Source organism: Vigna angularis, chromosome 1 (genome assembly GCF_016808095.1).
Source record: "Vigna angularis cultivar LongXiaoDou No.4 chromosome 1, ASM1680809v1, whole genome shotgun sequence".
Taxonomy (NCBI): Eukaryota; Viridiplantae; Streptophyta; class Magnoliopsida; order Fabales; family Fabaceae; genus Vigna; species Vigna angularis.
In genome coordinates, this window is record NC_068970.1 from 63,696,358 (window position 1) to 63,981,028 (window position 284,671).

At 32.9% G+C, this 284,671-nt stretch overlaps 27 protein-coding genes, 2 long non-coding RNA genes, 2 other non-coding genes and 1 pseudogene across 68 annotated transcripts; 16 read left to right on the top strand and 16 right to left on the bottom strand.

Moving 5' to 3' along the window:
- Window positions 1-3,942: 3,942 nt before the first annotated feature.
- Window positions 3,943-8,105, top strand: LOC108347191 (uncharacterized). 2 transcript variants are annotated; one of them, XR_001833845.2, is made up of 4 exons: window positions 3,943-4,404; window positions 5,563-5,653; window positions 5,719-5,811; window positions 7,950-8,105. It is a non-coding gene; the product is annotated as an uncharacterized LOC108347191 (long non-coding RNA). The 2 variants fall into 2 exon arrangements; XR_001833846.2 differs by having other exon boundaries at window positions 3,967-4,404; window positions 5,596-5,653.
- Window positions 8,106-11,425: 3,320 nt separating this feature from the next.
- Window positions 11,426-13,064, top strand: LOC108347280 (protein SODIUM POTASSIUM ROOT DEFECTIVE 2). Its single transcript, XM_017586448.2, has 3 exons — window positions 11,426-12,336; window positions 12,457-12,532; window positions 12,712-13,064. Exons 1-3 carry the CDS (start codon window positions 12,139-12,141, stop codon window positions 12,834-12,836), a joined length of 399 nt encoding a protein of 132 aa, XP_017441937.1. The 5' UTR covers window positions 11,426-12,138; the 3' UTR covers window positions 12,837-13,064.
- A 12,349-nt stretch (window positions 13,065-25,413) lies between these two features.
- LOC108347610 (VIN3-like protein 1) lies at window positions 25,414-34,223 on the top strand. Of its 8 annotated transcripts, none has more exons than XM_052879912.1 (7): window positions 25,414-25,717; window positions 25,828-25,872; window positions 26,754-26,808; window positions 30,112-30,209; window positions 31,045-31,672; window positions 32,182-32,492; window positions 32,617-34,223. In XM_052879912.1, the coding sequence occupies exons 5-7, from the start codon at window positions 31,224-31,226 to the stop codon at window positions 33,810-33,812; spliced, it is 1,956 nt and encodes a 651-aa protein (XP_052735872.1). In that variant the 5' UTR covers window positions 25,414-25,717; window positions 25,828-25,872; window positions 26,754-26,808; window positions 30,112-30,209; window positions 31,045-31,223; the 3' UTR covers window positions 33,813-34,223. The 8 variants fall into 8 exon arrangements, with proteins under 8 accessions (XP_052735872.1, XP_052735878.1, XP_017442465.1 ...); XM_052879918.1 differs by lacking the exon at window positions 25,828-25,872 and adding an exon at window positions 26,539-26,610; XM_017586976.2 differs by lacking the exon at window positions 30,112-30,209.
- A 5,382-nt stretch (window positions 34,224-39,605) lies between these two features.
- LOC108347268 (strigolactone esterase D14-like) lies at window positions 39,606-41,504 on the top strand. The gene is made up of 2 exons (XM_017586435.2): window positions 39,606-40,002; window positions 40,686-41,504. Exons 1-2 carry the CDS (start codon window positions 39,620-39,622, stop codon window positions 41,113-41,115), a joined length of 813 nt encoding a protein of 270 aa, XP_017441924.1. The 5' UTR covers window positions 39,606-39,619; the 3' UTR covers window positions 41,116-41,504.
- Window positions 41,505-42,005: 501 nt separating this feature from the next.
- Window positions 42,006-60,746, top strand: LOC108347475 (O-fucosyltransferase 36-like; annotated as a pseudogene).
- Window positions 44,492-63,913, top strand: LOC108347264 (uncharacterized). Of its 3 annotated transcripts, none has more exons than XM_052878078.1 (3): window positions 44,492-44,988; window positions 45,073-45,190; window positions 60,771-63,913. In XM_052878078.1, exon 3 carries the CDS (start codon window positions 60,777-60,779, stop codon window positions 63,255-63,257), a length of 2,481 nt encoding a protein of 826 aa, XP_052734038.1. In that variant the 5' UTR covers window positions 44,492-44,988; window positions 45,073-45,190; window positions 60,771-60,776; the 3' UTR covers window positions 63,258-63,913. The 3 variants fall into 3 exon arrangements, with proteins under 3 accessions (XP_052734038.1, XP_052734043.1, XP_017441920.2); XM_052878083.1 differs by having other exon boundaries at window positions 45,076-45,190; XM_017586431.2 differs by having other exon boundaries at window positions 44,492-45,190.
- On the bottom strand, window positions 61,311-61,417 carry LOC128195125 (small nucleolar RNA R71). The gene has a single exon (XR_008246697.1). It is a non-coding gene; the product is annotated as a small nucleolar RNA R71 (small nucleolar RNA).
- Window positions 63,914-70,207: 6,294 nt separating the features above from the next.
- Window positions 70,208-75,856, top strand: LOC108347598 (3-hydroxyisobutyryl-CoA hydrolase-like protein 3, mitochondrial). 4 transcript variants are annotated; one of them, XM_052877726.1, is made up of 11 exons: window positions 70,208-70,432; window positions 70,841-70,942; window positions 71,133-71,177; window positions 71,416-71,468; window positions 73,267-73,401; window positions 73,492-73,588; window positions 73,828-73,957; window positions 74,198-74,376; window positions 74,486-74,613; window positions 74,703-74,804; window positions 75,469-75,856. In XM_052877726.1, exons 1-11 carry the CDS (start codon window positions 70,240-70,242, stop codon window positions 75,568-75,570), a joined length of 1,266 nt encoding a protein of 421 aa, XP_052733686.1. In that variant the 5' UTR covers window positions 70,208-70,239; the 3' UTR covers window positions 75,571-75,856. The 4 variants fall into 4 exon arrangements, with proteins under 4 accessions (XP_052733686.1, XP_017442443.1, XP_017442444.1 ...); XM_017586954.1 differs by lacking the exon at window positions 71,416-71,468 and having other exon boundaries at window positions 70,209-70,432; window positions 71,133-71,197; XM_017586955.2 differs by lacking the exon at window positions 71,133-71,177 and having other exon boundaries at window positions 70,209-70,432.
- An 806-nt stretch (window positions 75,857-76,662) lies between these two features.
- On the bottom strand, window positions 76,663-80,678 carry LOC108347709 (uncharacterized). 4 transcript variants are annotated; one of them, XM_017587126.2, is made up of 9 exons: window positions 80,483-80,678; window positions 80,139-80,312; window positions 79,494-79,833; window positions 79,114-79,373; window positions 78,957-79,025; window positions 78,513-78,569; window positions 78,111-78,163; window positions 77,947-78,025; window positions 76,663-77,862 (listed from the first exon to the last, which is right to left on the bottom strand). In XM_017587126.2, exons 1-9 carry the CDS (start codon window positions 80,521-80,523, stop codon window positions 76,929-76,931), a joined length of 2,007 nt encoding a protein of 668 aa, XP_017442615.1. In that variant the 5' UTR covers window positions 80,524-80,678; the 3' UTR covers window positions 76,663-76,928. The 4 variants fall into 4 exon arrangements, with proteins under 4 accessions (XP_017442615.1, XP_052732524.1, XP_017442613.1 ...); XM_052876564.1 differs by having other exon boundaries at window positions 77,947-78,022; window positions 80,483-80,676; XM_017587124.2 differs by having other exon boundaries at window positions 79,494-79,893; window positions 80,483-80,676.
- A 777-nt stretch (window positions 80,679-81,455) lies between these two features.
- Window positions 81,456-91,325, bottom strand: LOC108346346 (carbon catabolite repressor protein 4 homolog 3). 2 transcript variants are annotated; one of them, XM_017585413.2, is made up of 12 exons: window positions 90,867-91,325; window positions 86,888-86,953; window positions 86,581-86,633; window positions 86,407-86,488; window positions 84,444-84,530; window positions 83,886-83,978; window positions 83,758-83,790; window positions 83,517-83,629; window positions 82,677-82,785; window positions 82,488-82,573; window positions 82,302-82,386; window positions 81,456-81,831 (listed from the first exon to the last, which is right to left on the bottom strand). In XM_017585413.2, the coding sequence occupies exons 1-12, from the start codon at window positions 91,230-91,232 to the stop codon at window positions 81,694-81,696; spliced, it is 1,311 nt and encodes a 436-aa protein (XP_017440902.1). In that variant the 5' UTR covers window positions 91,233-91,325; the 3' UTR covers window positions 81,456-81,693. The 2 variants fall into 2 exon arrangements, with proteins under 2 accessions (XP_017440902.1, XP_017440901.1); XM_017585412.2 differs by having other exon boundaries at window positions 81,460-81,834; window positions 90,867-91,323.
- A 1,553-nt stretch (window positions 91,326-92,878) lies between these two features.
- On the bottom strand, window positions 92,879-100,051 carry LOC108346329 (actin-related protein 4). 8 transcript variants are annotated; one of them, XM_017585386.2, is made up of 20 exons: window positions 99,867-100,047; window positions 99,681-99,772; window positions 98,810-98,986; window positions 98,644-98,717; window positions 98,154-98,234; window positions 97,933-97,993; window positions 97,750-97,799; window positions 97,318-97,372; window positions 96,325-96,402; window positions 96,185-96,238; window positions 95,749-95,802; window positions 95,618-95,678; window positions 94,857-94,908; window positions 94,617-94,683; window positions 94,414-94,476; window positions 94,277-94,339; window positions 94,118-94,180; window positions 93,528-93,592; window positions 93,239-93,307; window positions 92,879-93,110 (listed from the first exon to the last, which is right to left on the bottom strand). In XM_017585386.2, exons 1-20 carry the CDS (start codon window positions 99,877-99,879, stop codon window positions 93,065-93,067), a joined length of 1,338 nt encoding a protein of 445 aa, XP_017440875.1. In that variant the 5' UTR covers window positions 99,880-100,047; the 3' UTR covers window positions 92,879-93,064. The 8 variants fall into 8 exon arrangements, 2 of the variants coding, with proteins under 2 accessions (XP_017440875.1, XP_052727967.1); XR_008246599.1 differs by lacking the exons at window positions 92,879-93,110; window positions 93,239-93,307; window positions 93,528-93,592; ... (2 more) ...; window positions 94,414-94,476; window positions 94,617-94,683 and having other exon boundaries at window positions 96,333-96,402; window positions 99,867-100,050; XR_008246601.1 differs by lacking the exons at window positions 92,879-93,110; window positions 93,239-93,307; window positions 93,528-93,592; ... (3 more) ...; window positions 94,617-94,683; window positions 94,857-94,908 and adding an exon at window positions 95,889-96,087 and having other exon boundaries at window positions 96,185-96,233; window positions 96,333-96,402; window positions 99,867-100,051.
- A 1,791-nt stretch (window positions 100,052-101,842) lies between these two features.
- Window positions 101,843-105,388, bottom strand: LOC108346902 (peptidyl-tRNA hydrolase, chloroplastic). Its single transcript, XM_017585964.2, has 8 exons — window positions 104,976-105,388; window positions 104,766-104,850; window positions 103,939-104,006; window positions 103,570-103,620; window positions 103,420-103,493; window positions 102,554-102,612; window positions 102,395-102,471; window positions 101,843-102,307 (listed from the first exon to the last, which is right to left on the bottom strand). Exons 1-8 carry the CDS (start codon window positions 105,219-105,221, stop codon window positions 102,194-102,196), a joined length of 774 nt encoding a protein of 257 aa, XP_017441453.1. The 5' UTR covers window positions 105,222-105,388; the 3' UTR covers window positions 101,843-102,193.
- An 852-nt stretch (window positions 105,389-106,240) lies between these two features.
- Window positions 106,241-106,312, top strand: TRNAD-GUC (transfer RNA aspartic acid (anticodon GUC)). Its single transcript has one exon. It is a non-coding gene; the product is annotated as a tRNA-Asp (tRNA).
- A 3,279-nt stretch (window positions 106,313-109,591) lies between these two features.
- On the bottom strand, window positions 109,592-149,906 carry LOC108347370 (DENN domain and WD repeat-containing protein SCD1). 3 transcript variants are annotated; one of them, XM_017586560.2, is made up of 31 exons: window positions 149,436-149,903; window positions 149,212-149,305; window positions 148,178-148,379; window positions 147,737-147,878; window positions 147,539-147,639; window positions 146,981-147,044; window positions 141,944-142,057; window positions 135,976-136,196; window positions 135,310-135,364; window positions 135,132-135,215; window positions 134,327-134,522; window positions 134,102-134,231; window positions 132,901-132,943; window positions 132,766-132,810; window positions 132,322-132,397; window positions 132,120-132,193; window positions 131,982-132,032; window positions 127,514-127,671; window positions 127,382-127,429; window positions 116,302-116,359; window positions 116,110-116,193; window positions 115,311-115,572; window positions 115,025-115,230; window positions 114,853-114,917; window positions 114,637-114,760; window positions 114,333-114,514; window positions 114,158-114,229; window positions 113,907-114,067; window positions 113,794-113,835; window positions 113,249-113,457; window positions 109,592-110,011 (listed from the first exon to the last, which is right to left on the bottom strand). In XM_017586560.2, exons 1-31 carry the CDS (start codon window positions 149,607-149,609, stop codon window positions 109,916-109,918), a joined length of 3,633 nt encoding a protein of 1,210 aa, XP_017442049.1. In that variant the 5' UTR covers window positions 149,610-149,903; the 3' UTR covers window positions 109,592-109,915. The 3 variants fall into 3 exon arrangements, 2 of the variants coding, with proteins under 2 accessions (XP_017442049.1, XP_052729432.1); XR_008247193.1 differs by lacking the exons at window positions 109,592-110,011; window positions 113,249-113,457; window positions 113,794-113,835 and having other exon boundaries at window positions 114,050-114,067; window positions 114,314-114,514; window positions 149,436-149,906; XM_052873472.1 differs by lacking the exons at window positions 147,539-147,639; window positions 147,737-147,878; window positions 148,178-148,379; window positions 149,212-149,305; window positions 149,436-149,903 and having other exon boundaries at window positions 141,944-142,028.
- Window positions 149,907-152,095: 2,189 nt separating this feature from the next.
- Window positions 152,096-154,275, top strand: LOC108347433 (cytochrome P450 CYP736A12-like). Its single transcript, XM_017586667.2, has 2 exons — window positions 152,096-153,116; window positions 153,270-154,275. The coding sequence occupies exons 1-2, from the start codon at window positions 152,427-152,429 to the stop codon at window positions 154,110-154,112; spliced, it is 1,533 nt and encodes a 510-aa protein (XP_017442156.1). The 5' UTR covers window positions 152,096-152,426; the 3' UTR covers window positions 154,113-154,275.
- A 266-nt stretch (window positions 154,276-154,541) lies between these two features.
- On the bottom strand, window positions 154,542-158,432 carry LOC108347431 (aluminum-activated malate transporter 9). Of its 2 annotated transcripts, none has more exons than XM_052878626.1 (6): window positions 157,832-158,432; window positions 157,411-157,494; window positions 157,013-157,282; window positions 156,784-156,920; window positions 156,546-156,692; window positions 154,542-155,366 (listed from the first exon to the last, which is right to left on the bottom strand). In XM_052878626.1, exons 1-6 carry the CDS (start codon window positions 158,187-158,189, stop codon window positions 154,689-154,691), a joined length of 1,674 nt encoding a protein of 557 aa, XP_052734586.1. In that variant the 5' UTR covers window positions 158,190-158,432; the 3' UTR covers window positions 154,542-154,688. The 2 variants fall into 2 exon arrangements, with proteins under 2 accessions (XP_052734586.1, XP_017442153.1); XM_017586664.2 differs by having other exon boundaries at window positions 157,411-157,548; window positions 157,832-158,431.
- A 1,023-nt stretch (window positions 158,433-159,455) lies between these two features.
- Window positions 159,456-162,431, bottom strand: LOC108347432 (aluminum-activated malate transporter 9). 3 transcript variants are annotated; one of them, XM_017586666.2, is made up of 6 exons: window positions 161,767-162,428; window positions 161,425-161,562; window positions 161,022-161,291; window positions 160,698-160,834; window positions 160,468-160,614; window positions 159,456-160,399 (listed from the first exon to the last, which is right to left on the bottom strand). In XM_017586666.2, exons 1-6 carry the CDS (start codon window positions 162,119-162,121, stop codon window positions 159,740-159,742), a joined length of 1,707 nt encoding a protein of 568 aa, XP_017442155.2. In that variant the 5' UTR covers window positions 162,122-162,428; the 3' UTR covers window positions 159,456-159,739. The 3 variants fall into 3 exon arrangements, with proteins under 3 accessions (XP_017442155.2, XP_052735171.1, XP_052735167.1); XM_052879211.1 differs by having other exon boundaries at window positions 161,429-161,562; window positions 161,767-161,901; XM_052879207.1 differs by lacking the exon at window positions 160,468-160,614 and having other exon boundaries at window positions 161,767-162,431.
- A 5,617-nt stretch (window positions 162,432-168,048) lies between these two features.
- Window positions 168,049-169,058, bottom strand: LOC108347064 (uncharacterized). Its single transcript, XM_017586180.2, has one exon. The coding sequence runs from the start codon at window positions 169,001-169,003 to the stop codon at window positions 168,359-168,361; it is 645 nt and encodes a 214-aa protein (XP_017441669.1). The 5' UTR covers window positions 169,004-169,058; the 3' UTR covers window positions 168,049-168,358.
- Window positions 169,059-192,021: 22,963 nt separating this feature from the next.
- Window positions 192,022-192,969, bottom strand: LOC108346375 (uncharacterized). The gene is made up of 2 exons (XM_017585457.2): window positions 192,830-192,969; window positions 192,022-192,707 (listed from the first exon to the last, which is right to left on the bottom strand). Exon 2 carries the CDS (start codon window positions 192,556-192,558, stop codon window positions 192,232-192,234), a length of 327 nt encoding a protein of 108 aa, XP_017440946.1. The 5' UTR covers window positions 192,559-192,707; window positions 192,830-192,969; the 3' UTR covers window positions 192,022-192,231.
- Window positions 192,970-195,635: 2,666 nt separating this feature from the next.
- LOC128195478 (uncharacterized) lies at window positions 195,636-197,915 on the top strand. 2 transcript variants are annotated; one of them, XM_052873265.1, is made up of 3 exons: window positions 195,636-196,724; window positions 196,803-197,027; window positions 197,108-197,915. In XM_052873265.1, exon 1 carries the CDS (start codon window positions 195,636-195,638, stop codon window positions 196,719-196,721), a length of 1,086 nt encoding a protein of 361 aa, XP_052729225.1. In that variant the 3' UTR covers window positions 196,722-196,724; window positions 196,803-197,027; window positions 197,108-197,915. The 2 variants fall into 2 exon arrangements, with proteins under 2 accessions (XP_052729225.1, XP_052729228.1); XM_052873268.1 differs by having other exon boundaries at window positions 195,636-197,027.
- A 97-nt stretch (window positions 197,916-198,012) lies between these two features.
- On the top strand, window positions 198,013-203,852 carry LOC108346374 (lysM domain-containing GPI-anchored protein 3). Of its 3 annotated transcripts, XM_052870149.1 has the most exons (6): window positions 198,013-200,031; window positions 200,894-201,030; window positions 201,117-201,278; window positions 201,445-201,476; window positions 201,567-201,626; window positions 201,954-203,852. In XM_052870149.1, the coding sequence occupies exons 1-6, from the start codon at window positions 199,336-199,338 to the stop codon at window positions 201,998-202,000; spliced, it is 1,134 nt and encodes a 377-aa protein (XP_052726109.1). In that variant the 5' UTR covers window positions 198,013-199,335; the 3' UTR covers window positions 202,001-203,852. The 3 variants fall into 3 exon arrangements, with proteins under 3 accessions (XP_052726109.1, XP_052726100.1, XP_017440945.1); XM_052870140.1 differs by lacking the exon at window positions 201,954-203,852 and having other exon boundaries at window positions 198,020-200,031; window positions 201,567-201,943; XM_017585456.2 differs by lacking the exon at window positions 201,954-203,852 and having other exon boundaries at window positions 198,024-199,996; window positions 200,916-201,030; window positions 201,567-201,943.
- Window positions 203,853-204,005: 153 nt separating this feature from the next.
- Window positions 204,006-205,803, top strand: LOC108346885 (zinc finger protein CONSTANS-LIKE 16). Its single transcript, XM_017585946.2, has 2 exons — window positions 204,006-205,042; window positions 205,307-205,803. The coding sequence occupies exons 1-2, from the start codon at window positions 204,164-204,166 to the stop codon at window positions 205,532-205,534; spliced, it is 1,107 nt and encodes a 368-aa protein (XP_017441435.1). The 5' UTR covers window positions 204,006-204,163; the 3' UTR covers window positions 205,535-205,803.
- Window positions 205,804-208,950: 3,147 nt separating this feature from the next.
- On the top strand, window positions 208,951-215,932 carry LOC108346380 (kinesin-like protein KIN-14D). Its single transcript, XM_052874809.1, has 21 exons — window positions 208,951-209,193; window positions 209,301-209,458; window positions 209,546-209,656; window positions 209,933-210,149; window positions 210,556-210,683; window positions 210,792-210,875; window positions 211,047-211,124; window positions 211,230-211,322; window positions 211,540-211,776; window positions 212,117-212,326; window positions 212,622-212,951; window positions 213,035-213,116; window positions 213,208-213,303; window positions 213,382-213,558; window positions 213,672-213,778; window positions 213,867-214,045; window positions 214,136-214,300; window positions 214,396-214,649; window positions 214,742-214,905; window positions 214,995-215,326; window positions 215,433-215,932. The coding sequence occupies exons 1-21, from the start codon at window positions 209,100-209,102 to the stop codon at window positions 215,629-215,631; spliced, it is 3,495 nt and encodes a 1,164-aa protein (XP_052730769.1). The 5' UTR covers window positions 208,951-209,099; the 3' UTR covers window positions 215,632-215,932.
- Window positions 210,513-215,085, bottom strand: LOC128195913 (uncharacterized). The gene is made up of 3 exons (XR_008247773.1): window positions 214,956-215,085; window positions 214,417-214,855; window positions 210,513-210,642 (listed from the first exon to the last, which is right to left on the bottom strand). It is a non-coding gene; the product is annotated as an uncharacterized LOC128195913 (long non-coding RNA).
- Window positions 215,933-217,316: 1,384 nt separating the features above from the next.
- On the bottom strand, window positions 217,317-219,657 carry LOC108346254 (uncharacterized). 2 transcript variants are annotated; one of them, XM_017585280.2, is made up of 4 exons: window positions 219,479-219,657; window positions 218,861-219,048; window positions 218,694-218,757; window positions 217,317-218,073 (listed from the first exon to the last, which is right to left on the bottom strand). In XM_017585280.2, the coding sequence occupies exons 2-4, from the start codon at window positions 219,019-219,021 to the stop codon at window positions 217,777-217,779; spliced, it is 522 nt and encodes a 173-aa protein (XP_017440769.1). In that variant the 5' UTR covers window positions 219,022-219,048; window positions 219,479-219,657; the 3' UTR covers window positions 217,317-217,776. The 2 variants fall into 2 exon arrangements, with proteins under 2 accessions (XP_017440769.1, XP_017440770.1); XM_017585281.2 differs by lacking the exon at window positions 219,479-219,657 and adding an exon at window positions 219,283-219,406.
- Window positions 219,658-226,442: 6,785 nt separating this feature from the next.
- On the bottom strand, window positions 226,443-229,417 carry LOC108347122 (uncharacterized). The gene is made up of 6 exons (XM_017586262.2): window positions 229,123-229,417; window positions 228,624-229,036; window positions 228,002-228,313; window positions 227,561-227,935; window positions 227,255-227,463; window positions 226,443-227,164 (listed from the first exon to the last, which is right to left on the bottom strand). Exons 1-6 carry the CDS (start codon window positions 229,269-229,271, stop codon window positions 226,916-226,918), a joined length of 1,707 nt encoding a protein of 568 aa, XP_017441751.1. The 5' UTR covers window positions 229,272-229,417; the 3' UTR covers window positions 226,443-226,915.
- A 7,143-nt stretch (window positions 229,418-236,560) lies between these two features.
- On the top strand, window positions 236,561-239,325 carry LOC108347277 (protein CUP-SHAPED COTYLEDON 2). The gene is made up of 3 exons (XM_017586445.2): window positions 236,561-236,862; window positions 237,366-237,631; window positions 238,519-239,325. The coding sequence occupies exons 1-3, from the start codon at window positions 236,709-236,711 to the stop codon at window positions 239,032-239,034; spliced, it is 936 nt and encodes a 311-aa protein (XP_017441934.1). The 5' UTR covers window positions 236,561-236,708; the 3' UTR covers window positions 239,035-239,325.
- A 2,834-nt stretch (window positions 239,326-242,159) lies between these two features.
- Window positions 242,160-247,370, bottom strand: LOC108347723 (CRM-domain containing factor CFM3, chloroplastic/mitochondrial). 2 transcript variants are annotated; one of them, XM_017587144.2, is made up of 9 exons: window positions 246,571-247,370; window positions 245,709-246,129; window positions 245,499-245,629; window positions 244,541-244,885; window positions 243,660-243,816; window positions 243,288-243,580; window positions 243,133-243,192; window positions 242,585-242,780; window positions 242,160-242,436 (listed from the first exon to the last, which is right to left on the bottom strand). In XM_017587144.2, exons 1-8 carry the CDS (start codon window positions 247,216-247,218, stop codon window positions 242,688-242,690), a joined length of 2,148 nt encoding a protein of 715 aa, XP_017442633.1. In that variant the 5' UTR covers window positions 247,219-247,370; the 3' UTR covers window positions 242,160-242,436; window positions 242,585-242,687. The 2 variants fall into 2 exon arrangements, with proteins under 2 accessions (XP_017442633.1, XP_017442634.1); XM_017587145.2 differs by having other exon boundaries at window positions 242,160-242,457.
- Window positions 247,371-247,665: 295 nt separating this feature from the next.
- Window positions 247,666-254,136, bottom strand: LOC108347604 (synaptotagmin-4). 3 transcript variants are annotated; one of them, XM_017586967.2, is made up of 14 exons: window positions 253,695-254,136; window positions 253,101-253,175; window positions 252,914-253,021; window positions 252,538-252,570; window positions 252,369-252,458; window positions 251,743-251,859; window positions 251,526-251,588; window positions 250,870-251,289; window positions 250,603-250,737; window positions 249,814-250,032; window positions 249,395-249,673; window positions 249,096-249,221; window positions 248,423-248,728; window positions 247,666-248,135 (listed from the first exon to the last, which is right to left on the bottom strand). In XM_017586967.2, the coding sequence occupies exons 1-14, from the start codon at window positions 253,905-253,907 to the stop codon at window positions 247,908-247,910; spliced, it is 2,412 nt and encodes an 803-aa protein (XP_017442456.1). In that variant the 5' UTR covers window positions 253,908-254,136; the 3' UTR covers window positions 247,666-247,907. The 3 variants fall into 3 exon arrangements, with proteins under 3 accessions (XP_017442456.1, XP_017442455.1, XP_017442457.1); XM_017586966.2 differs by having other exon boundaries at window positions 251,451-251,588; window positions 253,695-254,134; XM_017586968.2 differs by lacking the exons at window positions 253,101-253,175; window positions 253,695-254,136 and having other exon boundaries at window positions 251,451-251,588; window positions 252,879-252,972.
- A 10,145-nt stretch (window positions 254,137-264,281) lies between these two features.
- Window positions 264,282-264,731, top strand: LOC108323150 (uncharacterized). Its single transcript, XM_017555512.1, has one exon. The coding sequence runs from the start codon at window positions 264,282-264,284 to the stop codon at window positions 264,729-264,731; it is 450 nt and encodes a 149-aa protein (XP_017411001.1).
- An 8,343-nt stretch (window positions 264,732-273,074) lies between these two features.
- LOC108323142 (transcription factor BEE 3) lies at window positions 273,075-274,914 on the bottom strand. Its single transcript, XM_017555507.2, has 6 exons — window positions 274,594-274,914; window positions 274,374-274,493; window positions 274,172-274,237; window positions 274,032-274,100; window positions 273,744-273,821; window positions 273,075-273,411 (listed from the first exon to the last, which is right to left on the bottom strand). The coding sequence occupies exons 1-6, from the start codon at window positions 274,891-274,893 to the stop codon at window positions 273,310-273,312; spliced, it is 735 nt and encodes a 244-aa protein (XP_017410996.1). The 5' UTR covers window positions 274,894-274,914; the 3' UTR covers window positions 273,075-273,309.
- Window positions 274,915-281,112: 6,198 nt separating this feature from the next.
- Window positions 281,113-284,344, top strand: LOC108323141 (transcription factor MYB62). Of its 2 annotated transcripts, XM_052871438.1 has the most exons (4): window positions 281,113-281,236; window positions 282,916-283,084; window positions 283,178-283,307; window positions 283,569-284,344. In XM_052871438.1, exons 2-4 carry the CDS (start codon window positions 282,937-282,939, stop codon window positions 284,233-284,235), a joined length of 945 nt encoding a protein of 314 aa, XP_052727398.1. In that variant the 5' UTR covers window positions 281,113-281,236; window positions 282,916-282,936; the 3' UTR covers window positions 284,236-284,344. The 2 variants fall into 2 exon arrangements, with proteins under 2 accessions (XP_052727398.1, XP_017410995.1); XM_017555506.2 differs by lacking the exon at window positions 281,113-281,236 and having other exon boundaries at window positions 282,650-283,084.
- The last annotated feature ends 327 nt before the right edge of the window (window positions 284,345-284,671 follow it).

Genomic DNA, 284,671 nt, shown 5'->3' on the forward strand with positions numbered 1-284,671 from the left:
GGAGCGCCGGCTGCCAGACTGTGAACGTGCGTCCAACGGTAGTGGGGTACACGTGTCCGTCTGGGAGTGGACGTCCGATATGGGCAGTCAGGTAGAACGTGTGTCAACGGTAGTGGAAGACGCGTGGCAACTGTAGAGTGGTCGACCGTCCGGTATGGGCTGGCAGAGGCGTGGTGGAGTGCGCTGGCGAGTGCGGACGTGCGCTGGCGGAGAAGAAAGCAAATCTGAGATTTTTGAACTTATTCTCCACTCCTCCCTTCACGCATCTCTTTGCTTCATTTATGAGAATTCCTTCTCTTCCCTTGCTCTCTGCATTCTCTCCTCCTTCTCTCTTCATTCTCTGCTCTCTCTCTCTCTCTCTCTCTAAGAAACTACTGTTTCATCTCCTCCAATTCTGGGATCTGGCACCGTCGAAGGACGCACGACATCCAGGCCTTCCCGAGAGAGAACGTTCGGCTAGTGAAGCCGGTAAGTCCTTCCCTTCGTCTCTAACGTTTGTTCTCCGTGCATGAAAACTCAGTTTTGAGTTGTACGTTCGTTATTTTCTTAGAGTAGAATGGTTCTGATTTTGGTATTGGGGTTCGTTCGTATAGTGGAATAACGAGCGTTGGCGAGTAGGAATTGAGTGGAGAAGCGTCTGAGTGTGTCTGTGAACGTTCGTTCATTTCCAGGTAAGGGAAGCTTACTTAATTTAACTGTTTTGATGTATGTGTGTGTGAACGTTCGTTGTATAATGCATGATGGATGATATGAATGATGGTATTAACGTTCGTTATTTCACTGTATGATGTTGCTATGGTTGATTTGCATGAACGTTCGTTATTTTGATTGTATGAGGTTGTTATGCTTGATTTATGTGAACGTTCGTTTTTATGGAATGAGAATGATATATGACTAAGTTACATATGATGCATGAGATGTTGGATAAAAATGAGATATATGAAATTTGAGATTTTGGGTTGATATGAACGAATGAGATGATATGATTTTGATGAGAAATGAACTTTCCATGAGACATTGTACGTTCGTTCTGGACGGTCATTGACCGTTCGGTCTTTCCTTAGTAATGTGGTTGAAATGTTGATTCTGTCATTTGACTAAATCTGTGGTTGAGGACGAACGTCCTCATCCTGGAATGCCCTGTTTGAGCGTTCGGTTTGGCACTGTTAAATCCTGTACCTTTGATAAACTTCTTTCTTTTTGTACGTGTATATATATATATATATATGAAACAGTGCATATTACCGTTCGTATTACTTCTTCAAAATTCCCTTAGTTTATTTTCAAGATCTATCAATCTGAGTTATTGAACGTTCGGTCTTACACCTGACGTTCGTCCAGAATAGCGTTCGGTCTCACACCGGACGATCATACTGGAAAGCGTTCGGTCTTACACTGAACGTACGTTCAAACTGACGTTCGGTTTCATACCGAGCGTTCGTTATAAATGGGACTCGGTCTTATACCGAGCGCTCGTTCTAAATGGCGTTCGGCCTTATGCCTAACGCTCGCTCTAATTAGTGCTCGGTCTCACACTGAGCGTTCGTCCTAATTGGTGCTCGGTCTCACACTGAGCGTTCGTCCTAAAATGGGGCTCGGTCTTATACTGAGCGCTCGTTCTCAACGGTGTTCGGTATTATACTGAGCGCTCGCTCAAAATGAGGCTCGGCTTTATGCTGAGCGTTCGTCCTAAATGACGCTCGGTATTATTTTGAGCGGTCGTTCTCTTTTCCCACAAAATAGCGTTCGTCCAATGAACAATACCTTATTCGGCCATTCCTGAACGTAACTATTTCTCTGCCGTTCGTACTTTAAAACGAACGAGTGTCCTTTTGATCTCACTTGCAGCGTTCGTCCTCGGTCTTTGGGGACAGAACGTTCGTTTTTGTTGGATTCCTTATGAATGATGAAAATGATTATGGAATGATATATGGTGAATGATGAACAGTAAAAGAGATGAATTGAAAGTATGAATGTATGATAAATAGTGAACGATGAAAAGTATTTGAGATGATATGAAAGTTATGAATATTGAACGAGCGTTCCAGGCAGGAACGACTCATGGTTGAATGTTGAAAGTTGTAAAGTATGACTGTGGATAGTTAATGCTGGCTGTTCGATCCTGATGTTCCGTGAGTGCTCGTCCTCAAGTAGAGGATGCACGTCATGCGTGGGAACGGCAGGAGGTCGACGTCCCTAGGGGTACTTCGGACGAAACAGACTAACCTCGGGTGGCAGCTGATGAGAATGCCAGTTACCACACCACCCGGGTGCGTGAACGCCTGTAACTACGCAGTATTCATACAGTCCGGACGGTCAGTCGTGTTGAGTTTTATTTTGTACGTATGTTAAAGTATGTTGATGTATGATGAATGCGTACGTTGATATGTATATGTGACATGAACTATTTGCTGGAAATTGTATGTTGATGCATGAGTTAAATTACGTAAGCTTACCCTGTGTTTTCCTTGTGTTGTCTCGTCATGTACGTCCGTCTTGTCATTGCAATGATCATCCGTGTGGATGTGAGCAGAAGGAGACGAGCGTTTGGAAGAGTTGCTGGAAGAAGAGAACCTGATAGAAGTTGAGGTGAAGACCGAGCAGTGAGACGCTCGGCTATTAGTTGTTGGCGTGAATGGTCGTTTGACCATCTCTTATTTTCGTTTAAGTTAATTCGACCGTTCGGTAATTGTTCTGTGTAAACCGTTCGGTCAAGTTTCTTGTATGTTCGGTTTTAATTTGTAACTTTCGTATGGACGTGCGGTTGTGCGCGTTCGTCCTTTAAGTTTGGTACTGTACTCAAGGACGTTCGTCCTTGAACGTTCGTTCTCATTTTGGAATTTTGTTTTATTTGGAAAAACTGTTTTGGATTATTGTTAAATGTGATATTCTGAATATATAGTTTTGGCTGTATTTTTGGGATGTCACGTAATCTTACTCGAGATATTAGTTGAATCATAAGTATCAGAGTTTCAAAATATTTGACATAACTATATATTTAAAACTAATACTTGAATTAAAATTATTTGATGTTTGAAGACGTAATTGTTTAATTTTTCTTATCTCTTATTTTTACTTACATGATAGACCAATTTCAATAATATTTTTAAGAGAAAATAACTCTTCAAAGTTAAAAGAAATAAAGCAATTTACAAAAAAAAAGAAATTTCCGCGTTCTTCCATTTGTTTCCGGGACCATGTGTAATGTTCAATGCATAATATGCTTTCATTTCAGCTTTCTTTTCTTCAGCAATGAACAACAAAACTAAAGGAATTTTAATCAATAATACCATGTCTTTCTTTGTCGCATATAAATATTCAAGACAATAATAAGCTTCTTTCCTGTCGTTTATTATAGCATCACTATCGCTGTCCGTACATAACAAGAAGGCAACCATAACATGCAAACTTTATTTAAGTTATAATTATAGAATATCTTATACTTTATTTTATTTTAAGTTTCATATTAAAAATTTAATTTCAAATGGTGTTTAGTCCAATAAAAGAATTGTCTGAAATAGAAAATTATGCATCCATTTTTCATCCTTTCACATAATTAATTGAAATTAAAAAACTCATTAATCAAATGATAATTGGTCATTAGAATACATGAACTACATTAATACATGTTCATTTAAATAAAATGATTTATCAGAACTATATAAATATGCCACATTTTACTTATAAGAGATTAATATACATGTGTATATATATATATATATATATATATTATGACATAATATGATATAAATATATAAAATATTTAATATTACTTTTAACTTGCAACTATCTTGTATGATGTGTAATTTTAGAAAAATATAATTTGACATACATAAATTTTTTATATTTATTTAATATTATTTTTTGTTTCTTTTTTTATTTTTTGAGAAAATATAAAATTATTTTATCTTTATATTATGTGTCAGGTAACATAAATTTTGCAATGTAATTTCTTGTTGATTTACTACGACACTTCTTGCTTCCCGCGTCTTACTCTACAGAGTACACAACGCCGAGACACAACGAGAACAGAAATTTTCGAATTCTTTGAATGGCAGAAGCACACTGACACTAATCGAAGAACCCATACTAATAAACCCTAATCCATATTACAGACCTTCTTCTTCTTCTTCTTTATTCTTTCTTTTCACTTTTCATTAGTTTTTACGTTCTGCTGTGTGCCACAGGGGACGGAGTTTCATCGCTGCGGTGCACCGTACGAAGGGTGGAAGCGAGCGATTACGATGAAGACGGGATTCCATCGGTGGAGTTCTGATGATCAAAGAAACGTAAGTGATGATGAATTGGACGGTCTTGATGAGCGCAAAGTAGGAGTTGTCATTGATGAGCAACGAGGTTTTCGTGGCTTGGTCTCTTTCGAAGTTGCCTTGCCGCTTATACCAAGTAATCCTTTCTCCACTGTTTCACTTGAAAATTTATTCAAACCATTTTATTAGTCCATATTTGTCCTGTTTTCTGGATTGGAATTTTAAAAATCTTTTTATGGTGTATGGGTTATTCACAAGCTTAAATCTTTTTCTTGTAAGAAAACTGAATATACTTCAATTTTATGATGTATTGATTATCCGTTACTGCAATTTTGGGTTTGTGAAGTGTTCTTTCTCAAACGCTGGGAGCTCTTCCTTAACAAAACGGAGTTATGCAAGTATTCAACTATGCTTGAACGTTTGTCTTGTATTAAATCTTCCGCTCCTTTTAGTTTCTTTGTTCATGCTTCTTTTCTCACCTGTTCTTCGTCATAGCAATCGCAGAATTTATTGTTCCAAAGTGCCCGTGATTATCTATTCCTAATCCTTTCTACATTATTTTTGTTAGCTTGTAATGTTCTTTTCTTCTTCTGCAACCTATCAAATCAACTTATTCATATCTTGACCACGACAAAAGAATTCCTCTACCGCCGCGCTATTGTGTTGTTGAATAAAGTGTAATCACATGCACAATTCCGACTACTTTACCACTATCCAGTCAACAATTGACCTTACGTCCTGATAGTGAAGGCGTGCGTTTCTTTTTATTAGTTCCCACTTTCCTGTGCCGTTAAACATGAATCCTTCACTCATAATGTGGGTATCAGCTGAGCTTAATGAAAAAACAAACACTAATATCATCAATTTTTTTCTAAATCTTTGGCAGCAAACTATGCATTTAATTTGAAATACACATCAAACTACAAACTTCATGTGCATGACTGGGTTGGAATAGGAAATGACATTTCGTGAAGCTTTTAGAGCTTCCTTTCAGCTTGGGGTCAGTCCATTTTTTTCTTGGAAATTCACCATGCCACCTCAAGTTGGTTCAACTTTAAATTTTCTTTTCATCATAGCAACTGCAACAGCTTTTGTGAGAATCGTATGGTGTCTTTACACAAATGTTCATATTTTTAATTAGTTGAACTGAAAGCCACTTATTAGACCATATTTTTGTGTTATATGAAAACCTGGTCAGATAAGTTTAAAATCATCGAACAGGTGTATCACACGCATGTCGTGACAGGTTTTCCAAAGAAAAGTTATAATTTTTCCCTGTTGATTCTTCGTTTAGTGTTACCTTATGGTGGTGTTATGATCATGCTAGCATGGCACCTGAAGGATATGCTCCTCAGTCTCAACTAGGTTCAAGAAATTGTGGGAAGGTATGTCTCCAAAACTTTTGTTTGAGTTTCTTTTGGGATCTAATTATCTGTTTTTTACCCTGTAGATGTATTTTTGACTTGTTGCACTTGGAATGTAATTTTTCCTCCGATAAATTGGAATTTGAGCAAGTATATGACAAAGTAACCAGTATCAGCAGGTAAATATTGGCCATGCCTTATTAACTAAACTAACATCTAGAACATAGAGTGCATTTGGATAAACATCTTAATCAACCATTTATCTAACAAGCTTTTATTTCATGATAGATTATTTAAAAAAATTTACCATGAAACTGAAGTGATAAGTTTAGAAGATAATGAATTATACCAAGAAAATTGTTATAATATAAGCTAAAAGCCTCATAATATGAATGTACATGACTATATATACAAGAAGGGCAATGTAAATTTATATTACAAATTTAAAAATCAAACTCAAAATTCAACATTGTTTCGGTGCAGCTAAAGCCAATATCTATGAAACATGAACACATCTTCTATTTGAAGTGTCTCGGACACCCTTTTGACATTCACTAACGCGTGCAGGGGAGTATCGTTAGCAAATAGCAACCCTCCAAAATTAAAATTTGGCAAAAATGGACTGAACATAGAGGGTAGGACCTGAACCATTTGTTACTGACAATGAAGTAAACTAGTGGGTTTCTGTTACTATTTGGTGACAGGTAATTAGTGCCAATCTCTGTAACTGAAATTATTAGAGAGAAGGAAAGGGGTAGAATAACACTATATAAAGGGGGGAGAGGACCATAGTAGGACAGATTGTCAGAAGTTAGTAGTAAGGCTAGGGTGCTCTCTAATTTTCATTCTATTTCTAGGACCTGTTATTAATCTGATTTACCCTGAGATAAAAGCGAATATCAATAGGATTTCCAACTCTTTGCCTGGTTTTGCACATTTGTGATCCAGTTCCGTAAGACTATCTTAGCCTAGCAAGACAATATTTTAGTATGAGATTTCATATATCGTAAAGATATATGTTGAAGAGAGGGAGAAAAGTTCTTGTCATCGTAGTTGCTGATACAATGATATACTATCTTGCTTCTAATTCACAGTGCACAACTGCTAAAAGGGAAAAGATTTGAGGAATTCATAGCTTATTGAAAGTTCAACTTCATGCATTCTTACCATGTTTGGACAAAGTTTTCTACCCGCACTTACAAAGGAGAATTATTGAAATTATCTCATGAGATAAAATCAACATTTGACTTCTATACAATTTTTTGTTGAGATAAACTTAAATTTTAGGGATTTATTTTAAGTAGATTTTATTTTAAGTTAGTTGATATTTTATTGTTATTTTTTATTATTTGTACTTGCCTGAGGCCCTATTTGCACCTATTTAAAGGTTGTCAAGGTTCAATGAAAAATAACCCCGGTGAATTTATTGAAATAGGATCGGACTATAGAATCTTAGAGAGCTCCCTATTAGAAAGTGAATTTTTAACCCTAACTCATCCCCACAAAACCGGCTTGTAAAGTGAGGTTTGCACCTCACTTATATATTATAATTTGGCCTTATCTTTAGTCGATGTGGGACTTCCAACACACCCCCTTCATGCCGAGGTATAGACATCTCGTGCGTGATAGTAGAAATTGGGTGGTCCGATAACGGCCCGATAGTGGGTGGAATAGAAGAATAAAATGTCCACTTAGAACTTACTAGTATAGGCTCTAACTATGGCTCTGATACCATGTTAGAAAGTGGATTTTTATAAAAGCGACTGTCATGAAAAACAATTTCCGGTAGCTTAACCATGCATGAAATGCCTTTATATTGATGTCATGTTTTATTCTTTCAAATTTAAGTTCCAGAAAATGAATTTTAGGGGAGGCAAGCTGTTTTTACAATCTATGATTGTGTGCTCTATGTGTCATTAACTACTTCCAATGCATATCTTCAAGATATTCGAAGACGGGATGAACCTTCAAAATAAGAAAGCTGAATTTCCATAGTTATGCAAATGAGTGTATTTATTGGCTTCTCTTCAGTGGGATTAGGCATTAAGAGCATTCATCTTAGCTATATAATCTCTAAACATGTGTACAAAGAAGCTTCTATCTGATAAACGAAGAATGATATATTGATTGACCATTCTATTTAAACATAGAATCAAATAATAAATTTTTATAATTCATCAGTTATTCATTGATATGATTATAATGCAATTGCCAATCAGTTCTATGGGTTATCAGATATAAATTTTCTAGACTTAATATTTGTTTCTAAAGGGACTATTGATTAATGTTTGGTGGTTGAAATGTGTTTATAATGCAGTACAATTTTTGGCCCCCCATTTCATGCAGTACTATCTGAAGGATGATTATTGCTGTACTCTCTGAAGGATGTTTATTTGTACAGAATCTGAAAGATACAAATGTTGTGTTGAAACAAACAAGCTATATTTAACGTATGTTGCTGGTACTTCAGAAACTTTTCCGCCTTTTTCGGTAAAATGATCTTCATTACTTTGTGGTTAGTTGTGGATGGATGGTAAAACTTCACCCAGTAATAATCCCGTTTCACTCTGTAAAAGTTTAGTATTTGATAAAAAGGACAGTAATGTTTTTAATAATTTTTTTAACCTGTAGTTAATTATACTTGTATATAAATATATTTAAATATAAAGAGGATTCGTTTTTTTATATATATAATTTTTTCAATTTTACATTTAAGTAATTATTATTTTAAATTAAAATAGTTATATTATCATTTTCACCTTTTTAATTATCATTTATTTAAATTTAATTATTTTATAAATTACAATAATTATTTTACCATTTTATCTTTTTAATAATTTTCTTCATTTAAATAATTTTTATAATTAAGAATTATTTAATAATAAAAAATTATACATTTTTGTGTCCATTTTTTTAATTTTACTTTTGAAATGAAATTTTTTAAAATTTAATCATTTTTAAAAATTAAGTAAATAAATCATTTATTTAAATGTGATTATCTGTTTTAATTTATCTACTATATTTAATAAAATTTCTATTATTATTATTATTAATTTTATTTTCTTAAAAAAAATACATAGCCACAAAATATCTTTATATATATATATATATATATATATATATATATGATTATAATTATAATTATTTTCGAGGAGCCTAAAAGTGCAGTGGATGGTGGGAGTGATATTTATCACCACCAATGTTTTATTCAAAATTCATTAATAAAAATTTAACTGAATTAAGGATGTTAGCACAGTATATTTCGATAAATTTTAAATAATTATTTATTATTAACCGAAATCTCATATTTGTTTTCGCCAAATATTTTGATTCATTAATTATAGGCTACTATGATATTTCATCAAAAGAGAAAATTAGAGATACAGATAAAATATCAAAAGAGATGTCATCTGAAAATCAAAATTCAATTAATTCATCTATCTCAATAATTATGCCTTTTTGTTTATGGTGCTTGTCTGGAATGGAATATTGTCTTGTGGACACAAAATATAATTGTTGCATTTCCCAAATAATAGACGCGCCCTTTTAGGAAAAAAAAAATAGTTTGATATAATATTTTACTTTATTTATAAAAAAATATCAATTTCTAATTTCTTCATATTTAACTGAGTAAGAAATATTTGAAAATTAAATATATTTATGCTCTTAAAATCAAACGAATTTATTCATGTTTCAAATCTTCGTACATATGGAAGTACTTAAAACACACAGAAACAAGTAAACACCTTTCCTTTTATAGTTCCAATAAACACATTTAATAATTTAATATTAAGACGCTGACCGTAGTAAATTATTAATTATATACAGTGATAGCTTTTTGAAAACATTTTGAAAGTGTCAAAATTGTATCTATAAATATTATATATATATATATATATATAATATTATATATATATATATATATATATATATATATATATATATATAATACGAGTGTAATTATTTTTAATAACTATTTTAAACGATGATATTTAAAATATTTGAAAATGAATTTAACATATGAATTAGTTTATTAAAGATTGTGTATACTTAATGCGGTGTATGGTATTATAGCATTGGTGGCGTGAAGAACGGATTTTGCTTGTTGGTGTCGTTACAATCTACAATGGTGCAAGTGAGAATTTAAGAGAACTGTGTGAGTAGTGACAGACAGCTTGGGTCGGTGGCTCAGAGCAGCAAAAAACAATAGGAGAGAATATTTTTACATACCTATATTCATTTAACCACTGATTTTCATAATAAAATATTATTTAACATGCAACAAAAAATACTTCATAGTAAACTAGATTTTTTGTTATATTATAGAAAACATGGATCTTTTATAATTATCTGAATTATGACATCAAAACACTTATAATAGAAAATCCATTTTATCCATCATAAAATGTTATTTCTGTTTAACAAAATTATTACAATCTTCACATTATAAATATACCTATGAATACAAAAGTGAGGGATACAATTGTTTATAATGATGAAATTTACAAACAAAATGACGATAAGAAGTGTTGCATTTAATATGGTAACAAGTTTCCAAAAGCAATTACCGACTACAACCTGCTCTGGCTGTTTGCTTTGCATAGAGCCAGCATTAGGTGAAGTCTCGCTTGGGTAAGGTTTTGATGCATACATATAAAGTTTTCAGTACAGTTAAACTATAATATATTTAGAAAAGACCATGTTTCTCGTATAATTTTATTTGTACAGTTGCTTTCACATATATCGTAAAATCTGTTTGGAATCACTGAATAAAAAAAGAGAAACTACTTAGAGAAAAAACAAACTACACTATTTTCCTTTTGAGTTTTGAATTTAATGTGATGAGAAGGAAAATACCCCTGCATCTTGACGACTCCACACGAGATTCCTTTGATACATTAATAAATAAATAATGAATTAATAATATATATATATATATATTAAAATATTGTAAAAAACTGTGTAAAAATATCTTTTTTTCATTAAGCACGACACAAATGTATAAGTCCCTCTCTGACTCTATTTTACTGTTAAAGAAGAAAAATATAAAAATAATACTTTAATACATTTAAATTTTTCTAATTCATTTGATATTATTTTTTATTCTCTTCTTTCTTAAAAAAATACAAAAAATTTATATTTCTAAGTAATGATACCATCATACACCTTTACATTTATTTGATATATAAATTATAAAAATAAAATGATCATAAAAATATAATTTTTTATATTTATTTTAAAAAATAGAAAATAGAAAGTAGAGAAGATAGTGTCAAATAAATATAAAAAAATTATACATGTTAAAGAATTATTTTTTTATACTTTTATGATTATTATTTTTTTATACTGTGTCAAATGAATATAAAAAAATATGTGATAGAGATATTTATTGCAAAAACAAGCTCAGCTTTGACTGACAGAGCCCCTTAAGAGTGTGTTTGCTCTACATAGCCACGTAAAATTCTTCAATCTGCTGCATTTTTGAAAGGATCCACTGTCACATGGACCAACCTGTAGAAACAAAGGACCCCTTATTTAACACAATAATTCACAGACCCATCTCAGCTCATAATGTCCAATAATGCAAGCTACGCTGTCCCATTTTGCACTATTATTATACATTCAACCTATAGACAAACACGTCAACATCTTCAGCTTCATTCATGTCTCAATCCATCACTCTCATTTATTCTATATCATTTTTCACCCTTTGCACTCCTCGATATAAAATCATCTACTCACATTCTTCACAATCTTAATCAAGCATGCATGCCTCCCAATCAATCATACTTATTCCAATTACATAATATATATCAGTTTACAGTATAGAATGATGTCAATCAAGCACTGTGCACAGTGTTTCTATATAATGCTCAAAACTTAAAAGAATTTCCTGTGTATATACATATGCCGTCTTGCCATGCTTTTTCTTGTCCTTAGTGTTCAACTTGCGTAACAGTTGTATTACCAAATATGCCTCCACTTTGATCCTTTATGTTTGACCTCTTTACCAAGCTTATACTTCATTAATTTGGATGTTCTATAATTGTGTATAGTATATATGCATACTCTTTTCCTAGCTTCTGCTAAGTCACATCACATTCTGATATAAAGTTTGTCACTTCCACTTCTCTTCCTTTGATCATGAATCGTGTTTCTCCTCTTTTGATATGCATTTGTTTCTTCCATGGCCTAAACAGTCAATGAGACGCTTATCAAACCATGTTTCTCCTTTTATGAAACCGAGTGGTTGGTATCTTCTGTCTTTAGTGGATTTTAGTTTGGTCAGTGTTTGGTGGTTCATCACATGACAGGTTCCAATCGCACAGTCTCTATTTTCTATTATTATTTTGGATAGAGTTCGTTGGGTTCTGTGCACTTTGGTTCATTTGTTTTTTGCCTCCTCTATAAGGGATCATAATAACAAGCTATAAGTTTTGTATTTTGTGAGCAATCGGTTGAGTCCAGATTTGAGTGTGTGATACTGATAATAGGAAAAAGTTGAAATGGGGAAACTTGGTTGGATGTTTGACAAGTTATGTCTTCCTTCTTGTTCAAATACCTGCTTCTGTGTTAATTCCATGGAATTTGAAGATGATGAGTTTGAGAGCAAGCCTTTGATTGATAGTGGCAGTGATCTCAAACTAAGACTCAAGGATGTAGTTGATGGAAAACAGACATTGGCTTTTCAATTGAAACCTAAGGTCAGCCTTCTCTTTTCTTTTACATTTTGGCAAAAAAAATTAACATTTTTTATTATTATTATGATTATTATACAGCTTGTTGGGGCTATAATTGATATCTTGCTCTTGCTCAATGCGCAGATAGTGATACTGAGAGTGTCCATGCATTGCCATGGCTGTGCAAAAAAAGTTGAGAAGCACATCTCAAAGCTGGAAGGTGAGCACGTATAAGTTGATTTTTTAATATAAATGGATGCAAATTCAATGCTACCCATCTCTGAAAAAAGTCAACTTTATGATTCTTTGATCTCGTTTTAGTAATCAGTCTGTGAGTTATGCTGTGGGCATTGAACAAAATTCTGATTCCGATTTCTAATAATGGCCTTTTTTTAACAGGAGTGAGGTCATACAAGGTAGATCTGGAAACCAAAATGGTGGTTGTAAGTGGCGACATTCTTCCTTTGGAAGTGTTGCAGAGTGTTTCCAAGGTTAAAAATGCAGAGCTTTGGAATTCTCCCTGACCAAAAATTCTGCACAAACACCATCAGCCTCGGCAGATTCTACAAAAGTCATTTTTCTCCCATATCTCACATTATGCAAATGGAAATTGGTAAAAAGTTAATGTGATTGATAATTTGATAGAAGTTTCACATGAAACACTACTAGTTACAGGAAAAGCTGAAGATCCGTTATGTACAGCTACTCTGCTAGCTTTTAAAGCAGATTAATATAGTAATTTGTTATGTGCCCTTATTATTAGCAAACAAAATAATGCCATTACCAGCACACTCAGAATTTCTATAATGCATTCATATGGATAGTAACCATTAGTCAACACAAAGTAAGAACGCGATTTATAAAGGAATATTCGATACAATAAGATAAATGTAAAATAAAATAAAGAATGTGATAAATATATTATTGAATTTTAAAATTATATGAAAATTTTCTAGCTTAATGTAGTACTATACTATATATGTAAGCACGGAGAAACAACGTGTCCTTATTACTTCGTTAGCTCGAATGGAGAGCACCTTTCTAATTAAATTCAAGTTGGGCCTCAGGTCAGGCCCAAATCTTGTGAACCCAAAAGGCTGAACAGAAAGTTGGTTTTCCCTTACATAACCGAAAAACGAAATCATTCATTTTTTTTTTCTTAGTATATACGTTAAGACAAAACTCGAAAAACACAAAATCCTAAACTTTACGTATTTAAAGTAAATATTAAAAGGGATGGGTGGGACAGAACGCGTTACTAGCCCACGGAAAAGAACAAGCAAGACATTCATATAATAGTCTCAACCACTTCATATATAACTATTAAGTTTAACATATAGTTTCAATCACTTCATTTTCATTTTGTTAAAACTATTTAATCAAATATAAAATTTGCAAAAATTATTCAACCATTACATATAATTAAAAAAATTATAAAATATAAAATTTATCATTAATTAAATAAAAAAAATCAATTAAACATATGTAATTCGATCGGGACTCACTAACCTAGTCCACATAGGTTAAGTACGAGTCTAAATTATCACTCTTAATGTTTTTTAATCAAACGAGTATAAAAATTGTTTACATATTTATATTTTGTGTATATCTTTTTTAAGAAAAATAATATTACAAGGTCAAACATTATAAATTATATTCTTTTTTAAAAAATGTTACCAACTGAAATAAGATTCATTAAAAGTTATTTATACTTTAAAAAATATATTTTTGGTTTTTATAAATAAAAGGGAAGAGTATAATATATATATATATATATATATATATATATATATATATACACAAATTAAGAATAGGTCAATATAAGGTGATACATTTTTTCTTTATATAGTAGTAGCGTTACAAATTTATTTAAGAAAAATAATAATTTATGGAAAATGATAGCATAGAAAGAAGATGCTAAAAGTGATACGAAGATTGTTTTGGTGTACGTTATAGATGATATTTGTACATCACAATCAATCATTCCTTTTTTTTTGCACATTATTACCATAGAAAACCACTTTTTTTCAAGTAATGACGTCACGATGGTTAACATATAATAAGCTGAAGATATAATAAAGTAATACTGCATATACTATATATAGTTCATATAATAATTTGCATAATGATATTTTATTAATATATGTCTGCTTATTATTTAAGATGTATCGTAATTATAACTCAAATAAAGTCCAAACAATTATAGGTTGTAATCACAGCCACTCAATTTTTAGTGATGGTATCCAATGGTCATTAATTGTTATGATTACATCTCATATTAGATAACTTGCAAAGGAAAGTGTTCAAAATTTCACCAAAACTTGAAAATAAGGTGCTATATTTTCCAAAAAATTTCTTTTTTACATTCATTGAATTCTTATTTAACAAAATACAAGTGCATCATTTTGCGATACTATTTTGACCTACCCGTTTATGCTAAAAGTTTGATTCGAATACCTTAAATATACATATAAATGGGATGTTCCTATCTAGCATATACACAGAATATTTATTTTATTTTTTCTTTAATTGTATTTTAAAATGACATCTGTTTAAAACCCTTTTTTTTTCTATAGTACATGAAAAAAATTGATGGAGAAAAATAAAAAATTTGGTTATTGAATTTAATAAAGAAATAATTTAGATTTGAAATGTTGCATTTGTGCATGAAGGGACGAGAGTTAGAGAATTGTCAAATCAGACAAGCCACTGGGACGGCTGCGTCCAAAGTAATTCAATCCAAACCACAACAAAACGAAAAGTGGCAATGAATCAATCATCAAATCAAAGTCCAAAACTACTATTACTAGTCTTTTCACATGAACTTCGTGGCTTAAGTCATGTCATTAGTCTTTATAGGAAAATTTTATACTACTATAAGTTTTTTTTTTGTTAGCAATGGGTTACCAATTTTAAAGAAATATCACATGTTTTGTGGATTTTTTTTTTAAATAAAAATTTGCAAATTGATATTGTATTACGAAATTGTATTAATATAATGTAATATTGTTAGGTTATTGTTTTAGTCTTAATTTATTTTTTATATTTTTTTATTTTTAAATTTAATATTTTTTAAAAATTAAATAAATTTGTTTTTCTTTAAATTCAAAAACCAAATTTAATTTTTATATAGATGTTATATAAATATTTTTATATTCAAATTTATAAACTAAAATTATATTTAATTTTAAATTAGTTAACTAGACTTATTTGAAAAATATAATTTTTTAAAAAGGAAAAATACATTTAAACTTTTAAAAATATATGATTTACATGTTTTATCCTAGATTTAAAAAAAATATTTATTTATCTTTTTGTTAATTATAATAAAACAACAATTAAGGGTGATTTTCTCCATAAGTAAATTATGAACTAATAATTCAGGTTATTTTAACAAGCGTTCATTAACATATTCGTTTAATCTTGAGACTAAATCAAAGCAGTTCACAAAAAAAAATATAAATATAGAATCACCTTAAGCAGAAAATTATCTTAAGAAATAGTAACCTATGTAACTGTATCTGTGACTTGAAAATGATACTTGTATGCTTTCTGAATTATTATTTTGTTTTGGAGTTTTTATCGAAGAATAGTTGCCATGCTAATGCAAATTTTGTGTAATTATTTTCATACTTTAATATTTTATTTAGTCAAAGTTTGCAACCGAAGAAACTATACATTCTCTAATTACAGTACCTAAAAATGGATATATTGTTTGTTAAATAATATTCTACAGTAAAATTAAGTTATTTTAAGAACAAATTTTAAAATATTTTCTTAAACGAATAAAAAAATGAAAAAATTTAATTAATCGGAATAACTTATTCCTTCTCTAGTTAAATATAATTACTGAATGTCACAATCAATTATGTTAAGTGTGTATTTGAAAAATTGTTCACCTTTTCTCAAAATGATTATATATATAATCAACATGACAGGATATCCTAAAATTTAAAATATACATTTAAAATAAAAAATAATTAATCACGTATAAATTGAAGAAAGTTACACATTTTGGGATGCAGAAAACATCTATATAACACAGTTAAGTTTACACTAGTATTTAATATGGTCACAAGACCTACTATATAAACATTTTTTAAGAAAAAAAATACGATTTAAGTTTGGGTTAAAAATATTGGTAATTTATAAATTTAAATGTAAAATTAAAATTTGTTTTCATTTTAAACTTTGATAATATTTTAATGATGAAATTAAAGAAAAAAATATTTTTAACTAATGATGTTAATATTTTATAATATGTTGAATGATATTTTAAATTGATATATAAACTAAAGTATTTTAAAAAATGTAAACAACTTATATGTAAATCTGAAAAGTAATAGCTTTTGTATAATGAATTTGATCTTTAAATTTCTAAAACATGTGAATTCAATTTCATGTTTTTTTATCACGTCTTCTGGAGTTAAAAGTAACTAAGTTTAGGTAGTCTTCAAAGTTTAAAAATTAATTTATTAACATAAAAATATAAATCTTTTTGTTACCAAATCAAAGGGGGAAAAACTTCAAGAAATAGACCTGTAGGAAAAAAAACACGGATTTGATATATATATATATATATATATATATATAATAATTCAAATTCTCACCTCTTGTGGATATTATTTTAATTTTTGTAAAATTTATAAAATTGTTCATTTAATTTTTTATCTAAACAACATATTTTATAACAAACTTATTTTAAATTCTTTATAAAATATTAACATTCAGTCACATTATTAAGTAGTCATAAGGGTATATGCTTACAAAGAGAAACATAAATTATAATCTTCCTGCTATTCTGTAAAAAAAAAAAGTAAAATCTTAAACCATATATCATAAATTTAACATTATATGTGTCTAATTTAGTTATTGTTATTTAACATAATATGAAGACTATTATTCATTCTTCTCCCACTTATAGCAAAAGCAATTAATCACTGAAATTTAAATTTAAAATGTACTGTTCATATACTAGGACAATAATATAGTGTTAGGCTTACCAGCATTAAATGCTAAATGTAGTTCTTCAATAAATCTTGCCAAATTTTTTTTTAAATAAAAGATATAATTTATTATTTAAATAACAAATTGAAATCAATGCATAACATTGTAGTTTAATAATAAAATAATTCTGAATTTACTGTCTTGGAATGTCTACTTTAAGGTTAAAATGTTTTACAAATTTGAAAAAGATAGTACTAATATCAACATCTCTTGTTATAACTAAAATAAATATTTTATATTATTTAAAGAACAACCTAATTATATATTCAATCTTTTACATGTCAAGATTTTAAAGAAAAAAAAGTATATTCAAAATATTTTTCAAAATTGGATGTTACTAGAGAGTATTTCATTTTATTTTAACCTATATTTAACAGCTAAAAATTAATTAAAGAGTTACTGATATATGATAAACGAGTTAATAAATTTGAGCCTGAAAATTTGTGGAACAATCACATAAATTAAAAAAAATAACAAATCAACAAAATCATTTAATTAAATAAAAATTTGTTATAAAATATAACAGTTACAAAATATTTTTATAAATTAATGATTTATTAAAAAACATGTCATAAAAATATATCAGAGTAAATTATGAATATAATTTAAAATTACACTTTTCCAATATATAATACAGTTAAAATAATAAATAATATTAACAATAAAAAATATTTTAAAAAGTTAATAAAGATTCGTCTAGACTTTGACTATTAACTGTCCCACATTTTTATTTAAACCAAAAATAAATAATAAGAATATAAATATTAACATTTTTGGATAATGTTGGTTTCACGCGCAGAAAATAGAAAGGTTAGAGCACGTACCAATAATAGGTGGAATCACTCCTTTATGCACTTTTTTCCTGTACGCAGAAAGTAAAACCTAGCTACTCCTATGCACAATCATCAGCTTCAGTTTCTTTAGGTTGTTAAATTAATTTTACAGGACAGTTTTATCCTTTGTATACTTTTATTTTTTATCACCCCATTTTGGAGAATATAGTAAAATCATTTTAATTGAATTTCTTATGTTTTATATGTTATTTTCTATAAAGAAATGCAAAACATAGGAAGAAGTTTAACAACTGACATTTTATTAAATTAAAAAATTTCCTTAATAATTACTATTTTATAACAGTCACAGTTTTATGTAAGGAAAGCTAGATTAAATATAAATAATACTATTAAATGATTTTGACAAATTAAGAACTGAGTTTGAAAATAATTATTTGTATTGATAAATTCTATGTTTGGTAGGTGTGTTAATTTAATATACCAATACTGTAATCTTAAAATTTGAAATTGTTTGAACAGAATTAGAAATAACAGATTAACTGTGTGTTAGATTGAAAAATTAGTATTAAAGGTTATTAGTTGCAATTATGTACTTAAAATTATTGTTTTGTGTTGTTTTGGACGTAAATAAGGTATTTCTTTGTAATACATTAAATTGATCAAAATTGATGTTTAAGAGTTAATAAAAAGTTATATTATATCTTATAAGTATAATGAGTGGTAAATAGCTCAATAAAATTTTAAATAAAAAATTTTCTTTTGGTGCAACACTGATCAAACAATATTTTATTGATTTAATTGCGTTGAACAAAACTTTAATATCATTAGATGGAGAAGGGTTGAAATGATGACACGAGATAAATGATGACCGATGTAAGATTTCAGTATTTATTCAATACAGTTATATTAGGAAATTAGAGTCTTGTATTTTTTATTAATGTCTTGTTTTGAAAAAGGCCGTAAGAGTTATGTGTAATTACATATAAAGACAAGTGAATTTTAATGTTAGAGTTGTGAATGTTGCAGTGTGGCATGACAATTCTATAAACTTCTACTTGTATAACTTATTATATTTATAATTTACTCTAACTTATCATGTGTTTGTTTGTGATTTGTCTACAATAATCTTATATTATACGTGAACAAAGGATAATGCATGTAAAATAGCTGTGAAGCAGTGAGATTACTAACTGTGTTTTTAAGATGTATGTAATTTTTATATTATATAAATTTTATAATTTGTTACAAATTTTATATATTCATAATAATTTATTATGAATTGTACGAAGCACAATAAGTACATTTTATGTATTTACATGTTGGTCTAATTTTTTATCAGCTATGTTTTAAATTAATAATATGAATCTATTAATTTGACGTGTTATGTTTGTTTTCTCATAATTTCATTGTTTTTTTTTATTAAAAATACCAAAATTCCCATGTAGAATAAATTAGAACATTATAGTGTTATTGGACCTCGATCAAAAGTGGAGATAAAAAATGCATTTAACCAATAGTCAAGTTTTAATGCTTCCATTTAATGATTGAATTGAGATTATATTTTTGTTTTCCATTGATTTAAATGTGTTTTGATTTATAAGCCTTTGCAACATACACATTAATAATTATAACTTAAACTCGTTATTCTAGAAAAAATTAAATAATCAAGAAAAAATGGAAGTTAAATAAATAAAATTTAGAAATAGATTTTGTTGGATAAATACTTATACATAAGTGTGACTTTTAAAATTTTTGGCAACCTTTTGATTTGTTTTATACATTTAGAAAGTTCTTAAATGTATAACAACTACAGTGATTGTTATTTTTGTTTGATTTGATGGGAATGATTATTATTTTTGTTTGATTTGATGGGAATGATTTGTAATTGACTTAGTTTTTTTTGTTGATATCTTTATCTTTATTTGTTATCTAAAATATATTATGAGAGTGATTAATGGTTGTTCTTTTTGTTTGATTTTTTTGAGAATGATTTGTAATTGTCTTAATTTATTTTTGTTGGTATCTTTATCTTTATTATGGTATCTAAAATATATTTTGAGAGTGATTAATTCACATTGTTTCTTGACACGACATTGTATTACAAACTAACATATGAATTAAAAAGATGTTTGGGGATAACTTTAATGTAGTGTAAAATCATGAATCAATAAAAGACATAATTGTGATGAAGTCACATATTGTGAATTTCATTAGCTTTAATATTATTTCCAAATAAAAGTTTGACCAGATTAAGAGAAAAGTTAGCTAATAAGAACATAGGCATGCATTGAAAATTTTACGTTCATTCTTAGACTATTGTATTTGTTGGGTTTAGTGTGAACATTGAGTCATAGTCTAAGTGTTTGTGAGAAATTTTATCAACACAGTATACATGTTCCATGACACATTTAGTTCAAACCTAAAGATGGCGAAACGTCACACACAAGTATAGATGGGTTGATTATGAAACTATAGAATAAATTAATATAATTTGTAAAGTCAACGATTTAGTTAGAATTTCAATGAAATAGTAAGTTATCATCAAGTTTATTCGTATTATAGGACATAAAGTCAATAATCAATTTATCTTTAATTTTTTTTCTCATGCTCATGGAAAGAAAATTAGCAAACATTTATGTAACTTTGTTTAGAGGTTTCATGTAAGAGAAAAACACCTTACACAGAATTTGTTTATTGAAATATAAATTCTCTTATAAGTTTTTGATGACAAGTTTTCATGCAATGATGTTAGTATATTAATTTTTTTTAATATAATTTAAAATATCAAAATTTATATTCATTACTACATTTTAAAAATTCAACAAAGACAATAAGAAAAAACTTAAAAAAAGAATTCAAATTTGTGTCCGTTTGTATGTAATTCTAATACTCACAACAATATTATCTTTTTAAGATTTGGCTCTAAAATTCCAAAACATGCATTGAGTTTGGAAAATTCATTAATAATTCCTAAAGATTAATTAGTAGAACTTTAAATTTATAACGAGGAGGTTTTGGCTCCCATTTTTTTTTCAATTATATATATATATATATATATATATATAATATGGAAATTTTGTTTCACTGATGCAAAGTTCCAAACTATGAAAAAAGATCAAGTTTTTACTATTTAAACTAATGTGTAAATTGAATCTGGCTGTAAACAAAACTTACATAATGATTATTAAACATTTAAGATAATAAAAACAATAATATTCTTTACTATTTTTTATAACCAATACCATACTAGATAGTTAAGTATTTTTTTCAAAGATGAAAAATGTAGCTGTTAGATTTTGCCAAAAGTCACTTTCTTTGATACCATGCTTAATCAAATGTACTACCCATCGAGTTTCAACCTTGACATTGTTTATAAAATGGGAAACCTAATTCTCGAGGTGAAAATAACCTAATAATTCAATCATCAAAAGATAAACGATAAATCGTGGCTATAACTATTACTTTTTATTACTTCAGTTCAGAGTATTTTTTTAATCATATTGCAGAAATCATTATTCTAAAACAAGCATGAATCATAAAAATAAAAATACCAATGCTAATGCTGAATGACAACAAAATACAAATAAATAAATATATACATACAAGTTTAGTTTGACTACCTATAACTTCAATAATAAATATTTTATATACTCAAGGAAAAATAAACACAGTAAATAGTAAAAAAAGTTAGAATCTTGATTGAGAAGCCATTAATGTAAAAAAACAGAGAAAGAAAAATCTAATGATTCACCTATTATGAAAAAATTCTCTTACCCCAAAAGTTTTAATGTATCTTAATCACCCCTTTAATGCGTAAAAGAAAAAACCTTTTATATATCTTCTTATTAAAGTCACAATAACATTCCCATCTCCAACTTTACATTTCCCCAACAGGAGTTTCAGAGTAATAATTAGGATGCTATCTCAATTATAAAAAAAAGTTTTCTTGAATATATTTTAATTTGTTTTTTTTATGTATGTTTAACTTAACAAAATTTAAAACAAAAGTTGAATATCATTTAGACAAAAGTCAACAGTTAATTTTGTTATAATATAAAGGGAAAATAATTACGTTTAAAAATAATATATATTCTTTTATCGTGGAAACGGACTTTGTTTAGATTTAAATTTTTTAGTTATCATATTAAATGTATTATATTCTAACAGACATATTAAATAATACACTTCAATAAAATTTATTATCTCTCTAATCTAAATATATATCTATTAGAATAATATTATATGTAAAGACCGGGAAAAAGTCAGTTTCTGAAATGGACAAGTGACAGAAGATCATGAGATTGAGTCATTAGTAATAAAATAATGGCAATATAAAGCTTGGACTCAAGACTATTTTCATTATGAGAAAAACTTTGTCACTCTTCAGAGCCCTAATTCATCTTCTCTACCTTCTCTACCAAATCTCTTCTTTGAACCATTCGATTTTCGATCAGGTGGTGCCCAAACATCCACAGCGTAGAAATCTTCAAAATCAACCGATCAGTTTCGAGTCTTAGTCGGGTAAGCGGCTCTATCCAGTTCTTCTTTGTTCTTGAATTGGAACATGCAACCTTTGCTGGTTGCATGCGTCTTGTGTTTTCCCTTTTCTGTTCTCTGCTAAATTTGAGCTCTAAGAGCTGTTTCCATCACCATTTCGGTGGTTGTAGGACACTGTTTAGGTTCTTCACCGAGTAGGATATTGTGGAAGCGGTGTTGTGAGATGGGTTGTTCAACTCCAAGGTAAGGGGAGCTAGAATACTTCTTTATAATTAGTTGTATGTATGTGTATATACTGAGTTTTTGTACTCTTATGTTGTTGGTATTGTGTTTTGGTTTGGGAAGATTTAGTTGCATGTGTTGACTGTATGACTGTGGAATTGGAGTGTGATGGGTGTAAATTGTTTTGGATATATCTAATTGTTGAAATTAATCATGTTGAAGTGCTTGGGGTGAGGAATCTGTTGTAACATTGATTAGGTATAAACTTAGTGTTCTAGTAGGGTTTTAGGTCATTTTGAGAGGAAGTAAGGTAGCAATTTTGGGCATTTGAGGTCTAGAGTGTTTTTGGGCTGTTAGGGCATACTTAACCAGTGTATTGTGACTTGTTTGAGTCACCAAAGTGGTCCAAATAGGTGCAAAGTATCAGAATTGGGTTGTGGTTCCTCAAGTTGTGAAAATTGTTGTTGATGCGTAAAAGTTGGGTTGGAATCACTTTAAAATTGTAGTAGGAAGGTTTAGGAACATCTAGACAAGTTTAATTAAGTATAAAACACGAATTAGGGGTGTTAGAAGTTGGGAAAATGACTAGAAATGGTAAAGAGTGTGTGAGTTGCATAATTCTACAGAATTTGCGTTATGCAGATTATGTAGACTCGCTGAGCGAATTGTTTCGTACAACGAGTCACCCTGGCGAGATGCTCTCTGTCAGGGCATTTGCACAGCGAGTTGGTGCGCTGTACGAATGGCTAGAGAGGGTTTCGCTCTGTTTGGTGATTCACATAGCGAATCTGGACGCTGTGCGACTGATGGTTGCCTAGGAAAATGCTAGTTTAATTCGAATAGCGAATTTGGGACGCTATGCGAGGGTTTAGGGTCTGATAATGTGTAGCAGAATTTTCAGTTTAGCATAGCACACAAACTTGGTGCGCTATGTGAATGGACTTTAGCTGAGCGCACAGGCTTAGTGCGCTGAGTGAATGTAAGTGAGTAAAACCCACTATTTTTGTTATTCGCACAGTGAGTTTGGTGCGCTGAGCGACTTGCCCAGAACCTATTTTTATTCTTTTTATTCATGTTTTCTAATAACCTTGAACTATGTTTTGATTATTAGAATGGTGTAGAAGTATCTATGATAGTGTATGATCAGTGAGGTTATATGTTTGGATTCAATGTGATAGAATTATGGTACTTGGTTGTTCATGTCTTGAGTTAAGTTTCAGAGTGACAGTATGGTTGATGGACGTAATCCCATGGATCTCAAAGGGAGGTTACATGGTGGTGCCCTATGTTATGGACGTAATTTCATGGATCTCAAAAGGAGGTTACATGGTGGTGCCCTATGTTATGAACGTAATTCCATGAACCTTACAGGGAGGTTACATGGTGGTGCCTTATGTTGTGATCCACAGTGAATTATCTTGTTGAGATTCAAGTATGTTTAAAATGATTTGCATGGAAGCTCAGTTTTTGGGGTTATCCTGAAACTACAATGGTCAATCATTCTCAAGTAGAGAGGATTGAACCATGTCGTGAGTAGTAGCAGGAGGTCCTAGTCTTGGGTGCTTCCAGTATGGCCTAAGGTGAGTGATAACGGACTAACCTCGTGAGTGTGGTAGGGTGAAACCCATTGGCAATGACTTTGTAAAGTAGTAGAGGCCACCACGAGTGCATAACCCGCCATAGCTCGACAATCATTATAAGTCCGGACGAGTCAAGTTTAAAGTGTAACAAGTTGTGCTAAGTGACCCAATATATATGAATTAAACTTGCATGTTGAGTGTGATTGTTATAACATGATTTTTGTATATCTAGCTCACCCTTTTGCTTTTTTTTGTGTTGTGTTTTCTGTTGTAATGATCATCCATTTGGATGTGAGCAGAGGTAGATAAGGTGCTTCTGAAGAGGCCTTGGAGGAAGATGACACCGCTGCTTAGCTTAGTTAGGATCCATTAGCTTATGCTTATTTTGAAATACTCTATTGTGTTAAAGTTTTTAAATTATAACCATTTTTGGGATGAATGTAACCTTAAGACTTTATCTACGTTGCATTATACATTTGAAATAAGTATTATTTCAATAAAAACATTAAAGCACTATATTAATTTTATAAATACAATTAATATTTTCAAAATCATTTAATAATCACTCATGTTTATTATATTTAAAAAATTCTAAATTTTCTTAAACTTTGCCGAAAAATCTTTAGCAACTGATTTCTCCTAAAAATAAATCCATACTCAAAAATCATATTTAATTTTATTTATATAAATATTCTATTGTCGAGTATATTGATAAATATGGCTAACAAACATAAAATTTTATTTATGAGATTCATCAACCAACCTTTCATCAATAAAATTGAGAAAGATACAAATAATAAATAGATATATTATAAATAGACCGATAATTATATTATATATGTATTATCAATTGGTATTGAATATTTCAGTTTGCGAGGACATTTATGGCCTTTCACGTGAATGTTATAAAAGGGAAAGGAAACTAAGAAAAGAAAAAGTATGTACTGTGTGTTAGCGTAAATTAATATATAATTTATAGATAGAGAAGAAAGAGAAGATGACATGAGACAGTGATGAGAGTGTGGGAGTAGATGTGTAGCGGTAACCGTGCAACTGCAGAAAACCCCAAACCATTGTTGCTTTCAAACTACTACTCTCCCCGTCCACGCGCTCCCCCGCGCGTGCCCTTCGCCGCTTTCTCTCCCTCTATAACGTGAACAACTGGGACAAGTTCCTCTCTCTCTCTCTCCAACAAATAACAACTAACAACGAAGATTTTTCTTCGCCTTCGATTTATTAATTCATGCTCTTCGGAGCAAAACGATTTTCACGCTCTCAACGAAAACCTCTCTTCATTCTCCCAAGGTGCGTTTTTCTGCAGATTCTGTTCTTGACTTTACCCAAATTTTCTGTTTCTCTTTTTTATTATTATATATTATATATTATTTATCATTTATCATTCTATTTTTGCCTAGTTTTTCGGCTCTATTTTCTCCGCAGATTTGTTCTTCAATATCTTCGTACGCTCTTTTTCTTTCTCCTCTATCGTTATGTTAATATCTGTAATTCTGTATTCGTTCATATTCATGTATAGGAGTTGTTTCCTTTTCTGGTAAAAAGGAAAAATTAAGAAAAACACGCTTTGATTTCACTTCTTCTCAATGCGGACTGCACAATGCGTGTGGAAGAGGCTGTTGAATCGCGATGTGTGAGGCTTTATAGAGCACTCTTCACTTCGGTGTTCGTCTTTCGTATTATTTTATAGTATACGCATGTAAAAATAAAGTAAATATTTTTGTCATATTACTCGGGTGTATGGGATGTTGTTCTAGGTTTTTATGCTATTTGCTTTATGTTCATTTTAATCCTTTTCACGAGGCATTGTGGGTTGGATAAGTTTATTTTGTTTATGCATGATTTCAATTTTTTTCCTTTAATTTTCTGTGTTTATTTTGTGTATGGAACAGATTTAATTTGATTTTCCTATCCTGCATTGTAGTTCCATTTATTGCGGGTCTATTATGTTCTATTCGTGAGCCACATTCTTGTATTTGAGCTTATGAATTGTCGTTGTTCCTATAAAATGTAATGGTGTTTTTGTTTGTTGAAGTTCAAGTTGAGACGAACAAGAAAAAACAAAACTTTCGTGTTAACATTGTTAGTTGTTTTTTCTTGATCCTGAGCAGCTGGAATTTTAGCTAAAGCAAGCTGCTTGTCGTGTTAAACATTTGTCAATTACCATTTATTAACTTTATTTGGTGGGTTTCGTATATTGAGACTTTACTTTGTAATTTATTTTTCTATATATTTAACGCTGTGGAGTGGCAAGCCTTACATGACACAGTTTTGATCTTCTCACCTGTATAACAACGTAGTAATGCTATATCTCTGTATTTTTCAGGAAAGGGCCGCTTAATCATACTTAATGGATTTAGAAGAGAAGTTCCTGGTTAAAGGTATGGTCCTGTGCTTCTTCAGTATGCTCATTTAGAGGTTAATGTCAGTTCGTTTTTTTTTTGTGTGGTGTATGTACTTGAGTGTTTGCTTGTGTAGTTTTATTATTCTATTTTGACGTGTTAATTCATTGAAGGTAAACCTTGGGTATGGTATAGTATACGACTGAAATTTGAGTTTAGGAAAGATGAACACGTGATTAAAAGTACTATTACCTACGTTGAATGTGTGTCTAGTGTTTTGGTTACGGTACCACGTACCAGTGTTCTTCCTTTGAATGTCATGCTGCCATCTATTGCGATTATGTCTAACTATGCTGTTACTTGTGTTTCCTTTCCTGACAAAGACTATGTTTTGTACAGTTTCAGTCCAATGCATGATATAAATATAAATTTTTGAAGTGGCAACTTCACATTTAGAAGGGTTTTTGACCATATATCATTGTTTTAATTTATATATTGTTTCCTCGTGATTTATTGCATATCAATATCTTGTGCTTGCTTGATGAGGAATCTTGAAACCAAAATGTTCCAACAAGATGGTGTTGAAGCTTCCTCTGCCCTTTGGGCTTATCATCTATGTGAATTTTGTTTGACCCGTGTGATAAAAATATATTGTAGTTATTGGTAAAGTAAAATATGGTTATCCAATGATCTGATGTGCCTTGTTAGTACACATATTAGAGATTAATTCTGCTATTTTCTCAGGGTCCAGTGCCATTGGTGTTATATCAGGGATGGGCTTGTAATATCTTTTTAAAAATAAAGTATGAACACATATGTTACCGATTAGTATAGTTGTATTTCCCCCTAAATCTGAAGGATATTGTTTTGGAAGACAATTGTACCAATGGTTTGCATAAGTGGAATATCCAATAGCCTCCCCCTTCTCTTTTTTATTTTAAATTTGGAATGATGCTGTACTAAGGGAAAAAACACAGACTGGCCTATTGTATTGAAATGTTTTACACTGTGAAACCTTTATCTTACCCTATTTATGAGAATTATAATAAAACATTAATCGTAATACTAATCAAAATGTGTTAAAAGTAACTCAAACTTTTGTGACTATATTATGGCAGGTTATTAAAATTGTTGAGAAAACCTTCTATGATTATTTTTTTCTAATGGGATATTTCTTGTTTTTCCATTTAATGATCTATAAGAGTATCCAATTATTTTCCCCTTAAACTTGGGGAGTTAAATTTGATCTTTTTTTAAACTGAGGATGGAAATAAATTGTCAGTAAATATTTTTACTACTTTGTACTGATTTTCCATTTTAACTAACTACTTGGGCATAACATGTTGTGGTTTTCATTTTACAAATCCATGAGTTATTTGCAGCTAAGAGTCCCAAAAACTGACCATTTTACCTAAGAAGTGTAATCTATTTGGCGAAGATGCATTAATGGTTTATATTGACATCTCTAACAATCGTTCTCATGGGAGAACCTTTTGGGCTCGAAGCATTTACAGTTACCATGAACTGGTCCACCTACCTTGTAATGAAATTCAACTTGTTATTAAGAAATTCTGGGCAGAAAATATCAAACACTAGATCAGTTTGTCTCGAGAGTTTTTGATGTCATGGTATGAACTAACTGTTCTAAAAAATATTCAAGCAAATTACGTATGATTTGTTCATCCTTTTAATGCATACAGTCAGTAAGTTAGGTAGTTGTGGTTTCGTAGAATTTCTATCTTTTTCAATGAGGCATTAGAGATGGTCTTTACTCGATGCAGAAAGACTCCTAAGGCACTGATCTCATGTGGACCCTTTGACTACACCGAACTGAACTGCAATTAGAAGCTGGGATTATATCTTACCATAGTGTAAATATTTACTTAATATATTTTTGTTCATCTTAACAAGTACAATGAATTGAATGAGGTACATCATCCTTCTGCTGAAAGCTATCATGTTTGAAAAATTACGTTTCATTATTAGTGTGAGATTGATATATAATTTGTTTATACGTTTAAGGTTAGATTACAATAGTAAGAAATATCCACTTTTAATGATTATAATCACGGAGCAGTTTTTCTAACATGAGACGATGATTACTTATTAATCTATTATAGGGATTGATCAATAATTGCATTCCATATTTGTATGACATAATGTATAAAATTTCAAATTCCAATTGATGTCATTTGAGATATAATGGGATAATGAAAACAAAGCTTTTTGGTTTGTACTTTCAGTTGCACAGACCCCCTATTACATATTAAGGGTCATCGAATTTATTTGCCACATATTAGCTTTGGACGCTTTTCCATTAGATGCCACCATAGTAGTCAATTGGATGCTATAGCAGAGTGGAGCAGCTCTAGAACCCTACAGGACTCAAATATCAGAGCCGTTTTCAATAGGGGCCAAAATAGTGCTTTCCACATGTTATGGCAGTGATACCATGATTTAGATTTCAAAAATCTATTTCTACCACTAAAACAACACTGTTCAAGGTTTTCTTGATAAAGCTGCGATTTCTCCCCCATTTTCAATTACATTCTTCACTTCATAGATATAGTATTTGAAAACCTTCTCTGTTGACCATTCCATGAAAAGGTGCCTTGATCCTTCTCACTTTATTAGAACTTTTTTTCCTGTCTTATGTTAGTCCCCATTCACACTGCTTTTTTTTTTCTAATAGTTTTCCATACAAAATCACGACGCTACTGAACCATCATCTTTCATTATTTCACTTTATTAATATGTTTTATTATGCCTTATTGATGCCAATTATGTGTATAAACTGTGACTAACTATTTATTGTGAGTTTCTTTAGTTTTCTTTTTCTTTGTTTGAGTATTCAGTTGTCTAATATATGAACTAGTTGTTTGTATTTAAAATGACGAACATCTTGCTGTAGTTGGCAATGTTGTGCCATCTGAGATCTATGACAGTGGTTGCCACGTTGTTTCTATGAAGTTGCTTTCTTAGCCATGCCCCCCCAACCCCGCAATCAATTTTCCATGTAACCTTCCATTTACTTAAGGCATTTGATTTAATTAGTGTGGATTATCGTATCATATCAAATTATATGTTAATAGGGAAACGAATATATAACTTTTAGTTGGGGATTCTCTTATATTGTACCGTTAGTTAATTTATTCCCTGATTATATAATAAAGCTGTGTGTGGAATAATACACACTTTTGGTAAACCCTATATAGAAAGCCTGTTGTTGATACTTGGTCTGCTTTACAAGTCTTCATTGTGAATATTTCTTCTGATGTGAAAATCCGATCTATTATTTGGAATTTATTAAGAAGATCACGTCATAAATTTATCCATTTTCAGGATGGCTCGAGACTTGTATCTGTCCTATTCATGATAGCTTATAATCTGGGTGTTTAGTTCAAAATCTGTGCAATCTGTCTGGAGGAACTTGATTCCAGGTCTTTCCCTTGGTAGATATTCATCTAGAAGTAGAACTGCATTAATTGTTTTGTATTTGTGTTTCTCTGGCTGGTCACACCTTTAATAATTTTGCCTAATGTTGTTTGCTATTAGCATCTCCTCTTAATTTAAACCTCAATGTTTTTGCAGATTTCAAAAGCTTATAAATTTTACAATGGATTGCTTCCATTTTGTTTCTGTTGATGCAAAGGGGAATGTTTCATATAAAGAATTTTGTCCTCTAAATAGCTAGCAGATGTATTATCTTGTCAAATGGTTTTGATTCACAATAGTGTCAAAGCCGTTTAAAGTATGCAACAGTACTTGGATAACATGTAAATGTGGTCAAATTTTCTTGTGGTTTGCCCATGATGATTTGTAAATTGATCTCCTTAATTAGCGCTTTCATATGGAATTAGCTATATAATTTGGTGTTGTTAGTTCTGGTTGCCAGATTTTTGGTTTACTCAATTCTTGAGTGTATCATCCACGTACAATGGTCTAAGGCGCTTATAAGTGCCTTAAAACATGGGCAGAAGTATGACTGATTTATTTGTGGAAAGAAATTGAATCAGTTCTATTGTATTTGATCTGAAGGTTTAATCTGTCCCTACTCCTAAGGTTTAACTGTTCAAATATCACTCTTACATGCACATTTTTTTTATGGAACCTGAAGTCAACTAATAATTTATTGCGTTCATGTTGTACTCCTACATAGTCTTAGTCTATCTCTGCTGTTTGTCTTGTCTATGCAAGTCCTAGTTTAATCATTTGAAGTTTATCTATTGCTGTTTTTCCCAAATACTACAACAATTGTTTTTCTTTTCTGTCCAGTTTCTGGTGTTCAAAGCCTTTCTTCCAGTGTGCAAAGTACTCCAGAAAAAAATGGCCATTCAGATGGTGCTTCAAAAAGTTCAGAACTCCTTCAACAGTTCCTAAAATGTGGTCTGAAGAAGGAACTTCTTCGAACGTCTTTTGATAAGGACAAAAAAAACATTTCAATTAAAAGCAGGATGACTGAAACTAAGTCAACTGGGAAGATGATTAAGAAACAAGACACAAAAAAGGTTTCTAGTTTCAGCCACCAGCCATCTAGAAAGCAGTCTCGGAAGGGTGAAAATCCCACTCGACTCATACCTCCTTCTGACCAGTCTTCTGATTTTGGCCATTCAAACACTTGGGTCTGTAAAAATGCTGCTTGTAGGGCAGTTCTGTCTATAGATGACACATTCTGTAGAAGATGCTCTTGCTGTATTTGTCACCTTTTTGATGATAACAAGGATCCTAGTCTTTGGTTGGTATGCACATCTGAGTCTACTCAAGGGGACTCCTGTGGGTTGTCTTGCCATATTGAATGCGCCCTTCTACATAAGAAGGTGGGGGTTGTTGATCATGGGCAACTGATGCAACTAGATGGTGGTTATTGTTGTGCATCCTGTGGTAAAGTTACGGGAATACTCGGGTAAGTAATTTTGTTTACATGTACGGTGGATAATATTTGTCATTCCTCCTTCCACCTTGTTATTGATATACTGAAGTATTTTGTTGTCTATAAACATGATTTTCAATAGAACACTGGCATTGTTTGATTCATCTAGCTGACACTTACCTAATGACTTGGTTGTTTTTGTTGTTGATATATGCTATACTAAGTTTTGGTGAATAACGGTTTGGGTTTATGATAGAAGAAGTTTATTTATTGGAGAAGAATAATGTTAAATCACTCACAAAATGCACATAATTTGCTGTCCTAGACTCAGACTTTTAGGAAGTAGCAGAGTTGTGTCCAAATTACTGGAAAACAATACGCATGTACCCCTTATTCTCTCCTATCATACTTGCATCAACATAACAGTTAATCTAATAATAACATAACTGCTGATGATAGTTATTATTACACCAATTTTAATATGTTTGTAAGTAAATTTCTAGATCCATTTTGGCTTGGTGATTCATGTTTATTTATTTCAGATGTTGGAAGAAGCAGCTAAATATTGCTAAGGATGCCCGACGTGTGGATGTACTCTGTTACAGGATATATTTGAGCTACAGGCTTCTGGATGGAACCACAAAATTCAAAGACTTGCATCAAACAGTACAAGAGGCGAAGGCTAAGCTGGAGACAGAAGTTGGCCCTGTGAATGGCGTTTCTGCCAAGATGGCTCGAGGCATTGTCAGCAGACTCCCTATTGCCAATGATATACAGAAACTCTGTTCACTTGCTATTGAGAAAGCTGATAGCTGGCTTGCCACTGTTCACAATGTAAATTCAGATTCTACAGGTTGGAATAATGCTCTTTAGCTTTTTTTCTTTTTTCTTTTTTATATACTTTGGGGGAGGGGCTTAAATTTCTGACTTTTGAGTCTCATTTATTCTGGACATGATGGTATATTTATAACTCGCAGGGGGTTCACTTCCTGCTGCTTGCAAGTTTGTTTTTGAAGAGGTAACAACTTCCTCCGTGAAAATCATTTTAATTGAATTATCAAATATATGTTCTGAGGAGATTAAGGGATACAAGCTTTGGTATTACACGAGTCGGGATGAATCACCCACCAAAGATCCTGTTTCCGTGTTTCCCAAAACTCAGAGGAGGATTTTGATATCCAACCTCAAGCCTTGCACAGAATATACTTTTCGGATTATATCTTACACAGATACATGTGACCTGGGTCATTCTGAGGCTAAGTGTTTTACCAAGAGCATCGAGGTAATTAAAAACAACCCCTCTCCATCTGTCGCTATGAATCATGAAAAAGAGAACCTTCTATCTAGGGGCAATTCTTCGGGATCCAAGATGGTGCCAAATGACGCAATGGGCAACTATGGATTCAAGGTTCGAGACCTTGGGAAAATTTTGCGTCTTGCTTGGGCTCAAGAACAAGGTTACTTGGAAGAGTTTTGTTGTGCCAATACGAAAAATTGCTGTGGTCAGAGTGAACGGTTAGATAAACCAAGAATTCCAGAGGCACAGTTGCCCTCAGTTTCTAGAGGCCTTGATTTGAATGTTGTTTCAGTTCCTGATTTAAATGAAGAGCTAACACCTCCTTTTGAGTATTCTAGGGATGAAGATAATGGTTGCTCTTTGTTGCAAACTGTGGAGGGGGACGATGATGCAGCTTCTCATGATCTAGAGAAAAATGGTTTAGCAAGATCACATGGGAGTGGGGATTCTCAAACCTGGACCCATGGGCCAACAGGAGAAGTATCTGCTGTTGATTCACGCTTAGATATGTGCAGAAAAAGGTTAGCAAGCACAATGGAAGAGACACATGATTGTGACAGCACTTTAATTAACGGTTCTCCATCACGCATATGTGATGGTTCATGTTCCTTGGATGAGAACTTTGAGTATTGTGTGAAAGTAATTCGTTGGCTAGAATGTGAGGGTCACATTAAACAGGAATTTAGGTTGAAGTTGCTAACATGGTTTAGTTTAAGGGCGACAGAGCAAGAACGCAGGGTGGTTAATACCTTCATTCAGACTCTTATGGATGATCCGAGTAGTTTGGCAGGGCAACTGGTAGATTCTTTTTCTGATATTATATCAAACAAGAGGCAAAAAAATGGATTCAGTATTAAAGCCGGGACATCAAATTAAGGGTGAACCCACCATACAAGTTTGTCATTTGCTTCAAGCTTTCCATTTTATCATTTTCTGTCCAAAAAAATCACCCTCTGATTGTTTTTCGTTGTACGGGCATTTTCTAAAATTAATCCATCTTCCAAGGGATTCATTTTTGTTGCAGACAGGTTTGTCTTGCTCAAAGGATTTTGCAATGATGATCGCAGAAACAGTAACTCATTTTTCCCAGGAGGGAGGATTTATGGACACGAAGTTTCAGGATGTAGGGGCATTCATTTCTAAATTGCTGCAATTGATTTTGGTAATGAATTTAATTACGGAAGATGTTAGTATTGAAACTTTTCTAAATTTCTAAATTTCTAAATTTCTTCTCATGACCTTTATTTGAAAAAGGTACATGATTCATTTGCTGATTTGATTTTTATGTCATTCTTTTGACATCTTTGTTCCCCGCACTAATGAGCACTTGCTTCAACCAATTGTGATTTTCTAGATGAGCGGTTCATCTGATTACGCTTAAAATAGGTATCGGAGATCTTAACCTACTTGGATACAATAATAAACTAGGTAAATTAGTCAAATAATTTGAGGTTACGTGTGGCATCAGACTGCATGCATGCGAGGGTTCATTTCGACTATGCTTTCATTATTCATTATATTAGTCTATCTCTTGAAAAGTTATTGTCTAGATATTTATTATTACTAAAAAGATGTAATAAAAATAATGACCTATTTAAATAAAAAAATAAATAATATCAATATATCACGTGAATTTTCAGATGTGATTTATCAATATATCAATGATAGTATTCATAATCAACTAACAATGATTTAAATGTTTGAACAACAATCTTAAAAGAATGAGTAAGAATTATATCTATCATTTGAATTTGTTATCAATGAAAATCTACACTTTCAATAACATCTTTTGTAACATTGTTTTGAGGGGTAGGTTTTTGTCATTTGACAAATTGAACAACTAAATCGTGTACAGGTGAATCAAATTATATATGCAATTTTCCTTGCAGCATGCCTTAACTTAATACAAAGAAAGCAAAACCTCACCAATGTCTTAAGTTAGATTATGTAGAGATTAGTACTAATCAATTTGGCTCCGATCAATGGCTGTCAATCAATGTATATAAATCTTTATTTTCTGAAATGATTGCATGATTAGAGTTACTAATAAGGCAATGACTATTCCTATTTTTAGGGGTGCTACGATTTTGATAAATGTTTTATCAAAGCATGCGTCTGTACTCGTGAAATTGAAAAGCCGCAGAGTAACTTCTCTGTTGGCCGTGTGGAAAGGTATCAAATTTGTGATGCAACACCTAGTGAATCACCTATAGTGTTGTGAACTTCGCTTAGAAAAATGTTAACCAATCAATATACCTAATAATAAAACAAAGTTTTCATAGTGGAAAAAGTTGTTAAAAGAACATTTTCCCTTGTAATTATTGGGGGACAAGATTTTGGTTCATTATTTGGAGTATGAAAAAGGCATATCATTTAATTCTTCTGTGCCTTTTAGCGTGAAATGCTTTTCAAAAGTCTACCATGCAAGCCTTATCCCAAACAAGAATGAACAAAAAGATGAAACACGAGCAGGGTGTTGAAGCGAAAAAGATTAATGAGAACAAACACAGCCAAAATACAGCACAAACACTCAAGTCCGGCAACAGGAGGCTCTTGCAAAAGGAATTTGTAAACTTGTTTGTAAACAGTTTTAGAAGATCAGACATTATGATGTTTGTGATTATTCAATACAAAAAAAAAAAAAACTTACAGCTGCTGTTAGTGTTTCTATATGTTAAATGTTTTGATGTCGTGTATGTTATTTGGGGATTATATTTCGTATCGTCTATGTACATAAGTATTCCCAAATCATGCAAATGATCATTTTAGATATAACTAGATTTTTCCTTTAAAACAAAATTAAGAAAAACACAAGTAATTTAAAATTTTATTAATTTAATCAAAAAACTATTTGAAACTGACATAAATATTGTTACAAATTATATTGACACTGACATTTTACGATTGATTTTTATGTTAACAAAAGAATTAGTCACCAACCTTCTTGTGGAAATTCCCCTCAAAATGATAGTAGAATGAAAATGTAATTATTTGTTAAATATAACTTGAACTCTCATAAATAAACGTGTTTCCCACAGACATGATGGATTACTTTTCTTTGCATAGAATTTTTGTTTTCATAATTTAATATTGATTTTTCATAAACTAATATATAAGAGTTTTTTTTTTAACTTACCCAAATATAATTTTTAATTCATATACAAACTAATTTAAACATATAGAAAAATTATTTCATATTTTTCTGAAAATACTTATGAATAAATTTATTGAACACAATTAGCTTTTGGGTAAGTTAGAGATTGATTGAGACAGAACAAATAGTTACAAAACTAATCATTCATTGTGAGAACACATTTGTGAGCTTGCTATTATTGCCTATGAATAATAGAAAATGGAACCCTACCATACCTGTCGTTTTAGATTTCAATAAAATTTGCGGGTTTCACCATCCTCTATGGAGGAAAATTCTTATTGATCATCATTCCTTAGTTATACTTTATTTTCTTCATCATTAAAATCATTATGTCGTACTTATATGCCTTTAATAACTTTATTACTCCTTCAATTCCTAAATGGAAGACAATGACATATTTATTAATTATGGATAACGATTCTAAATTATAATAGAATAATTTTTTTAGTTAAAAGAGTTAAAAAGAGCTTTTATTTGAAGAAAATGTTGTTAATGTTTCGATTCCAAATATATTAAAATTATATTAAGATTAATCATTGTATTAAAAAAGTATTATATTATTTGAAGTATGAAGTTTTTTTAAGTTGGAGAGCCAAAAGAGTTTTCTGTTTTTATAGAGTTAATGTTTCCATTCAAAGTCTTTTGAAATAATATTGTTAAGATTAATTACACATTCAAGAAGTAGGAGTTTATAAAATGTTTTTAGAGTTGGTAGTATGTTTAAAATGATGAGATTGATTATTTTAGTATTAAAAAGTTAAAAATTAAGTAAAAGTTTTATAAACGAGTTATGCGGTTTAAAAACACACAGTTTCTCTACAAACTTATTCTTTAGAGCTCTCATACTTCTCTCTAGGTTTTCTTACCCTATATTCATCTGTTTGAAAATTGAAGACTCTTAGAGTGATCATCGTGATGAGTTCTTCACTTTTGTTTGATTAGTTTCTCCAATAAAGTAAGTTGACTTTTTACATTTTTTCTTAGTTAGCTTACATGTGGGGTTTGAGTTTTCTATAAGAGTTCTTATTGACCAATGATTCTAATGATATGCTCTGATCATGGTTGTGTTGTTCCTGGGTATAAATAGAGCATCTAGCTAGCTTGAAAGGGATTTAGTACTCTTTGAGTTGTCTCACTGGTAAGGAAAACTAATTGCACTGTGTTTAAAGTTATAGATTCATTGAAATTGTTTGATTGTATGATTGTGTTGTGATTTGTTTGTGTGATTGAGTTGTGTAATGAAATATGATAGGTTGAACTGAGATTAGGTATGAATTTGGCTTACTTTGATGTGGTATGATGAGATTTGAAATGTTGTTTGATTTGTACTGCAAATGTGATGCATGTTGTGTAATTCAAATTGGTATGTTTTGATCTCTATAAGTGTTGTTGGACTGAATTGGTAGGGTTGGAATAACATTTTGTAAAATTATGTTTTGCATAATTATGCAAACTTGCTGGATGAGGAACTATGTCGTTAGGCGAAAGCAAAGTCAAAGAGCTACTGACTTAGTGGTAGCTGGGTAAGAATATTCTCCAAGGCGACTCCAAAGTTCGAGAGTTCATTGAATTGGTGGCAGCTAAGCGAGACAAACTCGCTAGGCGACTTTTTGAGGAATCAAACTTTGTGAGTTTCAGTGCTATTTTCATTGGACGAATTATCTAATCATTGGACAAATGAGCCTTTATATGTAACATGATAGTCTTTATTGAAATTTTTTTGGGATGGATCAAGTATGTGATGTTAATTTTACTATGTTATATCCTTTTACACATTACTTACCTTTTCTCTGTGTTGTTGTTTTGTTTTGTTTGTTAGCAATGATTACCTTAATTTGTCTGAGTAGATGGAGATGCAATTGAACCGGTTAAAAAAGAGGAAGATGCAACAATCTAGTTTATAGATTTAGTTTCTTTTGTATAAGACATTTTGAAAGACTTTGATGTATCACATGTTTCATATATGGTTTTTATTAGTCGTATAAACTCTTTTTGTCTTATGTTTACGGTGTTATGGTTATTCATTGGACAACTCTAATAGCTTTTTATCTAAATGTTGAATTATCTGTTTTTAATTATTGACTTTGTGATGCTCTATTTTAGTAGTATTGATCTATTAAAAATATAAAATGTTTTATAAGATTAAGTAAAAAACACAAAGTCAAATTATTTTTATTCTCAACTTTTAAAAATAATGTAAGACAATTAAATGTATCTAAACACGAATCTATTAAAGATTAATAAGATCCATCATATGTATCTGGTAGAAAAGGAATTCAACGAAAAAAAAAGGCTTGGTTAAAATGAAAAAGAAGAAGAAGAAATTCAATGATATTGATTTTTCATATGAAATTATTTTCAACTGTTTGAAAATACTCAAAGGAGATGGTTTAATGGACAGAAGTGGCAATAAAGTCCACCAAATAATTTCAAAAGTTTGAATAATTTTCATATGCAAACAAAATGTTACTTTCTATAAAGAAAATTTGCGTGGTTCATGTGACCTCTTTCGTTATAAGCAAATTCTCCGTGGAAGGTAAATATAATTAATTAGTGAAGTGATTAAAAAAAATGGTTGAAAATAATAAATTATAAGTATGACTTTATTAAAGACTTTGCTTTATTAATTAAACAATTTTCATTTATGTATGAACTTCTAAACCTCTAAAATAGTATACATAAATCTCTCCGTATACTTAATGAAAAACCTTAATTCATCCTTTTCTGATTTTTTTTCACAAACATTTACAAATAAGTTTACGCAACCGGACTCTAACATCAATTGGGTTTATAAATATTTTTATAAACATAATTTAAATTATGTTATTTTTAATTAAAATAAAGAAACATATTTAATGATTTATTTAGTGTTGATAAATTAAACACAATATCTCTTTATTTTATGAACTCTTTTTTTCCTACCACATATTTAGCTTCTAAATCAATTTCAAACGAACTTATTTTTTACTTTCTAATAAAATATATTATTAGAAATATTTATTTTAAAAAAATACATGTATAATTTGGAACTGTTTTTAGTGATTAGTAATAATTAATACTAGTATTTGGTAGAGGAAAAGGGTTTAGTTGGAATCGCGCTATCCGCGCCGTACGGAGTCATCTAACATAATGCTGTTGACGTCAATCGCATTTCCAATTTTTATTTATTTTTTTTAAATAAGACTTTTAGTTTATATCAAAACATAAAACGCATTAAACTTTAAATTTTTAACTTGTTTTCTTATTGTTTAATTTAGTTTAAATATTTTCCATTAAACTCAAAGACATATTTTTGTTTAATACTGTTATTTTTTATTAAATTTAAAATATATCAATACAATAATAAATAAATAATAAATCAATAAAAAGATAACGTATATATTATAACAAAATATTATAAAAAAACCAATATTAAAACATCTTTTTCCTAAATTTAAACAGTATTTTCATGTGAGCCATTCATGTCTATAAAAAGGAAGTAATAAAGTATGGTGGTGTTATCAACAAGAAACTCTTCATTATTTTAAACATGGCAACAAGTAAAAAGAGTCTTTGGGAGGCTTTGAATGGCAGAAGCGAAGGATCTGGCGCTGAAACGTTGGTGTTGGCTCATGGCTACGGAATGGAGCAGTCGATGTGGGACAAAGTGGTTCCCTTGCTTGCCGAAAGCTACCGTGTTGTTACGTTTGATTGGGTTTGTGCTGGAAGTGTGAAGAATGAGAAGCTCTACGACCCTGTGAAATATTCCTCCTACGAAGCTTTTGCCGATGACTTGATCACTCTGCTGCAGGAGATGAACCTCAAAGATGTCACTTACGTCGGTAGCTCCATGTCTGGCATCATTGGTTGCATTGCTTCTGTCAAAACTCCTCAACTCTTCAAAACCCTAATTCTGGTTGGTTCTTCCCCAAGGTATCTTCTTTCTTCTCTTCTCCTCAACTCATGCTGATTTCGTTTTGCTTCATCTCTATTTTTTATATTTCACATCTTTTTAATTTCTATTCACTTATTCTGATGGTTACTGTTTCCTGTTAGTCCACCAATCAGTTAAGGATTTGAAAAGTCTATTATATTACAAGTGAAGAAACATGCATTGTCGTTACTTTTGCCTACAGTTATAAGACAGTAGGAAAAAGAAATAATGTCTAAAACATAAGATCAAAACTTATAGAGTAAATGTTAGATGATATATGATAAGGTTAAAATGTTTATAAAAGAATAAAATTTTGTATTTTTTTATAAAAAGAAGTAAAAAATAAAAAAGAGTAATATTAAATGATGAATATAAAAAAATTATATATGTTAAAATATTATTTTTTAAATTTTGGAAGAGGTTAATTTAAACGTTATATTAAAGCAAATTGTTTTACATGTCATTAAAGTCAATAAAATATTTTCTTTTATCCTGAATTCTAATATAAGGAAATAACTTATAATGCTTATTAACTTAAAGTACAGTCGTAGTTTATAAATTTATTTGTAATTTTTAGATTGTAAACTGTTTGATTGAATAATAACTTCCTTAATGCAATAAAAATTAAAAGGATAAGTCCTTCTAATAACTTTTTGTTGGTATATATATTATATATACATAGGTTTCTGAATTCAGATGGTTATGAGGGAGGCTTTAACAGGTCAGATATAGAACAGTTACTGTGGAACATAGAAAACAACTATGAAAGCTTTGTTTCTGCATTCGCTTCATTGATAGCAGATCCAAGCAATGAAGAAAGTGTGAAGAAATATGAAGAGGGGTTGAAGAATATGGGAGGTGAAGTTGGTCTCCCCTTAGCCAAAACCATATTCTACTCTGATTGGAGAGAGATGCTTGAGAAGGTGGAGACTCCATGCACCATCATTCAGACCAAAAAGGACGCTGCTGTTCCACACAGCGTAGCACTTTACATGCAGAACAAAATCAAAGGGAAAGTTAGGTTGGAAATCATAGACACACTTGGCCATTTTCCCCAGATAACTGCACACCTTCACTTTGTCCAAGTGCTCAAGGCTGCTCTTGGTTCATAATAATTCATGTTACCAAGAGGCATTTATGCATGGTTTTTGTCCAAACCTTTTGTGTTCTTCTTTCCATTACTAAAAAAGTAATGCATCATCATTTGTATTTCATTATAAACTTTAGTTTTCTTCCACTTGGAAATGTCATTAATATGAATGGCAATCTCCCCTCCAACCAGCACACCCCTGTTTTCTGCCATCCGTATAGACACTCCATTTCCTTGAAATTTCGATATTTCGTATACATCTGTAAGAGTCAACTTCACATGTTTCCTTGTACGTGATTACATATGTAAGAGTCAAAGGAGAAATCAAATTCACATGTTTTCTTGTACGTGTTTTCATTTGTAAGAGTCAAAGGAGAAATCAAATCACATGTTTCCTTGTATGTGTTTACATCTGTAAGAGTTAAAGGAGAAATCGACGGGTTTTTTTTTTTTTTAAGAATGTAGGTAAATTTGAAAAAGAAGTTATGGATATAGGAATTCTTTTTTTGTTATAAATTATTTAATTGAAATTATTTTATAAGAAATTTAATTTAATTATAAAAATAATTAAAACCATAAAATTTATTTATTTAATAATATTACAAAACTTTAAATATTAATTATATATAATTTAAAATATTTTATATACATTTAAATACTTATTTAAAAATTATAAATAATTTTAAATAATAGAAAAATAAAAAAATAAAAAAGTGGGCACGACTTTTTTGAATTTTAATTATTTAATCTTTATTTTTTGAATTTTTATTTACACAGAATCTACTTTCTGTCTTGTGGCGTTAATTGTTTTCTTAATTTTCACTTCTATTTTACAGTGGCTTTTTATTGTGTTTTTATTTATTTATATTCAATTTATTAATATTTATTTTCTTGATCAGTTTTTGCAGGAAATAAAGATTGCATCTGAGCTTACTTCGTTCACTCTTCCCCAACTCAGTCGCCGTCGTGGCCAACAACATACTAATGCACATGGACTCCTCCTCCGACGAGGAGGACGACCGCCGCAACCTTGTCGACCAGAACCACCGCAAACCCCCGTCCCCGGCCGCCGTCTTCCATGTCGAAGATCGCTCTCCACGCTTCTTTCGCCGGAATTTCATATACCAAAAGAAGTACATTGTCGCAATCCTCGCTTTCCTCCTCGTCATCCTCTTCTTCTCCGTCGCCAATTTCCACAGAATCTTCTCAGGCTTCCTTCCAATTTGATTCCATCTCTGATCGAATGAAGGAATCTGAATTGCGCGCCATTAACCTCTTGCGGCGACAACAGTTAGGACTCTTAACCGCGTGGAACACCACGCGTCGGTCCAACGCGTCGGATCCGAACCAATGGGAGGATCTGAAATCTGTGTTGTTCAAGCAGATTTCCCTCAACCAAGAGATTCAGCAGGTTTTGTTGAACCCGCATTCCTCGGGGAACATAGTTGAGCCTGAGTTCGATTTAAACGCTACTCTGAACGGTGTTGTTTACGATAGGTGTAGAACGGTGGATCAAAATTTGTCGCAGAGGAGAACCATCCAGTGGAACCCTAGGGATGGTAAATTTTTACTTGCTATATGCGTGTCTGGGCAAATGTCTAACCATTTGATTTGTTTGGAGAAACATATATTTTTCGCTGCTTTGCTAAATAGGGCTTTAGTGATTCCTAGTTCCAAGGTGGATTACCGGTACGATAAAGTTGTGGATATTGATCGCATTAACAAGTGCTTGGGGAAGAAAGTGGTGTTTTCGTTTGAGGAGTTTTCGAATTTAAAGAAGGGTCACATGCACATTGATAAGTTTTTGTGTTACTTTTCGAAGCCTACGCCTTGTTACTTGGACGATGAATGGTTGAAGAAGTTGGGGGGGTTTAGGTGTGACTATGAATAAACAAGAAGCCGTGTGGGATGAGGATACCCGGAATCCTAAGAGCAAGACGGTTCAGGATTTGCTGGGGAAGTTTAACTATGATGATGATGTTATGGCAATTGGGGATGTGTTCTATGCTGAAGTGGAGCCAGAATGGGTGATGCAACCTGGTGGGCCAATTGCACACCAATGCAAGACTCTCATTGAACCTAATCACCTCATTTCACTCACTGCCCAACGGTTTATTCAGACATTTCTCGGAAGGAACTTCATTGCATTGCATTTTCGAAGACACGGGTTTTTGAAATTCTGGTATACCCTCTCTTTCTTTCATTTCCCCTTTGTAATCTATCGTAACCCATATAAAGTTAGAATTTAATTTCTATGTATTGTCAATGTAAAAAGTTTTGAAAACTATTCAACTAGTAAGAAATCACGATAACTAACTTTTAATGTAGCTATTGTAAATGTCAGCAAAGTTACCATATTTGAGATAGTGCAAAATTTCTTTACATTGATAATGCCATGGACCATTTTCTCATATTACTTGAGTATGATAAGCATCATGTATGTATTATGTAAGGTCTGAACTTTGCATGCGTGGCCTGGTTGTTTGTGACAAGTCAATTGCTAGCAGCATTTTCATGGCTACATTTCGAAATTCTGCAATTTGGTTTGTTCATCCTTAATTTTTCCACCATTATGTTATCTCTGATGATATGTTTTCATGTTTGCAGTAATGCTAAAAAGCCAAGTTGCTTTTACCCCATTCCTCAAGATGCAATCTGCAGCTTGAGGGTGGTTGAAAAGGCTGATGCGCCTATTATTTATCTTTCTACGGATGCAGCAGAAAGTGAAACTGAACTGCTTCAGTCTCTGGTAGTGCTGAATGGCAGGCCTGTTCCTCTTGTAATGCGTCCAGCTCGAAATTCAGCAGAAAAATGGGATGCTCTGTTGTACAGGCATGGTTTGGAAGGAGATACACAGGTGAGATGACAGTGTTTCACTTTACTTTGATGTACTTTTTTAAGTCTAAGTCCAGCTCTGTTAGTGACCTCAATATACCTTCCATGTCTGGCCTTCTGGTTTGCTTTAAATAAATAAAACTGTTTACAAGACTATATAATTGACCATGCTTTTCATTGCATAATTGCCTGTGTTCTACGTGTGGAAAAATCCTCACATTTTTTTGTCCAGTTAATGTTGGGATTATCCCAAATTCCTTGAAAACCATTGATTTGTTGTAGATGTAATGTAACTATTCTCTTTCTGTCATTCAACCTTTTGCATTCAAAAAAATATAAAAATTTAAGAACTTAGGCATTATCAACTTTGTTGGTTTCAGTTGTCCTGTAGTGACATTGGCTTCTGTTTAGGAGTAGAGGTCTAAGAATACTGGACCATAGTTTCAGTTAATTTAGTGCAATCACTGAAACAATATGTCGTGGCTAGTAAAAATTATTTACTGCAAACTTCTAATTGCATGGTGTCAGGCCTCGAAAATGACGAACGTAGTGGAGTCCACGTGGTAGCAGGAGGACGAGCCACCTCAGCCGCGCACATGGCGACCGCAGACAGCTGACGCCCACTAACGGACGCCAGGTGGCGCACATGGAGCTGAGTCGGAGACCGGTAGTGGAGAGCAGCGTGTTGGCCAGACTGAACGTGCGTTCAGCGGTAGTGGAAGACGCGTGGCAACCTCAGAGTGGACGACCGTCCGGCATGGCTGTCAGAAGCGTGGTGGAGTGCGCTGGCTGGGAACGTGGCTGCCAGTCTGTGAAAGTGCGTCTGGCAGGCAATGGGAGGCAAAATCTGAGAGTTTCAGGACTTATTCTTCACTCTCTGCGCACACCCTCATTTTTGTTTCTGAAGATCAATTCTCTCCACCTTCTCTCTTCATTCTCTGCACCTTCTCTCTGAAAGAACCACCCGTTTAATCTCCTCCGATCTGTATTCCGGCACCGTTGAAGGACGCTCGGCGTCAAGGACTTCCAGAGAAGACGTTCGGTTGGCGAAGCTGGACTGGTAAGTCCCTTCCTGCTCTCTGACGTTCGTTCTCATACCATGCAACTCAGTTCTGAGTTCGTACGTTGTTTTCCTTCGTAATAGTAGGAGATCTGATAGTGTCGAGCGTTACTGGTGGTAGTTGAGTTAACGAGCGTTGACGAATAGAATCTGTGAGTGGAGAAGTGTCTTTGTGCGTCTGTGGACGTTCGGTCATTTCCAGGTAAGGGAAGCTTATTTAATTTAACTATTTTGATGTATGTTGCATGAACGTTCGTTGTTTGACTGAATGAGAATAATGCATGATGTTGCTATGATTGAAGTGGCATGAACGTTCGTTGTTGCTAAGTGAAAATGAAATATGACTGATTTCACGTATGATGTATGAAATATATGAGATTTGGATGATATGGAATTTATGAGGATTGTGAAATGTACTATGACATGAACGAATGAAACTGTATGGTGAAAAACGAACTGGAATATAACTGGATTTGAAAATGAACTTCCATGAATATGTACGTTCGTACTGAACGGTCATTGACCGTTCGGTTTTTCTTAGTAACATGGTTGAAATATCAATTCTTCCATTTGAATGAAAATCTTGTTGAGGACGAACGTCCTTGTGTAAAAATGCTGTGCTTGAGCGATCGGCCAAGCACTGTTTGTATCTGAGTATTCTTTGATAGATTTCCATCCTGTTAATTCCCGTAATATTATACGTTCGTTACCGAAACGGTCACTGACCGTTCATTTTTCTTGACAAACATATTGGAAATAGGATTCTGTCATCTGGGTAGAATCCTGGTCGAGGACGAGCGTCCTCACATTAAAATACTTTGCTTGAGCGTTCGGCCAAGCACTGTTGTGTATGGTATTTTTGATAAACTACATTCTTCCTTATTTGCATGTATATATATATGTTCGAAATAGTATATTTCCCGTTCGTAAACATTTCTTCAAAGGTCCCTTAGTATATTTATCAAGTGCTGTTACTGTAAGTTATTAAACGTTCGGTTTCACACCTGACGTTCGTACTGGGAAGCGTTCGGTTTAAATGGTGTTCGGTCTTATACCGAGCGCTCGCTCAAAATGGTGTTCGGTCTTATACTGAGTGCTCGTACTCTTTCTCGTAAATTAGTTTCTGAAATTAGCGTACGTCCAACTTTAGATTTGCCACGTTCGGTCATTGACTGGCAGTGGGTTCAGTACGATGATTTTATAAAAACGTTCCCTGGAAGTCTTGAAATGTTCGCGTTGATGTATCCGGCCTAGGGCCTCCATACTTAAATTATTCTTGAAATACTGGTTTTAGTTCACGAGCGTCAGTTCATTCAACTGATTCTCAAGGTAATTGCGTTCGTCCAAATGAACAGGAGGTTACTCGGCTATTCCCGAATGTAACTAACTCTGTCGTTCGTACTCTGATTCGAACGAGCGTCTTTCGGTCTCGTCCACAGCGTTCGTCCTCGGTTCTTGGGACAGAACGTTCGGTTTCTGATGGTCTTCAAAGAAATGATGATAATGAGTATAAAATGATAAATGATAAAGGTTGAGAAATATATGAGATGAAAACAAATTGTGACTTTTGAACGAGCGTTCCAGTTAGGGACGACGCATTGATGAATAGTAAATTTCGGAAAGTATATGAGATGGAATGAAAGTTGTGATCTTTGAACGAGCGTTCCAGGTAGGAACGACTCTTGGAAAATGTTGGAATTTGTAAAGTATGACTGTGGGAAGTTAATGCTGGCTGTTCGATCCTGATGTTCCGTGAGTGCTCGTCCTCAAGTAGAGGACGCACGTCATGCGTGGGAACGGCAGGAGGTCGTCGTCCTTAGAGGTACTTTGGATGGACGTACTAACCTCGGGTGGCAGCTGATGAGGATGCCAGTTACCACACCACCCGGGTGCGCGAACGCCTGTAACTATGCAGAATTCATACAGTCCGGACGGTCAGTCTAGTATTGAGTTTTATCTTGAACGTACGTTAAAGGGTGTTGATATGTGATGAATGCGTGCGTTGATATGTATGTGTGCAATGAACTGTTTACTTGAATTTGTATGTTGATGCATGAGTTAAATTACATAAGCTTACACTGCGTTTTCTTGTGTTGTCTCGTTTTGTACGTCCGTCTTGTCATTGCAATGATTATCCGTGTGGATGTGAGCAGAGGGGGACGAGCGTTTGGAAGAGGCCCTGAATGAAGAGAATCTAATTGAAGTTGAAGTGAAGACCGAGTAGTGAGACACTCGGCCAGTAGTGTAGGTGTTTGTTGGAGTGGTCGTTTGACCACCTCATTTCCTTTATTTTGCTTAAGTTCGATCGTTCGGTACTTCATGTGTAAATCGTTCGGTCAGTTTCCGCTACGTTCGACTTTCATTTTGTAATTCTTGTGGGACGTGCGGCTTTGTACAGCCGTTCTGTAATATTGAAACAGTGCTCAAGGACGTTTGTCCTTGAGCGTTCGTTCGTCCATTCTGGAATTTTTTTTTAGTTGAAAAAAAAACTGTTTGAATTATTATTAAATGTGATTTCTAAATTATATGGTTATGCCAGTATTTTTGGGATGTCACATTAGTGGTATAAGAGCAGTTTTGTTCTTTTAAGGACATTGTAGGTTGTGAGTGCACCATGCATGTTTTGCTGTGTGCTCGACGTTTGTTTATTGAGTATTTTAGACTCTTTGATCTTGACTAACCATCGTTTTCCCTACCTTTCAGAGAACTAATGGCACCAAGACTTCCTCCCCCACCACCTATCGAACGGGATGTACCTGATAACACCCGGCTGTTGGAAGCAGTGATTGAAGGACTGCAACAGCAGAATACTGTTTTGATGCAACAGAACGCGGCTGCTTTGCAGAGTCTAGAAGCTGCTCGAGTAAATTCTGAAGCGACCTAGAGGCAACTGATGGAGATCCTTGCGACTACTAAGGGTACGCTTGGAGCATCCGCTTCAAACACTACTCATCAGACCGAGTGGAGTTTGGAGAACTTTCTGCAGCATCGTCCAGCGAAGTTTGATGGGAAGTGTCCTCCTGACGAGGCAGATCAGTGGCTGCGGGATATGGAGCGTATCTACGACGCCAAGGAATGTCCGAACGATCGTAGGCTGGCATTCACTGAGTATTTGTTGACTGGAGAGGCCAGTCATTGGTGGTCGAGTGCGAAGATGTTACTGACGGACTCTCACAGTCCCATTTCCTGAGAAGTCTTCAGAACTAAGTTTTATGAGGAGTATTTCCCTGACAGCGTTCGTTTCGCCAAGGAAGTAGAATTTCTCCAGTTGGTACAAGGTGGCATGTCCGTTTCTGAATACACCAAGTTTAAGCACCTGGTTCGTTTTAACACTATGGCTACAAGTGAAGAATGGCAGTGCCGGAAATTTGAGAACTGGCTGAGGAGTAATCTGAAAGTGCTGTTATCCAGCCTATGCATTAGGTCTTTTCCTGCAATGGTTGAGAGGGCCAAGGTATTGGAAAAGAATGTGGCCGAAGCGGAGCAACAGAAGAGGCAACATCAAACAACTAGAGGGTCGATCATGTCCAGGCCAAATCTGAATCGGGGTAGGATGCCGTACGTTCGTCCAGCACAACCATCGAATTCAAATGGGTCTCAAGTTATGGTTATTGCCGGACAGTCTGGGCAGTATGGGGCAGTCAGATGTTTTCAATGTGGAGGACCACACTATCGATCATCGTGTCCTCAATTGTTGGGAGTGAAGTCCTGCATTCGTTGTGGAAGGAACGATCATCTAGAACGCGAGTGTAATATGGGTGGACGAGCAGCAATGAGGTCGCCGAATGCTGGGAGAATGCAACAAGGTCGGGGTGGACGAACGCATGCTGTTGGTCGAGTCTACGCAATAACGGGCGCTGAAACTGCCAGTTCAGCTACGCTCGTTACCAGTATCTGTTTATTGCTTGGAAAGCCATGTTGTGTATTGTATGATTCGGGGGCGACACACTCCTTCATTTCGAAGGCGTGTGTTGAGAAATTGGGTATAGCCGAACGCGAGATGCGGTTCGACTTGGTAGTGTCAACCCCAGCGGCTGGTGAGGTTAGGACGTCTACTATGTGCGTCAGATGTCCTATAGAGGTTGAGGGGCGTAATTATAAGGTGAATCTCATCTGTCTACCCTTAAAAGATTTAGAAGTAATCCTAGGAATGGATTGGCTAGCTGCCAATCGCATTCTCATAGATTGTGGTGCAAAGGAATTGGTGTTTCCCGACTCAGATGGTTTGAAGCTGATCTCGATCAAGGAAGTCTTGACGGGTGTTAGGAATGGAGCCATGTGTTTTGTGGTGTTAGCTCAACGAAAATTGTAATATATAAGTATACACGAGTTAGGGTGTCTCAAATTCAATTGTAATGCTTTAGTGGTTATATTGTTCTGCGCGGTTAGTGGTATAATTGTACAGATACTTTGAAGGATATAATTTTATGTGCTCTTGTTTCATAATTGGAAAATTATAAATGTGTGTTAGCATAAGAGTATAAAAATGAGAGCTATTCTCAAAGAAATTAAATATTATTTTTGGAAATGAATAAGACAATAGCGTATGATATGACAAATATCATATATTTCATTAACTCAGGTCTATAAGGTTATGGGGACTACATATTTTCCAAATCTCATAGTTATAACTAGAGACCTTAATATTCGTGTGAAAAATGATACCACACACGTTAAACAAACATACATAAAGAGCAAAGCAGATAAAGGACACACACAGTGCATAATTAAAATAAAATGTTCGCAAGTCGGCCACAAGTGACCATTAAGAGTACAGTCCAAATATAAAAAAAAAAAAACTTTAAAATGGAAAGTGGTCGCTGGGTGGCGATCTTAAGGTAAGCTCCGTCGAGGGAGCTCTGGTACGGAATGCAGGAGGCATAGGTGGAGGGATTTGTCGTTCATCGCTTTCGTCGTCGATGATGATCGGAATGGGGAACAGATCTAGCAGCCTCGGTGCCCTCATAACTATCCAATCGTTTTCTTTCAACAAAAATTTGTATGTTAATAATAGAAGAGGAATGGAAAAATTCTATAAAAATAGGGTTATGATCGGTGTTCTTACCATACATGTATCGCGGTAGCAGAGAAAAGATAGTGCCAGTGGGGTCTATCTCCGCTTGCAGGCGCCTGATCCGATTAGCATGGTTGTTGAACCAGCATTGCACGTTATATTCGCCGGCTTCTCCGAAGGCCCTTAGTCGAGACGCGATCTCGAAGACTTGAGCTCTGCTTGGGTGTGTGACCCCATAATTGTATATGTTGGTCATCATCTTAATCTGATCATCAGTAGGACGCCACCGCTGACAGTTGGATCTCGCTATTTCTATTTCTCTTTGGATCTCACTCATCCTTCCTCTCGAAGTATTTCTAAAACATAAAAATAATAAAATTATATATATATATATTTGGTGTTTTCTTTATTTGTTTTTGTTTCCTTTTAGGTTTATTTTTATCCAGTCGGTCTTTGTTGTTTCAATGACTAGTCTCAGATCTATTTCACGGTCCTCGCAAATGTTCCTAAACGGATCTACATCCAAGTTTGTTCGTGTCCATTTTGTGCATACAAATAAAATTTTCTTTTTTTTTAGTTTAGTTTTATGGGGTACGTGGCGTTGTTCTACCCGATTGTCTCTGCCATACCTTCAAACGAAGGGAGATTAACGTCTGGTTTCCAGCCGATATACCCATTTTCTTTGTTAAGACAATGTGTTCTTAGTTTTAGTTAATAAAAGGAAAAATAGAAGAAGAAGAAAGCAAATAAAGGAGCAGAAGTAAAATAACAAGCAGAAAAGAAAGAAGAGAGCAGAATATAATTGCGAGTAGTAAAAGCTCAGAAAAGAAAAAGTGCATAAAAGGAAGCAAAGAGGAGAAAGGAAAGAAAAGAAGGAAGAAGGAAAGAAGAAGGAGAAGCAGGGTAAAGGAAAGGAAGAGATAGGAGAAAAGAAGTACTTACTCGCCACGGAGAAAAGCCTTGGAAAATGAAGGTTGAAGTTTGGCTGGAAAGGCTTCCGATCTCGCGTTCAAGATCTCCGATCTCCAACACTCAGGCGTTCAGATCTCACAAGCTCTCACACTCAGAACTCTCGGTGCTCAGATCTCACTCTCTCTCACACCCTCCAAAAATCTCAACGTTTCAACGTGTCGCCCAACGCGGCTAGCACCTCATTTTATAGCCAAAAACCTCACTGTGCCCACAGTTCCGGTCGTGCATACCGGAGTCTTCAATAATATCGGTTAAAAAAAAATTATGCGATTTTTACCACATTTTGGGAGTATGAAATGTTCAAATTAAAGAGGGTCTCTTGCTATATGAGTGAGTGTAGATATGCCATGATTTTGGTGTAAGATATGTGATGTGTATGTTGATCCAGAATTGTCTCCTTGTATGAGTGGTGGGAGTTGCCCTGATAAGCTCTTTGAGCGGTGGGAACTGCCCGGATAAGTTTATTATATGAGTTGTGGGAGGCAACTCTACACATCAGAGAGGATGTGCATCGACCTTGGCAATCTCTTTTATAGAGTGATGAGAATAACGCTGGAGATGCAACCCGTTAGAATTGAAGATAGCAACACCAAGTATTACAAGAGGAAAGCAGTCAGATTAGTGAAAGTCGTCTGGGACGAGAAGATGGGCGACTCTACTTGGGAAGTAGAAGATGCCATGAAAGATTTGTATCCCCATCTGTTCGAGTGTGAGAGCTTGTGAGATCTGAACGCCTGAGTGTTGGAGATTGGAGAGCTTGAACGCGAGATCGGAAGCCTTTCCAGCCAAACTTCAACCTTCAGTTTCCAAGGCTTTGCTCCGTGGCGAGTAAGTACTTCTTTTCTCCTATCTCTTCCTTTCCTTTACCCTGCTTCTCCTTCTTCTTTCTTTCTTCCTTCTTTTCTTTCCTTTCTCCTCTTTGCTTCCTTTTATGCACTTTTTCTTTTCTGAGCTTTTACTACTCGCAATTATATTCTGCTCTCTTCTTTCTTTTCTGCTTGTTATTTTACTTCTGCTCCTTTATTTGCTTTCTTCTTCTTCTATTTTTCCTTTTATTAACTAAAACTAAGAACACATTGTCTTAACAAAGAAAATGGGTATATCGGCTGGAAACCAGACGTTAATCTCCCTTCGTTTGAAGGTATGGCAGAGACAATCGGGTAGAACAACGCCACGTACCCCATAAAACTAAACTAAAAAAAAAGAAAATTTTATTTGTATGCACAAAATGGACACGAACAAACTTGGATGTAGATCCGTTTAGGAACATTTGCGAGGACCGTGAAATAGATCTGAGGCTAGTCATTGAAACAACAAAGACCGACTGGATAAAAATAAACCTAAAAGGAAACAAAAACAAATAAAGAAAACACCAAATATATATATATATATATATAATTTTATTATTTTTATGTTTTAGAAATACTTCGAGAGGAAGGATGAGTGAAATCCAAAGAGAAATAGAAATAGCGAGATCCAACTGTCAGCGGTGACGTCCTACTGATGATCAGATTAAGATGATGACCAACATATACAATTATGGGGTCACACACCCAAGCAGAGCTCAAGTCTTCGAGATCGCGTCTCGACTAAGGGCCTTCGGAGAAGCCGGCGAATATAACGTGTAATGCTGGTTCAACAACCATGGTAATCGGATCAGGCGCCTGCAAGCGGAGATAGACCCCACTGGCACTATCTTTTCTCTGCTGCCGCGATACATGTATGGTAAGAACACCGATCATAACCCTATTTTTATTGAATTTTTCCCTTCCTCTTCTATTATTGACATACAAATTTTTGTTGAAAGAAAACGATTGGATAGTTATGAGGGCACCGAGGCTGCTGGATCTGTTCCCTATTACGATCATCATCGACTACGAAAGCGATGAACGACAAATCCCTCCACCTATGCCTCCTGCATTCCGTACCAGAGCTCCCTCGACGGAGCTTACCTTAAGATCGCCACCCAGCGACCACTTTCCATTTTAAAGTTTTTTTTTTATATTTGGACTGTACTCTTAATGGTCACTTGTGGCCGACTTGCGAACATTTTATTTTAATTATGCACTGTGTGTGTCCTTTATCTGCTTTGCTCTTTATGTATGTTTGTTTAACGTGTGTGGTATCATTTTTCACACGAATATTAAGGTCTCTAGTTATAACTATGAGATTTGGAAAATATGTAGTCCCCATGACCTTATAGACCTGAGTTAATGAAATATATGATATTTGTCATATCATACGCCCCTCAACCTCTATAGGACATCTGACGCACATAGTAGACGTCCTAACCTCACCAGCCGCTGGGGTTGACACTACCAAGTCGAACCGCATCTCGCGTTCGGCTATACCCAATTTCTCAACACACGCCTTCGAAATGAAGGAGTGTGTCGCCCCCGAATCATACAATACACAACATGGCTTTCCAAGCAATAAACAGATACTGGTAACGAGCGTAGCTGAACTAGCAGTTTCAGCGCCTGTTATTGCGTAGACTCGACCAACAGCATGCGTTCGTCCACCCCGACCTTGTTGCATTCTCCCAGCATTCGGCGACCTCATTGCTGCTCGTCCACCCATATTACACTCGCGTTCTAGATGACCGTTCCTTCCACAACGAATGCAGGACTTCACTCCCAACAACTGAGGACACAATGATCGATAGTGTGGTCCTCCACATTGAAAACATCTGACTGCCCCATACTGCCCAGACTGTCCGGCAATAACCATAACTTGAGACCCATTTGAATTCGATGGTTGTGCTGGACGAACGTACGACATCCTACCCCGATTCAGATTTGGCCTGGACATGATCGGCCCTCTAGTTGTTTGTTGTTGCCTCTTCTGTTGCTTTGCTTCGACCACATTCTTTTCCAATACCTTGGCCCTCTCAACCATTGCAGGAAAAGACCTAATGCATAGGCTGAATAACAGCACTTTCAGATTACTCCTCAGCCCGTTCTCAAATTTTCGGCACTGCCATTCTTCACTTGTAGCCATAGTGTTAAAACGAACCAGGTGCTTAAACTTGTTGGTGTATTCAGAAACGGACATGCCACCTTGTACCAACTGGAGAAATTCTACTTCCTTGGAGAAACGAACGCTGTCACGGAAATACTCCTCATAAAACTTAGTTCTGAAGACTTCCCAGGAAATGGGACTGTGAGAGTCCGTCAGTAACATCTTCGCACTCGACCACCAATGACTGGCCTCTCCAGTTAACAAATACTCAGTGAATGCCAGCCTACGATCGTTCGGACATTCCTTGGCGTCGTAGATACGCTCCATATCCCGCAGCCACTGATCTGCCTCGTCAGGAGGACACTTCCCATCAAACTTAGCTGGACGATGCTGCAGAAAGTTCTCCAAACTCCACTCGGTCTGATGAGTAGTGTTTGAAGCGGATGCTCCAAGCGTACCCTTAGTAGTCGCAAGGATCTCCATCAGTTGCCTCTGGGTCGCTTCAGAATTTACTCGAGCAGCTTCTAGACTCTGCAAAGCAGCCGCGTTCTGTTGCATCAAAACAGTATTCTGCTGTTGCAGTCCTTCAATCACTGCTTCCAACAGCCGGGTGTTATCAGGTACATCCCGTTCGGTAGGTGGTGGGGGAGGAAGTCTTGGTGCCATTAGTTCTCTGAGAGGTAGGGAAAACGATGGTTAGTCAAGTTCAAAGAGTCTAAAATACTCAATAAAGGAACGTCGAGCACACAACAAAACATGCATGGTGCACTCACAACCTACAATGTCCTTAAAAGAACAAAACTGCTATGATACCACTAATGTGACATCCCAAAAATACTGGCATAACCATATAATTTAGAAATCACATTTAATAATAATTCAAACAGTTTTTTTTTCAACTAAAAAAAAAATTCCAGAATGAACGAACGAACGCTCAAGGACGAACGTCCTTGAGCACTGTTTCAATATTACAGAACGGCCGTACAAAGCCACACGTCCCACAAGAATTACAAAATGAAAGCCGAACGTAAGCAGGGTATTTCAAAGTGACAAAAGAACTCCAACCAATATTCTCAAGCATCCAATTTAATTCATCCGACATGCCTAAAGTGCTCAGTGTATTTTCATCACAATAACGCGTAGGCACAATCACCCGCTTGAGTAATGTGGCGTACCTCTACCGCTGTTCTGTATTTTGAAAAGTGATGCCATTGGAATTAGCGGAGGCACGAACCCTTTTCCTTGGACGTTGCTCTGCGACTGGTGGCACTGTATTAGGGCGCACAGATTCAGCAACAGCGGTGGTCTGTTGCGGCAGCGAAGCGGATTGCGGAGTTTGTTGCGGCAGTGGAGTGGAATTCGGAGTGGAAGACGAGGATTTTGGTGGTTTGGGTCATGGGAGTCCGCCGGTGGTGATGGCAACTGGAGTGGCGACGATGGTGAATGGGATGCTAGCAATGACGAACGGGATGGAGGCGATGGCGAATGTGATGGTGGCGGCACTGAACGGAGTGGTGGCGGAGACGGTGTCCGCTGATCGGTGGAGTCGACAACGACGACTGGCGGAGGTCCATCAGGGCGCCGCGGTGCTATCGTCTTCGTCCGCATTGAGCGTCGCAGTGGCACAGTGGGTCGCCGCATTGCAGGCACGGTGGGCTGCGGTGGTTGGCGGCGTTGGTGTGTCATCTTGTCGGTGGCGGATTTGCTGTCGGAATTTGGCTGGAGGAAAATCCTGCAAAATTTAGGGTTTTCAATTTTGCAGATGGGTTCGAATGAGGTACACTATCTTCAGCCCCTTTCTTCACTTCTTCAGTTTTTTTTTTTTTTTTTTTAAATGAACTAAGGACCTCCAGTTTTGGCAGCACCATGTGATGCTGTGAATGAAACAGTAGACCTATTTTTTTCATAATCCCCCCCCAAATACAACTTTAACCTTTGACCATTTACTTTAAAGCTCCTCTCGGCATGAAGGTCAGAGATTTCAATTGTTCCAAAGGGAAGAACTTTTTGAACCACAAATGGACCTGACCACCTAGATTTGAGTTTTCCAGGGAACAATTTAAGTCTGGAATTATACAATAGAACTTGTTGCCCTGGGGTAAACTCTCTCAGCACAATTTTTTTATCATTCCATTTTTTTGTCCTTTCCTTATAAATCTGGGCATTCTCATAAGCTTGCAATCTAAATTCATCTAGCTCATCCAATTGAAGCAGCCTTTTCTCACCTGCAGTCTTCAAATCAAAATTTAGCAATTTAATGGCCCAAAATGCTTTATGCTCAAGTTCCACCGGTAAATGACAAGATTTTCCATACACCAACTGATATGGTGACATTCCAATTGGAGTTTTAAAAGCTGTTCGATAAGCCCAAAGTACATCATCTAGTTTCCTTGACCAATCTTTCCTAAATGAGCTCACAATTTTTTCCAAAATTCTTTTCAACTCCCTATTAGAAATTTCCACTTGTCCACTGGTTTGGGGATGATAAGGGGTAGCTATTTTGTGTCTCACACCATATTTGCCCAAAAGTGATGCAAATTGCTTGTTATGGAAATGTAAGCCCCCATCACTAATGATTGCTCTTGGTACCCCAAATCTGGAAAAAATTTGTTTCTTGATGAAGGAAACCACCACCTTGGCATCATTTGTTGGTAACGCAGCAGCCTCTACCCACTTAGATACATAATCCACAGCAACCAAAATGTATTGGTTTGAGAAAGAGCGTGGAAAAGGCCCCATAAAATCTATTCCCCAAACATCAAAAATCTCCACTTCAAGTATGTTGTTCATGGGCATCTCATGTCTCTTGGAAATATTGCCAACTCTTTGACATCTATCACAGTGTTTCACAAAACTATGGGCATTTTTAAAAAGGGTAGGCCAATAAAAGCCACTTTGCAACACTTTAGAAGTTGTTCTCTCAACTGAAAAATGCCCCCCCATAATCTGACCCATGACAATGCCAAAGGATGTTCTCAAATTCATTTTCAGGAACACATCTTCTGATCATACCATCTCCGCATCTTTTGAACAACAAGGGGTCATCCCAAAAATAGCTCTTGGCATCATGCAGGAATTTTTTCTTTTGCTGAAAAGTAAGGTCATTTGGAATTATACCTCCTGCTTGAAAATTAGCAAAATCTGCAAACCATGGCAAGGAAGTAATGGCCATCAACTTTTCATCTGGAAACTCCTCTGCAATAGGCTTGATGTCCTTATTCCCGTCTTCAAGCTTCAATCTTGAAAGGTGATCTGCCACCAAATTTTTCTTCCCTTGTTTATCTCGGATCTCCAAGTCAAACTCTTGTAATAAGAGAATCCAACGTATTAATCGTGGCTTGGCATCCTGCTTAGCAAATAGATATCTCAAAGCAGCATGATCAGTGTAAACAATAACCTTTGACCCAACAAGATAGGATCGGAATTTATCAAATGCAAACACTACTGCAAGCAATTCTTTTTCAGTCGTGGCATAATTCTTTTGAGCTTCATTTAACACTCGACTTGCATAATAGATCACATGAAACACTTTTTCTTTTCTTTGTCCTAATACAGCACCCACAACATAATCACTTGCATCACACATCAATTCAAATGGTAAAGACCAATTAGGTGCTGTCATTATAGGAGCAGAAAAAAGTTTTTCTTTTATAGTTAAAAATGCTTGCATGCATGCATCATCAAACACAAAAGGGGTTTCTTTTTCAAGAAGATTAGACATAGGCTTTACTATCTTAGAAAAGTCTTTGATAAACCGCCTATAAAAACCTGCATGACCTAAGAAACATCTTACCCCTTTTACATTCACTGGAGGAGGTAATTGTTCTATTACTTCCACCTTTGCTTTATCAATCTCAATTCCTTTAGCAGAAATGTGATGACCAAGAACAATTCCTTCTCTTACCATAAAATGACATTTTTCCCAATTTAGCATTAGATTAGTTTCTTGGCATCTTTTTAACACTAAGGTTAAATTAGCTAAGCAAGAATCAAATGAAGAGCCAAATACAGAAAAGTCATCCATAAAGATCTCAATGCAATTTTCAATCAAATCAGAAAAGATGGAAAACATACACCTTTGAAATGTTGCAGGCGCATTGCAGAGACCGAAGGGCATCCTCCTATAGGCAAAGACGCCATAGGGACATGTAAATGCTGTCTTTTCTTGATCTTCAGGAGCTACTGCTATTTGGTTGTAGCCCGAGTACCCATCTAGAAAGCAGTAGTATGCATGCCTTGCCAATTTTTCCATCATTTGATCTATGAATGGAAGTGGAAAATGGTCCTTTCTTGTGGCTTGATTCAGTCTTCGGTAATCTATGCACATCCGCCACCCTGTGACTTTTCTTGTAGGAATGAGCTCATTGGCTTCATTGATCACCACTGTCATTCCTCCTTTCTTGGGTACAACATGAACAGGACTTACCCACTCACTATCAGAAATTGGGTAGATAATTCCTGCATCTAGCAATTTAATTACTTCTTTCCTTACCACTTCTTTCATAGTCGGGTTGAGCCTCCTTTGTGGTTGCCACACAGGTTTGAAATCCTCTTCCAAATAAATTTTATGCATGCACACAGTAGGACTAATACCTTGCAAATCATCTATTTTCCACCCAAGGGCAGATTTATACTCCCTCAACACCCTTAAAAGTTTATCTTCTTCAGTACATGAAAGTTCATTGCTCACAATTACTGGATTACGCTTTTGCTCATCAAGGAACCTTATGATTAAGCCACTTCAAAAATTAACAAAAAAAACCAATTAATCAAACACATTTAACAAAAAATAATTATAATTAAAATAACTAGCAACAACCCAACCAGAAAAATTATAGCAAAAACCCTATTTAATCAAAACAAAGAAAGGGCATAAATTGGCCTATTGGCCAATATTTTCTAATTAGTCCATCAACCAATAGAAAGGCCATGAAAGTTTTGAAACAAGGTCTTTTCATCAACTTACCTGGTGACCCGGTGTCCCCTCTTCATATCCCAACAACAATATTTGAAGCAATATTTGAAGTGACGACAACAAATCATGGGTATGCTTAGCACTGGTTTAAACTCAGATAATCCATTCCAAGTGTCAGGCCTCGAAAATGACGAACGTAGTGGAGTCCACGTGGCAGCAGGAGGACGAGCCACCTCAGTCGCGCACATGGCGACCGCAGACAGCTGACGCCCACTAACGGACGCCAGGTGGCGCACATGGAGCTGAGTCGGAGACCGGTAGTGGAGAGCAGCGTGTTGGCCAGACTGAACGTGCGTTCAGCGGTAGAGGAAGACGCGTGGCAACCTCAGAGTGGACGACCGTCCGGCATGGCTGTCAGAAGCGTGGTGGAGTGCGTTGGTTGGGAACGTGTGATGTGTGAGTAAATGTAATTGCATTCATGTCTTAGTTTAGGTCATTTGCATGCATAATTGCATTCATTGAAGGATTTAGTCATGGATTATCTTTGTTTCGGATCATACATTGGCATTTTGTGTTTTTATTGTAGATTGATGATTCTAAGTGCCAAAATCACAATTTGGAAAGAATTGATGTACAAGATACCAAGATGAAACCAGAGAGTTCAACAACCAAGCTGTGAACAGTCTCAACCTGTGGAGTTACATGTGGATGTTGCTTTTAAATGGAGTTGCAAAACAGAAAGTTCAACAACTGTGCTGTGAAAGTTCCCACAACTTGTGGAGTAATATGTGGATTCACGTAAGAAAACAGAATTAAAGCAGAGAAGAACACAGGCAGAGTGGGGAGTTTTCCATGGGCTGTGAAAGTTTCCAGGAGCAGTTATTGATCTCTTTTATGACTGATTTAAAGAGATTAAATTAAAGGAAAATTGGAGGAAGTTAGGGAAAAGGAAAACCACTCCTAAAAAGGAGGAATTTGTGGAAATGATGGGAGAGGAATGAAAACACGTGGAACGGGGAGACAAAAAGGGTATTCACGCACAACAAATGGGTGCTTCTTCTTCGTCTTCTTCTTGGAGCTTTTGGCTGCAACTTTTTGCGGAACTTTTTGCTTTTTGATTTTTCTTTTCCATTATGCAGAACTAAATTTCCTTTTGTTAGTGGATTGATGTAGTGCTTTGGATTATATTTTCTGAACCTTTTTCAATTGATGTTAAGTTCATTTTAATTATCCCAGTGTTCTATTTATGTTTTAATGTCTATTCTATGAGCAGTTTCACAGTTGGAAGATTGGGAATTGCTTGCGTTTATAAATATAACAGATTAGATGCTGTCACAATTGGGAAATTGGGCAGGACTAGTTAGTTTGAATTGAGATATGATTGTTCTTCATGATCTTGTTGAATTTGTAATTGGCCTAAGGGATTGGGGATTCAAATTCAAGGGATACGTTTGCCTACTAAGGGATTAGGGATAAACAAGCTCTAAATAAACTCAAGTGGATAATTATAATTTACACATCGATTGAAAAGGGGAGGAAATTATATGAAAATGTATGAAATCAATTCTCTAACATTGTTTATATCATTTGAATTTCCATCACTTGTTTATGTTCATCATTTCACTGCATAAATTTCATCACTCAAAATTAAGTAAGTTAGTAAACTGGTACTCAACTCATTCAATCCCAGAGGACGATATTTTGTTACTACAATTACGATTGGTACACTTGCCAAACATACATCAAGTTTCTGGCGCCGTTGCCGGGGATTGATTACTGTTGATATTAGTGATCTAATTGGCTTAAGATTTGAGTTGTAGATGTTAGGGAATTTTTGTTCTTATTTTTGAGTTTTTTTTTTTATTTTCAATTTTATTGTCACCTAATTTCTGTTGCAGTATTGTGTGTTTTTTGTTTTAGTTGTTTATGCGAGGTACTGTTGGCCCAGAAGAATTGCTTTTCGATTCAGAAATTGAACGCACTGCTAGAAGAAATAGAAGTAGTGCAAGAAGAAGAAAGAGAGAAAGAAGACAAGAACAAAGATTAATTGAACAAGAAAAGGAGGCATTAACAATGGCAGACCAAGAACCTGTTAGAAAGACTCTTCGTGACTATTCAATGCCAAATCCTAATAGTTATCAAGGGAGCATTGTGAGACCTCCTATTCAAGCTAACAATTTCGAAATCAAGCCTGCATTGTTGCAAGTCATTCAACAGAATCAATTTGGAGGTGCAAATTCAGAAGATCCTAATTCTCACCTAGAGAATTTTCTGGCAATCTGTGATACTTTGAAGTATAATGGAGTTTCAGATGATGCAATTCGTTTGAGGCTTTTTCCGTTTTCACTACGGGATAAAGCTAAAAGCTGGCTTCAATCACTACCTCAAGGAAGTATTTCTACATGGGAGGATATGGCTACAAAATTTGTAACCAAATACTTCCCTCCTTCCAAATCAGCAAAAATGAGGAATGAGATCACCTCCTTCGTGCAACAAGACAATGAATCCTTATATGAGGCGTGGGAAAGGTACAAGGAGCTAATGAGGAAGTGTCCACATCATGCTTTACCTGAATGGTTGCAAGTGCAGACTTTCTATAATGGTCTTTCACCCACTTTTAAGGCAATGTTGGATGCAGCAAGTGGAGGATCATTCAATCTCAAAACACCAGAAGAAGCTTTGGAGACTCTTGAGCTAATGGCAAACAACACAGTGAATATGCAGTTTGATCGTCAAAATAGAAAAGCTGGAGTGTTGGAGGTTAATACTTTGGATGATATCCTAGCCCAAAACAAGTTGTTAACACAACAGATCACTGATTTGACTCAGAAGTTGGGAAATATGCAAGCAAATAATGTTAATACAATATCTCCAGTGTGTGACTTTTGTGGAGGAATGCATCAGAATGGTGAATGTCAGGCCAATCAACAAGAGGCACAAGTGAATGTAGTGGGACAACAACAGAATCAGTTTTCTACCAACTTTAATGCAAATTGGAGACCCCAACAAGCGAGACCTTGGAGTAATCCAATCCAATCTAACCCGCCAAGGCCTCCATATCAATATCAAGCACAACCCAACAATCAAGGAAACAAGATGTCTACGTTGGAAAATGCATTAGAGAAGTTAACAATGCAAACTTCTACCTTTGTGGACCAGACTTCAAATTTCATGAATGAGACAAGGACTAATTTCAAGAACCAGGAAGCTTCAATCAGAAATTTGGAGAACCAGATTGGTCAGCTTTCAAGACAACTCTCTGAGAGATCTCCTGGCACATTCCCTAGTGACATTATACCAAACCCAAGAGAGCAATGCAAGGCAATTCAATTGAGGAATGGAAGAGTGATAGAGAATGAAAAAAAGAGTGAGATGGAGGGAGAGAAAAAGAAAAGAATGGAAGAAATAGTAGAAGAAAGTGCTGAAAAAGAAGTTGAGAGAAAATGTGAGGAGAAGGAAGAGGGAGAAAAAAATCAAGAGAGTGAGAAAAAGATGCGTGAGTATGTCCCTACCATTCCATTCCCTCAAAGGTTGAAGAAGCAAGAACAGGCGACGCAATTTGCAAGATTTCTTGATGTTTTTAAGAAGCTCCACATTAATATTCCATTTGCTGAAGCATTGGAACAAATGCCAAGTTATGCTAAATTTATGAAAGACTTGCTGTCAAAGAAGAGGAAGCTTCAAGATGATGAAACAATTATGCTCACAGAGGAGTGCAGTGCAATAATTCAGCAAAAGTTACCTCCCAAGTTGAAGGATCCAGGGAGCTTTGTCATTCCATGTGAGATTGGAAACATCACTGTGGGTAAAGCATTATGTGACCTTGGAGCAAGTATCAATTTGATGCCTTTGTCCATTTTTAAAAGGTTGGGTATTGGTGAAGTAAAGCCCACTATGATAACTTTACAATTGGCAGACAGATCAATGACTTATCCTTATGGAATTGTGGAAGATGTTCTAGTGAAGGTGGATAAATTCATTTTCCCAACTGATTTTGTGGTTCTTGACATGGAAGAAGATGCTAAAGTCCCAATTATATTGGGAAGACCATTCTTAGCAACAGGAAGAGCATTGATAGATGTAGAACAAGGACAATTGATGTTAAGAGTGGCAAATGAAAAAGTCACATTTTCTATGACTGAAGCAGTGAAGCACAAACTTGACAGAGAGGACTGTTTCAAAGCTAAAATAATTGAGTCCCTTGTGTTGGAGGAGATAAATTTCCATGTAAAGCAGAATCCATTAGAGAGAACTCTACTGTCAGGAATGGAAGCAAAGGAGTTGAAAAGAGAAATTAATGATGAAGAGGTGGTGAAGTGTGCTGATCAATTGGAAGTGCTGAAGCCAATATTCAATTCCACTAGAGGAATAGAAGATTTACACAAGAGTGAATGGTTGTGGGATTAAATATTGAATGTTGTTTATTTTTGATAGGGTATAGGATGATAGGATAGGAGGCAGGGGGAAGCAAGCCGAACGATAGGAGGCAGAGGGAAGCAAGCCGAATGGTAGGAGGCAGGGGAAACAAGCCGAACGGTAGGAGGCAGGGGAAAGCAAGCCGAACGGTAGGAGGCAGGGAGAAGCAAGTCAAACAGTAAGAGGCAGGGGAAAGCATGCCGAATGGTAGCAGAGAGGGGGAAGCAAGCCGAACGGTAGGAGGCAGGGTGAAGAGCTATAACCGATCGATTGAAAAGTTACTGGTAGGTGATGAGCGGGAAATAATTATAGTAAATAGAGCTATATTTTAGGAAAATATTCAGTATAAGATAATTATAGTAAGTAGAGTTGTATTCCAGGGAAATATTTAGTATAAGATAATTATAGTAAATAGAGCTATATTCTAGGAAAATATTCAGTATAAGTTGGACGGGAAATAATTAGTATAAATAAAGCTAGAGTCTATTGTTAGGGTTATGTTTTTTATTATTGAGTTTGTTGACCGGCCACAGTCCTGGGAGGGAGGTTATGCTCCCAAGTAATTGAGGGAGGTTATGCTCCTAAGTAATTGAAGGACATTATACTCCAAATTATCTTTGTTTACTTTTGTTTATTCAGAAAATTCTATCACCATTAATAAAAGAAATTCATTCATTCACTATTCTTTTGACTTACTGTGAGCGTTATAGTTAGGTGTCCTACTCGGATACTTAACAATTTTCCTAGTGACATGATTAACGTATTTTAAATAAAAATAAAAAGTAAATCAACCACACGGTAAGTTTTTTTCATTTGAATTGTATTAAATTTTCATTTCTAGTTTTTATTACTAAATGTTTATTATTATATGACAATTTATGAATTATATTATATCTTTAATTTTAGTTCCTATCATTAAATGCTTTATTCTTATATGAGAAATTTGTAGAACCAAGTACGAAGCTTCTTACTTCTATATAAAGGAAATTTTGAAAATTTTGAGTTTATTCAAGGAATTTTTTTTTCTAATTTGGAATTACTATGTGAATCCTTCTTCAAGGTCCCGACCATCTACATTCTGTTGTTGATCATCATCTACATGTTGTTATACTCATCTACATGTTGTCATACTCATGCTTCACCTATTTCTCTTGGAAATTTGTTCCAACCAATCTACATGTTGTCATACTCATCTACATGTTGTCATACTCATGCTTCACCTATTTCTCTTGGAATTTTGTTCCAACCACCTGTCCAACCTATTGAATCATCTGTCAATTCTAGTAATTTGATAAGGATGTGTTTTGAAAGGTTAAAATCTGTTTTTTCAAATTGAGTGTTTCCAAGTGCCTCCTTGAAGTTGTTACGGTAATGAAAATAATTTTTTTCTTCAACATACTAAATATGTTTTAACTTCTAACTCTCACTATATTTTAACTTCTAACTTTCACTCTTTTTTACCATTAAAATTAGAAGATAAAATATAAAATTCATGTAAATAAGTATAAAATGCATCATATTTTTCTAGCTATCATGCAAAGTCTCTAGAGATACTTTTTTTTCTTATATATTTTTTTTAATTTGAAGTCCTTATTTTGGTAAAAATGTATTACAAAGCTATGTTTGAAAGAAAGTTGGCAAAAGCTTTTTGTGCTCGTGCAAGTTCAACTTCCACTTCTCAGTGGAGAAGGTTGTTTACTGTTTTAATATGTTTTTAGTCATTAAAACTTACTATTTACTACGTATGTTACTATAACATGTAGGAATGTTTGCAAAAGTGAGTTATTAGCACCATGACTAAGAGAAATATCTAGCCGATGACTAAGAGAAATAGTTAGCCAGGAAGAGTGGATCTAACTAATGGCATCATTATGAATTTTTCAACTCTGAGGTTTCACACATGAAAATCAATCTTACTTGTTTAAGAATCTATCTTAAAAAAGTACTTGTATATTGGGTTAGAGTATTTTTTACTCTCTCATCTTAAAAAAGTACTTGTATACTGTCTTTAGACCATTTTTTACTCTCACAGTATTCGTGCAGTCTATGTTTAGTTATTTCAATAACTATGTTCTCATCTTGTCGATACAAAAGTTTAGCTACATGTTACGACATCTCTGGTTCCTCTCATAATATAAACTAGTGGAAGGAACTAAACTTTTATACTGACAAAGATGAGAACATGACTATTGAAGAAACTAAACATAGACTACACGAATACTTGAAAAATAAAAAATAGTCTAAAGCCAGTATACAAATATTTTTTTAAGATGGGAGAGTAAAAAATAGTTTAAGCCAGTATACAGGTATTTTTTTTAAGATGAGTTCTTAAACGAATAACATTGATTTTCGTGTATGAAACCTCAGAGTTGAAAAATTCAGAATGATTTCATTAGTTAAATCGACTACTCCTGACTAGCGGCTTCTCCTTCTTCCTCGTTAACTTGCTTTTCTTAGTCATGGTGCTAATAAATCGCGTTTGTAAACATTCTTATATGTTATAGTAACAAAAGTAGTAAGTAATCAGTTTTAATGACTAAAAGCATATTAAAAAAGTAAGTATTCTTCTCCACTAAAAAGTGGAAGTTGGACTTGCACGAAAAGTTTTTGATAGCTTCCTTTTAGACATGTATTTTGTAATACATCCTTATCAAAATAAAGACTTCAGATTGAATATATATATATATATATATATATATATATATATATATATATATATATATATATATATATATATATATATATTTTGGAAAAATAGTACCTCTAGAGACTTTGCATGATGATTAAAAAAATATGATGCATTTTATACCTGTTTACACCATGAATTTTATATTCTATCTTACAATCTTAACTGCGAAAAATAGTGAGAGTTAGAAGTTTAAACATATTTAAGCTATGTTAAAGGAAAAACAAGTTTTATGTTAAAGGAAAAACCAGTTTTATGTTAAAGGAAGAAATTATTTTCATTACCTTAGCAACTTCAAGTTGAATGACACTTGGGAAACTCTGTTCCAATAAAATTGTACATAATCGATTATTTTGGAACAAAATAGATGTTGCATTGATATATGTATCATCGAAACACTTAACTTGAAAAACAAATTTTAACTTTTTAAAACACATTCTTATCAAATTGTCAGAATTGACAATGGTTCAAAGGTTGGACATATAGTTAGAGCGAAATTCTAAGAGAAATAGGTGAAACGTGAGTATGATAGCATGCAGATGATGATTGGTGGTGAGATGTAGATGATCGGGATCTTGGAGGAGGATTTACATAGTGATTCTAAATTGGGAAAAAAATTATTCGGATGAACTCAAAATTTTAAAAAATTTCTTTATGTAGAATTCAGAAACTTAACGTTTGGTTCTACAAATTTTTCATATAAGAATAAACATTTAGTGATAGGAACTAAAAATAAAAATTTAATACAATTCATAATTTGTCATATAATAATAAGCCTTTAATAATAGAAATTAAAAATAAAAATTTAATACAATTTAAATGAAAAAGCTTACCATGTGGTTGATTTACTTTTTATTTTTACAAAACAAGTCCATCATGTCACTTATAAACAACATTCAATATTCACTCTCATGACCATTTAATATTTACACAAGCTAAACTAAATTAAACCTATAATTAATCCACTTCAAAAATTAACAAAAAACAATTAATCAAACACATTTAACAAAAAAAATTATAATTAAAATAGCTACCAACAATCCAACCAGAAAAATTACAGGAAAAATCCTATTTAATTAAAACAAAAAAAAGAGACATAAATTGGCCTATTGACCAATATTTTTCAATTGCTCTATGAGTCAATACAAAGGCCGTGAAGGTTTTGAAAACAAGGCCTTTTCATAAACTTACCTGGTGACTTTCTATCTCACGTATCTTTTGGGTAGACTCTGCAAGTGTTCAAACTAAATTTTAAGTTTCAGTGTCCCCTCTTTATATTCATATTGTTGCCGTCACTTCATATTTTGTCAACAAGGACTCAGATAAGAAATTATTAATATGTTGTTTTCACTTTCAAGAATGGATTTTGAAAAATTTAAAGATAAAATTTGTGTTGTTTTTAAAGGAATTCAAACATGAAAGTAAAGAAATTTGAAGGTAAAATTTGTAAAAGTAAAAATATTTGAAGGTAAAGTTCATGAAATATTTGATTATGTGATAAATAAAAAAATATTTTAATAGATTAAAATCTAAGATTAGTTTTTTTATGACTAAAATTAGTATAAAACAAAATCTAATTAGTTAAAATTAATAGAAAATAAAATTTATTTAGTTAAAATAAAATTTTAAGTTATAATTAATTTTATATAAAATATGATTGGTTAAAAATAATTTTAATTAAATATTAAATTATAAAATAATTAAGTATTCATTTTTGTTATTATTAAACAGTGAAAGAGAAACTTCACACATGTGAAAAGGAGAAGGATCATAATATCATCTCCAATTATGACCATGCAAGAGTAAATAACATTCTTATATGCTGTCTTAATTTAAAAAAAAAACAAGGACATTTCAGCAAAACAAAGGATGATAAATAGAAAATTCCCTCACATACCAGAGATCCTCTCTTCTTCCTCATCTGCAAATCCTCTCCCTTCAACAAATAATTAGAAAGAAAGAAAAAAACATTTGCTTTTGCCTGGTGAATTACTAGAAAGAACACAGAGAAATAGAGTGGAAAGTAAAAATAAATGAAAGAAAAGTTTAATGATTTTATAAATAGGATATATGAAAAAAATGTGATAAAATTATAAGATTGCAATTTTGTCTTTTAGTTGAAATATATGTATATATACATATATACACATATGTATGTACATATCAAAGCTATAAAAAATGAAAGTGTTTTGATTTTCTTTAAAATTTACAAACACAATGAAAATGTTTTAGAAAAACATGTACATATCAAAGCTATAAAAAAGAGTATGTTTTCAATACAATGAAATTTGAAGACTTGTAAAACATTTTCTTAAGCAAAGAAAGCATTAGACAATGGAAACTCAGAGAGAATAACAACATAAGAGTTAGAGACAAAATTATTATATTATTCTCTTCATCCAATCTTCCTTATATAGCCTTTTTTGAGAAAGATATGTTACTTAGAGATAATTGACTTTGAGGAAAACTGGTAGCCTTTAAGTATGAAGTTAAGTGCTAGGTAACATTAGAGCATCAATGTTTTTCGTAGAGGTGGTGTGTACGACTTCCTGAGAATAAATAGCTTTAAGAAAACATTCAAAAATGTCTTCCTATCTCTTAATGTCTTTCTAATCTTTTACAAAACTTTTGAATAAAGTTTGATATTGTCATGACACAGATAAAGAGAAACAAAGCACCATATACAAAGAAGTATAAACCGTACATGCATTTAATGTTATAAACGTTATAGAGCTTTTAGGCATGTTTTACATACTAAGCGTTTATTGCACAAGTCTATTCTTTTGAGTAACATATCATTTACAAGACACAGTTTAATAAAAGCTTTGTCTTAAACAGTTGAGATGTTAAACACATTTAGGTCACACACTATTTGTGAGTTGTATAAAATATTATTAAGGCTCAATATAGATTATTTGCTTATATTGTTTAACATTGTTTTTATCAAACACAACCTCTAGACAGCTATAAACATTATTTCGTTGAATATTTGTTTATTAAATTTTAAAGTAAAAATTATTAGACGATTTTATCTCTCTAAACGATCTTGTCTTAAGAATGTCCTTATTTTTTATGTTTAATAAATACTTCATGTTAAACTAAATGAAATACTTCTTTCTAAACAAATAGATTCGAAAACAATATTTGAAAAGAATAAACCGTGTAGATTAGAGCATTTATAAACATATAATTTAGATGTTTAAAGGATGTGAATTAAAGCGTTTATCATTTAAACAAATTTGATGAGAACGTTTAAGGATTTTAAATGTTTATAGATCATAGTATTTGTAGAACCAGTCGGTGGAAATTCCAATACCACCCTACACTGTAAACCAACCATCGGATGTTTCTTTCTTAACCCCCTTTTCTCTTTCCGCAACCCCATAAAAAGGTAATTCCCAGAAAATAGGTATATTGGAAAGTATTTCCAAATTTAAAATTGTCTTTCATTTTTGGATTTTTTTTTAACAGTCTAAGATAACCACTCCAGAAGATGATTCCGAAACCCATAATAATCATTCTAAAATATAAATATTTTGAAGGGTATTTCTGGATTAAAAATATGAGATGCAGAAAGAAAAAAAGGAGGTGCTCGAAGAAGCAACCCTGACCCTCTCATGGCAATCCTAACCCTCTTTTATTACATTGGAAATAATAGATACTAGCGGGCCTTTTCTTCCTGACTCTCCACTATTACTAAATGCACTTTTCACTAAGAGGAAAAGATTAAAAATATCCTACCCATTGCACCATGCAACGCTGTCGTTTCCCTCATCATCCACATTTCCACTGCAGAAAAAGAAGAAAAAAATATTTTGAAAAGTTCATTCTAAAACATATTATATATGTTTCAGAAATTCGAAGAAAAAAAAATCATAACATTTTAAATAGAAAAAGTCAAAATGTTTAAGAAAAGATAAAACAAATTTCATAAGAAATTGATAAATCTAAAATATAATTAAGGTATTTTTCATAACACTCAATTTCAAAATTTTACTTTCATTTTATTGATAATGTAAATGTAAAAAAAAAAAAAACATTAAGAAAGATGAATAATAAAACGCGAAAAGAAGGAAAAAGACTGAACACCCGAAATAATGTAACATGGGGCATGGTTTGCAGTTTGTTGACTAATTTAACCCTGGAGAGAAGCGAGCGAAGAGTTGGGTGAGGGAGGAAATAGAAGAAAAGTGAGGGGTAAAAGAGTGAGAAGGTAAAAAAAGAAATGTGTAACAAGCAGGTGGTAATAGAGGCGTATTGGTTTTCAGAGGTATATCAGAGAGAAGAATGGTAGTGGGTGGTGTCAGAGTTCACCGTTTTCTCAGTTCACTTTCTCTTTCTCGCTCTCGACCTTCAATTGCTGTCTCTACGCGACTATTTTCCGCTATGGCTGAAGAATTCGTGAAGGGAGCTGTTCATCCAAACGGCGTCGCTGTCATCACCCTCGATCGCTCCAAAGCACTCAACGCCATGAACCTAGGTTTTTTATCTTCTATTTTGTCCTCTTCGTTTCCCTAATTATGCATCCTTTTAAGTTGAGAATTTTGTTCGGAGATTCGCTTCTGAAATCTGGACTGTTTAGTTGAGCTCGCTTTTATAGCAATACGCAATTATAGTGGAGCTCATCGATTAGTTGAAAATTAGTTATGTGATTAGTGTCATAAGGCCTTCGAAGATTGGGAGAGTGCGAAATTTGGGTTATTTGTATTGAATTTTTTGAGCGAATGACGATTCTGGGTATTGACTGTGCGACATAGAATGAGAAAAACTAGGTCTGGATCTGTTTATCTTTTGGTTTAAATCATTGGCCATTTTCAGTTGATTAATTATGAGGGCTTATTTTTTATTCATTTTTTAAAATTTTGATTTGCAACGTTTTGTGGTGCAGATATGGATGTAAAGTATAAAAGTTATCTTGATCAATGGGAATCGGACCCAAGGGTCAAATGTGTACTGGTTGATAGCACCTCGCCTCGTGCCTTTTGTGCCGGTATGATTGAGTCATCGGAGAAAATACACAATTCATTGATTTTTAATGCGATTCTTCATTGATGAATTTTTGTAGCTTAAATAAATAGATTAAAAAACGAGCTTCTTTTGCAGATATTCTTTTTTCAATTTGAGTCTTTTTGGTTGAGTGCTAGTAAGGTTTTGAGAGTCACCATTGGTGGTCAATGCAGGTATGGATATTAAAGGGGTTGTTGCTGAAATACAAAAGGACAAAAACACTCCTTTAGTGCCGAAGGTCTCATATTATTTGTTTTAATCTCAAATATGTAAATATACATTCCTATCCAGTTTCAGCTGTGATGTACTTCCTTGGATATATTGTTTGCATCTTTGTCAACATCATCTTTTCTCAATGCTATCCGAGTGGTTTATAGTTTGTGTTTCATCAAACAAAATTTTCTCTGTTCTCAATAACTTTCTTACTCGGTAACCGAGATCTTAGTTTATCCGCAGGTGGTGATGTGAAGCAGATAACAATCAAAAACAATCTATCAGATATGATTGAGGTCTAGTTGTGTTCTTTGTAATAATTATACATGCCTTCAGATTCATACCCTTTCTCTTTATTGAAACCATGTCAGTGCAAAATATATACCTATCCTATTGGAATATTTTGCACTTATTGACTAATAATGTCTATATTTCCACTATACCCTAGAGAAAGTATTTCCTACACTGTAATTTATTATATGTCATTATTCATGGCTAACTAGCTTTAATAGCTTCAACTTATAAGATAACTGGTAATGTCCAGTTCTTGAAGGATTTTTATGACCAATTAAGGAGGCTTTTGGAAGAGTTGGTTTGAGGTCACAAATGTAGTTTATAACCTTGTATGCTTTTTGAAAGCTTATTTCGATTAGCTTCATGGAGAAGTTCATCAAATAAGCTCTTTTTCTAATAACTTTAACCTAGCTTATTTGCTAAGAGCTTATGGAGTTAGTTTTTAATTAAGTTGTTCACCCAAATACATCCTAAATCAAAAATAAAATGTGCCATCTTAGTCTGTGATTGAAGAAGCTATCTATGCGACTTATTTTTTTCTATTTTTTTTGGGTAAGGCCACAATATATCCTCACTCCTGAAGGTGTGCAACCAATCCCTGTCCAGGTGTTGGTAGTATGTGTGTGGCTGTGGCCAGAATGTGCTTCCAGTTCAGGCCTATCAGTGCCCCTTCTGTCATTACAGGATTACCCTTTTGACACTTTCTTTCCCTTGACACTGAACTTCCTTTGGGTGTTTTACTTTACGAGACTGCTAGAACTGCATTTGTTAAGTCTTACTAATTGCCGTCAACCAAGCAATGTAATCAAACTCAAGAATCTAAATAAATTCATGGAAGCTTCATAAACTTGTTTGAGACTCAACTCCTAAGAGTTTACCTACTGTTGGAGATCAGCGCATATCAATCAGAATCTGTTGGAGATCAGCATATATCAATCAGAATCGTCCCATTTTGATTTGTACAGCCCATAACAGGAAGGATTTAATTTAAATAAGACAGGTTTATTTCCTTATTTAGGTACAGCATTTATAGAGAGAATTATTTTCTTGATTTTAACAGATAGTTAGTGTCCAGGTTTATTCCCTTGTATTCTATTTATACCTGTTTTGTAATTTTCCCAAACCAGAAAATATACATCATATTTTCCACACCTAATATGAAATAATTTTAGAAAAGAATAATCATAAAATTTTTGAAAAGATAAAATTCCAATTTCACAATTAAACAAAATGAAGTTAGAAAGTATGATAGAACAACATAAATTATACAAAAATGACCAATTTAAAAGTTAATGTGATGAAATTCATCACACTCTGAAGTTGAGTGTCAAGACCACAAAATTTGCGATGATATCAAATTCGTAATTTCTCAATTCCAATTCTTAAGCCCTCAATTCCCAACTAATGCTGCAACTTTTGAGCCTAAAACAGTAAAGGAGGAGGCAAATGTGCTTGAAATGAAATGAGGTTCTGAAAAGAACCAAATAAGGGAAATAGTGGACCAAATGGTGCTTTTTTGGGGACTTTTTGGGGCCTGTTTCTGTACATAAATCAGACCTGCTAAATCAGCCTTGGAATCATTATTTTGTCCAATTTTTTAAAATCCTTGCCGAGTTCATCCAAGTTTGGCCTTGTCCAGGCTTCCTTGCAAGCTATTGCATATTCAGACCCTAATTCTAAACAATTTAACTTTGGTGTTTGATAACAATGCCATGACAATTATGCATTTTGCTGTATGTTGCATATTTGTATGATCTGTTAATCTACTACCTAATCGTAATTTTATCTTATATATTTTAGGTCTTCACTGCTGAGTATTCTCTGATATGCAAAATTTCTGATTATCCGAAGCCTTATATAAGCTTCATGGATGGTATAACAATGGGTTTTGGAATTGGTTTATCTGGTCATGGCCGCTATCGCATCATAACAGAGGTATGCTCACCTGGAAATAGTTGCCTAGTTTAATCATGAATTGTCATTATAGATCCTGCAAATGACTTTTCTTCTACTTTCTCATTACAGAGAACCATTCTTGCCATGCCAGAAAATGGAATTGGTTTGTTCCCGGATGTAGGTTTTGCTTATATAGCAGCTCAAAGTCCAGGGGAAGGATCTGTTGGTAAATATATTTTTTAAAATTAATACAACATTTTAAGTTCTTTATTGCTGTTGCAAGACTAGCTAATGTGTGGATTTGAGGTTGTTAAAGCACTGATGGTTCTCTTTCATGTTTTTTTGGTGCACGATCCTGGTGTAATCTGCATAATGACAACATGTTTGCTACACCAGTGAAGCATTCAAATGTACTCTCAAGTTTCCGCTAAAATGATTTTTATTTGAAAATTTTACTAATTTCAGGCGCTTATCTTGGATTGACTGGGAAGAGGATTTCAACTCCTTCAGATGCAATATTTGTTGGTCTTGGAACACATTACGTACCATCTGGAAAATTAGGTTCATTCAAGGATGCCCTTTTGGCGACAAACTTGTATGTTACCTCTATCCTTTGACCAGCTATTAAGGCTCTATTTAAGAATATTGCCCCCATTGACTTGAGGATACACTGCTAGTTTTTCTCGTGGTTTTCTTAAATGTTTGTTGAAATAATCTTCCATTTCTATTGGCTTTGTCACGAAGTATATTATATGTAATTGCAACAATTGCATATTAACGAGCCTTCAAATCTTAAAGATATAAGGATCTTGCACAAAACTTATTGGTTATATAGTTCCCAGGATCCACATCAGGACATCAAAGTACTTTTAGCAAGATTTGAGGCCAACCCAGAGTCTGAATCACAGTTGAAATTGCTGTTACCTCAGATAGTGTCTTCATTTGGAGGAAATAAATCAGTCACTGAAATCATTAAGGAGCTAAAGAACCACCAGTCAAGCACCGACCCTAATGGTATGCTGATTGACATGAAATGTCCCGATACTCACTGTTTTGTATATTAAAATACTGAATTACAGTTAATTGTCAGACTAGTTGTAATGTTGTATTTTGCTATTTCTAGTCGTGGAGTGGGCTAGTGAAGCTCTCGAAGGCATCAGAAAAGGTGCTCCCTTTTCCCTTTCCTTGACCAATAAGTACTTCTCTGCAGTTGCCTCTGCAGTGGGTAAGAATCACATGGAACTATCCACGGTAAGCACTCTTATTTAAGGGCGAGGGTGGTTGATTTCCTTGTCTTCAAACTAATTTATGCGTATTCCATTTGCATTGGGAACTTCCAGCTTAATGGCGTAATGAAAACCGAGTATCGTATTGCCTTGAGGTCTTCACTGCGACATGATTTTTCAGAAGGTGTCCGAGCAGTGCTGGTGGACAAGGATCAGGTTCTCTATTTTTCTTATGTTTTGTATATTTTAATCTAGGAGACAAACTCCAATTATAGGTGTATTCTAAACCAGGAAATATAGTGTTATTACTTAAGATATTATCTGTGAAACAAAATCATGCCAAAATTATGCTTGTTCTTGGTGTTTGTATTGATGCTTTCATTCTTCCAAAGCTCGTAAAACACTTAATAATCAAGTTGAAAATACGTATCTCTGTTTGATTATTTTTCAATAGTTATGTGTAAAAAAACTAAATGCATAAAATACCTACTTGGATACTTATATTTTTATTGGTTGTTTTCGTTTTCCTTACCATTCAAGGGCTCTTCCGCTCTCATATCAAAGTACTACCACCGTTGCGCACCATCATCATTTCATTGTCTCTGCCAGCATGCTCTATTTCAAAACTATATGAAAAAAATTATCGAACATTTTGATAATTTTCCTCCGTGAGATAATTGTGTGAAATAATTTTGAAAAAGAACAATAAAATCAAATAGGCCCCCATATATTTCATTTCTATGGGTATAAATCTACGGTTCTAACTTTTAAGTATTCAGAAATCATATCTGGTCCTTGTCTGTGCCCATATATTTTCTTCAATATATGGTATATGTTGTTTCCAACTCCGGTGATATATTCAATAATGTTTTTCACGCAGAACCCAAAATGGAAACCATCAAGCCTGGAGGAAGTTGATCCGAAAGAAGTGGAAGCCGTCTTTCAGCCATTAGGACCAGAGGTTGGGGAGTTGAAAGTGTAAGTTTAGAAAGAAAGTGTACTCTTCTCATTTCTCAAATGCATTAAAGAAATGTTGGCACTGCATAAAATAAACAGATGCTGTTTCATTCCAGTCCTGACCTAGCGTGACATTTATTGTTCACCATATGATAACATGAGATCCATGTTTTTGAAAGTCAAAGGACGATGTACCTATCATACCCATTTAGAAGAAACGAAGGCTCTGCTTTCCTTAATCGACATCTCTGAATGTACTCATTGAATTACACAATTTATCTTATATTGAGTATTTTATATGATCTTTTCAATTTTATTTTTCAAATTAAATTTAATCAGTCATAATTCATCTATGTATTAGTGTAAGGATATACAGTCATTTTTAATGCACTTTTATTTAAATCCCTGGAAGTATTATAATATATAGAAATATATCTAAAAGTGATGTATAGAACTTTGTTTGTCATTTAGTCTTTGAATTAGAATGTTAGATATTGTTAAAATGGTGACAAATTAAATTTAAAGAATAAAATTATTGTAAGTAGTTAAATCTAGGAACTAAAATGAAAGAACGTTGACTTGAATGACGATTCTAATAGTAGGTCTAAAAGGGTTTTACCCTTAAATTTTAACAATTTCAAGAATCTAAATTGCAGTTAATTAGTTTTATTTTAGAACTAAAGTGATTGTTTATTATTAAAATAAAAACCACATCTTCGTTAATTGATTTTCTTTTCACGGTTCAGTCATTTAATATTAATTTCAGTATTCTGTATTATATTAATTGAACTTGATGAGACAAAATAATTGAAAGTTGATTTTAACCCGCAAAAAATATTAAAAGATAAAATTCTATTACTATAAAATATCTTTCAATCGAAATTGCTTTCAAAATTTATCGATTAACGAGTTTTTTCTAAAAAAAAGTTATTTAATGTCACATTCATATATAAATAAATGTAATAGTAAAACTTAAAACTTAAGATTAAACAGTTGGTTTGATAAAATTATTTTACCATATGAAGTTTGGTTACAGATGTAATTTGAACTTGCATAATATAAAATTTACCTTTAGTTTTCTTTCAAATAATTTAATTAAAAAAATACATTTCAAAGCTATGATAATACCGATGCACATCGGATTAACTACTAACATACAACAACTATCTTTTTTTTCTCTGACGTCACTGTTCCATTCAGTCAGAGAATTGAGACTATTTACAATGTATTCTAACATTGTTTTTTAAGGTCTATTTCTTCCCCAAACATAAACAAAACACGAATGAAAAAGTGATAAGATTTAGTACACTTGCCAAACTCATCCGACAGTGTGCGAGACACAGGAAAAACTCATCACTAGGAAATAAATATGATTCACATCTTTTACCCACTTATTGAAGTGTGTCCTTTCCTTCTCGATCTTGGAGCCCTTTGATGTTTCTTTGAATTGGGCTTCACAAGCAGCAAACTTGACATAACATATGACAAAAGCTCTTCACGGTGAGAGAAGGTAAAATCCAAATGAGCATATTCAAATTCATTATATGACACATCCACACCAGCATCCTTCATCAATTTATAGTGTCTCTTTACCATTGAAGATCGTATTACCGTGTCTCTCTGACCAGCAACCAGATCAACAGGAATGTCGATGAGTCCATAATGTTCACCCAAGTCCAAAGGCTCAAGGGAACCATATATTTTCATATTATATGCACTCCCATAATCAAACATTCTAAATCTTCTAGTACGTTTCATCTGTGCAAGATGGAGAGCAACACCAAACGATACTCCTGGCATATCATTCATGTTGTAATGGGGTAATCCTAAAACCCCAACCCAATTTGAGCTGTCCCCGCCAGCAACATAAGCTACTAAAGTTTGAACCAATCCTCCAACTGCAGGTAGGTGTTGCAGGTCCCTAGCTAACTTGTTAACAAGCATACGGAAAAACCTTGTTGGTACATAGAAGGCTGGGAATATACGAGATAAAATAGGGCCCAGGAAAAACAACACATGCTCCACCGCAGAAAAGAGTACGCTTGAGTCATGATGAAAACCAGCAGGTGATAACAAAACCAATCGTGAAAGTCTATGGGGCTTTGATTTTAACCTACGCGTAACAACATACATTAACATAGCAGCTCCTCCCAAACTATGGCAAATTGCACAGAGCTTGTAAAGCTGATCGTCATTACTTTCCTCCTCAATATCAGGCTTACTAAGCCTCAATTCAGCCATTTTTACTTGATGGATTTTCTCAATCAAAGCAGGAATATCCTTCGTCCCATATTCATTGATGGAATACTTCCAGTATCTGCATTACATCAATGTCACAGGAATAAAGAATACGTGTAAGACAACACAAGACAAATGAAACTGTTTTGCTCTGAGCACTTACTCACGGGAGGAGATATTCTTGTTGACATGTTCCCTAGAAACCAGGCCACGAATATTTCCCAGAAATACATCAAAGCCTGCTAATAAACAAACATCCATGTAATAATTCGTCAAAAACAGATATTATCTTGAGACGCACATACTATTTTGAGTAATGTAACATACCTTGATCATAGGCTGCAAAGGCGGGAGAGCCAACAACACCGTTAGATATCCAACTGAACCAAAAAAGTTTAACTTATTAGACTACCACTATTGTCATAACATCATTCTGGCATCCAAGCAACTGAAACAATAGAAAAAAATTCACGATTCAGAGGGAGGGAATCTGGTACAGAACAGAGGAGGCAGGGTAAAATCTAAACAGAAAAGCTCTTCAGTCCTATATGTTATGCCAATATCATAACTAATAAAAGGATAGAAGATTCAGTCAACGATACACTAAAATATGATGCAACACAAATTTACCCAACCACTATTCAGGTCTCTACTTTATATTCACATGAGAAGAAATACTCTACAAATTAAACCCAGACTAGTAAAGATTGAGACGGCAACATTACTCACCCCATTGATGAATCAAAGATTCCATGCTGAAGATAAACAACTTTACGTGCATCTCGCCTGTGAAGTTAGATTTCAGACATTAGACTCTACACAAAGCAATGACAATAATCAAGTCTCCCTATTGTCATTTCTTCCAATGTTGTCATAATCATATATAATCTGAAGGATAAAATTGTGTTATAACTTTCAGAACCCTCTACCTTCACATAATAGAGTCCAGATGCCAACAGTGCAATATTTATTTCAGGAATGAGCCGACAACTTTAAAAAGAATTATGACTACCAAAAAAAGCCGCAAATCAGATTCAATTCACTCCATACAACAATAGAAAAGAAGCTGAGATAAAAAGATGTCAAATGATCACGGTAAGTTCAAAATCAAAGAGGGTGGATGATTGCACTTACGGACATCCATACTTTTCCCTAAAAAAATGTCTAATTTACCTAGGAATTCTTTCTAGAAGAAGAACGTATCCATCGGCAGTGATCACACGAATAGCTTCATATGGGTACCTGTGAGAATTAAAAGTACAAGTCATTAATTGGACAAGAAAGATCTTGAAACGAAAAGGATTGGTGCACACAACGGTCTTTACTTTACCCTAGCTCTGTTATAACATCTTGACATGTCCGGGCATCTGTGTTCAGAGACGAACGAAAACTGGTATTCCTTTCTGCAGGTGCTGAAGAAACAGAGGCATCCTCTACAACATCATTATCAGCTAAAATGGGCCTTTCATGAGATGAGAAGAACCTGAATAAAGTTCCAAGAGCTTCTGATGGGGAAAAAAGAACATGTATAGACTTGTGAATAACATCAAAAACAGCCTCTATAAATATCTCCATGGCCAAATGAAGATCCTGATTGAAAAAACAAGAAAAAAAAAAAACGCAAAAGTTACATACACGAGATTCGTCAGCTAAAACATATAAGGTCAGAAACACAACATAAAGTAATAAGGATAGAAACTTCTGCTCAACCTCTATGACCCCACGTCTCCTATCAGTGGCCCGATGAATAATTTGATCCTTGAGGCTTTGCACTCCATTGGGTGAATGTGGTTGTGAAGGGTGTTGACAACCAGAGATAGATCGTGGTTTTGACACCCTAGAATAAACTAATTGGAAAAGACGAAATGGAAGACCCATCAAGAACTGTAGAGGAATCAATATCCAATCCGTCTGCTGTCTACCGTAATCAGCAAAAGTAGCTCTGGGGACTCTAGAACTTCCAGACAAGGTAGTTTTAGGATATTCTTCATATTCATCGCCGTCTTCTTCTTCTTCTTCTCCTTCTTCTTCTCCAGATAAATATTCTTGGCTTGATACATCAGAATCCAAAGAAAGCTCATGAATAAATTGATTGAAAGAGGACACGCCACTAAAAGAGGCAAGGAAAACAATGTCAAGAACCGTGTACTCGATTAAAGACAGGGCACATTATAAAGTCGTGAATGCTCATCCCAAATGTAATCCAATGCAAATTATAAACACAATTAGTACAAAAGTATGTTCCACATGAAGTAAAAAAAACACTGAACACTTCTATTTCTCATACGGTAGAAATAAGATTTCACAAAGAAATATTTAACAAAACTGTTATGAAAACGAAAACAAAAAATTTACTTTTCCATCCAACGTGGAAAGCGTGGTCCACGAAAAGTTGGCCGGAGCTCCCAACCCTGAATACCTTCAAGTATATTAGCTTTCCCAGGTAGCAGTGCCAACACCAGAGCTGAGACACCGTTGATCAGTCTCACAATAATGTTCAACGACTCATAAGTAAACGTCTTCACCGACCTGCACCAAAATTTAAAGTTGGCCACTCATACAATTAAGTTGACAAAAAAAATCAGATAAAATTTGGCACAGAGAATCCCATTGTTCTAAAGCAACAATTAACATAAAAAGATTTAGATTAAGATGTGTCAAGCATTGGTCACTAAACATAATGAGAGAAAGGTGGTTACTCTTTAGTAACAGCGAGGACGTCGTCAACAAAACGTTGCATTCTGAATGGTTGGTTTGAAATAGAGAATTTGAGAATAATGGCAATGCAGCGAAGCGAAGAAGAAAGAGAAAGCGAAAGCGAAACAGAGAGAAAGAGAGAACCGATTCCATTCGTTTCTTGGGTTGCGAGGGAAACTTTGGAGGAGGTTAAGTCGGTGAGCGCATTAAACCGTCCCTGTCTCAGATTCCACGTGGCGCTTCTGATTGTGACTGAGTGATTCGTCTCCATCTGTTCTCACCGTAGATCACAGCGTCGACTTTCCTAGGCGTTACACTTCCTTCCATGCAACACATCTTGTCCTTACACATGGCTTAAGGACAGGGCATCATCATCCACAAAAGAATGACAATGCAAAGAGTAATATTATTCACTCAGCTTACCTACTAAATGTTTTAAATGTTAAATTATTTAATTTCAATCAATAGTTTGAACTTAATTTATAACTTCATTGCATTTCAACACAGTGCGGAATTAGAATTTTTTATTTTATTTTAATAACTCAAGTTTTGCATTTCACATGTATACATAAAAACAAAAGAATTCAAACAGATAATTTTTATTACATGTTTTTATGGATAATACAAAAGAATTCAAAAATATATAATTTAATTTTTTAAGTATCATTGTTACTTTATTATGTAAATAATGCAAATATTTATTTTAAAATTAAATATCATTCTTTTGATCAGAATTTCTTCCAACCCACAGGAATAGAGATGCATCTCATTTATGATATATGATTATCATTTGCTTAACAAGTTTTCGCATAGTAGGATTGAACATAGATTGTCTTTACTTGGATTATCCCTATGTGTGAAAAAGTTAAATAAGATACATGTAATTCCAATGGGATTAAATCATACATTTTTTTATACAAAGTTCTTTAAATTTGATATTTTAAAACTTTAATATTTAATTTTCATATTTTTAAGTTTAATGATTATGTTCACTTTCACCAATAATTCAATTTGTATTAAGATTTTTCGTTGCGCTTATAAACTTCAGGTTCTTATGGTACATAAGAAATTCTTCCAAGAACTTGAAATTCAAACATTATAAATTACAACCTATTTCAACAAATTTGAGCTAAGCTAGGTAAATCATTCAATGTAAACTGTAAGTAAACAAGGAAAGCAAAAACCAGTTTCCCAACAAAAACGCTGAGCTATTTTATGACTGCTGATTGTTAGGCTCTTCAATATCTACTATAGCTGGTGCTGCTGCTCCTACTGCCACTTTGTCTGTAGGTTCATTGTTTGTAACTGAGAAAGTAAATTCAGAAACCAAGGCCAAATGATCACTTCCCACCTTCTATTAATCAAGGAAAAGATTGGTCAGATGGTGAAAAATAAGTGCACTGTAGAGTGTAGAAGATGTAGTTTGACAAGATGATCCTACATAAGTACTAAGATCTACTGCACCTATTTCAATTCAAAAGCTCTACAAGATCACTAAATGTTATGAATGAAACCCTTTTTGGACAAATGGTGAGACTCTCCCAATCCGTAGAGAATGACCAACGTGAAAGCATAAAAAAATGTTGAAAAAGACCAAGCCATATCAAATTCAAGTGTGAAGACAACCACCCACAAACAAAAGTTTCAACCTTCCATTCTAATCTTCTGTTTTGTGGGATGCAAGTGGGTGGTCTAAAATACAGATAAATTTCCTGAGCCTCTAAATTATAGGTCAACCTCTGAGCACCCTTAACATCTTAAACCTTAAATTTACTAACAATGTTTTCCATTACAATCTGGATAAAAGACAAGCACGAATACCTTGCATGGGAGGCCACCTGCCCTCAGGAGATCACTTATTGAAACGGTATCAAGAACTCTTATAGGTACAATACCGTCCGAGTACCTACATCAACGGCAGTCAATCTTATACTTTAGTAATCGCCATCGATAAGGCCATAACAATCATATTTGTAACAACCAAAATATTTGGCAGGGTTTGATTACCATAAGTAATCTACAGAGCCAAGAAACTTTGAGTGATAGGAAGTTGCCAACGGTTCACCATTGAATCCCCGTGTACTTTTTGAACCCTGAAAAACTTTACAACATTACTATTCTGTTGGCACGGGCAAGGGGGATTAACTGTGGAAATCATATACAGTAAGAATAGGTTGCAAGGGAATAATTAGGTACATTAACTGTGGCATACGAACTTTTCAGCTTCAATGGATGCACAGCCAAATGATGCTGAGAATCTCCGGTGGCTATTTTTATCTCTTCATCTGTCCAACATTTTAACAAGCTGGAAACAGTAGATTGAGAGCATCATACTGAGATACAACAGAATAGCACAAAAAATTTCAAAAAACACGCATTCTTTGCAGTTAGCAGAAGAGAAAATGATAGCACAATTGTATTGTAGGTCAATAATATAAAACTCTACCAAGAGAAAAAAGGTCATAATGTCCAATTTATAGCACACTAAATCTGCCAAAGTGCATGTCTCGTGCAATAGTGTTAAATTCATATTTATGAAAGGTATTATAACACATCAGTAGATATGATCTGAAGAAAATAATAAAAGTGGTGAAAATGCAAAACTATTTCATCTGAAAATTGTATTCAAAGTCAGGCCTATTACACGCATACCCTGTCAGCTCGAGACTGAATAATTCTCTGATTTATAAGTATAAAATATACATGCACACATGCATTGTAGCTTTCCAATTGTAAAACTCTATTACTAGTACTTCTATAAGGCAAAAATACTTACGGAGAAGTTACACGAGGAAGTTGTTCGAAAAGAGAAATAGAAAGTAACAGCTATGCAATTAAAAGGTGTAAATCCTTAAACCACCGAATTTTCTTTCTTTTGAGTCTCCTTAAGCTCAGCCGTCTCCAGCTTTTGAAAAAGTTGAGATGCACAAGTTATTTTAAACTTATGCAAGAAATTTGATTCATTTTACCTTGTTAATTCAATCTATTTTTCTTCTCTATGTGCTTCATTTAAAAATCATCCAGAAGAAAAAGTACCCGTCTAGGGTGACAACTGGACCAACTGTTTCTTTATTCTCCCCTATTACTTGAGCAGGACGACACCGTTTCTGTCCAGATAATTCCTTTTTGTCATACAGCTTGACATTAAGCTGCAATTGCAAACCACACCCAGTTTCAAGTGAATGTCTTCAACAATACTACTTGCTTGTATTCACGGCATGAACAATCTTTTTATCATGCCACTAACAAAAACCAATATAAGGTGAATGTGATATACCTCAGATGATGACAAAAACTTATATATTCCACTCTGTTGAAAAACAATAAAAAAAGAGAATTCAGTTTGTAAAGAATGGAGAACTCAAACTAAATGAAAAATACTGTCTATTTTCTGGAATATGGCACCTGAGGAGTACTATTAAAATCACCAGCTAGCACAACAGGGGTATTACCCCATTTCTCAGAGAGATAATGTGCTCTTGACGAGAGAAAACGAATCTGCAATATTAAATATTTCAATTCCAATCCGCCAGTTTAAGGAAGGCAAATCTGACTTGACTACTGAAAAAATAGGTGAAATACCTAGTCGACTGTATTTCTTACAGATAACATAAGCACTTTTGAATTAGGTATTAGTAGTTATCTCAACTGATCTTCTAATAGTTCTTTACCAGATGAAAAATTGATAAGCTGAGAAGAGAATTCTCAATTGATAAAAAAAGAGGAAGGAACTGTGGAAAGAATACCAAAATTAACCCATGCAAACAGTATGTGAGCAATTAATGCTTAAAACCCTATTCAATTGTATCAAGAATTATCTCATATTAAACATACTTCTTGAATATGTTTTTGAATTTAATAAAGAAGATTCGGCATCAATGCTAATTTCCAAAAGATTGCAAGCTATAGTAGGAAAGACATTTAACTAACATTTTCTTTGGAATGGGTGAATTAAACACTTACTTGACCTAATTTAACTTCTCCCTTGTTTGGGTTGTAAAGTACATGGATGTTACCAACTAACAGTCTTCTTGAGTAAGATTCACACATCTGCCTGTACAAGATGAAGTTAAAAATACAAATGACGACATGTAATAGGACAATATTTACAATAATAGCACTAAGACGATAAAAGATATGTACTGCTACTTGTGTCAAACTTACGTAAGATAATGTGCATTACAAAAAGAAAGGGGTTCCCAGAGGATTTGTACTTCATGAAGAGTCAATGTTCAATTGACAATAACCCCTCTCTTCTAATCTTCTTCACATATTTATATCAAACTGACGAACGAACCAACTTATTAATAGTCTAATAATAGTCTAACTATCTTAACTAATTCCTCCTTCTCCGTATATCCTAACAATACTACCCCTCTCTCCCAAAAATAAACCTTGTCATCCAGGTTGAAATTGTGGAAGCAAGGTCCTCCCAAAAATAAAAACCTAGAAAGAAGTCGTCGGTCACTGTTGTACAGCTCAACAGGCTTATGTTGTCACTCGTCTTTCTTGCCGGAAAACAGATCCTGTCATCACACACCACATTGTCATTGTAGTTCTTCGAGCTTTATGGCATTTCACAAAGATCTAGGATGCTGATCTTGCCCTTTTGCCGTGGTTATCCCTTATTTCTTGATTAGTGTCTCCACTTCTTGGATTTTTTCCATCTCAATATTCTGTTCTTTTTTAAGATCTTCAATTTTTTAAAAGGTGTGGCTACCAAAACTATCTCTGAATCTTTTGATTAAAGTTGGAGAAAATGACTCCTAATCTGAATAGGAATTCTCTTAGGACCAAGAATAGAACCAAGAAATTGCCACTCCCACCATGGCCATGAGTTTCAAGTTCAAGGAATCAGAAGAAGAATTCTTGAACCTCAAAGAATTTCTGGACTCTTACAATCCATCCAATGAGAAGACTTCTATCTCTACTAACGCTGGTCCTCCTTTAACATATCCGGTAGGTCTAATTATTAGGAACGAAGAATTGAAATAAAAAAGAAATACTAATTCTTTTGAATATGGGAAAGGAGAAGAACAACCAATAAGAGAGAAAACTTCAAGGTTCCCTTGGGAAAGAAACAGTACTCAATTTATAATGACAACAATTCTCCCTCTCCCCCTGTCATTTTTCCTCTATTTATATCTAACTCATTGACGGACTAACCAATTAATATTCTAACGGTCAAAACCAACTCTTCCTTCTCCTTATATCTCTCAGTATTTACTCACTTTTGTAAAGACGAGTAAGTTTATTATAGGACAGTCTGTCTAATAATTATAATTTAAAAACTATTATTTTATATTAAATCATTATATTTAAATATTAAAATTACTTTTGTTTATGTTACTTAAATTTAAAATTCCCTTTACTTTTCATATTTTAATTTAGAATTTGTTTTTTCAAATTGAGGCAAATTAACTCTATATAGAGTTAATTTAACACAATCTTTCTTCTCGGTTTAGCGGTCCATTTTGTCAGTCCTATGTTCTCATTGTCCTTGGTAATAGTTGGATAGAAATTTTACAGCCATTCAATCGTTTAAAAATCCAAGATATTCTTTCCAAGGAAAAATAATATATATAAGGCACATTTTAGAAGAGATTGACGGTTTTCTTTAAGACATTTTACGACATTAAAGTTCTTTTTTTTATTTGTGTGTGTTTTTTTGTAAGTGAAAAATCATACAAAGAACTTTAAAAGTCATTAACATAGAAGAAAAATTGTAGTATATTGGTAACAGTTTTTTTAAAAATTCAGTAAACTCAACTAAATTAATTAATTTTATTGGTATACGTCATTGTGTTAAAGTGTCTTAAGTTAGTATAATACATGAACATAGAATAAAGTTTTAAAATAGTAAAAAGGAAGGACCAACTATGGTCATATGATTAAAAGAAAGGAGCCGACATCAAAGAAGGAATACCTCAAAAACTGATAGTTGGGCAACATTATCACGAAGGCCAATGTCCTTAAATTTGATGTTCTCTCCTTCTAGTAACCGGAACCTGACAAACATAATGAAAAAGTAATCAATTCAATGGATTAGATTCATCAATTTTTGTCTCAGAACCCAATTGGCAATCAATAGATTAATTACTTATCAGTTTTCCAGAACATGGCACATCCGTCAACTGAATCTCCCGTGCGTCTCTACAGAGCCATGCACGCAATTCATTAGGTTCTCAATAATCACACACCAATATATGGTGGTGCCACACTACTATGCATAGGATAATGACAAATTTCACAGTTGTATAGAGACTTCAGCATGTTTAATGATGAACGATGCAACTCAAATGAACTAATCTTTATTTTATTTTGAATGAACCAAATTTGATCAAGAAGATATCAGTCAGTCAAAACCAGAGTAGAAATCAGACTTCTGAAAGAAAATGAAAATCTACCTGATAAGATCCAGCATATCCTGCTTTAACCATAATGTCTGAAAGTTCCAAATACTTATCCACCTCCTGACAATACAATTTCGAATGTGGTATAGTTGCAGGAGATAAATAGTACGTGTGTGTTTTCAGTGAGGATTCTCTTAATAGTGTCCATGGACCTTCACTTTTAGAAATCAGGTGTAAATGCAAAAAGTGGTGGTTTTTTACAACTACCAGTAGTGGCGGATGGCAGCAACTTTGTTTCACGCACATTTTTTCTTCTGTTTTATTTTACTTTGGTTAAATGAACAATCTGATTTCGCTTCTACCCATGCATAATACTTTTGCTTAGGTAATTTTGGGTAAAGTCTAAGCCACACGTGAGGGAATAATATCTGTATTGCATATCGACCATCGGATTAATCCTACGAAATTTACTCCATGCGTGTCTGTAAGAATCACAATCACATCAATATATATACACATTTCTATACCTATATCAGACTCAGAAGCAGAATGAATGTCTTTGTACACCTAATACAAATAATTACATCTAAACAGTGGGAGTTATATAAACATGAAGTAATACGTGTATAATACCTGTGAAACTGTGAAAATCTGGTTTTGTTTAAAAACATGGATAGAATACTCCAATTAAACAGAATTTGTATACTCGAGAATTGAGATGCCCATTGATTTGAAGAGGAAGGAAAACCAAGCAAGATACTTTATATGAAGAGACATGGGGACCTAGCCATTAACATCATGATTTGTTGGTAGAATCTGACTCAAGCTAATCCAAATGTATGTTGGTAATACAGGGGACCCGCATCGGAATCTTTAGGATATTGCCTACATCTTCACCATGATTTTAGCTCTTTGTTTCTATTGTGGAGATTAATATATATTGTCCTCTTTTTTCTTCTTTCTTTTCTATATTGATGATGGTCCTCATTTCTGTACATTGTTTATTTAACATCTTACCTTCCAATATAAGTTAACTCAGCACCTTTCCCTGGGTAATTCTAACCATTTTATATCTCAACAGTTTATACTTCACACGTCAGTCTGCAATAGTGTATAATAGTTTTCTCACACTTTTGATAGAATCAGATCAAGCTATATCAGTGGATCATGTATTTACTAAATAAGTTAGATTAAATATTTTAAATAGGTATTTATATATCATACAAAAATCATTTCAAGAGAATCAAATTTATTTGCATTATTATTATGTTTTAGAATTATATACTTATTTATTTAAAAGGTTAAATCTGTTAGTCATAAGTACATGTAAATTCAGACCACTATTGTGAGAACCCGTAAAACCCCAAGTTAGTGGAAGTCAGGTGTCAATGAAAGGGTTCAAATTTTCAGAAAGTGGAAGACAGGTGGCTGCAGGAGAGTGGACCAATCGGTTTGTGCAGGAGGTATATAAGTTGAAATTTTGGAATTTGGTCCCACTTTTTGCATGCACCCTTCTTCTCCAAACTGCTGAACCCCATTTTCTCCTCCTTCTCTCTAGATTCCTCCACCTTCTCTCTAAGAATTCTCATCTTTTTCTTCTTCCGATTACCAATCAGGCAACGTTTGAACTCTCTCGGCATCAAGGGCTTTCATTTAAACCGATCAAGTTGTGGTTTTAAGCCGATGAGTTACTCCTCTTCTTAGAACGTTCGTTTTTGTCGCATGCAAACCCAGATTCTGGTTTCATGGGTTTATCATCTCATTCTAAGCACATTTTTGGTCTTTTGTTTGGTTTAATTTCACAAATCGTGACCCGTAAGATTCTAAGATTTCTGGTGGTGAGCTATTTTGTTCAGATTGTGAACGTTCAGCTACTTTTAGAGGTAAGGGAAGCTTATATAATTTGATTATGTTTTGAATGGCTGTATGTTCGTTTGATCCATGGATGAATATGAAGTGTTATTTTCAGTGCATGTTTTGTATATATGAGGGTATGAGTTACAAATGATGGGAACTGGATGATATAGGGTTTGCTCTTATGTATGTAGAATTCTGTATAATCTTGTGGTTGTTACCGAAAGTCATTATTGACCGTTCGGTTTTCCTTTGAGTATTCGGTCTGTACTGGATTCTTCTTCTATGGAGAATTTCAGTTAAGGACCGATCGGTTTTCTCTTAGTATACTTGTAGGTAAGTGTTCGGTCTAAGTATAGTTTCTCTTTATGTTTCCTAAACAGTTTAGATAATGTATTCTATAATACTTAAAGTCATAGATGTTATCTTTATCCTTCATTAAAAATAAGTGTTGTGTAATTGTGTGTGTGTGTATATATATATATATATATATATATATATATATATATATATATATATATATTCCTTCATTTTTATTTAAGTTCAGTAGTGCTCGGTCTTGAACCAAGCGCTCGGTTTCAGTAGTGCTCGGTCTCGAACCAAGCGCTCGATCTTTATAGTGCTTGGTTAAAGACCAAGCACTCGGTAATTTTATTATACCCCATTGTGTACTCTATTTGAACTAAGAGTGTTCGGTCCAAGTCAATAGTATTCGGTTAAATCTTGTAGGGTTCGGTTTAAGTTCCAGCAATAGTTATTATGATTTTCGGTTAAGTCTAAATTATATGTAATATTTAGTATTCGGTACATTCTTAGGAGTTCGGTCTAATAAGATACTGTTCTGTAGTAACTGTTGAGTAGCAAGTAAATGTCCAAATATTATCACTAGCGTTAGGCTTATGATGAGTTTTATCTAGAATGGACCGTTCGGTCCTGTACGGGTATAAGTGGAAGACCGTTCGGTCTTACACTAAGTATTCAGCTGTGTTAGTCTAGAAAGTGTTCAAAACGTTCGGTCTTGTCCCTGGGAAATGTTATTGTTCAGTTTGGTTTCAGAATGGATCTGTTTATATTGGTTCGGTTGGATTAAATTATGGAAATGAAAGAGTATTGAAAGAGTATTCCAGGGAGGAATATCTCATGAGTGGTTATTGAATGGTAGAGTATAAATGTGGTTATGCTTAGCTGGCGGTTATCCTGATATTCTGTGATTACTCATTCTCAAGTAGAGAGGAGTAAGTCATGTGTGAGAATGGCAGCAGGAGGTCCTAGTCTATAAGGTGAACTTGGACGGAACGGACTAACCTTGGGTGGCAGCTGTTGAGGGCATCCCAGCTATTACATCACCCAGGTGCAAAAACGTTGTAGCTACACAAAATTCATACAGTCCGGACAGTCAGAGTAAAGTGGTCGGTTATTGCATGCTTTGACGTGAAATTTTGATGGGAAGTGCATGATTGGATGTTACATAATTGTATATTGAATTATGTTAGATTTATGTGAAGTATAGGTTTGATTAAATTAATTAAATTACATAAGCTTACCCTATTTTCTGTCTTGTCTATTTTTGTGTGAACCATAGGACCGTTCGGTCATTAGAATTGTTTTATTTTGTATAACCGATCGATATGAGCGTAGTGCTGGAACCGATCGGTCTAGACTTTGGTTTTGTAAATCTTAAAGTCTGTAGTATTTTGTAAGGTCGTCCGGCCATAAACGTACCCCTTTGCTTTCATAACTGAACTGTAATATTATTAATATGTTAATATTCTATGGTATGGTTTATACTGTATTTTTGGGATGTTACAACTATCTCTTTTAGAGACTTACTAAAAAAGTAGTATTTATCATAAAAATGTCATGTTCAAGCTTACAAAATTTAACTTGATTTATTTTCATCATTGTCTCTTGGTAAAAAGATAAGGACGTATGAAGCTATAAATGTTTATATACACGTTTTCATAAATTATAGGTAAAATATGGCATGATGCATAATTTGAAGGGTTTGGACGGCTCACTGAAAACACAACACACATATGTCTGAAAGTTCCAAACACATGACCAAAACGAAACTTCTTAAACTTAAATGAATTAACTGGAAGTACAAGTCCATAGTTTTAGCCTATGAAATAAATCAAACAAAATGAAAAATATTCAAGAAAGGTGAAAAGTTGGTTACTTGTAAGCAGATAATATCAGGGTCCCATCCAAGAAGCTCATCAGAAATAACCCTCTTGCGACGATCCCATTTGATGTAACGAGAAGGAACGTTTACGTATAAATCCGAGTGTTGAGAAACATTCCTATCCCCCAGTATGTTGTAAGAGGCCACTGTGAATCTTTCCGGAGAATCTAAAGATTCATCAGATGCTTCCACCCAATGGCGTTTAATTTCGGGAGGGTGACGGAGGTTTCTTTGGGTATACGACTCTGAATGCCATTGGATTTGTGAAGCGATGGGAGCATTGAATTTGAAGCAGCTGGGTTTGTGTTTAGCGTTGGTGGATGAGAGCACAAGCCAAGACGAAGATGCACAAGAGGCCATTATTCTCTCTCTTCTCTCCCTTTGAAATTGAATGAACGACCAAACGCCGAAGTTTACAATAGCGCCACAATTCGTTATCCCATCTCAATGCATTTCCCTCCCTTTAATCTAACTGTTTATTATTTATTTTTTGTCTTTCTTTCTCTCTTTAACTAAATATATTTTAAAAAGTCTGTTTAATGCAGTGAAATGGTGTAAAAAAACTGTTTTATTCTGTTAACAATTTTCTTCACATTTAACATGAATTTTTATCCAAAATTTATTATACTTTCGATCTTTAGAAATTAAACATTTTTACATAAATTCTTCCAAAAAATGTTAAATTAATTTGAGTTCTTATGTAAATTAAAGTCTATTTGTATTGGCCTCAATTTTCTTAAAAGAAATTAAATGAGTGAAATCTTATCAAAATTAAACACAGCATTAACTACTTTTTTTTAAGAAGTTTAGGATATGATGTTCTTCACATAACACGGTATGTGGGAAAGATGCATTGGTAGGTGCAATTTTCTATTCTATTCCTTCAGAACCACGCCATAACAACTTAGTTTTTTCTCTTTTCCCCCCACAAAATAAGGTTTTTGTTTATTAAAACAACTAAATTATTATTTTATAACAATAATATTAAGAAAATATGATCAATTAAAAATAAAATCAATTTATAATATATAAATAGATATAAATATTATCTAATTTTACAAAATTCATTTAGATTTAAATTCTATTTATTAATCTGATATGATCATTGATTTTATAAGATTTATACTTATTTATAAGGATTAAATAGTCAATCTACACTCATCCGTTGCTACCCTTAGTTGCATGAGTTGTACAAAATTGAACTAAAAAATTTGCATAGAAAAACAAATTGACCTTCCAAGGTCAAAATTGTAAATGAAAAAGTGAATGAATAGTAAAACCTTGGAATGTAAATAAACAGAGAATTTGGCGCTAAAATAAAGTAGTCTCATTCGAGTTGTTGACTTCCCAGTGAAATTCTTTTGAGCTAACTTCACTATCATCTCATAAACATTCAACACAAAAATTTGCAATGTTAAAGTCTACTACTTTTTTTTTAAGAAGTTTAGGATATGATGATCTTTACATAACACTATGTGGAGATGTATTGATAGGTGAATTTTTCTATTCTATTCCTTCACAACCACACCATAGCAACTTAACTTTGTTCCTTTTCCCTACAAAACTAGGTTTTTATTTATTAAAACACCTAAATTATTATTTTACAATAATGATATTAATAAAGTATGATCAATTAAAAATAAAATCAATTTATAATATATAAATATATATAAATATTATCCAATTTTATAAAATTCAAATAGATTTAAAGTTTATTTATTGGCCTGATATCATAATTGATTTTATAAAATTTATATTTATTTATAAGGATTAAATAGTCAATCCCACATTCATCAGTTGCTAACCTTGGTTGCATGAGTTGTACAAATAACATTTCTCTTTTCAAGTACCATGGATTATCTAGCAGACTTCCCATATCAACAACCTTAGAAATCTGGTCCTAACTAATGAAGACATTAATACACGTTTTTTTACATTGTAACTTGTTACATTTACATTTTCCTCCAAAAAAGTATGGTACAACTTTTTGGCTTTGTTAAAGTGCATTGCAAGTAATGTCACGGATACTACTGCATTAGCATCATCAAGTACAATGTCAATAGCATATTCATTACACAATGTGGAAAGGGGGATCAAGGGCGACGCAGAAAAAAGGAAATGAGGTTATGCCAGTTACAGTGTAGCTATATCAGCCTAGTTTAGAATCAACATGTATCACACCCGTTAGAAACTCAAGGGCATTTTCTTTGGATATAAGAAGCACCTTGCTCTTCATACCTATCCATAGCACACTGAATTAGCTTTGTATTTAAAAGATTACAATCATGAGTACAGAATTTTTAAGTCAGTTTTCATGGTGATCTAATTTGAATAACTGAACTCTTTCGCAATCAGTTAACACTTACTCAGACTTGGAGAACCACATCTGCTGGAAGGAGCCAAGAGAAGCCAATATACTTCCCCCTATCCAAACACTGCAAAGATATTTACCATCATGATTAAAAGGATAAATGAGCTTGATGTGTAAACAAGCTACATCATCTTAAATTGCATTGTATCATTAAAGTGAAAATAACTAATGAAGAAAGGAGGGAGAACTGGAGCAGATGTTGCAACATGAACCAACTCATCATAATATCATCACAGCCGCGTGAAATTGAGAAAAATACAGACAAGCACAGATGAACATCTCACCTGAACCTTCTTTCAGTAGCATTGCCACTGACAAATACTTTAACTCTAGCAGCTTGAGGGGACCCCTACAAACAGAAATCACATCTCAAACATCTTGTTTATATATTAATATAAAAGCAATTGCCTACAACCCAAAAAACATCATTCAAGTATACGTCTGACATGTAAATAATATAGTTTCATACTGAAATATTTTCCAACCAATTTCCACAAAACAGACAGAAGGTTGTGTTCCTCTCCTAGTTTTTTAAAGCCTTATTTTGCAATTACTAGGCTTTTTACAATCCCCGATTCTCTACAAAGCTTTTCAAGGTTTCCACAATCTTCAGTGTGTGGATTGTGTTTTTATGTATGTGATAATGATGGCATATGGCAAAAGGGAAATTTATTACAACAATAGAATGAAAAGAAGGACAAAAACATTCGACATTTTAAAAGAAACCGGCCGATAAAATTTATGATAATCAGAAATTTGGCATTCAGAATGAGTACAATACATTGGATATTCTAAAGAAAACAAACCAATAAAATTTATCCTATAAAAAAATTTGGCATTCATTTAATAAAATATGTGCTTGTGTAAATTTGACCTCTAGCAAGTCTTTCTCGATGCGTTCCTTCAGTTGATGCATTGAAGCTGTACCACCAGTAAGCTGTGAGATATACAAAATCAGTTTCAAATATGTCCAAGTACCCTTAAACTCAGAAAGAGGTGGAACAGGAGAGCACCAAATCAATATGAAGGTTACCAGTATGGTACTAAACAGTTCTCTACGAATGTCCACATCACACTTATTAATGCTCTCTATGATCTGCAAAAGACACGGTAAAACAATGAGCAATGGAAGAAAGAATGTACTAAAATTTACGACAAAAGAAAAAATACTATTTTTGGAAGACTGCGAAGTGAAGGAGCAATTTCTGCAATAATCTCCATGCCAGGGATTGTCTGCGATAATATTGAAGGAAGTGAATTAATAAGAGGACGTGCGGAATGGAAATTTGACTGAACTGAACCATAGAAGCACAGAACACCGCTAAAAATCCCATTGAATAAAATTAAAACATCCAAGCCTAAAAGCCACACACCTGAACAAGAGATGGATTAAAAAGAATATCAGGAATCTTGAATCTATCAGATCCGACTTCAATAATTCTGTGACATACATGGTATCAAAGTTATATGGTTATTGCAGAAAAAGCAATTAAAATCAACAAATATACTTGTAGATACACAGAAGATAACAGAGACAAGAACCGAAGACCATTCAAATAATTTAAAAAAAAAAAAACCCTGAGTATTTTCAATACAAGTAATGTTGGACTCACTGGCCATCAGGAAGCTCGTATGGAGTCATAGGAATATTAGAATACGCACTCTCTGCATGGAAAAATAATTATAATGGATATCATGTCGTGTGGAATCTGATAATAATGAAATCCAATGTAAACAGAAAGGTAAAACCGTCATAGTTAAAATGAGTCCGATTATAATGTTAACTAAGAGAACTGGTTAAGGAGCAATTAATAATACACACAAGTAGATGTTTCCAATTAATTAAATAAATTAAACTATTTTTGTGTTTTAAATATAATAAATGTTTTCTTTTTCAATAAAAAATTTCATTACATCAACACATAAAAAAACCATGAGCAAGTGTCACAAACGATGTCAAAAGAAAAATCAAGCCAACATATGTATAGCTTGCGAGAGAACTGTGAAAGCTGTTTAAACCCTACAGTTGCAAGCAATCACATCAGTTTACTATTTATATAATAATTAACATAAAGCTAAATCATAAGAATCTAATAAACTCATACACTGCCCCATAGATTAAAAAATAATCATTCACGAATTATGAAATAATACGATAGTAGAGCTACAGTTAATATCAATCATTGAAGAATGGAATAAAATTTTATTTTCAAGCAATATATTACAAACATAGAGCTAATCAATGCACAACCTAACACAAATGCCACCAAAAGTAAAGCACTTTTCTGTATATATCCCACAAAGAATACAATGAACTAGACCAAGAAGGGTCAAAAGTCAAAACATTATGTGAAACTACAATTGGGATACAAACCATCATATGGAGAATCTGGTGTTCGGCAAACACATTCCTTGATGTCTTCAACAATAACCCTCTGTCACGATAATGAATCAGCAAGGAATGGAGATAAAGACATGAAAAGAAAATATGGGCAGAATACATACCTGGCAGTAGAGTTTGTAGCCTTCTGTTGTATGTGGAAAATCAAGGTCTACAATCTATGAATCAGAAAAAACACAAGTCATAAAGATATGAATACGCAAGAAAGAAAAATAGATGTACATTTTTCACTCCAGCAATGTACCACAAGCAAGCGTGTCATTGTTATCAAACTTGAACAATTAATTGGTAGATAAAGTTCAAGATCAAGAGTGGGCATCAGGCTTGAAAAGATGAAAATGGAGTCCTTATTCCATTTCATGATAGTTCTACCACAAAGTTGAAGCCCTCTGGGGGCAACAATGGAATACAACACCTCAAGGTTGACACCCCGACATTGCAAACTTCAAAAACTCAAGGGAAAAAGAATTAAAAATTAAGCAAAACCACAAAAACAAGACATGCTACTGAGAAATAGTTAAAAATTCAATTATAAAATACCTGAAGATTCCCAGGACTTATTTCCTTTTTCTTGAATGAATATCGAGGTCTTGGCTAACAAAAAAATGTAAATATAAATATAGCTACTTTAATTGAGATGATCATAAAAACAATTAAAATAGCTCATCTTCGTCACTCACTGTGATACCTTTGGCTTCCAAACTTCTCGTCAAGCATTCTGTCAGAAATTGTCCTCCTATAGGAGAACTTATCACAGCCTATTGTAGACATAAATAAAGAGATAAGTAGACACAAGAAACTTATATAAACATTAAACACAAAATACAAGGCTACAATTAAAATATAATAAAAATTCCTCTAAATTATATATCAAGGAAGAAAATGTAAAACATCACCCACAGACAGATGAAGAAACATTAATATTGATAGTCATCCATGAAACTAAATGGAACTTGCATGCCAACATGTCAAAGACACCATCGGGGAACTTGCATTATTGCCTGCCGCAAATTTCATAGTTAATACTTCCTGTATTTCACAATTTAATTATGCTTTGTTTCTGTAAACATTGAATTAAGTGCTCTATCACGGTGACTGCTCTGGTACACGACAATTGGGAAGCTGTCCTAAATATTACCTCAGATATGATAATTGTTATGAGGGCCTTTTAGCCACAACAGTGACAAAAGCAATGATTAAAGATAAGCTAAAAAGAAAGAAATCTTGAAAACCATGAATAATCATATTATTTTGACAATGCCACAATTATACTCCTTCATACAAGGGTGAATACCAAAAGCAACTCAACAATTTTCTTACATGCTAAAAATAATTGTTGTCGTGATTATACAATTGGAAAATTCCCAGTTTTCGTCACAAATTTTAAAACAGTACCTTTTACCATGTTCTTTCATAGTCAGCAAAAGAAGATCAGATAATTTATCACATCATATTAAATATCTTTAAGAAATATATCAATGACTTACTTAAAACCCAAATCCAGTAGTGATCTTCTTAATGAAATAAGATGTTTTCAGAGCAATAATTCACACAAAGAAAAGTGTAATTAATAAAATTAGTATTAAAATAACATTAAATACAATAATAAGCATGTAAAAAAATGGACCAGGTCATCAAATATGAGTTCTATTTTTCAAGATAGCAAATAATACCTTTTGAAGAACATAACCATCCAGTACTGGTGCAACTGTAGTTGATCCAGCACCACTAAATTTTGAAATAATGAACAAAACTACTCATCAGAAATGTAGTATTATAATGTGGCATGTCAACTACAATCAATGAATTTAAAGTAAAGTGACAACAAAAATTTAGTCACATACTGAAAAATAAAAAGGAAGACAAGTGTATTGCACTATCTACTCATCAGAAATGTAGTATTATAATGTGTGTCAACTACAATCAATGAATTAAAAGTAAAGTGACAACAAAAATTTAGTCACATACTGAAAAATAAAAAGGAAAACAAGTGTATTGCACTATCTTCCCAACAGAATTCACAAGTACCCAATCTGGCCATTCTATTGAACATTATCATCAACACAGAACCAAACTATTTGTCATCAGCTTAAAAAATCTCATACCTATCAACAACTAATGAGGTAGCACGCCCTGATGCAAAAGATGTGAGAACCTGGTGTCAAGAAAGACTCCTTCATTAACTAGTTCAAACTATATAAAATGCATTTTTTATCACTAATTTTTTTTGTTGCAACTTGCATGTAAAATTAAGATATGAACAGAGCAGTAAAAATCATACAACTTACCGCATTCTTCGCCAAAAACAATGCTGGTACTTTATATTTTTCAAACATAAGTTCTGCTGCCCTGATACAGAAAGAAAAGAATTATAAAAATGAAAATCTAAAATTCGAATAATTGAACCAAACTTTATTACCGAACATAAATAATATAATAGTGTAAAGAACTAAAAGCCTAAAAACCAAAAACTGAAATGAGAGGGGGATGGGTACTTCTATCAGAATACCTTTCTCTCTGTTCTTGAGTGTTGGAACATTGTTCGGCAAGTAGCATTGGACGCTCTTTAGGATCAACTAAGAGGCATTCCCTGAAAAAACAGTCACAGTGAATAGTAGAATAAAACATAAAAAGAGAAGAATAAATTAACAGCAATGCATTAGAGAACAATACTTGACACAGATGGAAAAACATCACGCATACAACTCGGATTGGTAAACATAAAATGAGATTAGTGTAACATGTGTCCTAGCATAAATAACGGTATATCTCAACCACACATATCCCCTTTTTACTCTCTACATACTAGAGTTGAAAAATTCTTGGGACCACCACATATGATAAAAACCATCACAAGATTCCAAAGTAAGAACCTTGGCAATCCACAACTGCATATGATATGTAAAGAAAATAATGATCCTGTATACCATCCAAAAGAAGAGAAGAAAATGATGATCTTTCATTCCAGATTATACAATTTTTCAGTATTCAGAAACAACCTCAAAGCATGATCCCATATGTTGTCAACAATATTCCAGTCAACAATAACTCCATTCTTCAATGGTGAGAGCAGCTGAACAGTATACCAGATAAATTACCAAAAAAGAACATAATTAGTACAAAACTGAGTTAATTAAAGCCTAATTTAGCAGATATTTCAAATACCTCCATATAGTCTCGACGGTATCCCAAGGACTGAGATCCTACATAAAGTTTGCATTTTTCCTTGGTTCTGTCAGATTCATGATTTTTTTTATTGTTTTGTAAATCCACAGCAGATCCAGATGACACTCCAGCATGAACAGGTCCATCAATGTCCATTTGATCAATTGCACCAACAACCTAAATAACCAATCACTATATGTAACTACTATAAATTTTACAGATATCCCTTACAAAAACTTGTTATGGATTCTCCAACAGTATTATTTAAGATCAAGCACCAATAGTTATCAATTCACTACATGAATGGATTTGGTTCAAATAAAGAAAATGTAAACCAGGTATTATCTAGAGAAAATCAATTATATGTCAACGCATGCATCATGATTTGTTATTCATATGCATGCATTGATTATTGATTATACCATCAACTACTGAAATTAGGTCATGTTAACTATTACAGGACAAAATTCCAGAGCAGAACTGAAAATGAATAACAGTGTAAAATTAATATAACTGCTCAAAACATGGACAACTCAATATACAATCTCATCCTCAATAGTAATGTGTGTCAACTCAATCCCCAAAAATTTTGCATACAAAAATTCAGTCTTACAAATTATACATTCTATGAAATGAATCCTCGCTAAGGTGTGTAAGGCTTGAGAAACCTTTTCCATATATAAAATCCATATTAATAAGACGCACTTAAGATTAAAAAAACACAAGAAGAATACAAGAATTTTCGGAAGTTTAGGTTAGTGAATGCTGCATAAGCTTAAAACAGATGAGCATTTCAATTTCTATTTGATGGAAAAAAGCAAGAATAGAAGGTTTGCTAAGAGTGTAGGTCACAGTTAAAAGAGACACTTACAGAGGGGAAAACGGCCTTGGGAGCATCTTCGCCAGCGTAACCGGCTTTGCATGTATGCGAACCCAGGTCTATTACTATGGCTGATACTTCGTCTGTGAATTACGAACAAAAAGATTAAAATGAAAACGAAAATCAGAGATTACGAAAGCTGAAAAGGAGATAGGAAAGAAAAGAATGAACACTGACCACCGCCATACATGACTGATTTGAGTAAGAGAAAGTTGAGATTGAAGGGTTTAGATGAGAAAGAGTGCAAAGAAAGAGCAGTGAGAAGGAAATGAAAAAGAATGAAGAGAGGATGGCGGGTTTTCTGGGATTCAATCCATGCCACGTCTTGGGTTGGGCCCTTCAGATCTGTACAAACAAACAAACTACGTGTTCATGGTGTTATACCAAGATTTTATTTTCTTAGTGAAGTAATTGTTATCTTTATTCTTGAGAAAGTTGGAAGTGTGCACATTTTTATGATAATAAAACTAAAAGTATAATTAAAAAGTTGTTGTTTTGATTAAATAAATTGAAAAAAATTGTTAAAGTTTGTTATAGTTATTAAACTTTATACATATAAAAAAATTATAATATTATCTATACGATAGAATATTTATAATAATTCAACTTTTTGGGATTCATCTTCAATTTTATCTTTTAAATATTTTTTAAATTAAAATAGTTATTTAATTAAATTACCTTTTATGTGATTTTTTTTATTTAACCAGTTTTTTTAATATTTTACTTCTAAAATTTAATTATTTTTTAAACGAAAATAACTATTTATAGTAAAATCTATCTCCCAAAAAAATATACAAATAAAATTGTAAAATTTATTTATTCTTTACTTATCTTATGTTTTTATATTAACTAGTATTTGGTTTAAACTCCTAACTAGGAGTTCCAACTTAATTAGATTGAAAAAAAAATTAAAATTTTGATACGGATTAATTTTGAGTCAAATTCATCCAAGTTTAATCTTTCGTGAGTTAGATTAATTCACAAAATTACTTAACTTTGTCTTTCAATATTATTAATTAATATTTTTTTATTATATTTTAGACAATGATAAATAGTACTTTAGACAAGGATAAAAAAAAAGATGTTTCAAGAAAGTAAAATATTATGGATCCATTAGAGACTTTAATTTTATAGATGCATAAATAACACAAAAATTATTCATGTTTTTGTTTTTAAACTTGATTTTGGATTGTATTTAGATTATATTGTATTTTTTTTAATTATCTCTAGAGTTTAACATAATTTTAGACTAAAATTTATTTAGGTTTAAGTTAGAAAAAAATTGTTAATTTTTTTAAATTGAAAAAAACAAAAATTTATAATTAAGTAAACCAACAAGTCATAGCCAACTGGTAGACCAAACTCGTGACCCATTTTAACAACATTAATAATAAGATTTTTCTTTTTAATTTATCATTTTTATCATTTAAGTAAATGTTTATTTAAATACATTTTTTAAATAAAATAATTATCTTACCATTCTACTTTTAAATAAATGTTTCTTTAAATTTAACTATTTTTAAATCAAAATAATTACCTACAATGAAATAAAAGTAGATATCCATGTTTTTTTACTAATAACTATAGAATAGGATTTGTAAATTTATAATAAAAACATGTATTAAAAATAGTTATAAAATATTTTTAACTTTTATATAAAAAGTAATTATTATAATTATATAAAAAAGCTTTCAATTTTTATGAGGAAACAAATGGTAAAAGAGTAAGTTTGTTTAATTTGTACTATGAGCTTGAAAAACGGAATCAAGCACTGAAAAGTCAACACTTAGCATCTATTAGTATCTGCCAATGAAAAGACAAAATTTAAACTGAACTAATTTCTAAATTTTAAGTTATAATTTTAATTCTCAAGGATAAATTTATCTTAGTTCTATAAGACCAGATTGATTTAATTTCGAGAGAAAACCAATATCAAAATTATTTAATTTAGCTTAAATAATACGTTGGAAATAATGAGAATAGGCATTGTCGTACATATGTAAGCAGAGATTATACGCAATAACTTTGATTAAGAAACACAACTCATTGACCACATCATGCATCAGCAAGTGTTGTATAAATAGTCTTGTCAACCAATAAAAATCATGGGAAAAACCTTCTAGTACATAGTGATAGAGAATAAAAGACAGATGTTGAGTGAATTTGAGCTATAACTTCCTGGCAGCTAAAAATGGGATCTTTACAAACAGAGAAAGTGATCTTATGTGATCATTATTATATAAGTTACCTGCAACTGCCTAATAATAATTTCACAACATTGTACACTATATAATTCAGGGTGCCGGCAGGGCTTAAAATTGAAAAAACACAACAGAATAGTACCCGAAGATTCCAAGCTTCAGGTTCGAATTCAATGAGCAGAAACTGCCTCTTAAAGAATGGATAAATATTTGCTTGAACGAATTTACTCTTTTTTAGTATGTATCTCCTTGCTATACGATCCTTGTTTGTACTTGTCAAAAGGATATTCAATAAGCTATTCCTCAACCTGTTTGCTCTATCTTTTTGGCACTATTAACAAATGTTGCACTTTTATCAAATCCTTCCAGCAAAAGAATCCGAAGAGCTTCTATTCCATCTTGTAATGTAAAACTCAACTGAGATAATTTTATGAACGTTTAGAACTTCCATGTGTGGCAAGTCAGTTGTCAGTTCAAACTTCAAAAAGTGAACAAAATGCATACCTCTTCTCTTTCCTGTTTAGTGAACGTGCGAAGAACAAATGCTACAGGATCCATTTTACCGGGAGGTCGTCCGATGCCTAATCAGCAATAAAATAGAATCGTATTATAAATTATTGTAATACAGATGTATTATAAATTACTGAAATGGTATGAATTTACCAATTCTTAAACGAGGAAAACCAGTATTCCCTTTGAAATGATTAATAACACTCTTCATTCTGCCAAAAAACAAGGAAAATGAAAATAGTGACACTTAATTTCTCTTTCGATTTGAAAGAAACAAGGTAAATGCTTATTGCTATATCACCCAGTATAAATTATCATAATACAAATAGTTAGCCTTCCGGCATGCCTGCCCTCAGAATATTGCAACCTTCTTTCCACCCTCTTCCACAACTTATATACAGTTCCCCCAATGCACTCCCCCCCTCCAATCCCAACACAAGAAAAGAGTTTCTTAAACTTGCACAGTAAAAAACCACATAAATCAAATGATTTGATGCAGAGACAAGGAGGCTGATTTATCCCTACATATTATTTCAGCAGAGAAAGGGAGTTGTTCACTTTTTTTCCCTATAGTAATTTTTCTAGTTCTCTGTATGTTTGTACTGGTTGTACAACAAGGCCACTCAAACACCCTTTGCCCCAAGACTGAGCGAGGATATCATCTTGATCATTAGACAGAATGCAAAAAATGTAACCTCATCAGATGAAAATAAATAGTTACTTTCCAAGACAAGGCATGCGAGTCTAGCATCCCACAACCTAATATTTTTCCTTGATCCAGATGAGCATGAAAAAAGATGATTGTGCAACAAAGTATTTTTCTAGCTAAGCATTTCCCTGACCTTGTGGGTGTGACTAAAGGAAGATAAATATCACATGTCAACTTTCAGAAATACGAACAATCCCGGCCTTGCTATTCACAACAATGGACATGTTGATTTATATTCAAAGGTGCCAAAGCAAGCACACACCCGGTTCTGTAGCAAAAAGAGTGCGCAAATAAAGAAAATTATAATTACCCATTGTGGCCTCCATGTCCACCCTTTGGTAGAAGCCGCAATTTAGCAAAAGGTAAATCCAAGTCATCAAAGATCTGAAAAAGAAAATTATCAATGCCATATTGCTTTAAAAGTAAAAAGAACAAAGTAGTCATAGCATAGATATTATACCACAAGTACTTGCTTTAGTGGAATCTTGTAGTACGAAACTATGGCCCCAACCTTCAAAATAGATCGAAACAACAACCCATAATAATCAAAATATAATATTTATTACAGTGAATTCGTAGGAAGTGAAGGTCCAACTTGGAATATAGATATATTATGACAAGGACATGGACATGTAGACATGGAATTTTTTTAAAAAACCATATAATACATGACTATATAATAAAATGTATAAATTTGACCTTAAGAAAGAGCTTTAAATTAAAAGAAATAATTGATGTCATAAGAGTAAACACGAGTCATCATAGCATAGCTACAACAAAATGTCATTGCTTTAAAACATTTGAACATTATATCCAGATACACACGTACAGATTCACCGCTAGAATTCATAAAAGTCTGTGGTTTTGCAAGTATGACTGGGACATCACCTATTAAACCTGCAACCAGAAAACAATTTCCGTCACGAATGGGAACATGCAAATACTTAAATTTTTATCCATTTGCTTTTATCACCAATATTCTGAAAGCTTGTGGAACCAGCGTCTGTCTGCAATATTTGAAAATTTAAGCAAAAACCATAACATGGCAACTACATTAGTTTGGTGATTAAATACAAATGGATTCAGGTTTGGCAAGAAACTTCTATCGCACTTAACAACAACAGAAATCCCGAACCACAACGCAATTGGGCTTATCTAAAAAGTAAAAGTTATCATCATACCGCAGAAAACTGAATACAAAAATGATGCTAAAACAGGTAAGGATGATGGGGAGTTAGGAATTCAGAGTTCAGACATATACGTTAGAAGTATGCAAGGCATATCATATCTATCAATCCGAAATAGTGGCATAAACTAACCGACACTAAAACTTATTATATATTGGTTAAATTGTATATGTATTTTAAATTGTACAATTGACATGTAAGACAGCTCCCAAAAAATTGCCACCCGCGAGATAAACCAAAATGCTCGTAACTTTGTACAGTGAGATAACACAATGGTTAGAAGCATTGCAGAAAAAGAAAACAAGCATTATTCCTACTTGTGATATCTAGGAGCAAGAAAGAAATCATATCTTTACCAATAACCTAGACTTTGAATTTTAAAGCTGACTGACATGTCTCTATGAAAAGATAAAACCAAATTAACTGAAGAGAAATATTAGAGGCAGGGTTTTGTCAAGGTCTATCTAACCTTTCCCAAATAAAGCTTTGAAGGAAACAGTGTTCATAGATATCCCTTCAGCTTCAGCTATGGCATCAACCATCTCAAAGCCCACCTGAAAATATAAAGCTCCAAAACAGGTTATAATAATATAAATGTCAAAAAAAGCAACGCAAAACTGATTTTATAACTATCCAAAATGAAAAGATGGAGAGGGTATGCATAGTGTGACTGACAGACATTGTGGCGAGTGGCAGCGTACTTTTTGCCTGGATTGCCGAGGCCAACGATTAACCAAGGTAAATTTTCCTTCTTCTTCTCTTTGGACTCGGTTGATATGGAAGCAGAAGAAGTAGAAGAAGAAGAACTTTGAATGGTCATAATGCGATTGCGAGACGAAGAAGATAGAGAGAAGAAGGGCCTTGAGAATCGACACCCGTGAAAGGGGATTTTCATGGACGACACCCAAAAACTACAAATGTTCATTTTTTCAAACGTCAATCAAACACAAACATAAAAGATAAACCCTAGAAAAGAAGAATCGAGGAAGCTAGGTTGGAAAGTAACAGGAAAAACAGAAATAAAACGCATGATGATAAACAAAAACAACGCCGTTGCCGGGGATCGAACCCGGGTCACCCGCGTGACAGGGAATACTTACCACTATACTACAACGACTTGATGATATTGAAGTTTTAATTTAAATAAATATTTTTAATTTACCGAATTTCATGGAGGTGTTTTAAGATAAAAAAGTTTGTTAACTGAATTCGTATAACAAACTGTAGGAATAGTCTTAGTACAGAGGCGTGTCATATTATTAGCAATAAAAAAAAATCTTATGGAATAGCTATTTGTAATTGTTACATGAGAAAAATATATATATTAATTGGATCTAACATAATATTAAACATAAAAATAAAGTGTAGTTTTTGATAACTCAAGCCACTATACTAAAAAAAGGAAAATATTAAAAAAAAATTATTAAAAGAGAAAAACATTACGTGATGTTTTGAAATCAACGAAAATATCCTTCAAAATAAAAACTGAATACTAAGTTTTACCATAATATTTATAGGTACTGTACAATATATATATATATATATATATATATTGCCTTTTTTACATATTTTGTTTTCGATATTTCTCTCTCGATATTACTTACTGCTTATTTATTGCCATAAACAAATATTATCATTCATAATCGTTATAATATTATTATTTTCTTATTTTTATTTCTTCCGTATGAGTGCGACACGTTTTACTTTTTATAGCATATTTAATTTGATTGTAAACTTTTAAAATTACCCAGTTTTTTATACTTCAAATTTAACTATTTACGTGGATAATATTAACCAGTTAATATTCATCACTATTTTCTTTGAGATATAAATCTTTCTTATACTCGATATATATTCCATAAATACCCTGTAAATATAGGAATGAAGAATACTTATATATTCAATTAATGATAATTATTATAAATTAAAACCTCATATCATCAAGTCGTTGTAGTATAGTGGTGAGTATTCCCGCCTGTCACGCGGGTGACCCGGGTTCGATCCCCGGCAACGGCGTTGTTTTGCTTTCCCCTTTTTATCTTTTGCTGGCTTATGGAAAAAACTACAACTTGCTAAAAGAAGGATTTGTTTTTTAAATTATGTTTTTAATCAAGTATTATTTCTTAATAGGATAACATCATTGCATCAATTTTGGACCGACATTTTTAAAAGGCTAAATTAATATATAAGAATATATATATATATATATATGTAATGTGTTTTATTATCATAGATACTATATTAATATTTACATGATTTTTATCGTCTCAAATTAATAATGTTAAATGTGTTTATTATAAAATATGTTCTTAAATTTTTGAATTAGGTCGATTTTCTAAAAATATATTTTGTTAATTCTTTAAAAAAATTGTTTTTATTATTATAACAATATTAGTTTTAATAAATTCAATTTTGAAGTTTTGAATTAATTTCACAAAAATCAAACATTCTGTTACATGACAGCTGTTGTTAATAATAATAATGTATTATTAGTAGTATTATGTTATATTATAAAAATTATCATAAACTCATCCCACTATTATTTTCATTCTCCCAGCTGACTCTGATGATGAAAATAAAATAAGAATATGATAAGATGAAGTTAGAATAAATAAAAATTGATAGTGAGTCAAAAATAATAGTCAAAGACTATAATTACATAATTAAAATAATATTCTCGTTTTTGTTTAAAATTTATTTTTTAAAAATTGAATAAAATGTCAATGTCTTCGTTTTTAATTTAAATTACATCAACATTTGTTTTTGCTTAGTGTACTTATTGTTCGGATAACAAAAAATGCATGAATTTAAAAAAAAAAAAAAACTATTCATTTTATACTAATGGCATCCACTTTAGATATTTCACATTTGCCACATACTTCAGCAACAATAAAAGGACAACAAATATCTATCATTATTTTCAAACACAGCAAACTCATTACGACCAGAGAAAGCAACTACATTTAAAAAACTGTCCGACAATAAAAATCTATTGTTTAATAAAAGATTAAAAAAATGCCCAACAATTCAACCATGACAATCACAATTCAATAATGTCAATCAGATCAAAGTCATTGTATGGTTCAACAAAAAGCAAATATAATTCCCAACAATATTTCTAGCTCTTCCACTCTATTGCTCTCTTTCTTCCTTTGCATAAAAAAGAGAAAAAAAATCGAGATCAAAAAATAATCAAAACTTCAGAAAAATCTCAAATAAATTAATTTTCTTAAATAAAAAGTCCTCAAGAGAATTTTAACACCACGGTAGTTTGTCATTCTTCATTTTCCATATCAATAACATTGGATGCAATTTTGGATGATACTTCACGTTGCAGTACATTTGATAATTAATATCCTTTCCATCATTTGTCGCATACATTGAAACAAAAATAGTATCAATAAAAATAGAATCAAGTATGAATTTACAATAAAAATAGTATCAAGTATAAATAGTATCAAGTAAACTGAAATAATTATCTTTAACAACAAATCCATGTTTCCAACTAGAAGTGAAGATAATTGCTTTCACATTCTTAAGCAAAAAGTGGATATTAGAATGCTTAATAGGTCTTTAACCATTAAAGATAGAACAAAAAATCTTTGACTATTATTTTTCACCACTCGAAGACATCCATGTGCTCTAAAAAAAAATCAAAATCTATAATTGATTCATCCTAGCATGTGTCAAGTTGAGTCTTTCGAGATTTATTGTTTAATTGATACTTGCACTCTTTTAATTCCTATTATAATATAATAAGTTTTTAAAATGCATAATGAACAATTGCAACAAAAAGAAATTGTAATAGAAAATAAATAAACAATCAACTTACATAAAAAAGCTTCAATGAGAAGCGTATAAGGATGAAGATTGTCCATGTTTGCTTTAAAACATTTGATGATGTTGAGACACCTTTACTATTATATTAAGCAAGTAGTTTATACAATTTTTTCTTGATTTTTTTCCAATTTTGGTTCCCAAGTAAGTGGATCAATTTTTTTCAAAGTAAAAGGCCAATGTTTTTAATTTCATTCTTGAGTCTAAAATTACTTTAAAAGTAAGCACAATATTCATTTCAATATTTTTCAAATTTGACCATCTTCAATTTAGCCATATTTTTTGGTGACTTCATCCCTATCCTTAACATTCTCAATGAACAAACTTTGAATCTTTCAAACTTGTAAAAAATACAAATTGAAGGTAGAGTAGCTTGTGTGACAAAAATTACGGTTGTGCATCACAAAAAAGCAATAAGAACTTTTGATTTTTTTTTCAACCCTCTCCCACTCTTCCTCTGAAGGAAAATATTTGTAAGATTCATCAACCAATGACAAACCCCTAAAAAACACGTGGATATTTCAACAACTATGTTAACTTTCATAGTGTGAGGAATAGACTACCCACATAATGTGTCAACATTAGTAAACTTTTAAAGATATTGTTTGAATTTTAGCATTCTAGTCTCCGAACTCTTAACATATTTGATATTATTTTTAATTTGATCCAAAACATTACTTTGTATCTTTAATCATTCTTGAGCAATCAAATTCAATATGTATGTGTGCATAACAACGAATATGAAAGAATTTCTCCCCATATATCAAATCACTTTGTTGACTAACAGTTTGACAATGTGTATTGGTTTGTTCGAGAGTAGAGATAAATATATTGAGGTTTTTTGCATTTCTAGAAATGTAGAACTCGTTGTACTCACATATCAAACCATTTTGTACATATCAAACCATTTCATAGACTAACAATTTGACCGTGTGTATGAATAGAGGTAAAATCGAGTTTTTCTGCATATCTAGAAATGTAGAATTCGTTGTACACAAAAAATCGTGGGTGTTGTTCTAAATAGTGAACATATTCTCAGCTAGCTTGCTACAGGCATATTTGATCGGAAAGTGATTTCATACAACTTTTTCTTTACAAATTATTTCTTAATCACTTAGAGGAAGATAAAAAAAGTGTATGGAAATTTGTAAATAAATTGAATTTAAATATTCTTATACTTTCATACAAGATAATCAATATGCGGATAAATTGATTTCTCTTATATTAGAAAGTAAGATTTAATATAAATATAAATGGTAAGACACCATACCATATAAGATAAGTCTTAATTTCTTTTATAGTAAGTTCCAACTTATTATGTGTAGAACTATTTTTTAAAAAATGTACTGAGAACACGTATTTATCATCAAAACCAATGAAAGTCATGCACATGTTACAGAAGTTTACATGAAACTCCGTAAACCGTTAGGTTTTCGAAGCTTAAGGTGTCATGATTGGTTTGTTTTGTACCAAATTTCCGATTAATCAGGCATACCTTGAATGTTGTTATGTAGAAGCAAACATAACGTAGCGAAATCAATTACAGCCTTAGTGACAGATATTGCTAAATCTAAACTCACAAAATTTGCTCTTCGTCGCAGTATGTAAATTCAGTGTACAACAACCACTAAACCACAAAATTACAAGTAGTCACAACTTGAACTATCATACATATCTTGCACATTACATTTACTATAAGGGAAATAAACAAAATGTTGGAGGGAATTTCACCTATAAAATTATTACAATTTACAAACGTGAACATGCATTAATCGAACAAGCTCAAATATTAATGGTTGCATCCCACAGCCTTAGAAGCCCATTGCGACCGCCGCTGCATATCCGTTTCCTTTCTAAGTCTGAAGCAACACATCTCACCTGGATGTCATAATAATACGAACAAAATCAACCCAGGAAAGCAACCAATAACAAATGGAGATAACAACCAATAAAAAATGGAGATAACAACAGGCATACAATAACATTCTCCAGCCACAGATGCACCTTAGCTGGCAAAAACACTTATCAAGTAACCGATGCCAATTAAAATAATCAACAATAATTTTCAGTAAGCCATAATTCAATAGTGAAAAGAGTTGTCACTGCATGGCAAAGTTTCATAAAGAAAAGAACAATATATTTTGAAATTTAGCCAAAAGAAATTTAAAGATTTTTAATTTTTCAATTTCCATGCTGTGTAGTTATTTATCTCGAAGAAAAAAACGAGATTCCTTAGGCAAGTTCTCCAAAACTAATTATTTGTCTCAGATTAATAACACCTCCAAGAAATAACAGGAACGGTAGTAATGATACCGATAGAAGTTCCATGAAGGAAATTTGTGTTTAATCCAGGGAATAAAGTTTATCTTGGAGGCATAGAATATCATAACGGAACAATTATCTTGAAATTCATCACCATATAAAACAGAACTTAATATTGAACAATAAGTATTTTGGGTTCATGGAACAGCAATATATACACATATATCCTTTGAATTATATGAACTGTTGAAATGTATTATGCATATGTTACTGTGTAGCTACTGTGTAGCCCAACTTTGATGGTTGGGATTAATTCCCACCTACTACATACTCTATTTATAGAGTATCACACATTGTAATATATCATCTAAGAAATAAAAACTACTTATGTAGTTATTTAACATGGTATCAGAGCGGGACAAAATCTGGCTTCTGTCATCTCCGTCACTACCGCCGCCGTCGCCGTCACCGCCGCCGTCGCCGCCGCCGCTGTCCACCGTCGCCTTTCCTCCGGCGAAGTCAAGGGTTAGGTTCGCCCTGAGAAGCGCGACCCAACCCTGGTGGTCACCGTCTCATTCGTCGCCGCACGCTCCCACACGCGCCACCTTTCTCCGGCGAGTCTCAGGCGCGTGCATCTCACGCGCCACCCTCCCGGTGTCAGAGCGACACCGCGTCTCCACCAGTCGTCTCGCCTGAGCTCCCTGAGCGTGTTTAGGCACTGCGTTTTGTGTTCTGGTGTTTTTGTTCAAGACCTAGGGTTTTTCTCCCTAAAGTTATTTGTCTCTGTTTCAGTTTTTTTTTCAGATCTGGAATGGCTTCTTCTGGAATTAATTCTTCCTTCTCTGCAACTCCTATCATTACATCTGCAAAGTTGAATTGGAAAAATTATTTGTCATGGTCTTCTGCGGTGGAATTATGGTTTCTTGGTCAAGGACACCATAATCACCTTGAACAAGATGCATCTATGGTCTCGGAGGAAGAAAAACCCCAATGGCAGAAACTAGACTTCCAGTTATGTGCTGTGTTGTGGCAATCGGTTGAACAAGAAGTTCTAGATATAATGAGACCTTACAAGACTTGTTTCTCTTTTTGGAAAAGAGCTCAAGATATTTTTGCTAATGATATACAAAGACTTTTTGATGCAACCGAAAAAGTATCCTCTCTCAAACAAGTCAATCACGATATGATTTCTCATATAGCAAAGGCTAGAGCTGCAGTAGAAGAATTAAAAACATTCTTCGTAGCTGATTCATTAGAAAGTATTAACAAAAGACTTGACAAGTATTACATGGTCTTAATCCTTAGAAGTTTGCACAACACGACTAAATTTACCAAACCAAGCTCGAGGTGATTGTTTCAAACCATAAAGTGAACGACGTAATTTACAAACTAAATTAGACTCCCCCTGAGCAGCACGACGAAATCCAGGAGGTTGCTCCATGTATATCTCCTCTTCATGGTGATCTGGAAGAGGAGATATACATGGAGCAACCTCCTGGATTTCGTCGTGCTGCTCAGGGGGAGTCTAATTTAGTTTGTAAATTACGTCGTTCACTTTATGGTTTGAAACAATCACCTCGAGCTTGGTTTGGTAAATTTAGTCGTGTTGTGCAACAATTTGGATTGACACGATGTGAAGCCGATCATTCAGTATTTTATGGGCATTCTACTCCTAACAAATGTGTTTATCTTATGGTCTATGTTGACGATATTGTGATTACAGGAAATGATGTTGCGAGAATTGCTCAATTAAAAGATCACTTGTTCAACCACTTCCAAACCAAAGACCTAGGTCGGTTGAAATACTTCCTTGGTATTGAAGTGGCACAATCAAAAGAAGGAGTCGTCATTTCACAAAGAAAATATGCCCTTGATATTTTGGGGGAAACAGGTCTTACAGATTGCAAGCCTATTGATAGTCCTATGGACTCAAATCAAAAGTTAATGAGACCATGGTGAACTTTTCTCAGATCCAGAAAGATACAGAAGGTTGGTGGGAAAACTAATATATCTTACTATAACAAGACCTGACCTTTCCTATCCAGTGAGAGTTGTGAGCCAATTTATGCAAAATCCACATATTGATCATTGGAATGCTGTAATACGCATCCTTAGATATGTAAAAGGGAATCCAGGACAAGGAGTGTTATATGAAAATAAGGGAAGTTCTGAGGTAGAAGGATATTGTGATGCAGATTGGGCTGGTTGTCCAAATGATCGAAGATCTACCACAGGATATTGTATACTCCTTGGAGGCAATCTTGTATCTTGGAAAAGCAAGAAACAAAGTGTTATTGCTCGATCTAGTGCAGAAGCAGAATATCGTTCTATGGCCTTGGCTACCTGTGAACTCATGTGGATCAAACAATTCCTTCAGGAATTAAAATTCTGTGAAAATAAGACTATGAAGTTGTATTGTGACAATCAAGCAGCTCTTCACATTGCCTCTAATCCAGTGTTTCACGAAAGAACAAAACACATAGAAGTTGATTGTCATTTCATCAGAGAAAAGCTATTGTCCAAGGATCTCATTACAGAATTTGTCAGTTCTAATGAACAACTTGCAGATATTTTGACTAAGTCTTTAAGAGGGCCCAGAATTCAGTTTATATGTTCCAAGCTTGGTGCATATGATCTATATGCTCCAGCTTGAGGGGGAGTGTTGAAATGTATTATGCATATGTTACTGTGTAGCTACTGTGTAGCCCAACTTTGATGGTTGGGATTAATTCCCACCTACTACATACTCTATTTATAGAGTATCACACATTGTAATATATCATCTAAGAAATAAAAACTACTTATGTAGTTATTTAACATGAACAAAGGAGGTAAATAAACTATATACCATACCATAGCAACTGTTTTCTGAGGTGTTCTGTAAAGCTGCCAACCAGCCATCTTGGGCCCAGCACCAGAAAAACCACCTAGTCTTTCTTGGGGCCGATGAAAAAGCGACAAAGAATTATCAGCTGCTCCAATCCCTAACCAGTGCTCCCCAGCATTGACCGATAATATGGCAGCATTGTGAATTGTTACATTTTTTGCACAACGTATGCCTCCTGTACAGCCAATTAGTATGTTAGTAGGAAATCTCAGATGCCGTCTGACTTTGCAGAGAAGATTAGCATGGTATGACACCAACTCTGAAACATTTTGCTTTAACTTGTGCTAATATTCAGACACCACATACGTGGAGCAGAAATACAATGGCAGAATTAAACAATGAGACATTTAGTTTAATGAATATTTGCAGAGGAAGCTACTCCAAGGAAAACTCTGACATGGTGGTGCTTCTTCGGCAATGGCAACTTTCAATAGTTTGTATTTACCCAAATCAAACAGAAGTTAAATGTCAAGAATGAAAATACATCGTAAAAATGAAGGGACTGCCATACCATCATCGTTTTCCCAAAAACGTAGCAGGCCATCAGTGGAACCTGAAATTAAATTTAACATTTTAGTAAGAACTTCTGCATAAAAGTTCAAGAAAAAATTGGGTAAGACGCACCTGTAATTATTCCTCTGTCTAAAGAGGAATATTCAACACATAATATTGGCCCTGCATGGCAAGCTAAGACAGCATCACAGGTTCCTCGGTTAACAGACCACATTCTTGCCGTCCAATCATCACTACCGGTAATCACAGTGTCACCAACCATTCTTATAGACCTGCATTTTTTTTTTGTGTATAGGGTCATGAATTTAATTTGTAAAAAATATAGTAGTAGAATAGTAGGAATGCGTGTTTCTCTTGTTTACCGTATCCATTGTGTGTGTCCTGAAAGTTTATGCATCTGCCTACTAGCACGGATGTCCCATATGTTAGCAACCCTGCAGTGGAAGCAGCAGGTCAAGCATTACATAAACAATGTATGGCAAATGACTGAATTGCACAAGGAAATCCTGGACTCCAACATTGTTTTTTTTAACATACACGTCTCTTCCACCAGCAGCCAACACTCCCACATTGTCATCATATTCCATGCATAGAACAGCACTAGAGCAGCGACCAACAGTTGCAACACATCTATCAGTTCTTACATCCCACATCTTCACAGTGCCATCATGGGATGCAGTTAACACCCGTTCACCAGAGAGCGTGCGCACACAGCTGACCTATATGATTGGTTGGTTGTCTGAATTAAGTTTCAACGCTCCATTTTGTATATCAATAAATAATTTACATAACATATACTGTCTGTAGTAGAACAAACTAAAATAATTTTAAATAAAAATACCGGTCCATCATGGCCATTAAGCTCTTCTAGTAGTTGAGTTGTTTGCTTATCCCACACCAAAACAGAGTGATCATCAGATCCTGACACCACCTTCCCCCTGTCTGAACTTATGGCCCGGACAGTTCTACATTTAAAGACAGAAGGAACGGTGAACATTGTTACTACTTCAAAAGAAGTCGACAAAGTACACATGAAATTTAACAAGTGAGAGAGAACCTAGCATGGCCTTTTAAAGTTGCCCTGAGTTCAGAACCACGAAGACTAGGATCCCATATCTTAACCTGAAATTTGCACATGCCCAGCATATCAACTCTTCCATTTGGAAGGCAATGAAACATCTTGTCAACAAGTAATTCTATATTTCCACATCATAAATATTGAAACTTACTGAGCAATCTGTGCTTCCACTAATAAAGAAACCAGCATCCTCACGGTCACCCACCAAATCCCACACTTCTCTTTTCGTAACACAATGGAGAGCAGTAATTGCACCATTATGACCCCTAAGTGTGCGAACATTGGTTTGAAGCTTTTTTTGGCCACCACTCAACAGATCTTGTTTGCGAGGTGTCCCATTATCATTTGAAGCTAGAACTATTAAGTGGTAGAGCAAAGTGATTCTAACATCTTATTCAAGAATTAAAACTTTATGATAGTGGCAGTTCGTTAAGTACCAGAGTTGCTTCCATCAGACGTCCATTTACGAACACGAGTAAATGAGCTGGACCTAATTGTTGGATTTCTGGTAAACATACTCTGCACCCAGCTTCTACCAACACCTGTTGCCTCAGTGGGTTGTTGGTTCTCATCTTTCACGTCTTTAGGATGTGGGGATGTTATTCCAAGTGATAACACAGACTGTGCCTTTGCTGAGGAGATTCCCCAGTATCCATTACGTAATTGCTGGATATGAGATAAGAACCCTCTGATTTTTATCTGAATCAATCATATAAGGAATAATTCATTACCTGAGCCAAATTTTCAAACACAAAATCTAGACAAATATATAAAATACAAACAAAGGAAAGAATTCACTCAAATTGGGGAGGGGGTAGATGCCAATTTCTTTGTGAAAGTCTACATTATCAAATATACAACAAACAAGTTTATTGGATTTTTTCATACAACACTAATCTCCCATGACTATCGTAAAAAATTCTCAACCCACTTAAAAACAATAACAAGGGTGGTTTTTCGTATGATATGAAAGCAAACAGTTTGCTTTCATCTATTCTGTATGCCTCAACATAAGTCAATGTAATTTACTCCAGTTTAGTTCATAAAGTTTTTCTATGGTCTCAACACCCTGTAGCATGAATGTCTCACTTTTAAGATAAAAAGATTTAAAATTTCCTGAAGCCTGTTATCTGTCTCTACTCCTTTCTTAAATATCACTTTAACATTTCCAAAATTATAGTGTCTTGTAATTTCATCACTTGGACTGTTCCAAACACCCAAATATCATCAACTTACAAATTGCTTGGATCCAATGCTGTTCCTTTCTGCAATTGTTTCAATCATGTACCAAGCATCGTTATCAGGAAGTCCCAGTCCAGCCTTCATCAGGCAGGGAAAAGAGGCTCAGTATTAAAAGCACCAAAAGACTTTAATGAAATTACAAAAGGTAACAAGGAAATTCAAGCACATAAATAGCCAAAACAATACCATGTGTGATGTCAACACAACAAGCTGAGCTGTCACCAAAGATGCATAGTTGGCAGACCTGGCAAAAAATGCAAATCCATAAACACCTACTTGCACAACATTAGTTTTGTTGCAATCATTGATGCTATTGTAGTATAATATCTTTGATATTATTAAGCTAAATAAACATCAATTTATATCTTAAATAAATATTTATTCACTTTCCTCTTTTAAGTTTGTTTTTGCAGCATTGTTATGGTGTTAATAAGTTGTTGTCGCTGCAAGACTGAAGACTGCACTAGTAGGAGCAACTCCTTGTCATGGGAAACTTTGGAAGATTGGGGTAATCTAAAGTTGCACATGCCTCCATGTTTTCCCCCATGGCATGTTATCATATGAATGCAGCCCTTAGACGGCTTGGAGAATCCTCTCTTTGCAAGTTGATTTTGAATTAAGTTACAGTTTATGCCCAAGTTATACAAGTTGTAAATGAAGCCTACAAAATTATCCCTTAATGTATAGTCTCTTCTTGATCCTAACAATCTTTCCAGTGTCTTCTTATATCTCTAAAATCAATACAATGTACAACACACACTGTTCATGACAAAATTAAAAAGGTCACAACTCATATAAGTGCCTTGATGTAATCCTATCCTTATAAGGAAGTCCTTTTCTCGTCTCTTTAAGAGTTATCATACTAAGAAAAGCTACCCTAGCAAAAAGATATTAGGTGGATAAAAGAAAATAGCTATTAGCACCAAAAAGATACCATAGGGTAGATGTTAGAGAGTGGAGAGTGTATGAGAGGAAGAGAAAGCATTAATTACCTAACTGCTTAACTGTTTAGAAGTTAGGTAAGGCGGAAAGGGGAACTGTGTATAAAGGGTTGAGTTCGGTTCTGTAAAGGGGTTATTGAGTATCTTTCATTTGTTAGTTGCAAGACACATTTCCCTAGGAAGGGGATTAGGCTCCCTAGTTACGAGTTGTACATGTTTTCCTGAGAATTGAATACAAATACTATTCTTTTTCCTGAGTGTACCATTGATTGTTGTGTGAGTGTTGTTTTTGAGTAGGTTTCTTTCCAAGAAACCTAACAATTGGTCCGACCTGCCGGATCCAATTGGGCGTGAAGATCAGAATGGAGGGCGAGAAAGAAGGGGAACACCTTGAAGGGCCACCCAGTTGGCGGAGAAGGGTGGAGTTACCCATTTTCGAAGGACATGACCCACTGAATTGGATAAACCGGGGGAAGAAGTTTTTTGAGATCCAGAGGGTGACAGAATCGGAGAAGGTCGAATTGGCGTATATCAGCATGGAGGGAAGTGCAAGGTATTGGTTCAAATTCTAGAAAGAAAAGGCTAGGAACCGATCTTGGGAGGGCCTGAAAGAGGCTATGGTTATCGGTTTGGAGGCAGGAATCGGGGCGGAATTTTTGAGAGATTGGCAGCGATAAAGCAAATTGGAACAGTGGAGGAATATGTGCAAGATTTCGAGGTGTTGGTGGGACAAACCAAGGCGCTTTTGGACTAACAACTGTTGGGTTATTTTCTGGCTGGGTTAAGGGAGGAGCTTCTGTGCCAAATAAGACCCCACGATCTTCAAGAACTGATAGCAGCAATGAGGATCGTGCACGATATTGAAGACGCACAACACGGGTCGAGGGCGAGTGGCTGGACGACGACCAAGAATACTCCTTCTTAGGGCGTTCGACGGGAGGAGGAGGCATGGTGACGAGAACTGAGCAGATTAGAAGCAACCCCGAGAGGATAGGTGCGACGGAGAGTGTGGGGTCGGTGAGGAGGGAAGGAAACGTGGGAAGCGGTGCGTCAAGGGGCGAAAACACGATGGACAATGATAATAGGGGGCGAAACTCGAGAAATCTGCCTTACCCAGAATTCTTGAAGCGAAGGGAGGAAGGGCGTTGTTTTAGGTGTGGGGGCCCTTTCAGACCCGGGCACCATTGCCCAGAGAGGAGCTTACGGGTAGTGATACTGGTAGAGGACGAAGAGGAGGATGTTGAAGAGGAGGTGGTCGAGGTTGAACAAAAACTGATGGAATTATCAGTCTTTTCGGCCGAAGGGCTCACCCAACCAAAGACAATGAAGCTGCAGGAGAGAGTTGGGAAGAAGACCGTGTTGATACTCATAGACAACGGTGCCAGCCACAATTTCATTAGCAGGGGATTAGTGGAGGAACTGAATTTAGGCCAGGAAGACACTCCCCCATACCAGGTGAGCCTGGGGGATGGGCAGAAGAAAAGAATGAGTGGGTGTTGTCCAAGAGTAGTGATAAATATGGGGGGATTGAGATAGAGGAGAAGTTATACTTGTTTGAGTTGGGTGGAGTGGATATGATCTTGGGGGTGGAATGGTTGGCTAAGTCAGGGGAAGTCACTTTGAACTGGGGCGAGTTGACTATGTCGTTCAAACAAGGAGGGAAGAAGGTGGTTATTAAAGGGGATCTGTTAGGTTCCTTTATGCAAAGAACCGAACAGCAGCAAATAATACTCACACACTCAACAGTATAAGAAATATGTATGTATATGTATTGATATTTCCTCTGTAATGATAAGAAAAGATGAATACCGGTATCTCACTCTCCCCCAAGGAAGCCTCCCTTCCTCCACTGGCCAAGAGGTCCAGTCTTAATTCCAAAATAAAATCCCCTACCTCTCTCAAACTATTTGTTATTTATACTCTCTCTCTCTCTTCTAACAAACTCACCCTCTCTCCTCTAACTGATTTCCACTCTACCCGCCACTAACTCTCTCTTCTTTTATTCCTCCTCATATACACTTTTAATGGTCTAACATTACCCTCCTCCCCAAGATCAACCTTGTCCTCAAGGTTGAAATCAGGGAACTGCTGTCGAATGTATTGTTCCTCTTCCCAAGTAGCTCCATCCAACCCACCGTCTTGCCATTGTATTAGAACTTGGGGAATTTCCTCTCCTTGTTGTAGCTGGTTCCTGCGCTCTAATACCTTTAGAGGTGTGTACATAGGGTTGTCAACCTGCAGTTCAGTGGGAAGATGCCCTTCCACCGAATGATTCCCTATAGCTAGCTTCAATTGGGAAACATGAAAAACAGGGTGGATTCTTGATGTTGTAGGTAACTGCAAGCGAAAAACAACTGGTCCTAATTGTTTCTCCACCAAAAATGGTCCATAATACCGTGCAGAAAGTTTTGGGTGTAAGCGTGTGGGCATAGAAGTTTGTCTATGAGGCCGGATTTTCAAGAATACCCAATCTCCCTCCTTGATCTTGGAGTCCATTCTCTTCCTGTTGGCATAGTGGGTCATCTAATCTTAAGCTCTGGCCAGATGATATTTAAGTTGGGTCAAAGCCTCATCTCTTGTTTGTAAGTCTTGTGCAATGGCTTCCACCACTGTTTCTCCAGGAATGAAACGTGTGAGAGTTGGAGGGGGTCTTCCATACACAGTTTCAAAAGGTGTGCATTTTGAAGCTCCTTGGTAACTAGTATTGTACCAATATTCCGCCCAAAGCAAAACTGTACTCCAATTTTTTGGTTGTTCAGAACTAAAACAACGCAAATACGTTCCCAGCACTCTATTCATCACCTCCGTTTGGCCATCTGACTCTGGATGATAAGCAGTACTCATGTTCAACTGAGTTCCCTGCAGGCGGAAAATCTCCTGCCAAAAAACACTCATGAATGTTGAGTCGCGATCACTTACAATGGTCATGGGTATCCCGTGAAGCCGAATCACTTCCTTCACCAACAATGCAGCAATGGATCTGGCTGTATAAGGGTGTTTGACTAGGATGAAATGGCCATATTTACTAAGTCTGTCCACCACCACCAATATAGTATCAAACCCATGAGATTTGGGTAATTTTACAATAAAATCCATACTAATCTCTTCCCAAATGGCTTTGGGTATTGGCAAAGGCTGCAACAATCCTTGGGGAGAAGCTGCCAAGTATTTATGTTGTTGGCATACTAGACATGCAGCCACAAAATCTTTAACAGTTTTCTTCATTCCTATCCAATGCAAAGATTGGACCACCCGTCTATAGGTTCTGTAAACCCCAGAATGCCCTCCCGTGACACTACTATGGAATTCAACCAATAAGCGAGGGATCCAAACAGATTTTGCTGATAAGACAAGTCTCCCCTTGTAATGTAATCTTCCATGCTCCAACGTATAAGCTGGATGAGTTAGGGTCTACCCTTAATTCCTCCAACACTTTCTGCACACTCGCATCTTTTTCCACCTCCTCCATGATCTCTTGAAATTCAAGCCAATATGGTCGTGATATCATTCGTAGCATCTTATCTGTTTCCTCCTCCTCCTCCATGCCTTTTCTGGATAACCCATCCGCCACATGATTGGAAGCACCTGTCCTATATTTGATTTCAAATTCGTACCCCAAAAGTTTAGCTAGCCAATTTTGTTGACTTTGAGTTGTAATGCGTTGTTCCAGTAAATAACGCAAACTCTTCTGGTCAGTAAAGACAACAAACTTCTGACCTAATAGATACGGCCTCCAATGTTGTATAGCAAGCACAAGTGCCATTAATTCCTTCTCATAAATGGACTTGGTTAAGGAAGAATCAAATAACGCCTTACTAAAGAAGGCTATGGGTCTGTTTTTTTGGGACAAAACAGCCCCAACGCCTGTACCCGAAGCATCACATTCTACAACAAAGGGTTGCTCAAAATCAGGGAGAATCAACACTTGAGCTGTAGTCACTGCCTCTTTCAGCTTCTGCAGTGCCATGGCCCCCTCTTTAGACCATTTAAACATTCCTTTTTTTTAACAAATCAGTAAGGGGTTTAGCCATTTTCCCATAATTTCTAATGAATCTGCGATAATACCCAGTTAACCCAAGGAACCCTCTTAACTCCTTGATGTTTCTGGGTTCTGCCCATTCCAAGACAGCTGCCACCTTCTCCCTGTCCATCTCCATCCCTGCTGCCGATATCTTGTGCCCCAAATATCTCACTTGTCTTCTCCCAAATTCACACTTTTTTTTGTTTGCAAAAAGTTCATGTTCAGCCAAGACTTTTAAGACTTGAGTGAGGTGTTGAGAATGCTCCTCCCAAGTCTTGCTATAGATAAGTATATCGTCAAAAAATACTAACACAAACCTCCTCAATAGCGGCCTTAAAATTGAATTCATCATGTCCTGGAATGTGGCTGGTGCATTTGTTAATCCAAAGGGCATCACAAGGAATTCGTAATGCCCTTGATGTGTCCGAAAAGCAGTTTTTGGAATGTCTTCCCTCTTCATTCTTATCTGATGATACCCAGCCTTTAAATCAATTTTAGAAAAATATGCCGCACCTTGAAGTTCATCCAGCAGCTCCTCAATGACTGGAATGGGATATTTATCAGCCACTGTTACTCTGTTCAATGCCCTATAATCCACACAAAACCTCCAACTTCCATCCTTCTTTTTCACCAATATTACAGGACTAGAGTAGGGACTGTTACTGGGCCTGATAATGCCCAAATTCAACATCTCTTCCACCTGACGCTCTATCTCAGCTTTCATTCCATGAGGGTACCTGTATGGCCTCACATTGACAGCCTCACTACCCTCTTTTAAAGGGATTCTGTGATCCACTCTCCTCTCGGGTGGAAGGCCTTGGGGGTCTCGGAATACCCCTTCAAAAGCACTTAGAATTTGTTCCAGCTCTACCTCTTCCTCTTGCATTAAGCCACTCTCTTCCGTCTTCTCATCCACCAATTCTGTTTGGCTTAAGCTCCATACTAAAGACAGCATTTCAATCCCTTTTTCTTTTATAAGAGCTTCAGGAGTCACTACCCTACGTGTCAATGATGGATCCCCCTTTACCTCCACTTCTCTTCCTCCATGCGCCACCTTCATGATGAGCTATCCCCAATCTACTTTGATCTCTCCTAGGGAAGATAACCAGGTCATTCCCAATATTATGTCCACACCACCTAATTCAAAGAGATATAACTTTTCTCTAACTTCTAAGTTTTCTAATAACACTGAGACTCCTGTGCAATACCCGCTGGTTTCTTTCCTTTGTCCATCCCCTAAACACACTTTATAAGGGCGTGTGTCGGTGCACTCCTGACCCAACTCTTCCACCAATCGGGTGGATATAAAACTATGGGTAGCTCCACTGTCAATAAGCACCAGAACTCTCTTCCCCTGCACCCAACCTTGCAGCTTCATCGTGTTCGATTGCGAGAGGCCACCCGCGGACAATCCCGACAACTCCATAGCCTTCTGTTCTACTTCGACACTTGCCTCCGCTTCTTCATCTTCATCCTCCTCCGCCAATATCATCACCCGCATGCTCCGCTCAGCACAACGATGACCTGGACTGTAAGGTCCGCCGCAGTGGAAACAACGTCCTTCTTCTCGCCGCTTCATGTATTCTTGATAAGGCAGGGTCCGAATGCCTCGTCCCGCGATTCCTCCTCCACTGTTACCAACCTTCGAAGCCATAGTATTCGCACTAACGTCCTTCTTCATTCCTTGCCCTCCGCCGCCATTCACCGATCCCTCTGACGGTCCGCGAAAAGTTTTTGTCCTCGCCACCATCCCTGAACTCGCGGAATATCTTCCCCACGTCGCTCCGCCTCTTCCTCCCACTCCACTACTTCCTCGCGGCATCCATCCCACTTGTTCGATGTCCCTAGCTCTCTCCATCGCCATCAACAAATCGCGTGGGTCATGCGGTCTCAGCGTTTCGTAATCCCTCCTGCAAACCCGCGAAAAAATATCCCAGCAATTGGTCTTCGGTTACTCCGGTCGCCTGCGCCACAAGTACCTCGAACTCCTGGATATACTCATCGACGCCCCCTCTCTGTCGCACCGCGGCCAACTTCTCAAAGACGGTTCCCCTAATTAATCCGCCGAACCTCCTCGTCAACGCCTCCGTGAACGCCTTCCATGTTGGATGTCGGGTTTTCTTCCGCCAGAAGCGAAACCAGTAGTTAGCGCTTCCGTCCATGCAGATATACACTAACTTCATCTTCTCTTTCTCCGTCACTCCTTGGATGTCAAAAAATTTCTCAGCCTTCGCTATCCATCCCGTTGGATCAGTACCTTCAAAAGTTGGAAGCTCAACTCGCTTCATCCAACTGCGTTGTACGTCGTTCCGGTCCTCCTCCGATTCTTCATCAGAGCTCTCTGTCGACCTTCGTTCTCGATCACCCTGGACGGAATTTCGACTCCCCTCAGAACTCCTATCGCGGGTTCCAAAACGTCTTCCGAGGGCTCGTCGAAACTCGAGAGTCATCGCTCGCATTTCTGCCTTCAACTCCTCCATCGTCGACTCCACAACCACCATTCGCCCCTCCATTCTTCTCTGATCACGCGCACTCCTCTTCCCTCCGAAATGATCCGGCAGGTCGGACCAAATCTGTTAGGTTCCTTTATGCAAGGAACCGAATAGCAGCAAATAATACTCACACACTCAACAGTATAAGAAATATGTATGTATATGTATTGATATTTCCTCTATAATGATAAGAAAAGATGAATACCGGTATCTCACTCTCCCCCAAGGAAGCCTCCCTTCCTCCACTGGCCAAGAGGTCCAGTCTTAATTCCAAAATAAAATCCCCTACCTCTCTCAATCTATTTCTTATTTATACTCTCTCTCTCTTCTAACAAACTCACCCTCTCTCCTCTAACTGATTTCCCCTCTACCCGCCACTAACTCTCTCTTCTTTTATTCCTCCTCATATACACTTTTAATGGTCTAACAGGATCCCACTTTGGCGAAGAGGCTGGTGGAACCCGAGGCACTACTGAAAATGAAGGAGGTGGAAACATAGGCCCTGGTATGGAGTCTAGAGCAGATGGAACAGGGGCAAGTGGAAGGAGGAGAACAGGGGCTAACTGGGAAGCAAAAGGGGGAACTAAAGCAAATCTTAGAGCTTCATTCAGAGGTCTTTTGTGAGCCCAAGGGATTATCACCTGACCGGGACAAGGTGCACCAGATAACGTTGAAAGAAGGAATAGATCCGGTGAATGTTAGACCATATAGGTATCCTTATTTGATGAAAGGGGAAATTGAGAGGCAGGTGGCGGAAATGCTGACGGCAGGAATCATTAGGCCGAGTACTAGTCCTTACTCTAGTCCAGGTATATTGGTAAAGAAAAAAGATGGAAGTTGGAGGTTCTGTGTGGACTATAGGGCTTTGAAACGGGCTACTATTCCAGATAAGTTTCCCATTCCAGTCATAGAGGAATTATTGGATGAGTTAAGGGGGCTAAGTATTTTTCGAAAGTAGATTTGAAGGCGGGGTACCATCAAATTAGGATGGGAGATGGAGACATACACAAAACAGCATTTCGAACTCACCAAGGCCATTATGAGTTCTTGGTCATTATGAGTTCTTGTTGATGCCCTTTGGCCTCACCAATGCCCCGACAACATTCCAGAGTGTCATGAACAGCTTACTGCAACCATTCATGAGGAGGTTTGTGTTGGTGTTTTTTTATGACATCCTCATTTACAGTCAGAATTGAGAAGATCATGTAAAGCATGTGAGTCAGATTTTGAGTGTTTTGGGAAAGAACAACTGGGTAGCCAATAAGAAGAAATGTGAGTTTGGCAGGGAAGAGATCAGATATCTGGGCCATTTAATATCAGGGAAGGGTGTGGAAATGGACCAAGAGAAAGTGGCAGTCATGGAATGGGAGGAGCCCAAGACTCTTAAGGCGCTGAGAGGATTTCTAGGCCTTATGGGTTACTACCGACGTTTTGTGAGAGACTATGGAAAAATAGCTAAACCCTTGACATATCTATTAAAAAAGGGTCAATTTGCATGGTCAGATAGAGCTAGGGAGGCGATGGACAGATTGAAGGAGTTTATTACCACTGCTCAATTTGCCAGACTTTGAGCAGCCTTTTCATATCGAATGTGATGCTTCTGGGGGAGGAGTAGGGGTAGTCCTTACTCAAGGGAAGAGGCCCATTGCTTTTTTTCAGTAGAGCTTTGTCGGAGGGATCGTTAAATAAGTCCATCTATAGAAAGGAGCTCATGGCATTAATCATGGCGATACAACATTGGAGGCCATATCTTCTAGGACAGAAATTCTATGTTCATACTGATCAAAGAAGTCTCAAGTACTTATTGGAACAAAGGATAACTACCCAAAATCAACAGAACTGGATAGCTAAGTTACGGGGTATGATTTCGAGATTCATTATAAATCTAGGGCTACCAATCGAGTTGCTGATGCTTTATCCAGAAGGAGGGAAGATAGTAGGAGGAGGAGGAGAAAGAATTAAGGGTGGTGGCACGCCCCTATTGGCAGGATTTTGAAGAAGTGTTGAGAGAAGTAGAGGAGGATGAAGCTTTGGTAAAGATCAGGGAAGATATTAGAAAAGATCCTGATACCCACCCAGCTTACACTCTAGAGCATGACCGTCTGCATCATAAAGGAAGGCTAGTATTATCTGCGAAGTCAGCATGGTTACCAAAGATCTTAACTAAGTTTCATATGACCAACACAAGGGGGCACTCAGGGGTTTACCGCACCTATCGTAGAGTTGCCCAGTCACTCTTTTGGATAGGGATGAAGAAGGCGGTTACTGACTTTGTGGCTAGATGTTTGATATGCCAACAACACAAGTATTTGGCAACCTCTCCCCAAGGGTTGTTACAACCCTTACCCATACCTCACACTGTTTGGGAAGAATAGAGTATGGATTTCACAGTAAAGTTGCCCAAATCACAGGGGTATGATGCGGTGTTGGTAGTGGTGGACCGCCTCAGTAAGTATGGGCATTTCTTACCATTGAAGCATCCTTATACACGCAATTGCAGAATTGTTTGTAAAGGAGGTAACAAGATTGCATGAGGTGCCAATATCCATTGTTAGTGACCGAGATCCACTCTTCTTGAGTGTTTTTTGGAAGGAATCTTAAGCTACAGGGAACGCAGTTGAAAATGAGCACTGCCTATCATCTTGAATCAGATGGGCAGACTGAAGTGCTGAATAGAATACTGGAAGGATACCTGAGATGCTTTTGTTTTGAGCAACCAAAAAGCTGAAGTACAGTACTTCCTTGGGCTAAGTATTGGTACAATACTAGCTATCAAAGTGCAGCGAAGTGTACTCCTTTCAAGACGGTGTATGGTAGAGCCCCCCTCCTTAAGGAGGTTCTGACATGGGGAAACATCAGTAGCATAAACGCTCGATGAAGCTTTGAAGCAGCTAAGGTTCCATTTAACCCGAGCCCAGGACATGATGGCAAAGTATGCTAATAGAAGAAGAAGATCAAGAGATATTAAGATTGATGACTGGGTCTATTTAAAAATCAGACCGCATTGGCAGACTTCTATGCCTTCGAGGCTGCATCCCAAATTGGCAACAAGGTATTTTGGACCCTTTAAAGTTCTACAGCAAGTAGGGGGAGGTTGCTTTCAAACTTCAATTACCAGAAACAACCAGGATCCATCCAGTGTTCCATGTGTCCTAGTTGAAAAAGGCAACGGGTACTAGGAATGTTGAAAAGGAACTGCCACCAGATCTTCAAGCAGAGGGACCAACCTTTTGGCCCCTTCGTATCTTGGATAGGAGACAGATGCAGCTAGGGGAGGATGTGGTGCAGCAGATACTGGTGGAATGGCAGGAAGGAGGAAGAGATGGGGCAACATTGGGAAGCTGTTTCAATGATCCAGGATCAATATCCAGATTTCAACCTTGAGGACAAGGTTGCACATCCAGCAGCAGGTAATGTTAGAGAGTGGAGTGTGTATGAGAGGAGGAGAAAGCATTAATTACCTAACTGCCTAACTGTTTAGCAGTTAGGTAAGGCGGGAAGGGGAACTGTGTATAAAGGGTTGAGTTCGGTTTTGTAAAGGGGTTGTTGAGTATCTTTCATTTGTTAGTTGCAGGACACATTGTCCTGGGAAGGGGATTAGGCTCCCTAGTTACGAGTTGTACATGTTTTCCTGAGAATTGAATACAGATACTATTCTTTTTCCTGAGTGTTCCATTGATTGTTGTGTGTGAGTGTTGTTTTTGAGTAGGTTTCTTTCCAAGAAACCTAACAGTAGAGGGTGAGAATATGTTTATAAAGAGAAAGTGCAGAAAATCAAAGGAAAACTAAATCCAAGAAAACCTAATCCTTACTTGTTTGAAGATTGCTCCATTAAATAGTCAAAATATCCTTCCCAAAATCTGCAGGGGACGTGCATGAACCAAGTTGAACATAAAAAATTCCAGATAATGAAATCATGAAGAAATAATACATGTAATACATACCGTAATTCCTCCCATATAGGTAAAGAGATAAGGTGACGTTGGCAATAGTCTGGCACATTGTTATTATCTTTCTTATACATATCAGATGAAACTTCAAGAGCATCTCTAATCGTCAACAGGTCATTTCTTGATGTTGCTCGATTGATAGCTGTTTTAAGCTGAAATAAACAAATTCAAAAAGAGATAAGAAAGTTAAACTTTTACTCTAAAAAGAGAACTTTTACTCAAATAGAAGTTAAGGGAAATATTATATATGTAAAAAATAAGATTTGATCATAGTAATCAGGGAAATTTGTACAAGTGATAATTCTGATTATCCTCCATTATTAGTCATTATTAGATTTTCCTATGAATGATTAAAAATAAAGAATTTACATGTGTTTCAACATACAATTCACAACAACAGAGAAACTCTCTCTATATACTATATATGGTGTGTGTGTGTGTGTACACACACATTAATGTAAGTAGAGAGAAAGGACCGAGTTATTCCTAGAATAACATTCAGAGTTACTCCTTAGTCTCGCCCTTCATTTTCTCTTAATTTAATGCTTCTAACGAGAGGAAATGAACAATAATCTTTCTAAGGTAAGATTACTTTCCCCATTAAAAAGTTGGCTGACATATTTATCAAGTCTTTAAAAAGATCAAGGATCAATTATCTTTACAGCAAATTGGGCACATGTGCCTAATATGCTCCAATTTGAGGGACGGTATTGTAATTATAGAAATATTGTGCAGATCCTATATAATCAAGAATATCTAGATTATATATGTAATATTATGAACGTTTTTATTTATTCTCATATCACACCTTTACTTGAAGATATCAAATGTCCTCTATTTATTGTATTGATTCTTTTTTCTCAATATAAATAAAATAAAGTATTTATGTTGTCTTAGAAGCACATGGTTTGGACTCAATACCTTTCTTTATCCTATAGTTTAACATGTCCCACAAAACTAACTTCTAAAATGAGGATTGCTCTAGATTTGCAAGCTCTATTTAAATGAGGCTAAACCACCACCCTTGAGGTTGCAGCGGTTAGAATATTTATCCTATTTATCATGATTATATTGTGTCTAGGGTTACCCTATTTATAATGATTATATTGTGTCTAGGTTACCCTATTTATCATGATTATATTGTGTCTAGGGTTACCCTATTTATCATGATTATATTGTGTCTAGGTTACCCTATTTATCATGATTATATTGTATTTAGGTTACCCTATTTATCATGTATTCTTTATCAATTTATTTTTATAAATAGAAGATTATAAGAGGGATCAAAAACGCCCTCTAGAATTATTTTACAGTTTAATTCTCAAGTTGGTATCAGAGCAGGTTGTCTAATATGTCTTTGTTGCCACCGGTGGCCAGTGCCGCCACCAGCGGCATTAAAAATTTCATGTTTTTTGAAATACTTCAATGAGCAATCCCACTGTCGTCTGACACCATCCGCTGCCTCAGTATAGTTCGACGACCAGTGGATCTGGATCGCCTCCTTGAGCGACGGCCAATCCACCGGTGTCAAGGGCTAGTTCTCATCCAGTCGCCACCACGTGTGCCACATCTGTTCGACGTGTGCCGCCACGTTTTCTTCGACAAAATTAGGGGTTTTGTCGCCTCAAGGAGCGTGACTCATCCTTGGTAGTCGCTGTCTCATTCTCCTCCACACGCACTGTCACGAAAAACTTTTCTCTAATCAGCTTCCAGCACATGTTTGTCACAAGTCACCTTCCCAATGTCAGAATCATATTGCGTCGTTGCCGTTCGTCTCGCTGGACCAAAAGAAAAAAATATTCTTTGTTTCAGCATTGTTCCTTAGCCTCTTTCATAATGTGTGTTTAGCTTTGCATATTATAGCAGTTGTGATGTTCCTGATAGCTTATGTCATTTTATGTCATTTATTTACAAGTCTCCAAGGAGAGTCAATGCTATTAGTTGGTTAACACCAAGGAATTTCAACATCAAAGTCATAGGTTGAAGGTTCCTCATGGCATGAGGGGAGTCTATTTCTATCAAGATTCAGAATCTTAGTCAAGCAATTTCATCAATCCCTTGTCTTTTGGATGCTTTGATGAATAAAGGATCCATTATGATCTTCCACCTTCACGATTTCTCATCGGTGCGTCGTCATTTCCGTCGTTTGCCGTGAGGGGAGTATGTTTCCATCCATTGCATGTCCCATCAGTCAGTGATGGCAGTCCTTGCAGTTTTGTCCTTTCAGCCACCGCAGGCCCCATCACCTCGTCAGTCAGTGATGGCAGTCCCTATAGTTTTGTCGCTTTCAACCACTACCGGCCCCATCAGTTAGTGATGACATTTTAGTCCCTCCAGGCCCCATCAGTCAGTAATGGCAATTTAGTCCCTACAGTGAGGGGAGTATGTTTCCAGTAACTAGTCAAACACTAGTTAGAAGCCCCAACTAGTCAGAGATGACAGCCCCTGCTTTCAGCCACTGCAGGCCCCAATTAGTCAGAGATGGCAGTCCCTGCAGTTTTATCGCTTTCAGCCACTACAGGCCCCAACTAGTCAGAGATAGCAGTCCCTGCATTTTTGTCGCTTTTAGCTATGCAGGCTTCATCCTTACTTGATGGCAATCGAGTCTCTACAGTTTGTCGTTGTCTACCACTCATCATTCACTTTTGATGAAAATCAACTTTGTCAAAGTCATCCTACTTGAAGGTTCATGGTGCTAGATGAAGTTTCGTGGTTGTCCAAAATTATTCTCCATAAGCTTATGAGAAGTCTCTTTGGTTACGCTGGTTTATGAGTCCAATTTGGTTTATAGATATTCTCTCTTGATGGTCTGAAGCATATGTACATCTTATTCGAAGCTAGAGTTACCATGTCTATTGCCTCGACATTTTAGACAAGTTGATTTTGTTGGACTGAATTTATTTATTCCAAGCTTGGCACATACAATTTGTATACTCCAGCTTGAGGGGGAGTGTTAGAATATTTATCCTATTTATCATGATTATATTGTGTCTAGGGTTACCCTATTTATAATAATTATATTGTGTCTAGGTTACCCTATTTATCATGATTATATTGTGTCTAAGGTTACCCTATTTATCATGATTATATTGTGTCTAGGTTACCCTATTTATTATGATTATATTGTGTTTAGGTTACCCTATTTATCATGTATTCTTTATCAATTTATTTTTATAAATAGAAGATTATAAGAGGGATCAAAAAAACTCTCTAGAATTATTTTACAGTTTAATTCTCAAGTGCAGCTAATGCAGGTTAGGAGTGACCACAATTAAGCCAACTCTCCAACAATCCCTCTCACTCCCAAGGCTATTCCCCTAGAGTGTGGCAAATGTAGGTGGCCAACACTGGATCTAGGATAGGCTTAAGTGAGTGTGGGACAAAGCACACACCATACCTTACCCACCACTACCATTTATATTTGTTAAAGTCTCACCAATGCTGGTTCTAAATTGTTTAGTAAAAGTGTTTCTCTTTGTTGACTCTCAAGTCACCACTTAAGTAAACATAGTCACTCCATTACAGAAGGGAAGATAAGAAAAATGAAAGACAAATGTCACCACCACACCCCAAAACACAAAAAAAGAGAGAGAACTCTAAGGGTGTTGTCAAGGGACAGTACAAGTCTTGGGAGTTGGCTGTTATTATTCATGCTTTTTTCTTCAATGTTCACTGCTTCTCACTCTAAAACGGTCAGTTGGTAACCTCTCCCCATGAGATCAATTTATCACTCAGGTTTTGATAAGTTCCTATTTTATATGTCCTAAGAATCTTGATCTTGTTTATGTCTGTTTGGCTGTATTTGTAATGGAAAAATCATTTTTAATGTGCTTTGGTGAAAGAGTCGATTATTTGTCCACTGTGAAGGCACAAATTTTTGTAGCTTCAATATTTCCATGGTGACCAATTGGTTTTTGCAGTGATTCAACAAAACCAATGGTACATTCTGAATGCAAGGTTTTATAGAACTGATTTAAAAGAGTTGGAAATTGGTCCTAGGGAAAACTTTAACCCCTCAAGACTAGTTTCCAAGGTGAGGACTGTCGAAACTTGATAGATCATATTTCCAATCAATGTGAAACTAACCATCACTCTTAAAGCTGCAATTAAGGTTGCTGCCAAAGGTTGCAACTAAGACAGCTTACAGGGTAATAAAGGCAGCTTTCCAAGTGGTCCAACTCAATACACTATATCTTTGTGGGAGATAACCTTATATCATGGAAGAGTAAAAAGCAAAATGTTGTTGCCACACTGAGTCGGCAGAATATCAGGCAACAGGTTGGTTATGTTAATCGAGAAGGTTGGCATGCCAGTCACCTCAAGTTTGCTTGGCAGCATATCAAGATTGCTACACCAACAAATGTCACTTGTAGATTCAATAAATTCAAAATATATCTTCTCAACAAGTGTAAACACATGGCAGATTAAAAAGTTAAATATAAAAATGAATAACATCTTTTACCAATTCTTTCACTGCAATAAACTGTTCTTCAGTGAGATGACAGTCCCAACCCTGGTAAAAAGATCCAGCATAAGATTCAATGTACCAGATTCCAGAATTATAAATAACTATCAGTGTGAGCTAAATAAAGCTTCTAACCGAATGTATATGCTCCCTTATACATTCAACAAATCCACTACCACCAATCCCTTCTGCATCAGATTCAATCAAAGCTGCAAAACCAACCACACAATCACTTTTTGGCAGGCTCTCCAGATTTCCAATAGTCATTTGTCTGTCAACAAACAACATATTCTCTCTACAAGTATTAACAAGAAATAGATGTGTCATAACATAATACCAAGTATTGTTCCATATTCAAAAGATGAGAGAGGATCATCTGTCGCTCCCAGTTTAAGAAGCCGCAGCCATAAACCCTGTGTTATGCAAAAGACCATGAAGAGAAATAGAATGCCCTTTTTTTTTATGACATGATAGAATTAAAAGAAAATATAAATGGTACAGAACAGAAATAAACATCATATATGAAGCATTACCCAACAAGGCCCCTCCCCTCCCACCCCATTGTGAGCTAGAGATAGCAGATAGGGGCACAATTCACAGTCCGTAGGATTGCGTACAAACACTTACTCACCCCCAACTATATAACTGGATTTCTAAGTAATAGCTGGTATTACAAATAATTAAGTACTTATCTATTTTCTCTTGTATAGCAGCTTCCTTTTATTTCCATTATCAGAACACATACACAAAGGAATGAATATAAAAGGATCAAAGAGGCTACCTGCAGCTTAACCTTAATATCTAGCACCATGCGGTCCCTTTCAGCCTGAAACAAATAAATCAATAATTTTAGGGACCACTTAAATCTGTATGTTGACACACAAGAAGCAGTAATGTCCTATTGGTTTTAACTTACAGCTCTCTCAAGTGGACTAAGAGTATCTGCTAAAGGATCCTTACTGGTCAACACAGAAAGGAATAGTAAGATAGAGAAAAAAGCAGAGAAAGAAGAAAAGTTAAACCATACAAGCAAGCCTGGCAATCAGTTTATTCAATATAAATAGATATATAAAATAAAGCAGAAAGTATTGCATGTCAAAACCAAATTCCATCCCACCCAATTACCAAATAACAATATGCATCACCACTCACCACATTAGTCCTTCACAAAATTCTTGGAACTAAATTAGCCTTTCAAAGATTTAAATCAACACTCATCTTATTAGCCCATCAAAAATTGTCACCCAAAACAATTGATAACCACATCAATCCCTCACACATAAAAATGACATTATATTTGTTATTAAGAGGGCCTAAAGTGGGGACACAAAATAAAAGACTTATTGGAGCTTTTCAAGGACTAATGTGGTGACTATGGCTTTGGAGGACCAAATTGGGGGCTCTAAAATATTTCTAATACATTTGTGAATTTTTCTAGGATGTAAGTTTTTTGAATATTTTAAGTGTAGGGCACTTTCTAGAACGTAAGCTATTATTTAACCTATGGACTATGACTGGAGAGGGACACCAGATTGTTCAAGCCATTACCTCTTTGGTGGGATAAAATGGTCTTAGTTACTCATATTTACACAATTATAATACATAGTAATTAGTACAGGCTAGTTACATATATTTCACTATTGGACATGAAAAGAGACAGCCAAATTTCACTTAGTTGAAGAGATTTTCTAGTTTATGAATTATGCTATGTTGGCTTCTAGAAAGATAAAGCATCCTCCTACTCCAAACTTTTTCCTCTGCAAACATTGTTCTTTTATCAAAAAATAATGATGTAAAAAGAGCCAAAAACTTTTGGCACTACAATTTATGTCAAAATTGATGTGGCTGACACCCATAAAAATTGAGGCAATCTATATAAATAAACTCCCAAGCTTCCTTGCCTTTATGAAACATAAGGTAATACATATACCTTTATGAAATTTGTCGTATGGATAAGGGATCCTTATGTGTATGCAAACATTTGGCATATTGGCAGATGTTCCATTTAGAAAAGACTTTTTGAAATGACTGAAAAGGATGTGCAGTCCTGGCACTGATATAGAAATAATGATAAACTTAAAACATCCTTTACCCGTTTCATAATTGCTTGCATTTACCTTGGAGCATGTCTTCCTGAGTACTCAAAGGCGTTACTAACTGCTGCAAGAGTCTGTTTCCTCTTTTCTTCTTGGTCATCTGTTCTGATATTTACAGGGAATTTATCATAAGTGTATTTGGCCCCAGATCCTGAAGAAACAAAAAGTTATGACCATATGAAGTTTAGCAGGTATTCACAACAAAATCATTTAGCTAGAACCTTGTTTATAAGTCATTCATTTCACCTGATATTCCAATATCAGAATCTGATACTGTTAAAACCTCGGTTTCTATTGGGGGTGAAGGAAGAATTGACATAGGATTTTGACCCCTTCCAATTGCATCTTGCAGCTTGTCAAGCAGATTATTGTTGTTTTCATCAGAACCTACTCCTCTTTCCAAATAATCCAAGAAGCCATGAGAGTCAAGGAATTGAGCTATCTGTAAAAATCAAATTTGGAATTACTATAAAGGAAGAGAAAGTCTACACTGATATGACAAATAAATTAGCATTCCAGTCATAATTCAGGAAAAGAGAATCTATCTGCTACATGGTGGAATTGTTAATATTACATCTATCGTAATGCATGGAAAAAGCATTGGATGCTTCCAAACATGGGTTGGATGCTTTTAAACATGATTATGAAAACACAAATTATATTCTATCTTAAAATCAATTGGCATTAGCATAGTTGCTAAACCCAAGGAGGTAGGTGATGTGGGACCTCTGAATAATATTTGCAAAAAAATGTAAAAAAAAAAATGGTAGCATTTGCACTATGTTGAGAATATCATACTAAGATTTAGTGTTTTACTAAGAACACACCCTTTATATTAAATTTTCCAAACATGGGTCATCTCACTTTCAACCAAAATTAATTTAACAAAATCAAGACCATCCACGCTCAAGTTGGCAAATGCTCAATGCAATACATCATGAGACTATATCAAACTATCATAATCAGTAAAGAATTCTAATCAAAATTAGGATCATTTAAGCCATTGTTACTTGCCATTACTGCTAATTGGAGAACATAATCCAAAATTTACCATGGGCTCTGGTGGTTGGTTAGTAGATCGAGAACGCTTCTTCAAAAAAGCTTGAGTGTTGAAGACTTGAGTGGCACTATTTTCCTGATATCAAACAAATTCAAAGCTCATAACAATGTTGTGCTATGGTAGATTATTGAAAAAGTAAATATCTGAAGCAGCAAAGAAAAAGTCATACTAAGAAATTGCGATATCCGCTTAAAAGTGTTGCAAAAAACTTAAGGAATATCATCCTGTACAACACACAAGGACAAAAAAAAACACATCAGACAAGAGATCAATTATGTGCAACCAACATGTCTAGTGCGCTATCAAATGTATTGCCCACAGAAAAACTTATTAGTTACGTTCATAATTGTTGAAGGCTATTTTGAGGATGGATTTCATTTAGAGGATTAGCCACATTGAATTCAATAGAAGGCACAAATCAACCATCAATTTATTAGTCCAGTTGCATCTTTTTGCTGAATTACAAAAATTCAAAGCTTAATTGTATATTTGATTCTCTACTATCACTGAAATTTGAATTTAATCCTGCCATTCTTTCTTTAAGAAAAAAGAATTTGATCACCCGCTATTTTAATTTTGAAATTTTGAGCTGTCCATTAAAATGGTGTTCAATATTTAACACAGATGCTGATATGAAAGTGCAGTAGAGTGCAAAGTCAGCATTTCCATTAAAATTTGAATGTTAAGTTTACATAAAAACATTTGAGACCAAATTTGAATTTCAACAAAAACAGAGTAACAAAAGGTTCAATTAAGCCTAAATTCAAAGATATGGCAAGGATAATAAATATGCAACTCATGGAAAACAGTAAATACTCTAGCATCAAAACATCACCTTAGCTGAAGGTCATGGTCCTCTCCCCATAGCTTACCCCTAAGTTTAGAATCATGCTCAGATAGACGGTATATTCCAGACTTCATCTCATCAATTCCAATTACATTGGGATATATTAGCTTCATTATTTCACCACGCAAAATACTGAATTCTGGCTCAGGAATAGGAGGAATTTCTTCTGAGGTAGTAATGAGATTATACTCAAGATCCACAACAACAACCTACAAAAGGTTAAAATACAACGTTATTGTTAGATATTATTAGTTACAATATTATGTGTATTTGGGCTTAGCCCATATTTCCCTGTATGGTTCTTCATTATAATTAAATTATCTTATGTGTATTTTCTACACAAGGAGAATTAATCTTATCCCTAATTTTTCACTATTTTCACAATTATTATCAAAGCTAAACATTCATTTGAAACAAATGGAATACTTCACATGCATTCTGACCTCTAAATTAACAAAACAAAGCCACAAATAAAATAAAATAAGAAGTTGCACTTCTAAGTAACACCTTACATCAATTGAGAAGCTATCAGAGTAAGCTGTTACTTGGCAGGCCAACTTAAAAAATACTTCACCAACTATATAAAGAAGCAAGAGTCGGGATCATAAGCAAGATCAAGAATATGATAGTGTTTTAATGTGTCCTTTGCATGGCAGCCCACGGCCTGATTGCCTCGGAAAAATCCAACAAACCACCAGTAGGGGGTTCACATGGTGGCCAGATTGTTACAGGTTGATAGTAGGATATTAGGTTTACTACTAGAAGCTGTTAGAAGCTCTCAATTCTTACAATATCATGAGATATGTTACAAACACACTCTAATTCACTTCCTATTACAGACTATCTTAGAATGGACTTAGACTTAACCCAACTTTATAATAAGAGCATGTAAGATAAGAACTGTCCCCACCTGTATACTTCTCTTTTCAAGCTCTACCTTTATCCAATGTTGAACTTGGGTTTTCCAAGTATCATCATCCCCAACTTTATCTAGTAAAGTTAAACTTTAGAGCATTAAATATGATGTATCATAAAGTAGCCCCAAATGAGAATTAGCAACCTAAAAAACGATAATGGTTCTTTTTTTCTGAAAACAAGAATTCATCTAACTTTTACTCTTAAAATATTTTTCAAACTCATCACTGCTGCTGTTGTCGCGTCGCCGCCGCTGCCGTCGCCACCGCCGCCTCCGTCGCCGGAGCACTAGAATCGACCGGCGACCACTCCATCGGAAGCGTCTCGGCCGGGCGACCACCGTCGCACGAAGATCGCCGCGATCGGAGCTCTCACGCGCCTCCACGCGCCGCCGCAAGAGTCGCCGCTGCCGCTGCCGCCGCGAGTGCCGGCGCGTCGCCGGAGCTTTCCGCCGCCGATCAGCACCGCCGTGATCGCCTCCTCGCCCTCTTTCTGAATCTGTGGTCGTTGCGTCAATCGGAGCACTTTGAATTTTTAGGGTTTCTCCCTCTCCATGGCGTCTTCCTCGTCTACAAACACCTCTATTGGTGGCTCATCTTCTGATCCCTCAATATATACTAATTATGTGAATGTACACTTGTCCATTGACAAGTTAGATGGCACAAATTATGCAACCTGGGCGTCCGACATCAAACTTTGGTTGAAGAGTCAGGAGTACTTAGATCATCTTACTCAAAATGTGACTACTGCTCTCATAGATGACACTTCCCGCTGGATGAAAATTGATGCTCAGTTATGCATTGTTATAAAGTCCACCATTCACTCCTCACTGAAACAAATGTTTCGATCCTATGAGACATGTTCAGAAGTATGGGCACAAGCAAAGTTGTTATACACAAATGACACTCAGCGTCTTTATGGTGTTTGTCAGGACCTATTAACTAATATTGGTCCGCGCAATCCTGGTCCCATGGCAGAATATTTGGGTAAAATTCATGCCCTTCTTCATGACTTTAATGATATATTACCTCCTGCTTCCACTCCTGCTGAAGAATTGGAACAACGATCAAAGTTCTTCATGTTGTTGGCATTATACGGACTCTCTGATGATGTTTCTCATGTCCGTGATCAGATTTTGGGTTCTCCTGTCATACCCAACTTTACTTCTACTTGTTCTGCTCTTTTGCGTATACCGAGCAAACCCGTCACTGAGACATCTTCTCGTACTGATGATTCCTCTGTTATGGCTGCTCAACGTGATGATCGAAGTCGGTCTCGCAAGCCAAGTAAAGGACGTCCAAAATGTGACCATTGTGGCAAGTTAGGCCACAAGATTGATAGATGTTATGCTCTCCATGGACGTCCTCCTCGACCTGTAGCAGTGGCAAATTCTGATCCACCTCCCCGATCACCGTCTGCAGACCATCCTACTTCATCTAATATCGTAGACAAACCTGCAATCTTTAACGAATTTCTCAGATGGTATGAGGATCATCAGCACTCTGGTTCCACTACATCTGCATCTGTTGCACGTACAGGTACACCTTTTGTTGGTCTAACTCACTCCCTTGGACCTTGGGTCCTTGACTCAGGCGCCACCGATCATATCACTGGTAACAAGTCCTTGTTTTCTTCCTTGTCATGTCCGGCTAATTTACCCTCGGTAACAATGGCTGATGGGTCTAGAGTCTCATCTCATGGTATTGGTACTGTTAATATTTTTCCATCCATATCCATTGATCATGTACTTTATGTCCCTGGGTCTCCCTTCAACTTATTGTCCATTAGTCGTTTAACTCGTACTCTTAATTGTGTTATTTCCTTTACTAAAGATTCTGTTTGGTTGCAGGACCGGAGTTCGAAACACATGATTGGCACAGGATGTGAGTCTCATGGCCTTTATCATCTCCGCCCTTCTCCACATGTTGGCGTAGTCATGGAGTCACCATCCCTTCTTCATGCTCAGTTCGGTCATCCTAGTCTTGCCAAACTACAACAACTTGTCCCGAGGTTGTCCACATTATCAAGTTTGTCGTGTGAGTCTTGTCAGTTAGGGAAGCATACTCGTAGTTCCTTTCTTCGTAGTGTCTCACAACGGGCGTCGTCCCCCTTTTCATTGGTTCATTCTGACATTTGGGGACCTAGTCGTGTTAAGTCCATTTTAGGTTTTCAGTATTTTGTTACCTTTATTGATGACTATTCCAGATGTACTTGGTTGTTTTTAATGAAGAATCGTTCTGAGTTGTTTTCTATTTTTCAATCTTTTTTCAATGAAATAAAAACACAGTTTGGGGTGTCTATTCAAAATTTACGTAGTGATAATGGCCGTGAATACCTTTCTCAACCGTTTAAACAGTTTATGGCTTCTCATGGCATTCTTCACCAAACCTCATGTGCTTATACCCCTCAACAAAATGGGGTGGCTGAGCGTAAGAATAGACACCTTATTGAAACAACTCGTACACTTCTTATTCATGGTCAAGTACCCTCACGTTTTTGGGGTGATGCAGTTCTCACAGCATGTTATCTTATCAACCGCATGCCATCTTCCGTCCTAGATAACAAAATCCCTCATTCTATCTTATTTCCTCAAGACCCTCTGCATCCATTACCTCTTCGAGTTTTTGGGTCTACATGTTTTGTTCATGATTTTAGTCCTGGTCTTGATAAGTTATCTCCTAGGTCTCACAAATGTGTCTTCTTAGGATTTCCACGGTCACAAAAGGGCTATAAGTGTTTTTCCCCTTCCCTCAATCGTCATTTTATCTCTGCTGATGTCACTTTTGATGAGTCTTCTTTTTACTTTTCACATCTATCTTCTAGTTTTGTACCTCTCCCTGTTACTGTTGATATTCCTCTTATCTGTGATCCTCCTGGTGATGCTCCACCCATTTTGTCTTCTCCTTCTTTAGACTCTCATTCACCACAGGATCATCCTTCACCTCCACCCCTTCAGGTTTATAGTCGCCGTAATTGTCTCCCTCATGACTCACTTCCGGTGCCGCCTCATGTGTCTCCTCCGGCTCCAGCAACTGAGTCTGACTTGCCTATTGCCCTCCGTAAAGGTATACGCTCTACCCGTAACCCTTCTCCCCATTATACTATTCTTAATTACCACAGATTATCTCCATCTTTTTATACTTGTCTCTCATCCATTTCTTCTGTGTCAATTCCCAAATCTGTGGGTGATGCCTTAACTCATCCTGGTTGGCGTCAAGCTATGATGGATGAATTAAGTGCTTTACAGGAAAGTGGAACTTGGGAGCTTGTCCAATTACCATCTGGAAAGTCTGTTGTTGGTTGCAGGTGGGTGTATGCTATCAAGGTTGGTCCTGATGGCACCATTGATCGTTTGAAAGCTCGATTGGTTGCCAAAGGCTACACACAGATTTTTGGTTTGGATTATGGTGATACTTTTTCTCCAGTGGCAAAAATGACCTCTGTTCGCCTTTTCATTGCCATGGCCGCTCTTCGACAATGGCCTCTTTACCAACTTGATGTCAAAAATGCTTTTCTCAATGGTGATTTGCAGGAAGAAATTTATATGGAGCAACCACCTGGCTTTGTTGCTCAGGGGGAGTCATCTGGATTGGTATGTCGTCTTCGCAAATCCTTGTATGGCCTAAAACAGTCTCCTCGGGCCTGGTTTGGTAAATTCAGTTGTGTTGTTCAACAATTTGGTATGTCTCGCAGTGAAGCGGATCATTCAGTGTTCTATCGCCACTCGAGTGCTGGATGTATCTATTTAATAGTGTATGTCGATGATATTGTTCTCACAGGAAGTGACTATCTTGGCATCTCTCAGATGAAACAACACCTTTGTCATCATTTTCAAACCAAAGATCTTGGCAAACTTCGGTACTTTTTGGGTATTGAAGTAGCACAATCCAATGATGGTATTGTCATATCTCAGAGGAAGTATGCGTTAGACATCTTGGAGGAAACAGGGTTAATGAACTGTAAATCTGTTGAGACACCTATGGACCCTAACATCAAACTCCTACCAAATCAGGGGGAGCTTTTCTCAGATCCTGAACGGTACAGAAGACTAGTTGGTAAATTAAACTATCTTACTGTTACGCGTCCTGACATTTCCTTCGCAGTTAGTGTGGTGAGTCAATTTCTAAACTCCCCATGTGAAGACCATTGGGATGCAATTGTTCGTATACTGAAGTATATTAAAAGATCACCTGGAAAAGGTTTGCTATATGGCCCTAACAACGATACAAAGATCGTTTGCTATTCAGATGCTGATTGGGCTGGTTCCCCTTCTGATAGGAGGTCTACTTCTGGATATTGTGTCTCTATTGGTAGCAACTTGATATCTTGGAAAAGTAAGAAGCAAAGTGTTGTGGCAAGGTCGAGTGCAGATGCAGAATATAGAGCTATGGCATCAGCTACTTGCGAGCTTGTGTGGCTTAAACAATTGCTTAGTGAATTGAAATTTGGAGATGTCACTCACATGATACTTATATGTGATAATCAAGCTGCTCTCCATATTAGCTCTAATCCTGTCTTCCATGAGAGAACCAAACACATTGAAGTTGATTGTCATTTCATTCGAGAAAAAATCATATCCGGAGATATCAAGACTGAGTTTGTTAACTCAAGCAACCAGTTGGCAGACATATTCACTAAGTCCTTACGAGGACCTAGAATTGATTATCTTTGTAACAAGCTTGGAACATATGATTTATATGCTCCAGCTTGAGGGGGAGTGTTAGATGTTAAGATGTGTGTTTCTGTTATTTGGGCTTAGTCTATTCTGTATTAAGGGCATTGGCCCATATCTTACAATATAAATAAACTACCCTATGTGTAGTCTAAACACATAAGGGATATTTTCTCCCAATCTTCTTTATTTCTCATAATTAGTTATGACAGTATACCTTTGATCAAATGAAGAATCAAAAGATTGCAACTAGTGGTCAAAAACTAAATGATATTCACAAGACTCAATACAAGGTGAACTTGGCTACAAACTGGAATTCTGAAAAATAAGTGATCGCAATGACTAGGAACAAGATAAGGAATGACTTACCCCATCCATTGCCAGAGCAGAAATATCAACACCCGAATGGAGCCCCATCATATATGGTGTAGGAGCATCAATATAATCTACTCCACTGAAAAACAGCAACGGAATGTATACATGCTTGAGGAAAGAAAAAAAAAAGACCCAAGAAAGAGGGATTAGAAGTGAGTCAACATCAATATTTTAAGAATTAGCAAGAGAAGTTATTAAATATGGTATGCACACAGGCAGAACAATAAATTTTCCAGCGGGGATGCTAAATATACAGAAGAAAGGGGGGGTTTATCACATGATAATCAAAATCAACAATGACTAGCAATTTTACTATTAATAATCGTATAAGATTTAGTTTTGAAAAATATTACACTTCTTAGGTAATTAAATATACTAGTAAATCATTTCATCAAGTTTATGAGTTTGTGGTGAAATTTCTCAAGTTTATGATGAGTTTTGAAAAGTATTACATGACTTAGGTAATTAAAGATACTGGTAAATCATTTCATCAAATTTGAATTTGTGGTGAAATTTCTCAAGTTTATTACACAAAAGTACGGTAAAATTGGTCAAAATCATTACCTTCCTTTTTCTTAAAGGATGAACAAAGCTGAGTTGTCATACTTCAACTATTTGTATAAGAATTAATCATCCACCAAAATCCAAATATTATAAATCCTTACTTTACAATGAAAAAAATTATCTATAAAAATATTAAAAGCAATTCAAAACAAAATTACTGCCTAAAGCGTATCTAAACAAGCAACCAAATTCTTCCTAACATATATCTATAATGTATGAGAAATAAAAAAAATAAAATTATAATGTATATCTTAACATAAACGGACTGCTTTATAAAAACAAATTAAAAGCATTCCAAATCTAAAACAGAGGCATTCTTTCTATTGATAAAATTATCTTACTATCAATTAAAAGCAAAATTAAATCCTATAATGAAAAAAAAATCCTAATATGTATTTTATTTATTTCTATTAATTGTTGTAGATATTTCAGACAGAGTTGTATATTAGTTAGGTAGCTAGTGGACAGTTGACTCATTGCTTATAATAGTTCTATTAATAGTAATGATGTACTGTGATACATGTGTATGAAATGTAAAATTTCAGATTCAGTCACCATATCCCTTGTTCTCTTTTCCTTTTCCTCTGTGTTCTTATGAGTGAGTTTAGTGTGTATTCTAACATAATAACTATTTTTACGGTTCAATTTTACTTATAAAACAAAATAAAAACAAAACTGAATCTTTATAATAGTGTTTGAAATATGACACAATGTGACAAAATGACAGATTTAATTATCTTATGGCGTTTTAAAGTTTAGCTTTAATAGATGAAACTCACAATTATTGTATAAAATTTGTAAACATAACTGTGTACCAGTAAGGATGGAGGGGGTGCGGTGGAAGAAGGGGATAAGGTGGGAATTTAAAAAAATAGACACAAATATATTATATTCGCATACAAGTCTACATGGTTAGAATATTTTGTATACAAGGGGGTAACTGCCCCAGTTTAACATGGTTTCGTCCCGAAGGGTGATGCATAACTAATTGAATATAGTGATTAAAGAAGAAAATAAATGTTGTTTGGAGGTATCACCCCTTATATCCATACTCTTTGTTCCATATGGAATATGTAACCAACTTTATTTACAATAGTTTGACAGATCTGTGGAGTTCTATTGACGTATGAGTAATTGCATAAAATGTCCTCCCTTTCCATCACTTGCTGGAATTCTTTTAATCAAAAGAAAGAATGTTATTGCATCACTATACAGGTTGTAATCTGATAGGTTCAAAATGATAGGCTTTTTTAGACCTATAATGAGATGTTTTAGAAACTCCAGATCTTTATTCCAACAACATACCAAGTTTCCTCCAATGTGGAGAAACCCAACACATACAATTTCTGGTTATTCGAGAGAACCAAACTCTCAACTCTTTCTATTCTTTTCAGAATGTACAAAAACAATGAAAAACTGCTAAAAACAACTACCTACACACTTTATAAAATTCGGAAACAATAAAACCTACCCACAGACAGTTATAACTGTCTGTCCCTTTTATTTCTCCTAATATAAATATTTCCCTTGAACCTATCAATACCCCCTCCATGAAGTTTCACCTTGTCCTCAAGGTGAAAAGTAGAAAACTCCTTATTGAAGCATCTTCCTAGCTGTTTTCAATGGGTGAGAGGTGTTTTCAACTGGACGAACTACCTTCTTTTTTCTTTATTTTGTAAACTGTATCAAACCTATCACACTCCCTCCATGAAGGTGCACCTTATCCTCAAGGTGAAATTTTGGAAATTCTTTATGAATGCAGGCAGCAGATTCCCCTAATTCCTGCATTCCCTCCTCTGAAATAAGCAGCATATGGAGCTATTTATTTTTGCAAGTATGATTAGGCCCAAACTTTTCATCACACCTAAAGCATAGGCATAGGCCCTTCTAAATGGTGTCCCTCCTTGTTGAGATTGATGGTGCTCACACAACCACTGTTCTCTCCACTTCCTTTGTTGGAGTGGGTAAAACCCACTGGATGTCTCCCTTCCTGTGAGTAACTGCAAGTAGGTGGCAATTGTCTATAGGTGTTACTTTGAAGTTGCACAGTGAGAGAGTCCCCTTGGTGGTGACTCTAACCTTTTCCTCCACCATTTGAGCCTTAATCATTAACTCAGCAAGATTATGAGGTTCATAAACTTTAACCTCTGCCTCTATGTCTTCATTCAGCCCATTCAAGAATATGTCCACCAAGTAATCTGGTTGCATTCCTTTCATGAACCCTGCATATTGTTCAAACTGCTCAATATATTCCCCTATAGGTCCAGTTTGACGCAAGCCAAGCAAAACTTCAAATGGGTTCTGCAACATTGTTGGCTGAAATCTTCTAACCACCACATCTTTGAAGGTTTCCCATGTTGGATGTGAATGGCAGGTTTCCCACCATTGAAACCAATTCAAAGCTTTCCCCTCCAATGCCACCATAACAACCTTCATTCGCTCCTCCCACTAACCCCTTTCAAACAGAAATACCGTTCTAATCTATTGGTCCACCCATAAGCCTCGTCCCCTGCAAACACAGGAATGTCCAACTTCCTCCATGTGGCAGAAATCCCAGTAGAACTTCCTCCTTCATTACCCCATTATCCTCACGGTCATCCTTGGAAATAGCATCCATGGCAATAGCATCCAAGTTCTACTGGGATTTCTACCACATGGAGGAAGTTGGACATTACTGTGTTTGCAGGGGACGAAGCTTATGGGTGGACCAATAGATTAGAATGGTATTTCCGTTTGAAAGGGGTTAGTGAATGAAGGCTGTTATGGTGGCATTGGAGGGGAAAGCTTTGGCTTCAATGGTGGGAAACCTGCCATCCGCATCCAACATGGGAAACCTTCAAAGATGCAGTGGTTAGAAGATTTCAGCCAACAATGTTGCAGAACCCATTTGAAGTTTTGCTTGGCTTTCGTCAAACTAGACCTATAGGGGAATATATTGAGGAGTTTGAACAATATGCAGTATTCATGAAAGGAATACAACCAGATTACTTGGTGGACATATTCTTGAATGGGCTGAATGAAGACATAGAGGCGGAGGTTAAAGTTTATGAACCTCATAATCTTGCTGAGTTAATGATTAAGGCTCAAATGGGGGAGGAAAAGGTTAGAGTCACCACCAAGGGGACTCTCTCACTGTGCAACTTCAAAGTAACACCTATAGAAAATTGCCACCTACTTGTAGTTACTCACAGGAAGGGAGACATCCAGTGGGTTTTACCCACTCCAACAAAGGAAGTGGAGAGAACAGTGGTTGTGTGAGCACCATCAATCTCAACAAGGAGGGACACCATTTAGAAGGGCCTATGCTTATGCTTTAGGTGTGATGAAAAGTTTGGGCCTAATCATACTTGCAAAAATAAATAGCTCCATATGCTGCTTATTTCAGAGGAGGGAATGCAGGAATTAGGGGAATCTGCTGTCTGCATTCATAAAGAATTTCCAAAATTTCACCTTGAGGATAAGGTGCACCTTCATGGAGGGAGTGTTGATAGGTTTGATACAGTTTACAAAATAAGGAAAAAAGAAGATAGTTCATCCAGTTGAAAACACCTCTCACCCATTGAAAACAACTAGGAAGATGCTACTACCATCAATAAGGAGTTTTCTACTTTTCACCTTAATGACAAGGTGAAACTTCATGGAGGGGTATTGATAGGTTCAAGAAAAATATTTATATTAGGAGAAATAAAAGGAACAAACAGTTATAATTTTCTGGGGTAGGTTTCATTGTCTCAGAATTTTATAAAGTGTGTAGGTAGTTGTTTTTAGCAGTTTTTTATTGTTTTTGTACATTCTGAAAAGAATAGGAAGAATGGAGAGTTTGGTTCTCTCGAATAACCAGAAATTGTATGTGTTGGGTTTCTCCACATTGAGGAAACTTGGTATGTTGTTGGAATAAAGATCTGCAGGTTAGCACTCCAACCTGTACCAATCATATCCAACATTCTTAATCACTAGATGATATTTACTAATATGCATGTTACTTAGTTCAATTAACACAATTTCATCTATTGTTTATAAATTATATTTATTTACTGTCTATAACTGTACTTATGTCATAATTGATGACTCTTATTATGATATCAGTACCTACAAAACAATGTTTGATCAGGCTTGCTGGTATGTTTAATACGTATAATGCTCGTGTCGGGATTTTTTATAGACTACATTCATATTCATCCAGGATTACATACCTAGACAATGCCTTATCACATGTATGTATCAATCTAAAATATCAAATGTGCTTCTACTCAATGTGTTGTTGTTATGCCATATTTATCAAAATCCACATTATTTCTTATTGTAATCTAACTATCTATCATACAATATTCACATTGTTGAATTAAAAAAGGCATAAGCAATAATTTCACTCGTGTGTAGAAATATCAGTACTGAACTAGTTTGAGTGAAAAGAATGGAGTACATAAATATAGGAAAAACTAATGCCAAGTCTGAAGTAAATCTCACCTGCCATCGGAAAGGGTAAATTAAGTGACAAATCGCCTCTGATACAAGTGTAAGAAGTGAATACCTGCCAAAGTAAAATACAGACTAAACAATCATTTTACAAACTGAGTTAATATAAAATCTAAATGACAAATTACCAGACAACTAAGATATAAACGAGGGAGAATTATGATCAACCTGCAGCACATGGTCCTTCCTTATCATATTTCCCTAAAATACTCATGCTAAAATATTGATAAAGTAAACATCAAAATGGATCTTTTTGACACCATTACATCAAATGCACCTGCCAGACTGCTCACCTTGTCAAAAATATAAAAGATTTGATATCCGGAGGGAAAAAAATGTAAATTGTATTATCAATATGAAGCATAGCAAACAAAGGTAGAAATTGTAAATATGTGGTAAAATTCCCTATAGGCTTCATAGTGAATGCTGTTATTAATATGAAATTTATGGTAGTTTAGATGGAAGTCAAAGAACAGACACATTGCCGCCATAGAGGCCAATCTTGACCAAAAAAGTAACAGACTTCAATAGTCTTAGAAAGATAAATACTTGTTAGCTCGAAACAAAATCCTTCTCTCAAGCAACACTGCTGTAAAAAGTCTCACTAAGTTGTCAACATCCAAGCACTGCACTATAGGCAGAAATGATATCTGTGCCACAAAATTTAGGACAGTTGTCAGCTAAGGAAGTTATGAAGCTGAAGCACACAGCAAACAAACCCAAGAAAAAGGACTTAGGAGATTGTACATCAGCATGGGGGAGCCAATCATTCGGTGGAGCCTCCACAGAAAGCAAACAACTCTCAATAGCAAACAGAACTCGTTCCTTCCCAGGCGTTGGCAATGGCACACTGGACACCATATGCGCTATAACATCCCATAGTGGCTTGCTGAAATTATTGTAGAGCTGGGACATTAAAACCAACAGAAACAGAACACGATGCATTTTCACATTTAATCTTGGGAAAAACCTCAGTCACATTCATGAAGCCCAACTATAGCAAAGCTAACAGTTACATGTTCATTTAAAAAGAGAGAAAATGATTAAACTGAGTTATGTGCTGATTTTCAAAAAAAGTGAAAATGGCTATACTTTGTACTGTACAGAACATAGACAAAGGTCGTTACATTGTCAACTGCTGGATCCATAACAAAGCAGGAGAAGTTATTGCAACTATGGCATACATACCTACTTCCTTTTGAGGAAAAACAGAGAGCAAATATTTCCTCCAGAGCACTTCTTAATATGCTGAAACTTGGCAAGCGTGAAACCAGACAGATGCATTTGTCAGCATATGAGTTTGCCTGTATCCGGTAGGCCTCTACAATATCCTCACAAACTAGATCCCGGAAAGAAATGCAGCTGACATAGATTTTTGATCCATCACCCTCTGTATCAAATTTTTAAGTTAAATATGGTATTGGAAAATAATACCCATGGAGAGAGTTAACAATGATCCAAACAAAAAAATATATACAAATTTATTGAAATATTAATTCATAATATACAATGTTAGAATTGTGAAAGCAACAAAAGAAGGAGTAAAGGTAAATGTAAACCGAAATGTTAAAATATTTTGCAGATTTGAGGTCAAAACTAGGGGCTAGTTTATTACTACACGTTATAAGATGGCTGCTTGCAGTTGGAACAATTGTTACAGTGTGATGGATGAATATTGGGTTTATCATATGTACCCATTACTTTGGAACAATTTCGCTCCGTTTGCTTTGTTAAACCATAATGCCTACATTTTAAGAACCTCTACTTGCCCCCGGATTAGATTTGCTCATGCCTCTGTTCACAAATTCTCTCTGGTGCCCAGAATGTGGCTTCTTTCTCAATACACAGATATTGGGGGAGCCTTACTGCATTCCATATTCTCTACTTTCCTTCTATAATCTCCAAAAAATTCTATCCGTAACAACACACTCCATCGCCAATCGCTTCTGCATACGTACATTGTGACATTTCCTTAATTAACAGAGCATCACAAGTAATACCTCAGTCTGGAGTACTAAAACAATGTAGTGTAAGCACAGTCTCTAATCTCATTTTTAAGATTCACCGTGACCACATTCCTCGTGCTCACCTGGTAGTCTTAGTGAACCACCTCGGCAAGAAGCTTCAAGAAACAGTGTCTAACTTCCTCAAACACTTCCACAGAAACTAAAACAACAACTAAGGTAAATTAAAGATTTAACAGCGCACGCACACAACCATACCGGTCAAAACAATCGGATAGCTCCGAGGAAACGAGGAAGGATCGTTGGAATCGAATCCTGACGAGTAGAATTCAACGCCGGCGGGTAAAACACACTGAAAGCAGCAACGACACACATCAGGTCAAACTGAAAACAAAACAATTCAACAACGCGATAATAACACGTAAAGAAGACTTCCAAATCGTTGTAAGCGAAGGATGCTATCTCTGTCGTTCGTTACTTACTGTGGAAAGCTGAGGCGGCGGAGGAGGATAGAGAGCGTGATTTGGAGGAGGATACTGATCGAGAAGAGAAGGAAGGTACATGCAACCAGGGCCATAATAGCCTTTGCTTCCGTCGATGGTTCGAATCTCTGGTCCGATCCCGCACACCACGAAGTACTCGAAGATTCGAGACATTTCTTCTGGCGATCTTTTGTGGTTACTTCCCCTTTCCCCTCTCAGAAACGCGAGAGAGAAGGGGCGCTTCGAGATCTGGTTACCTCGGTCTCGCCGATTCAAGAAATTGAATTTGAATGTGAATGTGAAATGCGAGTTTTAACTTGGATTTCTGAAATGAGGAAGTTTATTAATTGTATCCTTTGTAGATAAATGTAAACCAGGTGCTGCAGCGTTCAAAATGCATGTTTTTGGTTCAGTTCTGGGATTGCTTGGGTTGACAAAGAAAGCCAAAGAAGAAAGAAACGCGAAGAGAAAACTGTTAGAAATTATTGATTGCTGTAAATTGCTGTAAATAAATATCGTTGTTAAATGATAATGTTACTGAAGTAAAGAATTACAAAAAATACGTATACAATCTTTTAATAGTATTTTTTTATCATTTTTCTTTATTTTTCCTCACGCATTCATACATACAAAAATATAACTCTTTATCACATAAAAATAAAAAATTAATAATAAAAATAACTCTTTATCACATAAAAATAAAAATAACTCTTTATCAACCAAATGCTCGTTATTTATTAAATATACGTTTTATTATTCATGGTCAGACATTAATAATAAAAATGTATATTTTAATAAATAAAGTGTATTTAACTTTAGTTAATTTATTTAAAATAAAACTATTATTTAAGAAAAAAAATTGTTTAAAGATAAAATTATATACTATTACATAGTTAGCATGCTGTGTTCTTTTTTTTTTCTTATCGTATATCTTTATCAATTATAATTTTAAAAAAAAAATTAAAATGTTTCTTAATAAAAATATGTGGTTTCAATATAATCTTCAGTTCTTTGATTAAGCATTTTTTTTTCTAACAGTGTATTTTTTAAACGGTTCAACTTAGTTTATTTAATCATCATTTGTTTTGGCTAGTTTACTATATTTAATAAAACGTGATATCGTAACACACATTAATACATATCACATAGAATTTACAAATGAAAATAATGAACAAATGCATGGGCTACATGTCACATTAACATATGATCACATCATCAATAATAACATTTATAAGTACGAATAAATGTTTAAATTACGTATAAATGTAATACCAAACAAAACCTAACTAACAAGAAAAAATTGTTTTTATCATTAACACATTATATTATTTATTTTTTCATCATTATAGATGAAAGCAAAACAGAGCAAATATGTAACTACTAGAGGATCTACGACTTGTCAAAGGTAATACTAATGTGGCCTATTAGTTTAAAAATGTCACTATTAAGCTTTTTGGAAAACCTCAAAATAAAATAACAAGCTATATTTAAAAGACAAAAAAAATATTAGGTGTTTTATGTCCTCTTACTCAATCAAATATATATTTTTATTAATAATAAATTTTACTAAAAAAAGTTTATATTAACGAGTCATGTAGAAAGTTTCATATTAATTAAAAATAAGATCAATTCATGATATATAATTGGGTGCAAACTTTATGTTACAAGTTAGTTAATTTTGTGAAGTTAAGTTAAACTTAAAGTTTATTGTTTCATCTCTATCTATAAAATCAATTTATAATATATAAGTTGATGTAAACCTCACTTTACAAGATGGTTTTCTTGATATAATATAAAATTAGTAAAAATTTAACACCATGTTATATTATTTTTGTCATCCATTACAATAACTTTTGCAAATATAAATGAACTTTTGTGATAAAAACAAATTTGTCGATAAATCTAAGTTTATTGTTGGATTCTAGAATTTAAATTATCGATAAATATTTTATCAGAAATGGATTTGTCAATAAAAAACATTAATAAATAAATTATAATTTATACTATCAATGAATATTTTCATCACTGATAAAATGATTGTAAAAATTTTTTACTGAAGGAGAAACTTGTCAATAATTATCAATAACTACGAATTCGTCGATAAATATTTATTGGTAATTATCGACGAATTTTGACCATCAATAAATATCATGATTTAATTAATATATATATATATATATATATATATATATATATATATACCTCAATGAATAGTAAGTGTGGAAGTTCTCATACCGATTCATAAAAAACCAAGATGAATCGTTATGATATTCTGTTGAAAAAAAGATATTGACGCCGTACTAAAAAAATGAAAATATAAGTGATAAGTCATAGGAACTATTGTCAGATGTCACCCTTAAATCAAAATTGAGATTCTTATATAACACAACTTAAAAACAAACTCAAAGATAAAATTGAATTGTTATTTTTTATATAAAACTTATGTATATCAATATCTTACGAAGAACATCATTTTATATATAATGATTATCCTCCTAATTCCATATTAATTATCACTAACTAATATTTAATTCTTACTAATATTATAATACATTCACATAAAACACTTGAAAAATATTAATCAATAAGAATAATTTGAATTTGAAGTAAATTCTTTTAAATACAAGGTTTTGATTAAGACATTATTTTAGCACAATCCCAGTATGCTAAGGATATGCAAAAGTTAGAATGTTTCTCCCCTTTCTTTTGGGCTGCGTTTTCATCCGTTGACCGTTCTAATTCCATTTCCCCATCTGTCACGTCTCTTTCTTTCCCTTCTCCGGCATTTTCATTCACAGTTGCCCTTGTCTCATTTCGTTCGATCCGCACTTCTTGTTTCTTTTTCTCGTGAAATATTGCAGCTGGTTGTATCCGAATCCAAAAGTATTAGCTTTTGCCAAGAACGGTGAGAGCAGTTTAAAGTCAACACTGCACCGCGCTTAAGCGGAAGCAGCCTCATTTTCACCTCATCATATCATCAATCAACCAACCATGTATGCTTCAATCCCTCTTCTCCTCCTTTTGACCTTCTTAATTTCATCCATTCTCTCATTCATCTTCCTGCGTCGAAACCACACCCAAGATCACCGGAGACACCCGCCGGGCCCACCACCATTCCCAATCATCGGTAACCTCCACTTGCTGGGGAAGCTCCCGCACCGCACGCTCCAGGCCCTGGCCCAACAATACGGGCCCATCATGTCCCTTCGCCTGGGTCAGGTCCCAACCGTGGTCGTCTCCTCCTCCGAGTCCGTCCAACACTTCCTCAAATCACACGACGTCGTTTTCGCTAGCCGTCCAATACTCGAAGCGTCCAAGTACTTCGGCTACGGCTCCAAGGGACTAGTGTTCTCGGAGTACGGCCCGTACTGGCGGCACATGAGGAAAGTGTGCACGCTCCAACTTCTGAGCGCGTCGAAGGTGGAGTCCTTCGCGCCGTTGAGGAAGCGGGAGCTGGAGCTGGCAGTGAAGTCGGTGCAGGAGCGCGCCGCAAGAGGGGAGGTGTTGGACCTTAGCATGGTGGTGCACGACGTTGTGGAGGATATCGTGTACAAAATGGTGCTGGGATGTAGCAAGCACGATGAGTTTGATTTGAAGGGGTTGATTCAGAACGGGATGAACATCACTGGTGCGTTTAATCTAGCGGATTATGTGCCCTGGCTTGGTTCTTTGGATCTTCAGGTATATATACTAAATAACTCAACCGTAATCTTTTCTTTTCCTCACACAGTAACTTTATGTCACAGTAGCAAAAATAGTAAGGAAGATAAACATTTATAGGAAATGGAGTGTTACTTAAAATCTCTCGCATAGTGATTTAGCTTTTATTATCAGGGATTGAATCGAAGTTACAAGAAAATTAGTACAGCACTTGACCAAGTGTTGGAAAAGATAATAAAGGAGCATGAAGACGGTTCAAATGCACAAAATGAGCAGCAACATAAGGACTTCGTAGACATATTACTCTCGCTGATGTACCAACCCATGGATCCTTATGGTGAACAAAGCCATGTCATTGATCGAACTAACATCAAGGCTATACTTTTAGATATGATTTCTGGGGCATTTGAAACTTCTGCAACTGTGGTGGAGTGGACGCTATCCGAACTCCTAAGGCATCCGAGAGTGATGAAAAAGCTTCAAGATGAGCTAGATAATGTGGTTGGAAGGAACAAATTAGTGGAGGAAAATCATTTGGTGAAGTTAAATTACTTGGATATTGTGATCAAGGAGATATTGAGATTATATCCTCCTGGACCATTAGTTCCCCGAGAGTCAACAGAGGATGCTGTAGTTCAGGGTTATTTCTTAAAGAAAAAATCAAGAATCATAATAAACTTATGGGCCATGGGAAGAGATTCTAAGATATGGTCTAATAATGCTGAAGTATTTTATCCAGAGAGATTCATCGATAACAATTTAGACTTCAGAGGATATGACTTTAAGTATATGCCATTTGGTTTTGGTCGAAGGGGCTGCCCAGGAATAAACCTGGGCTTAGCAACAGTTAAACTTGTTGTGGCTCAATTAGTACATTGTTTTAGTTGGGAACTTCCAGGAGGTATGACCCCAGATGAGTTGGATATGAATGAGAAATTTGGCCTCTCAATACCAAGACTCAAGCACTTGTTTGCTGTACCCAGGAATCGTTTTCACAGAGAATCTTGCAAAGAATAAAAATTATTTTAGTTTGGCATAAAGGATGATATAGTTTCAGACTATAATTTAGTTGTCCTACTTTTTTCTTCTGTAACTCTTGCTATAACACTATATATGACGCCTGTAGAATATATTTTTGTTGCTTACAATATATATGGATGAAATATTCTGCTACCATAAACCACCGCTTTCATTACTCCTACTGTACGATTGAAGATTTTCCTGCCAAATCCAGGCAACTTAGGTTTTTACTTGGGTTAGTGATGTTGTATGTTTCTACTTTCGGATTCATTTTGTGCGTTTTCTACTTGTTTCTTTGGATGCTTGAATATTCATTGCTTTTGTGGGTTCATCGCTGATTTACTTGAATTGTTATTGATTACAATTCCTACACATTTTCATACTAATAGTTTTCTCTGCCGGAATTTCTTCGTCTATAACAAAATATAAAATTGATGATTTTTACCATAATTCAAACTTCATTCCCCCATTCGAATCTCATTCATTCCCTCATTTACATAGAACAAAATCAACAATGTCCTCGAAAAAGCAGATTCTGTAGAAGATGACGCTTGACACGAGGCAGTGCATGTTTCAGTTGTGGAATGTTAAGCAGTTACGCAACCTGCTCCAAAAACCAGGTGATGCTACCAGCGGTGGTGGTTGGTCGAGTGGGTCAGAAAAGTTTGCTGTTTCACCCAATTCCTCGAATGAATCTACCAGGTTTTGAAGCCTTGCCACAAATTCAATGAGAAGCGATGTAAACGTGGTTAGAGACAGTGATGTAGCACTTTGGTAGGTTTTTGATTCTTGACCCTCTTTGGGCACTGGTTTTGATTTCTGGTAAATCTGATCGGGCCAAGATAACTCTTTCCTAAACATGTTTGGAGAGGCATCAATTGCAGGGTTTCCTTCCCAAGAAGGTGGAACTTGAAGCGTTCTCAGATCAAGCACTGCTTCACTGAGAGATTTGCATTCCAGAAATTTTCTTTCTTCATCGGTGTGAAAGAGGCCCTGTTGAGGATGAGTCTCCTCGTCGTCTCTTGCGCGGTTTCCAATTTCCCAGCTCTCTGAATTCACAAGAAGATATGATTTTTTATCAATTTTCCGTTGCAATTCCTCTGCTGCTACATGAACTTCGAACAGCAAGTCTCCAGGACCTAGTTTCTCCATCTTTTTAACCTTGCTTCCAAGTTCACGCAACACTCTTGCCCCTTCAATACCCACCCTTTGAACCTCACTGCGGAAAACTAGTCTCTTCTCAGCTGGGGCCTATTTATCATAACAACAAATATTCTTCTTTGAAATAATTATAAAAAAAAGTGAACTTTTATATTTTTAAAATAAAATAAAAAGTTAAAAATAATATTAAATAAATGTAAAAAATTTATATATCAAAATATCATCTCTGTTCTTTTATTATAACTTTACATGAACTACTTCTGATAATAAACTCAATGTAGGTCTTATTTATTAATTTACTATTATATAAATATCTATATATAAAATTAACTTGCATAATAAAAAGAAAATATGGTTAAGCTATTTTTACGTAAGCTAAACTTGTTTTTGTAAGTTATCTCAAAAAACTTGTCTAAACATGCTTAAAAAAGCTTATAAATATAAAGTAAGGAGAGAAAAAGAATATTTAGATACAATTTACGTTCATTTAACATATTATTCTTTATTTTCTCATTACAAAAATCATGTCAAATATGTCATTTATCATTATCTTACAGGAAATTATACTTATAATTTCTTTAAAATATTTATACAAACATTTATATCATAAAGATATATTACATTATACATAAACTCTTCCAAATAGCCTTCACCTTATTTGTGTTTTTTTTTTCAAAAAAAAGTTAATTACAAGCTTGAGGTTGCTGTATTTACACATGAACCACTCCTTTGATTTATACTACATAAAACCCCATACTTTTGTGACCCGTGATAATTGCATCACTAGATTTATATAACATCCCAAAAATTGCAAATCATAATTAAATAAAGTTTGTGTTAATTATCTTGATTGAATATGTTTGTTATATCAATTTTGGCGGACAAAAATCAAATTAATCAATTATACGCAACAATTTGAGTTTTAACTATTTTGATGCATGGAAAATGCGTGGCAGAAAAACCAAAGTCAATAGAAAGTTAGTTTTATACCATATAAGGATTTAGTTAATTATTAACAGGATAAGTTTAGAGTGGAAAATTAGTAATTGCCGTAAAGATAAATTAATTACATATTTTCCTAAGTTGTGTCAAAGAAAATAAAATATATTCTAACTAAAATTCTAAAATGACACACGCTGAATATAAGACGCTTGCGAAAATAAAGTAAAAGTGAATTCCCACGACCGTTGAACACTCTTCATAATGAAAAACAAAAGGTTGCGAGGTTTTGTAACAATTATTATGAAAAAGTCGACAAAGAAGAAGTACCTGAATTTCAGAAAGTATGCATCCATGCATAGCCATGACCATAAATGCGCAGTGCCTAAGAGCTCCACTTAATTTTACATAATTCTTCCATGGATATCTGAACTTGTTGTAACGACCATGTGGTGGTTCCCAAACAGCAAATCCCATCTACAATCACCAGCATGTTACAGTTAGTGAAAATGATGATAAACATATATATATTCATGACCCAGAGAAAAATGAAGCAAACAAACAATACCAATGAATCTTCTTTACTTGTAGATTCAACAGCCGATCTGTAGCCATTGTAAACTGGGTCATCAGCAGCTTGGTATGTAAGAATTTTAGATGGTACCTTTTTATATTCAACACACTGAAGGTAGTGATTGACAACGCCTGAAAAACACGACAGTTATACAACCTAGTAAGAAACAAGTTTGGGAGTAACTGAGAATAAGTGAGATGATAAATAAAACATTGCAGGAAACCTTCCAAAGATGTTGCAACACCGATGAAGTTTTTCGTGACAAGATTATGCAGATCCTCACCAGCCCAGATAGGGTATATGCAGATATTTACTCCCAAAGATACAGCAGCCCCAAGTGCAATAAGTAAAAATCTGTTTATAGCTGTATCTAGAAACTCCCCTGTTCGATATCCAGAAACAGTAATGAAGCAATACGTGATCAAGAACACGCGGAACCCATATTCATAAGTCTTCAAAGTAGGGTATATTTTTGCATAGGTGGCACAGAGTCCTATCAGATCAATCACACAGCTAGTCAGAAAACCAGACATAAATATGTCAGAAATGCACATTTTTGGATACAACATATTTTCACAAACAAAACATGAAAGGAAAGTGATTGTGACAGTGAAACCATACCCACGGTGAAGATGTTTACAACAATCATAAGCCGCTGCCAGTCTCCAGCCAATTTTGATAACTCTGCTATCCCCAGAGAAAGTCCTGCAGCCGACAAAGTTCCCAATCCTCTGTTAAACCCTTTGCTCAGAGTTGCCCCTGCACTAATGCATCATCTTTTATTATAATTTCCCCCTTGATCCAATGCAAATCATGAAAAGGATTTATGATGAAACTATTGAAGCTTAAGGAATCCATTAATTCATTCTAGACAGTAACAGTTACGGATTTATGTTAACGTCTACTTCAGACTGAGAAAAGGACTAAACGAATAATTGAAATCAAGTGCCCCCACCAAGGAAAGAAAACATACAGTATTGGAAGCATATTACATATTATTATTATATTGGGAGCAGTTACAGAGTTATAGTTACAATAATACCTATGCTGAATTCAAAGACTACGACGACAGTTAGAATAGCCCAGACGGAGTAGCTAATCATATCCTTGAAGGGTTCTTTGAGGTAAATCAAAAACGACATAAGGGTCAGAGCAAGACCCATTTTTGCAGAGAAAACAACCTTCCTGGGATCAGAGCGACCCATCTCCCATGCCTTCTCAGCCACCTTCTTAGCCGTGTTCCACCGCTTCACCATCCACGATTGTTCTTCCTCTTCCATCATCGCCACGCCAATCCCCATCTGTGAAATATTACCAAAACTCTTCTCCGATAGAAGCCTCTCCTTCTTCTCCGCCAAACCGTGACGAAACGATCCCGATTTCACCAATTTCGGAGCCATTCGAATAGAGATAAGATGAGTGGTAAGGTAATGAATGTTATTCAGTTCTTCTCGTTCCACTACTGAAGAGTGTACTCGTGAAGTGTTGGAGGGTGAGTACCTATCTATTAGCGAAGCTGTGTTTTAGTTCATAAATACAAACAAAAAATGGAGTCACGTTTTGGTTTCGATTGTACTGCTTTATTTCCATCCTCACAAAAATGGTTTTTGCAAAAACAAAAAAAAAAATCAGTCTTATTTTTGTGGTGGCCTGACTTTCTTGTGTTTCTTACGGAAACCAGGAACCAAACCGCGAGGGTCTTGAACATGACATCTTTGGGTGCATGAGTTCTTGGTCGTTTAAGACTGGACACGTCACAAGATGGGCCCAAATTCCAAGAGTAACATTTGTTTCCAATCGGCCACATTTTCTTTGTTAGGTTAGGAGAAAGGTATGGATATTTATTAATTCTTATCAATAAAAACAGTTATATTGATTCCATAGTTCAACTTTCCCATAATTGAATTTTTTTTATTTAAACTTCTGTTAATTTTCTTTTATATTGCATACTTGGAATTTTTATATTTTTCAATTAAATGTATGACATGAGTATTATTTTATTTTTTATGTTGTTTATTTATCAGGACATATTAAGAAATATAAAATTTTGTAATTAATATAAAATAATATTGTAAATATATTCTTATGAAATGGGTTCAATATCAAGAGATTGATACCGTTACCTACATTAGTGACAACAAAAATTCCTTATTTATTGTAGACATGACATAAAAACTATTTGTAGTATAACAATCCTATTATCAAAAAGCAATATAAGTCAATTACTATTTTTTGCGCTAATTGTAATATTATTTTTATTAATCACAAATTTTCATATTTTTAATACAACTATTTAGATGTAAAATTATAATTTATATATATTTTAAATTTTAATATATTTTAAGCTTTAATATATTTTAAGCTTTAAATTTTAAAAATAAATATAAATATATTTTACAATTAACTGTTCATCTATTTTATATTTTTGAGATTCTTTTTAATAATTTAATTTAAAATTATATATATATATATATATATATATATATATATATATATATATATATATATATATATATATATATTTAAAGTGAAGCTTTTAGATGAAACTACACACACTTCTGTATCCTCTTCCCCATCTTGCGATATTTTGCCATCTCTAATTTTGCAAGATGTTGATGGAATGTAGGGAGATTGTGGTTGCAAAGTAGTGTGATGAAAATCATATATAAAACTAAGTATCCACCTTCTTCAAACGGATGATAGTGACGATCAAGCAGAAGTTTACTACTAGATGAGTTACATCACATTAGTAAATTCTCTAATAATTATGTTCTTCTCACACACACACCATCCTCGTTTAGCAACCTTGGAAAGTAATTTAGAATCAGAATCAGAATGAGGTTAGCAACCTTGTAAGGTAATTTAGAAACAGCTATTGACACGACCAGCTCCAAGCTTCAGTCCTTCAATTTCAAATTGTCATAAGGAATATCGTATTTCAGTCCTTAAATTACGAGCAGTTAAACAACCTGGTCCAAAAGCCATGAGATTTTAATGGCTCTCGTTGCTCAAGAGGGTCAGAAAAGTTTGCTGTTTCACCTAGTTCTTCAAATGAATCCACCAAGTTTTGAAGCCTTGCCACAAATTCAATCAGAAGCGATGAAAATGTTGTTAGAGATAGGGCACTAGCACTTTCGAAAGTTTTCAGTTGTTGACCCTCTTTGATCTCGGCATTTGATTTTTGATGATATATATGAGCAGGCAAAGATGTCTGTTTCCTGGACATGTTTTGAGAGGCATCGGTCGCAGGCACAACATGGTTATTGCCCAGAGTTAAATTTCCATCCCACGAATGTGCAACTTCAACTGTTCTCAGGTCAAGCACTGCTTCACTTCGAGACTTGTGCTCAAGAATTTCTCCTTCTTCGCCTGTGTCCTCGATTGGTCGGTTTCCAATTTCCCAGCTCTCTGAATTCACAAGAAGGTATGATTTTTTATCAATCTTCTTTTGCAGTTCCTCTGCTGCGTCGTGCACTTCATCCAGCAAGTCTTCCCGGTCTAGTTTCTCCATCTTTTGAACTTTGTTTCCAAGTTCACGTAACACTTTCGCCCCTTCACAACCTACCCTTTGAAGCTCGCCACGGAAAACCTGTCTCTTCTCAGCTGGGGCCTATGTATCACAGAACGAAGTTAACAAGAAGACAACAGACCATTATCAGAAAGTTCACAGACAAGAACCTGTATTTCAGAAAGTATGCATCCATGCATAGCCATGACCATAAATGCGCAATGCCTTAGAGACCCGCTTAATTTCACATAATTCTTCCATGGATATTTATGCATTTTGTAATGACCATGTGGTGGTTCCCACACAGCAAAACCCATCTTCAATCACCAGCACATGAGAACGAGTCAAAATGATGTCAAACATATATTCATGAACCAGAGAAAACTGAAGTGTATTGTACCAATGTATCTTCTTTACTTGTCGATTCAACAACCGATCTGTACCCATTGTAAATTGGATCCTCAGCAGCTTGGTAAGTAAGAATTTTAGACGGCACCTTCTTATATTCAACACAATGAAGGTAGCTACTGACAACACCTGGTGAACAGAGACAAACAAGCTCAACAGAGTCATACTGTTGGAGTAAATACGAGACTAAGATTCTATCTACTATAAATTATTGTTCTTTATTTCATTATAAAATTTACCAAATGTTTGAGAAGCAGCAAACCAAATGGTATTAACTGGAAGTGAAATGTGACGATGAAGATGACATTGTGCATACCTTCCAAAGATGTTGCAAGATCCATGAAATTTTTTATGACAAGATTATGCAGATCCTCTCCAGCCCAGATAGGGTATATACAGATATTTACTACCAAAGAGACAGCAGCACCGAGTGCAATGAGGACAAATCTATTTATAGCAGTATCAACAAATTCCCCTGTTTGATACCCGGATACAGTAATGAAACAGTACGTGATCAAGAACACGCGGAACCCGTATTCATAAGGCTTGAAAGAAGGGTATAGTTTTGTGTATGTGGCAGAAAACCCTAGCAGATCAATCACACAGCTAGTCAGAAGACAGATTCATCAGCAAAAAGACAAACTCATGTGGATCATAAAACAGAAAGTTTTTTTTTTTCACAAACAAGAAATGAAATGAAAGTGAATGTGAAACCAGACCTACAATGAAGATGCATATAATGATTATTAGCTGCTCCCATTTTCCAGCCAATGTTGATAACTCTGCCATTCCCAATGAAAGTGCTCCAGCCAACAAGGTCCCCAATCCACCATTTAAGCTCTTGCTCAGAGTTGCCCCTGCATTAGTGCATTATGTTTGATCAAAACTTATTAACATTCGACTGATACGAAGATTAGACAGATAGACCACCCTTGACCCAATGAAAAACATGAAAAGGAATCGAAGCTCAGAACAGGATCAACATCACCTACAGTTTCACAATTTATTGTATAAAAAAAAAAACATGATTAAAATTGCATTCTAGTTAGGTATACGTATACCTATGCTGAATTCGAAGACTACGACGACAGTAAGAATGGCCCAGACACAGTAAAGACTCATGTCCTTGAAGGGTTCTTTGAGGAAAATCAAAAATGAAAGAAGGGTCAAAGCAAGACCCGTTTTTGCAGAAAAGATGATCTTTCTTGGATCAGACCGACCCATTTCCAATGCTTTCCCAGTTACACGCTTAACCGTGCTCCACCACTTCAACATCCTCGATTGCTCTTCCTCTTGCATCACCATGCCAATCCCTATCTGAGAGATATCACTACTACTCTTCCCCGAGAGAAGCCTCTCCTTCTTCTCCGCCAAACCGTGACGGAACGACCCCGATTTCACCAATTTCGGAGCCATTTTTGTAACCAGAGAAACTGGGAACTAAGCCAATTGATGTAAATCCGATTCTGTTTCAAGAACTTTACGTTGACATGTGTTTTAGTGATAGACAAATGGTCTGCTGCATTAATCTCACCCTCACAAAAACCTTTTCCCGCAGATTATTATATTATCTTGCTTAATATTTTTGGAACTGCTCTATTTTTTTTGTGAACTTGAATTACTACACCTTTAGGGGAATATTAGTAGTGTTTGGTTTTTGCTTTGTTTTGTCGTGGTTGGGAAAAGAAGCTGGTAGAAGACATGACATCACTGTGACAAGGAAGAGAGCAGAATGTGATGCTTGGAATAATCTGAGTTTAAAATTCAAGAAGATAAGCCCCAAATCCCCTGAAGAACAAGAATTCCATTTTATACGGAATGCGTGTTTTCCTTTTCCCCAGAAGAGCATTGGATAATTTATTATGAGATAAGTTTCCTAAATTTTACAATATTACTAAAAAGATATATCAATATCATTTTATTATCATCAAACTCAATTAGTTAATCTTAATTAATTTTGAAAACATTACTATAAGGATGCGACTTTTTGGTATAATGGTTAAGCGTGCAATGAATTATGGAGGTGGCTTTCATAGCTTGCCTTTTGAGTGACAAACTCTACATGCTCTGCATCAAGACATTAGACAGAATAGCAAATAATGTGTGAATTTTTTAATCACTTCGACATATCCATCAATGTTTTTTTTTTCTCAGCAATAATGTACTAGAATTACGTGTGGCACAAGACGTGTCTAAACTTTTTAACCCCGTTCAACAAAAAAAAAAACATCAATGACTATATAGTGTAAAATTTATATTTTGGAGAAATATGTAAAATGCCCTTTGAACTGAAACATGGCAAATGAAGATTTCTTTAATTAAAGCATGGTTCACTGTAAAATAGAAGAAGAAAAATTGGTAAGTTAGTATTGACATTTGGAGTTGTTCTTTTCTTAAATTTGATCTATATTATGAAATAAGTGTTATAGTGAAATAATGTCATCGTGGAGTCTATTTGTTTACTTAATTATTTTTTTATTTTTGTATCAAGTACATATTTTCCTTTTATGTATGTATGATTTGGAATTGTTATCTTATATATCTTAAGAAACAATAGATAACTTTAGGATGATGAATCTTCTGAATTATTTGTTCTTGGGCCCATTCGCGTTAAATTGCATGGTTATCACTAGACAAAGTAGTTATGTACATTTATAATTTTTTTCTTAAATTCTTACATAAAAATTAATTGTTACCTAGCTCAACCGAACATAATAAAAACAAGTAACTTTAATTCAAAAGTTTTAATGGCTTATCATAAGTGCTCATCACCTCCACGTTCAACACGTGCGTCATTTCCCTTCTCTTCCTAAGTTTCCTGAAATGCCAATCACAATCTTCTTTATTTCCTGGTTTCTAAATTCGACAATTATATAGCTGTTCCGAAAGTAAAAGGAAAATCGTATCATTTAAACTAAAAAATAATATTTTTATATATATAAATTTTTTACATTCATTTAACATTATTTTTTAATATTTTTTTTTTAAAATACATAATTTTTTTTTCTTTATAATTATTTTACATTATATTAAATAAATATAAATACATGCCACTTTATCACTATTCTTTAAATTATAAGTGTGGCCACCCGACGTTTAAAGCCCAGCAATCCTGGCAACAACAGACATATGGGTGCTATAACTTCAAATTATGAAACTATTTTAAGGACACGTTTTATCAGAGTTTCTTTTATCATATTACAATGTCCATTTATGGACATTTAAAATTTCAAACTATCATCACCCTTCTCATTCATCTTTGTATCTCCTTTTAGGTTTAGAAATAAAGATAATTTTATTGCAAATCTCTTGTTTATAAAGTTTAGGATTAAAATCTATATTTTAATATGATATTAAAATTATTTAAAGTTTATTTTAATAAAATATATTATTTATTAGACATATTTATAAAATAATATAAATTATATTATACGTTGTAAAATTAGATCAGACTTGCATCTCTAAATAATGTATTTTGGATGTAATAAAAAGAAGCACAAGTATCTTGTTCTTCATCGTTTCTACGTCGTGAGATATAAGATAATTGTAGTTCCAGTTTGCCTAATTTCTCAGATGACTATTATTAACACCAAAAATGGTTGAAGAGACGTAAGAATTTAGAACTGTGCAGAAGCCAACAAAATGTCCATTTTATTGGAGTGGTCATTATCAAAAAGTAGATGTGATTCTGGTGAAAACACGACAAAACATTTTCAAACTGATAATCTTTCAAAAATTATGGAACTTGACTTCTTTCTCTTCGTGTTTTGTGTACGTAAATTCATAAATATATTTATATGCAGGTATTGTTGTATAGGTTTACATAACATAACGGATTTGTTTTGATATCAGTAAGGTCTCTTATGTATATATAAATTTATCTCTATTTCTTATTTTATCCTATCAGACTTTATTTGTATGCAACAAATATTATACTTTATTTTTTTACTAAGTTACTGTCACAGCAACCTAAAATCCCGAAATAGTCAACAATTTTGGTGAAAGAGAAAGAGAAAGCCAAAAGAATTTAACCAAAATTGAAAACCATCAATTCAAAAACCACAAAACCACACATATTTTATCTTTTTTCCTTTTGTTAAAGCAAAAATGTAACTTTTTGAGAACAAAAAAAAGGTTTACAGTTTGATGGTAAGGTGGCCTTTTTCAGTAATAAGATATACAACGATTCTCCACTTTATGTATAAGCCATCTACTTGGGTGAGAATAAATCTTTTTGAATGAAAAGTTTGGATGATAAAATTATTTATAATTTGTGCCCATTTCATATTTAATATACTTTTTAAATATATTTTTTGTTTTTTAACTTTCACTTAAAATTTGAATTAACTTTTTTTTTAATTTTGGACTAATTTAGTCACTCATACTTAAAATAACATAAATTTAAATCTTTTAATCAGATTTTGTTAAATTTATTTGAAGTTTCAATCACATTTTTCATTTAATATTAAAAAAATTATCAAACAAGTGTAAACAATTTAAATATTTTTATAAAATACGTTTGAATAGTTAAGTAAATTTAATAAAATTTGATTAAATTTATATATTTTTATAGTTGAGAGACTAAATTGGATTAAAATTTCAAACAAAAACTAATTTCAAATTTTACGGATTAAGAAATAAATTTTTTTTTAATAAAAACATATTTAATCTAAAAATTGTAAATGTAAAATTATAACTTATTTCAAAATTTTACAACTAGATGTCTTATTTAAAGTTATTCCAGAACCGTAAAAGGAAAATTCTAGTTTGGAAGAGATTTATGAGATTCATTTTTTTTTCTTGGTCGAAATAGATTTAACAATGAAACAGCATTGTCCATCACTGATGCAAAATCCTCTGGCCCATTAGTGCAACGCTTCAGCCCATTCTTTAACAATAATTTCGGTATGCAAAATAAAATGAATAAATAGTGTATACATTCTATCTCTCATTTAAGATGAAATAAAAGGAATATTTTTTAAGTGAAATTAAATATAAAAATTAAAAAATAAATAAATTTCACGAAATTCTTACTTTCATTCATTTTTCCTCTTTAACTTACATATATACCGTTTATTTAATACCAACCATATGTTGTAAGTTTGCTGATTTTCACATAATTATATTAATAATAGTTTTTTTGTTAATTTAAATATTTTAGCGATTTTTATATTAAGATATGACATCATCTTAAAAATCAAGTAAAACAAAGTATAGATATAATGGTAAATAATATATCAATTTTTTTTTTCAAAGATGGTCTCATAATCTCTTAACTTAATTTGATAAAAGAGATTTACGGATTGCCTAACTGAAAATGGAAGGTTACCACATGGGTTGGTTTTAATTAAGACAGAAACCTAACTTAGTACTCGTGTCATACATAGAAAAAAACGTCAAATTTATAATTTATTTTTCTTTGTAATATATATATATATATATATATATATATATATATATATATATATATATATATATATATATATATATATAAAGCTTTAAACTAAATTTAAAGAATGCAAGTTAAATATTACTCAGACCATTGATCAGAGTTTTGTAAATAATATTATAAAATTATAAACCGAAGAGGTTAAAGCTATTTATATTATGCATTAAAGTTGTAAATCAATAACAATTCAGTTTACATAAATTTTAGAAGATGACTATTGAAAATATATTTATGGTAGTTTAAATAAATCATAGACACGAATTACAATTTAGGTTTCATTTCAATTTATACTATTACTTTGATTATATCAGTCATATATTGCAAGCAATATACTTCATTTATTAACAATCATAACCATTATTTATATCATTCCCTTTTTTGTATATAAATGCATATCAACATCACAAAAAAAATGAGAAATTCTTTACATATATGAATAATATGAAATTGAAGAGACTATCGTTAATTCTCCTTAAGATAAGGTCCTAACAATTATTTTTTTTACCTTCACATAAAGTATACCCAGATTTGCAGTAAATTTCTAGTACTAAATTTCACATAAAAAGCATCTCACATCTACAAAATATGTTAAAAGAATACAAATAATAATAATAATAGTAAAAATAACATATTTACTTAAATAAAAAATTTGAGACGTAAATTTTGATTCTGTCTCAGTACCTTCTCTGTATTGTAGAATTCCAGTTATTCTCTAGATTTAGAGAAAATTTTATAACAAATCTCTAATAATTTTAAAATATAAATATTTATTACATATTTAGAGTTTTGTTTTTTATCCATTTAAAATTTTATTTTACTAAATCTCAAAGTCTTACCCATAAAATACAATCAAGATAAATAAAATAGGTATATGAAGTTGTTCCTATTACACATTAAACGACAATTATTATTACGTATGCCACAGTGGATATTAATTATTAAGCCTTGAAAAGAAAATATAAAATAAAAATGGTTAAACATGAAACATTCGAGATACAAAAAGAAAATGACAACATAAAAAATAAATAAACAGATAATGCGCTTGATACCACCACAATGATTAAACATATTCAGAAATACTCCAGAATTTTCCAGAATTGCATAGTTTCAATATTCTGACAAATATCGCATAAGATAACATTTTATATATTAATTTTTTAATAAAGTCAATAAATCTATACATTTCGTATCCCACCCACCTCAAATGATTCTATTATTTATCTCTTTTTTTGTACACACTTGAATTGTTTTCAAACGAATTAATTAAAATACACAAATAATATTAAAAATGAGTAAACTATACAATTGTTTATAATTAAACCTCACTGGAAGAAAAAATAAAATAATTTACATTTAATTCACATCATAATCGGTCATAATCGGAATCTTTAAATAATAGATGTGAAAAAAAATTACATACGAACTAAAATATGGAAACATGTTATCTTCTTCCTAAAAATAATTCATATTATGTTTTTACTTTGTTAATTTTTTTTGTTTAATCTACACATAATATGAATCAGAAATCCAACTCCAAATTTAAAAATTAAAAAACGTGTTTAACTTTTCTTTTTTATTTTAGCATGTAATTTAACGTAATTGAAATACTTATTTCCTTATTTTACCATCGCAACATAATAATAAATACATAATTTATTTTAGTCCTCATCAGATATTTCGTAAAAATAAACAATGTAAAACTAAAATAGGTAAATGCAAATAAAACCGCAAAAGAAAAAATGACGATTTCAGAAAGAAATCATACGTAACCCTTTATGACATTTTAAGCTGAAAGTGACGGATAACCCAACCCAACAGAAACTAAAAATCGTGGAGAAAACTTAAAATGGTTAAATCCGGTTAAACACCAACATCATCAATCTGAGACATTTGCTTTTTCGCCAATAACAACATCGATTATAACCTTAACCGTGTCTAACTACATAATTTCACATTTTAAAGAACATTTTACAAAAGATATTAAAAAACATGTCTGGGGTCAAGGCCTATTTGTTTGTTTCAGTCCAATAGAACAAACCAAAACAACAAATTTTCACAATCCTAACACAATAATTTCACATCTAACTAACCACCTACGTTGTTACTTTTGGCGCCTAACATCTCTTTACACCTTCCAAATTTTCCATTAGCTTAATTAACTAACTAATTAATTAATTAATTAATTAATCTCCAAAAACCATCCCCTACATCGCCTGCAGCGACTCCGACCGCCACAAAATATCGGCGCCAGGTTCCGCATGATCAAACAACCCATCTATAGTCACGTAACCGCCACCGTTATCATCCACGGCATCGTACCCAAGGAAACCAAAACCTTCGTAGCTCCCAATATCATCCTCAAACCCTAAAAATCCCGTCAGATCGACTCCCTCGGGTCCAACCCGACCCGAATCAAGGAGTTCGTGTTTTGACTCGTCCTCGAAAGGCGCAACCGTGGGCGGCAACCCTAGCTCGTCGTCGGATGCTTCCAGTAAGTAACCTAGGTTCGGTTTAAAGACCTCCGGTTCAGGTGGTACGTTGGGGTTGGAAGGCGGAGCGAGTATTTCCTCTTCGAAACTCTTGATGAAAGAGTCGAGGTGCTCAACCTCGACGGCGGGGTCACGCTCCGTCACATTCTCCGCATCGTTCAGCATGCTGAAGAGGTCCGGGTCGACTCGGGCGAGCTCGAACTCGGCGGAGTCAACTCGGTGAGACTCGGAGGAGCTGGTATCAACTCGGGGGAGTTTGGGGGGGACGGGGAGCGAGTCTGAGTCATCCCGAACTCGTTTCCTCTTGTCGGTGTTGTTGGGTTTGGGTTGGTCCATTTGAGAAGGAGGGTTTAGTGTCATGGACAAGAGAGTGTAGAGAGAGAAAATGAAAATGTTTGGGTGGAGTGAGAAATATAGGGTGAAGGGTATATATAGTGGTGAGAAAAGTGAGATAGATAGGATTACTTTACTTTAATTCATTCATTAACGGCAGATAGAGACAGGCGCGTGCGTAGCAGAAAAACCCGCATTCTGCTTTCTTTTTCCTTTTTCATTAAATTCGTTTTATATTTTTAATAAAGAAATAAATTAAAAGAAAAAAGGATTATGAAATTTGCGTGTGGGATCCGTTGGTCATTATTGCGGGGTAAGAGGAGGATATTTTTTTGTTTCATTTATGGCACTTTAACTATATTTGAATGCTGTGTGAAGTCCGTGGGTGCGGGCCCACCGACATCGGGGAATCATGTGGTTGGTTTTGTTTTTTTTTATTTTTATTTTTTTACTTTTAGGGTTTGGAATTTTGGAGTGGTCACTGGTCTTGGCCTACCCCACCGCTGGAGGAGCGCTGTTGTTGGATTCTGGGATTTTTGTTTTCTTTTTTTCGTTTTTATTATTTTCAGAAATAAATAAATAGGCTTATCAATTTTTTAATTTTGACAAATTCATGCTGATTTTTCAAGGAAAGAAGTTTCTGAGCCTTCAAACATACGCTGTTGATGTTGTTAATGTTGTTGGCGCCAATTGTCTGACGTTCGTTACGATTGAGTCTCGTCTCGTCGTGTTGGCGGTTTTCTCCTTTTGATTTTCTCTGTTTGACTATTTTTTTTTTCTTTTTTTTTTCTCCAAAACCTAAGACCATATCCACAGGCTTTTATTATTATCTACTACTTTTCCGCGACAATTATCAAAAGGTAAAGTGATATTTCACGAAAAGAATATTACTACGAATTTTATTCCTGACTGGCCAAACGAGTCAATTGCCGAAGAATAAAAATGGAATATATTTTTTTTCATTTTTTTAAGCAATAATTTTTATTCTTCTTTCAAACTTTAGCCCAAAAAGTTATCTACATGGTGCCAATGGTTTCTTCCATGCAATTACCAAGAATCAGTCGACACCAGTAATCATGAATTTAAAACATTTTTTCTTAATTTTGCAGCGTTCTATTATTTATCACACTTTTTTTTTTTCTTTTATTTACTTTTGTCGGCCTTCCCTTTCATTTCTCGTTGATCAAATATCTCTCTGCCTTTCATTAATTGATTTTCAATTGAAAATTCAATCTTCACCATGCAAAGGGACATATTGACGATGTCTTATCTGCTATGCTTATCAAAATCAACAGTGCCATAGAAAATTGTTTTTCTGATTTCGAATATGTGTGAACAAACATTATTGTAAGTGCGAATGTTAGCAATTTATGTCGGGATATACTTAAATATTAAAATAAATAATAAATGAATACATGGATGAAATCGAACCATAAATATCGTAATATAAAAGTCTACGCCCAATTAAATCATGAACAGACCTGTTTCTAATTAAAGTTCACTCAATATGGTTTTAAGGTCAATCCAAAATAAAATAAAATAAAATAAAATTGATAATAAGTTTTTCTAGATCTGACACTTTCTTTAAATTGGAGAGTAAAGGAGCATAGTTGGATGGATAAATAAACACACTATTTTTCGCTTTCTTTTTCTTTCTTTTTTATTCCAAAAAAACACTAAAAAAAAGAAATGAAATTTTGATAACATAAATATATATAATAAAAATAATTTAAATAATTATAAAAATGTCGATAATTAAAAACAAAACACTATTAGTTATGCATAAATATTTAAATATTTATCATGGTCATAATTTAAAAATATTTGTCTCTTTATTCGATAACTATTAGAATAATTCATACGAATTATTTGACGGTATCCATGGTCCCATCCCGTGAGTGCTTTTAAATAATTCATATATTTATTTTTTTATAAATTTTAAAGGATACTGTTTTAAAATTATTGTTATATATATATATATATATATATATATATATATATATATATATATATATATATATATATATATATATGTGTGTGTGTGTGTGTATATGTGTATGTATATATGTATGTATAGATAGAAAAAATTTGATTTTTAACATAATTGAAAAAAATAATATAATAAAATTATAACAAAGAAATATTACTCTGTTTAAATATATTCATTTACGTGGTTATATTTAGTTTTTCAGGATTATTGGATGAGATCTTAAGTTTTCTTATACGATATGCGGTAGCTAAAATCAAGTGGGTAATGTTGTAATTGTGCACGAATTGTAGTTGTGAAGGAAAGGCAACATAATAAATTATTATATGTGAGACGGACTTTGTAACACAATCTAGCATACTAAACAAAAATGTGATGAAATTTCTCCATAAATTAACCTTATATAGTAGAAAATAATGGAGAGTCTGACCTATTTTAAGTCTATATTTTATGTATCATATTGTGCTTTTATATGTTCATATATTTAAATAAACTTATTTTATCAGTATTTCGATTAGTTCAAATAATTCTCAAAATTAAACCTTATATATAATATGTCTTTTATAAACGATCATTTGTTAAAATAAATTGATTTAATTTTTTGACAAAAATGTTGGAATCTCCATATGAAAAATAACTACATCATAGATGGAACAACCTTCCATAAAATTGCAAGAGGCAAAACATTAAAATGTGTATTTCAAGTTCTTCAAATGGTTCTTCCCTGATAATTATTAAATATTGCTACCAAGAAAAAAAAAATAAAGACACAAAATGTGTGCACATAACATCAATCCTAAACATTTTTTATCATCTTCTATCAACTACTCACAAACACACGGGAATTGAAAAAAAAAATCACAATTTTGTCATTACTCAGGATGAGATTGAATTGGAGGATTGATTTGAGAAAATGAAAATAAGTGGATTTGAGGGGAAAAAGAGATAAAAATTATGTTGTTTGAATTAATGGTGTATTTGTTTTCAAAAACAAATGATTTCAATGAATTTGAGAGAAAAAAATAGATGAAAACAAGGTTATTTAAAATAAGGATAAGATAGTAAAAAATGAAAGAATTTGGGAGAAAAATATGTGAAAATTTGTGAATGATACAATGATTTTGATAGATTGATTAAATGTTTTAATTATTAAAATTTGAGAACCATTGTTTTATCCTTGCTTATAAAAATAAGTTAAAATAAAATATAATAAATGTATATTATGTTAAAATAAAATGTGAGTTATTATTTAAAATAAAAAAAATCAAAATGAAAATTATATTGAAACAAAATGGGATTGGTAAAAATTAAGTTTAAATAAATTGCGGTTGAGGTTTAAATGAAAATATTATTATTATTATAATAAAATGTTAGTTATTATTCAAACATAGCTGAAATGACATTCTCTTATAATATTTTCACTCATTGGAAGGACGAAGTGTAATTTTTGTTCGTTTTTTCCAATTTATAGCATCAGTTTTCGAAATATCATTTTAGCAATCTTTTTTCGAGAGTGAATATTTTTTCCATATGATATATTCTCCTCAGGTGTATGATGATATTTATTTATATTTTTGTTGTTATAGTTATAACAGTCTAAGTTGTCATATTTATGCCTTTTTATTATGACTATGATGTTTTTGTTGTGGTTGTTATGTTATAGAAAAAAAAGTTCACTGAGAGATATTATCTCTATGTTGGATATTAAATATAATTTTGATTGAATATAAATATAAAATCAACTAAAACTTTGTTTTTCTTTTTAAATGGCCAATTACTTGTTGATTTGGATGTTTAAAAAAGGTTGTGGTTTTGTCAAAATAAGGTAGAGCCTTTCTCTCATTGTTGTAATATTATGCAGTTACAAAAATAATCGTAGAATGTTTTTTAAGTTTTGGAATTTGACTCCTTGGATTTAGGAAGTGTAATAGAATGTTGTCAATTGTAGTTAAATTCATACTCTTAAGAGTGTGAATGTAGGTCAAAGAATTTGAAAGTATTTCTATGTACAAATTTTCATATATTGTTATCTTTTTATTGTCTTTAAACAACTACAATGACTTTTTATAAAAAATTATATATATATATATATATATATATATATATATATATATATATATATATATATATAAATATATTTCATGAGTTATTACATGTTTAACATATTTTTACTTTAATATCATATAAAATGTGTTTGACATATAAAGAAATAAATATGATTTAGTTAAAAATTTATATATTTTTTAAAATTTAAATATTAAAATATATCTTGAATCAAGATAAATATTAATTTTATGTCGAAATTTAAACACTAAAAATATGTAAAATAATATTATATTTAACTTTTTATTTTATATATGATTTAACCTTTTCTCGTACATATGATTGAAAACTCAAGAAATAAAAACCTTTTGATACATTATTCTTACACTTTTTTCTATTTATGCTTTGGTAGTTGTGATATAATTAAATTAAATAAACCGTGTTTCTTTCTAAAAGCAAATGTAACAGTATAAAATATTTCGTGGCTCTCACATAACTATTAGTTTGGGGATATTTATGAAATTTGCATCATTGCTCTGAGTATAAAAATATATTTAGTTAAAGAATATGCATGAATAAAAAAATAATAATATTTTATCAATATTTTTTTAATAATATATTAACATTTGCATATCGATTGATCTAATGTTAGTGTTTATAATAATTATTATTAATTATAAAATAATTTTAAATTAATCACAAAATTACAATGTTATAAAAAAAAGTGTGAAATTATCATTATTATAAAACCGTGTAGTAAAATGTTTTAATTCATTAATTGATTTGGTTTTCTTTTTCTGGATTTTGAAATGATTAAAGAGAATTGCATTGTATAGTGTGCAGTGTACTGCGTTCACCAAACAAAACAGCTTTTGGTTAAGGTGAGAGAGAAGTGAATCCAAAATAGCTGTTTACGAGGCCACTTTTTGGTTGTTCTGTAATTGTCCATTTGTCCAATTCTCCTGTCCCTCTGATACTATCGCTTTGGGCCATTCAATTTTAATAAAATCATCCTCTACTCACTGCCCCAGGATCTCTTTCGCTGCTCCACACTTTTCTACTCTTCAATATAAAATCATACTTCTTTTGCCTTCTCAAATCCAAGCCAAACATCTCCCACTTCTCTTATATAATTAAATTAAACTGTGTTTTAAGTCTTTCAAATTTCTGTAAAAATAATTTTTTTTCTTTATATTTTTTCTTAATTTCTAATGCTCATAATTCATTTTTAGTTTTATATTATTCGTTTTATCATCCGTCATTATGTTCCTATTGTTTTCATGTATAATGTGATAATTACATGATTTTTTATGTGATTCCTATTTTTTGGTGTCATCTCTTGATTATTTATTTTATTAGTTAAAAAAATGTTGATTGTGAATTGTTATTTGTGAAATAAATTGCGAGATTGTTACTGTGAATTAATGTAATAAAGACTTTGTATTGTTGTTGATGTAATAAAGAATAAGATAATGATATTTAACAACATTTTTTGATAATATTTTAACACTATTTATGTATAATGATTGGTCATGTTGGTGTTTATGATTATTATTATTGACTGTGAAGAAATTTTGGATCAATCACAAAATGACACATAGAAGATATTAAAATATTGTCAAAAAAATATTATCAAATTATGGTTATCCTAAAAAAATATCTATATAACATGGATCAAATAAAAAATAATAATTTATTCATTTAAATATCTTGGTCAACTTTTCTTACTTTCTTTCTCAAGATTGAGGGAACGTACAATTGCTCTCTATTAAGCTAAGTAGCCAACTATGGAAACAACCTTTTTTTTATGTTTTCATATTTTCCCTCCCTCTTTCCATTAAGTTGGTATGTTTTTGTTTTCTTGTGTTTTTTATTTTAAAATAAGATATTTAACTCAAAGTAAATGTTCAAAATATTAAAAAATAAAAAGAAAATTATTTAAAACATAAGGACTGTGATTGTGTTTTGAAAGTATGATTATTGTTTAATTAGTATCTTAAAATTTAGTACATCTATTTAAACCTAAAAAAACATACGAACATTCTTTACATGATTTGGTAGAGTGAAGGTATAGTAGTTTCTCCAAAATAAAATGTAGCAATAAATAAATAAAAGAGTAAACACAACACGGCTCCCAGATAACATGATAGTTTCAGCGGGTGAACAAAACTAATTTTTCTCATGTATCAATCTGCGAAGCAAATAAACTTACCTTCATTATCGTTTTGTTGGAGAATTTTCTTATTAATTCAATTTGGATATAGATAATATTAAAAAAAATTAATCAGAGATGAATACGTATATATTCATATTTTTCATTTTTTTATAATATTTTGATTTGTCATAAAATTTGTTCACACATTTAAGATATTCTTTTATAATGACGTTTGTATAATTATGTTTATTAAATATTTTTTATGTTTCAAAATTAATATTTTATTTTATTTTTTAATATTTTTATTTTATATATATATATATATATATATATATATATATATATATATATATATAAATATAAGAATAGTTAATTCTTAATTTAAGTTTTTAATAACATAAATTTTTTATTTATTAGATAATATAAAAAAAATTTACTTTTTTTATTATTCGATTATTAATTTTTGTTTCATTTGAAAACTCAATTATTTTGCTAAAATGACTTTTGTTATCTCTTAACCATTTAATTATGTTAATATTTGAAAATTTTCTTAAATACCTAAGGTATATTTTGTTGTATAAGCTGTCTTTAAGGACTTATCCGCGCGGTGTATTGCGCAAGCACCTCAGGATATAACAAAACCTTCTCTGAATTTCTGAAGATCTCAGAACTAACAAAGAATCTTTTAAAAAGAGAATAAAAATAAACCGAGAATCTTTTTAGGAAAAGAAGAAAAGAGAAAGAATGAAACTAAAAGAAAAGAGGATAAGAGAGAAATAACTTCTGATGATGTTCTTTTGGAGTGAAGGGAGTGCTCAATTTTTATAGAGTTGGCGAACCAATGATCCAAAATATCTAGCAAAATATCTTTTGAGAAAAGAATTTTTTTAATATTATGAACGTTGTCAGACCTCGGGAAAACGCACCCAAACCCCTATCAGAGTCATTTAAAACGCACCCAAAACTCTCTGCATGGACGCCAGGTGTCAAGCAGCGAGGATTCGAAAATCAGATAGTGGAATGCAGGTGTCAGCAGAAGAGCGGACGTCCGTTTTAAACAAAACTGATTTCTGAAATTTAGTGTCACACTCTCTGCATGCACCGTCTTCTCCAAAACTCTGATTTTTCATATTCTCCTCCTTCTCTCTAAAACGCTCTCCCTTCTCTCTACTGAAACTCACAATTTCTCTACTCCGATCTCCATTCAGGCACCGTAGGAATACTCCCGGCGACCCAAGCTTCAAATCGAACCAAATAGTTTCAAGTTCTGAAACTGGTAAGTCTCTTTGTCCTTAGTCGTTCGTTTTCTGGTACATGCAAACCAAGTACCGGTTGCATGCTGTTATATTGTCTGAACCACTTTTGGTTTTTGGCCGTTTGGTTAGTTTAAAGAGTCGTGGAACGTAAGAGTAGAAGGGAATCCAGTCAGGCCAAAAGTATTGTGTCTTTAGGACGTTCATTCACACTCAAAGGTAAGGGAAGCTTATTCAATTTAATTCTTATGTTTTACTATGCTGCATGCACGTTCTGTGAGTTGTATGAAGCATGACTTTGTGATGTTTGATTATTTGATATATGATGAAGATTATGAGTTGCTGTATGAGTAATATGAAATGCTCTATGATATGAAAGTATGAAATTATGAAGTTATATGCTAAGAAAAATGAATTTGAATGTAAGTGAAATCTGAATAAGAAATTCCTCTATGATATTGAACGTTCGACATTGAACGGTCCTTGACCGTTCGGTGTTTCTAGTAAAATTCTTTGAAATAGAGTTCTTTCATTTGGGAAGAATTCTATTTGAGGGCGAGCGCAGTATTGTAATAGTGCTATGTTTGTGGTTCGGCCAAACGTAGATGTACCTGAGTGTATGTAAGGAACCGAAGATCTTGTAACCATGTATTTCTATATTAGTTATTATTCAACACTGTCTCCAATTTGTCTTATTATTATTATTATTATCAATGTTTCTATTATAATTTTTAAAGTAGTGATAGGTCTTAACCCAAGCTCTCGTAATGAGTGGCGCTCGGTCTTATACCGAACGCTCATACTCGTTTTTAAATTATCAATCTCAATGAAACAGCGTTCGTCCAGTTTCAGTAGAATCTCTTTTACCGTGCTCAGTCATTGACCGACACTTAGTCTATATATATATATATATATATATATATATATATATATATATATATATATATATATATATATATATATATATATATATATATATATATATATATATATATATGAATTATTCTACGTAAGGATTTTTTAAAGTCTTGATACATCTACTTTCATTGTCTCCAACCTATAGTCCCCGTACCTGATGTATTCTTTAAGTGTTGATTGTAGTTCGCGAGAATCAGTTCATTTAACTGATTCATGTTGTAATTAACGTTCGTCACATATTGTATAATTGTACTCAATTTATTCTTAAATCTAAAAGTAAACCCTTCGGTCTTAATCTATTCTGGAATGGGAGATTTTTCGATCTTGTTCCTATCGTTCGTCCTCGTTCTGAAGGGGGCTGAACGTTCGGTTTTTGAGGTTCTTAAAACTAGTGATAAGGATGTCACTAAAGTGAAGAATTATAAAAGATGAATAGTGTATGAGATGAACGAAAGGTTGTGGATTTTGAACGAGCGTTCCGGGGAGGAACGTCTCTTGGATGATATTGAATTTGGTAAAGTATGAATGTGGTAATGCTTGGCTGGCGATTCATCCTGATGTTCCGTGAGTACTCGTCCTCACGTAGAGGAGGGTAGGTCATGTGTGGGAACGGCAGGAGGTCCTAGTCCTTAGGGGTACTTTGGACGGAACAGACTAACATCGGGTGGCAGCTGATGAGAGTATTTCAGTTACTACATCACCCGGGTGCACGAACGTCGTAGCTACACAGGTTTCATACAGTCCGGACGGTCGGTCTAGTAGTAGGCCTTGATTGAAGCGTATTGTTAACTTTATCTGTGTGTTGATGTATGATTTGTAACTGAATTGAATTACATAAGCTTACCCTGTGTTTTCCTTGTGTTGTCTCGTCTTGTACGTCCGTCTTGTCGTTGCAATGATCATCCGTGTGGATGTGAGCAGAAGGAGACGCGCTGGAAGAAGAAAATTTGGAGAAAGAAAACCTCGTAGAAGTTGAAGTTAAGGCCGAACCGTAGTATGTTCGGTTAGTAATATAGTCTAGTTAAGTGGAAGGTGTCGTTCGATCACCTTTCCTTTTGTTAAGAATGACCGTTCGGTAATTCTTTTTGTAAACCGTTCGGTCAGTTTCGTATGGTTGTATAGTCAGATTTGAACTCTTACTGTTTATGCGCGTTCGGTCAAAACCGCACGTTTTCTTTAATGTAAGACTGATCTGATATATTACTAATTGTAATTATTTCTATTATATGGTTTATCACTGTATATTTTTGGGATGTTACAAACATTGCAAACAAAAACAAAAGAACGTTAACAACAATAAAGCACAGAACTTTCGGTAATATCACAACGTTAAAATAATAACGTTCATCTACAAAAATAGAAAATGTATTTTGCAATACTTTATCATACGTGTACAACATATTTTTTGTTATCATACATTTATTTTATTTTTGGGATTTATTAATGATTTATTTAATTGTTTTTAAAACACACAGATTTGATATTTTTCTAATATTCTTTTTTCTTATTTACTTTCATCATGCAACATATTGTTTTTTTCTATTTTTTATATAATTATTTTTAGTTTCTAACTCATTATCATTATCATAGTGTAATTTTATTATTATATTTGTATAAATATTTATTTACTATAATAAAATAATATAAAATAATTATCATATTGAAGTTTAAGAAATAAAAAATATATGTTAAATTTAAATTATTATTAATTTAATATTTATTTTTTGTGTAATTTTAATTAAGTGATATGTTATCATTTTTATCAGTATATAAAAAAGAGTATTCATTATAATTTAAAAATTTTAAGTTGAAGTAAAGAGACATTTTTTAATTTTAATATTTATTTTCTTTTATACTTTTAAAAATATTTTTTATTTTATTAACTAGGTTTTATTAACGTTTACAAATTTAATAAATATTTTAATTCTTATGAAAAAATTTGTATACTTTAATTTAAATATATACAATTATAATTTCTTTATAAATATTTATATTAACGAAACAAAAATACTCTTTTATATATATATATATATATATATATATATATATATATATATATATATATATATATATAAAATAAACTATTTAACTTTTGCTTTGTTTTGTCTCTCTAGTTCCAAATTAATGATTCACTTCTCATATCTGAAACCAAACAAGTTGTAAGGTAACTAAGAAAAGGATGTAAACTTATAATAACATATCGTTCTATTTTAAGAAATAAAACTTGATTTATACGATGAATTTTTCTTTTCTTTATCTAAAACTTAATGATAATTATGAAATTAAGTTGCGTAATTGATTGATAATTGATTGGCACAGATATTTTTGTTGTTGTTTATGTAATTAACGAATTGGTTGGACGTTTGGAATCGTCCAAGTTGGTGGGACCACTTGTGCCCATAGCAGTAACTAGTTGCATGAAAAGTACGAGTACTACTACCAAAGCCAGAAAAAGAGAGGGAAAGATAACGTTACCACACCACACCACCAATTTTAAATAACCGGTTGTTGGTTCGTGTGAATATGACACGTGCGATGACGTGTCCGATCATGACCGCTCACATGCGGCTGTTATAATTGACATTGTTGGGTAAAGCAAAACCATCCATCATCACATCATCCTCTTTCTTTCCTATCATGTGAAATTACGTATCTGTCCTCTCTTACCCTTTTATATTTCTTCCAACCCCCTTCACTCACAATCTTTCCATTTTAAACTTGGAAATTACTGTTCCTTATATTTTACTCTTTATATGGGTTTATTTATAGCTTTGTGGGATCTCCACAAATTCAGAAAAATATTAAAAAATTCAGCAAACTTATTTTACAATTTTCTTGAAGCTATTTACTGCATTTTATTTTGTCAATACCAAGCTTTATATTAAAATAAATCTTATATAAATTATACACAAAACTGAATTAATTATAAATGTAAAATATAAAGTGAAAATTTAGAAGAATTACAAATGTCGTGTTTTTTCTAGGCTGAAATACTAATGGAAGGGATTGAGTGGAACATCTCCTTCTATATATAATCTAAAAACATACGTATAATGAATATATATATTAACTCTCATAGTATATTATACACATGTATAAAAAAAACTGATAATGATTCGAAAACGTTTTAAAAATGATATAAAAACATAGATTTATTTTAAATCACATGAAACAACCTGTGCATGCATTCAAAACTTTTAAAAATTGACTAAAAAGAAATTATAATAATTAACTTATTTGAGATAAAATTTAATTAATTATGATTGTTTTGCTTTATGTCAGAATATGGTAATCACAAATTTAGAAAGAAATAGAAAAAAATAATGATCTTCACGAAACTTAAATACTTAATTTTTCTATTTATAAACTTGATACTCTAATAAGAAAATATTAAAACTCCACTTATTAATATATTTTTTATCGTATAAAATTAATTAAATTAATGACAGATATTTTATTCATTTTTCTTTATTTTCATTATTCATCTTAACGGGTGGAAATATACATCTATTAACTTTCTTTTATAATAAAATTAAAAAAATAAATAATAGTTATTAAACTTTAAAATATTATTAAGTATAACAAGATCATCAAAATGAATTATAAAAATAAATATAAATCAATTTTATAATTTATTATTTATAGTTTTGTTATGATAATTATTTTTAGTATATATAGTTATTTTAGTTTTCCTAAAGAAAATATTGGTATAATCTCTTTATTAATGTTATAAATTAATTTTGTTCTTTTTATCTTTTTTTTTTCTTTCTTAGGTTTTCCTTTATTATGAGTATATTATTGGAATAATAATTATATTAAATTTAAATTGTTTTTTGGTCCGTGAATTTATAGGTTTGTTTTGTTGGGTCGTCAGTTGGTCTCCAAATATTATTTTGCACAATATATTTGATGAAAAAGTAAAGTAAAGTAAATAATGATGAAAAAAGAAAATATTTGATGAAAAAGTAAAGTAAATTTTCGTTTTCTAAATCTTATATAATGATACTATTTTAAAAATAACTCTTAACGTAAGGAAAGTATTTTTTATTTTATAGAAATAAAATATTAAATAAGTTTAATTGTTATTCATAATCAACATAAAAATAGTTAATTAAAAGTAGTTTTTTTGGATAAATAAGAAACACGGGGACGAGTAATAAAATATGAAAAATTTATTATCATTTTAATTTATTTTTGAACTAGAAGGCTTCAAATGGACCATCATGTTTTCTGCCGACAGAATCTATGTTTTATGTTGAGTTTGTTTACAAATGAATAAATATTATGTTATTTTTAATCATTATTAAAGTGAGTTTTGTAACAACTATAACTATAAATGATTTTTACATCCATAAAGAATTAAATTGAACATTTTTTGTTTAATTAATAGAATATTTCAAAAATTAAGATATTTTTAAGTTAATTAAACAGAATGGTGAGAAAATATATATATAATAGTTAAAAGTATGTAAAATAAGTAATTTTTTTAAAGTACAGAAAGAAGAACTATAAGCTGTTTGAATTTTTATTTCCATTAACATCTTTTATTGCTAATGAAATAAAATTATATATAAAGTGTGTGTAAGGGTTAGTGAGAGATATTTCCATATATACGATATCATGCATGTGAACCATATAATACGTTAAAGTACCAACATTATTCTGAAAGTCGGTAATGTCTGTACAAAAATAAAATATTTCTCTTTATAACTTTAAAAGTTGGAAAAATAGTTATTTTTGTAATTTTTTTATATCGAAAAATATAAAGAAACCTTAGAGTGAAATAAATCATGCAATAAAACTAAATTTATTTAAAATATATTAGGGTGTAAACTTTTTTTTATTATAGGTTTTGAAGTTTGATGAATTTATTAGCATTTTTTATAATTATTTTAAGTGCAAGAAAATTTTATTCTTAGCTTTAATTAAATTCATCGTAAATATTTAAGTGTATTATTGATTCGTGTTCTTATATTTTTTTTATTGATCAATTGTATTTTTAATCAGAGTTAGTCACTTTTGTCAAATCGGTGTTAATAGTTTGTAAGTTTTGCATGTTAGGATTTCAGTTATTATTTTTTTCTTCTAATCCTCCATATTTTTTTTGTTTTTTTTCTATTCTTCATTTTTCATCACCTTCCATAGTCTTTTTCCCTTTCTTTCTCTCTTTTCCAATACTTTTTTTTCCTTTCTTCTTTTTTCTTAGTTTGTGTTTGATAAATTTAAAGAAGAACAAAAATGAATGAATTTGAGAAAAAAAAAATAACTGATGATAAACGGTTTAGATTAGAAAAAATATGTTAAAAATAAAATAAAAATATAAGAATAATTTGTAAAAATTTAGGAACGATGGATTAATATAATAAATCTTAACTAATTATTAAAATATCATAAATTAATTTAACTAAATAATACGTCATAATATTATTATTATCATTTAAAAAATATATTTTTTTGTTACGTTAATTTTACTTATTATTTATATTACTTCTAACACATTTTTTACGTTATATATATATATATATATATATATATATATATATATATATATATATATATATGTATATATATATATGTATGTGTATATATATATATATATATATGTATGTGGATATATATATATATATATATATATATATATATGTATGTGTATATATATATATATATATGTATGTGTATATATATATATGTGTATATATATATATGTATATATATATATATATATATATATGTATATATGTATATATATGTATATATGTATATATGAGTTTATTAACGTACGTATGCCTGTTTTTCAGTTGGTACATTTTTTAACAATGTGTACCAAGTTTTTGTACACAAAAATATCTTTATATATAATGTATTTTAAGTTTTAAGGTTAATGGTATTTTAATAATTTTCATTCTCAAAACTAAAAAAAAACTCAAACCCTTGTTCATTTCTGTCATTTCTCTCAACCCTTTCTCTTTTATTTCTCTCATTCCAACATTTTCTCTGTCATTCCTACTGTAGTCTCAATTGAAAAAATCAGAAACATTTGCCATTAAACAATTTGTCGTTAAACAATTTGTCGTTAAACAATTTGCCTTTGAAAAGAGTTGAGTTATTGACATATTCACCTTTCAGACAAAGGTTCATTCAGGATCTCTTCAATTTCACCATCTTCACTAACCTCTCTAATTTCATCATCTGCATATGTTGAATCATCATCTCTAAAAAAACCCTTAAGGCCAATTACCAATTCCTTCGGATGTCATTATGCTTGTGAAAATTAGATAAAATTATATACGACAAAAATTATAAAATGAAAATTCATTATAAAATCATTTGTTTTAAGAAATTGTTTAACAATGAGTATTTCTGATTTTTTTTGAGGCCAATTACCAAATCCTTTGATATCATTATGCTTGTGAAAATTAGATAAAATTAGATAAGACAAAAATTATAAAATGAAAACTCATTATAAAATCATTTTTTGTAAGAAATTGTTTAACAACGAGTATTTCTGATTTTTTCCAAGTCAATTACCAATTTCTTTATGCTTGTGAAAATTGGATAAAATTATATAAGACAAAAATTATAAAATGAAAACTCATTATAAAATCATTTTTTGTAAGATTGTTTAACCGCTAGTATTTCTATTTTTTTTCAGTTGGGACTACCATAGGATGACAGAGAAAATGTTGGAGTGAGAGAGAAAAAATTGAGGGGAATGAGGGAGGTGAACAAGGGTTTGGGGGTTTCTTTTTCTTTTTTAGTTTTGAGAATGAAAATTATTAAAATACCCTTAACCTTAAAACTTAGAATTCATGATATATAAGGGTATTTTTGTCTACTAAAATTCGAAACACATTGCTAAAATATACCAACTGAAAAACAAACGTACCCGTGTTAACAAACCCATATATATATATATATATATATATATATATATATATATATATTGTAGTTTATTTTGTTTTTATTATAATATATTCATTGTATGTTTCCATCATACTTCAATTTAAGAGTTAAAAATAGTTATATTTTTATGATTTTATTGGCCTATTCAACATTATATAATTTCAGAATAAATTAATGGGACCTTAAATATTATTTATTAACTTTTCATATATACTAGAATATGATCACATCAATCATTATCTACAACAATGTTAAGATTTTTTGGTAAATAAATTTGATGTAACTACCCTAACATGTTATAAATATCTTAAATAACTTTCTTTTTTGGAAATGTGCTAGTCGAATAAGTTATCTCGAACATGTGAAAACTCTAAACCCAAGACATGAAAAACTTGAAAGTAATACATCTCGCAATTGACACAGTAATATTCCAAAGATTAAAGATGAATAAGACCTAGCAACATGCTTCCACGTTTCCAAATTCTATAAAACCAGATATCCAATCACATTTAACTTTTTATCACATGTTTACCCTGTTATGTCTTAATTATGATTCATCAGTATTCAATTGAGATAAAATACAGTAAGAGTCCAAATATTATTTTCAAGTTAATGTGTAATATTTTTATGCAACAATAATTATATTTTGAGATAGTTTATCGAATACGATTTCAGCATAAAATATATTCTGATATTATGGTGTGAAAGTCATCTTATTCTAATATTTTCAAACTGAATGATGATTATAAACATTCAGTGTTGATTGTTTGTCTAATAAAATATCACTTAATTGGGAGTATATATTTATATTGGGAAAATTGAATTAGCTAGGGATAACTTGCCAATTCATAAAATATTTTAATATAATATATTTTTAAGACTATTCTAGGGCATATTTTAATTTAAGAGCTATAAATAAGTGTATTTTTTAGAATTCCATGAATTGATTATTAAACATGATTTATAGACAGTTTTTTGGGACGAGTTCAAGTATATGAACAAGAATTTAGCTACACAATATTATTTCATTCTTATATTTTTTTTATCACTCTTTTTGAAGATTCCTTTTTCTCTACTTTTATTTTTACTTTTCTTTATGATATACATGATAATCTAAAAAGAACTATTGCAAATCGCTTTAGAAATTTGAAAGAAGTGAAATTCTGATTAGACTGTGTGTGTTTAATATCTTCTTATAAATTGAAATATTGATTAAATAAATTAACAACCAAAACTATAAAAGATGTGTTACGCTTTCTAAAGTCTAATTTATAACTAGATATTCTATATTTTTTTCAAGAAAGACCTAAACTATATGGTCACATCCTTGTAGATAGCCGAAAGGTACAATTATTAATGAAGGTGGTTTTCAAGATTGAATGTGAAAGTGGAATATTTGAATATATTAAAGTTTTGACATTTGGACATATTATAATTGGACTAAGGTGGGTGAATAGTTTTTTGATAGTACATAGAAAAGGAAATACCAAAGCATCCATACTTAATATATATATATATATATATATATATATATATATATATATATATATATATATATATATATATATATATATATATATATATATATATATATAGGATTAATTATACCCTGAAATTAAACTTATTCCATTTAAGTGGTTAGCAATTAATCCTTCATCTTTTCCCCTTTTATCTTGTCCTTAGAATATTTAAAAGTAAGTTTCATGCTTTGGTTCCACATTCGTGGTTTAGAGAGCCATGCCATCTTTTTCCTAGTCATTACTTTTGTTGTTTTTTGTTCGAGATTTAAGTTTACACGAATAGTGCTAATGGTAAGAAGTTTTATTTCTTTTTAATATAACCGTGAAAAAAAATTTAAACTCATAATTACATTTTGATTTTAATTTATTAATTACGTATTTAAGGTATTCATGAGATATACATCGATTACTTTTACACTTCGTAGAACAATGGATAGTTTTCTTTTGCTCGTTCGCATTTGATGTTTGAAAATTGTTAAATAATATGAGATATGATATAAATGGACGTGCAATAATAGGAAAAAGTTAAAGTTAAACATTTAAATGTAGAATTAAGCTTGATAAGAAATTTGGAAATTATGTCCTCTAATATTTTTTATAGAAAAAAAATACATACTTGGTTGGAACTTATTATCACCACACCAAAAATTAAAATGTAGCAACTGAACCTTGCGTCACATATCACAAAAACAACTCATGGATAGACAAATGTTCAACCAAAATTATTTAACTATAAACTAAAATTAGATAGAAAAAAAGTATAAATCGTACCACTTAATTTATATTTACATTAATTTTAGCTTAAATAAAAAGAAAGTTTTTGTTTTTAGTTTTTTCTGCTAAAAACAATCTTAAAAAGAACTATAGAAACGACTTTGTGTGTGCATCTAGAAGTGTATGGACCTGGTTTTGGCACTATTGACGTGAAAACAAAGACAAGTGAGAAAATAATGTTTGGTGACTTTACAAAGGACTATTAGTTGGGTTGGGGCATGTGACACTGCCAATGCAATAAATGACTTTTTAATGCTTTTTATAACTAAGATATTTATGCAATCAGAAGGTACCAAAATTAATATCTTCAAATTGTGAAGCAAATGCATTCAAAGGGATTTATAGCCCTAGTCAATATCGTATATTATTTCCTTTAAATTTCTACAACTTTTCTTCTTCTTTTCCCTCCAACCACCATTTTTTTTTTCACTTTTCATAATTTTTTCTCCACCATTTTCTACTTCTATATAGAACTATCTCTATTTCCATTATTTTAATTATTACTAAAAACCTTCTAATCTTTCACATATTCAAATTTCAAGTAAATAATAATTAAGACATACTCAATAAACATATCCAATTTTAATCAAAGTTCGAATGATGGTTTATAAATAATAAATATGTTAGAAGTTTCACGTTATACTATGATAGGTTATTTTAATATATATATATATATATATATATATATATATATATATATATAGATATAAATTTTATTTTATAAATTTAATTTTATAAGATTGAGTCAATCTCACAATTTATTGTATAAGAATCATGAGTTAGAATTTATATTATTGAGATTTGTTGTTTTTTTAAACTTATTATTGTGTTATCTATTATCAAATTATTTGTAAGATTTATTTTCTTATCGATTATTATTTTACTGCTATTTGATTACTTGTTTAAAATATTTGAAATATATATATATATATATATATATATATATATATATATATATATATATATATATATATATATATATATATATATGGGTTTGTTAATGTTTTTTAGTTGATATATTTTAGTAATGTGTATCGGGTTTTAGTAAACAAAGTATCCTTATGTATCATGGATTATAAGTTTTAAGGTTAAGAGTATTTTAATAATTTTCATTTTTAAAACTAAAAAAAGAAAGAAACTCTCCAAACCCTTACTCACCTCCCTCATTCCTCTCAACTCTTTTTTTTTAAATTATTAAAATACCCTTAACCTTAAAACTTAAGAAAATTATTAAAATACCGTTAACCTTAAAACTTAGAATCGATGATATATATTTTTGTTTACTAAAATCCGATATACATTACTAAAATGTATCAACTCAAAAACAGACGTTACCAAACCCATATATATATATATATATATATATATATATATATATATATATATATATATATATATATATATTAAAAATATAAGTTATAAAAAACATTATAAGATAATCAATCCAACCTCGACCTAACTTCGGTTTGTCTCGTGTATATACTATGAATAATATAAAGAATGGTAGAACAATGCACTCTCATTTATTAACACAGATCAATACAATCACGTAACCACCAGAAGTAATCTATGTGTGAGCTAGTTCGTATAGGAAACATGTAATATAATATGAAATAATGTAAAAAAGTTGAACAAATTATCTTCTTATAACATTCATTGTTTACTAAACCATACAAATCTTATAAGATTTTATGACTTTTTCGAAATAAATGTCATAAGTTTAAACATTTATTTAATACCAAAACCTACTATACAAATGTTCTGGGTGGTTCATTATGTTAGAACGCCTAAGACCTATTCATTATGTTATCAACTTTAAGCCTATTTGAGGAGAAATATTAGACAGTATCAACATCAATAAGTCGTCATCAAAAATAAATTTATATAGGAGACGATAATGTCTCTCATGCAAGACTTTAACTTGTAAGTTTTTCTTTTTATATCGTCATTATATTTTATTGCATCTTTTCGTATTTTAGCTATCAACTTACTCTTTAAGTTTACCTATTTTATAATTATGTTGATACGTTACCTAAACTAACTAATCGCACCTTAAATATAACTTTTAATCAAATTAATTAGTAAGCCACACATATTAGGTTTTGAACCGTGATTATAACTTTGTTAATAATGATTAATTTAAAATTTATAAATATAAATCAAAAGTAAAAAATAGGTAATTATATTGATTGTGAATTTAAGATTTTAGTATGATCTCTGACCGATTAGATTACAGATTTGAACATCAAAGTATCTTTTAACATGTATCTGTTCGTATGTTTTGGAATTCAAACATTGAAAAAGTAAAAGAAAATTAACTATAAATGTTCTAGATAACTTAAAATAATCCGAAAAAAGTATGAAAAAGATGTTTTATATTCGATCTTACACAACAATAAAAAAAATTAACTTGAATTTTTGAAATTGCCAAACTAATGATATAAGATCAATGAATTACGAAGGTTCCAAAACTAATGATATAAGATGAATGAATTACGAAGGTTCCAACAGCAACAATTTAGTGTTTTATATGACATTTGTAATCTATTTATAAAATAACATACTGCTTAAATTTTTATATATGTTTTTAGTGCCTCTAAGGCCTCTGTCATTATCCCTCTTACCTAACCGCAGAAGAGAGTGTATTTTTTTGACATATTTCCACCATTGTTTTGAAGAAGATGAGTTTTTAATGCATTAAATTTTTTGAAGTAATGTAGTAAATTGAAACAGAAAAAGACGACGCCGTCAACGATAATATAATTATATAACCTTCAGATTCAGGAATTAATCAATTATTGACTGTATTGGCGTGCAGAAGTGGCTCAGCGTTTCTGGCCGTTAGTTAAAGTATGTGAAACTGAAAACGATGCCTACCACTGTCACAAACTTTAATAGTTTACCCTATGACATTGGACCCAGCAAACCCCAGTTTTTTAAGCTTATGTTTCAGTTTAGAAGAAGATGAAGTGTTCAAGATTTTTTTGATATGTATTATTGTATTGAATATTATAATTGGATTTAGGTATGATAACAAGCCTTACGTGTCTGATTCAAACACTAGTGAAAAGAAGATTTTTTTATGACGATTTATTATAATAGATTAAATTATGTTTCGATAAAAAAAAGTTATTTCTTAAAGAAAAGTATTCAGAAAGATTTAGTAGTAAAAAGTATTTTATTTTATACCACCAATATATTTGTAATATATTTATATTATCATTATTTCAGTCTACAAATATATATTAATTAGATGAGTAAGACAAATATAATAAAAAATATATATAAGTTTAATAACAGACCTATTAAACAAATTTCTACCTATACTAATTAAATAAATATAATAAAAATAGTTTGATCAGTCTAATAATATAAAATAAAAGAGTCTGTTTATACAATTTTTTAAATAAATATAGCAACAAAATATTAGATAGATTATTCCATATATTCATTAAATAAGTTTAAATTTTTTTACCAAATAAGTATGTTGATAATTTCTTTTTTTTTTCTATCCTTAGATAAAAATTTCATAATATCCCGTAGAATTTATAAAGATATTAATTTTCCATTAAATATACAAAGATAAGTTTAATTGTATCTTCACCACAAACAAAAACAAAGAATTTATCCACAATAGAAATGAAAAAAAATTATAAATAAAATCTTTCAACAAAGAATTCAATTTTGAGATTTCAGAAATTTTAATTCATCATATCTGAATTTCTAATCTGTCATATCTCATCTAATGACTGAGTCAGGGCTAGCTCTACCTCATATATTTGTCAAAATTTACAATTTTCTTCTTCTTTTTCTTATTATGTTGAGTAATATACAAGTATTTTTAGAAACCTTTGCTTATTATATTTTAAAAACTACTCTTATATATTTTATTGTTTAAAACCATGGGTCAAGGAAAAAAACATATACCTCATGATTTATGCAACATCTCATTTCAGCCTGTCTAATCTGTCATACATGTGATCAGCGTGTCACTCAGCTTGAAATAAATGTAATAACAAAAACGTTTATTATATTGGTAAAAAAAGCTCATTTTAAAATATATTTTTTGAATTATAGACATAATTAAAAGTATATTTAAACAGTTATCTTGATTATAAATTTCAATTTTTGTTAATTCATGCAAAAATGATCTAACTGTTTTCTTATAGATATAAAAAATTTGATTATGACAGTAAAACAAAGGAACCCCAAGATTATAGAGAATTTTACAAGTGGAAAAAAATATGACAGAGGTGGTCCTTCAAAAATAAAAGATAACCAAAATTGATAAATTAGTGAGTTGATTTAATAATTTAAAAAACCAAACGTATATTGAGATAGATATAGATGTTATTTATTATTTAAAATCTCTAATAAAGTTAATAGATAATAAAAAATAGCCTGTGGTGGCAAATCTTCATCACAAATAACACACAATTATACTACTATTTCATTGTTTATAAGCCACACACAACGTTAATTTTGCTGATAACATTTTGTCTGCAGTGAAATTACATAAAAGGAAGATGTGTTTGCCCGTTTCTTATGGAAAATTATCATGAAAATAGTATATACAATAATGGTGGTGGAGATTTATTGCATTTTTTTAGTATCAATATCTTCCTTAAAAATTACCAAACATCAATAAAACGTATTAAAAAACACTTTTTAGTCTCTCTAATTTGAAAAAAAAAACACTTTTTTATCCTAAAAGAATTTGTAATTTTTTATATAATTTCTAAGTTTTTTTCCCCAACTTGTGTGTAAGTTAAATTTATTTTTTAAATTTTATCTCTTAGAATTTTGTATGAAGATGCTTGTCCAATTTTGTTCTTACTATAAAATACATGTTTAATTATGTTTTTAATCACTAAATTTTGAAAAAAAAAATCGCACCAATTGACTGTTTTTAGCCTTCCAAATTAAGAAAAAATTGATTTAAACCATAAATAATAAATTTGAGAGACTAAAAACGATTTTTAAAAAAATATTTTACTTTTTCAAATTTAATATTTACAAACTAATGTAAAAAAATTCTTTTATTTCAATTACGAAAAGCTATAAACCTTTTAAAATATGGGTTTGAAGTCAGTGTCATCCCAAATTTAAATAAATAAAAGCGCATTTGAGCATTGAATTGAAAAAAAAAATGTTTCTATCTGATTAGCTTCACTATGCATTTTTCTCTACTAGAGATAAAAGGCAGTAGGCACTGGGCCGGTAGAACAGTCTTAATAATTCTTGGGTAGCCCATAGAAAGTTCAGTTGTATGTTCAGCCCATATAAATTTCAGCCTATTACTTCCTGCATCTCACCAGATATCTTTCTGCACCCCAACACTTTCGGAACTTATTCTCCTGAATACAATTACGATAATGGATTTTTTTTTTTGTTGGAAAGTAATCATCCTCTTCTGTTACGGATAAAAGTTCTCTTCCTGTTTTGATAAAAAGTCACGAATAATACGGTGAGAAAGAAAGTTATGCAGAAAATAATACAAAGAGAACGATAAACCTGTTTCTAATACTCCAAAGTTCAATTATTGTAGCGTTCAGAGAGCCAATAAGCAATTAAGTACGTCAAAGAAATAGATGAAATTGAGTTTAAGAGGAAAACCTATTTCCCGGCTACAGGTAGTTAATTCAGAGAAGGAAAAAAATAATAATAATGCAGAAATTGTTTTCTTCGTCCCACACACAAAACTAGGTGTCGGCGGCCTCAGGAGCGACGGCGTTGAGATCAAAACGATCGGCGGCGTTGTTTTCGACGGGAGGGTGACGGAAGGTGAGGTGAGTTTCCTCGAGTGTCTCCCTCCAGTGGTTGGCGGCGTTTGGTTTGCGGTGGAAGTGAACGAGAGCGAGCTTCATCCGGCGGAGTATGGCGAAGAAGTGGTCGACCTCCTCCTGGGTGGGGCCCTCCTGATCAAGCTTCTGCTTCTGCGCCGTCTCTCTCTCTTCCTCCCCCCTAACCCTAACGCCCACCACCCTCTTCTTCTTACCCTTCTCCACACCGTCCATCACTGCCCTCATTCAAAGGCAACACAAATTATTACGCTCTGTATATATTATGTTCATATGTGGGTGTTCAGATATTGCGTCATCCAATATTCTCCACTATCTCTGTAAATGTCGTCAGAGGTTCATTTCCTTCCTTTTCTGTTTCATTTTTAGACCTTTTTCTGGTTGGATGAAAAATGAGGAACCAAACAAAATTTAAACAAAATTTCCATCACATTTATTCGTAGAAATGTTATCATGTTGGGCAAAAGAATAGATATTAGTGTATGATGGAACATCGCACCTTGGGTTAGTGGCTTCTGATATATAACGTGTTGTGTTGGCCGAGGTAAAGCTTCATCCCACTCAAACACCACTTTCTACATTTGCCATTGTTCACACCTAGATAATATTGTTCCAAAAGAGGAAAGATAAATGGCGGAAGATATTCTTATATTTGATTCGTGAAGACAACGGGTAAGAGAGTTTTTGATATTCAAAGTTTAGATTTGCTACTGTGTTCATGATTTTGTTTGCTACTTTATGTCAAATCCAAGGTTTTCACGTCTCTCTTTGCACCTATTAGCGTTATATTATATCTCTTGTTTATGAAAATTTGATACTTTGTTGTTGTTTTACCTTATTTGTGCATAAAAAGGTAAATTAAGCATAGATGTTTCGAAGTATTTCTTATTGTAGAGTTTTTACCCATAAGGTAATGACAAGGTATGAATTTAATAATATAGCCAAGATATATGGGATATAATAAATAAATTTCTATGTAAAAAATACAATTGCATTGACTTATCAAAGTACACTAGTAACATCTATTGAATTGATAAAAAAATAAATAAATTAAAAAAGACATAAAGATAGAAATAATTATGACTATATGGCGGGACGGTCTCCATTGACCACAAGAAAGACATGACCGAACGGTTAGTAACGGGACAATTTGACCGGTCCGGACGGCCTGCCTCATAAGCGTAAATGATTAATGATTAGGAAGATTAAGGTAAATCACGATTAAGCTTACTGGACCAGGATTGGGCCGAGATTAAAACATCACTAATCCCGGGCCCATGCCAGAAAAATATAAATGTAAGTCAAAGGTAACCGGTAAAAGAAGGCATTTTACTGTGCATTTATTACTGTCATTGTCGTATTAGATAACTGGACGGTTCAACTACTGACTTTGGCATCAAAGTATCTTTAACAAGTACACACCGACCGACCAGGGACCCAAGGAGCAAGACCGGACGGCGAGGAAGGACAAATTGTGAAGGTGTTTAGTGACTCAGCCCCATAACCGAAACAAATTAATTAACCATATTATATATTTAGTAAAGTAATTATTAAGTTATTTTCCCTACCATACACGTTTTTAAGCATTACTCAACATTCTCTTTATCATCTACGACATTAAATTTAAATTAAGGTTTAATTGATTCGGAGGTCCCTATTTGTGTAGTTTTGCGTCAAGTAGGTCCCTGTATTTTGAAGTAGCTCAATTTGGTCCTAATTTTGAAAAATTGAAACAATAAAGTCCATGCCGTTAAATTCTGTGAACGGCGTCTAAATTGTTGCCTGGTGGCTAGGTGAGGTGGCATTTGAAAACACGTGGCACATAAATAGTTTACTAGGTGGAGTTAAATTATTTCTTAGTTTTAGAAGCACGTGGTTTAAATTAAGGTAAACGTTATAAAATTGGGGAAATTGGAGAAATCAAATTAAAAGGTATTAGGTTGAGATATTGGGTGTGTGCGAAATTGGGGAAATAGGGTTCGTGGGTTGGTTGTTCTGGTCCGCAATTGGGGAACATTGGGTTTTAGTGTGAAATCAGACTTAGAAAAAGGTTCGTTTTATGAAATTATCTTCATCTATCGGTGGTTTTCGCGTGGAAAGCTTTGGCGAAGTTCGTTGCAGGTGAAACACGTGTTGAGGTTAGTATATCGTGGTTTTTCGAGAATGTTGCATGGTTAGTATATCGTTGTTACTTTTAATGTGGTCCCCCATGTTTGAAGTTCTGTCAGAGTGTGTTGTTGAAGCATGTTCTGATAAAGTTGTGTTGCAATGTGGTCCTCCATCTTTGTTTCTTGTGCTTTTAATTATGTTTAAGTTTTGTTGTCGTTGGTGTGTATAATTGAAGCATGTTCTGTTAAAGGTTTTCTGTATATAAGTCATACACTTTCTCTGTTGTGGTTTTATAGGATAGATATTGATATAATTTGAAATAATTTTAGTTGCCGTTGGCCCTGTTATTATTTTATAGGATAAATATTGTTATTGTGTTGAACATGGAGGATCATTTTGAAGTTGTTTTCCACCATGGAGGGAAGTTCTTGAATGATGGGCCACTTAAGTATGAGGGGGAAAGTACAACTTTGTCTTTTGACCCAGACATGTGGAGCTACTTCCTTGTTGTCAGTGTAGTAAAAGGACTTGGATATGATGAGTTTAAGGAGTTATGGTATTCTGTAGGGGGTGGTTCTGTGTTAGATAATATGTTAGAGCTTTTGTGTGATGATAGAGGAGCCATGCACATGATAAACTTAGCTAGGCTAAATGGTGAGGTTCATCTATTTGTTGTTCATGTAGTCTCTGAACCTGATATCATACACTTGTTAGAAAATGTTGAAGTAGAAGTTGAAAATGTGACGCCTGATATTGGTGAGGCAGTAGGTATTTATGAGGGTGAATCTGAAAATGAAGGTTATGGTCAGTTTGAACAACAAGGTAATGGTGAGTGTGAAAAGGAAGGTGGTGGTCAGTGTGAACAACAAGGCGATGGTGAGTGTGAAAAGGAAGGTGGTGGTTAGTGTGAAGAGCAAGGTAATGGTGAGTGTGAAAAGGAAGGTGGTGGTCAGTGTGAACAAAAAGATGGTGAGTGTGAAAATGATGGTGAGTGTGAACAACAGACTGAAATAGTAGGTGAAGATAATGTTCCTGTTGAAGAAGAAAGATGTGAGGGTGATGGTGTTGTTGAAGGTGAAATTGAAACCCAGTTTGATGTGGGTGAGTGTGAAGGAGATGGTGCTACTGTTCATAGTTGGAGTTCAAGTGGTGAGGATGCCAATGTTGATGGCAATCTTCATGTTAATGATGACTATATGGAAGACCTGGTTGACTGTGATATACAAGAAGATGTATTAGATGTAAATTGCTTAGGTGATATAGAAGTTGATGTGGAATATAATGGAGCATCATCAACTGACATGTCTGATAGTGATGTTGATGATGGCATAAATACTGATGATGATAGAGGTTTGTCCGATGATGAATGGGAATCCGAAGAATTAGTTAGTGGAGCAGAAAGTGATGGAGAAGATGATGAAGAAGAGAGTTATGGCAAGTTTGTCACATTTACTATGCCTAAATCAATGGTGGACTACAAGTGGGATTTAGACACTTATTTTGCTCAGAAGCAAGATTTGTTGGATGCCATAAAAACCTATGCAATAGAAAATGGTAGAAATATAAGATATCTTAAAAATGATAAGAAAAGAATTAAGGCAAAATGTGTGGGTGCTAAAGGTAAGTGCCCCTGGATGACATATTGTGCTTATATGGATGCAATACAAACATGGCAATTAAGGACTATTGTTGACAACCACACTTGTAGTAGAGAGCACAAAGTCAAATTACTTAATGCAAAATGGTTGAGTAAGAGGTTTGAGAAAACTGTTAGACAAAATCCTAAAGTTAAGGGAGTGAAAATTGTTGACAAGATAAATAGAAAGTGGAATGTAGGTGTATCTAGATCCATGGCTTATAGGGCAAAAGCCATTGCTTCAGACCATGTTGATGGGTCTTTCAAAGAGCAATATAAAAGGATCTACGATTATGCAAATGAGGTCCTAACTCGTAATCCTGGATCCACAGTAAAGGTTGAAGTTGAACCAAATGAGGGAGGACCTATATTCAGGAGGTTTTATGTTTGTCTGAAGGCCTGCAAGGATAGTTTCGTGTCCTGCAGGCCTATTATAGGGCTGGATGGTGCATTTTTGAAAGGTAAATATGGTGGTGAATTGTTAACTGCTGTTGGTAGAGACGCAAACGACCAAATGCTACCTATTGCATATGTCCTTGTGGAAGTAGAGAACAAGGCCACGTGGAAATGGTTTATGAAACTTTTGGTTGAAGACCTCGGTGGGGAGCCAGTATGTGCATCATGTACATTCATATCAGATCAATAAAAGGTAATTGAAATAAGACCTCTAACAATGCATATGACTATTTCCCCAATATGGTTATTTACATTGTTATTGAAATAACAGGACCTATAGCAAGCTATTCAAGAAGTGGTTCTAGGAGTTGATCAACGATTTTGCGTTAGGCACCTATATGCCAATTTCAGAAAAAAAATTCCCTGGCAAGCAGCTCAAACGGTTGATGTGGAAGACAGCTACAACAACCCATCCACAAACATGGGAAAACGAAATGAGAAATATAAAAGAGGTCAACAATGAAGCTTATAAATATCTGATTAAAATACCTCACAGGTTTGTTTTCCAATATATGTTGTGTTTGATGCAATGCATACTTCTAATATTTCATAAGCTGATATTAATATACCATGTAGATACTGTTCCAGATCAAGGTTTAACACCACATGTAAATGTGATACATTGGTAAACAACATGTCAGAGGCATTCAACAGTGTTATGGTGCATACAAGGTCTAAGCCAATCATAACCATGATGGAGGAGATCCGGATTTACTTGATGAAGAGATGGGCAAGTAACAGAACAAAAAGTCAATCATTGTCTGGGGTCATTTGTCCTAAAATCAAGACTAGACTCAATAAGGAGTCCTAGTTAACTAAGTTTTGGATTCCTAGGTATCATACCTTGTTGGTTTAGGAAGGCAACATATCAAGAGATATACTCTTCAATTGTGTATCCAATCAATGGTAAAGAGATGTGGCAGATTACACCAAGTAATGATGTCTTCCCTCCAACAAAGAGAGCATTGCCAGGGAGACCAAAGAAGAAAAGGAGGTTGGCAGAATGGGAGTTGATCAGGGACGATACAAGAATGAGGAAGGGTGGTCTACATAAAAGATGTGGCATTTGTAGGCAAATGGGTCACAATAGAACTTCTTGCCAAATGAACCAAACACAACAAAGTAAGCCAACAAATGAACCAATCCTGACATCAACAAATGAGGGTGAAGCATAGGAGGAGATTACTTAATGTTTATCATACTGCAGTGAACCATTGTAAAAGAGGATGAAACATATTTCAACACTTTAATATTTTGTCCTGTGAACCATTTACAATTCTAAAGACTTTTGTAACCTTTGTGACTTACTGTATTGAATGCAATGGTATTTTGAGCCTTACTCATGTGAACCATTTACAATTTCAGCACTTTAATATTTACTCGTGTGGACCCTTTGTTAGGTGTTGAGGGGGTTCGAACGGTATGGGGGGGGGGGGGGGGTCCGAACGGAAGGTTATGGGGGTCCGAACGGTATCTATAATAATACCGAACGGAGGCGGTAAGGGAGAGAGAGAAGGACCGAACTGTAGGGTGTTGTTAAATTATCTTGATTGGAAGAGACGCCATATGTTAGATTAAGTTTAATATGGATACTTCATTCACATGCTGTATATTTGGAGAAAAGACAAATTCTCATTCAACAAAGTTTTCAGATTAAAGAGAACAATTTTCATTCACTCTTATCAATACATTTGTTCTCATCTCATACACTTTCATCCCATTCTCAACAACATTGAAACTAAAATCATCTCTATGACACATAAAACACAAACCAACAATATCAACAACTTCATCCACTTTTGAACAATTAACAGTGATTTCTGTATCTTAACTAGCATTTTCCTAGTACTCTCCATTTCTTCAATGTTGACCAAAGTTTCTTTGTTCCCTTCGCTCTTCACGTAACTACCACTTTCGTCACTTCCAACATCTGTGCACCATTTGAAGAAGTTGCAACCAGCGTCTTCAACACCATTTTGCAAACACAACTGTCAATTACAATGTTGTGTTCTCAGAAACACTACCACTAATTAATTAGGTTCAATCTAACATACCTTATACTTGGAGCATCCCCAAAATTGCTTGCCTCGATTCTTCATAGTTTTGGAAGTTCTCATCACAGATCTCTGTCCACAATAGCAAATCGGTGAAGAAACTATAGGGTTTTCCTTCCGCCTGCATGTCGACGAAGAGCAAGAGTACTCCTTCGACATCCTCTTCCAAGAAGAACGACTATAACCTTGATCACCACCAGACCCACCCCCCTCGCAAATAATACTGAACCAACACCCTTCAAAGAAGAACGAGTACAAAGACCCTTTTCGCACCCTTTTCAATTAGGGATTTTGAGCTTCAGCTGAGGGATTTAATGAAATCCAAACAAACTTTATGTCTCACGTGCTTCTGAAACTAAAAAATAATTTAACTCCACCTAGTAAACTATTTATGTGCCACGTGTTTTCAAATGCCACCAATTTAGACGCCGTTCACAGAATTTAACGGCATAGACTTTATTGTTTCAATTTTTCAAAATTAGGGGCCAAATTGAGCTATTTCAAAATACAGGGACCTACTTGACGCAAAACTGCACAAATAGGGACCTCCGAATCAATTAAACCTTAAATTAAAAGTCACTTAGTGTAGCATTAGTGGTAATAATTAAATTAGTTTTTATAAATGAACAGTCCTTCACCTAACAGTTTTGGTCCAATTAATTTAGACTTGTGAGTATGGAATGGAAGGAATAGCAGTCATCTAAAATCCTTCTATTTCTACTTTCCTGGTCTGAATCTGCATACCAAAAAATGAGAAACTATCAGCAGTTTGTTTGGCCTCAGATCTTGTGTTTGATGTTACTGAGTTTTGAATATGAAGTTGAAACAAAGTCCACCATTGAAGCATGCAATTCCTCAGACTCATGCCCCTCTCTCCTCTCTTATTTCTTGCCATGGGACTCCAAAGTATCAGAAATCGCGACTCGTTTCCACGTAAACGCCTCTGATATCTTGGCGTCGAACTCTCTCTTCCCCATAACATCATCAAGTGCACACCAAATCCTGAGGGCCAAAACGTTTGTCAAAATACCCATCTTCTGCTCTTGTGTGGATGGCATCCGAAGGTCCATGTCAACCATTTACACTGTTCGTGCAGCAGACACAGCTGCGTCCATATCAGAAGGTTATGGTGGGTTGGTCAGTGGTGAACAAATCAAGATTCTGAACAGCATCAATGGCAGCAACCCCTTGAGGAATGGAGGCACCCTTGTTATTCCACTGCCATGCACATGTTTTAACAACGTTAACAATGGGGGAACCGCTGTTTACATGTCATATGTTGTGCAGATAAGAGAGAGCCTGAGCAGCATAGCAGCGAAGTTTGGTACAACTATTTCGGACTTGAAAGCTGTCAATGGCTTTTCGGAACCTACAGTAGATCCTGGAGACATTATATCTCTTCCCATTGCAGGTTCCTATCCACTTCTCACAAAACCTCTAAATTTGGTAGGTGCTTTTAACTAATGAATTATAACTTAAGTCATTATTTTTGGATTAAAAGAATTTTTGTATAAAGTTATTTTTTACTTTAAGATCAATTTGAAAGTCATTTTCATCTTTTGAATTACACATTTTAAAAGTTACTTTTTCATGAAAATAAATTATAAAAAACTTTCAAATTTGTAAATATTTCTATGTTTTCAAATTATATAATCCGGAAATCATTATTTATTGAGGAGTAATATGTGATATGTTACTTCCTTCTTGTAAGAGGTAAAAAAAGTAAAACTTGATTAAGACACAATTAGATATCAGAAAAGACAGAAAGAACCAACAACGACAGCGAAAAAGAAAATGGTAAAATAATGAGAATATTTTTGTCTTTTATGCAAAAAGAAACCAGGAAAAGAAAAAAGAAAACCTTTTCTCTCTTCAATATATTTGAGGAAAAAAAATATACACATATATTATATAAATAACAAATTTATACCAAATGAAAATAAAGCTAGCTACTTTGTGTCATTTTAAAAGGATATTAAATAAGATTAAAACTACTGGTATTCCTAAGGTCCAATAATACGACAGTTTGAGACATTTTCATAACAAGGCCAAAACATTAGCTTCACTTGGGTATAATTTACCAATGATAAGAAATATATTAAAAAGGTGTATTGTAGTAAAAATTGGTAACACTAATTTTCTTATTATGTAGTAAAATGAAATTAACCAAATTATTCCTCTTGCTAAAAGAAGACACGTACTAAACGGCACCGATTTTATCTATTCATTCACGTAGGTTTTACTAAATTCTTCATAAAACTTAGGATTCTGTGTTAGGAATGTTTTCTTAGTCATTAATATTCTGTAGACAATTGTACTGTCTTTTGCAGCATGTTCATCAGCAACCTTGAAATGGTACGATGAGAGTATGATAGTCCCAAATGGCTCATATACATTAACTGCCAGCAACTGCATCAAATGCAGTTGCCAACCAATGGATATTACGTAAGATCTATTATATACACTTAATCTTGCTAAAAATTCAAATTTTAGTTTTAGTCTGAATTTAGTATTTCAATCAATTTTGGCAGGATGCGATGCGTTCCTTCTGGGCTAGCTGTTCCCTGCTATAACTTACGTTGCAAACAATCCAATCTTATTATTGGCAGTGAATGTGTGGAGCATTCAGAAACAGCTTGCAATCTGATCCAATGTGTTTACCGTGGCCACAGGGGTGGAAAAATTCTGAGTAGGTAAGCAAATTGAATGCTTATAACAACCGAATATTAATTTCAACTACAGTATTATTCGATTTGCTTGCCTTAAAGAATGAATTGTGGCAAAACTTTAAAATGGGGTTTTAATTTCTGTTAAACCCTGTTAGCATTTTAACAAATATATGGTATGCTTTTTTTGCAGTATGAAGAACTCTTCTTACCTCCAGTGCCCTGGTAATTATCTCTATATTATACCAAAGCAAGATATGCACAAGTTTCAGATTGCTGATTTGGTTTTCAGTCTAATATCTTCGTTTTATGCAGATAATGTCTGTCATAGACGAGCATCATGTTGGTCTTTCTCATCATCTGAAGACCCATTTGGTATGTCTCCGAAGACATCCTCCTCCTTGCCATTGCCAGTTTCTAAAGCTTCTCAAAAGACCAGTGCCTTCAATGGAAGGCTTGCTCGATTTTTAATCAATCTGCTGCAAATATTCTTATTTTTAAAGTTTATCCTTTATTTTCTGATTTGAGCACACTTGTATTCAATTCTACCTTACCCTTGTATAAGAAAAGAAAGATTTCACTGGTTTTTTGGGTGTACAAAGCCATTGTTTTTACTGTGTTTTTTTTCATCCTTGATAAACTTTGTCGCTTTGTTTGGTTTGGGGACTTACTTGAGAACATTTTTCTGCTCATTTGATATAGCAAAATTCCGTTTATTGTTCTTGAAGAACTGCAAGTGGAGCAACTAGTCAGTTGTCATTATTACTGTCCCTCGTTAGAAGCTACATATATCACAGGTAACATTTCTAGAGCTAAGTTTTTGCAAATTTGAACTTATTCGAATTAATATCTGGGAGGTAATTAAGAAGCTCAAAATTATTCAGAAAATTCGTTATTAAATGCATGCATTTCTGACAGTTTATTGAAAAACCTTCACAAATAACCTGGTTTAATAGATTCTGAAACAATGCTCCATTTCCGAATTTGGTTATACATTCAGTTTTAACCTTCCTTTCCATAAAAGGTGTAGATGACAAGATTATTAGTAGTAGTAAAAGAATTTCAAGGCAAAAACGCTGACATTGATGAGCAAAACGATATCTTCTCAGTTATGTCTATTTTTACCAATTAGCAGCGACATGTTTTTGCACGAATACCTTTCCTCCAGTTTCTGCGAACAATATCTGATCGATCAGTTCCATTCATGTTGACGTTGAATGAAAACAGGTGCCATAAAATAACTTTCTATCATTGTTCCATCAATTATCAAGATTTTGAAAAACCGCAATCACACATTGAAATTAACGTTATACTGAAATTCCTCGATATTTCAGCCTTTTATCCACACATGCCACGCGTTATTATAATACTGTACAACATAAAGTTTGTTTTGTACATGCTTGTGTCCCCCCACTTTCCCCAGTTAACTTAATTACATGATAGAATAGAGTGTATGTGAATGTTAATGTCAGAGTGTGCTTAAGATTGGAATTCGAACCATGATCTGTCTTTTCGTGAAAACTAGTCCATTCTATAACACTAAACTTCCATTGGTTGTAATTTATGGCCTCGGTATGAAGAAAATTTACTGGCCCCAGAAAAATATATATAATTCTAAGGTGAACTGTTCTTTGGACTGATTCCTAAAATGTCAACACTCGGCCTTCAAATATCTGTTACATCAAAATTGGCCTTTCTTGCAGTGAAGTTAAGAAGATTACTTACTCAAATGAAACTGCTTGGTAAAATTGACAATATAATTAAACTAACCATAGTTTAAATTTGAACTTGGTAGATAAGATATCAGTTTCTCCACTGGTGGGATCAGGTTATACAGTAATCTCCCTTCCTATACATAAGATTAGTGTTTACATTTGAAACAGAGAAAAAAATGATTAGACATGACAAATTAAAATTAATGGGTTTGTTGCTGAAAAAAAGGTCTGTCACTGATGTAAGACAAGTGGGAACAAGCAAGACAGAGTTCCTTGTTACTAAATTTGACTATATGTTTACAAACCATGCTTTAATTTATGGTTTAGATTTTCTGAAGCAGAAGTAGCAGCTCTAAAACTAAAAGTTAGTACAAAAATTAGTAACCAGAATGACAGATAAATTATTCAGACACCACTCAGCTTCTCTAATGGTTGTAAATGCACTGTGACTAAGACAAGAAATGGGTAGAAGGCAACCTCTGGTGAGGAGAAAGCAACATCGAGGTGGGGACCACAAATTGAAAATTTAATGTTCTACCGGGAATTATTGAATTATAAAAGCAAGACAACAAAAAGGGTCACGATCAAATTTTAATACAAAACTCACACTAACCCCAGTAGAGTAGTAGACCCAAAACCAAATGGGTCCATGAGAAATCCCATAATCAGAAAGGGAACCAATGGGAATTCAGAGAACAAGATGAACATCAAATCTCCAGCCAATAAACACTGGGATGAGGCCAGATGGTAGGGCCAAAACCCCCCACTAGTAAATTACCAAAAGTGCATGGCCAGAGAGGGAGAGCACCCTATCGAGTAAGAGAAAGTTTGATGTAACATGGTTAACAGATAATTTGTCTTTTAATCATTTGATGAGAAGTTTAATCTTTAAGTTTGTATATATATACAGGAACATTTATAAGAAAGATAACCTTTTTTCTAAGAAAAAACCAGTCTCTTAAATAAATCCTTCTACATTAAAAGACTGTGTTTTTTTTTCTAAAATACCTCAGACAAAACGAAAATAGACAGACCCCACTGCCACACCACGCTGTCAAGTCTGAACACACACTAACAATAATTGAACCATTTTCCTATCTGATTCTGAGCAAATAAATATATGAAAAGCATCTCAATATTCCATTGTTACTTTCATTTCAAACTTCACAAACCAAAAAATAGCAACGATTGTCCACGATGAGAGACATGAAAGATGCAGGTGCCTTGGGAGCCAAGACAGCACGAGCCTGCGATAGTTGCATAAGCAGAAGAGCAAGGTGGTTCTGTGCGGCTGATAATGCTTTTCTCTGCCATGGCTGCGACACCTTGGTTCATTCCGCCAACCAGTTAGCTAGCAGGCACGAAAGGGTTCGGCTTCAAACTGCATCCTCTAAGGTAACCACCACCACCACGCACGCATGGCACAGTGGATTCACACGCAAGGCAAGAACCCCACGTCACAACAACAACAAACACTTTGCACTGCAACAACGTCTCAAAGAAGAAGTTCTCTTCAACAACAGCAGTGTTCTTCCCCTGGTTCCGGAGCTGGGAAGGGAAGAACAAGAACCTGTGGTTGTGGATAATGACGAGACGGAGGAACAGATGCTATGTCGCGTGCCCGTGTTCGACAATTATGATGTGAGAACAGATGACTTGGACAGTTTTTCCGACATGGATTTCGCGGAGTTTGCTGCTGATGTTGAAAACCTACTTGATAAAGAAGACGATGAAATAAGTGAGCGTGTGGGAGGGGGAGTTCAGGGTGCAATGGCGAAGGTTAAGGATGAAGAGGACGTTGATGGTGATGTAGCGTGTTATCTGGAGTCAGTTTTTGACATGACGAACGATGATGCCTTTCATTGGAATAGCATTGAGTCCGTGTTGTCAGATACACGGGAAAAGGAGTGTGTGGTGGCGAGTGACGGTGCTGTTGGTGAAGAAGGAGGAACAAAGAGAGACATATTTTTGAGACTGAACTACGATGAGGTTATAACCGCATGGTCTAGCCAAGGTTCTTCTCCCTGGACAACTTCAAACCCACCTAAGTTCAACTCTGGCTATGACTTCTGCTTGGTACTACCTCTACTTCTTGTTAATTTTCATCTTTTACATGAATTACGTTTGTATGTTCAGATTAAAATTTGAAAAGTTAAGTTTGAATTAATGTTATTTTGGAAGCGGGGTTTGCAAATTTTGCTTTTTGAAAGGGTGTTGTAGGACTCTCAAATGAAAACCAAACGTTCCTTTCATCTCTTTGAGTAAAATGCTAGCAATTATGCTCTTTACATCTTGCATGTGTGAGCTGTGGTTGAGATGTGATTATTTATTATTTTTCAGGGTCTGAGTGGTGTAGATGGGGACGTAAGAGCCTTAAGGGGTGACCTAGACGGAGGAAGAGAGGCAAGAGTGTCGAGGTACAGAGAGAAGAGAAGGACTCGTTTGTTTGCAAAGAAAATAAGATATGAAGTGAGAAAGTTGAACGCAGAAAAAAGGCCCAGAATGAAAGGTCGTTTTGTGAAGAGAACATGCTTTGTGGGGGCGAATGCTTTTCCTGCTTACCAATGACATCTATCAGTTAACGGATCCATCTTTGCTATTTCTGCAAATTTGGATCAATACTTGGTTTGGCTATATATGTATATATAGCCTGTATTATATTAAACTAGTAATAATATTACTGGGCAGTCTTAATTTTACTAGACTTGTTGCTTGGGATATTTCTGTTTATATATATATCTCCGGCAGGTTTAATTAGTAATTAGTACTAATTGACCATCTTCCTTCTCAGCAAACTTATTGGGTAATCCAATTTTTGAAGCCTTTTTGTCGTTTCCTATTAAAAATTCAATTATTCAATGCCGATGCTGTTATTTTAGGTATTTTAGGTTGCTGATTAAAATTACTGGTATTGGCTTTTATATTTTTCTCTGGTGTCCATGGTTCCTTGTTTTATGTACATGAAGAACAAATTAAACATGAGGATGGTACCCAGAATGCATTACCAATTTGAACAAATTCATAAATAACCAATCTTCTCAAGCTATGTACTGCATGATGGGAATAACTCTTTTCAAACTTAGCCCTACATTTGAAATCAATTAAAAGCTCTGTGGTTCAAGTTAAGAAGATGTTATTTTCTTTCATAACTTCGTCATTTACTATGTGAAGGCTCGATATTGTTATATACAAGAGAATTTACAACAATTTATACCATGCATTTTGTACTCCACCTCCTTCTTTTTCTCTTTGAAAAAACAAAGTTGTATAAAACTGATATAAATGAATTTCTCGATAAAAAAAAAAGAAGAATATGATACGTGGATAACTTTTCATAACAACGTTTTGACAATAGTTCAGGTATCACTATTTTTAATGATCTGTTTGAATTTATTTTTAAAAAAATATTTGAAACGACTAATAAAAAACACCACGTAGATATTGTAAAAAATTAAGAAAAGGTCGTTAAAAAAACATTTTTCAAAGAATAAATATTGTAACTTCTCTGTATAAGAATGCTTTGTCTCCCCAATCTATGTATTGGCTTCGATGTCTTCTCATCAGTTAACTTACTTTGGAACCAACTTTAGGTGTTGAACGTCTAATCTTCATAATAAACACTTTTGTTGAAGTGTTACGGACATAAATAAAAGTGAGAAATCACATCAAAGGCAATTTTTTTTATGGTTTGCTATCTGTTGTTCCTATGCGTGGAGGTCTGTCCCAACACAGAGAACATTGGAATTGAAATAGTTCTCCTATCAAGAACCACATGATCATGAGTCATGACTTGTTGTATATAAGAGCAAATATTATATTGATTTATGGAGGATAGACACATCAAGATGTGCTAGTTGCGTATATGAGTACATAAAATTATAAGTGATATATGTAAGTTGTAAATTGTCTTTCTGATAACTCAAGAGCTACATAAGCGCAGTAGATGACACCCAGTGACATGCAAGTTTTGTTGTATCCCATATGAACAATGAGTGGTCCATAAAATTTTGGTCACTGGGCCAGATTTAGTGAAAGTGAAACAACAGAAACTTCAAAAGGATAGTGGCGTAGGACAGAAAATATAAAGCCAATGGGTCAGCACAATCATCATCATGTCTCAATTTATAAGCTTTTCTTTATGAATCACTTTCCATTCTTTGGGTCCCTTTTCTGCAATTGGCTTGCCTAATACGAACAAGAAGCATTGCACTGTATTGCAGGGTCCTTTCCAAATTTGAGAGCAAATTTGTCAAAGATTTTCAAATCTTTGCTCATTCATATCATTTCCTAATTGCCTCAAATACTTCTTTTCTTTTTTTTCTCTCACGAGTCCTTAGTTCAATTTCGCCAGCAATTTTAAGTTCATAACTTTTCTCAGCCACCAAAATAGTTTTTCGCTTGTTTGTTATTAATTAAACTTTATTAACAAAAATATATTTTTCATTTATATATAGTTTTATTTTCTTTAATAAAATGGTACATTATTAGCAATCAACTTCACCCTAAATGTTATCTAGGTTGCTCATGCACTAGTATTACAATTAGTTATATGTCGATATTTTTCTTTAAAATATAATAACATTTTCATTAATACTAATAATAAATATAAATAAACATAATATTCTCATAAAAAAAGTTAATATTGTTTCCTGAAAAAAAAAAAAATCTCAACATAATCAATATATTGATATTTCTAAGAAGGTTGAGTTGATTCTAGAAAGATAAAATAGTTAGGGACTTTACAAAAATGTCTATATATGTGTATTGAATAGAAAAATAGTTTAAACTTAAAAGTAAAATATATATAGTGACAATGGGTAAACAAATATATATTTTATACAAATCAAATGGTAAAATTAATTTAAAAGTAAAAGTTTAAACTTGAAAAGATAATATTTGGTGACAGATAAAATACAACTAATGAAGTAATAGAATTGCTTTGAACTTATTCTTGGACTAACCTTTCCAATAAATAAATAAATAAATAAATATATATATATATATATATATATATATATATATATATATTACCATTATATTTTAATAATTTGTTTTAATAACTTTTTTAAAATGAATTATGTGTGCGGTTCTAAAAAAGTTTTCAAAAAATTATTAAAAAACATTTTTCATATATATATATATATATATATATATATATATATATATATATATATATATAAAAGTACATTGGTGTCCCAGATAATAAGCTTTTGCAGCCTAGTTGTGTTGATGCACGTGCAAATGCATGCATGATCAATGGTGACGCAGAGAGTCTTACTCTCCTTCTTTCTCGGTACACTCTTTATCATCTTTTTCATTTTTACACTTCTAAACGAACATACATTACCAGCACTAGTCATCACATCATTTTCTTTTAAATCTTTATAATTATATATCATTTATTCAAAATTAAATTTATTCAAAGGATTTTTCTCTCTCTCAGTCTCCTCATATTCAATATCAAGAACCATCTTTGATTCAACGTGAACGTCTCACTGTATTCTCTGTTACAATGCATCAATAATCTACTTTTCTAACTTTTTACATTCTTCTTCCCTTTTTTTTTTTTCTTTCTTTTATTCTGCTGTTCTCCTGAGCTACAGTTTTACAGATTTTCCCATTCTTGAAGGGTCAACAATCTCGATCATTTCAGACGGAAATGTTTGACTTCTATTAGAATTTAGAGGATTCTGATAACCATTATGCATGGATTGAATTGCCATTATTCTTGGTATTCTTTTTATTCTTGGAATGTTATTTTGAAAATATGTTCAATTTGGAATACAATCTTGAATTGTAGGATATGGAAAAGTTGTTCTTTTTGACTTCTTTCATTGGATTTTTCTTTTGTCTGTAAAGAAGAGAGTGCATATGGAGATTGTGCCTTTTTCTGTTCTGAAGGGAGTAAATGGCTTTAGCTAGTGAATGGAATTGGAATCATGATTTTTTTTTCATTGCGTTGTATTTGTGCAATTTGATCAGACCACCTTGATGCTAACTTTTACTTTTTGTGGTGGATTGGGTATTATTTTCAGGCTGAGTTTTTTCTATAATGAATTGATAAAATGGGGGTTTCGTTGAAACATGTCTCCATGGAAATGTGAAGTTGCTTTGTCTCTCGAGGAACATAGTGATGAATTTCCCCTCAGAAGCTACAGAATTGGGCTGCCCAATTGATAGTTCCTTTGAAAATGGGAGTTTTCAATCCCACAATGTTGAGTTGGAAGGTAATGGAATAGGACTTACTTAGTTCCTTACCACGCCTATTGCCAATTTGCATGTTGTATGTATTCATTCATGTGGTAATCTCCTCCCATAATTGGAATATTTTCAGCCAAAAATCGATTGCTTTTGGTTCAGTGGTTATCTAGCCTTATTCCTTCATTGAAATTTCCACCAAATGTCACGGATGGTGAATTAAGAGCATGCTTGAGTAATGGTACTGTTTTGTGCCAGATACTGAACAAGCTACGACCTGGTATTGTGAATGTGGTAACACTTTTTAACCTTTTAACTAGCTCTAACTGTAATTTGCAAGTGATTTGAGATATATCTTTTAGTCTGGATTCTCTTGTGTAGGTTAGTGAACCTGATAATGTTCTGCCATCACAATCAGAAAATGTTAAATCCTTTCTGAAAGTTTTGGATCTAACGGGATTGCTCCGGTTTGAAATCTCAGACCTAGAAAAGGTACGAAGCCTACTTTGTGTCGTGCATAAACTTAGTTTAACGGGAGTTACACAATTGTAATCAATCAGGCTTTAAGTATTACATGAATTTAACTTTGATACAAACTTATTTCTGTCAACTGATGACAGGAACATTATCAGTAAAATCTTTATCGTTGAATTATAGTAAAAACCTTATGTATCTTCATGTATAGCATTAGTTTTGTTTTGATGCGTGAGTTTTTCATGAGCTTGGTTCATGTTCCCTGTTGGGTTACCATGTTCTTTTGTTGTGTAGGGGTCTATGAAAGCTGTTGTGGAATGTCTTTTAACACTTAGAAAAAAAAGTTTGCAGCATGGTTTTGGAGATAATCTTCCTAGTTCCATCACAGTCAGCCCTCGTGTGAATTCACCATTCCATCATCATCATTGTTCTACAACATTTGGTGGAGAGCAAAAGAAGTTTTCAATTTCGTCAAAGTTGCAGCGTGTTATGAGTTCCCCATCTGTGCAGGGTTCGGTGAATTTAAACTCGGACTTCGTTTTTTGTGTTTGTTTAAGCATACCACTTTCTGAACATGGTGCCAAGGTTATGTTAACAATCAAGAAAATTTACCTGTATCTTGAATTTCCTTAACAGCAAAATTTAAGTACGACCTTGTACTATTAAAAAGCTAAGGATAAATTATTAGTTTTACTGAGATGAAATGCCGATTTTAACTAGAGAAACAGTGTCAAGAGAACTTACGACATTATACACTTGTCCTAAATTTAAATCTTAACTTTTGTGTGGAAGACAATTTCCTTGTAATTTCTTGCTAAAATACTACTAGTATATACTTTTTTATCATCACCAGTTTCCAAATAGACTGTGTTCTCCGTGTTTAAGTAGTCAGTTTTACTCATTTGTATATTCGACAGAGCAATCAGCCTCATTAATACACCATGCTGGTCATAATTTCCATGAGGTGTTTCAACTGAAACCAGGAAGTTACATAGATCTTCCACCTGAAAAAATATCAGAAATGATGAAATCAAACAATATAGATGTAAGTTCTTAAAGTTTACTTCCATATACACTTTAATGCATGTTTATAGATGAACATGGTTTTTCTGTTTGATACATGACTGATATGTTTCAGAGTCTAATTTTGCAGAATGCTCCCACTCAGTCGCTTCTGAGTGTTGTGAATGGTATTCTTGAAGAAAGTGTTGAAAGAAGAAATGGGGAAATACCTCATGTATGGCCTTGGAGACTTTGGTTTGGTGTTACATAAACTCATTCATTAAACTACATGTATATAATCCATGCAATTGGTTTACACGTATACAATCAACGCAATTGGTTTGCAGCACAAACAAATATACCGCATACAGTTTCATAAACATGGTTTATTATCTTTGTTTCTCAGCGTGTGGCTTGCTTATTGAGAAAGGTTGCGCAAGAGATTGAACGGCGCATGTCAACTCAAGCAGAACATTTACGAACTGTATGTCATGTTCATTACATTATTTTCAAAAGCTAGTTACTTAGTTTGTTACTTTTGATTTCTTAGTCATTTTCTTCAAATCACTTTATTGTCCTGTCACTTCAGCAAAACAATCTTTTCAAGGCTCGAGAAGAAAAATACCAGTCCAGAATAAGAGTACTCGAGACACTTGCATCCGAAACTAAAGATGAGAATGAGGTATCTCAGATAGTTTTGAGTTATCATTCTATGAGAATTTAGAAGTAGATCAATTTTATATCTGCAAAACTATCATATTGGTATGAATTTTCTACATAAATCAGCAGTTAATGATAATGGTTTCATGCTTTGTACAATAAACAATATATTGATACACTTTTAATTAAATTATTTTTTTTGTTGTTTGGATTTTGGGCTCTTTGTCCCTTCGATAAAGCGTGAGAGGATCAAAGACGAAGAAAATAAGGTTGATGAGACAGAAGTTGGTAGGTTGATAAAAGAACAGCAGGACAAAATATTGGAAATTTCAGCTTTGAAGATAGAACTGGAAACGGCCAAAAGAACATCTATAGTGCAATTCGCACGGTTGGAAGCAGAAGCTGAGGGTGCTAAAGCAGAACTGACACATATGGTTCAAGAATATAAACAACAAATAGAAGAAGTAAGAAATAAGGTAAGGTTTCTCTCTTTACTCGATAAGCAATGTATTATTGCTACACAACACTAGAAGAGAAATCAGGACAAGACCAAGAAGTTTTAGTTATTAGACAAAACTCAAATACTGTTTCACACATACTTATGATGTTATTCTTTGTTCAGAAATTCAAAATCAAATTTTTAGCTTGGTAACGTATACTGAAACTTTTTATTACTTGTAGTCTTGAGATGAGATAATACTCTAATTTTTGTTTGAAAACTACACAAACCATCTAAAGAACTGCATTTAAGTTTTATCCTTTGATAAATTATTTTCATATTATTAGTATTTTGAGATCTTTGGACCTTCAATACAGGCTGAAAATATGAAAGATGAATTAGTTAGGTTGATGAAAGAACAGGAGGACAAAAGAATGGAAATTTCAGCTTTGAAGAGCGAACTGGGAACAGCCAAAAGAACATATGAAGCACAATTCTCTCAACTTGAAGAAGAAGCAAAAGGTGCTAAGGCATGGACAGAAAAGGCCCAAGAATATGAATACCAATTGAAAGTATTACAAAATAAGGTATCGGTTTCTTACTTTACACGCAAAACAATATATTAGTACATTTAGAGGGACAAGACAAGACCAGGAGGTTTTAGTTTAAAGACAAATTTAGATGTAATTTCTTACTGTTATGATGTTCTCTAAACAGTATTTGAGTTTCACTTAACCTATGCTAACTTTTATCACAAGGATTTTTGAGATAGAACAATAAATTGTTTAGTAGAAAATTTAAAAACAAATCCAAGTTTTATTCTTTGATAAATTATTTTCATGTTATTTGTATTTTTATGTGCTCTTTGGCCCTTAAATGCAGGTTGAAAAGTTTCAAGAAGAGGTTAAGACAGCAAATGATGAGGAAATTGCTAGGTCGATGAAAGAACGGGAGCACAAAGATTCAGAAATTTTAGCTTTGAAGCAAGCGCTAGAAACAACTAAAACAGCATTTGAAGTACAGCGGTCCCAGTTGGAAAAGGATGTCAAATCAGAATTGGAACAAAAGTGTGAAGAATATGAGCATCAATTAAAAGAGTTAAGAAATAAGGTTAAGGAACTTGAGGTTTCTTCGGATTCAAAAGATCAGAAGTGGAACATGAAAATGAACCGATTTCTGACTGTCATAACATTTCAATTCAGTTCACTACAGGTACACTTACAAATGTGTTAATGTCAATGTTATCTTGGTGATGTCAAACATTACAATTTTGTACTGAATTTGATATCATCCAGAAAATGAAGTTATCTTTGGAATCCACTAAGCAAAATGTAATAAAAGAGCAAACGGTTTATGCAGGGGAGTTGGATCTATTGGGTAGGTCTTGTTATTAGAATGTTACTCTACTGTTCCTTCTTTCCTTCTTTGAAGATAACTCTGACCATTTGATTGTAAATTATCTGTTCAGGTGTAAAACTTAAACCACTTCTACAGGCAGCTGAAAACTACCACGTTGTTATGGCTGAAAATAAAAAACTGTTCAATGAGATTCAAGAACTGAAAGGTGGCATTATATTGTCTTTTCTACTGGGTTATTGATGTGTAAGTGTACTATGAACTCAGTTTTTTTCTTATGATACAGGAAATATCAGAGTATATTGTCGAATTCGACCATCTGCATTAGGAAAATTGGAAAAAGAGTCTATTGTTGAACACGTTGGTGAAAATGATTTGGTTGTGGCAAATCCATCCAAAGAAGGAAAAGATACTCTTCGATCATTTAAATTTAACAGGGTTTTCAACCCTGCCGCAACTCAAGGTTTAATAACATAAACGCACCATTTTTTATGATTACTTCGAAATTACAGTTTCTTCCTTTTTTTTTGTTTACATTCTAGTGTTGTACTAATGATAGTAATCTGAACAATGCAGCGGAGGTATACTCCGACATCCAAGACTTCACTAGATCAGTTCTAGATGGGTATAATGTGTGTATATTTGCTTATGGTCAAACTGGTTCAGGGAAAACTTATACAATGGTATGGACCTTCTCGATATGTTGATTTTCATCTCATACATCATTTATTGAAGGAATTCTTTATTCTATAAGATGCCAACTTTTCTCAGACTGGTCCAAATGGGGCAACAAGCGAGACTATCGGTGTTAACTATCGAGCTCTAAATGACCTCTTCAGGATTTCCACAAGTAGACAAAATATAGTGGAGTATGAGATCGGAGTTCAAATGGTTGAGATATATAACGAGCAAGTCCGTGACTTGTTAACAACATATGCTTCTCCAAAAAGATATCCTTTTTCAGTAACTTTGAACATGTCAATCTTTGCATGGATTTTCTTCTTCTACATTTTTTGTCTCTGATTTCCTTAAATGCACACACTTGGGATATTGACTCAATCTCGACCAAATGGCTTAGTAGTCCCAGATGCTAGCTTGTTCCCAGTGAAATTACCTTCAGATGTTATTAAGCTAATGGAAATTGGACTTAAAAATAGAGCCATTGCTGCAACTGCTATGAATGAACGAAGTAGTCGTTCTCACAGGTTGCACCGGTTTTTTTGTCCTTACCTTTTTTATCATTCAACATTGAAATGAAAGATTTTCATTGTGATGACATCATGCAAACTTATGTACACAGTGTTGTCTCAGTTCACGTTACCGGGAAGGACTTAAAGACTGGTTGCACTATGGCTGGTAATCTTCATTTGGTAGATTTGGCTGGAAGTGAAAGAGTAGATCGTTCTGAAGTAATTGGGGATAGGCTCAAAGAAGCACAGCATATAAACAGATCACTAGCTGCCCTTGGAGATGTTATTTTTTCCCTTTCTCAAAAGAGCTCTCATGTACCATACAGAAACAGCAAGCTTACTCAACTTCTACAAACTTCTCTTGGTAAATCTTTATTAACCAACCTTGAACCTTGAATCTTTTCAAGGTAGACTTTCTTCTGATCTTTGAATCTTGCCTTTGATCTTACCACATAGGTGGTCAAGCAAAGACGCTCATGTTCGTCCAAATCAATTCAGACGTAAGTTCATATTCTGAAACTCTGAGCACTTTAAAGTTTGCTGAGAGGGTTTCTGGAGTTGAATTAGGAGCTGCACGAAGTAACAAAGAGGGCAAAGACTTTAGAGAAATGATCGAACAGGTACCCAATTGATTATGTTGACATGACTGTTTTCATGTTTGTGAATGAACCAGATGAGTAATCATCCCCTCCTTTGGTTGACTTTCTAGGTGTCTTCTTTGAAGAGCTCTATTTTGGCAAAAGATGAGGAGATTGAGAGGCTTCAAGCCATGAAAGGTTTAGCTGGTAGCAGAGTTAAGCGAAATATAATTCCACGAAGTAGAAGTAGTATCCAGTTACAATCTGCTAGCCCCCAACCAATTGATGATCATGCACAACAAAATGATTTTGTTGCAACTGCAGAAACTTCAGGATGTACAGATTCTGATTTTGACGGAAGATCAAGTGATTTTTCTGACGGTGGTGTTGCTGCAGGCACAGAAACTGATGGTTCTGAAAATTCCAGTCTCACTGAAGTCCCAAAACCACCATCAGAGAAGATGTGAGTAGTGCTTATTAAATTTTTACATCAGAAAGGAAATTAACAGAACACCACCTGCATCATTTAGTGGTCATACTTAAAATTTATTCGTTTCTTTTTTTTGCAGGTCTAAAGGACTTCGCAGAACTGTTCAAGCAATGAGGAAATTTGGCCGAACTTCATCAAACACAATCCCTACAATCCCCACCGCCGCCCCAGTAAAGGAACCAGTGAAGAAGTCATCAAGTGTGTATACGCATACTACGTTAACACTCTTCTTAACATCTATGCTCATTCAACTTTTCAACTTTGTTTCACAAATTTGATTTCAGGTATTAAAAAAAGCATGAGTATAGGCACTCTTAAGCCTCCAAAACTGTGGAAGTAAAGTAGGAAGCAGAAGCTACAATTCATATTTCACTTTCACTCTTTGACAGACACCGTGTAAATATTTCATTGGTATGCAATAGTTTACTTTTTTTTAGTCATGTTGGTGACACTTTTGAGGGTATTTGCATCCAACTCATCACAAAAGAAAAAAACATAGAAAATGTGCCAGTTTATGTATAAGCTTAGCATAGGACCTAAACACTATCAGTTTCAAATAAAATAGAAGGATTTATAGCATTCCAAGTTTATGTATAAGCTTAGCATAGTATCATTTTTTTTTTGTTAAAAATGACTCACCACACTAACAAAATACAATATATTAAAAGAAGAATATTACAACAGTGTAAGGCTTATAACTTAACAAATTAAACACATTTAGAAATATTGTATCTCTGTGGACAAAATTATGTCCTCGTCATCTTTTCAATATTGTTCTTAAATGTTCATTTTTTTATAGCAAAACCATTAATATAGACTGTCTGTGTATCCTAACATTCTTTAAAAAAAATCTTTTCCAATAAATTTTTAAATGTAAAGATTATTTATATTTATATATAGGGAATTACAAACAACACTTAGCAAATTAAATTTATAAAGAAAAAACAGCAGGACAAAACAAAATATCTTCAAAGTTTCTATTTTTCATCCATGAGAATTGAATTTATAAAGTTTCAATTTGACTAAAGATCATACCATGTTTTGTTAAAATTTTCAATTCGTTTTTTAGAAGATTAAACATTAATTTGAATTATTAATTTTTTTATTGGGATATTTATGTAATGTAACTTAAGTATTACTGTGCAGGAGAGAAAACATACTTAACATAGTAAATCCCCATAAAAAAAACTCACTACTTAAAAGTAAGTTACTAACAATTTCATTTAAATGTTATTACTTAGTAGTATAGAAAAAAAATATAATTTCAAAATTTTATTCATACATTTAGTATGTAAGATTGAAAGTAAAGGTTATGTTTTATGTAACATTTAACAACCCCTAATTGCTTTAAAATCAAAACAGTATTAAATAAATGTTACGTTATAAGAAATATATTCACATCTATATCTAATTGATACGACACTCTTTCCCACAACATCTTTCACATTACCTTAAAATAAAAAACAGTATTGAATAAATGTTACGTTAAACAAATGAAATTTTAATCACATATCTATATCTAATTGATATCACACTCTTTTTCACAACATCCTTAAAATCAAAACAGAATTGAATAAATGTTACGGTTAAAAAAAATGAAATTTTAATCACATCACTGCAAATACTAAAAAAACGAAATTTTAATAACATATATATATCTAATTTGATACGAAATTTTAATCACATATCTATATCTAATTTGATACGGAACTCCTTTTCACAACATCCTCACATCACAACAAATACTAAACCTGCCTGTTCCAACAACCTATCAAAAGTGGTCCATAATTGAAACACAAGACAGCCCCTCAAATCTGACCATAAATAGCTCTTTGTTGCTTCCTAAGATACTCTTAATCCAAAAATCAATATTTTTTCTTCATATGTCTCTCTCTTCAAAGAACCAAATCATCGGGGCGAGGTGCGTTGAATACACAGATTCTTAGAGATTAATATAACATCATCTCAAATAGGCAACACCGAAAAGGGCACCCACAAAATATTAATAAAAAAAACTAATGTACAAAATTCCAAAAAGACTAGTTTTTCTCAATCTCCTCCAAATTACAATTACAACGGGAGGATCTGAGTGACAGACACAACAAATTGTAAGACTCTACGAACCTAACAAGAGAGATGTCCAACGCCAAGTCCTTTTTTTATTGATCACAAGGAATAACAACAGAAAAGCCACCCTTCCCCCATCTTAAATGTTGCATGACACCAAACTCTGAAAACAAACTTCCATAGATCACTTGTATATACAGATAGTACTCTAACAGCATGATTAGCCCCTCTTTCCAAACAAAAATAAGTCACCAGCTATTTGACCTTCATTGACTTTTAGTCCTCTACCATCTTTTCTCTGCTTCTGTATTAGTTTTCTCTCTTTTCTTTTATTTTTTCTTTTGTGCAAAAATGGATTATGCCACAGCAGAGATGCTGCAGCTGCTCCTATCTCTGTTAAGACAGTCAAAACCTTCTATCCTCACAGCAGCTTGAGTCTGACCAAATTTCATTGGAACACAGCCTCGAGCTGAGGAAGAGGATGTCTCGGTAAATGGACTAAAACTCCCATTACCAAATGGACTAAAATTCCCATTACCAAATTGCTCATCTTGAATTACAGGATTCGAGGCCCTGCTTGGAGGAGATCCACAGAAAAACGGTGGTGATGATGCTACCACTTGCCCTCCGGATCTTGCCAGATAGCAGCTTTCCTGACAAAAACAAATCAGAGAATAAGTTTGGTTAGGTTACATCATTTCAACAAGTCCCAGAAATTTATCACAAAGATGCCATCATACATAAGTCCTCATCATGAATCATTATCACTACAAATTGACTCAATGCTTATTTACTCGGACTCAATTCCTCACACTTGCTCACATTCCAATGGAAATGTCTGTGGTCCAAATTAATTTGTTCAAACATCCCAAATGACATTCAATAGGTTAAAATAAAATTCAGTTTTATTCAACTGCAAAAATAAATGTAACTTTGAAGTATTCCAAGAAGTCAACTTTAATAATGCAAGTTTTTTTTTCTGTTTCCGAGGCAAAAACTTAGCTCTACAGAAATCAAAACTGAGAGAAAAACTTAGCTCTACAGAAATCAAAACTGATTCGAGGGGCATCAGGAGAAAACATTTTTTATCATAGAAAACCTTTTTTTTTATCATATATAATAACAGCTGTTTCTCAGGGAAATACTTGTAAAAGGAAAAAAATGTTATAATTTTTTCCTCTAAAAAAATAGACAAATTTCCTACCATTTCCGTACTCTAAGTTATGTTTCCTAGTACATAACAAAATAACAAAAGATTAATATAGAAAAGAACCCTGGGGAGGATGATGTCCAAAAGCTCTGCCCCAACTCCTGAATCTTCCACCTCGGATTGATAGCTGCATTTTTTTAACAACAAAAAAAAAGTCAGAATTTTTATGACAAAATTGGCTTCAAACCACAAATAAAAATGGCTAAAAAGGAAAAGGAAGAGAGAATTACCTGATGGGGTGTCTAAAGGGTCTGATGTGTGTGTTGATGGAAGAGTGGTTCATGAGACCTAATCGTCTAGGTTTGGGGCAAATCACTGATTCCATCCTCATCTCCTCACAGCTTGTGAAGGTGTTCTTCTCTTGGTAGCCGTAATAGTTGTAGCTATTCATCTTTTCACAGATCTTGACAAGGAACACCTGCAACCACATCAAACAACAAATTAAAAAAATTATTTTCTAATCACAGGTTGCTTTGGTTTCAGAAGCAGGGGATAAATTGAACTAAACCAAACCAAGCAGTAAAAAGAAAAACTGAAAGAAAGAAAGTGATAAAACTGTTATCAGAAAGAAACCCATTTTCACAATTTCCTAAATCCACCAGCCCGTGAAAAATAGTGACACTTGAATGAAAGAAGACATGAAAACACCGACCGTCTTCTCAAACTTTCTTTATTTTCAGCAGATGAATAATCTCAAAAGGCTTTAAATTTTGAGACTTCACCAACACAAAAACAAAGATAACTTTGCCAGTAACTTTTTTTGTGAAAAAAAGACACAAAGAAGGGTGTGTATATATAGAGAGAGTGGAAGAGAGAGAGAGAGAGAGAGAGAGAGAGAGAGAGTGTACCTGAGCTGCCTATCACAGAGTGAGAGGGGCAGTCTGAGAGGAGAAGAGGAAGGCGGAGCAGAAGAAGAGAAATGAGTGCAAGAGGGAAGGATAAGAAGGGAATAAGGATTTTATACAGTAGGTGAAGGTGCAGTGGTAAGATGTGAGACCTCACTTGTGGAACATCGATGAATGATTGAGATCTGGGATTCTGTCTAATGTGATATGTCTGTTTTATGAGTGGTGACGCGATGCCATCCACACGTGGCCATGACTCTCTCATTACTTTTTTTTTTTTCTCATTAGCCTTGTGTTGACAACGTGTACGCATTTATTGTTGTTCGTTCGGTACTGTTAATTGTTATATTTGTTATATACATATACGTATATGTGTGAGCTTTATTTATTTACCAAAATAATGATTTTAATTTCTTATAAATTAATATTTAGCTTATAGATGTTGGCTTTCTTATGCTAATTTATTAACTGAAATATGAATAAAATTAATCCATCCATTCAACTTGATTTTAGGCACATGAAATAATTTAAATTGATTGGCTAGCATCAATATTTTTTTTCAAAGTTATGTATTTATTTAAAGAGTAAAGATTGTTTCCAAATCAAATCATAATATGTTCAGATGATAAAAATAAGAAAAAAAAGATAGGATAAAAATAAAATAAATATTAATATATTCAATCTTGTTAAATGTGAAAGACAAGATATAAATAGGTGATGAGTGTATTGATAGTAAAAGTAATAGCTATGCATTGTAACAATGATGGATAATAAAAACAATAAAATGATAACATTAATATTAATAATAATAATAGGAACAAAAATTATAATCACGATAATAAAAATAATAAGTTAATATTAACATAATTAGAGTAATGATAGGACAACAAGTAGGTGATAATAATGATTAAAATAATAAGATTTAATTATGTTTTAAATTATTTGGGTATTTTAAATTGAGTTTTATCAAAAAAAAATTTTATGGAGTATTCAATTAAGTTCTCATCTTTTGTTACTTTGTAGGAGATTGCGAAACAGAGGTTTTCTCAATCAAAATCTAAAGTTAAATAATATAATAAGAATAACAGGAGTGAAAATCAAATGATAATAACAAACGACAGTAAAAGTAAAATCCAAAGTTTTAATAAAATGGTTAAATTGATTATAATAGTATAATTAAAACAATATGATGTTGTGGTGTGAAAGTAAATATTGTGATTTTTATAATATACAATAGAATTAGTTATATTATTAGATAGAGACAATATATATGTATAAAATAATTATGAGAGTAATAAAAATGGTGATCACAATAACGATGTCAAGAATTATAATTAAAATAATTGTAGTTTTAATGAAGTTGAATGGCTTGAAATTGAAAAAATTGTCAACTAATATATTATAGCAAACTTAATTCCTAAATAAGACATATATTGCACATAACGAGATAGATAATAGAATAAAAAATACTGTAATATATTTATTGTTATTTTTAATGTATGCGAAAATAGTAATTGATAGAATAAGTCATTTTTATTTCAAAATGACTACATTTTTAACCAATTAAAAAAAATTCAAATTGAGTGATATTTCCATCTGTGAAAGAAGCATGTCTCATTTTTGCTAACATGTCATCAAATTTATAGTTTTCGTCATAGTCAAAATATTACATTTATAAACATTGAGACTGTTTTAGTAAAATTGTTTCAAAAAAGTTATGCATTAATTGTTGTTCTTAACATGAATGAAATAACCTTAAATGTTAATATATACTAAGGTAGTATCTAATTTCACTAGTTAGGATGGTTCATTAAATTCATTTAATATTGGCTTAAATTCACTTTTTGATATGTAGATATGCACTTTTGATCCTTATAAAATTTTAATTATATATTATCTCAATTTTCTAAAATTAAACAAATGAGTGGCAATTTTTTTTATAGACAATATATATATATATATATGGAAAAAAATATTTAGGTAAAAAAAACATTAATCCAAAATATTTTTTAAAATATAATATAAATAAATATTTATTATTAATTACTAAAAGTAATTTTTAATTATATATAATTATTATAACCTATATTAGTATAATAGTACACTGAAAAAAAGAACATCATAATTAAGATATTAAACACAATCGTTTAGAACTTCTAAGTTATATTTGAAACTCCAAATGTTCAAAATAAAATTTAAGGTCTATCCTTCAAAATGAAATATTTACAATGACGATAGGAGTGCATTAATACACATCTAGATATATATTTAAAATAAAAAAATTAAGCTTTAAACTATCTAGTAGAAGTCTCTTTATTTTTCATTGCTACCATATTCAGTTTAAGTATAATATATATCATAATATATAAGTAAATCACAAACCAGAAACAATGTAAGGTAGTGTAATTAATAATTTATATGAATTTCAATCCATCATGTCATAATGAATTCCATTTATATCAATTTATTTATGAATTATTAATGACAATAATTAAATGTTAACAAGACATTCCTAATAATGGTCCACAAGACTTAAACATTTGACTTTACTTTCAAAAGATACATATATTGAGTAGACTCAAAGATTTTGCATCTATCATGTCATCTTACAGTTTCAAGGAGCACACTCTCATAGAACAATAAGTTAGAAACAATGTCCTCTTCAAGTATGACCAGATAAATTCCTTATACCTACGTGGTTTAGTCTTGTTCCATATTGAAACATCCGACTGTAGAAACATTTATCGACTCTCAACACTAGATATCTTCCTCTATGTAAGTTAGATACTAGTAGAGTCAATATAATATCATCAAATTTTACAACTCAATACGCCTTAAAATCAAGATCAATATAACACTTTGCCTTATTTATAGACCATTTTCACACTTTGAAACAATTATTTCCATTTTTCTCATATCTTTTTCATCTAGTGAATATAGTGACAAGACATTTTCACTACCTTGTCAATTGTTGTGTCTGTCATAATGATGTATTTCAATCCCTACCTATCTACAATCCTTGAGATTGGGGGCTAGTGTGCTAGGTGATGTCATAGGCAACATGTTAGATAAAAAAGGAACTTTTCTTGTATCCACGGTATTATGCAGACATTATCTCGGCATGTAACCAAAATAAGACTCTTCTAAGATGCAACTACAAGTTTAAGGTGCTAATGTACAACATATAACTGAGATCATGGTACATTATATAAGATAATGTCATGCTAAGTTAGCCAACATCACCACAACTTGCATTTAAGGCTCATAATGTATCAATGTAACATTATGATATGAAATTTAATATGATATCCACATATTACATATTCCTAAAATAGAGATGGAATAGTTAAGTTAGGCTTATTCAAGTAACGATACATATGAAAAGATATATAAATAAAGTCACCTAGTAAGACAATTATTTTGAGAATATATATACATAACATCTCATACCACTTGTTGACTTGAGTATCAAAGTCTTTGCAGGTACTCAACCTCAAGTTAAATATATAAACAAGGAGAGAACATCTTAAGTAGTAAGGCAAGAGAAGTTAGGATCTTATAAGGACATCTCTATCACACACAAAAACAAGTATAAATTAAATTTAAGATTGTAATTTAAAGAACAAGTGCAATTCTAATATATACGTTTGAGAATCACATAAACTCTTTTAATCAAATTTGTTGAGACAAATGTTCTTTCCACAATCAATTTCTCTTATAAACTAATCAACTTAATCATTTTAGCAAGTGTAAAGTGTACCAAATAACACACGTAGAATAAAGTATATTATATAATAATTACTATTACTCAAATTAAATACAATACACTAAAATTTAGAGCATAAAAAATACATATAAGTAATCAATTTTCTTCATAAATTTCATAAGAAAAATCATAATAAATTTAATACATAAATTGTAAACTACATTTAAGATTATTCAATTCTATTAATCCAACTAAAGTCATATTCTAGTTGATGTGGTACTTTCAACATCTCTCTCACGCCGATGTATATACATTTGGAGCGTGAGACTAGACACAATGGGTGGTCCGGTAGTGAGTGAAACAATGTATCCAACAAACTTTATTGGAATAGACTTTGACCCATGGCTCTAATATTAAAAGTAGCTTTTAAACCTAACTCAACCTTGTAAAATTGGTTTGTAAGTGAAGTTTGCATTATTTATATTTTAAATTTTACCTTATATCTAGTCGATACACTCCATCACACTAAGGCATAAAATCTTATGGGTGTGAGACTAAACATTAATAGCTGATCTGACAGTGACCCAATGTATATGTCTCAGTTTGAGAAAGGATTGTTAGAAATTCTACATCAACTAAAAATAATGTCAATTTACAGTAAGTAAGTGTAAATCTCATCTTATAAATTGATTTTGTAAAATTAATTTAAGTTTTAAATTCATTTTTTAATATATTATTAAAATAATATATTAGAGTCTATTCTAATAAAATTTATTATTTGTTGGTCTATAAAATTAAAACAAACTTAAAGTGTATCTCATAATATTTTAAATCAATTAGAACCTAACATGCATTCCTTAAGTCTAGATATATTTCAAAATGTTGCCTCCAATAAAACCTTTTTGAATTGAAAATCTTCAAAGTAATTCACTTGTCATAATTATTACTTTTATAATAAATATATATTAATTAAAGAAAAGTTATATATCATAAATTTGCTAATTAGAAGATAATAATTATAGGATAAGAATTCTCAGAAGTGAGAAGCGGTTGGAGGATTGGAGGATTGAGAGCGATAACATTGGTAATATCACATCGCGTGGGAGACGTTATGAATATTAAATATAAATAATAAAGACGAAGCGGTGTGTCATAAATGCTACCGGTGTTTGTGGGCATAAGAAACAAGGTGCAGAATGGACCAGACACAGCTTCCGATCTCATTCCTGCTGTGTCTATCTCTCTCCATCTCACCTTAGACAAAACCAAAGATGCCACAAAAAATATTATACATTCTTCATAAATAAATAATTATATAACTTTTTTATACCTCACCCACCCGACCAAGAATATTTTTTTTTTCTAGATCTCTAAAATTTTGTCAAACTCACTAAGCAACTTTATTAGCTCAGTACATGAACTGACCATGCATGATATTTTATTTTAAAAGACATAATTATATATTAATTTTATTCTGCATGTTATTAAGTATAATTTTATTGTTAATATATTTTAATATACAATAATTCACATCCTTAGTTTGCTAGCTAATTGACATAAATCTAATTCAAAAAAAAAATTAGGTATTACTGAAAAAAAAAGACTTCCACACAAGATTTCCAAGATGTGCTAAATTTTCATACACATGGTGGAATTCCTATATACTCCAAGAATTCCTATCATTATCCTATGTCAATATCTCCCAGAGCTCCTATTATACTTGATTTAAATTATTTTTATTCATATTTAAGAAAAAAATAATTCATAGACATCCAAAACATGGATCAATACTTATTACAAACCTAGAGGAAATATAAGTTATAAATTTATAAGATATATAATGTAATAAAAAATTAATTTGTAATAAGTATATATAAAATTAAAGTGTATATATATCATTATTTTTATAAGTTACTCATATTCAACAATGTGCTGCAGTAAAGAGCATATTGTCCTCCTTGAAAGAACCATAACTTTCCTTCCTTCAACCATCCAGCTTTTTCTCTCTGAGCATTTTCCCAATGCTTTGTTCATTTGCAAATGGTTTTCATGTCCCTCTGTTTTCTCTCAAACCCCAGAAAAATATCATATTACATTCTTAACCTTTGTCATGTGTGAAAAATGATCAAGTCTTACATAATTGGCTTTTTTTTTTTTATCTCTTGTTATTTTATATGCACAAATTTGCATAAATTAAAATATTGATTATATATATATATAATATTATCAAATATTTTCTTCCATTTACAGATAAAATAAAAAAAATTATACACTTGCCTGTTTGAAAATGTTCACATTGTAACACAAATAACACTGACAACATAACTCATTGATGAGGTTAATTTGAAAAGTCAGTTCTTTCATATTATATATATTTTGTTTGAATAGTGTTAGTGAACAAGTGGTCCTAAATACTTGAACTTTCATTATAATTTGATTCAAGACAGTAAATAGTTTTATAGTTTTGATGATGTTCATTTTATTTTACATGAGATAACTAATATAAAAAAACTAAGTATATTTAGATATCTGTTCAAATTATATTTTCAATTGAAATTAAAGTCATTTTGGTGATTATCATTAAAATTTATTATACAATACAAGTTATAGAAGAATAATAACTTTGATTTTAGTTTAATATTGATTTTAAGATTGGAAAGAGAAAAATATTTTTCATGTGACAGGTTACTTTGTCTCATTAATGTTTTTTGGTTTGGGATCCTTTTCAGCACATTCATATCCAAGTGGACAACCATCATAATATAATCAATTTTGTAACAAAAAAAAACCTGAGTTCAATATTATTTTTTTTTGGGAGAATTGGAATAATGTCAATGAAGAAGTGGTGTTGTCCTTTATATGTTCCTTTAAATGCATAGTAGGGTAGTTGTGGTGTATATATTCAGCTTATAACAGCCATTAGTTTATTTCAATAATATATATTAAAAAGTAAATTTTACTAGATGTATACACGTCAACTAATCAATGCTTATAAATAGAAAAAAAAACTATTATACTTAATCCTTTAATTATAGTTTCAAGCTTGATTGCAATTTAAATAAATAGTCACAATTAGAAGAACAGTTTTATCTAAAATAAAAAAGATAGAGTACCTACCAAAAAAACAAAAATATCTCTAAATTATGTAAAAATAAATAATAAAAATATTTGTATACTAGAAAGAAAAAATAAATATTTTGTTAAGAATCTGTATTGAGGAGGATAATATCTGAGTTGTTGCTATAACTGAGAATATTTTACAAAGAGATATGATTTATTGTATTTTTGGAGTCAAACTTGAATATGTCAATATATACAATGATGAATATATCCTTTTAAAAATTCTTATTGTTAACTTCTTACAAGATAATGTATGCTGCCGTAAATTCAATAAATATCTCATAACCTGTAGACAGTTTCTGCATTATTTTCTCTATTTATTTCTCTCTAAGACTATGCATGGTTTTATTCAACTTCATCTGTGACAGCCTTGTTCATTCTTATTTGGATTCAACACTTGATTTGTCTCTGACCTTCTACCTTCAAAATGCATAATAACATAAACATTTTCTGAATTTGGACACCCCAATCCATGTTTCCACATGTTTTGTTGTTTCAATTTGTAGAAAGGTTCCATTTTCTTTAATCTAACATTATAGAGTGTCATGCATATTCCTTCTGTGCAATTATAACTATACTAACAATGGAATCACCAAACAAAACCATCTGGTGAGTCAAAGTGAGGGGAAGAAAAGTGGTGTGGAATAATCTCTCTGAAGTTTCCCTTCCATGATTCTCACTTTGCTCATCTTCTCTTCACACCAGTGCAACTGCTCTTCACTCAATTCACTCATTCTTAAAACCCTTGACACAACTTTTAGGTCTGTCAGAGCCATCAAAATATCCATATCCTTTTCCACCTTTAACTTTCTCTTCCTCAAGCATTTCCCTGCATGGTTAAGATCTTTAACCTTCACCCTCTTCTGTAGATTAGGTGGACACAAAAGCATGTGTCAGAAAACTGAATTAAAAACAAATGTTGAAGAACAATTGCTTTGAAATTTGAATCTTGCCTTTTGGTTAACCTTCTTCATTAGTCCCAGTAGTGTTGGATCAACTGTGCCTCTTTGGTTTCTCCTGAAGTAGGCTGCAAGGATCTGACAGGGTTTCTCTTTGTCATTCTTTAGAAAATTCATGAATGTTTTGATCCCATCTTCCATTATCTTCAGAAATGAAGCTGATGATATTTTGCATTGAAAACCACCATCCTTCTGATCCTCCTCTAATTTTTTTAAAGAAAATTAACAAAAGTACATAATTATTTCACCTTGTGACATGAGATGTGCTACTATTAGAGGAATGAAAACTAATATTCATACCTTGATATTCTGGCACTAGGAGCAATTTGGGTGCCAAAAGTCTCATTCTAGCATAGATTTCAGGTCTCCTACCGTGCTCATAAGGCTCATTCTCAATGTATCTCTGTAACAAAACCTGAAACTGCTGGAATTGTTGAGCAACTGTGGCAGAACAACCCGTGTCATTGTCCTGGCGTGAGGCATGTTTGGAACGAAAATTTTTGTAGTTCCAACTAAGGGCTTCCCATGTCAAGCAAATTTGTGCTACGTATGCAGCCTCTAGTTCGCGATATGGATTGTGACCAACATCAACAGATTTTTTATTTATAGTCTGAAACTTGTACACAATACGCTCTGACATTGATCTTGGAGACATTTGGATGGACCTTAATGACTCTGAAATATTGGATTAATAATTTTTCTTATAAGTAATGCACTTGGAATTAGAAAAAAGATTGTTACCTGTTTCATGAAGTTTCTGTGCACTAATTCTGTCTAGGATTGCCATTTCTTCATCATATTTTTGGAACAATGTGTATGATTCCCACTTGGGGCAACTTCTTCTGGATGAAGAAGAAAATGCATCCTCCTCAGTCTCGGAATCCCTGCAATTGATGGAGCTCTTCCATTTAGAGGACTCATCATCCTTCTCTTCAACCATCAACTTCTTACTCTGCAACTGGGTAGAAGCAAAAACAAAGAATCTCTCATCCCTAGCAGCGTTTGGCTCTTGCACCTTCTTGTTTCTGATAATTTCAACGCTAACGTGATCGTCTGCATAAAGTAACTAACATCAGAAACTTTACCTTGTAGAAATGGAGCATGTAAGAGTATCACAACAGCTATAATCTTAAATTTTGGATTTAGGCCTAACTCAACCAAAAACTAGTTCATAAGGTTTACACTTACCATTGAATATCTCAAATATAAACTTTGCATGATTAATAGCAAGTCATCTGATAAGCTTGAAAAAGTTAGAATTGGAGTTTAACTAAATCCAAAAATTATATACATAATACGGTTTTTACACTACCATAACACTAATATAAAATGGTGATACATAAGGTATAACGTAAGGAGATACCGTCATGGTGTTTTTTTCCTTTGTACGCGTTGAGGTTGAAGGGGGAGGTGTTCCTGCTTTCAACTTTGGTAACTTTGGTAGATTTTGGAACAGAATCAGAATCTCTTGCTGTAAAGTCTTCTTCGACCGTTTCTGCCCCTTCATTGTCGAAGTCAGAAACTTGCGGAGACTTATGGAGAGACAACGTTTCAGAATAATGTTTTTCTTCTGACTCTTCATTCAAGCTCTCTCTGGGGCTTACGAATTCTTCCGAATAAGAATGAGTCCTTTGATGCCTCTCATTGTACACAAACACAGGAACTCCTTTCCCACAAGTGATGTTTTCTCCCTCGGTAGAATCAACACAAGAATACCCTTCTTGAGTATCTTCTTCTTCTTCATCCTCGGTGTACACATATTCATATTCTTGATCCCTGCTACACACAAAGAAAAAAGGTACAAGTGAGAGTGTGGAGGCAGAAGAAAACGTGTAATGAAGAGATAGAGAAATGGAGAAGACCTTTGGATGAAGGGGTATCTGCCTGAGAAGGTGAAGAAGGTAAGAAGGAAAACGGCAGAGGAGAAGAGAAGGAGAAAGAGAAGGTGAAGAGGGCTTGAGACATTGTAGAATAGTTTAAGAAGTGCATCTTCTTTGGGACATAGCAGCATTTTCTTTATTAAGTGGCCTTGCGTTGCTTTCGTAATATGTATCCTTCTTGGTCAAATCTGAAATGTCAAAATCTCTAATATCCCTCAAATGCTGCATGGCCCTGGTTATAAGCCCTAAGCACCATGGACAAACCTGTCGTGAACTTCACATGGTTTAGAATGTCTTCTTTCTTACAACAAGATCTACGAGTCTTCTAGTAGGAGCATAGCATGCAAATTTTAATATTATTTTATCAGAGAAAGACACTAAGCCTTCGTTTTCTGCATTTCACAGAAATTATCTTTCACTCGTAAGAGGTATCCACACATTTTTATAGCATTTTTTTTGGCTTTTCATTTGATCATCCAAATTTAGTTCACAAAATAGGGTCCCTCATGATCATGATATAATTAAATACTACCTCCACTCCTAGTTATAATAAGACATACATATCTTAAAAGAAGTTGTTATAATCTTTTTACTAAACATTGTACAGTTTTCATATAATATTACGAGAGTTTAATTGTAATGTGCAAGCCATTATTATGGGAATTAAATAACGCAAGGGGTATAATATTTATTCTGCTTTTAATGAAAAAAGTACGCAGGTAACGTTTTGTAGTGTGTATTTGAAGTAGAAAATCCAGTGTAAGAGAGGGTTCTTTTTCCTAGAAGAACAAAAAGCAAAAGAAGAGACCAAAACCGAGACACACGCATAGGTAGACAAACATGAAGTGCACTTTATTAAAGAATTACGTCACAAGACAATCTTGGAGGAGAAGTGCTTCGAATTCATACATTGTTTAACTCAATAGATACTGTTTCTGAGTTCTGATTCTTCCTATTCCAAAACAGGAAATAGTTTTTTTTTTGTTTAATATTATTCCTTACCTATTGATTGAAGAAAGATCCATTTGGGAAAAGATAGTAGTTGGGTGTGTCACTTGCGAATTCTTGTGCCAACACTCTCTTTATTGATCCTTGTCTTTAACGTGGTTACTAAGATTGCAGGCTCAGGAGGAAAAAGTGATATTAATTATATGATTATTATTTAGAGTTTAGCCAACCTGATAATGAAGGTAAAAAGAATGAATAAGCTATATGGTATAATAATTGATAAATATGTTTGGGACATAGGGTCGGGTATAGTCATAAACATCTTCACACCTTTTTTTTCCAACTTAGCTTGGGTAATTTTGAATATTTTTAGTTTAAATTCTTCCTTGCTTGCAGTCAAAATACTTGTCAAAGCACTTCAATACTTAAGTCAGTAATTAATTCGATCAGAATCACAACAAATATTTAAATTCGTAGTAAATACAATTACCTACATTCTTACTTGTGACTTCTTTTTATAATTTTTTGGATGAGTTTGTGATTAGTAAAACCCTAATCACGATTCAATCATGACTTGTTACCTACTAAGTAGCATTTAACAGTAATCTTAATTTGAAATAGTGCTTGAAAATGTTTATTGCTCGAAACGTCCATTCGATCTCTAATTTATACTACTTATCTTGATTCTCTAGGTTTAAACATGTGACCGATCATCTGAAGTGGACTTATGGACATATAATACACATACTATGATTATTTAGACACATTTACTCATTATATAAGTTATTATGTTTTGTTAATGCATTTTTCTTTTATATGTAGAAGTTAAACTATTAGCATCTTAATGAGATTTAGAGATTTGGGTTGACGTTGTTAATATCTCACAATGTATAAAATCATCACCATCAAGATCTTTATTTATAGATATACACACATTAACCAAAAGTTTGAGCTTCGTGGTGGACGTTACGTGTAGCATATTAGATTAAAGTCTTGATTGGTCCACCGTTCATAATAATGAATTTAGCAACACACCACGGAAGAAAAGATTATTAATAAGTATGAAGAACTTAAGTTGCAACATTCAACATCCTCACGAATCAAAAGAATTTCAATTGTTATACTTTTTTGCATTTATTTTGTTGTTTAAATTTCTCAAAGATATTATGACCAATTAATTTATTGCCGGTAGTTTTCAATGTTAATCAATTTTTGTTGACAATATATAGATCATATTTTCGTTTACCTATAATCTTTCTTCATGCGTACAAGTAAAAAATTAAGTATTTGTTCATAAAATAAATAATTTTACAGTAAGCTTGGAGATAATGTATTTTAAAAATTTAAATTATTTTAAAACTCGAATATTTAATATTTGTCTTAATTAAAAAAACTATAACTGTAAGATAAAACAATAATAAGAAAACTAGTTTACATTAGTGGAGAATTTCTAATTGATACATTGTAGTAATTGTAATTTGAATTTAAGATAGTTAAAAAGTATTGGTATATCATTATATATGATTTAGTTAATATACCTTTTCTGTTTACTTATATATAAGTTAGTTAATACCTTTTCGTCTCAAAAATAATGTAGCTTTAATCTTTTAAAAAATAATTCAAAATAATTGATATTTTCAGTATTCAATGACGCATTAATTTTTTATTTTTAAGTTGTTCCTAAATTAATTACTTATCTGTTTAAACAAAAGAAAAAACAAAATTATTTTAGTAATATCATTTATAAAAAGTAATAATATGATTGCTAATTTATGTTTTAATTATAATCATAATTTGTATTAGTTATTATACATCTCTAATGAAACATTATAACTAATACAAAATTTTAATTTATTTTAAAAAGTATCTCACTTTTAAGGTTTTTTGGTTTATTTTTTATTTAACTTAATAATATATAATACTACAAGAATTTTGTTTACTACTAATGAAAAATTACCCACGATCAATAATTTGTTGATAAACTTTAATTTAGTGACAAATATTTCTAACGAAGTTCACATTTAAATTTATTGACGGATACTTTTGTTTGAAAAAATGAGTTTGTAAAGTCTGTTGGAAAAATTGTTAAATGAAAGCTTGTCATGGAGGCCACGGAGTGATGTAGAGATTGGTAGGTGACATAAAGGTTTGTCGGTAACGCACACTAGTAATGTCATTAATTGTCAGGAACGTTGATGGTGGTGGTGGTCTGAGTTAAAGAAATAGGTGAGGAAGAAGAAGTTGAGGAAGAGGAAGACAAATATAGAAGGAGAAGGTCTATGAGGATGAAAATGACCTAGACTGGTTGTGGTGGAAGATGAAAAAAAAATAAACAAAAGTGAAAGGAGGAGTGAGGAGGATACTCCTTCACGCATTTTAATAACGAATATAATTGATGTATTTGAGGTCATTTGTACTTATGGACGAATAATAAACTTTTTTGACAATCACTTTACTAATTAATTTATTGGTCGATAATCTGTTGATAAATATGATTTATCAACATATTTTTGTTATTATTGATAGATGGTAATTATTAGAAAAAAATTATTTTTTTAATGTAATATATAATATTCAACTATTTTATTTCAATTTTATTTTTAAAAACTGTTTAACTCAAAATAATGCAAACAAAAGTCATTTGACTACTAACTCCTAACTTATTTTTTTCAAGAATAGTAATGTTTCAATTAGCTTATCAATCAAATTATTTAATATAACATCCAAATATATTAACATTAAATAATATTCAATCAATTTTGTAAAATTATATTAACATTAAAATTCAGAAGTACCTAAATAAAATATATGATTAAATATGTTTTTGGTTCTTTATTTTCAATAAAAATTAAAATTAGTCAAAATTTCAAATCCAATTTAGTCTTTCAACTTTAAAAATACGGGGATTTAATTATTTTAACTAAATTTTAGTAAGTTTATTTGATGTTTTAAATGCATTTCATAATAATACTTGAATTGCTTACACTTTAAAATGTTAAGTAGAAACACATTTGAAACCATCTTAAATAAATTTAACAAAATTTTAAAAAATTAAATCCACACATTTTATAAGTTGAAAAACTAAATTAATTCAAAATTAAAAAAAAAACTAATTTTAATTTTCACTAAGAAAAAAAAATTAACCTAATTGGTTACAAATATCATATAACAATATCTATATTAGCATTTAACAGTGCAATTACTTAATTATTACGAGTAAAACTCAAATACAATTATAATTATTGTAGGAAGACCAATTAATTTTTTTATTGTACTAAAGATTAAAAATTGATTGTACGTTATATAAAAAAATGATATTTTACTAAAACAAAACAAGATATATAAATTTTTTATTTATAAATATTAAATACAAATATTAAACGTTTATATATCAAGTCAATTACGAACTAATTTAGATCGGCTTAGTAGATATTGTGATTAATCACTCTATTACTGCAGTTAGGTGTTAACACAGGGTCAGTGTAAACTGTTAATTAACTTTAAAGGAGATTTAATCATATATGAATTGGAAAAAAAAAATAACATAGAAAAACAAGGAAGGTGGTTTTGAATATTTACGGTAGGATTAGACGAGTTAAAAAAAATTAAACCTCAACTAATCAAAATAGCTTAAATATCTAAAGATGTTATTGCAGTCCAATGCCAAACATGACTTATTAGATTTATTCTAAATTAATTAATGAATTAAAAAAAATCTTTGAATTTAATTCAACAAGAAGAATTTTATTAATTATAATTAATATTCATTGATATAATCAGTTAAATGCTAAAAAAATAACACGGTTAGTTAAATGAATGGGAAAAAAGGTTACTTGTCTCATAATATTATTCAAACCTAATAGGGTTATTGGTTGGTTAACTTAGAAAAGAAAAAAGTGTAAAGATAATTTTTATAACAATGGTTGCAACTGAAAATTGTTGTGTTATTAAAGTTGATTCCGGATCTTAACATCAAATCGTGACGGCGGTCTTATCTGCCTTGCTTCAGTCTCCACTAAGTAATTACAATTAAAAACCCTAATTCTAATATATTAAATTGAATTAATCATATTTCTTTTTCATAAGCTAAACAATTCATCGATCAAGTACAACTCAATTATCGCATTACTGCCTTCTTTTATCTTTCATTTGCTTTCACCGCTGTACCATAACACATGCAAAAGGAGATGATTATATTGAACATAACAAAATTAAAAATAAAACGAATTTATGCTATGAAAGCATAAACCTCAGCTTATAAAATTAAGTTAATTTAAAGTTACTAACTTAGATTTAAAGTTTATTTTTTAAATATAATATCAATTATCTAAAAGAATATTTTTTATAATAATTTCAGAATCATCATAAATGCATTTAACATAAAAAATTTATACTTCTACGACGGTTCAAGAATTGTCATAAAAGAATCACTTCTATATCGATTGGAAATGAATAATCATATAGAAAAAAGCATTAAAAATGTCATATCCATCAAAGAAAACTTCGTATGATGATGATTAGAGTTTTAATCTTCATAAAATGTGGTCCTATGACGATGATTATAGTTTTAATCTTCATAGTAGAATATGATACTAATGATTAGTGTTACATATGTCATAAGAAATAATACATGACGTGTTTAACCTTAACCATTATAGAAAGTATATGTTTTTTTTTTCATTATTATTCCTTCTGTATTTATATAATAAATACCCAGTAAAATAATATAATTTTCAATCATAAACTTCTAAATAAAATCTCTATGATCTAATATAATACATGATCATAATAAATACCTTACATAATGATCATAGTTCCCAAACACAAATTCTCAATTAAAATGTTAATAATCTAGTATAATATATAATCATTTACATAACAAATACCACGTTCTATAAGAGAGGCGTACAACTCTAAGAAAGGGAGAGGTGTGTGGTTCTAAGAGAGGCAATCATATTCAAGCATCATGTGGAGGTCTTTATAATTAGTGTCAAAGATGAGGGTGTCGAGATCCTCATTAAGGAGTTAATACTTGCGAAAGTTTGCATTTGTGATTTTTGCTTTATGTTATTTTTATGTATTTGAGTTTTATTCTAAGTTTTTTTAGAGTTTCTTAAACTTATGTATTTGTATACAGAGATATAAAAAAGTAATGTAAATTTTTGAGTTAGGTTATATGTCTTGAGAGAGAATTGTCTTGATTGTTAAATTAGAACTCAGATTCTTATAAAAGATTAATATTTTTAGGATAAATTTTCATTTAACTTATTCATATGTCAGATTGTGATGTCTGTTATTTCTGTCTTATTCTGTATATTTGTTTAATTTATTTTTGTTGTGTTTCGAATTTAGAAAGGATCATATTTTTTTTTTCTAGAAAAATCTTACAAGAGACACATGAAGTTGGGAAGAAAATAATATTCATTCTATAATTATTTGGCTTAATTAGAACGATGAGCTTGTGCTCACTTAGATTGGTTGTTCCCATCCCTATGTATACGAATGAAAAAGTGAGTAAAACAACGCTGGTTCTAGAATCCCGATCGATGTTCCTAAAAAACGCAGAAAATGAGGGATTCACAAAGTTTTGGGTAGGATTGAAATTTGGGATGCTTTGAAGATTAGCCATGAAATACGATTGAAAAGGTCCAACGGAAACGTTTACCCTATAGGCAAAGGTTGGTGACCATTTTAACCACTCATAGTAATACTAGTCGACGTAAACACTAACCAAAATAAATAATAATATGTCAATAGTCCACACAAACACCCCTTCCTAACAGTCATTAATCAATGTAAGAGCTGCTAATGTACACATGAAACTTCGTTTTGGTTAAACAAGATCATTTAATTAGCGTACTGAGAGTAATTTTGTTAGAATTTTGAGGAATAACGGTAGGTATTGGGCACTGTTTGATACATATGTACCTACAGCATCTACAATGAGAGAGAATGTGGTTTGAATTAAGCACACGTTCTGATTGGACTATAGCAGAAGTTTGGCAAAGGTTTTGGTGGGTAGAAATGGGTGAAGGTAGTTGAAGAGGATCATAGTAGACGAAAATCTATATCCCAATTAGGGTGTAACATAGACTCAACCCCCTCGTGCACAAATAATTGCAACTAGCCTTCCTAATAAATACTACACATTTTCCCATCCCTTTATACTAATTGATTATGACACTTTTTGGCTGGATTATTGACTATAACACAAAACGCACAATATTGGACTATTCAAGCTCATATTTACTCTTGGTTTGAGTGAGTAAATACGCGTAAAACAAAGTGGTAGTATTGGAATTAATCAACGATATACGTAACCGAAGCTTGATATATAGTTATTTAAAATTAATATACAGGAAGAAAAAAACTACATGGTTTTGGGAGAGTTCATGTTTGTCAAAGAGTTAGCTGTGCATGTATTTATTAAAAATAATATGTGGATGCAAGTTGTGAAAAGCGGAGAAGCCATTTATAAGAGCTGTTCATGGTGATGAAAAAGAGCTTATAAATTTTGGATGATCTATTTTCCGTACTATAGTTCTGAAGAAGGTTTTTCAGTTTTGGCAAGGTAGAGTCTTGAAGGAATCCGTTAATTAATTGGGCTGACAGTTAAGAAGATGGAAGAAAACCTACCTCCTGGGTTCAGGTTCCATCCTACAGATGAAGAACTCATCACATATTATTTATTAAGGAAAGTGTCTGACGTTAGCTTCACATCCAAGGTTGTCGCAGTTGTTGATCTCAATAAATCTGAACCTTGGGACCTCCCAGGTACACTTTTACACATCTTCCTCATCATCTCTCTTTATTATATACCTGCTTTTCACTCTCTTCAATTCCAAAACCTACACCTATATATATATATATACCTTCTTTTTATTAATATCCTTTTGCATGACCTTGTACTTATGTTCTTTGATTTACGGTTATTTGCAAGATATTTTACATGTTCAAGTCAGAAAAACAGAAAATATACCTTTTCTGTCTGTTAATTTTCATCATCAGAAGCGTAATTAAATGAGTAAACGAACTTGGTATATGTATATGTCTTGTTCTTCAAACCAATTTCCTCATTTATTTGTAGGTTATTCAAGAAAATTTGACATTCCTTCTGAATTTTTTGGTGTTGTCTTCTGGAGCATTAATAATATACTAACGTTAGTACTTTAAAGATCATTTTAATATGTTTTAAAACGTTAAAATCTGTAAGTATAATTTTGAGATGCATGCATGTAGGAATAAGTGAGAAATTTGATGTTTGTGATATGAAATAGGTAAGGCTTCGATGGGGGAGAAGGAATGGTATTTCTTCAGCCTGAAAGATCGGAAATATCCGACGGGGCTTCGGACGAACCGAGCGACGGAATCAGGGTATTGGAAAACCACCGGAAAAGATAAGGAGATATTTGGCGGTGGAGTTTTGATAGGGATGAAGAAAACTTTGGTGTTTTATATGGGCAGAGCTCCAAGGGGTGAGAAAAGTAACTGGGTTATGCATGAATATAGACTTCAAAACAAGCAGCCCTATAGATCTTCTAAGGTAAGTAAATCAATGCATTATATATGCATTCACACACACACACACACATATATATATATATATATATATATATATATATATATATATATATATATATATATATATATTATCAATAAATATCATATTCATTTTATAAATACAACAGACATCAATTCTCAAAAATATTCATTTAATTCATAGCAGAATGTTTCATTCATAATAAAATTATAAAATTATTGGAGTTAAAAGCTTTCAATAATTTAATTGTACCAATAATGTTCAGATATCTTATTATGCTTAATGTTGACAGAGAAAAATAATTATTAATTAAACGTTTTTCTTTAAGGATATTAATTGAAAAACACACACGTATATATAGCTATTTAAAATAAAATAAATAAATGTATTTTTTTGCTTTTCAAAATCACTCTTAAATTTATTACGTGAATTAGATTGGATCATCAAGAATATACCATTTTCTTGAAATATTATAATGCATATGCATGTGTGTCGAGAAAGCACATGCAATAACTGAGTTTGAAAAATGTTTAAACTTATTTTGAATATTCAACACATATATATCTTTTACAACAACATAATCAGCTTTTAAACATCATTAAATAAATGTATAAATATAATTATGGTCTTCTTGAAATATCACACGCAAACACAGATTCGTGGTAATTTTGGTTGTTTCTTGGTAATAACTTGGTGTACTTAAATATTCATATATAGATATAACTGAAATAAAGTAAAATTTATTTACTTTAAATGGAAAAGTGTATTTTATAAGATAAAGCACAGTTATAATTTATAGGCATTTATTAAAAAATAACAAGTTGAATTAAAACGAAAGTTATCTATCATGCATAGTTTTTTATCTGAGATGGTTTTGTTAACTTCTGCAGGAAGAATGGGTGATTTGCAGAGTCTTCCAGAAGAGCTCAGCACCAAAGAAAGCGCAGCAGACATCATCCTCTCAACCATCTCAAGAGTCTCCTACCTCAATGGCGAATGAATTTGGTGATGCAGACCTACCAAATCTGAATAGCATTGCAAATTCATCTAGTGTTGCAGCACAAATTTACAACAGTACTGGTGATCCCAGCAATGTCAGCACAAACATGAACTCGACCATGAATTGGCCTTCTGCAACTGAGCTTCCATCTCTTCCATGGCCTTCTGGGTTGATGCTGAATCCAAACCTTTCTGTCAATTCATTGCTTCTCAGGGCATTGCAGCTTAGGAGTACATATCAACAAAGAGAAGCTGCAACTGGTGATCACTTTGCAACGTACGTTCCTCAAACATTTCCTCACAATAATATTGGAACTGATAATCTCACTCCAAATCTCAGTGTCTCAGCTTCTTCCAGAACTTTAGAACTGCAGGAGCAACCATTCAATATGGACTCCATTTGGTGAAGTGCCTGTGTAAATCGTGTAAACCTAGCTTGTGAATTATTGTGCTGTAGATGAAAATGGTTCCATTTCTAAGTTCAATAATGGAATCACTTTCTTTAAGGTTGTTAATTACTACCTTTTCAAGAGAAAACCAGACTCAACTCTTGATGTTGTAAACATTACTCGTGCATTGTTGTAATCTATCAAAGTTTATTGGACTACTTCTCAGTGGTTGTAGCAACAGAATTAACTTGGATGAGAAATGTGAAGGAAAAATCCTTACAGAACAGTTGCATCCAAGACTTTACTATATTTCCACTAATATGTACAATGAAGTTTAGTTAATTATTATTTTTAAATTCGGAAGCTAGATTATATGTGTTTCATACTGTTAGATATTCATTTTCTCTCTTGCTGAAATAATGAAACTTTCTATAATAGGGAATAAACTTTTTAGATTTCTACAAAAAAGCTTAAAACTTTAGTTAGAACAAGTAGAAAGATGAAAAAAAAATGAAATGAAAAAGAGAACACAATTGACACGGTAAACTATGTTATATATATATATATATATATATATATATATATATATATATATATATATATATATATATATATATATATATATATATATATATATATATATATATATTGTGTTTCACTTTTATACCTATTGTTGAGACATGAATTTTGTACTTATATATGTAATTTTCTGTATACTACATTAATTTACTTTGAAATAAGCTAAATTCATATTTAATGTGATGTGTGAGGTTTGATAGGGAAGTAAATGAGTAATCAATGATTATTTTAATTCTACTTAGCCACAAACCTCTAAAGATAAGTAGGAGAATTTTAAACAACATACTTTTCATTATAATAAAATTTTGGATGAAAAAGATTTGTGAAAAAAAGAATCATAATTAATAGTAAAATATTTAGCACATAATAAATCATATTGAAAGTATAGTTACTTATGTTGGTAATAATTTTTATTATTATATATGATTATTATAATAATAAATATTCTTACAAATTACTCAATTTTTAGTTTACGTGTTCCTTATAGATGAAAAATTTAGACAAGGTATCTGTCGGCAATGACACATGGAATATACAATTTATAATATTTTATTATGGTTTGTAAAATCGGTTATTAGTTTTATTGTTTATTTTTTCACAAAATGTGAAAATTTTAAATATAATAACTTAGTAATATTTAATATTAATATAAAAGAAACATGATATTCGGATATGCAGAAATCATCCAACCTATGTTCTATGTTGATAAAGATACGTTGAAGAAATGCGAGTTCAAGTTAGGAAATATACATAGTTGCTTCTAAATACAAATATCAACCTGGACTTCAAATATGAATTTTTGGAATAAATTAAGTGATGTATTTCGAAAATAAATTTTAGAATGTACATAGAATTTTAATGAGTGCATCTCAAAGTGATTTGTAAGCAAACTTAACATCCCACAGATATGTATAAATAAAACTCTCGCCACCTAAACTCTATTTTCTATAATTTATGAGTTTAATAGAGTTAAGCTGACTTCTTATCCAATACATATTCAAACTCATATATAGTGAAACAATTCTCTATAAAATTACTCTCATTCATACCACAAATAAATAAGAAAATCTTTATAAATCATAAAACACCCTTAATTTCCAATGTTAGAACATTTTACATAGCACATTTATGCTAAGTGTCAGCACTAATGCTCAAAATCAGCCTAAACAAGCTAATGCCCAACGTCAAGACCACTAGAATTGTATATCAAGTAAGCATCCAACAATGGTTAGTGTCCCAAACCCCACTTGCACTATTCACAAACATGTTAATACTTGAACAAAATAATAATAATAAACTTTCCTTTTCTTTACAAAACTATTCTTTGACTAAAAAAATGTTTCCTTAGAGCTTTATTCCTCGCATAATGATCTAAATATACAAACAAACTTTAATTAAAAATTTAAGCATATTTTTATGATCACAAACAAGAAGAAATTCACTTTTGAGTTATTTTAAGTCATATATATTAAACTTCAAATCTCATTAAACTCAAAACACTCGTTGACATAAAAAAACAAAAATTATTCTTACTCCGGAATAAAATTCTCTACCAGAATTAATTCTATAATCTTTAATTTTTTAAATAATGAAGGTGTTACAATTTTAAATAGAAGATAAAGGAGAATTTTAGAAAAAATTATAAAAAAATTATAATTTTTATAAAATAAAAGTCAATTAATAGAAATTCTATTTATAATCTTCACCTTTTATTAATAAAATAATAAATATTTATTTTTTAAAAACCACTCCTACTCCTAAATTATTTTCTAGATTCTTAGATGAATAACACTCAACATTTCATATTTCTAATATAATTAGATTTTATGCAACTTAATTATTTTAAATAAAATTCAAAAATATATAATTATATGTTTAGCATATTAAATATAAAATTTTGATTTTAATATAAAAATGTTTTAGTTCTTCAAAATTAATATATATATATATATATATATATATATATATATATATATATATATATATATATATATATATATATATATATATATATATATATATATATATATATATATATATTCTTCATCTTTAATATTAAAATTCAAGTTTAGATGAGATTTTCAAAACCATTCTTAAAATTTAATATTAAAAATTAAAATTTAATATTTCATTATATTTAAAGAACTAAAAGCAGTTAAATTTTTTTTTATTTATCCAACTTATATTCAAATAAAATTCTATTTGTTAATAAATTTTAACGTAATTCATATAAAATATACAATTTAATCTCATAATTATAAAATACTTTCTAAACGAAAATGAAATCATTGTCACTGAATATTTTTTTGTAGATAATAAAGTTGTCTTTCTAATCAGTGTCTGTGTAATATTGGTTAAAATATCCATAACGCTTTAATTAAAAGTAACACATCGATTAAAAATCACAGTAAAATTAGTCATAACACTTTTACTAAAATATTCTTATCTTTAATTTCTTAACTCGAACACAGAAACAGTTATCAACTTTGACCTAAATAAAATTGATATATTATGAGTTAGCAATGTCATGTGTGAGCACGATTCATTTACAAAGACAAGCCTGATAAGATGTTTAACTTTATTTATTAGATTAAACAAGCATGCATTTAATAATTTACAAATATATAAGCTTATCTAGTTATATTTGAGGTTATACCTAGCACTAAGAAGAATGAAAAGCATCCGTATGGATGGGGTCAGAATGTACAAGAAAACATAGCTTATCCATGCCTCAAGAACTTGAAGGAATAGGACTCCAGATATTCTATTCTTAACTGCAGACAGACGATCCATTCAAACTGCTGTCAGCAAACCTTCCTCTTCATAAGCCAAGATACTATGCTGGCAATTAAAAGGAAAAGACTATGTCGTGTTTATAAAACCAAAAAAAATAAGCCTCAAGAAAATTTTAGATCAATTTTTTAAAATTCAGTATATGAAAATCACAATTATGAACCTACAAGCGATCGAAAGCAGAGTTTATATATACCTAGCTGGCTGCAGGCAATGGCAGAAGTAACTCAGGAGGAACTAACTTCATTGCAAAATGTAAACCTGCCTTCATAGATAAGAAACCCATCCTTTTCAAAGTACTAAAATTCAGAATTCTTATCATTGTAATCACTGTATTCCTCGCCATTGAAATCACCATAATTGTCATCTCCGTCAGAGAATCCATCCTCACTCTGCAGAACAACCCCACCAGTAGATAGTTAATTTTCACTCTGATCAAAAACTAATTTGCATTTTAGTTTCTTTTCGTCAATCGTTCACATCTTAAGCCTCTCTCATATGATAATAAATTTAATTATAAAATCTCACTGGAGTCTATACGTTTTCCATATAAGATCCCAAAGTTGGTATCCAGACCTTTTATAAGAAACTGAATTACAATTACAAGAAAATACTACATGCAGGTGTTATTGTTTCGCGTTAAAATGAAATTACTAAGAATATCATAAGCGAATACTTTACATGCGACCAATTAATCCATTTAGGTAAATATAAATAACGAAATTATGATAAGTGAGTACTTACAAGTTCTTTTTTCATTTTTTCTATTTTTTTCCCCAATTCAGTTACATGTTGACTCAGAGCCTGCACAAGTTATTCAAGATTAAACGATACACCACAGATACAAAAATGAGAAAAATAGATATGTAATTTAAAAAAAAATAAAATAAAATTGGAACCTCGTGCCGTTGCATGGCTATTGACCGCTGCAATGCCTTTGCCTTTGTTAGAAGGTTTCTAGGCCTTAGAGTCATAGGTCGCCTATAATTCTTTCCACGATAGTAAATAAGAGAAAATCCTTTAGGAATTTCATCTATTGCTACTAGTATTCCACCACTCTCATATTCCAGTAACCTAGCTGTGTCTTCAACAAAAGCAAGGGTCTTTTGTTTTGTTATTAATTTAACAAGTTCTCGATGCCTCCAGTGCAGATGCATGTTCTCAATGACACCATCGAAAACACCACGTATACCTGCAGATTATCATTAACAGCTGTTCATACTGTGCATCCTTGTAATAAAGAAACTTTTATACAGCCACATGTTACTCACCAAGAGGCAAGTATGCCTTCATTCTTAAACCAACTGAACGGAACATAACACGTTCTTCATCTGTGATTGTTTCCTTGTCATAATCAGGACCAACTGGAACCAAAGATACTTCTATTTTCGCTAATAGCTTTTCTGCTCTAAGCCTTTTGGCTTGGGCCTGTTCATGCATTTAGAGTTTTAAATATTAATTTAGCAAATTAAAGTTAAACTTGAACTTTATAAAACTGAAAGAAGACAAGCATGTACCCCAGTTAGTAAAATGATAAGTTGAAACTTGAAGGATTTACATTGACACTAATCCAGAATTCCAACCTAGGGCTATCTCTAAGTCTTATCAATATTTATGCCCCTTTTAGTGCCACTTCTCATGTCACGGTTCCATTAAAGGATCAGATGCTGAGTTTTACTAAAGACTAATGCACGCAATAAAGTTACCACATTTCTAAGATTCAAAAGCCCCTCATGCCAAGCTGAACTTTATAGACTGAGTGACAAGGGGCGTTAAATATTTTTTTCTACACCAAATTATTGAAAGGTCCATTCCAAAGCTTTCATCACTGAAATATAACCCCTAAAAGGCAAACATAACATCCTAAATTTTTGGAAACCTAAAAGTAGGTTACAGTATTTAACTCCAAGAAGTCAAGATCTTGCAACGAAAGGAGATCCAACGAAAATTATGACATCTCAATAGTTCCACTGATAATGACCCAACAACAACCTAATGGTAATCTGCAGAATATTCCAACAAGCCTCTTCACAGTGAAAGTATGAAGCAAACTACTCCAGTTTGATTCCAACAAGCAAGGCACTATCAATATAACACAATTACTTTCCCAAGCATATATAATATAACCTTCACAAAACCAGTAGATACTTACAACAGCTAGTTTACATTCAATTTTTTTGGCAAGCTTAGCATTCTTGGCTTTGGCAACCTCTTGCCTCATCCTCTCACGTTCTTCAGTAGATATATCCCTTCCCCAGCATGCCTGAGCCTCATAGAACTCAGCCAATGATCCTGCTTGGGATTTTGATTCATCTTCCCTTGAAGGAGCTATGTCATGAACTTTGCACCGCACCTTCTCCTCAACATCCTGCACATGTTTTGTCATTTCCTGTCTTTCAGCAATAACAGCAGCCACACTGGTTGGAACAAAGTCCTTCCCACGATATATTACAATGTAATATTTGTTCCGCAGGAGTAAAGTACCTCCTGTTAATTTCTGCACCATGAAAGAAAAACAAACTAGTCGATGAGCATGAGTTAGCAACAAAAGAATGCACCATTTGACTATGTAAATAAAATTTAGCATTTACACACAGACTCAATGCAGAAAAACAGATTAGCATCTTCAATATAATATTCATTTGTATGAGAAAATAAAAATAGTTCAACACTACCTAGTGAATGATATTTTGACAACAACAATTGGAGAAAATGGATTAGCTCAAGTATATAAAAAAAAAAAATTCATTACTCTTCGCTTTCTTATTTGCTAACTGAAACAGTTGATGGAACAGGCAAACTGACTAATTCTCAAAGATAAAATCATAAAGAAATTGTAAATTTTGCTGGTGACTATTAGTTATTATATCTCAATTAACCAAAACTATAGCCAACAGCTTCAGAAAAAGAATCAAGGATACTTAATTCTAACAAATACCATATTTGGTGTGCACCATTGAAGACTTAAGGGGCCTTTGATATATTAACAGCACCATTAATTCTAATAATTCAATCGTTCAGATTTTCCATTTTATTAGGCTCAGCAACCCATTACACATTCTCAATTGCACAAGCAACTAACACCAAATATGAAATTACAGAGCACAAACCTTCAGCTCCTGAGCCATCAGTTCATTGTTTGTATTCACAATACCACGCTTGACTCCAATCTTTGCAACTAAACTTTTCTCCCACAGCCTGAGAATAGCAGATGCCAGACCTTGAAGATTTCTATTTCTCCCTACATAAAAATCAGCACAAAATTCATATTAGTAAAAGGAACAAAAATTCAACAAAACAGCATAGCAGCCAAACATTACCCAAGGCAAAGTGACAAGGAAGAGATTTAGCAAGTTTCCGCATATTCGTGAGTTCATCATTAGTCAGTCGTGGATGCATTCCAGCAGGAAGAAGCCTAAGAGGCGTCTTGTAACCAGGAACTGTGGGGGGAAGTAAATCAGCATCAATTGGAAGTATTCCAGTTCCCCACCATTCAACAAAACGATGACCAAACCCATCAAGCATCCTGTTAAACTCCACTTCTTCTGGAGTCATGTTCTCCTCCTTCCAGAAAACTGCCTCACTCTTTGCCAGCATCAGCGCAGCGTCCCCGGCTGCTGGCACAGGAATTCGATCATCTCCTTCCTTTTCAATCGGTTGCATCGGCCCTTGGTAATTTCTACCTCGGTACACCCACATATAACTCCCCGACCTCCATATAACTAACCCTCTAGTTCTACACTGCGAAAGGTCACAACAATTCAGTTCACAAATTATTCAACACTCAACATAACATGATATATCCTTTCCCACACCAAGCCTAAGTAGGTGCAAGGATTCAAATTGAATCATTTAAAAATCATATTGACTAAAGTAATTTTAAGTAAATGTTCATATGTTTGGTTTCATGTAGAGAATTTGATTTCGAAACTAAAATTAAGTTTTAAGTTAAAAAAACTGTAGGTGACTTGCATTGCATTAAATAAAAAATCTTATTCAGAATGTTGAATTTTACTACTAACTTGCTACTACAATAAAATATCAAAATGTAAATCACCAATTTTAACCAAACTAAATTTCGCAATCAGTTCCATTTAAGATCAATTTTGCAAATGCTCATCACTCAAACACAAGAACATTAGTTATTAACACAAATAGGGATTGCATTGTGAAGGAAAAAACCTCGACAATTTGATGAGCCAACTTCATGTTCTGAGCAAGAAGCTCGTGAAACTTGAGTCTCACCAACTCGCAGTTGCTCCACTGCCGGTGAATCTTGTCGAGCACGGCTCGCGTCAGGCCAGCTTTGGGGATAGTGACCTTCTCCTTAAGACTCATTCCCAGCGTTCGCAACCGCCGCAGCTCCTCCTCCTCCACCGTTTTCTCCGCCAGCGTCACTGCACTAACACTCTTCTTCTTTAGTTTCTCCTTCTGCTGTTCCTCGTGCTCCTCGCACTCTTCCCCCTCTCGCTTGTCCCACGGCAAAAGCACCTCATCGGGACGAAGCCATTCGCGACGCAGGAAATCGTCGTCATCGTTGTCGGCGTGGTCGGCGGAGGCTAACCCTAAGTTGCGCAAACGTAGGGCGATTCTCTCGATGGCGTTGGTGGTTTTGTCAGCGTGGCGGGGAGTGGGAATAGGGGCGAACAAATCATCGTTGTCATCGTGGCAAGTAGTTGGGAGAGAGGAGAAGGTGTTGAGAGCACGAACGCGAATGCAAATTCCTACTGGGAATGTGAATTTGAATTTGGAAGAGGCGAAGAGAACGTAGGAAGAGGGTATAGCGAGTGGAAGTGATGATAGTAAAGCATTTGTGACGTTCAAACGCATTTTCAGTTACAGCAATCAATTTTCATTTTCACTTTCTTCCAATGGAAAGATCAAAACTCAAGACAGCGAGAGAAAGATTAGATTACAAGGCTGCACCAATTCCTGTGGGTTATGTCTAGATTCGCGACTCTGTAGGAACTGAACCTGTACAACACATTCTAGATATTTTATACCGTTAAGTTAATATCTCTTTGAATAAAAACAAAGTTTAATACATTTTGAACTTAGTATAAAATATTTTACATCGTCGACTAATAAAAAAAAATATTATTATAACTGGCATAATACAATTAGTATGACTGTGTTAACATATTTATTAAAATAAATAAAAATTGAATACATACAATAATTTTAATTTTATATACATTTCAAAATCAAATTATTTATATTTTAAAATTTAAAATTCAACGCATCAGGTAATATCATAACAGTGTAGAACTTTACACGGAAGGAAAAGGGATTTATGTTTTATAATTTGACAAACTGTAGAGGAACATAAACTTATTGCAAATTCTTGATCAATTACACATGTGAACCGTTGCTGTGTAGCGGGGAACTACACAAGAATTCTTTGATAAATGTGTACGGAGTTTGTACGTAATGATTCCCATAAGCAATATATTACAAGAGAATGATAAAAGAATCTAATGTTAATGATAACCTTAGAGAGATGATGCTACGAGGATCAATTAATTTCCATTTTGAGAAGGACTGCTAGAGAGGGAAGAAGAAGAATTGAGGATCTCTTGACCCAGTTCATTTATTTTGCTGAGAAGAAGCATTTGCTCGGTCTCCAGCTGTGCTACGTACCCTTCCATTGTATCCTCTAGACTTTCTAACTCGCTCAAAGTTGATGTCAGTCCTTCAAGATTTCCATCCTCTATTAATGATCGAAACTTTTTCAACATCTCTCTCATCTGATAAAGAGTTCAATTTCAATAGTTTGTCAGAATTGCAGAGTAAAGATTTCCAATTAACAAGCCAAGCAATAACATAAAGATCGACCAACAATAGACAAATGAAACTAAACCATAGACACGTTTTTACTCACTGAATATGGACAAAAGAGAGTTTGATTGTGAAATCGTAATAGATATGCATTGCCTTTCAAGGCAACCATTAGTTCATTCTCAGAGCAGAAAAAGTAATATTACATATTGTATATGTACAAATAAGTGTTTTCTAGCATGCAGGATGAACTCACCTGGGTAGGAATTTGGTGTGATTTACTTAAAGAAGATGGTTGAGAGTCTAGGGAACTTCTTGTTTGCATTTCTGGAACTTTTCTGGTAATTTGGATGTGTATCTCGCCACTTTTAACCCCTTGGAGAGGTATCCATTTGTCAGACATCTGGTTTGGAGGTAACCTTTGATATTCTACAACACATTCCCCTATACTTGATGTGGGTAGTAAAGCATTATGGTCCCTAACATGCAGTGTCAGGGGACTACCATCGTCAAGGAACTCTAAGGTTTGGTTCCAACGAGGGTTGAGTGTTTTGTGTATAACCTGCCACACAGTGCCACACGCAGAAAAAAAAAATCAAGGCTTGCAAGAGTGAAACATCAAGAACATGCAAATGCAACTGAAATTGAACTTGTGAAAATAACTGTCGTAACAAATGAATGGAAAGGTACAACAAAAAAACATCTGAATGAGAAGACCAGAGATTCCCCTCTGGAGAGTATTCTAAAAAATTGAGATGGTATATGTTTGCCCTTATTATTAGTCTTTTACCACAAATATAATCATCAATTAATGGCAGCCCAATGAAAATGCAAAAAGACAAGATTAGCAATTTATAATCACAAATGTGCCATAACCATCGGTATCATGCAGAAGAAACTACAGTCATAATCATCTTCAGAATTCTAACCTTTGTCCTCCGCTTCAAGTTCCCATAGTTCACCCTCACATAAGGATCACTTGTCCCTCGAAGATCGGCAGCAATAAGGTCTCTTGCTTCAATCACAACAAGTTCTATCCAACCATTGGCTGAATTCTGTGTATATTAAAGGATTAGTACATGCTAGAGCTTGCAAAGAAAATACGGCCAGAGAAAACTCCGCATGGGTAAATAATTGAAGTGATAATAGACCTAGTATTAGCTTTGTACATCATTTTGCTTTATAACTTGTTGAAAAGAATTGCTAATTTCCTGTTGAAAAAACTTACCCTTGATCCTTCTTGGTCCTCAACCCTAACTACTTCAATTTTAAGTCTTAATTCACCAGAACTCACTCCTTCAAGTGGGATCCATTCATCCTTGATTGACCCGTCCCCCAGTCCTTCCAAATTTACATTTGCAGTACCAATATTTTCATCTCCAAAAATTTCCTCACTGAAGCATTTTACATTTAGGTATTCATCACCATCATTCTCATCAAAATCAAATGATTCATTCCAGGAAGGATTTGTAGTAGTAGGAGGAGCAACCTTTGTTCTCTTACCAACCTGAAAAGATTATAACAACAGAATAAGATAGTGTTGCTATGAACATTCATTGCGTAGGTTATCTTTATGTGGCAGAGATCTCACTTAATCAATTTATACTAAGCATTCAGAATCCAGTAGAGAAAACCAGTGTCACTGACCTTTCCATATTGCAATTTGACGTATGGACTAACTTTTCCAGATCTGTCTTTCGTAACGAGATCCTTTGCTTCCACAATTGTTATCTTAAGTTTCCTTCCAGTTTTTGACAGAAGACTTGATGATCCAATAAGTGATCGCTGGGAATTAGCACGGAGGTTGTTCAAGCTATGTGAACCATCAGAAAACTGCCACTCTTTTACTACAATCTTCACCTTTAACTAAAAAATGGATTAAAGAGTTAACATGAATAAAATTTTCATTTACTAACAATTTTATTGTGATTCAGAAATGTAAAACAACTTTCATTTTAAGTGCAACAATGTAGTTGTAAGGACATTTTGATGGTAGCTCTTTCATGAAGATATCAATGAGAATAAGATGAAAAGAATTCTAAATAAACTGCAAGTTCTACTCCATAAGAACTGTCAATATGAAACTTTCCCCCTTCGTGCATACAATGATCTGGACTAATGATAATTACGAGATACAAACAATTTTCGAGCTTTTTAACCTAATTAGGCTGGCCTTTTCATAAATTGGTAATTGACATGATACCAGAGTCTCTATAACCAAGGAGTTTAATCATGTTGCTTAAATGTGATTACATAAATAAATATAGAAGAGTTAAGTCGTTCAATCAGATTAGGAAAGGAGAATGGCTTTGTACGCTTTGGCTAGATGAAAATCAAACACTGATAATGTAATATAACCAAATTGAGTCTATCATAAAGCAAAGAGTTTGACAGAAGACAAGGAACCAGTTATTACACGGGTCATAAATATTGTACCTCTGCTGAGTTGGCACCTTCAAATGGGACAACCATTTCAACTTCATCTCCACAAAACTTCGCATGTTTTGCTATTGCACTAGAATCAGGTCCTATTGCCCACATTATTGTTGAATCATCTTCACAATGCCTCATCTTAAAGACCAAAAAAAAGTTAGCCTAGAATTGTAGATGATAATTTCCACAGAGATTAAAGAAAAAGGCTAGTAATAAATAAATATATAATTAATATACGGCTGCCTCAAAAGCGAGCATATAAGATAGTACCTTGATTTCACAACTTGCTAGGTGGTCACACTTTACACCGCTAGAAGGACGCTCATAAAGGTTGAAGCGAACAATTCCTGTATTATCATGTAAAACCATATTAAATGTAGTATCCCACGTTGGATTTGAACCATGACTCAGACCCGTCCTCCTTGTCAATTCCTCCACTTCTACCTCTACAAATGTCTGTAGGTCCTTGTCATCCAGGTTGCTTTCTGAACATCCATTGATTGTGCTATTCTGTTGCCTCAAAGATCGGCTACTCTTGAAACAACTCCAAGAAAGTTTGTCTGCTGAAATCACTGACACGTATATAACGCCTCCAACAGCAGTTTTCCCCAAATTAACCACAGGCAAACTGAAACAACGACGTCGAGGTTCCACCATGGTTTTAACCAACGTATCAGTAAAAAGTTTATCCTGTAAAGATTTAGAAAAAGAAACTCAAATTCTCCAAGAATGTTCTGAAGAAACTTAACATGTGAGGCAAACCATGAGATTTCATTTCCTACTCAGCTATAGAGACAGATACAATAAGCTTTTACTAAACATTTTCACAAATTAGATTCTCTGGAACACACCAGCCATGGAGAAACCCCAGGCAACTCAGTGGCTGATTGGCTTGCTCCGCTTCCAAAGGCAATTACTATTCTCACCTCAGGTGTGGACGAAAATGAATACAAAAGTGCCTTTCCATCTAGAATTGGAGTCACCAAAAGCTGCCAAAAAATGTGATTATCAATCAGCTCCGAAAAGAAAAGTGACCAATTCTATCCTAGTAATTCACTTCGATATCCGCTGCTTAAATTTCTACAGTTTTTTTCGTTTCATGACAGAGAAGCTTAAATCCAATAGGAAGTTATTTTTACATACCTCACCCTTTATATGAAGATTGTTAATCACAATTCTGGCTGTTCCAACGGAAAGCTTAGCAAGCATCAAAATTCTCATCTCGCTTGTGTCCCAATCAAAACTCAATTTCAGGACTCGCTGTCAAAATCAAATACCAACAGAATTCCGCATTGAAATCTCACATGTGGGCACACATCGACATTTATAGACATAGTACAGCAGGAACCGTAAACTGGAACTTAAATCAACAAAACATGTGCAATAGAAAATAGGGATTTCACATATAGTTACTTAGTTGGCCTTTTTCTCTGCCGCATTTTTAAAGATTTATATTGTCAACTTCTTAGACAACATGCGTCGTAAGAAGGGAGGTTCCAAGTTAAACATAAAAACAAGGTTCAAAGTCCTAGTACTATGATAATTTAATATTTTTCTTGTACATAAGTTGAGCATATTAGAGACCACACAACAGAAGCAGTTCAACATGAAGACTACCAAGAGTAACAAAGATTGTAGTAAAAGTAGTGGTGGTGATCCAAGGAGTAAAATCATAAGAACGATAAAAAGGATATTTCCAGGAACCTATTTAATTAAATTGTGAAAAATCTGTATAGAAGTGATATCTGAAATCTGATGCAAACTGAAACCTGATCACCCGAGGTTGACCATCGCATCCCTTGAAGACCCAAACTTGGAGGGCATGATCCAAGTGAAAACTCTTGCACCTCAACTTTTTCCTGAAGGAAGGATTATTTTAGTTTAGTGCACATCTTCCAAGTTGAAACTCTTCCATAGATGAAAATGATTGTTACTTACTATAAATCTTGGTTTTCGAAGCTTTAAACGTTTCTGAGACACAAAAGAAAGACAAAAGTCAATAAATTAATTCCAAGACAACAGTAACATTGCATTGCAGATCTCCAATATAGTACTCTGTAAGCATAATTGCAGATCTTATGGTGCAGATTCCAATGCAATAGACTTCTATAGGCAGAATTACAGATCTTAAGGATAATAAAGCGATTTACTCATACGCCAAAAAATAAAAATGAAGCAGAATATAATCATCTAAGTGATGGAAGAAAATATATGCAGTCCTATCAAAATGTGGGAAAGCTTACTATAAAATTTAAAAGTTAAATAAAAATGTTAATTACATCAATGCATTGATTGGGAGGTGAGGAAATTTTACTTCAACTATGGCTGATAACCTTCTTGAGAACTTGGGGTTAAAATAGTTGGACCATATTTGTGTCAACAGCAGATTCAACCAGTCGCAGTGTTCCAATGGTGTCACTGGCTACAAGTACAGGAAGTTAAAGTAAGCTTCATGAAGCTCGTTGAGAATGTGAAAGGGAGAATTGGAATGAAGAAAGTACCGAGGTTTGGAGTAGGATTCGATTCCATTTCTTATTCAAGTCTTCCTCCAGCAGTTTGCGCTGATACTTCCCATACTGCAAATAAATGAAGTATTGTAATTGGTACCGTAATAGCAAAGGAGAACATGGCATTGATGTTTGGCAAGGAATATTCTTTCTCGAGGTAACCACAGAACTAAGACTAATTGCTTTAATGACTTTTCAAATTCAACAAAACCCCGACAAATACACAATAGATGACTATGCTTAGTATAGCTTACAGGGTAATATAACGTTAACTGTTACAATCTACTGATCTTCTTATTAACTCGTTGATTTGGTATAGTTTTTGTGCTTTTCTCATAGGCAATAACACGGTGAAATACTAAACGTGAATAACTTGAGAAGAATTCGAACAATTGTGAGTGACTAGCTCCTTCTATTAAGCTCAACCCTCATTTGTACTATATCTAATTTTAAATTAGCTTTGAAAGGCTTGGTTTAACAACTCAAAAGGGAATGACTGTGACACATTGCTACAAGAAAAAAAAAACATTTATGAAATTCAAAGCAGTGATTGAAAAGGATGAAAAAAGAGAGAGAAGAATCGCCTACTTGCATAGATGCCCACAGAGCAAGAGCAAGGGAAAGCCAATTGGAGAAAGAAAATAGCCATCTGTGAATAGCCCAAGCAATGAATATGAGAGGAAGGAGGAGTGAAATCAAACCCATCTTCTCCTTCACCTTCACCACATGGTTTAACAAGTCCATTGCAGCATCTTCAAGATGAATAGGATTGAACTTTTTCTTACTACCGGTACTACTCATGGCAGTGAGGGAAATAAAACCAACTTTCTGATTTTCTGAAGATGATCTTAGCAGCTATGTATGGTAGTTCTGGGAGACTCTGATGTGAGGGTAACAGGAAATGAAAGAAAAGAAAAGGAAAGACAGCATAGCAAGAAATGCATATCCCTGGAGGATGAGAGATGGAACATTTGGGAGAAAACGGAGGCATCTAAAAAAACTAACGGAACTAGCACTTTATAGAAGAAAACTGTAAATCAGAAAACAAAGTCAATCTCAATTCTCACAACAAAGTCACACCACAATAAAAATCATCATTCTTCACCTTTTTGCAAGATAATATGTGGTTTGGAGATGTTTTTATACCAGACGCATTTATATAAATCAAAATATTATTTACTTAATCAATTTTTATTAGTTTTAATCTAAATGTCTGTAAATTTTATTAACCGTTCGTTATATTATATTATATTATATTATATTATATTATATATATATATATATATATATATATATATATATATACTTCATAGTTTATATACTATTTAACAAAATAATATTTTATCACAACAAAAGACAACATATTGCGATAAAGTTGATGTACTCTTTCTTTTATATTTTAAATAAAACAAAAAATATCATTTTGTAATAACTATAATATCGTATAACAGACAAAAGCATGTGACATAATTGCGAATGATATCTCAACATAACTACCCAACTTTTATTTATATATATATAGATATAGATATATATCACTTTAAATTTATTTAATGTCAATAAATTAAAATAAAGCCTTTATAGCATATATATATATATATATATATATATATATATATATATATATATATATATATATATATATATATATATATATATATATATATATATATATATATTAAGCCTTTATAGCATATATATTATTTTTAAGGTTAAAACTTATTGACATCCTCTTCTACTAAAATTTCATTTCAGTTTTCAAAGTCTCACGTTATCTTAATTGGATTCTAATTTTTTAAAATATGTAATAAATAAGTCTGATTTTCATCTGTGATTTAGAAAGGAAGAGAAAAAAAAATGACACATTTCAAAACATTTAGGACATGAAGGTTCACCACAATTGAGGTGAGTTTCATTTCTTTGGTGCTTAGGTGTTTTGTTTATGTTTTAGAGATGGAAAATGGGTTTTATTTGTAGAAGTTGTGGTTCCTACTTTTGTGGTTCCTACTTGTGTATTGTGACCCTTTTTATGATACTATTTGCCCTAACATTTAAATGAAACTCTAACATTGTTCATCTTCTTCAAACATTATTGTTGAGTTGAAGCATGTCTCGTTCTTCTTCATCCTATACAATGGCGTACAAAACCTAGTAATATAGTTAACAAAGTATTACATCAAAATGTGGAAGGTAATAGTCAACAAACCAAATACATGCACAATTGTATACAAAATTACGTACAAAATTAAAATTATTGTCCAACAAATATAATTAACCATTACATCAAAATCAAGGTGTTAACGGTCAAGAAAATAAAAGTACAAATATTGTCTACATATTTCACATTAGAAGTGCATGGTCATTACATCACAACATGAGATCATTCCTCAAGAGGGTGAATTACATCGGTAGGTGTCACTATCTTGTGTTTGTGGTTGTTGTGGACAAGATTTTTTAGTGTGTCCAATTACCTTGCATGTTTTTTTTAATCATCTTTTTCTTAATTCATTATCATTCTTCTTTATCTCCCATGGCTTAATTCGTCTCTTTTTCTTAGGTCTTCCTGTCATTGTTCTTTTGTTGGGGGAAATACAGGTATAATTTCTCACACAGGTTAATCATTGATAAAATAGATGATTGAATTGTAGGTCTCTTCATATGTTGTCTTCCTAAACCAATGACCCTTCTCCATTTAAATTAAGAAATTTCATTGCAGCAAGAGCATGACAGCAAGGAATTCAATGTGTTATTTCTTCATCAAATATTAGTTTGTCATTTTCATTGGTTACAAAGTGTCCACTATGTGGACACACATAAATCACTCATTTTGCACCCTAAGTTATGCCCAAACATATTAAACATATTGTTATTGATACCACTGAAATATGCTAATGAGGGACAATCAATGTACAATCTACAAATATCAAAACGAAACAAGGGACCACAATACACAAATAGGGGTACCAATGAAATATTAAACATAGTATCCTTAGTTTACAACTTCTACTCATATCAAAACAAAACAAATGGACCATAACGCACAAACAGGAGACCACAACTTCTACACATAAAACTCATTTCTCATCTCTAAACACAAACAAAACACCTAAGAACCAAAAAATGAAACATACCTCAATGAACCTTCGTGTCCTAGGTGTTTCGAAACACTGCATTTGTCTTTTGTTCGTTTTTTGTTCTCTTCTGCTTCAAATAGCTTATGAAAATCCTCATTCTAAAATGTGCACCAAATCCCTATCTGTTCTGAAATAATAAAATATTAATTTCACGAAAGAAGTACCAAATTAATTGAACATAATAAACTCAGTCATGTCACCACATCAACATATCTTAAGGTCATTTTTGTCCATTTAACAGAGATGACAAATTTGTTACACATTTTTAAAAATTAGGATCCAATTGAGACAACTTAAAACTTGAGGACCGAATTGAGATTTTAGTACAAACATAAGGATCATCCGAGAATTTTAACCTATTTTCAAATAAGAGGGTCCACATAATTAATCATTTTATCTTGAATGAAAACTAATAAACAAGCCACTAACTTTTTTTTCTTTTGTTTTAAAAAATAGTCATTTATATCAATTTGATCTAATTATGAATTAATCTTTTATAAAGTTAATCTAACTTGATTCACTTATTAATTAATTGAAAAAATTTAAATCCAGTCTAACTTACTATAGTTTGACACTTAATTATAATTTTTTTTTTCAATTATAAAAAAATAACAATTTTTTTTTAATTTAAATCTAAATAAATTTTAATTCAAAATAATATTAAACTTAAAAAATCATTCAAAATTAAAAAGTATAATATAATTTAAAATCATCTTAAACTTTAAATATAATTTAAAAATATAAATAAAAAATAAAATTATGTATGATGATGATTTAAATCAACTCATCATAAGTTCTTATAAATTATGATTTATTTTTTCAATTCAATCCTAATAAACCAAAGTTACCAGTATACAGTATTAACTTTTCTTTTCCTGAAGAAAAAGCCGAATCATTTTGATCAACTTGACACGGAAAAAGTGTTCTCGTTTGTTTAATCTAAAAAGCAAAAGTTGCATCACATAAAAATGATAAGAGTTAGCATTTATCGTTTCCTTTAAATTTAAATATTTCTAAATTAGAATTTTAGCTTATGTAACGAGGACAAAGATCAATTTTTATTTTTCTGTAATTAAATTAAAATATTTAATAATACATTTTTGGATAAATAATTATTATATTTTAAATACATAATAACAAATATTTGTTTAATATGCAGGGTCACGTCACAAGAAAATAACATGTGGGAGTGTTTGGTTTGCGCGTTTCATTTAATATAAAATAATTCGAAATTATAATTCTAATTTGAATAAAACTAATATTTATTGAGAACATGACTAATATAGTAACGGTGAAGTGTTGCATATTTAGTTCTTCAAATAACGAAAATTTTAGTTTAGTTTAAAAAAAAATCAAATTAATTTGTTGTTACAGTTTAATAATAAAACTATTTGTAATTCATTATTATTTTCTTAAACAAATGTTTTTTAACACAAAACTTAAGCTTTCTACATATTTAGAAATAAAATAAGTATATTATTTTTTAAGGGCTAAATTAGCAAGCTTTCACACATTTAGAGGTTAATTGATCGTTATATGAATAACTGAAATTTATAATGAATATTTTAATATATAAGATATATGTTAAGTTTATAATAAATCATTTATATTGTGTATATTTTTAGTTATTGGTATTTTTAAAATATGTTAAATTTATTTAGAAATAAAGTAAATAAGTTAAGAAAGACAAAGTTCAATTAATAAAGACAAGAAAATAATTGTTTGAAATAGAAAAAAATTCAACACTCGAATTCAGTTAATATATAGTCTAAACGAATGAAGTCCAATCTAAAAATTTGAGTCTGGACTAGAAGATGGAGATAATGTATGAAGGTCGATGTGAGTGTCATGATTTTTAGCGAACTTAACCCAAAAAGTTAAGTAAATAAGTCATCGAAAATAAATTTCAGTTCAGAAATTGGATTCAAGTCTTCACTAAGAAGTTTTGATTTATTAATTCCCTCTAAAATATTTTAACAAACGATAAAGAAAACTATATATCATTTTATCTTTAAAGGGTTAGATAAGTATGCTTTGAAGTCCTTGAAACTATAAATAAAAAGACATGCTAGACATTTGAATTATTTGATTTAAAATAGTATTATCTTTAAATTATATTATTCATTCATTTTGTATTTGTTAGTTTAAATCCAACACTAGACCAGAACAAATGATATCAAAACAATAACATAATAACTTAACTAAATAAAAAACGAACTTAACATAAATAAAATAGACAATGTGTAATTTTACTAAAAATAAATAAAACTATAATATTTTTCTTACTTTCTAAAAAATAACTTTTTACTTAGAGATTTAGAGTTGTGACGGTTAAATAAATTTTTTATGTTGGTGAAAAAAGATTTTGAAAAACTTAGTGATAATTTTCACCAAAATGGTTATTGGGTGATTGAGTACTGTTGTTATTGTTAGAAGGAGTTATTCATCGTTTGTGTGATTCAAATGCCATGTTAATCCTTTGTGGAATTCAAATAAGGTATTTTTTAAACCTAAATTATCTTCTTTGTGATGGTGATTTCTTGTTTATTCTTAATGATTGGTTAATGTAAGGACCTGAAAAATGGGCCAAGAGTAGTTGGGCCTTATGATGAGGCAGCCAGGCCCGTAAAACTAAGGACATCATGACCTTAGAAGGGACCTTTCAAAATCTGAGTTCATTAGCCAACTTTCTCTTCTCTCTCTAGAACTCTTATTTCTTGCTCTGCCTTCTTTCTACCATTCCCTCACATTCAGCCATTGCATGTTGGATTAGGTGGTGCTCAAGTGACCGCGGCACAGTGAGCTTCGCAACCATCCGATTAGATTTTCCTTCTTCAGCGGGGTTTGGTCGGGTCCTTTCTGTGTGAGGCACTGTTAGAGCATTCTAGTGGGTTGTACTGCTCAACTCCAAAGTAAGGGGAGCTAGAATACTTCTTTAAATTGCTTGCATGAAGTATATGTATATTGGATTCTGAATTGGTGCACTGTTTAGAGTTGTATTTTGCGTTTTGAGTATGTTGTAATGTATGTGAAATCCATGAAACTGTGTTGAGCTGTTTGGAATTGATTTGGATGGGTTTGAATTGCTATAATTGACCAATTGGAAGTGATTTAAGTGTGAAATCTGGTATATTTTTGGTTGGATAGAAATTTAGAGTTTTGTGATTTTTAGGTCACTTTGAGAGGAAGTGAGGTAGTGATTTTGGGCATTTGAGGTCTAAAGCGCAACTAGGTTGTTGGGGCAGTCTTAGCCACTGTAATGTGACTTGTTTGAGTTAGTAAATTGATCAAACTAGGTGCAAAGCCGTGGGTTTTGGGTCCCTAAGTTGGGGAAAATTGGTGTTTTAGAGTTAAAATTGACTTTTAATCACTTTAGAATGGTAGTAGAAATGTTTAGAATCATTTAGATAAGTTTAATGAAGTATAAAACAAGAATTAAGGGTGTTAGAAGTTAGTAAAAATGGTTAAGAATGGTTATGTTAGGTGTTGTTCATAATTCTGCAGCAATTCTGCAGCAATTCTGCAAAATCATGCATTTTCGCCGAAAGTGAATTGATAAAAGTTCGGCCATGCGCTGTTGAGCATTCGGTCTTAGTGGGTGGTCTCAGGTAACGTTCGGTCTCTCAGGTAGCGTTCGGTCTCTCAGGTAGCGTTCGGTCTCTCAGGTAGCGTTCAGTTACTTAAGTAGCGTTCGTTCTCTTAAGTAGCGTTCGGTCTTAGGTAGCGTTCAGTCTCTTAAGTAGCGTTCGGTCTCTCGGGTAGCGTTCAGTCTCTCAGGTAGCGTTCGGTCTCTTAAGTAGCGTTCGGTCTCAGGTAGTGTTCAGTCTCTTAAGTAGCGTTCGGTCTCTCAGGTAGCGTTCAGTCTCTCAGGTAGCGTTCGGTCTCTTAAGTAGCGTTCGGTCTCAGGTAGCGTTCGGTCTCTTAAGTAGCATTCGGTCTCTCAAGTAGCGTTCAGTCTCTTAAGTAGCATTCGGTCTCTCAGGTAGCGTTCGGTCTTGATATTGCTCGGTCTTAGGTAGCGTTCGGTCTCTCTTAGTGAGTTGTCCTGAATAGTGTTCGGTCACTTCTTCAGTCTTACCTTTTATGGATCGTTCGGTCCTCTCTTTGGGAAGAGAGATATCGTTCGGTCTCCACCATTCATAGGGTGTTCGATCTTGCTCATTATGTGTTAATGTTTTCTGTTCGGCCTATATTCCTATTTATTCCAGTATGCTATTTTACTTAATTGTTCCAGTTGCTTTAAGGGATTATGCCTGCATTATCATGTTGGTGTTAAAGTGGAAAGTATTAGTATTGGACGTAATTCCATGATCCTCAAGGGGGGATACATGGTGGTGCTCTTTCAGTGTGTTTAGAATGATTTGCATGGTAGCTCAGTCTTGAGGGTTTTCTTGACGTTGCAACAATGGTCTTTCATTCTCATGTAGAGAGGATTGATCCATGTAGTGAGGAGTAGCAGGAGGTCCTAGTCTTGGGTGCTTCCAGTATGACCCAAGGTGAGTGATAACGGACTAACCTTGTGAGTGTGGTAGGGTGAAACCCATTGGCAATGGCTTTGCAAAGCAGTAGAAGCCACCACGAGTGCATAACCCGCCATAGCTCGGTAATCATTCTAAGTCCGAACGAGTTAAGTTTAAGTGCAACAAGTCATGTTTGTATAGTATAGTGTATCGGTCTTTACTTGCATGTTGCCTGCTATAACATGATTTTTATATCTAGCTCACCCTTGCTTTTGTGTTTGTGTTTTACTTGGGTATGCTTTTCTTTTGCAATGATCATCCACTTGGATGTGAGCAGAGGCGGATGAGGTGCCTCTGGAGCAGACTTTGGAGGACGACGATGCAGCTGCTTAGTTTAGTTGGGACCCTTAGTTGTCCTTACTATTTTGAAATACTCTAGTATGTTTAAGTTTTAAATTCTGACTCTTTATCGAATGAGAGTAAGCTTAGCAAACTTTATTTACAGTCTACTCTAACTGTTCTCTTTTATTTAAATGTGGACTTACTATGTTATATGTTTCTATATAATCTGAGATGTTACAGTTAATCTCTCAATTGGATGTAAGGTTACATATAAAATTAATTTTGCAAATATATTTTCCTATACTTTTTATTTATCTATTATTATTTTCAAAGGAATTAAGTTTAATTGTAAAGCAATTTATAAAAAGAATTTTTTTTTAAAAAATACAATTTTATTAAACAAACCCATTCATCTTGATTTTTTCCAAACGCCATGATACAGAATTCTAACAAAAATATAAAGAATGTGAAAAACATACAAAAATATATATTAAATTATTTAACTTAGAAAAGGTACATTTTATATTTACTTCTAGCAAATTTTAACTAAATTATACTTTTAAACGTTTATTCATCTTTTTGTATTTAATTTGGTATTTCATATTTTTTTAATATTTTAAATAAATAAAAGTTGTCCCTATGTTTATTTAGAGTAAACCTCATTAACAATATAAACATTGTTGAAATACTTGTATTCAAATTAATAAAAAGCGCATATCTTTACTTTTAATTTAAAAATTTGTTATAACAGGCATTCGTACGGATGTTTGTCTTTATTTTCTTTCTATTTTAATATCAAATAATTATTTTTTTTTATAAAAAAAATATACTTTTAAACTTTTATTCATTTCTTTGTATTTAATTTGGTATTTTATATTTTTTTTAATTTAATTTAATATTTTAAATAAATCAAAGTTGTCCCTATGTTTATTTAGAGTAAACCTCATTATTAATGTAAACATTCACTAGTGCAAAAAAGATCTTTAATGTCACTCACTGATTCTCGAATATCCAATGTAATAAATGACCGGTGGCATTTTTCGTAAAAAATGACCGACGTCTAAACCCTAAATCCAAAAATTTAAAAAGTCACTTTTTGACTCCATTTAGACGTCTGATCTCGTCACTCCGACTTCTGAAGCACTTTAGACGTCTGTTAATTGGCGGAACCGACGTCTAAACCCTAAATCCAAAAATTTAAAAAGTCACTTTTTGACTTCGTTTAGAAGTCTGATCCCGCCCAGTCCGATCCCACCACTCCGACTTCTAAAGCACTTTAGAAGTATGTTAATTGGGGGAATCGACGTCTAAATTTTGGCATTAAAACACCGTGAACGCGAGACAACCGTTACGTGCACTCATTATTCATCATTTTCGTCACGTTTTACGCTTTTCAGGTTCGTTTTCTCACTTTTGCACCGTTTTAAATTAATTTTACTCCGATTATATCACTCTTTGATGCATTATCTTTCATTTGAACTAACTAAAATGTGTTTTCGTTGGGTTTTGGTGCAGTTGTTCTTGTGTCTTTAGGCGGCGTTCTATGGCGGTGATTTCTTGCGTTTTGTACTCCTTCAATTCCCTCCACTACGTTTTTAAAACCATCCAATAAAAAAATGTACAATACATTCTCTTCAATTAAAATATAAAGTTGTAAACTCGAATCACCATGAGTCAGGAGCAACCTCAGAGACATCTAACCTGTATGGATCAGACGTCTATATAGACGTCGGACCAATATAGGTCAGACGTCTATAGAGACGTCTAGGTCCGACGTCTCATTAACGTCACCCATATAAACGTCGGATAGATATCAGTTAAAAGCCCAAAATAACAGAGATCTTTTTGCACTAGTGATTGTTGAAATACTTGTATTTAAATTAATAAAAAGCGCATATATTTACTTTTAATTTAAAAATTCATTGTCAGTTAAGAAAATATCAACTTAGGTTTTTAAATTATTAAATTATATTTTTGTTTTCTGAAATTTAGAATAATTCAGATTTTAGTTTTAACATTTAAAATTTTTGTTTAGTTTCTTAAAATTAAATATTATGATTTTGAGAAACTAAAAGGAGTTTCAAAACTATTTTAAAATTTAATTTGTCAGGGATTAAAATTATATTTTACTTAATTTGAAATATCTAAGTTTTTTTTATTTTAATTTGAAGAACACAAAACAAATTACATTAAGTCTCCTTTAATCATGATCTTAATTCACTATTGTGCTTACCAGATTTTGATCAAACGGTCTTAGGTGAAATTGATCTCCAAGATCAAGTTGTTATTCTTGATTGACGTTGGACCGCGCTTCTTGGTAGAAACCGAGGAATATACACCTTCAAAATTCTCTAATAAAACGGAGGAATATACACCTATAAAACTCTCTAATAAATAGTATTAAATATGAAGTATTGAGAATGAGATATTTACAAATAATAACTAAGATATATTTATTTAATCAACAACCTAATAACAAAATAACAATACATCTTTTCAATATTAAAAGGATTATTATTATAATGGATTTTTATTATTGGAAACTTAAATGATATTAGATTTTTTTAAATTAAGAAAATATTTTAAATATTAAAGTTTCTAAGACTCTTCATTTAGTGAATTAATAAAAAGAATCTGATTTGAAAATAAGTTAGAACAAATTTTACATCATAAATCAAATTGACATCCCTAAATATTTTGAGTATTCCTATAGAGAAAAAGTATATTAAAATTAATGTAAAATAATTTATTAATATATATATTAGATCTTATAACTGAATTTAATAGTTTGAAATAATTTTGTAAATCAATTAAACTTACAAACCGTAGAAGTTAGTTTTAACGGGGTTAGCAGATCAAAACAGCGGAACCTTTAGAATGTTCTGGGATGTGATTGGTTAGGAATATCTGTCAGCAATTAACAATTTTTGGAAACAGAAAAAAAAAATTGTTGCTAGGTAAGATTAGAGCTGAACTCGCAGGTACTTACACACGTGGACCCTTTGGCTGCGGTAAAAAAGACACCTACGACACACGTGGCATGGTTGTTCTCCTTTTTCTCAACTAACACTTCCCACGTATGTGTACACGTGCATATTTTTTTAAAATTTCTTCTAAATTTAGCTCCAATTATTTAATAACTAATAAGAATTTCAACTATATATATATATATATATATATATATATATATATATATATATAATTACCACAATCGTACATTTAAATTAATTTAACTATCCATGAATCCAAAGACGGGGAAGGTACTACGTGCCTTGAAAATCAACAAGCAATCTCAAACGATAAAGAAATCATCAGTGAGCAGGGTACAGCATAAGGAACCACTGATCATATACACGCAATCACCGAGGATCATTCAGACGCACCCGCGTCACTTCAGGGAGCTCGTGCAGAAACTCACTGGAATTTGTCGCTCCGATCTCGACGACGATACTGCCATTGGCGACGCCGACGCCTTTAAACCGGCTACTCCACCGTTAAAGAGAGAGTTAAAGGGAGAGTCGGAAGAGAACGAGGCGACTGCGTCGGTGAGCACGGACGAAGAAGACGGCTGCAACATGAGCGAAGTGATATCCAATTACAACAATTTTTCGATATTGGAATCTGATTTCTTGAATGGCAGTTCAAATACGCCATTGTTGCACTTCGCCGATTTGTATGGATCCTTATGAACAAGTTAGTTTCTTTATCACTTTATTATGTGTTTAAAGTATTAATAAGCACATATGTCTGATAGATTATAGTAAGATGTATATTGATTTGTTGTATAGAGGGCTTCGGAATAACACCATGGAGTTTTTTCTTTCTACTGATGCAGGATAACGAGAAATATCTTTCTCGAGAATAAATATCTTTCTTGGGACTGAAGGAGATTTTATTTCCATCGTATTTGATTTTTAATCCTTTTTTTTTCTCATTTTAATTTTAAATATTTGGTTGTCTGCCGTAATGTTTATAAATTATACGACATTTCTAAAGTCAGGTGAAAAACACAATAAATACGAAATATAAAAAATGAGTATTTATTTTCTTTTAATGAATGATAAAAATTTCAAATAAAAAGATGATAGTAAAGTTCTATACATGTATTATATATAGTAAAGAATCAGTGTTTAGTAGCTTTTCTCATTTTTCATGTTTTTTTTACTATTTTTCGATTTTGAAAACGTCAATCTGCTCACTGTAGATTTTCCCATCCCTTCGAAATTTTAGATTTGCTGCAATATGATGCAACTAAGGGTTTTACTTCTTTTAATGGAATTTGTTTTTCTTATCTTGATTTTGTATCTATTCTTTTATCACATATATTTTTCTGTATGATTTTTCTACATGTGTTTATTCATACTTTTACTTTTTATATTAACTTTGAATTGCCTTACGTGCATCCTATTTAAATATTTTTTTTCTAATTAAATTCGGGATGCCTATTAATTCAAATCTTTACCAATATAAATTGCTCGTTCATATTTCATCTTTCACCTCCTCCATGTCTATAATTAAGCTGGGATAACCTTATCTCAAGTTAATAATTTTTTGCTTAATAATTATGCTAACTATTATGCATAAGCTTGATAATTTTGTGAAATATTATACATATATACTTAACAAATTTTGTGAAGTATTAAGCATAAGTTTAATCATTTTGTGTAGTGTTAAGCACAAGCTTAATCATTTTGTGAAGTATTAAACATAAACTTAATCATTTTAGGAAGTGTTAAGCATAAGCTTAATAATTCTTGTGAAGTATATTAAGCATAAGCTTACTAACTCTGGTGAAGTGTTAAGTATATCAGCTTACTAACTCTGGTGAAGTATTAAGTATATCAGCTTACTAACTCTGGTGAAGTATTAAGTATATCAGCTTACTAATTCTTGTGAAGCGTTAAGTATAACCTTAATAGTTCTTATAAGTATTAAGGATAAGCTTAATAATTCTTGTGATGTATTAAGGATAAGTTTAGCAATTTCTGTGAAGTGTTAAAGATAAACTTAACCATTTTTGTGAGGTATTAAGCATAAGCTTAATAATTTCTGTGAAGCATTGAGCATAACTAAGATTAATATTTTTTTGTGAAGTATTAAGCTTAGGCTTAATAATTTTTGTGAAGTATTGACTATAAGCTTAATAATTTTTGTGAAGTATTGAGCATAACTTTAATAATTTTCTAAAACATAATAATTTATTATTGAAATCTTAAGCATAAGTGTAATAATTTTTTAAGCAAATATACTTTTTAAGTATTTATACCTATATATAGAGGAGATTTTCCTTTTTTGTGTTCATGTTTTTTTCTTTCTAAAATTACCATTTAAATAATTTTTTTAAATTAAAATAATTATTTTATCGATTTTGTTTTTTATTTTTAATTTAACCGTTTCTTTTTTCAATTTGATAGTTTTTTTTAATTTAATACATTTTTAATTAAAACTACTTATAAAATCAATATATTTACAACAAAGTTATTAAAAAATATATTTAATTTCATAATAATAATAATTTTATTATTTTTATCATCATAAAAAAATGAACACAGTGTTTGTACTGATTAAGCATAATTTAAATAACTTTTTTAATCTTAATAATTTTTTTGAAGTATTAAGCATAAGCTTAATAATTTTTGTTAGGATTAAGCACAAGCTTAATAATTGATTTAATTTTAATAATTTTTCTGAAGTATTATGCGTAGGCTTAATAATTTTTTTAAGCTTGATAATTCTTTTTGAAGTATCAAGCATAAGCTTGGTAAGTATTTTTTGAAGTAACAAGCATAAACTTGAGAATTATTTTTTGAAGTACGAATCATAAGTATGATAATTATTTTTTGAAGTACCAACTATAAGCTTCATAATTATGTTGTGAAGTATTAAGGATAATAAGCTTAACAATTTTTGTGAAGTATATTAAAGATAAGCTTAATAATTTTTGTGGGGTATTGAGCATAAGCTTAATAACTTTTTGTGAAGTATTAAGCTTAAGCTTAATCACTTTTGGGGGTATTAACCATAAGCTTAATAATTTTTGTGAAGTATTAAGCACAACTTCTTCTTTTTTAAGTATTAAGCATAATCTTAATAATTCCTTAAGCTTAATAACTTTTTTTAAGCATTATACATGGGCTTAATAATTTTTTTAAGCTTGATAAGTATTTTTTGAAGAGCTTGAAGAGTTTATTTCATGAAAAGAAAAACAAGGTCGGAGTCAACAAGCTGCTGCAAATTCTTTTCAAGAGAACCACTAAACCCTTGTTTCATCCATCTCTGTACTTTACAATAAATAAATTTTCTATTACTTTCAATATTTATTATTTCTCAATATCTGTAAGAATAAATAAACTTTCCATTATTTCACCTTGTTCCATATGTGTACCTAAATAATTTTTTTTATTTCTTTTTCATATTTCATCTTCCTATATTTTTATAATTAATGTTTTATCTCTTTTTGGTGTCTTTAACTAATATTGAACTTCAATTAGAAAATAAATATATTTTTCAATAAATTAAAACTAGTATTTAGAATAATTATTTTAATAAATTAAAACCAATGTGTACGTTTGATGAGCAAATTTTCAATTTGAAAATTCACCAAAAAAATAATTTTGTTATTAAAAATGGATAAAAAAAATTAAAATTAAAATAGTAAACACCAATTTTGATTAATTGCTATAAATATTTTTCCCGATTAAATTTGAGATTAACTCTTTAATTATGGGTGGTATATTAAAAACAATTATTATACACAGTTTCTATCTATATTTCTAAATAGATTGTAATCAATATGTATAAAAATATATACTATTTTATATTTATATTTAATTATTACGAAGTAATTTGAATATAATTTTCTTAAAATAAATGTATAATTGTACATGTCATTTTATATTTAATGATTTAAAACTAATTTATGTAATAAGATTTTAACTAAACATTTTCTTATAAATACGATTCATATGAAAATCTAATCATAATTTAAACTATATTAAGTACTACGTAGTTTATTTAAAAATATAATATTAAAAAGTATTAAAAATTAAAAATACTAATTCTTAAAAAACTATAATATATTTTTAAAAAATAATTAAACATTTTATATATATTTTATTTAAAAATAATAATGAGTATACTTAGATATAGAAGAATTTAATTCAAATTGTGTAAACTAAAATAAATTAGAAGCAAGGTTCAATTATTCTATATTTAGTTAATCCAAAAACTTGCTTAAGTAAGCTGTGTGCATATGAAATGCATATGATGTATGATTTTTGAGTGTGTAAATGTTGAAATTATGACTCAAGATGTTATTGAATTTGTAACACAATAAACTTTGTTGCTTCCTCCACTAGCCCAAGTTCTCTCTACACCTCTTTTTTTATTTCAAAAAAATCCTTCGTTAATTTAATTTTATTTCTTTTTTAAAATCCTAAATCTTTTTACACCCCATCACATGTCACGTCAGCTTTTCCTTCTAACCCTAATTCCATCACCACCAACCTTGCTGCCGCTGCCATTAACCTTGTCGGAGAAAGAGGTGAGAGTTACTCCCTCCACCAGCGTCAGAGAAAACTTCAGTGGTCACTCTTCTTTCTCTAGCGACCCTCTTAACTTCGGCGACTTTCCGGCGTCGAGGACACTCCTCAACGGCAAAAACGACGTCCTGTCCCCGGCCTTCCTCTCGTCAATTCTGATCGTCACGGGATCGATTGGATTTTGGGTTTGCTCTGGTTTCTTCTTGCAGGTCTTGCGAGTCGCAGCGGCGACATTAGGTTTTTGGGATTCTTTTCTGGATTTGATTTGGGGTTCTTGGGCCGGTTTTTCTGAGCGCAGGGAGGAGATGATGGAGAAGAATACGCTCGCCCAGCGGAGCGATTTAGGTTTGTGAAGGTTTCGCAATAGAGGTTTATGGTGAAGAAGATGATCTTGCCGCTATAGATGGTGCGACGTCAACGCAAAGTGGTTCTCGTGGTGCGGCCTGGTGCGAGTAGCTCATGGAGAGGCATTGGTGCGTTAATGGCGGAGGCGGCTCGCTGAGGATTGGTGGTGAGGTTGGTAGCGACAAGGTTGGTAGCGACAAGGTTGGTAGCAGCGGTGATGTGGCAGGTGAGGGGTGTAAGGAGATTTAGAATTTTAAAAAAGATAAGTAAAATTAAATTAACATAGGTGGTGGAGGGAGCAAGTCTCTAAACTTACTTCTACGTCTTCAATAGACAAGAGTTAATGATAGTAGAAATTCAGCTAATTACTTTAGTGGTGTTGCTCCCTACACCACCACAAATTTCTTCCTGGACCATCCCATTTCATAATTGCTCTTAAGTGAAAATTAAATTACCATAATTAAAATATTAAAAAAAATAAACCGAAATGAAAGATCCAACATTCGTAAGTCAAGCCAAACGGATATGAATATCCGTTTAGGTCTCCATATCCATCATCTACTTGTATGTTTTCTTCGTTAACTGAGTTCTTTTAGATGTTTTTCATGAGACAATATACAGTATAACATACAATTTTTTCTTAATAAGATTTTAATAGTTAATTAATCTTTTTCATTTTTTTCACATATCAGCGCACACATTATTTATATATATATATATATATATATATAAAAGGGAAAGAGAAGGAGAAGAAGGGGGTGAGTAATGAAAATGGGACAGAGAAAAGAGGGGAGGGGGGGTGGGTGACAAAAATGGAAAAGAGAAAGAGAAGAGAGAGGGGGTGTGGTGTGTGCTGGAATGAGGATATAAAATTAGGGTTTTTAATTAAAAATATAAAAAGTTAATTTAAAACTAAAAAGAAAAATTAACTTAAGGATAATTTTGGAAGAAAAGTAAATTGAGGAGGTGCTGGAAGAAGGGAGTGGTGGTGAAGAGAGCATCTTTCTTACTTTACTTGGGCCTTGGCCCAAATGTTTGAAATGGACTTGTCTATAAAGAACTATCATACTTGGCCCAAATGTTTTAAAAAACTATGAAACACCTTATTACAATATTAAAGAAAGAAAGAAGTTTTAAAATTACGAGAATAGGAAGAAAATTATATGTTAGTGAATAGTTTCAATGCTTTATAATTTGAATGTTTCGGTACTATATTTCATATAAAGTATTGTAACATTTGAAATAAAAATTATTGAATTATAAAAACAACTTGTAAATTTTTCTCTTTTCTTAAACGAAACAAAAATTCTAACCTAAAACCAAACTAGAACACAAAAGTAATATTACTTTAAAAGTGAAAATAAAAAAGACTTTAAACAAACCATATATAATATAAAATAGTAGTTTGCATCTTGTAAGAAAAAACAAAAAAATCGAACTTTCTTGTCTAAATTTTTATATATGAAAATTAATGTTGTCAAAGTGGACATGGTCTCACGAGGTCTATGATTCAGGTTAGAGCAAACATTAAAATAGTGTTTCTTCTTACATTCCCATAACTTCCATCTACATCCCATAAAATTTAAAAGATCTACATTATCCCTCAATGCACATCATTTGTTGAGAAATGTGAAAAGCTTAAAGAGGAGGTAGAAGTGTAACGAGACACATTTAATCTTGTAGTGCAATCCAAAAACTAATTTTGACTTTTAGAATTTAGGTTTATTTAATATCTTAGTGTTTATATTTAGATATTTGATTATTTTGGTAATTATATTGATTTTATATTCTCTCTATTTCTGTAAAATGATTTAATGTAATATTTTTCGTTAAGTTTATTTTTTTTTTAATTTTAACACATCACATCTTTAAAGTAGAATATAATTCTAATTTTGACACGTAACAAAGTGAATTTAATAAAATAACCACACTGAATCTTTAAAAAAATAAAAACTCATTGAGACTTTTTTTTTAAAAACATAAGGGTGCTATGGTTGTGATAGAGAAACAGTTGAATGAATTTGAAAAACATTAAACATAATAGTGGTGGGAAGTTAAGATGTTGCTTTTGAGAAGATATTGACAAAATGGGGTGACATTGTCTGAATTCTTTCTTTGAAAAGCTTGATAGTCCTTGAACTTGGCCCAGATAATTATTACCTTCCCTTCAACCACTGCCCCCTAAATATGTCTCAAAATCTAAATCAATATTTGGAAGGTATGATATGCCCTCTATCAACTTAACTTTGGGACCCTTAAGCTCTTTCTTCCTCCTTATTCATGTATGCTACTTGACAAAGGAAGACCTGAGTCAAAAGTGGTCAAATTAAAATAAAATGGGTTGTTGTGAAGAAGAGCTAAAGTGGGTTTAAAAGGTTCGAGTCTGATCATTTTCGACAAGTTACAAGCCCACGTTGCCCATCCTCTTTTCATCATGCCATGCCCCATTCAAACTGTCCTCTTCTCCTAGTTTCATGGATGCATTGCATCCAACCCCTTTCACTTTCCATTAAACAACGACAACAAATATGTTGTAATCTTATGAATATTTCCCCTCTCAATCATTAACTTCCTCATTTTCCCAAGATTCTTCCACTTTATTAGTTTAAGTGCGTCCCCATGGCTCCCTTCTACACTTGGATTTTGCCTGTAGTTGCCTTGTATCTTAAATTTGCTTCCACTCCCACACACTTCTTTTTCTTCGGTGATCAATTTGTTGGGTTTATCGAGAAGAAAATTTATTGGTGTGATACAAACATTAATAAGATCTGAGTCAAATCACCTAAGAAATTGACACTACTTTTTACTCAAAACCTTAAGGCAATGATGTTTACTTAGAAGCTTTCGTTAGGAAGACTTTCGATACAAAAATCATTGTACTCGTCTGAATCGATTACCACTATGAATAATTGGCTATAATACTATTGTTGTCTTTATCGAGGAGGAAATTTATTGAAGAGATACAAACACGAATAAGATTTAAGCTCAATCATATAAGGAATTATAACATTCTTTATCCAAAACCTTAATGCAATGGATTAATGAATCTTCAACCTTATAATATTCTATTTTCTCAATTCTAATTAATGTAACTTGGACTCACTTATATTTTTAACACAATTCTCAATCAAGAATGTGTTTTATAATAGATTTTAAAATATAATGAAATATCAATGAGGGTGTGAAGAGTGGAGCGAGGAGATAGTATACAATTGTGAGAAAGTAAAATTAGAAGTAATTTGTTGAAAGTGTGAGATGATGTTTATGTAAGAACGAGAGAGATTAGTTACACCGTCAAAATGGATAATGAGTTATCATTTGCGAAAAGTAGGTTGAGAAGATTGTGGTTGCTGGCGTGGGTCCCACAAGACATGGACCTCCGAGTTGGTCCATGACGGCAACCAATGACTCTGCCTCCATGTGTGGAACTCGGTAGAACAAACGCAATCACGTGAACAGATTTCTATGTTAAATATTTCCCAAGATTTCTAACAAGATCATGGCAAAAATAATGTAGGGTTTATGCTAGATTTTTCAATCTCAACTACAAAATATATGCCACCCGATCTTCAAATTTAATACTCACCAACAATAAAGTAAACTCAGAAAGACAAATAATCATCAAACCGCCAACAATAATGCAGAAAATATAATAACTGACTTCACTTTCTTCTGGGATTTATGCATGGTAAGATTATTTTATTGGTACTCTTGCCATCTCTTCTTTCTATTTGGTTCAATCTTCGTATCTTGTTCTTCCTATTTTTTATTTGATTTGCGAATTCATTATGTACATAATCATTTGTTGTATGCATGAACCGTTTGTGTGACCCTATTTTCTTTTTCTCTTTATTTTGTTGTTAGTTAGATTCGTTATATAACATGGTTACGTATAAAATCATTGTCGTAATGACAATTTTAAACTATTACAAAAAAAAAACTATAATTAATGATTAAATCAATCACAAGAATGGTGAATAAAAGAAGTTTCTAAGTTAAAATTGTTTTTTCTTTTTTGGAGCGTCACTATCTTTTTCTATTTTTCAAATAATCATTTTCCAAATCCATGATATTTCAATTGTGATTTTTCACGTCCACAACATCTAATGTATGTCAACATTAATTACCACACTAAACTTGTACATAATACTGAAACGTGTATCTGTAGAACAGCAACTGGAAAATAAATGCAACGTAGGTTTATTTAAAACTGGCATTTCATATTTTCATGTGTTTGATGGGATTGTACAAACGAGAATAATGTCTACTTGTGCTTATACAAAGTGATCCTTTAAAACTGTAGAAACTAAGTAAGAAGAAGAGGCATGTTCTTGAATTGATATGTGATGTGTGGTTTGAGTTAAAACATCGAAAACCCAAGTTACAGGTACCATGGCCATGTTGCTTCAAAGCAAGAAACTCCTTCATCACTTCCTTCTCTCACATACTTCCCTATCTCTTTCGCCTCGGATGCCTTTCTTCTCTGCCACAATAAATAAACAAAATTTAGTATTCTTCTACTTTTCACAATCAACTATTCATTCAACCCTTCACGTTGCTTCCTATAATATTATAATATATTACTTTAGTCTTATATTTGCAAAATGTGACAAAATTTCATTTCATTTAGTCCATACAATATTTTATAGAGTCGGGACAATAGTGGAGATGTACAGAATCTCATAAAGTGGAAAGGCTACTCTTAATAATGTTATCCTTAACCACAAGAACCACCAAATGTTTGCTAACCACACAGAACGAACAACACTAAAACATGCGTATAAGGCTGATCAAGAAATATTTAGCAGTAGGCACCTGCATTGTTTCTAAAGCATCTGACTCTGAATTGAAGTCGTAATAGCTACTTGCTGCACTCAGCTTCATTGAGAGGAACTTCATGTAAAACAAACATAGATATTAATCGTTAGTACCGTATATAAAGCAAATTTATTATATATAAGCGAGTCTAAACCTGATCGATTTTATCGATTTTTTAAGATTGAGTTATACTTAAAATCTACTTCTTAACGTTAATATTACGATTCAAGTTTTCTTCTTCCATAAATAACTGATCCAATGCTACTTTTTATTTCAATCAATTACCTCCACTTGATGCTGCAAGGACTGCACATAGTTTATGATCTCGTCCAACATTATCGCCATACCCATGGTCTGCAAAATCAGAGGTTAACTATTTAAGTAAGACAGATACGAATTCGGTATAGTAAAAAAGATGTCCATACCTTGTAACATCCTGGGACAATGTTCTGCAAGCACCTAAGTTTTTCATTGATTTTCCCTCTTCTAACCTGAATAACAATAAATTGAAAATATATTTACATCTTAATCAAAGAAAAGAAAGCAGAATATTTTTTAACATCATGATGTAATAGTCAATTCTTACAGTTTGTTAATTTTATAATAATTATTTTAAAAACTATATACCCTCTCTGCTAAACTGTGACTATCTGTAGCTTGACCTCTTTTGGCTCTGACATGAACTACTTGGTTTGGTTTCTTGTCTTCTACCGCATTCCTTTTCACTCTCTTGCCTCTTCCACAAATCTGAAGACAACAAATAAATCATGAATATCTATCTTGCATATGAGTAAACAAAATGGTGAATGAGAATACAATAAAACGAACAAAGCCGAAGAAAGTTTACATTTTTTGTCTTGCTTCCACTCTCAGAAATATCAGGAGTTGAGTTACCAGAACTGGGATCACCCATATCAGTTGCTTCCCTCTTTTTACCTTCATGAACTTCATTTAACGCTGGAACTGCATTGTGATCCACGCATTGAAAAAGACCCGGAAAATTCTCTTCCAAGTTTCCTGGAAATTCAGGTTCTGTAGAGCCCAATAAGCTGTCAAAGGGCACCAAGTTTTGAATTTCCATGTTATCGATATCCAAGAAAGGAAAGGAGGGTCTAAAGCTTTGCAAATCTGCAGTGAATTCTGCCATGTGATTTATAAGAGAGGTTTTGAAAGGTTTTAAGTGGTATCTGGATAATGTGCCTGAGACAGGTATTTATAATGTAGGATTAGTCTAACTAACCCACGTGGCAGCTCGAGGTTCTGCAGGTTGGCCCCACATACAGGAGAAATGTCCAATTACAACATGGGCCCATGCTTTGTGAGACAAGCACTGTAATATGGGTCAATGCCTTTGTGAGAAAAGCAGGGTCTATTCTTTGGAGCTTTTGGAACTTTTAATTTAATGACAAAAAAAGAAACCTTTAATTGGGATGCCTATCTTTCAGATCTTTCATCAAAGTTTTAACTGTAGTGGGAAAAGGGTAGTTTTCTGTAGGAGCACATAGTTTAGGTTCAAACTCTTCCCATATATCAACGTTATGTTTTTCTAGAGTGGAACTTAATCTTCCTGCTTTTACTGCTGGAAGATTTACTCCCTTCTTTCTGCAATTATTTCAACAGACATTTTCGAAAGCAATACCCTATTTCCTAAACTTTTACTTCTAGATTCTTACTCAACTAACACTGCTGATAAAAGCCTTTTCCTATGGGTGAACTCAACTAGATGGATTACACATCATTCGAGTAAGCTAGAGATTATATTTAGTGTCAAAGTTTCAAATCACTCTTTCTAATTCTTAATGTTCTTATAAGAATTTTTGTAAAACATGATGCATTATTCTCTTGGGTTACTGGACTCCCTTTTTATATGCAGAATAAATCTAAATAATGTAGTTATTTATGTCTCACTTTGCTTTAACAGAGAAGGGTCACGTTAGTAAGACACACAAGAGTCATTTGAAAAGGGAAAAGCCAAGTGAGAAAGAAAGGAAGAGAAAAAGTCTTTTCCACATAATACAAAGTCTGTAATGGTGTTATGAAGTCATTCACCGTTGGATTAAGTTAATTTTTGGACAGTGGATTCCAGACGTATGGTTCTTTCGTTTGAAAACAGTTTTGCATCAACAACTCTGTTTTGAAGAATTTTCATCTTCTTTGTTCTTATTTGTAAGCATTTGTATTTAATTAACTTAACTGATCTAAAACACCATTTAGTGTTTTATTAGAGACTCTTTTGTACTCTATTATTGATCATAGTTGATTTATCTTTGGTCTCGATGACTCGTGATTTTTATTCTTATATTGAGGGATTTTTCACGTTGAAATTATTGATGTCTCTTTGTGCTTTTGATTTTATTTTTGCTTTATTTATTGTTATTGCTCCTTGCATATTCTTATAAGAAGGAGGATCGAATTTTTCGTTGTACTGTTTGTTAAGTTGTTATAATTTTTGGCTTTTTTTTTCATCATAGTGGTCAGTTGAATGCAGAATTTAAAAACTGAGCATGCACTTTGTTGAAAAAGAGGCTGCAGGATTTCTTGGAAAGCAAGTTTTATTTATTTTATTGAGCTTTTGAAAGAAATGAGGCAGTTGATTTTGTTGTTTGGTGAATTGGCTCTGATTGGGACTGGCATTTGAGAAATGAATGAACCAAACTTTAGAACAGAAGTGGGGTTGTGACATGTGGAGTGTATATCTGGCGTATGACACTTGATTCAATTCTCATTAATAAAATAAAATAATGAGTTGAATTCTGATACAAGAGGTAGATTCCTAGGCCTCCATAAGGCGAAATAGCAATAGTTGTTGGTTACCCTACCCTATACACCCAATTGTGGTTGTAGGTCTTACAAAAGTGGAGATGGTTTGAACATCTGTAAGAAGCATTGGGGATTGGTATTCAAAGACAAAGTGTTAACTTTGGGACAACCTTCCCTATAGAAGTAAGGCCTCGCTGCCCCTTTTCAAAGCCATATAGCAGGCACTGCCTAATTTGAGAACTTGAATGTAAGACCTTAGCAGATCAGAAGAAAATTTCTCATGTTATAAACGTGGGAAGAAGTTGCCCATGCACTTGTATTTAATCTTTAGCATATAATAAGGTACTACAGCCAAACAAGTTGGAGTTTAGACGAGGCTACCATTTACAAACATGGCCTATGGATGGCTACTAATTAGGTTTGATTCACCTAACACATAACTGAATTTGACCTTTGCTACAACCTTTTCTACTTTCTCCACCTTGCTCCCCATTCTCCTTCTTTCTCTTCTTTTTCTTCTTTTATTTTTCTTTAGGTCAAAATTCAATTCAATTTTATCCCACGTTAAATAAAAATTAAAAAAATTCAGTAAGATATAAGAAAAAATATATATGTCTTTAATTTAACTTATCTCTTATGTTATTTTTCTTCTTCTTTCACAATAGTGGCATATAACTTTATCATAAAAGTCTTTATGCAATCATACACGCTTTACTTGTATGGATGGTATCACGTTGGAAAATAATAAAACAGGGCATGAATCTATCAACTTTTGGACCAAAATATCATTTCATATATGGTGCCCACTGATTTAGGTAGACCTATGGTGCTTTAAATTCATCCTTCACTTCAAGGAGAGTTTTATAAGTGACCTTGTATTATAAGATGGGCAATTTCTTCCTCAACCTCTATGGTCTATACCTTCAAAATTCTGTGTATTAATAGATAGAATCTAAGAGTTGAAAATTCCATATTTAATATAAATAACAAAGTTTTGAGTGACATAAAAAATAAAATTTTATAAACATTGAAACTTGTGGTTTTATGTCAAAAGTTATATAAAATCTTTTTTATGAACAATTCATATTTTAGAAGTGGTCAATCTTCTTAATTTATCCTGATAAAAAGTTTTTAACAGTTATATCAGAATTCATCATTTTCTTTTGTATTTAAAAATGCATTTTTTATTTTTTATTTTTTATTTTAAATATAATATAAAAATTTATGAGGGTGCAAGTTGAAATTACGGAGGTTGAAGAAGAAATGGCTTATAAGATGTTATCTATCTTTGATCCATTCAAACTTTTATTGGACCAAAAATATTTTCAACTGGGCTTTACTATTTTCACTAGGCTTCTGCTAAGTGAACAAAAATATTCTATTTTTTTTTTATCAAAATACTATTTACAAAAATATACTTTTGTTATTAAAATACAACAAAAAAAATTATGCCAAAAACAATTTTTTCATCCATGAACAAAAAAAATCTGTCCATAACATTTTTTAAAGATAACTAACGAGGTGAAGTTTTTGTTTAGTTAAAGTAATTTTAAAATAGAGCGATGATATCTTTACAATTTTTATTTCGTATAAATAGTTATAACAAAATAATAATATAAATTAAAATTAACGAAATAAATTTTCAATTTTTATATTATTAGAATATTTTTTCTAGTAATTATAAATGAAATAAGGGTAATCAAAATATCAATATTTTTAGGAGTATACAATAGGTACATGTGTTTTTGCGGTTGTTTGGTTTGTAAAATACTTTAACTGGTATTTTAAACTAATATAATTCTACTTTTTCAGAAAGATAATTAATCAAATAATATATTCATTGTTTAATTTATAAATAATTATACGTGTTATTTTACTTTCAGACTGATTTCCAATATACATTTTTATTTAAAATAATTCTGTTTTTTCCTAGATTGCTTATACGTTGATTTCAAAATTCCAATATTGAATTGTTATATACTTTTTAACATACACACTAGTTTTAAATTTTGTAATATAAAAAAATAAAAACATTTTTAACATTACATATAACTTTAACGTATTTAATTAGTAATTATTAAAAATAAACATATTTTAATAGTTTTGTATTTGGATACAGTGGGATTTAAGTTTTTATGTGTAATTATTTGGCGGTGTAATTTATTGTGAGGATTGTATTTTATTCTATTAACCGATTAGGTATGATGGTAATGAGTTTAAAAATGGGTATAAATGTGTGGATATGTGTCTTTAATAAATAAAGACATGCCTCTTCTACTTCGCAAACAATAAATTAAAAAATATCAAGAATTTAAAGTTAATCAATATCTTTGCTGAAATGAAATACTAAAAAAGATCAAATATGTAAATGAATTAAAAATATTTAAATCTTGAAATTAATATACAAGTGATGTCTGAATATGAGAAATACCGTGTGTGTTTTTATAGTAGAGAAACTTTACACTTTGAGTAATTAATGGTTAAAGAATGTAAAAGACAGTGAGAATGGAGATGTAGGAGACGTTGTGATAATTCTTGCCGATGTGGTACTAAATATTAAATGTGTATGGGCCCATCTGTTATCAAAGTTCAACTCTCTTCTCCATTCCATTGGTTGTGTTTTTTGCTAAATACTTGTACAACTTTGTCACTCAACCTATCTTGTGTATTGTCTCTTCCAGATCTACAACAATTGTAAATCTAATCCAAAACGTTAACATCGTCTAACATGCATCGAAGATCACAAAATAAAAAATTAACTTAATATCTTCCTTTTAACATAATATAGAATATAAATTTTACATTAACTCGATATAAAATATATAAATGAATATAAATTTTACTTTATAAATCAATTTTATAAAATTAAATTAAACTTAAAATTCATCTTAAAAAAAATGTCATGCATTTGCTCTCTTATTATAATACCTAAATTTCTTAAATCATCCACCTCAAATCACTTATACAAGTGCATAAATTTAATAATTTCTTCTAAATATTTACATGATCGGTATATTGGGACTACCACTTGTGACAACCATTACCAGTGGTAAATGATTGATTTAATGCAACCAAACAAAATCTTGATGATATTCATCAAGTATGTGCTGAAATAATTTGGTTATTTTCAAATATGAAAAGAACCCATCATTGACAAACATATCCCATTGAATTTGAATAGAAGGAGACAGATTAACATTGGCTCTCCTACAGTTTTCTTGACCAAGTTTTTGTCATCAATTCTCATCAATTCTCATCAATCCTCAATTTTTAATTATAATAACTAATATATCTGTTGGCCACTCAACCCCACCTCCTACACCGCTCTCGGTGGCTGTTTTCAACTGAATAATCGACAATATAGGCAAATTAAAAAAACAAGGACATTTTATCCTGTAATTTATAAAAATAGAATATTTAACTTTCTATTTACATATTTAAAATAAATGGTTACGAGTCTGGATAACTTTTAAATTAAAATCGTTGACTTTTCAATTGAAATTGTCATGAATCCGAACCACTTCTGTCAAATTTTGAAAAGATAAAGTTATAATGATTTTCAATTTGAACAAAAAGACTCGTGCTGATTTTCGATTTATAATAAACTAAAGTTTTTATAACTTATGAAGACTTCAATTGTATTAAGTTTTTTTCTGAAATTTTTAGTATTTTTTAGACATAACTAAGTGTGAAATAATTTTTAAATTTAGGTGATATTAAAAATATGAACATGTAGATTAAAAATAATGATAATAATTAAAAGTTAATATTACATGGTTGAAGATAGAATATTTTGATTAATATAATAAAAATTATAAAACGTGGATAATATAACATAATATGATTAAAAAAAAACTAATAACCTAATCAACTTATTCAACAATCTCTTCCAAGATCTTCCTTCATTATACACATTCCTCTACCGGTGTCTTTTCAACAATCACAAATACTTATTCAACATCCTTATTTTTGGCAAAATTAACAGAATGATGAAGATAACAACCATAATAACAAATAAGAAGACCAAGAAGAAGAGACCTTTATGTGGCACTGGAGGTCACAGATAGATGAATTCAAACATGTTTATATTTTTAACACCACGTAAGTTTAAAAGTTATTCCACACTTGATTATGTTTAAAAAATATCAAAATATTTGGAAAAAAAATTTAATATAACTGAAGTAACTCTGATTTATTACAAATCTTTACGATTGTGTTTAAAGTGGAAGTCGTCGTGAGTTTTGACGATTTCCGTTTAAAAAGTTTACAAAGAATTTATGACAATTTCATATTTCAAAAATTTTATAAAGAAATGGCTAAGACCATAACAACTTCGTTTAAGAAGGTTTCGGATTAATGATAACTTACCTTAAGTCTAAAAAAAAATAACTATTATTTTTATCAATTACGGGATAAACTATTCCATTTTTTTAAATTTGCCAAAAATGCAGAAATCTAAATCATGTGCACAAGTCAAGGATAGCAGCAGTGAAAAATCGTAGCAAACTTTTCAATTTTCTCATGCAATTTTCATCATTTTTGTGGAGAAGAGGAATGAAAAATTAAGGACTAACGGGAACCACGTATTGAAGGCAAATCTTATAAACGAAGGCCGACATCATGCGACAGGTGACAACCAATAAACGTAGAAAGTGGTCCTGTTCTAAGATCTCTAGCAGGCTTTCCATGCCGCCCCTTATGATGCCAACACCAATTACCACACGTTTTGAGTAAGTTTATTATTAATCTTTCTTATGTTCGGTCAAGCACGTTTCTGTCACTGTTATTACGACCAATCAGCGATTACTTCATCTCATTTCAATGCCTTTCATCTCATATCATTTCTCATCACAATAATGGCTTCCTCAGATAAGGCTGCAGAAAGTGTTTCTCACATTGTAAATATCGATTCTGAAGTGAACCAGTTTTGCATATACATGTAATGTTATTCACGTTTGCCCTCTTGGCCTGTCTGTGTTTGATTCAGCAGATCAATCGTGTCAAAACTATAATTCTTCTTCTTGTTAAACTGTCAAATCCTGGATTAAACTGAAATAGATAAGCACCGGATGTAGATAGGATAACGATATTTTCACAACATTTTTTTTACAACATTTTAATATTACAATATTTTAATATTAATGTTATGTGATTGGTTCGTATTGTTATTTATTATTATTATTGACGGTGAATAATTTTGAACCAATCATAAATAATATTAAAATATTGTCAAATTATCGTTATTAACGTAAATACGATGTCCTTAAATTTTGAGTTTATTGTAAAGTGTATTTATATAATCTGTTTGTAATCTATAGATCGAAAAATCTTTCATTTATATTCTCAACAGTTACGTGAACAGGTAAAAGAAATATAGAAAGAAAGAAAAAATCAACTTTTAGTTCTTTTATGTGAGAAAATATTACCTTTTTTTTTCATTAGTTTTACCTTTTTTCAGTGTTTTTCAAACAGAAAACTTGTTGGGTTTTGAAGTTTTTTAACCGACATGCACTCAATCATTGAGTTCTTCTGAAGTCTTAACACGTTTTTCTTGTACTAACTCTACAGAGAAAAGAAATTAGCTAACTTTAATGTGTTTATTTCTCTCGTTTATTCCAAGCTTAGATCTTTAGTCGGCCATGGATTGTAAGTAATTTTATTTTCAAACGATTTTTAATCAGTAGACAAGAAGCACGTTTAGAGTGTACAAAGTTTAGTCATATCCAATCATGTTTGAACTCAGTAGGATTGATTGATGAAACTTGAGAACACAGAAAATCACTGACAAGTGAAAGGTGAATGTTGAAATCACTGCTGCAACACGAACCTCGATCCCACTGGCAATTAAATAACAAAGAATGCGACGTAACACTCATTTTCCATTCCTTTATACAATTGTGGGGACTTTTACATGGGAAGTTGAGTGGTAAATTTGGAATACGATTCATCTCAGTCTGTTCTTTGACTGAGAACAATTTAATGTAGCTAGTCCTAAGCTTGCAGCGTTAATCTCGTAGCTATATGTCTAGTGTGATTGCTATAGACCACAAATTGAAAATAAAAATAAAAATAAACTGTCGTTTTGTCAAGAAATAAAAGCAAGATGCCAAGCAATGAACCTATCCACCTTTCGATGTTTCCTGTGGCAAAGACTACGGAAGGTGAATGGAAGGTGTCGTAAGGAATTTAGAGCATGAGCATGCTCTTTCTTTTGGAAAAGTATTAAAGTGTATAGTAATTCACTTTGACCTGAATTCAACTCCCAAAATGGGATACAGACATACAGTGTATAGTGATAGTATATTATACACTATGCATCTTGCGTATAACAATTTGCTTTGTAATTCTGGTTTTTCCCTTGACCCTTTTAAAATCCTTCTGCATATATATGCTCACATAGTGTTTATAGTTTTAGTGGGTGAGAATAGCCATGTCTACTTCAAAGAGCGTCAGCAGTTCTAGCGAAGATGACAATGAACTTAGAAGAGGGCCCTGGACTCTTGAAGAGGATAATTTGCTCTCCCAATACATTTCTGATCACGGGGAAGGCCGATGGAACTTGCTGGCTAAACGTTCAGGTAACTTGATAACAGCATAATTAGAAGTTAAATGCATGAAAGAAACACCACCCTGCTATTTTTTATCAATTCCCTTTCCTTTATATGACACAGGATTAAAGAGAACTGGAAAAAGTTGCAGATTAAGGTGGCTAAATTATCTAAAACCAGATGTGAAACGAGGAAATTTAACCCCACAAGAGCAACTTTTAATTCTTGAACTCCACTCAAAGTGGGGAAACAGGTATCTATCTATCTTCTGTGTCTGATTCTTTAGCTTATGATTGCGGTTATGGTCATTATTTTATTGTGAAAAACTGTTCACAAATTTGTCAATGCAATCTCCCCTGCATTTGTGTTATGGTACAAAAAATCTAGTTGCGAAATTACAATCATAAATTTTTTTTAGAACTCGCCTCTAACAGTAGAAGCAAAGGAAATATTGCCACTATCAGATGCTTGTCTGCTACATTTATCTGGATTTCTATTTCTTTAATGACTGTAGGTGGTCAAAAATTGCACAGCATTTGCCCGGAAGAACAGACAATGAGATCAAGAACTATTGGAGAACAAGGATTCAGAAACAAGCCAGACATTTGAAAATTGAGACTGACAGCAGAGAATTTCAAGAGCTTGTAAGGCGTTTTTGGATGCCAAGATTGCTTCAGAAGGTAAAAGAGTCATCGTCTTCTTCGGCCATGTCGATTCAGAATCAGGCAATTCCTTTGGTTCTTGATGATGGTGTTTCTCAACAGTCAACTATTGGGACCATACCATGGCAGGGAGCTTGCGTGAGTATGAATGGAGGTAGTCCCACTTATATGGACCAACATGAGCAGAACTCAGACTCTGAACACAACAGTGGTTCATGCATCTCCTTTTCTGAGTCAGCAAATATGCCAAAAGTGTCTCATCATTTTGGACACACCATGGACCAATTCCATTCCCTAAGCAACAATGACTTTGGCACTTACTCATATGATCCTTATCATGTAAATGACAATGCATATGAGATGGAGACCTTCAAAGCAGCAACTGCAAAGGTGGCTCAGGATGTGCAATACCCAATTGCTGACTGTCAAACGGCAGGAACCGATTGGCTAAGCAACGATTTTGCATGTACCATGTGGAACATCGATGAACTGTGGCAGTTTAGCAAGTTACAAAAATAAGATTTTTAGGGTTTCTCATTTTTGGAATAACCCAAACACTGTCTTTGATGATGTTATTGTGGATTAGCTACCAAATTAATCAATTCAGAGATGGTGATTGTTTTCTGTACATCTGTCATGTCATGAATTCCTCTGTTTAGATGATAGTGCTTTCTAATTTGTATTCATTGAGATTGAATCCCTGATTAGAGAAAGGTCAATAGTCAATAGCTAGTGAAAACAAAATAGTTAATTAATGCTAAAAAAAATTCGTGAATATACAGAAGTAACCACTTTTAGGAACTTTGGTGTATTTTTAGTGGAAATCATTATTACATTTAAATGAGAGATGATCCATGATAGTGAGGATTAATCAGAGAAGAAAACAGAAAGCTTAAAATTACTACAAAAATTGTAATTCTTTTGGGAAAAAAAATGATGATCCTAGTTTTTAAAA

Bases quoted from the DNA above. Each gene is read 5' to 3' on its own strand.
- LOC108347723 (XM_017587144.2), bottom strand. From the start codon at position 247,218: ATGCGTTTGAACGTCACAAATGCTTTACTATCATCACTTCCACTCGCT. The intron at 243,817-244,540 runs GTAAGTATCTAC...ATGCATGAACAG, and splicing joins TTGAATGTAAACTAGCTGTT to GCCCAAGCCAAAAGGCTTAG. The intron at 243,193-243,287 runs GTTCCAATTTTA...TAACTTGTGCAG, and splicing joins TAGCCATGCAACGGCACGAG to GCTCTGAGTCAACATGTAAC.
- LOC108346375 (XM_017585457.2), bottom strand. From the start codon at position 192,558: ATGAGGGCAGTGATGGACGGTGTGGAGAAGGGTAAGAAGAAGAGGGTG.
- LOC108323141 (XM_052871438.1), top strand. From the start codon at position 282,937: ATGTCTACTTCAAAGAGCGTCAGCAGTTCTAGCGAAGATGACAATGAA. The intron at 283,085-283,177 runs GTAACTTGATAA...TATATGACACAG, and splicing joins CTTGCTGGCTAAACGTTCAG to GATTAAAGAGAACTGGAAAA. The intron at 283,308-283,568 runs GTATCTATCTAT...TAATGACTGTAG, and splicing joins CACTCAAAGTGGGGAAACAG to GTGGTCAAAAATTGCACAGC.
- LOC108346346 (XM_017585412.2), bottom strand. From the start codon at position 91,232: ATGGCCTCTTGTGCATCTTCGTCTTGGCTTGTGCTCTCATCCACCAAC. The intron at 83,979-84,443 runs GTAAGTGTTTAA...TTAATATTGCAG, and splicing joins GAGAAGTTAAATTAGGTCAA to ATTCGTTTTCTCTCGTCAAG. The intron at 83,630-83,757 runs GTATATCACATT...TTGCAATTGCAG, and splicing joins AGTTTTTGTCATCATCTGAG to CTTAATGTCAAGCTGTATGA.
- LOC108347431 (XM_017586664.2), bottom strand. From the start codon at position 158,189: ATGGCTCCGAAATTGGTGAAATCGGGATCGTTTCGTCACGGTTTGGCG. The intron at 157,549-157,831 runs GTATTATTGTAA...GCATTAGTGCAG, and splicing joins AGTCTTTGAATTCAGCATAG to GGGCAACTCTGAGCAAAGGG. The intron at 155,367-156,545 runs GTACTTCTTCTT...TATGATAAATAG, and splicing joins GCATACTTTCTGAAATTCAG to GCCCCAGCTGAGAAGAGACT.
- LOC108346329 (XM_017585386.2), bottom strand. The intron at 97,373-97,749 runs GTATGAGATTTT...TTCAAAATTTAG, and splicing joins ACCTCATTAGTTGTTGATAG to TGGTGCTGGATCAACTACAG. The intron at 94,340-94,413 runs GTATTTTTTCTT...TGTCTTTTGCAG, and splicing joins TTCGCAGTCTTCCAAAAATA to ATCATAGAGAGCATTAATAA.
- LOC108346380 (XM_052874809.1), top strand. From the start codon at position 209,100: ATGAATTTCCCCTCAGAAGCTACAGAATTGGGCTGCCCAATTGATAGT. The intron at 213,304-213,381 runs GTGGCATTATAT...CTTATGATACAG, and splicing joins TGAGATTCAAGAACTGAAAG to GAAATATCAGAGTATATTGT. The intron at 215,327-215,432 runs GTGAGTAGTGCT...TTTTTTTTGCAG, and splicing joins AAACCACCATCAGAGAAGAT to GTCTAAAGGACTTCGCAGAA.
- LOC108347064 (XM_017586180.2), bottom strand. From the start codon at position 169,003: ATGACACTAAACCCTCCTTCTCAAATGGACCAACCCAAACCCAACAAC.
- LOC108347598 (XM_052877726.1), top strand. From the start codon at position 70,240: ATGGTAGTGGGTGGTGTCAGAGTTCACCGTTTTCTCAGTTCACTTTCT. The intron at 73,958-74,197 runs GTATGTTACCTC...TTGGTTATATAG, and splicing joins GCCCTTTTGGCGACAAACTT to TTCCCAGGATCCACATCAGG. The intron at 74,377-74,485 runs GTATGCTGATTG...TGCTATTTCTAG, and splicing joins GTCAAGCACCGACCCTAATG to TCGTGGAGTGGGCTAGTGAA.
- LOC108347264 (XM_017586431.2), top strand. From the start codon at position 60,777: ATGCGAGGTACTGTTGGCCCAGAAGAATTGCTTTTCGATTCAGAAATT.
- LOC108347370 (XM_017586560.2), bottom strand. From the start codon at position 149,609: ATGTCTCGAATCTTCGAGTACTTCGTGGTGTGCGGGATCGGACCAGAG. The intron at 132,398-132,765 runs GTAGCCTCTTTG...TGCATAACACAG, and splicing joins ATATTAAGGTTAAGCTGCAG to GGTTTATGGCTGCGGCTTCT. The intron at 114,918-115,024 runs GTAAGTTTCAAT...TGCAAATTTCAG, and splicing joins GTGGAAGCACAGATTGCTCA to GTTAAGATATGGGATCCTAG.
- LOC108347709 (XM_017587124.2), bottom strand. From the start codon at position 80,523: ATGCAACGTTTTGTTGACGACGTCCTCGCTGTTACTAAAGA. The intron at 80,313-80,482 runs GTAACCACCTTT...ATTTTGGTGCAG, and splicing joins GTCCTCGCTGTTACTAAAGA to GTCGGTGAAGACGTTTACTT. The intron at 78,570-78,956 runs GTAAATTAGACA...CTAACTTCACAG, and splicing joins CTTCTAGAAAGAATTCCTAG to GCGAGATGCACGTAAAGTTG.
- LOC108323150 (XM_017555512.1), top strand. From the start codon at position 264,282: ATGAATCCAAAGACGGGGAAGGTACTACGTGCCTTGAAAATCAACAAG.
- LOC108347277 (XM_017586445.2), top strand. From the start codon at position 236,709: ATGGAAGAAAACCTACCTCCTGGGTTCAGGTTCCATCCTACAGATGAA. The intron at 236,863-237,365 runs GTACACTTTTAC...GATATGAAATAG, and splicing joins TGAACCTTGGGACCTCCCAG to GTAAGGCTTCGATGGGGGAG. The intron at 237,632-238,518 runs GTAAGTAAATCA...TAACTTCTGCAG, and splicing joins AGCCCTATAGATCTTCTAAG to GAAGAATGGGTGATTTGCAG.
- LOC108347610 (XM_017586976.2), top strand. From the start codon at position 26,778: ATGGATTTAGAAGAGAAGTTCCTGGTTAAAG. The intron at 26,809-31,044 runs GTATGGTCCTGT...TTTTCTGTCCAG, and splicing joins AGAGAAGTTCCTGGTTAAAG to TTTCTGGTGTTCAAAGCCTT. The intron at 32,493-32,616 runs GTTGGAATAATG...TATAACTCGCAG, and splicing joins TGTAAATTCAGATTCTACAG to GGGGTTCACTTCCTGCTGCT.
- LOC108346885 (XM_017585946.2), top strand. From the start codon at position 204,164: ATGAGAGACATGAAAGATGCAGGTGCCTTGGGAGCCAAGACAGCACGA. The intron at 205,043-205,306 runs GTACTACCTCTA...ATTATTTTTCAG, and splicing joins CTGGCTATGACTTCTGCTTG to GGTCTGAGTGGTGTAGATGG.
- LOC108347268 (XM_017586435.2), top strand. From the start codon at position 39,620: ATGGCAACAAGTAAAAAGAGTCTTTGGGAGGCTTTGAATGGCAGAAGC. The intron at 40,003-40,685 runs GTATCTTCTTTC...ATATATACATAG, and splicing joins CTGGTTGGTTCTTCCCCAAG to GTTTCTGAATTCAGATGGTT.
- LOC128195478 (XM_052873268.1), top strand. From the start codon at position 195,636: ATGGAAGACCTGGTTGACTGTGATATACAAGAAGATGTATTAGATGTA.
- LOC108346902 (XM_017585964.2), bottom strand. From the start codon at position 105,221: ATGAACATTTGTAGTTTTTGGGTGTCGTCCATGAAAATCCCCTTTCAC. The intron at 104,007-104,765 runs GTTAGATAGACC...TTCTGGTTGCAG, and splicing joins CAAAGCTTTATTTGGGAAAG to GTTTAATAGGTGATGTCCCA. The intron at 102,308-102,394 runs GTATGCATTTTG...AAATTATCTCAG, and splicing joins CTAAACAGGAAAGAGAAGAG to TTGAGTTTTACATTACAAGA.
- LOC108346254 (XM_017585280.2), bottom strand. From the start codon at position 219,021: ATGAATAGCTACAACTATTACGGCTACCAAGAGAAGAACACCTTCACA. The intron at 218,758-218,860 runs GTAATTCTCTCT...AAAAAAATGCAG, and splicing joins CCCTTTAGACACCCCATCAG to CTATCAATCCGAGGTGGAAG. The intron at 218,074-218,693 runs GTTCTTTTCTAT...TGTTTTTGTCAG, and splicing joins TGGACATCATCCTCCCCAGG to GAAAGCTGCTATCTGGCAAG.
- LOC108347122 (XM_017586262.2), bottom strand. From the start codon at position 229,271: ATGCTGCTATGTCCCAAAGAAGATGCACTTCTTAAACTATTCTACAAT. The intron at 228,314-228,623 runs GTATCTCCTTAC...TACTTTATGCAG, and splicing joins AGGAAAAAAACACCATGACG to ACGATCACGTTAGCGTTGAA. The intron at 227,464-227,560 runs GTATGAATATTA...TAAAAAAATTAG, and splicing joins CCTAGTGCCAGAATATCAAG to AGGAGGATCAGAAGGATGGT.
- LOC108347280 (XM_017586448.2), top strand. From the start codon at position 12,139: ATGGGGAAACTTGGTTGGATGTTTGACAAGTTATGTCTTCCTTCTTGT. The intron at 12,337-12,456 runs GTCAGCCTTCTC...CTCAATGCGCAG, and splicing joins CTTTTCAATTGAAACCTAAG to ATAGTGATACTGAGAGTGTC. The intron at 12,533-12,711 runs GTGAGCACGTAT...TTTTTTTAACAG, and splicing joins GCACATCTCAAAGCTGGAAG to GAGTGAGGTCATACAAGGTA.
- LOC108323142 (XM_017555507.2), bottom strand. From the start codon at position 274,893: ATGGCAGAATTCACTGCAGATTTGCAAAGCTTTAGACCCTCCTTTCCT. The intron at 274,238-274,373 runs GTATATAGTTTT...ATTGTTATTCAG, and splicing joins GTCACAGTTTAGCAGAGAGG to GTTAGAAGAGGGAAAATCAA. The intron at 273,822-274,031 runs GTAATTGATTGA...TTTTACATGAAG, and splicing joins CCTTGCAGCATCAAGTGGAG to TTCCTCTCAATGAAGCTGAG.
- LOC108347433 (XM_017586667.2), top strand. From the start codon at position 152,427: ATGTATGCTTCAATCCCTCTTCTCCTCCTTTTGACCTTCTTAATTTCA. The intron at 153,117-153,269 runs GTATATATACTA...TTTTATTATCAG, and splicing joins TTGGTTCTTTGGATCTTCAG to GGATTGAATCGAAGTTACAA.
- LOC108346374 (XM_052870140.1), top strand. From the start codon at position 199,336: ATGAGAAACTATCAGCAGTTTGTTTGGCCTCAGATCTTGTGTTTGATG. The intron at 201,031-201,116 runs GTAAGATCTATT...CAATTTTGGCAG, and splicing joins TGCCAACCAATGGATATTAC to GATGCGATGCGTTCCTTCTG. The intron at 201,477-201,566 runs GTAATTATCTCT...CGTTTTATGCAG, and splicing joins TTCTTACCTCCAGTGCCCTG to ATAATGTCTGTCATAGACGA.
- LOC108347432 (XM_017586666.2), bottom strand. From the start codon at position 162,121: ATGGCTCCGAAATTGGTGAAATCGGGGTCGTTCCGTCACGGTTTGGCG. The intron at 160,615-160,697 runs GTACAATACACT...TGGTGATTGAAG, and splicing joins CAAGTAAAGAAGATACATTG to ATGGGTTTTGCTGTGTGGGA. The intron at 160,400-160,467 runs GTTCTTGTCTGT...TGTGATACATAG, and splicing joins GCATACTTTCTGAAATACAG to GCCCCAGCTGAGAAGAGACA.
- LOC108347604 (XM_017586966.2), bottom strand. From the start codon at position 253,907: ATGAGTAGTACCGGTAGTAAGAAAAAGTTCAATCCTATTCATCTTGAA. The intron at 253,022-253,100 runs GTACTTTCTTCA...CTGTACTTGTAG, and splicing joins GAATCCTACTCCAAACCTCG to CCAGTGACACCATTGGAACA. The intron at 252,571-252,913 runs GTAAAATTTCCT...TTTGTGTCTCAG, and splicing joins GGTTATCAGCCATAGTTGAA to AAACGTTTAAAGCTTCGAAA.